The sequence below is a fragment of the Vipera ursinii genome (genome assembly GCF_947247035.1).
Source record: "Vipera ursinii genome assembly, chromosome: 5".
In the NCBI taxonomy this organism is placed as follows: Eukaryota; Metazoa; Chordata; class Lepidosauria; order Squamata; family Viperidae; genus Vipera; species Vipera ursinii.
In genome coordinates, this window is record NC_139518.1 from 31282873 (window position 1) to 31571230 (window position 288358).

At 37.5% G+C, this 288358-nt stretch overlaps 1 protein-coding gene across 1 annotated transcript; it reads right to left on the bottom strand.

Moving 5' to 3' along the window:
• Nucleotides 1-58376: 58376 nt before the first annotated feature.
• Nucleotides 58377-186665, bottom strand: NYAP2 (neuronal tyrosine-phosphorylated phosphoinositide-3-kinase adaptor 2; the record flags this gene model as incomplete). Its single annotated transcript, XM_083363572.1, has 6 exons — nucleotides 186454-186665; nucleotides 123059-123360; nucleotides 104130-105227; nucleotides 85558-85767; nucleotides 78071-78174; nucleotides 58377-58604 (listed from the first exon to the last, which is right to left on the bottom strand). The coding sequence occupies exons 1-6, from the start codon at nucleotides 186657-186659 to the stop codon at nucleotides 58377-58379; spliced, it is 2148 nt and encodes a 715-aa protein (XP_083219698.1). The 5' UTR covers nucleotides 186660-186665.
• Between the last annotated feature and the right edge of the window lie 101693 nt (nucleotides 186666-288358).

Here is a 288358-nt window from a genome sequence, read left to right on the forward strand (position 1 = left end):
TCCCTTTGGTTGATCTTTGCCCACCAGGCTTCCGGGTGCTACACCAGCCTCGAGCTCAGGGTAGGGGTGGGGGTGTGGCGGTGATCGTTAGGGAGACCTTATGTCCGCGGGAGACCACCGTTCCTCAGATAGTCGGGTGTGAGTCTCTCTTTATGAGATTTGGCTCTGGGGCGCAGTTGGGCTTGCTGCTCGTGTACATTTCGCCTAGTCGCGTAGCGGCAGCCCTGCCCGAGCTGCTCGATGTCCTCTCAGGGTTATAGTTTTGGGAGACGTCAACCTACCATCCCTGGGAGGTTCATCTGAGCTTGCTCGGGAGTTCATGGCTTCCATGACGGCCATGGACCTGACGCAGGTAATTTCTGAGCCAACTCATGAGGGAGGCCACACCCTTGACCTGATTTTCTTATCTGGACGGTGGTTGGATGATCTTGGTGGGGGCTTTCCATTTATTATGCCCCTGTCATGGACCGATCATCACCTCCTGCGGCTGGTCTTCCATTTTGCCACCCCTCGCCGTGGAGGTACGGAGCCAACTAGATGGTACCGCCCCAGACGCCTGAGAGATTCCAAGCGGCGCTGGGGTCTCCACCTGCCTCCATTGCTTACAGCTCGGCGGATGCCTTAGTGGAAGCCTGGGAAAGGGCAGCCACTGAGGCACTCGACCGGGTTGTACCCTTGCGGCCCGTGACCCGGCGCAGATCCCAGCGAGCTCCATGGTTCTCCGCGGAGCTCCGGGAGATGAAGCGTCAGAAACGGGGCCTAGAGAGCTGCTGGAGGTCCAGCCGATCTGAACCCGACCGATTGCGGTTAAGAACCTACATTAGGTCTTATCTCGCTGCGATGAGGGAGGCGAGGTGTAATTACTTCTCCACCCTCATCGCGTCCGCAGACAATCGCCCGGCCGCCTTGTTTAGGGTGACTCGCTCCCTTCTTAATCAGGAGGTGAGGGAGGATCCCTTGCAGGGTCGTGCCGAGGAGTTTGGTCAACATCTGTCGGATAAAATCGCTCGGATTCGGACCGGTTTGGACTCCAGCTGGGCAGAGTCTGACGATCAGGACACGGGCGGTCTTGTCAATGTTATCTGGGAGGAGTTTGATTCTGTGACCCCTGATGAAGTGGACAGGATTATGGGGAAGCTGAGTTCCACCACATGCTTATTGGACCCGTGCCCTTCTTGGCTGGTTTACGCAGCTAGGGAGAGGACATGAGGCTGGCTCCAGGCGGTTATATCTGCTTCTTTGAGTGAGGGTTATTTCCCCACCGTCTTGAAGGAGGCGGTGGTGAGACCTCTCCTCAAGAAGCCTGCCTTGGACCCAGCTGTATTGAACAACTTCCGTCCAGTCTCCAACCTTCGCTTTCTTGCGAAGGTTGTTGAGAGTGTGGTGGCGCATCAGCTCCCTCTAGTCCTGGATGAAGCGGATTATCTGGACCCTTACCAATCGGGTTTCAGGCCCGGGCACAGCACGGAGACGGCATTGGTCACTCTGGTGAATGATCTCTGGAGGGCTCGGGATAGGGGGTATTCCTCTGTCCTAGTCCTATTAGACCTCTCGGCGGCTTTTGATACCATCGACCATGATATCCTGCTGCAGCGTCTCAGGGGATTGGGAGTGGGAGGCACGGTTTTTCAGTGGTTCTCCTCCTATCTCCTGGGACGCTCGCAGTCGGTGTTGGCAGGGGGGCAGAGGTCGACCCCTAGGACTCTCGCTTGTGGAGTTCCTCAGGGGTCGGTCCTCTCGCCTCTCCTGTTCAACATCTATATGAAACCGCTGGGTGAGATCATTCGTGGTTTTGGAGTTGGGTATCATCAATATGCTGATGATACCCAACTTTTTATTTCGACCCCAAACCACCCCAGTGATGCCCTCGCTGTGATGTCCCGTTGCCTGGAGGCGGTTCGGGTCTGGATGGGGAGGAACAGACTTCAACTCAACCCTGACAAGACTGAGTGGCTGTACATTCCGGCTTCCCGAGACACCTGGGATGTTCCACCTCTTTCTATGGGGGGTGAGCTTTTACCCCCTGTGGATAGGGCTCGCAACTTGGGAGTCCTCCTAGATTCACAACTCACTTTGGAGGATCACATAGTGGCCGTGACTAGGGGGGCTTTTGCCCAGGTTCGCCTGGTGCGCCAGTTGCGGCCCTATCTGGACCGGGAGGCCTTGTGTACGGTCACTCATGCGCTCGTGACCTCTCGCCTAGACTACTGTAACGCTCTCTACATGGGACTTCCCTTGAAGACTACTCGGAGGCTCCAACTGGTACAGAATGCGGCCGCGAGAGTTGTCTTGGGAGTTTCCCGGTACTCCCATGTTACACCTTTGCTCCGTGAGCTGCATTGGTTGCCAGTTGTCTTCCGGGTAAGGTTCAAGGTTTTGGTTATGATCTTTAAGTCCCTACATGGCATGGGTCCGCGATACCTCGAGGACCACCTGCTGCCGGCGTCGACTCCCCTCCGCCCTGTGCGCGCCCACAGAGAGGGCCTCCTCAGGGTGCCTCCTGTCAAGGAATGTCGACTGGCGGCCCCCAGGGGGAGGGCCTTCTCTGTGGGTGCTCCGGCGTTATGGAACCAACTGCCGGTCGAGCTCCGGATGGCATCAGACCTCCGATCCTTCCGTCGCAGGTTGAAGACCCATTTATTTGAACTAGCGGGTCTGGCCTGATGGGGGTACTTGGGTTTTTTATTGGTTTGTTTTATTATTCTGGTTTTAACTTGGGCATTAATTTAATTATTTTTTAATGTTTGTATTGGTGTTCATATTTATGCCCTGTGAACCGCCCTGAGTCCCTTTGGGAGAAGGGCGGTATAAAAATCTCAATAAATCTAAATCTAAATCTAAATCATTATTACAAAGTCAGCTTATTGCCCCCAACAATCTGGGTCCTCATTTTACCTACCTCAGAAGGATGGAAGGCTGAGTCAACCTTGAATTGTATGAATAAAACCAGTTTACTAATTTTGGAAGGTTCAAGGAAGCAATAATGAAGACATTGGACAATTTTCAGTATGTTCAGTTATTTGAGCTAAAAAAAAGATGTCTTAGCAATGGAAGCCTGAAGCTTTAAAAAGTCAGATAGAACTTGTTCTTCCAAATGTTTAATTGCAGCTTCATTGATAAAAATACTGAAGTTGTTTTTATATCTCATGTTTTTATGCACTGAAACATAGGAATAAGCAAATGTGGCACATTTAGAGGTACAAGATAGCAGGAGAAAAACATTAGAATGGCAGGTGTATAAGGGCTACTGAAGTGGAATGACTAAATGATTCATTGAATCTGATCATCTTTGCTGGAATAGTAGACTTAGAAGTAGGACGTAGCAAACTAAGAATACAGATTTGGATAGCGAACTGGATACTGATAAAAAAAATTGACTCCAATGTAGGGCATATTTTATCTAAAAATATCAAGCAGGTGCCTCCATTTTATGCTTTCTAGGGAAGTGTAGGGATTAATGGCAACCAGCAATTCTTTTATAGTTGGCTATTTCAGTACCTGTGACCTTACATCAAGTATTTGGACTATATTTCCATATAGCCAAGCAGACAATAGCTGTCATACTGAGCTTATGCCAAATCCTGCAATCAAATGAATAGCAAGCATTGTGTTAAGTATCATGCATATCCAAATTGTACAGACAGAGAAACACATACCATGTTTCATCGAAAGTAAGACCTACCCCGAAAATAAGCCCTAGCTTGATTTTTGGTGGTGGGCTTAATATAAGCTCACCCACCCCAAATAAGCCTTAACTTTGAGGTGAGGTGCACACCTAAAAAGCAAGGTAGAGTGGGGGTGTGGGGGTGAAGCTGCCCCGCACACCCTGCACCTACTTACCATTGCCTCCCATCAATCTACACTTGCCTCACCTCACTGGCCCACTTCTTTTGCGGCATCCCCCCAGCCTGCATTTCACCATCAGAGGCATTCCAGAAAGGCCTCTGCAGCCTTTCAAAAGTTAGAGCAGAGATTCCAGAAATATTCTGTCTCTCTTATTTTATGCTCCTGAGTCAGAAGATGTACCTACTCCATTCACAACTGTCCGTTTCATAATCCCCCAAACTTCTATCTTTGTTACACATACAAAAACTACTCCACCTCCTTTTATAGATACTCATAAACATAGGAGAGAGATCTAGGGGGTAGATCTCTGCCACTGGTACCATTTGTAATTTGCTGACTTTGTAATAATGCCACTTGGGGTGTGTGTGAAAGCCCTAACAAGCAGGCATATACATAGAATGAAGGCTACTGCTAAGTTTGTAAGCCGCCCTGAGTCTTCGGAGAAGGGTGGGATATAAATGGAATTAAAAATAAAAAAAATAAAAAAATAAAAAAAATTGTTAAATTCATTTAAGTCAATGAATTTAATAGAGCTTGAAGTTATTTAGATCATACCAACAAAATTAAATTGATGTGTCATATTTAAAATTGGGAATAAATGATAGTCTAAAATTAATATATTCCTCCATCTGAAATGCTAGGTTGAGATTTTCAGGGGAAGAAATTGAGGACTGAAGATGGCTCTATGAAAAGCAGAGCTGATGACTGTGGTGGAATGGAAAGCCAGCAAGTAGACAAGCTCTTTGATAACTCCTATCTAGACAAGAAGAACATTTGAGATCACTCACAAGTGCTCCAGATAGCTGTTCCTCATGAGAAGACCAGAAGATAGCAATCTGTGGTGGGTTTAAAACTTTGGGAGACTAGGGAATCAGTGGTGAGATTCAGCTGGTTCGCACCAGTTCAGCAGAACCGGTACCTAATTTTTTCTTGAGTTTGGGGAACTGGCTCCGACTAGCATGCATTCATGTGCCTTCAATCCCTTGCTTGAAGCAATCTGGCTTTGCAGCAAGCAAGGGGGTTGGAGGCACATGAGTGCACGCTAATCTGGTGTCTCAAAAAACTGGGGGGTTTTCCCCACTCCTGGATTTTCACTGCCAGACTGTTTAACTTTCTTTAAAGTTTACTTAATACGGAGTGAGGATCCTTCCCATATTCTTTTCTCTTTCTCTTTTTCCTTTTTTCCTTTCTTTTCTGCACCTTTTACTCTTTCTTTTTATTCTTTTATTTTTTTAGTTTGTGTTACCTATTACTATTATAATTAATAATCTTTAATAAAATTACTATATATAAAAAACAAATGCTAGATTGAGTGCTTTATTGGCCAAAAGAAAACCATGAAAAAATTGTTGTCTGGAATTTCACATCACCAGAAAGCTGAAACTTGGGAAGATGTATCTCTGACATAACTTCCAAATGAAATAATGTAAACTTTTGTTTTAATCTGTCAAAATGTTATGCTTCCTGGAATCAATTTAAAAAACCAAAAAGTGTAGAAATACAAAAATACAAATTCCTGAATTTTAACTATATAGCTGCCTGCCTGAAATATTTCTTCAGGAAGCTTTCAATCCATCAATGCTCTGGAGGGTTAGACAAACAGGAACCCAGAGTTTTATGCAACTGTTGTTATGTATGTTGCCTAGGAAACCAGAGCTGGAATGCTGAAATGTGTTCTTTCTCTCAAACCCATATGAGGGTCTTTGCTGTTTGGGAAGGGAGCTTACTTGGGGTTTCATCAAACTAGATGTTTATCAGAAGTGATAAGGGTTCACATTCTTGCCCAGTTTAATTTGGCACAAGATGCTTTCTCTCCCTTTCTGCCAAAAGGAATGCTCTGACAACACATAACTTATGCATTTGTAGGCAAAACACATCTAGTTTAAAATGCAGAAACCTTAGTGTGCTGTTATCAGATATCTCTGTTATTTTTAAAACAGACTTGTTAGGAAAGTGCTATATTGTATATAATTTTGTGCACTGTAGTGTCTCATGTATCCATATTCACGTCTACACACAGCCAAAGGATCAGTTTAGATATATCATTAAAAGCAAAGTGAAAAGTTTCATTTAATACTCTCTTAGTTTAATGTGAGGGCAAGTACTATTCCATTAAAAAAAACTAAGGATGAGCACGTCATTTGATGTAATTTATCAATGTAATTTATCAATGTAATTTACTTTACTTAGCTGTGCTTTTATTCCTGATTTGTTTGTTTAATATATTTCAAATAGTTTTGCTGATTTATTGGCCTTGCCAATAGATTGTTGTTAAATAGCTGAGATAATTCATAGAAACCAACTTATAACTTGTGGAACTCTCTCTTATAGTTTAGACTCATTCTCAATGGGAGCCTTTTCAAGATTTGGCATTTTTTCATCCAAATATTTCATCTTCAACCTTTGTCTTTCAAAAATCTGGCCTTGTGTTACCAATCATGATTTGTAAATACTGAGATAATGATTAAATAAAACACATGGCTTGCTGTGATGTGTGAAAATCTGCTGAAAGACTAGAACCATCTTATTTTTATAACGCTGTGTGAAGTAGTCTAAATTCCTACCACCCTGAAGTCCTTGCTTCTGGGAGAGTTACATTCATTTTCATTTTTCCTTAAGACAGTTATTTTGATGGACTTTGATGGACTTTAAGTCCATGCAGGGAGTGGAGTGGAATTTGAGATGGAAGGTAACCAAATTCATTGGGAGGTCATCTTTTCCAGCTCCCAATGCACCTGGGTTGAATCACTGAAGCACAATATGTAAAGTAACAAAGGGAGCTTTAAAAATAATAATAAGTGTCTCTATTTTAAGCAGATTCTATCCTGAATTCATGGAATGTAGAATTTTTTTTATGAATTTGTCAAAATCTGATGGTTTTTTTAAAAAATTTTTTGCATGCTTAGGGAAAAGCAGGGATTAATATCCTCACTACTATTATCTTTAAACACAATGTTGTTAAAAGTAATAGAAATACAAAGAAGTTGAAGAGGGACAAATGAGAAAGAATAGTAGATGTAAGCACTGTTGAATATTTTTAAATTTTGGGGGGGACTATATCATAAAAGTGCTGTTATGATATAATACTGAATTTTAGTTCGCATGGAAATTCAGAAAATACAAAAATATGTTCATATTAAAGTATGAAACAGCTATATGCCTTGTATTTCCCTTTTCCCTTTGAAAATATATGCAATTGTATTCAGTATCTATTAACTTTTACAGGAAGCCTACAGTTTTCTTTGCTGTCTCAAAAAATCTCGACTAGACTGCTCTGTATTTGTTGATATTGACAAGGAACCAGCAGCAAGACAATTATTAATGATAATTGCCAAAATAAGTTATTTTGGTTTTGTCATACTGCCATTTTTATGGATCATACAGTAATTGCACAATTTGATTTGATTGGCAGGTTCTTGGGAGCAGCTAACATCCAGAAAAGTACAGTTAGCTTATAACTTCAAAGTCAACTGTGCAGTCAGCATTTGGATGTAAGTTATAGACCTGCAATTGGCTTAGACAGATCTTTCATTGCTGGAATTATTACGCATTTTTAAATCATTAAACTTGAATCACAATTTTGTTTGGAAGTTGCCAAGTAAATAGAATTAACCTGAGAACTTAATTGAACAAATTACCCAGTTACATATTCAGGTTACTAAATATTTTAAGTAGAAATGTTTTTGCTAGAAGACCTAAATATCTTTGATACTGATTGCATCTCAGAACTGCTAAAACTTATAGAAAACCATTATTTCAGACTGAGTTACTAAGTTCTTGTCAAACACACTTCCTTGTCTGAAAGTTTTATTAATTTTTTAGATTCTAGGCAGAACTGATCAAAGAAATTTAGTGCTGCAAGTCAAAGAAACAATAGGCATAATTTCACAGGTTTTCCTCTTCTTTCTTTCTAATTCTTTTTCCCCCCAAAGTAGTTTTATTTATTTATTCATCTATCTATCCAGACATCCATTTTTGCTTTCAATGCTTTTTTGAAAAGAAAGTTAACAGATTATTTTGACAAACAAACAAAACAAAGTTCTAATAGTTCAACTTCAAATAGTAGGTATTTTCACTCCTCCATGGGAAATCACAGATTTGTAGATGCAGGTCAGACTGGTTAACATTCCAAACATGTTCTTCCCAAACAGCAGATGTTTGAATCCTTGGCAGATTCCCATTTAAGTAGAATTTTAGGAATTTAGGTTCACTCTTACTTTCTGATGTAAACAAATAATTTAGCAGCATATCTGGATTTTATTGTGGTTCTATTTTTTATACAAGAACTCATGGTATCATGTAAGCTTCCCATTTTATTCTTTACTATAACCCTCTTAGATAAATCAAGCTGAGATGCAATAACTAAATAACAGAACAGTAGAGTTGGAAGGGACCTTGGAGGTCTTCTAGTCCAAACCCCTGCTCAAGTAGGAGACCCCATACCACTTCAGACAAATGGCTGACCAGTCTCTTCTTAAACGTCTCTAGTGATGGAGCACTCATAATTTCTGAAGGCAAGCTGCTCCACTGGTTAATTGTTCTCACTGTTAGGAAATTTCTCCTTAGTTCTAGGTTGTTTCTCTCCTTGATTCCATCCATTGTTTCTTGTCTTGCCTTCTGATGCTTTGGAAAATAAGTTGAGCCTCTCTTCTTTGTGGCAGCCTCTCAAATACTGAAACACTGTTGTATCACCCAAGTGTTTCTTTTCACTAGAATAGACAAACCCAATTTCTGCAACCATTCTTCATATGTTTCATATGTTTTCTAATCATCTTTGTTGTTCTTTTCTTCACTCTTTCCAGAGTCTCAATATGTTGTTTTTAATATGGTGACCGAAAATGGGTGCAGTATTTTAAGTTTGGTCTTACTTAGGCTTTATAAAGTAGTACTAATACTTCATGTGATCTTGATTCTATCCTTCTGTTAATGCAACCTAGGCTTGCATTGGCTTTCTTGGTTGCTGCTGCATACTGACAGCTCATATTTGATTGCCCACTAGGACTGCAGGATTCCTCTTGCTGTTACTGCTATTGAGCCAGCCTAATTTATACCTGTACATTTTTCTTGCCTAAGTGTAAAATTTTACTTTTGTTTACATTGAATTTCACTTTGTTAAATAGTGTTCAAGTCTGTTGCAATCCATCTGGGTCTTGAGCATATCTTCTAAATCAGGGGTGCCAAACTGCTGGCCCGTGGGCCGGACGCATCATAGTGAAACCACGCCCACCCCATTGCTGGCAATGGCAAAAAAGTCACGATACGTCACAACATGTCACATGACATTGCGAATTTGACACCTCTGTTCTAAATCATTTATAAAAATATCGAAGAGTACTGGGCTTAAAACAGAACCTTGGAGTATCCCACTGCTTATTTTCCTCCATGTAGATATATTTCCATTGAGGACTACAGATTGAGTGCAGTTTGTCAGCTAGTTACAAATCCATCTCATGCTGTCTATCCCACATTTTGTTTAGGTTACCAAGAAGTAGTTGCAGTCTACTCTGTCACATCCTAACTGAAATCTAAATATACTATGTCCACTGAATTTCACTGGTCCACTAATTTAGTCACTTTGTCAAAGAATGAAATAAGATTTGTTTCACATGATCTGTATTTGACAAACGTGTCTTGGTTTCTGTTATAACTTTGCTTATATTCATGTTATGTTCATGATTTCTATTCCGCTTGACAATGGCAGCAAGAGCAGATGGTAAAAAGGTGGCAGCAATGGAAATAAAGCTTTCATGCTTTGATTAGTTAGGCTGACATCAAGTGGCAAATTGGGAATTCACAGTCAACACTACAGAAGTTCCTGCTGAAAGAAAATGATGTTCTTTCACTGTAAACAGGTTAGACCTCCTTAATTCATTTCAGAGAATGCCATTTAAATTGCCTTTAGAATACTGCCTTTCAAATCACATTCTTCCACACATGCACTCAGACTCACAAAAACACAGTTCTTCTCCTGCAGCCAGCCTTTGAAATGGAAAATTTATATTCTGTTGAAAGGGTTGGTGTTATAGTAAACAGCTAGTGCCATCATTCTGCTAGTATTTAGACTGCAATTAAAACTAAACCTCACACAGACATGCTGTTTGCAATAGGCCTGCTCCTTTGGCCTCTCTTTGACTGTTATTATATATTCCCCCCCTTGCCTTTCTGCCAAAACTATCCCCTCTTCTTTTCCACCAAGCATGTGAAGTTGGGGATCTTGCAAACAATTATATAACATGTGAGTTGGTGGATTGTTTAGGCTCAGCACGGCAAGAATGTATCGGGAAGGCCAAAACAGCATCTTGTGCTTAAATTCCTTGAGATCAATGAGGTCATTTTCTCATCATCTTCTCCTCTTTTCTGTATTTGCCACAGACATGTATGCCTCTAACAACACCCTCTTTCATATTAGAAATGGAAACACATCCTCTGCAGGAATTTTCCACTTAATAGCTTGTGCTTTCCTACCAGGGGCCTCAGCACACCAGCACTGCAATGCTGTATTTTTTTCCACTGCAGCCTGACATTTTGCAGTTTGCACAATAAGCCGTATTCAGTCATTGCAGATTTTTAAAAACACATCCCCGTTGGCACAGAGGACATAGCTAGACTGAAGCATATTTTGAGAAAGATCTCTTTGCAGAAAGCATTGTCAGATGGTAATAGTCTTTTATAGCACTTTCTTTAACTCCCACCTTTTAGACATAAATATCAAGATACAGCCCTCCATTTGTGCCTTGCTTTTTCAGCAAGCATGAAAAGGCATTTCTATGTTCCAGAGCTGACTGTAATTGTTTGCCTTGAATTATATCCTTTATATCACATGTGCAAACTATACATCACAGCCTGACATTATGATAAGGGGAAACATAGATTGCTTATAATCTCATCAATAAACAAAAATAAAAACTAGCTTTCAAATATGTTGAACAGCCTGTCTGGAAGTCATGGCATCTTCAAGGCCATTTGCTTTTAAATACAGTGGTTATAGGATCTCACCAAAAAATCTGAATCGGTGAAGCAAATCATTGAAATTGTTTCATTAGGAGGACTAGGTCATAAAAGCAATGATATATCAACATTTTCCTCCTCCTCTCTCTCCTCTTTCTCCTCCTCTTCTTTCTCCTCTTTCTCCTCTTTCTCCTCCTCCCCCTCCTCCTCTTCACCTGGATGCTGGTTTGTCTATTGGCATTCTTAAATGAGAATCTCAGGGAACATAGCTATATTTACTGATAGAGCAGAAGGTTTCACTCTCTGGAATGGTGGAATATTCTGACAGAAATAGGATCCCACCCCATATTGGCTGGCATTTGGATAGAAATCAAATCAAGGTTTAGGAGAAGAGGTAGAAGAAAAGGAGAGAATGGGAAAGTAGTAATGAAGAAGCTAGAAGATGGGCAAGACTCTGTATGTGTGCATGAATGATTGATGGTTTGCAGGACACCTAGGGCATTTTTTTCAGAGGGTATTACTTCCACTGTTAGCCAAGAACAAGGCCTGGGCTGTGGGAAATGGCAAAAATTGACAGCCTTCTGTTGATCAAAGGGACATTGCACTGAACACCTTCCTGGCTATTTTTTATTAGAAAGGCTTTGCTATTCTAACAAGGAAAGGGGGATTTAAAAAGAGAGAATTGTACGGGTCTTTTGTGTGCATATATTTGTTTGTGTGTATGTACATATATATAAGCTATATTTATCAAAAAGGGGGAAAGAAGATACAATATTTTCCCTATGAGTTACATCAACTTCCTACTTTTAGTGGTCATGATTTCTGATTAGGAATAACTAAAGCAAGCATTCTCTATGTCTGTGTGTTCATATTCAAATGTAAAGAGCTTGTCCCCCTGTGGGGAACTTGGTTGCTTATAAAACCATTTTTTAGCCTGATTAACCTAGGAAATAAAGTTTAAATGCACTGCTGGGATTCTATTAGGATCATTCCTTCACACAAACAACATGGAGAGATACTCAAAATGCACTTCAAACAGCATGGCTAGATTTTGTGCTGCAAGAATGATGATCTACTACAGGACAGATGTGAAATATTCTTTCTATATAATTTCTTATATCTCTAGAAAAATTACATATTATAACACTATAGCCCCATATAACAGAACCCTGATAATTCTTCCTCTTTTCAAAACAGGTTATTGGAGTTACAAAAGTACAAAGATTTTTTTTCCTTCCCCCAAATTAATATTGAACTATATTAGGAAAAATCAAATCTGAAAAAATGGGACCAATGTTTTGTTTTAAAAATAGATTGCAGTTGTCTATGTTATGTCACTTTCAAAGCATGAATTGCTTTGGCTCCTGAAATTATACCAGTCCAACTATTTCAACAAGTGACTAAATTGTCATTTCTTCTTAAACAAAGCACAAGATCAGAAGCTATTTTACAGCAAGTAAGATGGAAAAAAGGAATACTTATCCCTGCTTTTCAGAATTTTTTTTAAAAAATCCCTCCTTTCTTTTCTGTGGCTGTATTTAGTCAGGATTAATTAGTCAAGATATAACTTTAATATGGATTGATTAATAGTATAGTCAGATAAACCTAAACTGTTTTCTGGTAAAGGTGACCTTTAAATGCTAATATATATTATTTTCATTGATTTACAAACATGGTAAGCCAGTCCTTTTACATCTGGAGGTTTTCTTGATTATTTTCTTAAAGGGATCCTGTTCACTGTTATCAGTGTTCTGAATTCCAGTATTCGTGTTGTTATTTATTTTACCACTTGTAATTTTTACTGAATTAATTTTCTGGAACTCTGAGGTCAGGTGTCTCAAAGGGTGCTTTTTTTTTCTTCAAAAGGCAATTGGACTATTTTTTTCTTTAGGAAAAATAAGAAAATTTTTCACTTCATTTTGAAAAGAACATTTTCTTCTTCTTCCTTAAGGAAAAAACAGTCCAGTTGCCTTTTTAAAAAAGCGCCTTTGAGACAATTATGACCTGGATGACTCAGAAAATCCATGGACAGAGTTGAAGTAGTAATCAGATTAATACAAGCTCTAGACTTTGGATGTAGGAAGACAGTGGTGGACCACCTGGAGCATGGCTTTGGACCACCAATAGTCTGAACGGCACTTTGAGTAGTTTAGCATTGTTTGGACGATCAATGTAACTCCACAACAGTGCCTCTTCATGTAGAACTGGATGGATGAATAATAATTCATTAAATGTGTATATCCCACATAGTTTCTCCACACATAATGAGGAGAACCATACCTCTGGTCTTCTGTGAATGTATGTGTTCACCATAAAATGATGTCCATACAGTTCTATATGAAGAGAAGCTATTGTGGATTTATATTGTTTGTCCAAACAATGCCATTTTAAAAAAATGATTTTCCCCCAAACTAAATGCATCTACAGACTATGCTAACTCTATAAAAAAACTTATAAATAATTTCATTATAAGATATGATGAAGAATATCTCATTGAATATCTTTTCTTATATTTTGTTGTTCTGATCCAGCTTTTATGGTAAAATATTGCCAGTAGGCAAAGGGTAAGATATAAAATAAAGCAACAGCATATGCAGTATATAAATCATATCACTTTGTTGGTTTTGGGGCATGTCTGAATTTTTATAGCCTAGATTCAGTAGCTCTAGTGGGTTCAGACCTCTATTTGTGGTATCTCTTTTAATGAGCTGCAGATTTGTTGGTCTTCAAATTGCCTTATTTTGTTGCAATTTTTTATGTTCCCTCTCTGGAAATTTAAAATGAACTAATTCAGGGAAATGTTTAAAACACGGGTGTCAAACTTGCCACGTCACGTGATGTGTTGCAACATATCATGACTCTTTGTGCATTGCTGGCAATGGTGTGGGCGTGGCTTCGGTATGATGAAACCAGCCCACAGGTCGGGAGTTTGAAACCCCTGGTCTAAAACAAGGGTGTCAAACTTGATCGCGTCATGTGACGTGTTGTGATGTATTGTGACTGTTTTGCCTTTGCAGAACCAGGAAGGGTGTGGTCTGTGGGCTGCCAGTTTGACACCCCTGATTTAAAACATACCTCATTATGGATTCGGGGTTTTTTTTGTTTACTTTTCACATTTCCCCCTTTTATTCTAATTTTCTTTTTTAGAGATCATGATCTGGAAATTCCTAAAAACATCTGCAGTAAGCAGCTTTGTTATATGCTATATGCATGACCACAGGTTTTTCACCTTACATTCTGCCTGCACCTGCAGATAGATGAATTAATTAACAGAATAAAATTTCTATTAATTCTACATTATAAAAAGCAAACACATGCTATATCATATTGACATTTTGTTCTTTTTTTCCAAGGTTAGTAATTACAATCCTGAAGAATGTGCTAATTAAATTTTTTGATGTATCCTTCACTCTTCAATTTATTCAGTTGGTCAGTTGATAGCTTGTCATAAAATATCACAATTTTCGCCAGCACAAGAATTCTGGAGTCTGTAAAGGCCCAAAATTGGAACTTAGGGTATCATATAATGTAAAGACAAATAGGCTACCCATTCCTGATTTAAACAACAACTGAGCATTGCTCAATCTTGCAAATATAATTACTCCCCTTGTCCTGATTCTGAAGAATATACTAGTTCAGTGATGGCGAACCTTTTAGAGACCGAGTGCCCAAAAAATGCCCCCCCAGCCCACCCTGCCCCTGTCTGCCCCCACCACCCACTGACTTCATGGCCTGAGGCAGATCACCCAGGCAGCCCTGCAGCACCATGGTGACCATGCCCTCTGCCCGCGCCCCACATCATCTGCATGTGACAAGGTGCGAGGGAAGTCTTGACCCTGCTGCCAAGCTGCCATGTGCTTGGCTGCACTGTTCCACATGGGTCACACCTGGGGGTGACTCTCCTCCAGACGGCTGCTGGAGAGGGCTCTGAGTGCCGCCTCTGGCATGCGTGCCATAGATTTGCCACCACTGTACTAGTTAGACCCAAACCATCAATGATAGCAGATTTCGGCTTTTAAACTCAGTCATGAGCCAGTGATTTCTAAACTCAGCGCTCTTTCACTCAAACATCATGTATCATCATGCACGCATACCTTCCATGGTAGGAATAGGATCTGAATAAGAAATTGGATGCTGCTACAGTAATGATTATTAAATATCACTGCAAATCAAAGTGAGGGATAGATAATTTAGACCATCTTCAATTTTCTTTCCATTCTATTTTCTCAACTATATCTGCAGAACTAAACCCATTTCTGGGACAGTAATGTGACTGAAAATATTGGAAAAGTTTATTGCGTCAAAATGATTGGAGGTGAATAAGTTTGTCCTTGAATTTTGAGAACAGCTTCAAATCTGATCAATCCCTTTTCAAATTTCCAATTTGACCTCAATCAGGCCTGATTTACATATGCCTAGTTTCTATATACAAAAAAACTTCACGTATAACACACTGGATTATTCAGTGAATCCTTTGGAACAATCTGCAGAGAAACTTGATCTGCACAGGCTTGCCTAGAAGAATTTATATACAAATTACTCAATAGGTTTTACAAAGTACAGTGCTGTCAAGTTTTGGCAAGCATGCTTATTTTCTGAAGGGGGGTATAAACAGAATATAGTGAACAATACTTTTAAAATTGTTAATGAAAGAAAGTCAGTAAAAGTGAAGAAGATACAGTATTACCTCCAAGAGTTTTCTAGGCATCACTTATCAAAAATGAACAAAGTAGACTTGATATAACTGGCTAGCTTTAAAAAAATGGGATGAAGTATTGTAAAGATGGGTAAACTGTTTGTATCTTAATTGTGAAAAGCTAAGGATCATTCTGTCCCCAAAAAGAACCAAAGTACTACAGTATTTAGGATAATATACCATGCCTGGGAGTCCCAAATGCAAATAGTCCTTTGCTTATTTGTTTGTCAAATTTATATAACCATCTCATAAGCAAGTGACTCTGGGCAGTTTACAGCAAAGCTAAACAACAATTAGTTAATATATATGAAACAATTGTTGTTATTATTATTACTATTGCTATTATTATTATTATTATTATCATCATTATTATTATTAACACTTAATCTCCAATTTGATTCACAGTCTGGGATTGATAGAAACGTAATAGTTCAAGTTCAAGTCAATAGTTCAATATTTCATACTTCAAGATTCTTACAATGCCTTGGTAAGGCCACACCTGGAATACTGCATCCAGTTTTGGTCACCACGATGTAAAAAAGTTGTTGAGACTCTGGAAAGAGTATAGAGAAGAGCAACAAAGATGATTAGGGGACTGGAGGCTAAAACATATAAGGAATGGCTGCTGGAATTGGGTATGTCTAGTTTAATGAAAAGAAAGACTATGAGTGACATAGTAGTGTTCCAATATCTCAGGAGCTGCCACAAAGAAGAAAGAGTCAAGCTATTTTCCAAAGCGCCCGAAGGCAGGACAAGAAACAATGGATGGAAACTAATCAAGGAGCGAAGCAACTTAGAACTAAGGAGAAACTTCCTGACAGAACAATTAACCAGTGGAACAACCTGCCTCCAGAAGCTGTGAATGCTCCAACACTGGAAGTTTTTAAGAAGAGACTGGACAGCCATTTGTCTGAAATGGTATAGGGTTTCCTGCCTGAGCAGGGGGTTGGACTAAATAACCTCCAAGGTCCCTTCCAACTTTACTATTATGATTATAATTGTGATTAAGTCCTAACCAAGGAATTTTGTATTATTATTATTATTATTATTATTATTATTATTATTATTATTATTTACACAAAACTCTGAAACCACAGCTGCCAGTTATTTAGCTGGTAGTCACCTTCACATCATCAAGTTCTTCCTAAGAACCTAGGATGATGTAAGGTATTGGTATAGTATATGTGTGCAAGCAAAGAGTGTGGCTTTTTGTAATTTTCAATTACTTTATTGGTGGCACAAGATAATTTTTACAAATATTCCAGTGAATTGTTTTTTTTAGTATTGACATTGATTGCATTAGTTTGAATAGGTTAAATCAAGCCTTCAGTTTCTTTTTTTAATATTCCAATTGTAAGCCATTGTCAGATTTTATATTTATCCATTTTCCTTTGACTGTTTGTAGAAATTGACAATGTAATGCTTTTTTATTACCAGAATTCTCTTCATTTTAAAAACTATATTATTTTGATATTCATGTTTTGTTTCCTGCACATTCAGCAACTTCCAGTTTTAACTTGCATCAAATGAATGTTCTTGGCTTTCTTTTATGCAACCATCCATTGCATGCTTTTCTTGTTTGAGAGTTTGTTTGACTTAAAGTAAACTTCTACCTTCATTTCTATGGCGCAGTGTAATCTATCAATATCACTATGAGTATGTAATACAGAGTGAATAGTAATTAGATTTTTTGTTTTTGGGTCAAAACTGTCCTGTTAAGCTTATAACAATTAATAATTTTAGCAGTGTATCCTATCTCAGATGTGGCTCAAGTGTTGATGGCTTTTGTGGTGTTTCTTTCATTCAGTGTTGTCTTTAGCACTTTAGCACCTTTGGATATATTTTTTACTAATCACATTTTTTACTTCCTTATGCTTAATATATGCTTAATTATTCTTAATATTATCCAACCATAAAATGGCGAGACACCTGTAGGTGTCATCCTGATGGTTTGGCCATTCATCATTTCTACCCATTATTGTTTGTAATTTTACCCAAATTTATTGCTGTAGCACATTTCTCTAGGCTAAATTCCATTGCTCTATTTGTGCTAAAAATTTCTTACATTATTTGTCAATGATATGATTTCAATTTCTGATTTTTCATAAAGCTTCAGATTATCCATATAAAGTAAATGTGAGATTTTATTAAAATGTTTTGCTGTTTGATAGCCACGATTTGTTTTCTTCAAAATTACTAAAAGTGAGAACATAGTAATGGCAAATAATAAGGGTGATAGTCTCTCTTTCCCCCCATTTTTAGGACTCTGAGCCATAGCAAAACCTTTCAATGGCTACATACAGCCTGAAAACTCAAGCTGTGCATATATCCTCTAGAACCATCATGAGAATATTGGGCAGGTCAGCTGGCTGATCAGCTTCTTCAAAAACTGGCCTAGATACATTCAATACAGAAGTATTTTGCTAAAACCAAAAAACCCTGAATAGACTGTGAGAAGCAAACATAACCGTAGAACAGCTTACATCTGTTCCTCATACCTTTCTATGTTTGTAACACCTTCAGTATTTTATTTTCCACAAGCTGAGTTTATTTCCAGTAGCAAAATCCAGCAACTGAATCAGTAATGCCAGGGGGAAAGAAAGGAAGAGTAGATGATGAAGTTCAAAGCACATTACTAATTTCCTGGTTTTCCCACAAAGACTTCTTCTTCCCTATACATAAGATGATGCCATCAAACCAAGTTATGAGAACTGAATTTTTCCCATGTCATATGTCATTCCAGTTTAAGTATTTTGGCAGAAAACAATATCGAAAGAAAAAAAAGTGTACTTGTTTTATTGATGTTTCTTTGTAAAGGCATGACTAGCTCTTTCAAATGAGAGCTGATAAGGAAGTTACAGTGTTTACATGGCATATCTAAAAAACACAATATTAACTTCCCTGGAATCTCTCTCTGGGCTTCTCCTCCCTATTTTTTCCTGTGAATGATTTCATCATGTACAATTCCATCCTTTTTACTAGCTTGATTAGAAACATGTTTTTGTATCATTACTATTACTACTACTCCCCCTCTGTGTCCCCTATTCTACATTCCCACCCAGCTTATGTTATGAGTCACGATAAATATACGCATTTAAATTAATACAAATTCATCTTGCTCCTGTCCTTCACCTTGCTACATATATCCACCTATGCACTCTTTGTAACCTCATTTCACTAGATTTTTCCCTCTTGCTTCCCATAAGCATTTTACATTTATATCTTCATAATATAAATCATAACTACACTGGAGTACTTCATTTTGATGGCTGAATTGCTGCCATATTCATTTAATGTAATCAGACCCAAGAGATACAAAGAGCAAAGCTGACTAGATGTTGGCTTACTGGTGAATGGAAGGTACAAAGTCCATGTTTACCATTTTTTACCATGACTTCACACGAGTTCATCCTCTGACAAGCATTCATTGCAAAACTCATCTTACTGTGAATAATGGTTTATTTGATAGCAAAGAAGGAAGTTATACATCAGCTGAAAAGAGGGGAAAAAAGAATACCATTTGTCATATATTGTGTTAAAAACCACTGAACAAAATGTGTCCACCAACTTTGCCCAATAGCTAAATCTATAGCAGCTTTGAATAAAAAATGAGAATGTTCCCATTGGTTTATTTCTTTGTTTGTTTATTTGATTTTAAGGCTACCTGACTTCAAAAAGACTTGGCTTACAATATTCTAATACATTATTTGAAAGCACAGTTAAAAATGAGGCTACCCAAAGAAAATAACAATAACATTACAAAACCATCACAAACATCCTAACCCTAAATCTGGAAAGGGAAACATTCTACTTCTACTCAAATTAAGGCAGAGATATAGAGATTGTCTCAAAGGTGCTTTTTCGAGAGGAAACTGGATTTTCTTGTTTTTCTCTGAAGACATTTCGCTTTTCATCCAAGAAGATTTTTGAGCTCAGAGCTGAAGAAGTTTCTGGGATGAGAAACAAAATGTCTTCAAGTTAAAAAGAAAGAAAGTCCAGTTGTCTCTTGAAAAAGCACCTTTGGGGCAACCATAACCTGGATGACTGAGAATCTCCATAGACAATATTGGGATTGTTCAAGTCAGCCTTCCAAGTTGATATTCCTAAATCTTTTGGACTGCAGTCTTCACCTGCTGTAGTCAACATGGCTTCAGAATAGATTAAAAAGTGCATCTCAAAACATTTAAAGAACCCCAGTTTCAGTTCCTTCTGAATAGCTTGAAGTCCCCCATGTTGTTTTTGAATTGATTGTAATGAGTGTTTGAAAATCCTGCTTTCAAGGAAGGTGAATACCATTCTAAATTAATTTGCAGGAAGAAAGAATTCTTTATAAATATAAAACTTAATTCATCAATCACCATGTATTAAATGTTTGCATAATGCTTTCCTTCACTAATTTGTAATCAGATTGTTGTAGGAGACTTTATCAAATGCTTTGCTGCAATCAAGAGACAATATATCTACAACATTCCTTTAGTCTTGTGAGGAAGGTATCCAATCAAAACATGAAAGGATGGAGAACGAGAGTATCTATCTATCTGTCTATCGATTATCTATTTAATTAATAAAATTTATATAGCTGCCCAAGTTACCCACAATGACTGCAATTGGATTTCAGAAATAAAATCCCAAATACAAAATACAGTAAATAACAACAATTACATAAACCATTCGATGGGCTCAGTATTATTTTGTATTTCCAGCACCACTGGCAAAAACATGTCTTCAGGGACCTTCAAAAAGGGATCAAGGTGAGGGACAATCTTATCTCCATGGGAATGATGTTCTGCAGGAAGAGGGCCACCATAGAATCTAAAGGATGCCAAAATCGTATTCCTCCCCCCCCAAAAAAACTATCTTCAATAAGAATACAAAGATAATAACTAGAAATAAAATATTTATTCCCAAGGCTGATCTGTGATGGAACTGGAAGGAGAAATAAATAAAAAAAACCCTCAGCTTTGAGTCATTGGTATGCAATCAGAGGTACAGGAGGCAACCTCCTTAAATTTTCACAGCATTTATCAGTTATGTAGAGTGTATTTTAGTCAGGCAAGATTCTGTCTGTTTAGATGAAGAGTTATAAAGTAACATTGTGAGCTTTTACCTGTGTTGTTCTTGTTTTCCCATGCCTGACAAGATCCCCATACATTATTGACTTTACTAACATTTGTTTAGATTTAACTAAACCCTCAAATCATACATTGTCATATATTTTTTTGCTTCTTTTAGGTATGTATATATTCAAAACAGGTGATGTTAAACTAAAAGGAACCAGTTGAATTAGTCCACATAAAGTTGCATTCTACTATCTCTGATCTGATGGAATGTACAGCTGAAGAAGGAGTGTGTGTGTGTGTGTGTGCATGTGTATGAAATATCAATGGTAATAATGTACTTCCCACATTCCAGAGAGGGGCCAAAAACAAGAGACTGTGCCATCCTAAACTGGATACGGGAGGAAGGAAAAAGTTTGGGGTAGCCATAGTTTAGAATGTTTCAGAGTTTAACTATTAAGTTAGAAGGTTATAGATTTAGTCTGACAAAACTCTGTCTAATAGGTATTAACAAATAAAGAACTGGGAAAAACCATAAACCTTAGAAAAAACCCCTGATCTTCCTGGATTATAAATACTTATTGAACTGTGACTCTAAAGCTATTTGCAGAGAAAGGAAAACTTTGATTTTTGGCTATCATGGAACACCAGAGATCTGCAGAAAGAACATATCAAGAAAAAACAAATACTTTCCAGGAGGAAATGTATGCTATGCTGCAACTAATACAAATGTCAACGCTGCTAACATCGAATGTTATTGCTTGACAAGAGATGAAGAAGTAGCCATTTCATATGTTAAACTTGTGTATTGCTTTAAGAGATTGGATTAAGGTTGGGAAGGGGGAAGAGGAGGATTGTTCCTCAAGGCCATCTGAAATTAAAGAAGATAAGAGCTTGGCAGGTTTTCTAACGGAAGGGAAATTGATTCTTTAAATTAATAGGATAATGACAAAATTAGAAAGGTGGAGAAAGGTGTTTTAATATATTGTGCAAGGGGATGGAGATTTCAGATTCCAGCTTCCTTCGAGCAAGCATTTGCCGGTGTATTAGGCTAATAAAGGACTTTTAAGGTAAACAATGCCTCAGAGTCACTTGAAAAGCCCATATGTCGGAAACTTGATATCAAGCTGGAATCTTCCCACTTTTTAAACTAATTAGGGAGTCCTGACCTCCCGTCACTCTCTCCAAGTTTGGAAGTCAGTCTGACAAAGAGTTGGGGAAGATCCCATAATAAAGGAAGAAAAAACTTCCTAGCTGATGCGCTCTCCCAATTGCCACAGTACAAAAGTGAACACAAAGAAGTTCACGAGGCAATTATTCCTGGTCCACAAACTATGGCCCAACTCACACCTCACAGGACCCCTAATCCTGATGACCCTGGGGTAAAGAAAATAAAGTGAGAACTCCTCACTGATCAATGGTTTAAAGACAATCAGACATCCCTAACATTCAGGGGTGGTCTGGCTTACAAGGGGGAAAAATTGTACTTGCCTGAAGCTCTTTGTCTTAATGCCCTCAAACACAGCCATGATGTCAAACAGGCTGGACATTTCTGATATCTAAAAACTGTACATCTCACTCGCTGGCAATTTTGGTGGCCAGGACTAAAATGAGATGTAGAGAACTATGTCAAGAGCTGTACTGTATTTGCCACCATGAAAAGAATCTCAGGAAAGACCCCTGGGTTACTGCAACCGGTGGCCGAACCTTCTCAACCATGGGAAGAAATAGCTGTGGACTTTATAGTAGAGGAAATACTGTCATTTGGACTGTAATAGACCTATTTTCAAAACAGGCTCACTTTATCCCCTGCAAAGGACTTCCATTGGCTCAACACCTGAGTAAGGTGTTCCTAAAACATATCTATCGACTACATGGCACCCCTAAGTGAATAATTTCAGACCGAGGAGTGCAGTTCACAGCTAAATTTTGGAGAAACTTTCTTAAATTAATTGGATCATTTCAAGGCCTATCAACTGCTTTTCACCCAGCTACTAATAGAGCCGCAGAATCCACCAACAAAATGGTGGAACAATACCTTAGATGCTATGTCTCTTTCGCAGAGGTGGCTTACAATAATTCAGTACATAGCAGCACTGGCTGCACTCCTTTCTGTGTAGCCACAGGGAAAGAATTCAACCCCATACCAGAATACCCTCAGTTACCCTCCACTTCCCAGTCTCTTGATCATTGGGTGAAGGGGTGGGAAGAAATTTGGAAAAATACAAAGGTGGCCTTAAAAAAGACTTTTGAGACCTACAAAAAGCAAGATGACAAAAATAGAGCTCCCCAAAGAACATTCCAAGTTGGGGGAATGGTCTATTTGTCAACCAAATACTTACGCCTTAAACTACCCAATAAGAAATTGGGATCAAAATTCTTGGAGCCTTTCTCCATTGTGAAAATCATCAACCCGGTCACAGTAAAATTGAAACTACCCAGACTTTTGGGGAAAATTCACCCGGTGTTCCATTGTAGCTTGCTGAAATCTTTTCGAACCTCCACTTTAAGGCCTCCCCCTAAGAAAGCACCTGGGCCCCTCATAGTAGCAGGCCAGACCCATTATGAAGTGAAACGTATTCTTGACTCTAGAATCTTTAAGGGAAAATTGCAGTACCTAGTACAATGGAAGGGATATCCATTGTCTGAAGCCATTTGGGTGGAATCTATTGATGTGAAAGCTGACAGACTTATCAAAAGGTTTTACGAGAAACACCCCAACAAAGCAAAAGCCAGTTCCTAACTTGTGTTTTGTTTACATTACAGGATCTATCCTTTTTGTAAGGGGGGCTGGATGTCAATGCTGCTAACATCGAATGTTATTGCTTGACAAGAGATGAAGAAGTAGCCATTTCATATGTTAAACTTGTGTATTGCTTTAAGAGATTGGATTAAGGTTGGGAGGGGGGAAGAGTAGGATTGTTCCTCAAGGCCGTCTGAAATTAAAGAAGATAAGAACTTGGCGGGTTTTCTAATGGAAGGGAAACTGATTCTTTAAATTAATAGGAGAATATGATTAATGACAAAATTAGAAAGGTGGAGAATTGTGTTTTAATATACTGTGCAAGGGGGCAGAGATTTCAGATTTCAGATTCCTTTGAGCAAGCATTTCCCAGTGTATTAGGCTAATAAAGGACTTTTAAGGTAAACAATGCCTCAGAGTCACTTGAAAAGCCCATATGTCGGAAACTTGACAACAAATGACAATGACTTCAAACCATGAGGAAATTAAAAATAACTTTGAAAATATAAATGAATACAACTTCAATTTAACCTCACAACAAAAAAACCCTCTCATAAAATAAAAAAGAGAGTGATCAAATAAAGCAGACAATTGAACATAACCCAGAGGAAAGAAATTTAAAGATGGAACCCAGCAATGGAAAGAATTATGACTTAACCCAGGCAGAGAAAACCTTGCAGGACATGGAAAAGATAACTTACACTTGACTGCAAAATAAGTCTGAGGACAAGAAAAAAGATTCAACAAAATGGATTATAGAGCTGTCAAGTGAACTACAAGAACTTGAGAAACAAAAAATGATAAGATTAATTAAGAGAGAAAGAAAGAAAAAGATTTTCAATGAATACAAAAAGGGGCGAAACATTCCTACAGAAACATCTTACTTGACTTGTTTCTTGTACCTACAACAACATCTACAAAACTATGGGAAGACCTTCTGGTCCAGTGGAGCATACTGATTAGGAAAGATGTTTGGCAAAAAAAGGCTAAAGTTAGAATTAAGAAATTAGATGATGGCATTTATCAAATGGAATATCTAAAGTTTAATCACCTGTTTGATTATGGCTAAAGAAATAGAAAAATTCTGAATATAAATTAATTTTTGTTTAAGAGGGATAGGCCCCTCAAGTAACATAGTATTTTTTATGATATGAGAAATATAAAAATGTTGGGATGATTTATATGAGGGAAATGTTTTAGATGTTGTTGTTGTTAGTTGCAAAGTCATGTCCAACCCATCACGACCCCACGGATAATGTTCCTCCAGGCCTTCCTATCCTTTATCATCTTCTGGTGTCCATTTAAGCTCACGCCTACTGCTTCAGTGACTCTATCCAGCCACCTCATTCTCTGTCATCCCCTTCTTCTCTTGCCCTCAACCTTTCCCAGCATTAGGCTCTTCTCCAGTGAGTCCTTCCTTCTCATTAGGTGGCCAAAGTATTTGAGTTTCAACTTTAGGATCTGGCCTTCTAAAGAGCAGTCAGGTTGTTTTAGATACTTAAGTGTAATTGATTTTGAGAAAATTTCAATTGATAAGAATGTTTTGAATAGATTTTATTAGATGGAATACTTAAAGATTAAACATTTGTTTGAATATGGTTAAAAAGAATAGAAAAATTCAAGATATAAATGTATTTTAGCTTAAGAGGGGACATGTTTCTCAAATAATATACTATTTTTTTCTCTTTTTTCTTTTTGTTTTAAGCTATGAGAAATGTAAAATTGTTGGGATGGCTTGTATGAGGAAAAAGATTTAAATACTTAAGTGTAATTAACTCTGAGGAAATCGTAACTGGTAAGAATGTTTTGAACATTGCTGGCAAAACAAATCTAAATAAGAACTCTGAAAACAGGATTTATAACAAGGTAATTAAGATGATCAATTAGAAAAGCTTTATATTGATGTGGTTGTTACTTTTAGAAATACTAGTAAAATATTTATAAAAATATTTATATTCAATTGTTACCAAAATACAAAGAAATGTACTAACCCAAGGTTGATAAAAGAGAATATTGGAAAAAAGAGAAAATCAAGGAAAGCTAGTATTTGAATTATGGAATTAATTAATTGTTATTGTTTTAAAATATAAACCAGGACAGCACGCTGTTTACCAAATATTAAGGTGATTATGTTAAAAAATAATAAAATACATTTTTTTAAAAAAGAACTGGATTTAATGGGACCACACTGTGTTGTCTTTAGGCTTAGACCTGTCACTCAGTCATCATGGACAATCCACAAATAAGATTTAAAACAGGGTCTTAGGTGGCCTGTCAAAGTCAATCCATATTTTCTTTTGGGAGGGGGATGGGAAATTGAAATGAGCAATATATATAGGCATCTTAAGCTTTGTAGTGTTTTAAAATACCATTATCACCCTTTAAGAACTGAAACACTTCTAAAAACTGGGGTCCTGTCACAATCTCCTTTTGGAGTATACTTCCAGAAGCTCTTTTACTAATTCTAAGTGCTATTGCTAATTGCCTACTCCTAAAATAAGGAAATGGCATTCCCACAACATGCACAATTTTTTAAATCATTGGAAATCAATTCCTTTCAGTCTTCAGGGATACAGTAGGTTTCTTATGCATTATAATTTGAAAATTTATTAGAAAGACCATTTCAGGTGTAGTGTGGCACACTGAATAGAACAACCTTTCTCATTATGAACTCTGCTCTAAGAACATAAGGAACTGATGAGTATAGCCCAATATATACAAGTGACCCTGCTGCTTTAGGACAGTTGGTTTCCAAATGTGATTCAAGGTAGTAATTGTCACCATTATGGTCCTCCAGGCATGTTATCTTTTATTTATCTGTCTATCCAGCCAATAAGATCAAATAATCAGATCCATCAGAATCATGTCCTTGTGGGATTGGTTCCTGATGGGGTCTGAGAATCAAACATTCCTAGTTGTAGCCTCCATTCTTGGCAGTTCTCCAATAGAAATTCAATCACATTTATTCCTGTTCACCTTCTGTAAATTGTGAAGACCTGTGTACTTCATCTTGCACAGGGAGAGGTGCTCTGTGATTTAAATGTTGACTTCTGGATGCATGGTATTTGTATTTGTATTATTTGTATTTATGTATTTAATGCATATTGTTTATTTTTTATGATCTATTTTACTGTTATTTTCCCAATACATAATTATATAGTCTAAATAAATACAGGATGTGTGTGCTTGTGTATTTGTGGGTAGGTGTTTAAAAAGACTTGGTAGTTTGTTCAGCTTTTGTAGACAATTAACCTGATTTAAAATCCAGCTCTGCTAATAACTGATTGCATTACCTGTGTTATAAACAATTGGACAAGTTACTTTGGATCCTTCTTTTCTGTGGTGACTAAACATTACTGCTTGTCAATAGAATCCATTATAGATGTGTGGGTTTAAAAAGAAAAGAAAAGAAAATATTGGAATAAGTTCTATTTATGATAGCAAAGTTTTTGAACATCATCCACAATATTATTTCAAAGTGTCTAACATCTCTTTCTTATAGGAAAAGAATTCACAGGAGAATGTAAGTGGGAAAGGACGGTCCTTATTTTGCTATACTAGATGATGTATTGTTGAAGTTTGTTCACTTCAGCTTGAAAAAATATTCTTGCTTGTTTATTCCATGTAGACACTACAGTTTCTTTATGCCAAGCAGAATGTTTATAATTACAGAAAATTTTTTAACCCTTCTGTAAAAAAGATGGTTCACTTCTGCAGTCCACTACTTAGAGGGCCTTGGGATTTTGCAAACCCCATTGAGTGCTGTGTTATGGACAGAAAAACAAAGTATGCCACTGACCTTTCCCATGACCTTGACACAAATTCCAATCTGCATTGATCAGAAGAAGGGAAATATGAATGGGATCTGTCCCTTCCTCCTTTTCACCATGCCTCATTCATTTCAAAGTGACAGAGGCAGAACAGAAAAACCATAAGTTAGAAGTGAAAGGCCTTTTCTTAATAACAACATTCCCTTGGGGCCTCACATTCTTTTCTTTTTGCATTTGAAGAAGCCAAGTCATTTTGTTCAAATGCTATTTTTAACACAGCTTTATTGACAATTTTAAGAAATTACGTATTGTCCAAATAATATTTTAAAAGGCTCATTTTAAGAATGATTTCTTTTAAAAAAAAGCTTTAAAACCTCCCACCATTTACTAATTATACAGTATAATTTGTTTACCTCCTTTTAAAATTATTAAAAAATTGTAGTATACTACAGTTTATGAAAAACAAGAAAACAGCAGTTAATTTGGGGAAAAGTTACAAATTCACTAAATAAATAGATAAACTAAAAATATTAAACCACCTTAGGACAATACCAAATTATAAGCAAGTTTGTTGGTATTGAAAATTTCCTTACCTTTAAAAAACTAGTTCTTCAAAAGGGGGAAGTATTTTGAAATTTTTAAAAAGAGGTATAGTATATTACCTCACATATCACTTTTTTTAGTAGCTGAACTAATCTCCAGGGCTGTTAAGTTAGCTAAGAATAAAGCCCTGTGCAAATCTAATCCAAAATAAACCACAGTCTATTTAATGGGGCTTAGTCCCAGCTTATTTTGCATCCAGCATTGCAAACTAAAAGCAAGATAGTGTTAATGAATCATAATTCCAGCCATGGAAAATGTTTGCATCTGTCAATAGAAAGGCTGTGTCTCTTAGCAGTTACTATATGACAATTCACTGGAGGGGTGGTGGAAAAAAACCCCAAATAGTTTAATATCTTTGGGGAGTCCAAAGGGAATCCAAATATAGTTTAGTAATGTGATTGTGTTAATATCATCTATTTCTGGCCCTGGCTTCTGATGCTACATTTCTCATCTCTTATCTTGGGACTGCATTTTTATTTTTATTTTATTTTTTCTGAGAGCAAAACTAATAATATCTCTCTGCCCCCCCCCCATTTTTTAATTCATCCAGTACAAATACACTGATCATCCAGAATACAAGCAAAGTTAATTACCCTCCTCTACCATTGTATTTCCTTTAGTCAGATTTTTCCCCCCTGTCTCTGTACTCCATAGCTTAATATTTCTGAAGGGAGTCAAAACCTTTCCAGACACTTCAGTGACTGCTCTTGCTTTAACAATTCCAGGGGCTCTCTATATCATTTTTGTTTGGTAAACATTTTCAATCATCTTGAAAGTCATAAAAAAGCTGAAGCTTTATAGTAACAAAATACTTATTTGTCTCTTTAAGTGCTTGTCTGTAATTCAGGTTAATGTGGCTGCACTTCTTCATGGTTTCTCCTTGCCTAGAGGATGGTTTGAATCGATTTAGTCATTGTGCTAGTCTCAGTAACAAAGTACCACATAAAACACAGACGATGAAAGGAGTAACTTTCCTCAGAGGGGGGAAAAAGCACATTTATCAATGAAAATAAATTTTGTATGCCAGATACATCTTTGAAAGTTGGAAAATAGCACTAAATAGAAAAGATTGTGAAAATTATATAGATGGATATAAATTCTTCAGGTAACCCTTTATCACCTGAAATAAATATGTAAAAATTATTGGTTAAAAAAGCTTACATAACTATATCTGCTGAATACCCTCTGTTCAATATGCAGATTACTTAATCTAATTAAGATTTTTTGACATATTATGCCTGAGAGTGCAATATCTCACAATTTCATTATTTTAGAATAATGAACCATTGGAGGAAAATCTAATAAATGTCAACTTGTTAGCACTGCTTCTGATGCTGGACTTTGTGTTAAATTCTGATATCTGACATTTATATAAAATTGCTCTTTTCCCCTTTAAAAGGAATGGAAACAGCCACTGAAAGTATTATCAGAACATACCTCTATGTTTTCTAAAGTGTAATTATAGCTGATACATAACTGAATATAAAAAGGAAAAATATTTTCACTCATGTTTGGTTTCTAACTTTTCACCTAGTATTAACATAGCTACCTGTCTACTTTTATGGTAACTAAAGAGGAAGAGTGAGAAGGATAGAGGCACAGTACAATTTACCTGGAAATAAAACTAGTTTTAGCCCTAAACTATTTACCCTTAAGATGGAAAACTAATCTTAGATACACAGAGAATGCACTAAACAACTTAGCTTTTAAAAATAAGTTCATTTTCATGTAAATTGGATGTAAATGTGATCTGCACAATGCACTCTCCTTAGTACTATTTGTAGCTATAAGTCATTGAAATAAGAGAAATTCTTTTTTGAAAAAATTGAGGTAAAATAATAAGCTGCTGAAACATTTTTCAGTTACTTTTTCTAGAAGAGCGGCAAGGAGAGAATATGCCTCTTCATATACAAGATTACGATTGTGAATTGTCTTTAGAAAGACAGACGCGAGACCGTAGGCAAGGTTCGAAAGGTTTATTCGGTTCAGCTCCCGGCAGCTGACTGTCAAAACAATCCGGGCTTTTATAGGGAACTGTCAAAACAAACAACCAATCAGGTAACAGTGTTTTTCCCGCCGTTCTGAGGGCGGCCAATCGATGAACAGTATTTTGACAGCTCGGTGGCTGTCAGGGAATTCCTTCCAGCTGAGCGCTTAGCTCACTTGGAGGACTAGGTTGAAGACTGCGGATTTGACAGTTCCGGGAACTGTCAAATCCGGCGCGTGCGCGTTGGCCTCCGGCAGCCCTTTTGACAGCTGTCAACGAGAATGGCGGCCGGCTGGTTTGTGCGCGTGCGCCGTTGCTTCGGGCGGCCATTTGACAGCTGTCAACTGTCAAATGTCGGCCGGGCCGGCTTTTCCTTAGCGGCTTGGAAGCTCTTGTTTTCCCGATATAATTCACCCCCTTTCCCCCCCCCCCGAACAGGTACGTTATGCATAACAACAGTTGAACATTTTGAAACAGTAAGGTTAACAGGTTCTTTAACAGACGGCGAGTTTCCCTTCCATTCAAAGTCCGCGAGGTATGCGGGGGGCCTTCTAGCTCGGCTGGACCGACGGGGGCAGGGGTTGTTCTCTTCGGGTTGCGTGGCTGGAGGAGTTGTTTCCTGGTGGGGCTCGACCGGTGGTTGAGGGTCCTGGAGGAGTTCGTCAGGTCCGGGGGTGACGGCTGGTGAAGACTCACCCGGAGTCGGTTGCAGAGGGGGGTTGGGCAGTGACCTGGGTCGGAGCTGATCCGAGTGTCTGCGTTGTATGAGTCCAGTCCCAGTGTCCACTGTGTATGATAATGGTCCTGTTTGTTCCAGGATAACCCCCTGAACCCACTTATCCCTTCCCCCATAATCTCGGGACCAAACATTTTGTCCTTTGGAGAAAGTTTTTGGATGTGTGTTTGGTGTCATTTCGGCTGCCAGTCTGTCGGGGTGGAGTCTGTCGAGTCGTGTCACCAGGTGGCGGCCCCATCGTAGTTCGGCTGGGCTTTTGCCGGTGGATGTGCAGGGCGTGGAATGGTGGGCTAAGAGAAATTGAGACAAACGACGGTGCCAGTTCCCTGTGATGATTCTTTTGAGGGCGTCTTTGGTGGTCCTTACCATAACCTCCGCAAGGCCGTTGGACGATGGGTGGAAGGGAGCCGATGTTGAATGCCTAATACAATTTCTCCTCGTGAAGATCTGAAAGTCATGAGAAGTAAATTGAGGGCCATTGTCTGAAATAATAACGTCGGGGAGACCGTGTGTTGCGAAGATTCCCCTGAGGGCTTGGATGGTTGCGGCAGACGTTGTGCTGTGAACCGGGAGAACCTCCAGCCACTTGGAATAACTATCCACAACTATGAGGAAGACCTGTCCCTGGAATGGGCCGGCATAATCAATGTGGATTCGGGACCAGGGGTTTTTTGTGAGTTCCCATTTATGAATTGGAGCTCTGGGCTGGAGTGGGCGGGATTCTTGGCATAGGTAGCAGCCAGCGATGTATCTTTCTATGTCCTGGTCTATTCCTGGCCACCAGACGTAGCTGCGGGCCAGTGCTTTTGTTTTTACAATGCCAGGGTGGCCTTCATGTAATGTGTCTAGTACTTTTTGTCTGTGTTTGGAAGGCACGATTACCCTGCATCCCCAGAGTAAACATCCTAAGTGTGACGTTAGTTCGCTTTGCCTGGAGAAATATGGCTGAAATTCTGTGCCCGGGCAAGAGGTTTGCCAGCCTGTGTGTACCCATGCTAACACTCTGCTGAGTGTTTTGTCAGATGAAGTTGCGGCAGCAATGTCTTTTGCTGTCAGTGGGCATTCTGGTAGCTCTTGAATGGCTAAGATGTTGCTCGCTGGGGCTGGGTCTGGTTCTGTGTGGGGTAGGGGTAGCCTGCTGAGGCCGTCAGCGTGACACATTTGGTGTCCAGGCTTGTATATTAATTGGTAGGAATATGCTGTGAGGAACGTTGTCCAGCGCAACATCCTGGGAGATAATATTTGGGGGGTCTGGCGGTCCCATGTGAATAGTCCTAGCAGTGGTTTGTGATCTGTGTAAATCACAAAGGGGCGGCCATAAAGGTAATCGTGAAATTTTTTTATTCCCGCCACAATTGCCAGGGCTTTTTTATCTATCTGGGCATAATTTCTTTCGGTTTTTGAAAGTGTTCTTGAATAATATGCCACCGGGGCTTGGGTGCCGTTGCTGTCTAAATGACTCAAAACTGCTCCGATCCCGTATGGGGATGCGTCGCAGGCTAGACAGAGGGGTTTGTCTTCTTTGTAGTGGGAGATGGTGGCGTTGCTGGAAAGCATTTGTTTGAGTGTTCTAAAACTGTTTTCATGGGCTGTTGTCCACTGCCAGGCTGCCCCTTTGTCAAGCAGCCTGTGTAGGGGTTCTGCGATTGTTGCTTTCCCTGGTAGGAAAGCATGGTAAAAGTTTAAAAGTCCAAGGAAAGCTTGGAGCTCGGTTTTATTCTTTGGGGTAGGGGCACCTTTGATAGCAAGGACTTTTGAGTTCGTGGGGTGAATTCCCTGTGAGTCAATTCTGTAGCCTAAGAAATCTGCAGATGGGACGCCTATAGAACATTTTTCCCGTTTAAGTTTCAGCCCCGCTTTTCTAAATCTTAATAATACTTCTTGTAGTCTGTCTGCTAAATTGTTTTCTGATTCCCCTGCGATGAGTATGTCATCGAAATAGGGGCATACACCTGGGATTCCTTTTAATGTTTTCTCCATGACCTCCTGGAAGATGCCAGGAGCCACTGAGATGCCGAATTGGAGGCGGTTTACCCTGAAAGCGCCTCGGTGTGTGACAATGGTTTGAGCTTCTGCTGTTTCTCGGGTGACAGGTAGTTGCAGGAAGGCATGCGCTAGGTCGAGTTTGGCGAATATTGATCCGGACCCAATTTCTGACAGCACGTCCCTGACAGCTGGCACTGGGTATGCATGGGGATTTAAAGCGCGGTTTAGCGTCGCCTTATAGTCCGCGCATAGTCTCACGTCACCATTGGGTTTGACTGGTGTGACTATGGGAGTTTCCCAGGTTCCCCCGTCTGTTGGTTCTAGGACCCCAAGGCTGATTAAACGGTCTAATTCTGCCTCGATTTTTTGTTTCAACGCAAAGGGGACCCTTCTTGCCTTGATGCGGATGGGAGCCACCTCAGGTTTTAATTTGAGGTCTATGGGGGTGCCTGTGTATTTGCCAAGCGTTCCGTCGAAAACGTCCGCGAACGCTTGGCAAACCTGTTCTAATGTTTGGGATTGTATACGGTTGGTGCCTTCTAGGTGGATGCCCAGGGCTTCAAACCAGTCTAACCCCAGGAGGGTGGACCTGGGTGCCTCAGTGATCTGGATCGTTAATTGCCCCAGGAACTTTTTATATTCTACTTTTATTTGTGCCTGTCCCTTTAATTGAATGGCAGCTCCCTGAAAATCTGCGAGGAGTATTTTGGAGGGCTGCAGGGGAATACGGCGTCTATTTTTTAACCCAATTTTCCTGAGGGTGTCCCAAGACATTATTGAAACTGAGGAGCCGGAGTCGACCTCCATCTCGCAGGGCACCCCTTGGATTTTAACCCAAACTTTGATTTTGGGTTGTAACTGGTGGATGGGCGACCTCTTTGTTTCGGCTTGTATGGACAAGACTGAGGGCCGGGGAATTCCCTTGGCTGGGGGAGGGACCTGGGTCCTACCTGCCGGAATTTCCTCAAGCTCGTGGAGGGTTTCCCGGTTCGAACTGCGGCATGCTGAGCGAATGTGCCCGGTCTTCCCGCATCCGTGGCATTTGGCGTTTCTGAAACGGCAGGTGGCTCTGGCGTGAGCCCCGCCGCAGCTGGCACATTTAGGTTTCAGCCCTGTGGCGGTGGGCCTTGAGCCCGGACCGGCTGGTCTGAATGGCCTGCGGTTCTTTCCGTGGTCGGCGCTCATCTTGCTGAAACGAGACATGATGTCGTCGACGCCGGTGTAGGTCTCTGGTTGCTCGTCGTCCGGCTCCCTGGCGTGGTGGACTGAACCGGCTGGGCTGCCTCTGTACACCGGAGAGACCTCACGGTGGCTATCTTCGTAGGCCATGATCTCTAACGTGAGTTGAGCGAGGTCCATCGTGGGCCTGGCTACCAGCTTCCGCTGGAGCCGCTCGTTAGAGAGGCCGGCGATAACCTGGTCTCTGATGCGGTCTTCCAGGTCGGGAAATTGGCACCGGCGGGCGGCGTGACGTACCGCCGCGATGAAGGCTGTGGTAGTTTCGCCCGGTTGCTGGTGGCGGCGGGCGAAATGGAGGCGCCAGAATAGCTCGGACCGACGGGGCATGAAGTGCTTGCTGAGGCGGTCGGTCAGCACGGCGTACGGGATGGTCGCGATGGGGTCAGGGCTGCAAAGCCCTACGGCGATGTCATAGACGGCAGGCCCGCTTAGACAGAGGAGGGCGGCAGCTTTGTGGCGGTCCTCTGTTATCTTATTGACAACGAGGTAGCCTTCAATTTGTCCCCAGTGCGACTCCCATCCTTCAGGATGGCGGACGTCGAATTCTCTGACGTGACCTAAATTTGCCATGGTCTGGGTCCACAGTACTGTTCAAGCTGCTACAAGGGGTTCCTTTGCCCTCCAAGTGGCTTCAGCAGTGACTTGTCAGCGGGAGGGATCGGAACTCCTTTGCGGGGTGACTCGGCTCAATATGCAGCTCTATAGTACCGGAATCCCACCTTCGTCGCCAGGTGAATTGTCTTTAGAAAGACAGACGCGAGACCGTAGGCAAGGTTCGAAAGGTTTATTCGGTTCAGCTCCCGGCAGCTGACTGTCAAAACAATCCGGGCTTTTATAGGGAACTGTCAAAACAAACAACCAATCAGGTAACAGTGTTTTCCCCGCCGTTCTGAGGGCGGCCAATCGATGAACAGTATTTTGACAGCTCGGCGGCTGTCAGGGAATTCCTTCCAGCTGAGCGCTTAGCTCACTTGGAGGACTAGGTTGAAGACTGCGGATTTGACAGTTCCGGGAACTGTCAAATCCGGCGCGTGCGCGTTGGCCTCCGGCAGCCCTTTTGACAGCTGTCAACGAGAATGGCGGCCGGCTGGTTTGTGCGCGTGCGCCGTTGCTTCGGGCGGCCATTTGACAGCTGTCAACTGTCAAATGTCGGCCGGGCCGGCTTTTCCTTAGCGGCTTGGAAGCTCTTGTTTTCCCGATATAATTCAGATTGGGTGTCTCAATTCAGTGATACTATGAGCAAAGCAACCTTCAGAGCTTCCATGTGAAGCAATGCCATATCATGCCAAAACAGCTACCCTGCTTTACTTTGCCTATCTCTGAAACTTCCTCTAGCACAGAGGTATCAAACTCACAACGTCACATGACGTGTTGCGACATACCGTGACTTTTTTCCATTGCCAGCAATGGGGTGGGTGTGGTTTTCTCATGACGCATCTGGCCCACGGGCCAGCAATTTGACAACCCTGCTCAAGCAGTTTCAGTACAGATGGGAAAAATTCTGCATCTGAAAGTCAAGGTCCATTATCAAGGAAACTTGCAACTGCCTCGTACACTAACCTTTTCTCTTTCTCACACACAACTATGTAAAACAGAAACTCACATGTTGATCAAAATCCACAATGTGGTTAATAAATGCTTAATATATATAGAAGGAAAGAACTAGATATGGTAGGAGGAAATGGACCTGACGAACTCATAATCCATCCTGGCCTTTTGAAGGGCTGAGTTGTTGAATGGACTGTGAAGATTGTGAAGAGAGGGCTTTACTTAAATGAAAGTTCGAACAAATCATTCCCTTGAAACTGCTAGGGGAAGTTGGTGTTTCTAAAAGTGAAATGAAGGGGGAGGGGTCACATTGGTTGCCTCTGCTTTGTGGTTTTCCACAAGCTTCTCCAGGACTTGTAGTTACCAGAAGAAGTTCCTTGGAAATATCAGAAGAGACATCTCTGCAAGTGCTTATCAAAAGTCTCTTTCACATTTTCCAAAAATAGTTTGTAAAAGGAGGCTGTGAGGTTTCACTAAGTGTGGCAAATTGTGTCATTTCTATATCCAAGGTGAACTGTAGTATCTTTGCTGCAGCTGTATCTTTGTAGATTATAATCTTTGCCCATTTTTCCTGATAGGGCTTTGTCTTTCAGTACTACATAACAGTCTGATTTCATAAACTATGATCTTTTTTCTGGGAATATTGTGCACACTAATTTTAATGTTTGCAAGTGGTTAAGAATTGATCTGGTTTGTCACTGGGTAATTTCTGAAGGTATTCTGTTAGCAGATTTAATGATCCTATGGACACACTTTTTGCTTAGTAGACCAGAGCCCAACCTGGCATTCAGCTGTGCTCTGCAGATGTATTAGAAATTTATCCTAAACAGGCAATTTTCCTCTACAAATTGCACCCAGAACAGTTTTATGAACCAGGATACATTAAGAAAACAGTTTCTTTTTGTTACATTGTTCTATGACAATGTATAAAACACAGACTGTTATCTTGGAATTAATTTATTCCAAACATAGATAAGCATAGTTATTATTATAACAATTCCATTTTTTCGGTTTTTCATTGTGCACATAATTCATACTATTTGTTCAATCATCTCATGTTACTTGATCTCACTTGCCCCTATGCCCTCTTCCCTAGAACACCATTGTGTATGCATGTTACATCAGTAATATAAACCTCCAGGTTTTATCACTGTTTTCATATGCAGTAGTTTATAAAGTTTACAGACCACTCCAATCTGTTATGACAGTTTACCTAATGTAACAGTAACAATATAATAAAAAACACAGAATGTATCTTCAAAAACAATTTCAGTAAATACTACTGTTTGAGGATTTTGACAAGCAATTCTTCCTACCTGTAGACTTCTGCCCCTATTATTCTTGATCCTGTAACTGTTGTTCCTTCCTCCCAAGTCCTATGACTGATGTCCTCAGCCAAGTCATCTCATAACAATAGTAAGTGGCTTGCCATTTTCTTGTCCCACCACTTCAGTCCCCTTGGTGGGAGTATCTGCTCTGCCTTCTTCCCTCCACTGAGCTCTCTTCTGAGTTTCCTTTTGTCTTTGTTTTGTGCTGGGGGTTCTTGATGCTCCCAAGTCCAGGCTTCATTGGTATTCATTAGCCATTTTGGATTTAAGGCAGGTGCAACCTGCGACATGACAAAACCAATATATATGGGCAGAAGCAGTTAATTTTGTTGCAATGATCATGGAACAGGAGAATACGAATGGCCTGGATTTTTTCTTAAATCCATGTTGAGACCCATACCCACAACAAATAAAATGTTTATATAAAATTACATTAAAAGCATAGTCCTAGCAAAACTACTTGTAATAATTGATAAACAGAGCTGCTGGTGGGGGTGGTTTTTTGCCAATTTATAATCAACCATTTTAGAACACGTGCAGAAATTTATTTAGTTATAAATATGTTAATCCTTTTTATATCCCAGTCCTACTGAGAGATAGATGATAGATAGATAGATAGATAGATAGATAGATAGATAGATAGATAGATAGATAGATGAGAGAGAAAGATGTTATAATATTTTTCTGTGCAAAGTCAGATACTTAAGATTTGTGATTATGAGTACAAACATCAGACCAAACATGGGGGCAATATACATGAGATAATGTTTTTATCTCATAACTTCACCACAGGAAGACTAATTTGTGTGTGTGTGTGTGTGTTTGTGTGTGTGTGTTTGTGTGTATAATATGTATATACATATACACATATACATGCATACACTCTGCGAGCTGCATTGGCTTCCGGTTGCCCTCCGGGTGAGGTTCAAGGTGCCGGTGATGACCTATAAAGCCCTTAATGGCTTGGGTCCGGGATATCTGAGGGAACACCTGCTACTGGCATCAAGTTCCCTTCGTCCAGTGCGCTCTCAGAGGGAGGGCCTCCTCAGGGTGCCGCCGGTTAAAGATTGCCGGCGGGTAACACCCAGGGGGAGGGCCTTCTCTGTGGGTGCACCTGCCCTCTGGAACCAGCTGGAACTTAGGACTGCCCCCAACCTTCGTTCATTTCGCCGGGACCTGAAGACCTGGCTCTTCGAGCTCCCTGGCCCAGGCTGAGAGTTTTTAGTTTTTAATTGGGGTTTTATTCTCAGGGATTAAATGTAATTGTTTTTAATTTTTGTATCACTGTTTTAAGTACCCTGTAAACCGCCCTGAGTCCTTCGGGAAAGGGCAGTATATAAATCCAATAAAATAAATAAATAAAATAAATATACTGTATATATAAAAAAATTGGATTGCTATTCTTACTTTTAAAGGCAACAAGTTATATAGATGTGCTGTTCAACAGTTTTTTTGCTTTCAAAACTCATGATGAAGGACCTATTGTTACAAACAAGTTAGTAAGATAATTATAGTACTTGAGATTTGTTTCCTTAGATACATAACAGAACCCAAACATTTTGGTTGCAATTTTGTGGCCATGGCTTCAGAGTTATATTTGATTAAAAATGCAGTGCTGCTAGATTGCTTCGAGCCAGGGAGTGCCTGATATCACTAAAAACTGCTTAGAAGTGTTACAAAGTATTATTACAACATACTCTATTTAAAGGGATATTTAATGTCAGATATAAACCCAACACCATATATCACTTTCAATATCTTTGGTGGCCTGAACAGAAAATATTGCCTTATCTGGTATCAATCAAAAACTAAATTGGTGGCCTTAAAAAAAGGAAGAGAGAGAAAGAAATAAAAAGAGAAAAATATTAAGTACTTTAGAAAGCAAAGCTATTGGGTGAGGAAAGAGTAAGGTGCATATTTATCTTTCTTGCACCAACCATTTAAAAGGTAACCTCAGCTGAAAGACTTCTTTCACTTGTTAAATTTTCCAAGAAAATCAGTGTTAAAAGGATCCTTTGCTCTGAAGGATTCCGGAGCAAGGATAGATAACTCAAAGTAGAAAAAAAACTTAGCAAATGTTGCTTATAATGGGTTTTTCAAAATTCATCCTATGGCTTATTTTATTTGGATGTCAGGAGCTGCCCGCATATGCAAAATCTTAGAAACCACAGTTTTGGATATACCTAAGAGCTTGAAAAGTGGTATAGGCGACTGTTAAGATATTCAGCTGTTATTCCTGACCTTAGCCTAAGAACTCCCTTTCTTTTCCATTTACAATAACTATTAAATTGCTTCATTTTAATCTTAGACTATGTGTTTCTATGCGAGAGGTAGTGAGAACAAGAAAACATGTTAGCATAGTATGTCTGGAAGGTCAAGGAAAAAGATGTGGGACTGGATGAGACATGCATAATTAATGGGTAGACTATTGTGCTTGCTAATACTGGAATTGTTGTAAATTCATGATGTCTGCCTTGCAGGAGAGATGTTTTTCTTTTTTTTACTCACAGTCACCTAATGCCACCAGTCACCACTCCACTTCTTAATTCCCTTTTAAACATCTTTGCTTGTGAAGTTCTAAATCCTTTTTTCCCCTGAACAATCCAGATTTCAAACTGTATAGGAATATTTTAAGTTATACTTTCAAGAGCAATGATATTTTTTACCAAAATCTTTCATTAATCTTTCATTAAAACTTTCAGGATTTAATAATTATTTTTATATATGTATTGTTTTATTTAATCATTGTACATACCCCAGAGTCACTTCATGAGATGTTGGTTGCCATAAAAAAATGATTATTATGGTGGTTGCACAGCCAGTCAGATGTTAAACTGGATCTGGCATTTTTATCCACCTATTGAGTCATTCCCAAGAACCTAGGAGAGACAGACATTGCTTGATGATGGGAAAGGTATTTTCACAGGATATAAGCTGTTCTAGGAAAACCTGCCTTTTTCAATTAACTAATGGAGATTTTGTCAGTGCTTGTGGTGTTCAAGTAGTGCTCCAGTTACTTATTAAATACATAGGGGATGTTGCATGGGATAAAATCATATGAGATATGCGCTTATATGAAGTGTATACCATAATACAGACTGGATACAAAAAGCATATAGTGAAGAAATATGGTCCTAAAACTTATAAATGATAGCAACTACTAGTATGGAGTGACACTGATTTGCACATCCTTAAGAAAGGCATATTCTTAAACTTATTAATATGAATTAACAAATGGATTGTTTAATATTGGCTTCCAGTTGCCCTCCGGGTGAGATTCAAGGTGCTGGTGATGACCTATAAAGCCCTAAATGGCATGGGTCCAGATTATCTCAGGGAGCACCTGCTGCCAGCATCAGCCTCCCATCGTCCTGTGCGCTCCCACAGGGAGGGCCTCCTTAGGGTTCCGCCGGTTAGGGAATGCCGATGGGTGATTCCAAGGGGGAGGGCATTCTCTGTGGTTGCGCCTGCCCTATGGAATGAACTGCTGGTGGAACTTAGGACTGCCCCGGACCTTCGCTCGTTTCGCCAGGACCTGAAAACTTTGTTATTTGATCTTTCTGGCCTGGACTAATTTTAAATTTTAAATTTTAATTTGTTTTAATCGTGGGCTAGTCTTAATTTAATTCTATTTTAATTCTATTTATTTGTATTGTTTAATTCGCCCTGTAAACCGCCCTGAGTCCTTCGGGAATAGGGCGGTATATAAAATAAATAAATAAATAAATAAATAAATAAATAAATAAATAAATAAATAAATAAATAAATAAATAAATATGAGCTTGCTGTGGATGAAAAGAATGCTGCTAGTCTTATATAAAGTTGTGATCTATTTGGTGAATACCTTAATGAAATACACCTACATTTTGTTAATGATATTCTTCTGTTCAATAATGCTGAAAACTAACAAAGATGAATAACAAAAAGTCATGAATTGGAGATCAACAATGGTTTTTATATCTGTCAAAATATTGCCATGAAGGAAGATGTAAGAGGAATATAAGAGGAAATTTGAGTATGGCTAGATTGGAGAACATTTGGACATTTTCACGTTGTATTCAAAAGCAAAATACCAATCTGCTTAAATAGGAAATTGTTTAATGAGGATATAGCACCTGTGCTGGCATATGGTAGCAAATCATTAATGTTAAACACAAAAGCAATACAGAAGCTGAAAGTTACAGAAATAAGTAAAGAACAGCAAATGAGTTTTAGATCAGTGAATGCAATGTGACATAAAAAAACTGTAGGCCAGACATGTCAAACACAAGGCCCGGGGGCTGGATGCGGCCTGCGAAGTGGTTTCATGTGGCCCGCGAAGCCATCCTGGAAACAGTGAGGGAACGGCCCCCACTGCCTTGGCCCTGGCCCAGAGTCCCTCCTCCTGCCAGAGACCCTCAGATCTGTCCCACTCCTGCCCAGGCCCCCATCGGCACCCTTGATGCGAACGATGTAGAGCTGGCCATGCCCACCCAGTAGGCCACATGCACTCTAGCCATGTCCACCCAGTAGGCCACGCCCACCCAGCCCCCTGAGGGCAACCACAATGCTGATGTGGCCCTCAATGAAATTGAGTTTGACACCCCTGCTGTAGGCGTATGTAGGAGTGTGTGTGTGTGTGTGTGGAGAGAGAGAGAGAGAGAGAGAGAGAGAGAGAGAGAGAGAGAGAGAAGGAGAGAGGGAGAGGGAGAGGGAGGGAGAGAGAGAGAGAATCTTCCAAAAGATAGGAGTATGCAACATAATGAAGAAGATAGCTAACAGAATTGGCAGTTGGCTGGCAACACCATAGATAGATCAATGCTGGACAATAACAATCTTCCTTGGATACCAATTGACCTTAAAAAGACTCAGAAAACTTCAAATAAATCCTGGGCAGATGATCAAATCAGTGTTAATTGGAAAAGACTCTCCGTGTGTCAAAGTAGTTGGGAGATAGCTGCAGAGGCAATTCCAATTCCTCCACTCTTTATGGTGACAGAAGAAAATTCTTAGGTGGAGTAATGATCCTTATAAGTATTCTGTACTTTTGATCTCTGGATTTTAGTAGTCACTTGCTTTATTCATTTCTGTAGAATGCCCAAAGGCAACATTAAGCTTTTGTGAGCACAATTTAACTGAGACCAACTACTCTACCTAACCTTGATTTCCTCTCTAGCCAGCCCTTTCTGCCTACTCGATGTTTTACAGGCAGTATATTTATAATCTCTCTACCCATCTCAAAGGTCACTTAATTTTCAGAACAAAACTTTCAATTTGAGTTCTAGCTCATGTACTATTTGTGCTCTCTGCTTTCCCCTCAAAGCATATTATATAAACAAGGGAAAAGGTTTTAATTTCTGTTTTTACAAAATTGTTTCTATAACATTTCCATTTGCACCATGGCAGAGTTTTAGAATAACATATTGGAACTAGACCTTCTTGTCCATCTCTCTTTGAACTACAGCCCAATTTTTTCCTCCCTGTTCTCTGTGAACCATAGAACTAGCAATGCTGCATTTTTGTTTCTGCTAACATTTCAACTTTTCATTTTTTTTTTCCTGGTGAATATTCACCTCAGGACTAGTTTTCTCAGTAGTACAGGATTGCTTTCTTATGAGAACATTAGTGCAGTTTCACAGAACTATTTTTTCTTATGCCTCACAATCATCACAGCAGATATAATTTTGTTTTTTCTTCTCAGTTTTCTTAACCAATTTGTTATCATGGAACTGTCCATTTGGAACAAAGCATATTGTTCCATCTTACTTCAGGGTACCGATCATGACCTCAGATCATTTTCTTCTGAGGACTTTTATTTTTTCTTCCACCCTATTTTATTCTATCACAAAGTTTGTACTATTCTAACCTTGATAGTCTCATATTACCATTAGGTAAAGGTAAAGGTTCCCCCACACATGCATGCTAGTCGTTTCCGACTCTAGGGGCCGGTGCTCATCTCCGTTTCAAAGCCAAAGAGCCAGCGCTTGTCTGAGGACGTCTCCATGGTCATGTGGCCGGCATGACTAGACTCCAAAGGCGCACGGAACGCTGTTACCTTCCCATCGCAGTGGTCCCTATTTTTCTACTTGCATTTTTACATGCTTTCGAACTGCTAGGTTGGCAGAAGCTGGGACGAGTAATAGGCGCTCACTCTGCTACGCGGCACTCGGGATTCGACCCGCCAAACTGCCGACCTTCTGATCAACAAGCTCAGCATCCTAACCCACTGAGCCACCGCGTCCCTTCATATTACCATTAATTGTTGTCTTATTATTTATTTTTATAAGTCAGCATTAGTTATGATTCTTCTGTTTATAATTGGTTCTTATCTTGGCCTTCTCATTTGCTCTTCACCCATTAAGACATGGATTTCTCTGCAATCTTAGTCTTCAGTGCATCTTAGAATCAGTAGAAGTCCTTCATATTCTGCCTTTCATGTTTTAGTCTGAAATTGGTCTCTTATTTAATAGGGGTTGCACCGCCAACCAGATTAATCTCCTTGGACTTCCCAACAGATGAAAAAGATTTCAATGGCACTATTATACGAGTAACATGTCAGAGTGTTTCATTTTGCATTTTATCCTTGGATACACATCATAAAGAAATCAAAGTGTAATGTTTTTTTAGAAACAAGTTGAAAGTGGTATTTATAAGCTGTAAAGAAAAAAATGTTTAAACATTTGTCTTGATTTTTTTTATTAAAAGAAGAGCTTGATCATATTTTTTGAACCACAAAGAATAAACAATTTCCAGAATAGCCGAAAGAGTCAGGAGGAAACTTAAAAACTAATAAATGACTGATAATTGGGTGTGATTTTTTTTTCTTCCAGAGTTTTTTGTCCACTGAAGTGAATGGCCCTGTAAATAGGAGAGTGCAGAAAAATCTGAAGTACTAGGATACTTCTGTTATATTTTAACTGATAAATGAATAAATTAATTCATTTGACCATTTCAGATGAAGTGGTCCCATCCATTGCCTATAACCCCCTTCATTCCTTTTTAGAAATAGTCTGCTCATTTAATTTCTCTAATGGTTCCGAGATCTTCTGTATTTTGGTGTTATCTTCCCCACCATCTGCGATTGGATTCAAGACTTTCTTAGAGATCGGTTACAAACAGTGAGGGTCGGGTCTGCTTTGTCCACCCCCCTGAAGCTTTGCACCAGCACGCCACAGGGCTGTGTGCTTAGCCCCTACCTGTACTCTTTATACACTTATGATTGTGTATCATCTGACCCATCCACTGCGATAATCAAGTTTGCAGATGATACAACTGTGGTGGGTCTTATTACAGGTGGGGATGAGACAGCATATAGGGCAGAGTTACAAAAAGTATCCATATGGTGTAGTAACAACAACTTGCACCTAAACATTGGCAAGATGAAAGAGATGGTGTTAGACTTCTGGAGAAATAAAATGGAACTTGCCCCACTTTACATCGGGGAGGACTGTGTAGAGAGAGTTTCCTCCTTTAAATTTCTGGGAGTCTACCTCTGTGAAGATCTGACCTGGAAAGTTAACACAACCCAGGTGGCTAGAAAGGCCCAACAGAGGCTTCACTTTCTTAGGATCTTGCGGAAGAACAGGGTAGAACAACAGCTAATGACCCTCTTTTACCGGTCTACCATAGAGAGCGTCCTCTCATATGGTATTGTGGTTTGGTATGCCGGTCTGACAGCCGCGGATAGGAAAGTATTACAGAGGGTAGTGAGCACAGCACAAGACATTGTGGGCTGTTCCCTGACACCACTGGATGACATCGCCAGGGCTCGTTGCCTTGGAAGAGTGAGGAAGATTCTCAGGGATGACTCACACCCTGGACGGTATCTCTTTACTCTCCTACCATCTGGTAGGAGATATAGGAATATAGCCAGCCATATCAACAGACTGAAAAATAGCTTTTATCTGTGGGCTGTTAGGCTTTTAAATGGGACATAATCTCTGTGAACCTATGCAGAATTGACTTGGGAGGCCGGTGTGTGGTGTAGTTGGTTCACATGGTGTGGTAGGATGGAGGGTTTGTTGTCACTGTGTGTTGGGGGGAGAGAGCACGGGGGGAAGCTCAGCTAATCTCAATGTACACATGTTGTACTTTGACAATAAAGGTTTATTTATTTATTTTATTTATTTATTAAGTATATCATAGCAACAGATGGTACTATCCCTATTCATATCTAGCTGCTAAGTAAACAGGGAGAAGCATAATTCTTGATGAACTCTATATGTTTTCTCTCTTTAACAGCTGGAAAGTGGTTCACAACATAGATGGGAACTTTGGTATCTTATTTGTGAAATAGTTGAAGAACTGGAAATTATTCCAAGCACTTAGCTAATTTTGGTGTCGTGACAGTGACTGTTTGATAAATTGAAATGCAATTAAATAATTCAAGATTAAAAGAAACTCTGCTTGTTTTGGAAGATGTTTCAGCATTTTCAAAATAGACCTAACGGATTTTAAGTGGGTTTTTAATGATTTAAAACTTTTTCTATGTTTTTTATGGTAAAGACAGCTCAACCTCTCTTGGGTTTAAGATAACATCTTTAAAGGGCATTGTGTACCTAGCTGACACAAATAAAATATTTTAATTATACTAATAAGAATTTAAAATTTGTTTCAATGCTCCGTAATGTTAAATTTGGCATGCTGCAGAGAGGAATCTGCACAATAGGTTTTTCTATAACTCATTTAGACTGTTATGTTCATGTCAGTTTGACCTTGTAAAGAACACATTGTACTTTGAGAGTCTAAAAATGACATTCTAAGCAAATGTTCTTGCCTACAAACTCTTTCTATAACTTTAGTTTATAATTTGTTTCACTGCAAAAGAAAGGAAAAGCTAAGGCCCAGTGTCTCTCTGTCATGTAATTTTGCCCCATGGGCCACACTTAAAAAGGCTTGGGTATTTTTGTTTTTTGTTTTAAAAAGATGCTTATGGATAGAAATTTTTACACCCTATATATTAGACTAGACAATTGTTTGATAGTCACAGAACACAGTTAAATTACCTAGAGAGAAAGCAGTGATCTGTATTTTATTTTAAGGCTTACAGTACAGTTTTCATAATTTTCTCAATAGCAGAATACCAGCAATTATGCTCTAAAATTCAGTGGTACATTAGGAGAGAACTCTGAAAAAAGATACAATGTAGTCCTATCCCATTTCTATTAAGAATGTTTGTAATATGTATCTTATGTGTATGTTTAAGGAATCTTTACTGGTGAAGACATTTCCATGGATTTCAGGTTTCATGTATGGTTAAAGTTATACATCTTTCAAATGTATAGTATTTATTATAAAAAGTACAATGAAAAGTATATATTGGAAAGTCAAGGATGTAATTTAGTGATTTAAACACCTGCAGAATAGCATATGTCAAGCAACAAAAATGATTCCTATGTTCCAGAAGCTTATTGTTACTTTTATGACAGTTTTCTATAAACCTAGGGTAAGTAGTCATATGAAGACTTTTTTCAATCATACCAGTAAGAAACAGACATGGCAGATATGGAAAACAAGACAGACAATTACATAAGCCGTGGAAAATATGATATTTCCATCCTAAGAATATACAGATAGCTAGTATCAACCAAGTGGAAAATAGAAGTGGTGGTTGTAGAGACAGAGGAAAAGGTGACTAAAAATAGAATGAAAGCTTTGAGAGATAACTCAAATAGGCAATTTTTTGTTGCCTATTTATAATTTGGAATAATAGTAAATTCTTTTAATCTACATTTTCAGCATTTTGAAATTGAGGCTCCTGAACTCAGTGAATTGCTGCGACCATTTGTGTCATGGTATATCATGTGTTGATGGATCATATAATTGGGCTTGGCAGTATTCCTGATGTAGAAGCAATTGTGCTCTTTTCTTCTAGAATGATACATTTACTTTAGTTCCTGTTGATGGGAAATTCAGGCACTGTTATTCTTTTCTAGCATACTTGGTAAGTACCTAAGGATCACATGCATATATATTTCGCTGTTGACTAACTGACTAATTGGAAGGATGGAGAGAAGCCATCAGAGGATCCTGGCATACTTTAGCGCAGGCGTCAGCAACCTGAAACAGTGAAAGAGCCATTCGGAACCGGTTCCCTCACAAAAGGAAAAACTGGGAGCCGCAAAAAATGTGTGCGCATGCGCAGAACAGGGTTTGACTGAAGAGTGGAGGCAAGGCAAGATATGCACCTACCCTGCATATTTGAATTGATTGGTAGAAATTTTTTAGTCCCACTTTTTTTTTTTTTGGACTGCACATGGCAGAGGATTGGGAGCCGCAGGAGATGGCTGAAAGAGCCACATGCGGCTCCAGAGCCGTGGGTTGCAGACCTCTGCTTTAGCCCATTAAATGTTCACTTTAGTGAACATTAGCTAGCAAACTGATACAGAGCACAGGAATCTCTTTTCTATCTTTGTAGAAACTAATGCTACCTAACATATACTAGATTACATAATAAACTCTAGAATTAATATTGTTTTCAGAAAGAGTAAAATTAGAAACTTCTGGATGCAGCTTTTGATAGCATCAAATCAGCCTATTTTCAGTTTTATTGCTCACTATGGGTCCTTTGTGACTTAGTTATTGAAAATTATAAACCTTTCAACCCTTTTTGAATCCCTAACTTTGAAAGCTGATTTGGGTTAGTCATGTGAAATGTGGACACATATAAGAGAATGGCAAGTACGTGAGACTGGTGAGATATGTTAGGTGTGAATGTTCGAAATACAGTATTCAACCTAGCCAATAACAAGGATTATCCTGCATATATTCTATTTTAGGCATAATTTATAAGAAAAAAATGAAATGTTTTTCAAGCTTTTATATTTTAAGCCAGATTCCTAATTTCCTTTGCTGAGAAACCACATCCAGCAGTAATTCTGGAAACCACAAGAAAACATTCAATACTGTTGCTCTGACACTCAGCTGGACAAGCTGGCAAAGCCACTGTAATGTTGTAAATAACTAAATTTGGGGCTCATAAAATAGGTTTCCCTCCAGATGTGATGTAGAAACCACCAAATGCCTGATATTGTCTTGAGATATAAATCTCAGTTGGAGACCCATAAAAGAAATTGCCACAGTCTTTGAGATCATTTCTGATATAAACAACTTTGGTAGTCATGATTTGCTTCAATAATATCAGTTGGCCAGAGGCATTAAACAAACTCTCACACACATATGACACACTTACTCACAGCACACATACATACAAGTAGACCCATCAAAGGAAATATTTAAATTGTATTGCACCAAGTGTGAAATATAAATTGTATGCTTAATTTCCCACTCCCCAACATCTGATGCCTTTGAAAGAGATTAATAGCAGAAAACAACTTATTTTATATGCTGTATGATTTTCTTTCCAGTTTCATCTTAATATCTGTCTGTGTTAATAAAAAGCAAATAAAAATATATTTTTTCTGAAAGGACTGCTTATCAGTTGTAATCTATTCCAGATTCTTGCTAGAATAATGAGTTTATTTTCTGAGATGTTTTACCAGGAAGAATGGAAGTTAATTTAATTTTTTTAAACTATATGATTTTGACATTTGAATACAAGAGGACAAAAAATCATTCAAAGTACAATAGGCTTTGGCTCCTTCTCTCTTAAAGGCATTTTCCTCTTTCCTAAAGTCTGGTTTTCAGCTATAACCAACAGAGTAAATATCGTCCGGATTCATGAATTCTTAGAATTGAAAAGGACCATTTACGCCATTAACTTCAAGGACTTCCTCGATGCTGGAATCCACTGTTGGATTCCATATGATTCTGTAGGCTCTTCTTGAAGATATCTAGGGAAGAGAAGCTCACTGTCTTTCTTGGAAACTGATTCCACAGTTGGACTTCTTTATTACAGTATTAGGAAATTTTCCTATTTATATCCATTGGGCTGTTTCTCAGCCTTTGGTCATACAACAAAGACTTGTGGCAATGGAAGCAAACTTTAAAAGGAGCTTCAAATTGTATAATTCCATTATACAATGAGATTGCTGTGGGGATTGCTGAAAAACAATGAGGTTTCTGCAGTGTGTATCTGCAGGCTGTAAGCACCGCCATTCAGATGTTTGTGGCTGCATGTATCACAATCAGTTATTAAACCCCAATACCACATCCACAGTGGCAGGACTGCTATCATAGTGGCACCTTCAGTGATGGCTTCTTTATCATCCCTTCTCTTTGAAGGAGTAAATGTTTTGTTGAGGCTGGATATCTAACTGCTGGATGCAGTTGTAAGTGGGAACTGGTGAGGAAACTGTCTACATTCTGTGGTTGCTACAAGGCCTACAGAAGCTGGTCCACAAACAGTACAATGCACTAAACTTTTCAAGCAGCTTGTAACTGTATTTTGTATTTCAACCATTACTTTTTTTCTAAATAGCACTCAAGAGTTCTGTGAACAACTGGTCAACCATGGGTACAGCCAGTGCTTTTTTTGTAAAAGAAAAAGGTGCCGGAACTCACACATGTCATACAACCCACCTTGCCTACCCTGCAAGGTTCCATCCAAAAAAGGTGCCGGAACTCCGTTCTGAGCGTTCTATGAGAAAAAAAGCACTGGGTACAGCCCATGTGTTTGCAGCACAGAGCATTATTTGAAGCTTCCTACAATAGAGGCACTGCTGCTTTTTGGTGATAGTTGAGTTCTCCATGCCCGGAAAGGGCTCATAATAAAAACCTGAAAAAATGTTTTCCACTTCTTTAAAAACAAAACAGGAAGTTTTAAAGATCTGTTCATAAATGCGAATACCTCAATTATAATCCTGTGAAGTAACTTTGCTGTTGCCGTAATGTCTTAAAGAGATATACAGAAAATAACAAAAACATACCAGGGCATTCCATAAATTGTTTCAGGATCAAAAGCAGATTTTAGCCTTTTTGTGACAGTCTTAAATAAAAAGAAAGAACAAATACATCACATGTAAGTGAAGTCCAAAAAAGAAAAGCTAAAATCATTAGACATATGTGCCATTTAATTTGACACAGTCTAATATTTTATGGTTAGTACATGGAACATTGCTTCCCTTGGAAAATTTAGCATAAGGTATTATTAACACCAGGTTCCCTTGGGGATGTTTTTTTCCAATCATGTAGAAATTTATAGTATTAACCATCAGCTCATTCGCAATCTATACATAAGAATACAAACAGATGTGGAGTTTGTAAAACAAAGTTACACATCAGGAAACATTCAGAAACACAAATGTCAATATGTTGAATTATTCAAGTCTTTTGAATGAAGATAAAAAACATTATAAATATTTTGAACCCTAAAGACAATCATAATTAGAATTAGTGGTTAATTATGAAAATTAACCCCTAACATTTTTGGCAGTTGGGCATTTTTAGTATTTTGAGAACATAACACAGCATCAGGCTGTCATGGCAGATATTTTTAATATTACTAGTTTGTTGGAAGAAGTTTATCATCAAAAATATTAAATTATACTCCAAACTTGAGAGTCTTAAGAATAAGTTTTCAGAGATAGAAAAATACTATAATTTCAGAGAGACTGGACATGTGATTTAGCAATTTTGGAGAAAATTATATACTCTGTTAATTGGTAGATAGAACATTATTCCTGTCTTTGGAAAAGGCTTGGTGAACATTGAAAGCTCAGTTTCCTCTAAAAGACTTACAAAACCAGGTGAACATGTGATGTAGTTGTAATTATGTTTTTTTTTTAAATATATGTTTCCTTTTGTATTTTTTTTCGCTTTTGTTTTTACATGTGAATTGTTCATTTATGTCTGTGTGAAACTGGAGTAATAAAAACTATTGGAAGCTTTGATTATTGTGTTGATTAAGCATTTCTGGAAATATGCCCTGTATCAGATTTAAAAAAAAATGCTTAATAAATTTGTCATTGATTATTTTTGAAAGGGCTTTGTATTGAGGGAGAGGCAAAATATTGCTAAGCACACTGGTTTGTGCTTAAATTGTAAGCCGCCCTGAGTCTTCGGAGAAGGGCGGGATATAAATGGGATTAAAATAAATAAAATAAATAAATAAAAAATAAAATCATATAATGGAATCCCATAAAGGTCAATTAGAATTAGAATAGAATGGAGCTGGAAAGAGACCTATAGGAGAACCTATACCATCTAAGACAAGTGACTTCCCAGTCTCTAGACAAGTGACTGTCCAGTCTCTGGTCCAGTCCGGTCAAGTTCAGGGCACTGTTTAAAATGTGTATGGTAATTATTGTATTACGGTATTTTAAGTTTAAAAGCTTGAATTTGTAGTCATTTGAATAATTCTCATATCATTTATTTTCCATAACTAACTAAAGCAAAAGGCAAAAAGTTATTTTCAAGCAAATCCATTTGAGGGATCTTTAAAAATATTGCACCAGAAAGATGAATTATGGCAATCCATAATATAATAAAAGATGGGAAGTGATAACTATAATGCTGAAAGAAGACACTGGAAACAAATCCTCTGTTATTTCCCAGTTATTATTAAACTATGTAGGACTGGTTGTTACAGAATTTTCATTAAAGGTAAGATTTATCTCTAGAAATTTGAATGAGAGATCACAGACTAAGATATATCAGTCCTTTATGTCATATTTTATATCTAAAGTAAAGCCCTTTTCCAAAACTTAGGAGCATATTATTTGCACTATTACTTATTATTTCCTCTTACAAAAGACTTTTTCCCAAAATTAAAATTACATCAACATTCTACGTCTTTCCTTAAAAAGGGGGAAGGTGGATTAATTTAGCAGTGAAAAAAATATGATTCATAAGAAGAATGTCAACAGGAGAAGCAGAAAATTCTTGTATGCCACAAAAAGTATTTGTTGCATATAAGTAGTAATAATATTAGAAAAAAATCATTCAAAGTAGTGAGGATAGCAATATATTTTGCTCTTTTTTCTTAGGTCTCTTTCTTTGTCCTTGTTTAATTTTCTCAACTTTTGATAAATAGCAAACCAGCCAAGCAACAACAATTGAAATGATGATCAAAACAAAACCACTAACCTTTTGATAATGTAAAGCTTAGAATTTTATTCAAATCTTAGAGAAATAGGATTAGGGCCACATTCAAAGATAAAGCAACCTTTATTTATAACAAGCTTCAAATAGGTGTTGCTTGATTGTTGTTGTTTCTTTGGGAATGGAGAAATGAATATGGTTATATAAGTATGTTGTTTAAACAGGAAAAAGATCCTCTGTAATCTTTAAAATAGGAAGAAACCCATTTTAAATTTCAATGGTACCAAAATGATGAGAGCTAGACCAAAGCCAAAAAATCAAAAAATGCAGTGTGCTTGTGTCTACTATTATCTATCCAAAACTTTGCCCAAAGAAATGGCTCATTTTCAAATATATATATCCAAAAATGAGAGTTTTTCTGGCAAAGATGTATTTTTAAAAGCGTTCTGTTTGGGAATCTTTGTCTATTAAAATCTATTCTCTGCACTGATTTTTTTTAAAAAAAACTTTATGGATTGTTATATAAACAACTATACATTATTCAGTACTAAGAAAGTTAATGAATATGGACTTTCTAGCATTTAAAAACACATGCCAATGACCAGTTTGCAGGTGGTAGGGAGCTTAAATAGAGTTCCATGATGGAACATCATGAGACATTGTGGGGAGGTTGGGAGAAGCTGTATTAAACGTAAACCATTGGCAGCTTCTCTTTTTAATTAGCAACTTCATTTGGATTGCAATATACTTAGGGAAAATGGTTTAAAATGTTCAAATTGTGTCTGCCTTAATGCATATAATAATAATGAAAGTGGAAATCCTTGCACTTTCCAAGATTCTGTACCTCTGGGAGGACAGGCAGATCATCACAATGGTGACAAGCAGAGGTGGGTATAGCAGGAACAAAGGGATCCACTGTTTGTATATGGACCTGCTATCTGATCCATGTTACCATCTATCTGGCTGTTGGATCTTCGGCTCTGGCTGCTGCTTGTAAAGGCCATGTTGTTTAGTGACAAGCCTGCTTTGTATCACTGAGGTCTAGCTGGGTTTAGAGATGCAAGAAGCGGAGTTACCTCTCTTAGAATTGTGCCCATTTAACTCTTACATTTGGTGACAACCAAAATCATGGTGGTGGTAGGGCAGCTATAGTTATCTATGAAACTTTGACAGCCTTTATAATCTCTGCGGATAACCATTCTGACTCTACCTTAATGAAATCTGTAATTCTTGCCACCTTGCTCTTGTCCCACTGGATGTGGCTTAACATATACAGTATCCTGTATCAAGCCTTATGGGTAAATTATAAATGGCCGTCCTTTACAAAAATACATTAAAGATTACATCCTAACATGTTTTAGGTGTTGAGTGTTGACATCATTAATCAGAGATCAAGGACTGAATATTTAAACTATTGCTTTTATTATAATTACACTGGTGCACAATAAATAAACAATAAGTTATTATAAAATAGTATCAATGCACTAAAAGAAAGCAAAACTGGTTTTCAAACAACATCTTATTACTTAAAAAGTATCAAAGTACATTTAATTACATCTTACCTAAAAATAATCAAGTACAAAAATGAAAAGAAATTAATATGTATTCATACTGTGTATATAGAAATGGTTAATACATGATTACAGTTATTATCTATCTACTTCATACACATTTCAGGTATGTACCTGACATTTCTAATGAAACATGAAAAATAAGATGACATTCAGTTTTAAAGTATTGGTAAACATATTACAGTGGAATGGACATGTTATGGTTTCATTTTATTTAAAAACCCTGTCACTTATAAAGGGTGGGCCATTGGCCCCTGTAAAAAAGAAAAACAAAACAAACATTATTTAATACCATCAGTTAAAAATTAAAAAAAGAAGAGCAATAAACATACATTTGCTAATATACGTAAACACATTTTTAGTGCAAGAATTAACAAGACCTGTGACCTTACTGTGCTTTCTTGAAATCACAGTGCACTTGACACAAATTGCTACACTAGAATGCTTAATTTTAGAAATGTAAAGCAAAGTTAAGTGCATACCAAATATTTTCCATATATACAATTAGTGTAAGCGTGTGGATACTTATGCATGACTTAGATGTCATAAGGATTGCATATATCAATACAGCCATTTTAATGTGTTCACATTGCTAATACTGTTCAACCTCCACGCACTAAAACGGTAGAGCATAGAAAATGTTCAAATAGCATTTGGTTAGAGGGATCCACATCACTTCTCCAGGAGAAGCATCCTTTTAAACTTGTCTGTATTTTCAAAAGAGGTGAATTATTTGAGCTTTTTATGTACTGACAAATATCTGAAAGCTTTCAGAAACTATTTCATCATTCAGCAAACCTTTCTATGAAGTCCAAGTGGATAAAATTTCTTCTGCCTTTCTGCCAAAACTATAATTTGGGAAATCAGGGCTGTTTACAGGCCTGGAGAGAGAATTCACACTTCCATGCAGAAGAGGCATTCATTTAACTTTTTAAATGATTTCTTGTTCCATTTAATTGAATAATACATACACAGACATATGCCCCAAAAGATGAGCCACCAAAGATATGAAAATGAGTAGAAATCTCACTTGAGAATGATAACAAAGAATTATCATTCGCTCATAAGATGTTTAGTGGTTCAGACCTGATCAAGTAATTCAAATATAATTTATCCAGCTATGGATTAAACTATATATTATGTTAAACATGAATGTTTTGATATGGGTGTAGATTATAAAAATAAGTCAGCTTGAAAGGGTTGGGACATCAAGTCTTGGGAAGAAATCAGCTCTGATTTTATTTTCAATTTTCCTGAAGCGCATGGGTGATTTCCAGTGGAAAGGAAAGCATTAATTTTCTAATTCCTTCAATTAATATATCAGAATGATGTGGTCTCATCAGAATTGCAAGGACCTCTTGTGTACTGATGGTGTCAGTACTGAAAGTGGAGTTCCTTAGTTTACTTGCAATCAGAATACTGGTTATGAGAATCAGGAACAAAAGAAAACTTGACATTGTCAAAATGAAGATGAAGTGTACCAGCTGAAAGCTTAGATAGAATGGAGAATGCCACTTAAGTAGAAATGATATGCAATAAACTATTCAAGCTGTGTCTGGAATGACAGTGATATGTAAAAAGACATATAAGTATATAAAAACATATTAAATTAGTGGCTATTTCATAAACATCAATGTCACATTAATATATGCACTTACTGCAGATGAATTGGAGCAAGATGCTGAGAAATTTTATGGAAGATTGCATGAGATGCTAGTTACAATAACAAGAAAGGCTGTGACATTGCTAGTAGTCAACTGCAATGACAATATAAAAGAAAATGAAAAATGACATGAAGTTTTTAACCGGCTCAACAGAATAAGGCAAGGGAGATTCTTTTTTATCATTCCCACCTACTTCAAGCACCATGAATGGAAACTCAACACACAGATATTTTGGATGAATAACTCTGGAATAAAATAGTGTACATAATGGAGTGCACTATCTAGTCAGCCCAGGCACTTCTAAGTGCACTTCAATAACAGTGCACAACAACAAACAATGAATTATTAGTGTGACATATAAGGGTCAGACTTAAAAATAGTATAGAGAGTTGGCGTGCCAGTAAAATATGATCTGAAAAACATTAAATCAGAATGTTTAACCAAACTTAGGAACAGATATTATGCAAAAGAGAAATGGGACAACTATGTGAACAAGTGACACAAAGCCAAATCTATGTTATAATCCATGAAACCTGTTCACGCTGCTTAATGATGTCCATGCGTGTCTTGGTCTTGTAAACCAAAACCACAACGTCAGTTCTTCCATTTTTGTTTGGTGGAGTTCTTATGGCAAGACAGCAGTTATCAAAAGCTGCTGCTGGTACATCTGCAACGAGGTCATCGTTAGTATTCCTGAAAAATACTCTGCAAAGCAAGCACAATGCATTTTCCAGTACTCTTTTTACCTGCTTGTGTTCTATCACTGAGGAAAAATATGCATCTCAGTACTCATATTGTGGACTAGGAAATGGGAAGAGACTAGTTGAAGCTTTTTCTCTAAGGCTCAATTCCTTGTCAGAAGAAAGTAAGGAGACATAATGTTCTGCTTACATTTGGTTGCTCTGTGCTCAATGGATTTCTGAGTCATTGCAAATGTAGAACCAGGCCAGACCTCTTAGGACATACAGTAGGTACACAATTTGTAGCTCCCACTAGCCCTTAGTATCAGGCATGTGAGCAGACCTGTTGGGAGTTAGGATTCAGCAGCTTCTGCAGGACCACCATGTTGTGTATTATACCCATGGGGAACAAGTCCTCAGACAATTCTTTGAACACATTCCACATAACAAAATCTTGTGTGCTTCAGAAGAATGGATGCATTTTTCAGGTTTTCCAAACAGCTATTTCAACATTTTCTTTGTTAAGAAAATAAGAGCATTTTTAAAAATTAAATAACATTTTCTTTTTTGGAAATGAAAAATTCCTTCAATATGCTTGTAACAGTTTTCTGGCATGGGTCATGAGTGCACAGGTGAACCACATACCCATTTCAGTTGTTGCATATGCACAATGTGGTAATATGAATTTAGACATCTGTCCCTGTGTTAATGATTTTGATAAGACATAAATAATCTTGCTTAAACAACCTACTATACACACTTATAAACCCTTCACTTTTTAATATCTGATACAGAAAGCATCAATTTGGACATTAAAATATTCATTAGTTATAAAATATTTAAAAACTTTATTTTTATTTCAATCTGGAAAGAAACTACTATTGATAAAGTAATCATTGATTTCAGCAATATAGTACAAAATAACCTAGTAAAATTTTATGGATTTTTTTTCTTTTTGGTCTTATTGTTCAGCAGTTGCACTTGTGGCATGCTGTCAATATCATTTTAAACTAAAAAGCCAATATGATAATAAATTCCAATGAGACTTTTTTTTCTTTTCAGAGAATATAATATTCTTAAAATGATTGTTAAAAGAGGACCCTTTTCATGCTGCCAAACTTTTAGAAGCATAGATAAAAATTTAAATATATAAAATATATGTGATCACATCAACTCTACAGCAATATGGATTCTTTTTTAATCTTATCCTACACAGTGCCTTCTGGAAGATACTTTAATGCACAAATCTCACCCTCTTATCCAGAATATAAACCATCTCTTTCTCCTGTTAAAACCAAGAGGCCATAATTCTTTGGTCATTACATTATAGTCTAGTAAGATGGGTGTGATGTCACAGAGGACTATGACCCAATTACAGGATCAACCAGGAATATGACATTGTGTGACTTGAGAGAAATGTGCTCTACAGACCCAACCCAAGGGTCAGATTTCCCAAGATGAAGTCAACCTTTCATATTGACTTTAGTGAGACTTTACACTAACTCATTCTACCAAGACAAGGAATGTAGTATCTTACAAAAGGAATGTGAACATTGTGAACAGATTTTTGTTACCTTTATCTTCAACAACCCAAAACAAATGAATCATTTTAATTTGCTAAAAATGGACAGAAAACAAATAACTCATGTGATGTACAATATTTAGTCACAGTGAACCCTGGTCTCCGCAAATCATTTCAATAGAAGAAGAAAAAATTTTCTGTAAAGGTAGTACATGTACAAGACATATACATGTTTAATCACTCTAACTTATCAGCATTGCTAAATATATTTACCCTGATCCAGTAATGTAATCCATGTCAAGAAGCCTATTTCTATGTGCAGATGCCCCTTGCATTTATCTTTATTCAAAGTAATGATCAATGTAAGTAACGATCAATGCTTTCAAGAGTCTCACATCCAAATCCATTGGTCAATATGCAGCATTCTTGCATACTTTATGCACTGCAAAGCTAAACTAGCAAGCAGAATTGCCTGCTAACTAATAATCTGTATGGGAAGGGTGAGGTGACTCACTTCCAGGCATTTTCTCCCTACCACTAGTTCTCTTTAAGGAAAGTGAGCGCAAGGGTTGTGCAAATATTTGTTTTAGAGATTTCATCTAGATGAATTTTAAATTATCTGTTCAAATAAATTTAAAATTGACTTTACTGTTTTGGAAATCATTTGAAACACTGAATTGGATCAAACTGACAATGTGGACTGAATCAACAATTAAAATCAGTTTGCTAATTCATGCAGCTGAACAGTGTTTGGTGGGAATGTTCCTTGTGCAGCATCTGTTTACAAAGGTTTTTGGAGGATATCCATGAAATGCCATAATCAACTCTCCAGCCATATGAGGGAAGCTAGTGTAAGTGATTTTGCCAATATTTCTACATAAATTAATATTTATGAAATCTGTAATTGACATTTTGTATACTAACGAACATTCTTTTTAAACAAAAATGTGCAGAATAACCACATTGAGCATCCAAGCAAATACTGTTTTACCTGCATTATTTGCACTTAGATTCCAAGACCTTTTATAGAAAATGCATCTAACGAATCCACGTGAATCTTTTATTTAATGACTTCAGCCCTAGCACCAGTTTGAGTCGAACATTTTACTGTTAAACCAAAAATGTACATCCACATGCTTTTGTAAGGAGATCAAATTGGGCAGATGCGAAAATAAAAACATAAAGGTAACACAGAAAAAAGTTAAAAGAGTACACAGTTAAAATGTTTCATACATATTTGCATTATATCTGAAAAAGCGTATTAACTTGGGTTTTCTTTTAAAGAGATTTGGAAAATATTTACATCTTACTCTTTTTCTTGGTCCAAAAGAATCCTCAGAAAAGGTGCATGCCTTCATTTCAGTGGGAGACACAGACTGGGGTCTGATGGACAGGAAGGTACCATGTTAGTAAGCTTTCTTCCTAGATAGTTCTTCACCAGAAATTAGATTCTAGCAACTACCTTTCTAGAAAGGTACTTTGACAGTGCAGTCTTCAGGAATGTATGGAAGATAAATAATCCCCATGGACATATCATATTGCAGTATCCCAGAAAACAGTTTGTTGCTTGGAATATGGAGGAGGACTGTATTTCTTGGTTCCTGTGCTTTTTTTCCAACTTGGCAGGATAGGCATGCTGTCTTGTTTGCAAAGTCCTTTCTCTGATTTCTGCCGTGCCTTGATTTCTTTGCAAAGGCAACGTTTTTTCTCAATCATTTCCAGCATTGTATGGTCTCCATGCAACCACTGCATGCATGTCACCTATTTAAAAAGGCACAAGATTTAAACAAGGTTGATGAATGGTACTGGCCTCTTGAAAAAAAAATATCAGGAAACAGATACTTGAGAAGACAAAACACTTAGAACAGTGAAATAAAATAAACTGAAGGACAACATATAGAAGAATGGCTTCAGATGTATTAGCAGATAGTTGTAATTTTGCAGTCTTCGTGTCAATAATGTGCATTAATCTAGATTAAACTTCCAAACTGAATCCTTCTGGCTTCAAGTCCCATGAATCTACTGATTGCAGTAATGGGAGGTACAGTTAAAATTGAATCTAGGTTGGAGAACACTACTGTAGACCAAGAATTCAATTCAATCTAAGAAAAAAACCTGAACTAAAATCAATAAGATTGCAGGACAGAGAATGCCTGTTTGAAAAAATATTGTACTGGAAACAAAATGCCTGTTGCTAAACCATAATATGTCCTAAATGAGCTTAAGCAAAATATCTGCCATAGATAGAATATGATGTATTTATAAATAAAAATCTGTTAACAGAGTTCAGTGTTTGCTCCTAGTACCATAATTATCAAATTCATTTGCCATTAGTTATAAATTAGTTATGTCAGATTAATTTTTGATATTTGAACAACCAAGCAGCTTATCTGAACATTTCAGGTACCAAATCTATTTAATGGGGAGCTAGTGAAACCTTCCTTCAAACAATACCAAGTTGCAGTGTAAATTATCATATGTTGTGCTAATTGACTTAAATAGTCCAGGTGTGTATGTAACTAACAGTAATAATTTTTTTATGTATTATGTGTATAAAATTCTATAGTGACTAGACTTTCTTTTAGGATTCTTAAGATGTTACTCTGTCCCTTTTCTCTTCCAAAAATATTTTCATCTTCATCATATTAGTGGTGGTATTTAACCAAATACTGTAGGTTTTGTTCTGCAAAACGTCTATATCGTAAAAAGACATAATTACACAATAATGTTAAAGCTAATTTGCTTGAGCTTCATTCCCAATATTACGGTAATTCCCCGATTTTCAATTTTCTTCCTGTTATGAGCAAAACATTTTAGTCTCTTCACTCAGAAAGCTCTGGCTTCTGGTGATTCTTTCTTGAGCTTTCAAATAAAACAAGGAAAAACTGATCAGCAAAAATCAAATATCACAAAACACATCCTTGCTTATAATGAGGTCCTATCTACTTATAAGTATTGTCCACATTAATGCTGCAAAAGCTTGTAGACAGCTATACCTTAACATGCAATTTCAATATTTAAATGTATAATAAATCAATCAGGTTAATTGATTAGCTGATTTAATTATATGTCCGTAATCATGCTTTTATTGCTAGTTCATTTCAATGACACATTACTTCATACTGTCTGCATTTCAATGTATGATTCTTCTTTGTTGTCTTCAGAACTAAAATCATTGAAGATGTTTCATAAAATAGGCTAACCTTCACAAGTTTGTAGATAAATATGCAAACACAACACAATTGAAAAATATGGAAATACTCCTGGAGCATATGAAGTAAACAAACAAACACCAATATGGAAAAAATGTGGAGTTTAGTACAGCTACTATATTTGAGTTGCAAAAATCTGGGCAACTGGTAATAAAGTGTTACAATTTTCTGTACTTCTTTGTGTACAGTTGAGGCCAACTAGACTAACACAGAAGCCCAGTAAAGAAATGAACAAATTAAATGCTTTCTCTGACTTCAAACCATAAGAATGTGCTCAGAATAAGTTTTTAAATTTAGTGGTTCAGATCCCTGTATTATGTCCCAAGCATGGCCTTGAGTCAGAAATGATGGAAATAAAAGATAGAGTTACAATTAATCACTAGCTAAAATTATCTTCTTTTCCTGTGGCTGTTGCACAATGGGTAGCAGTCTACCTATGTACTATTGCTGATTCCCTGAGAACTGGAGACATGCATTATTGCTGGCAACATTCTCATGCAGTTAAAAGTAGTGCACAAACCCCATAAAAACTAATAAAATCTATACAAAAAAAAAGTAGTGCACAAGAGCATTTCCCTGAAGTACCTCTATGTTTTCCCCATTCATTCAAAGATATAACACCCTATGTGGAATATCAATTTTTATGTAAGACTGGGCAAGTTGAGACTACTAAGCAAGTTCTTCTTTAATATTTGCTACATAGAAAAACATTTAAAGAATTAGAGCTGCAGTATTTTACAAGATGAAGTCCTAGTTTTGTTGAAATGGTTGTACTTGTTTTTATCCTTGCTTCTTTAGGTTATCATATGCTGTTATAGACCACGAGAGAATCTACAATGGGCCACTGTGGGGAGACACTTCATAGCCTAGTCCAGCTTGGGGGCTAGAGAGTCATCTATCTTATCTATTGCCTGAAGATAAAAACAGGACCAGTTCACATCAGAATGTATTTGCTTTTTACCATTCCTGGTATTCCTAGTCAGCTTTTGCAACTGATGGGGAGAAAGGTTTTGCAGAGAACAGGGAGGCTGATGATGTAGAGTATTCAAATCCAGGCAGTATTCTATATCAGCTGTTCATGAGAGCTGTAATTAAAGCTGTGGTAAACATCTTTCCACTTTCTGAAATGAGGCTCATTTTGCATACAAGAAAATTTTCTTTCCTCCGCCCAGCAAACTGCATTTAACACCACTGGAAAATCACCAGTGTCCTGAAATCATTTAACGCACTTCTCACATATGGTGAATACATGTGCCCATTTCCCTCATTAGATAAGCATTGCATAGTATAATTTTCTGCTTATGTGCTTGGATTATCTTCAGCATTTATAACAATGCTTAATCATTCTTTGAATTATCTTCAGAATTTAGAAGACAACAGACATGTGAAATTATGAAGCAAAGTTCTACCCTCTTAAAATCATAGCATACTTATATTTTTGGTAAATAGTGACAATGATAGAGATGTTTCCACTTATTTTTATAAGTTCAACAATTACAGAACAGAATAACAGGGTTGGCAGGGACCTTGGAGATCTTCAAGTCCAAACCCTTGCTCACTCAGCAAACCCTGTAACATTTCAAACCAAACTTCCAGTGTTGGAGTACCCACAACTTCTGGAGGCAAGTCATTCCACTGATTAATTATTCTGTCAGGAAGTTTTTTCCCTTAGTTCTATGTTAGTTTTCTCCTTGATTAGTTTCCCTTCATTGTTTCTTGTCCTGCCTTCAGGTGCTTTGGAGAATAGGTTGATCCCCTCTCTTCTTTGTGGCAGCCCCTTAGATATTGGAATAGTGGTATGATTGACACACACACAGACACACACGGACACACACATACACACACATATATAAACAAACTTATGCTATTCTATTAATCTCATGCTAATAGTTATATTATTTCTATAGACTTTTAAATATTGTTGGTAAGAAACCTGAAAACAAGTGTGTGTATATGTATATGTATATGTATATGTATGTGTATATGTATATGTATATAAGCTTCATGCTTATATATATATATATATATATATATATATATATATATATATATATATATATATATAAGCATGAAGCTGAAGACACCAGCCTGAAGATGATGAGTGGGACCTTGTTGAAACGTCACCAAGACACTCTCAATCTTACATGGGAAAAGACCTGAATACACCAAGACCTACATACCTGTACCCATGAAAATCTATGAATATATATATATATATATATATATATATATATATATATATATATATATATATGTGTGTGTGTGTGTGTGTGTGTGTGTGTGTGTGTGTGTGTGTGTGTGAATATGAGCTGTCACCGGTGTGACTACTGCCTGTCGATGGCCTTCAGGATAGGCTGACACAGGAGATAAAGATTTGTCCCATGTTTGGGGCCTAGCAAGGTAATCTAAGAGTTAACAAGCATTTGTCATATATATATATATATATATATGGATCCTTGGTTTTTCGGGTTTTTCCCCGCGTAGAACTAAAGGTGTAGGCGCAACGTTTCGACGGAATCCCATCCGTCATCATCAGGCTTTAGCTTCCTTCTTCTATATAAACTTCTTCTATATAAACACACACTTCTTCTATATAAACACACATGAACACTTGTTTTCAGGTTTGTTACCCAACAATGTTTAAAAAGTCTATAGCAATAATATAACTATACACATAAGATTAATAGAATAGCATAATTGTTAAATATATCAATGTAATAAAAAATAGAACAGTTCATAACAACTCAAAGATAACTTCAGTCATGTCATTTATTAGTTAACCTCTTAAAACATCAATCACTAACATTAGCAAATTATATTTTGGAGAAAAAATGCTAATTAGTTGATTACAATATTAATATTTTTATATTAGTTTTATATTAATTCAAGATAGACACACCTGCATTATAAGAAGCAATAATTAAATCCTAGGAGACCCTCCCTACCAAAAATCATTTTTATAAACACCTGTTATCAATAAATCAATTTCAGATTGAAATTTTAAAGAATGAATGTATTAAGGAATTTGTGTAAAAATGGAAAGTTTTAATATTAAAAATCTAGATACTACATTACAGTTTATTCAATAAAAGTTAATATTTCAGACTTATTAGATACCACTGTGTTGTATAAAAAAGAAATAAATAAATCCTTGTATTACTGGAGATGAATCAAGAATAACACTTCATTTGAACACTGTGTTTTTGCTATAGCCTAAAATGAAGGATTTGTCAATGTTTCTAATGTGAATTTTAACAATTTATTATGTTTCTATTTTGAATAAGAAAAGATTGAAAGGGAGGGCATAAAAATGAAATATACCAGGCAAGATTTTTAAATCATTTTTGTAATCTTAAAAGCAGGCTGTTTTCTTCAGTAATTCAGGGTACAATTATTAACAAAGAAAATTTATCTTCTACGTTATTAAAGTCGTACACATTTGCAGATGGGGTAGGGATGATGACATAATTGTCATGACATCATCACACAAATATTGTGCCTTACATACTGTTCTCATTTGTACTATAAGACAATAATGCATGTCAATGTTTTGACATCATTATGGTTTGTCATGAGTACTGATGTCTAACACATGATGAATTCACAGAATAACACTGACTCAGGACTAAAGAAGCCTCTTGGATGAGAAGCAAAATGTTTTTTCAAAGGAAAAAAACCAAGAAAGTCCCATTGCCTTTTGGAAAAAACATCCATATCCTGGATGATTGAGAATCTCCATAGAGATTTAATTTATAATATACCGGGTATACAATATACACTGATTCTATACATTTCCAAACTTCTTAAAAATGTTTTCAATTTTAGAATGATATTTAAGCAGTTTCCAATGTAGAATTTTGAATAATAATGACTAGACCTCAGCATTCAAGAATTATCAAATTGTTCATTAATCCCTGGAATGAATTAAACTGATAGGAATTTGGGTCATGTTTCCCATGCTTGAATTCCACAATAGGTTTAGTGGAATATGTTTTTCAAAATTAGTAGTATTTTTGGTGTCCCAAATCCACTCCTGTGTGCTAGTCTAAAACCTAAAGAATCTGGTAAGCTAGAGATCACATCTAATTTATTAACTTGATTAACCAGAGATGGAAGATCTTGTGCTGTTGTTATATTACAAATGAAGGCAAATATACATGTCTCAAGATGTGAAATAGAATCTGAGTCAGTCACCAGGACCAGAGATTTACTCATCTGAGCATCATGGGCTCCAGCATGAATCCGAAAGCTTGAAAGAGTAAAATCTCTGGTCCCAGTGACTGACCCAGATTCAATCTTGTTAATATATTGTAGGTAGATATGTGTGTATGTGTGTGTGTTGTTATATTATGTGCATGCCTTTGGATGGACAGATGATGAATGGATGGATGGATATTCCTTCTCTCACATACCACCTATTTCACCACCTCTTTTTGTGAAGATTTGACCTCCTTCCAGCAAGAAAATAAATGAGATTGCAATAATTTATTGCACAGTTTTATAAACCCATCAATCTACATGGACAAAACTCTCAAGGACAAATAATATAATCAACATTAATTGAATGGAAATTATTATCCTTAAAAAAAACAAGTATGCTTTATGTTAGTACAGATAGTTCCTAATAAAGATGGAGATACTTCAGACCATGAATATGCCCACTGTGAAGTGTGATGTTACTAATTACCTGGAGGTCCAATAAGAACAGGGAGACTGGCCAAGCTTTTACCTAGAGCCTTTTTTGGCAAGTGTCAGCTGGAGGAATGAGATGTTGAAATAAAACTATAGAGAATGCTCAGAGCAAAATATACTTTATATCACTATGGAAATATATTAGGAGTTGGAGGGCAACAGCTACTTTTCCAAATAATATTTACTTAGTGACTTACTGTGAAAAGAGATGTACTGAGAACTGTGATAAATTCCATTATATTAGATACCTTTATTACAGTTAAAATAGTAATTTTTTAAAAACAATACAATACAAACATCCAAAATAAATATACATAACAGCCAAGATACTTGTCTAGTTAGAAATACTAGAAAATGGGGCCCTGATCACATTCAGTGTCCCGGGCTCAGAACATAACCAGTTTTTTTAGGGCCTTATGAAAAGCAAACACAGTTGGGGTCATTCTAATCTCCAAAGGGAAGATGTTTCATAGAGCATTGTGGGAAAAGGCTTGTCTTCTAGTTCCTGACAGTTGTTTGTCTGATGGGATCTGCAGTGTGCCCATTCCGCTCAAACTGATTGAAACTCTTGGAAGAAGGCAATCCCAGGTGAGCATGATCAAGAATGCTCATCAGTGCCTCAAATACATGGCAACTATTAAGAATTATTAACCCAATTCTTGGTAGCAAATTCCCCCTCCTTTTTAATCTACCAGCTAAAACCCAGGAATGGGTAAGTTATTAGGGTCTTTCCACGTGATAACTGTGACTATGGCTAAGGGAAAAAAAATGATTAGGAACAAAGCCTTGCATGGAAGCTATTAGCAGTATTGATATAAGTATCCAGTCTTTGTCCAGGCACAGTTAGTTACATAACAGCAGAATAAATGATGCATATTAGGGCATATTATGGTCTGTATCAAGTGATAAATTTTTATTTTATTAATGTGTGGATTTTCTGTTTTCTTATCTTTTGTTTAGGAATGGGATATCATAGAAATGTAAAATATTGAATATATATATATTCTCTCAAGAGGGTGCCAAGTGAAATCCTTAGTTTGATGTTTCTGTGCTGATTTTCTCCTGATGACATATTTGCTTTCTTTCTGAAAATCTCATCATTACTACTTTGGTCTTGCTGGTCTTAATATTTGCTTTAAATGCATGTAGGTTTTGTCTTCAGGTCATTTGAGAATATATGTGAATCACCATTCTGCAGAGAGCTTAAGTGAAATGGTATGAGCCCCTTCTGGATTTAAAGAGTTATTGTAGAGGTAAAAAAAATAGAAAAGTAATATTTTAACATTCTCATTTAAAATACATAAAGTTTTATTTTCATTGTTCAACAAGACAAAATGAAGGTTATAAATTATCAAAAGTGAGTGCTGGCATCCATACTTGATTATAACTTGCATACTACATATAATGTATATGAATAATTCAAACATTTCAATGATAGACTATGAAGAGACACATGTACATATACAGATATATAAACAAACTATACATACATACATGGGTGAATAGATATACATAATTATGGGCATACAGTATACAGACAAAGTACTATACAGGTGCTGTAAGTGCAATATACTGTATAAGGCTATACAAACATTTGAGGGAATCTGATGAAATCATGATCACCATGGCAACAAGGCTAGAGCAGTCTGTGATGTAACAAAGTGATGGTGATAAAAACAGAATCTTTTCACAGTGCGCTGTGTAGTGTCTCCCTTTCTCACACACAGAGATAAATACAGAAAATCCACTGCATTTCCATATCAAAATGATAAAAACACCATATTTCTTAACAAAATGGAAATGTATCTGAGATGAAACAAATGATATTCTATTTATACCATATTCTCAATTGGCTCTTTATTTTCCTTAATAAGAAGGGGACAGGACACACAATCCTTTTTTTTAATAAGCTTTGGCTTTATATCACTTTTTATTCTTGTGTTCTTAAATGTATGAATAATATTCTACAAAATTGTTGCCCTGAGTTAAACGTAAAGGAACACTCAAAAAGAAAAGAAAGGCACAGCATTTGAAACAGAGGTGCAAAGAAGGCATTTGTATGAAAGCAATTCAACAAAATTGTGGGAAGTCATTTATTTCTTAGCTTGCTTAAAAAATAAATCTCAGAATGTCAGCAACCTTATTTCCAGTTTTCTTTTGTAAATGACAATACTTTAAATTGTGCAAAAAGGAAAGTCTTAAAGCATAGCTTCTCCAAAGCAGTTTAAAAATGGGTAATAAAGTTTAACCAGCATATTTTGATTTTTGGGGGGAAAATGATTCCACAAATGAAAAATTTCATTTAACCAAGAAGTTAAAGCTGACCTCATGTTAATCAATGAAACAATATGTTTACATGGTCAACATCAATCATCTTAAAAAGTTGTGCTGCAATCCTTTACCCATTACTAAGTTGTATTGAATCAATAGGACTTATTCTAAGGAAATATTCCTATAATTGTTGTACAATGTTTTAAGATTGTGTGTGTGAGAGTGTGTCTATGTGTGTGTGTGTGTGCACATTAGGTTGTGGATCTCCTAGTAAAGTTTATATAAACATTTATGAATAGAACAAAATCCAAGGAAGCGTGATTGGATTCTTAAGATTGCATACTTTACACTATAAACCATGAAGAAAAGAAAGATTGAAGGAATTGAATAAATGTTGCTGAAAGGCCAAATCAGGGATTTAACATTCAATTGTTTTATACCCTGAAGAGTTGCTACCTAAGATAAAAAGTTATCTGTGATTCCTTGTTGTAAATTATCATACACTACTAAATGAATTGTGACATAAAAAAGACAAATCATGGGTTCCAATGAATAGTTTTTCTAATAAAAAGAGCTATATCTGTCATTGCCAAAGACTAGGCATAACAGGATGATTTTCTAAAAATGTTTTTTATATTTCATTAAATGGAGGGAATGGATAAAAGTTAGTCAAAATTGCTGTTCTTTCTGGTCTTTATAAAAAAAAAAAGGTAAGGTAAAGTTTCCCCCGCACATGCGTGCTAGTCGTTTCCGACTCTAGGGGTCGGTGCTCATCTCCGTTTCAAAGCTGAAGAGCCAGCGCTTGTCCGAGGACATCTCTGTGGTCATGTGGCTGGCATGACTAGACACCAAAGCAGCACGGAACGCTGTTACCTTCCCACCATAGTGGTCCCTATTTTTCTACTTGCATTTTTACTTGCTTTCGAACTGCTAGGTTGGCAGAAGCTGGGACAAGTAACAGGCGCTCACTCTGTTATGCGGCACTCGGGATTCGACCTGCCAAGCTGCCGACCTTCCGATCGACAAGCTCAGCGTCCTAACCCACTGAGCCACCACATCCCCTCTGGTCTTCATATATCCATCTAAAAATCTGAAAAATGGCTTATAAGCAACAAAGCTGTGAGTAAATAGGCTATCTTTACCTTCTGAAGAAGCTCTTAAAAAGGTTTGTGATCATTTATACCACATCTACATGCAGACAAATTATGCTATGAATATTGTTGAAACTGAATTGATGCCAGCCCACTGCCACCCAAGGCATAAATTCCCTTCCATTCAGTGGGTTAGTCTTAGAATCATGTCTGTTGCATCACTAATTTGTTGGCTGATAAAAACAACTATCTGATGTGCTGAATTTTTGTTTTCTTGTAATATTGTGATTTTTACTGTACACTTATCTTCCTTCTGTCCTTCAAGAGCCCCCAAAGTTAAGCTAAATATAGCAGTTTTCAGAACATTTGCATTCTACTTTTTGTTATTTCCAGTTTCTATCTCACTGGCTGATCATAAATAGTTCCAGAGACTTCTATGGGATTTCTTATAACATTTTCACAATGCCATAGATTAACCTGTCTTTTCTGCCATGAAATTCTTGTTCATATGAATGAATGAACCTTTATTGTCAAAGTACAACCATGTATACATTGAGCTATCAGTTTGAAATTAGTCTCAGTTATTTTAATAATCTCTATTTCCAGATTATCAGGTTTTCATATGACGGACAATTGCATGTGTAATATTAGAATTCAAAGGATTTGCAAATCAAAGATATGTGGAAGAAGTGTATATTATTATTTCAACAACCAAAAGTAGCCCCTCTTTCTTGAGTATGAAACTCTACTTAGTTTTTTTTCAATCATGTCCAAGATCACATTTAAAGATGGCAACATTCAATCAAGGAGTGCATTCCTCAACATTTAGTGTCTTCAACGTATATGAGGGAAAGAGGACAAGAAATACTCCAAGAACAGACCAGCTGTTCATGCTGTCAGTCAAAAATATTGGTGAGGTACTTTTATGAGTTGTAGAAATTTGCTTTATTAGACCAGCTAATTGTTAAGAAGGATCTCCCAGAACACCCAGCACACACATCTTTATCTGCATAGCAGACAGTATTCTCTGTGTGCCAATATTAGTCACACAACTCCTGGATGTTACATTAAAGAAGAATCAGTTTATTCTATTTTAAAATGAGAAGCAAAGCAGAGAAAGGAAATATGTGTCAATACTTTTATGAGGAAACATATCTAATTTGGGATCAGTTGAATAGAAAAACTATAAGGCAGTTAAATGCTTGCTGTTGTACTTGAAAACAGATTTTAAAATGTTAGATTAAAAACTAAATTGCTTTTTAGTGTACAAGCAGTTGTGGGGGGGGGAACTAGATAGTATTAAAAGAAAATAGACTAACTTCTCCCTCTAGTGGCTATCCAAAATAATGAACTAAATCATCTGCAACATCTTAGAACCTTAATTAGAACTACACTGAGATTCTGCAAAAAGGTTGACTCAGATTCTAAATTTTAAGACTACATAATTATTATGTTAAGAGAATTTGCAAGAACTCAGTCACAAATGTATGTCCGAACTACCGTATGTCTGAAATGGTATCCTTGCTTAATGGGTGGGTTTTATACCTATTGCTAAGTTCTAAAATAATTTTCTTATTTGTAATTCATCATGTTATATGGACATAGACCTAGCATTTTGAAAATATGTTTTACTGTATGTTGTGAAATAAAAATTTGTATTACATAGATCAGCAAAAATATAAGAACAGTCTAAAACAAAGTAAGATGTGACAATATGATGGAAAGACAGGGATAACCAAATCCATTAGATCTTTAAAGATATTCCAAAGAACCCACTAACTGGTTATGTCAAGCAAATGTGTTATGTTGCAACAATGAATGGTGATTTATTTAATACTGTAAGTCATAGATTATGATATATAATTCTGTGTGAATTATTGTTCTGTGATCTCAGATTTTATCAGAGGTACATTCTTTGCACCATCACTATTTCACTTTTTCAAACCATATTGATTCTGTAGTACAGATTCTGTACTATTATCTGTAGTACTACAGGTCTGCAGTGCTACAGATAGTGAATTACTGTCTCTTTCCTTTTCTCTTGTCTTGACTCTCATCTTCTGAGTCAACAGATTTCTTTATGAAGTTTTCTGTAGAATGTTTCAGCAAGATCTGGCTATACTGATAATGAACTGATTAGGGTTTTTTTGTTCGTTGTTTATGGCACCAGCAAATTTTACATACTCACTCCATATTTTTTGAATATTTAAGAGAAACCATGAAGTTTTATCATTGCTGCTTGACGTAGTAAACAAGTCTACACTTTCAGAATTGTGGCAATTCATGTATTAGGAGAAGAATTAAGAGGAATAGTAACAGAACATGGCAGCAGTTTGTTCCTATAAGCCTAAGGTTAATGTTGTTTCTACTACTAAGACTGCTATTATTACAATTAATTTCAATTTTATTTGCTTTTTTCATTCTGAGGACACTCAGTTGATGGATCTTTTGTAGAAATTATAGTACAGATCCTTCATACATGTACATAAATATTTATTTTTGCCATATTTTTATAAGAACTCATCAATATTTTCAAACCTATAAACTTCATGTGAAAAAACCCATGAGTTTAAATCCCAGCTGGGATAAATCACTTTCTGAAAAGTCCTACCAAATTTGTTGGCAAAGAAATGGTGTCAAAGTTCTTTGATTACGTTTAAAGAAAAGAGGTATTCTAAAGCTCGGCTGTCCAACCTTGGCAACTTTAAGACCTGTAGCTGGCTTGTCAAGTTAGTAACATGGTTGTTAAGTGAATAGGCTTCCCCATTGACTTTGCTTATGAGAAGATAATTACAACAGGTAATTACATGACTCTGGGGCACTGCAACTGTCATAAATATGACTCAGTAGCTAAGCATCTGAATTGTGATCACGTGACCATGGGGATGCTGTAATGGTCATAAGCGTGAAAAATGGTCATAAGTTACTTCTTTTCTCAGTACCATTGTAACTTTGAACGGTCACTAAATGTAGATAAACATCTTATATATGTTTCCAATAACTCATTTCAGTCTAATTTTAATATCTCTACAAATTTTTATATCATTTTTGACTGGCAGAAAATAATACAAAATTTAGGAAAGTAAAAATGTTGACATATAATTGCTTTTGGCTTCATAGATTCATTTGTAAAGTACAAAGTTATTAATATTTCTACTTATGATTTTTTCATTGTATTGCTAATTTATAGCCTGGAATTCAAGTTGTCAACCCTTTCTCCTAATAGATCACTTATTTTTAACTTGATAGATAGAATATGATTCTCCCTTGCTGAAAATATTTCCTAAATCTGCTTCAGGATGAGGATTTCAATCAGTCAATTTTTGATAATTTTTTGTTATACATCTTCACTTGTACATGTTCAGAATAGAAAGAAATTATAATTTTTTTTCATTTCCTTTCAAGGACCTCATTTTGTATTGTAAAGTACAGTTGAATTTAATTTTTACAGTGCTTTTTAGGCCCAGGTAGTTTTACTTCTCTTTGCATTGATTTGATAGATCTAATATTTATTAGGAGTATGTGATTCTACTTGTGTGACTATTTGATAGGGATCATTGCATTAGTTCAGTTTGAACTGTTGATTGACACATTGAAACTGGAACAATTTCATTCATAATGATTCAGAGTATAAAAATGCACATGGGCATGTGCAAAGTAATCCATATCAAATCAACTCAATTTAAATCAGTTTGGATATACTGAATGTGAATTAACATTTATATTTAGAATAAGCATTTAAGTTGAAAAATTGATTCAGTATGGAGATTTAAGCTAATTTACTTTGAACTGAAACTCCAAATCAAATATTCTCACACCCCTAACAATTATGTTGTTCAGGGAAGCATTTGACAGTTTCAGTAGCCACTGACACATATATCAATAGAATTAGAAAACTGCAGGAATGAATTTCCCTGCTGCTTTTACAAATGAACCCACCTCCCAAAAGGCACTTATAGAATAATTCTAAAAGTGTTAAGTATCAAGTCAACCCTGGCTCAACTAAAAAAGCTATTTAGGGTCAGACATTGTTACCATTTAAATGGAGGCCATCAGAAAGTCTTATGATTATAGCCTTAATAAGACTATACAAGAAGCATTCCAGAAGAAGACACTGGCAAGTCACCTGCCAAATAATAATAATAATAATAATAATAATAATAATAATAATAATAACAACAACAACAACAACAACAACAACAACAACAACAAACATGTCTATAAAGTCAGGGCCAAGCCTGACTCAATGGAGATTTTAAGTTTTAAGGTCATTTTTGCTCAGTTTTTCCCCAACCATGGCATCTTCTAGATATGTAGATTGAATTCTCAGAATTTGGGCAAGGCCAAGAAATTCGCAAATATAAAGAGGATTTAACTTCAAAAAGGCTACCCTTGCTGATAGAGTATAAGACTGATTCTTCTCATGGGCTTATATTTCCATTGGGCATTTTGTCCCAAAAATACTATTAGACTGGTGAAGGTCTCCAATTACTCAAAGTGATGGAGAATTAAAGAATCTAAAGAAAACTCTAAAATATTGTTTTTGCTTCTTAGAAATTCCTTTCCCAATCCTGGTTGCAGTAGATATTTCCATATTTCTAAACTAAAAGTCATTTGGTGCTTTTGTCCTGCACAATATGATGGCTAAAAGGAACCTGGGCATTCAGAAGCAGAAGAATAGAGGTGCCTCCTTTTTTGAAAGTGGAGGGAGAAAGAACATTTTTAAAACAGCTATAATAAAATTTGAATGTGAAGTGGGTGGGTGGGTGAGATAAATTATGCCCTTTAGAAAATGTGATTTAAACCTCAGAAATATAATAGGATAAGAAGCACTATCCATGCGGATTGGGATTTTTAAATTATGATCAATGTTTAATTATGTTCAGATACTCTTTAAACTTCTAGCTCAATAAACTATTTCTGTAGTATCATAGTGCTATAGTATCATAGTAGTGATAGCATTGTAAACATGTGCTTGAAAATTTAGATCCAGTGTTATGAATCATATTCAATTCTGTAATACATTTCTCCCAATATATACATCTCCCAATCCATTTTCCTTAACAAACACATCTTTATGCTGTCATTTTTCATTTGCTGCTTGCATGCAGTTTCCCATAAATATATTACTGTGTATGGATTTTGATCCAAAAACTGCATCATAAAATTAAGGAGCAACCAAAGAATATCTATGTACATTCTTGTATTAATTCCAAAATAAGAACTACAGCACTTTGCAATAAATTTCTCCTTATTTAATACCTCATTTGAACAGTATGTGAAGTTCTTCCAAAATAAATGCAGAAGAGATGTTATGTCAAGAAAAAAAATGCTTGAAAATTTCAACATTCATAAATTAGGTATTTGATTTTTCCCCATTTTTAGGCAACTCTGTTTGAAGTGCTGATATGTGCTGAAAATAAAATATAATTATTTTACATTTTTGATTGATAATATATCAAAAAATCTGACTATTACTAATTACCATTACTATGTATTTAACTGAGTTTATAACTAACAAGAAGAAAAATAAAGAAAAGCCAACAGACTTATGATAAAAAAAAATTCTCTCATGGTCAGGGTAAAATTATAAAGTATTAAATGACAGGACAGCAACATTTCTTATCATAATTTTATATAAGTCTGCTTTATATCATAGTGACCTAGGAATAATGGGTATCTACTACAAAATACCTGAAGAAAGCAAGTTGAAGAAAACTAATTTATAAAAATAAAATCCTGCACATTCGTTATTTGCCATAAGATGGAGCCATTGATCCAAAACAGCTATTTGAAACTTCTTTTTTTTTAAAAAAAATACATATATTTACCAATGCTTTCTGACACCTTTGGAAACCTATCAATGATCCTTTTTATTTATTATAATTCTGAAGTGTTTCAAAAAGTAGTATAAAGCTTTTTCAATTATGGGTTAAATCTAAAACTAGTCAGATTCTAAGGAAACCTTTTCTAACACATTGCAACATCTCTGCAGAAAAAACTTTGTTCAGTTCTGGGTTGGAAATTTCTCGAAGTGAGAGATTCTGGCTACAATGACTCATGTGGCTTCATTGCCATATTGTTAGGTTTCTGCAATGCACTAACATGCCTTTGAACAGAAGTTACAGTCAGTTTGTAAAGCAATAGTCAAAGTTATGACTGCGCTCATTGCTGGGATAACTTTACACCTATTTCATGGGCCCTGCTTACCATTGCTTAGCAATACTGTAGGTTTTTGGATACAGTTTATGCTAATTAGATGGATGCTACTTTCAACTTATAAACTTATCTCTTGGCACATCTAAAAGGCAGACAGATGCTATAAGACTGCCTTAAATCAACCTGTTTGAGGACATCAGGAAGAGGCTGATGGTGATGTCCTAAGCTGGTAAGGTCAGTGGATGATATGCCAGAAAAACTCTTCTACATAGTGCTATCATTCTCCCTAAGATGCTAGAGTGGTCCACTTGTTGATGATCTTATAGAAATTAGTAAAAGCATCCCAGAGTGCCTTGAAACATTACCTGTTTTACCATTTGTGATTGATCCAGCATAATTGTCACTTATCTATTTCTATTTTTGTAATATGTCTTATGTTAGCATGGTGGTTATGCTTTTTGTTTGGTTGCTGTTATAACTCACTGGGATTGTCTAAGGATTTGGGAGAGGATGATGATGATGATGATGATGTATCAGTGCCCATCATAATAAATCCACATCTTAGTATCTAGATTTGACATATGAAATTATTGATTACTACAAAACTGGTATAAATAAAAATGCTGGAGATTATACAATTTTTAGAAAAGAAAGCTAAAGTGGAAGGGAGCTCAAGCACATTACACTTTCAAGCTTAACTAAAAATCTACAAATGTGAAGTCCAGTTAGTAAAGTAGTAAAGCTGGTTTGTATGTGAATCGGTAACCCTGAATCCTTAACACTGGGCGAATGTATTAATTTCTAAGTATTTTTACCCCATCTAGAAATAGTGTATTTGAGTTAATCATGAGAAATTTCAGTTGTTGGTTCATGTATGGCTATGACATTCAGACACGCAACTGGTTGTTTTAAGTTAAACTTGTAACTAACTCTATTTTTACTATTCTTAATGGATGTTACAGGCCAACCACACAAAACATAGCAACTGTAATGTTAGATGTTCTTTTATTTCCTTTCATCCATTTCCTCCATAAACTAGTTAAAATATGAAAGTGTCTTTAACATTTTACATCTCATAATAGATTTTCAAAACAAATGTAAATCAAAAGAGGGATTAAATATTGCCTTCATACTTTGGATTTAAGGAAAGACATTAATAACACTTAAGTGAAATAAGGCCCTGTTCCACCAGTTTTTGATCCTATAACATGCTATGAGATAATTGAATATGCTATTTCGTAAGCTAATTCTTTCACTTACATAAAAATGTCATTGGATATGATCTCAATAATCATATAATAAAGCTACCGTAAGTATGTCTTCTTTTTCCCCCCTCCATGTTGTATACAAAGACTGACGCTTCTTCTCTGCAACTTCTGCAGATGCAAAACTTCAGCATATTGCAAATAGTCATTTTAAATTGGATATATATTTTATTAAGTGCCTATTCTATCTTTCTACCTATCTATCTACATCAATTCCCAACATTGCATCCCATTTTATAATATAGCTAATGTGGCTACATATCCAAAAATATATATAGCAAAACACTAAAGAGCTATGCTTATGCTGTAATTTTATGGCATGAGTGTTCATTTCAAAATAAGGAATGGATATGGATGGCATACCATCATGGCAGGAAGAACATTTTCCAGTAGTTATTTTATATCAGGTTTGGGACAATATCACTTTGTCAGTATGCTAAACAGATCCTCCTCCAGACTACTGTTTCTCCCCAGATTATCTAAATTGCTGTTCTCTTTCTCTTAAAGTAATAATTTTGGTGACATTCTAGCCTGCATAAGTTACAAGGAACTCTACCCTTTCAGTTTGTAAAATGAGACTATCACATCTGAAGCATAAAACAAAACCTGACTTCAACTAGAAAAAGAGCTCATTGGGATAAAAAGATTCTTGCCTAGTTCATTTCCTGATGTGCTAATTTGAAGGGTTTAATGAAGAGCTTACAAAAGTTTTGAGGACCTGCAAAACATTCCAGTCAAAGCATTCTGTCACTATAGGTAGTCCTCAAATTATGACCACAGTCGGAACTAGAAATTTCATCACTAAATAGTGAGGTTTTTAAGTGAGTCACATTTGATTCTACATTTTTTGCTCTGCTCATTAAGTGAATCATGTAGTTGTTAAGTAAAGCTGGCTTCTGCTGTTGAGTTTGCTTATTGGAAGGTCCCTGGGAAGATCACAAATGGTGATTATGTCATGCAGAGACACAGCAACTTCTGTAAATACATGCTAGCTGTCAGGCACATGAACTATTATCATGTGATTGCAGCAATGCTGTGATGGTCCTAACTGCGAGAGATCATCAGTCATTTTTTCAGTGCCATTCTAAGTTCAAATTATCATTAAGCAAATGGTCATAAGTTGAGGTGTGCTTGTATGTAGATTCATTCAAATTTTCAAAAGCTAGGACAGCATTGTTTCTATATGAGATGGTGGCAAACAGACTGAAACTGGAGACACATTTGGGAAGAGAATAGTTGCTTTCTGTTATGAGCAGAGTCTCAAATGCACTATTTATCTACAACACATGAATATATTTATTGGGAGTAAATTACACTAGAGGGCAATATAACTGTAGAGTCAAAATGTGGGCTAACATATAGAAAGAATCATAAACCACCTAGAAAAAGCAGCTGAACAATTAGGTATGGTCTACAAGTCATATCAATAAATCACTGTGTTGAGAAGAAAAAAAAACCCAAATGCTTCTTGATAAAAAATGAATGAGATAACTTTTCTCTCTCTGTATGTAAAGATTCCTTTGATAAGCTAGAAAAAAGTTATCCCTAACAGCTTTTATCCAAAGAATTACATTTCCTTTAACATATAAATTTTCTCAAACAGTTTGAGGACCATACCAATTTCATATTGCCACAGAGCAAAACCTGCCCAGTACCCAAATATTAAATAACATTGGACCCCCACTATTGAAGGAAAATACAAAACCATGTCCAAAGAACACACCAATCTCCCAGGTATTCATAGTCCATGGAAATTCTATTAACATTTAAACAGGTTATTGTAAAGTCTTTGCTATTTTATAAAAACGGGATATTATGAACCGGTCCCAATATGATTATATGTAATTTAGGAGTTTCAAAGGAACAAAATTACTTCAAACAAATAGGAAACAAACTTTTTCTTAAATTGTATATTTTTAGTATGTATGTGCATGGATTTATGTGTGTATATACAGTATATATGCATACACACAGAATCATGATATACACACACATATACACACACACACACACATCAATTTTATTTAATTATTCCTGCACTAAACTCAAAATGACAGAATACAAAGAGATTCAAGTTCAAACTGTGTATACAAAGTCACTGAGAAGTCTAGTACAAAATGGCATAGACAAGATGCTTAAAAGAAATATACATTATATAAAAGTCAAATTTATAAAATGCTGCTTTTCAGCAGGATTTTTCAGAAAAGAAAATTACTACGCAGGACCATTTTTTAAAACAAAACAAAAAGATATTCAACAAATACACAGAGTAAAAAAAGGATCCATATTCATATTACAGAATGGAGACAAATAAATGTTAAAGAGGAGACCATTGCAAAGAAAGCTTAATGCTAGAAATGATAAGGTTTCTTTGCTTATGAAAGGGACACACACACACACATATATCATAAAAACAGAAATCAAACCAAACACGCAGAAGAACAATTTACAATTACAGATGGTAGACAAACACAGAAGGGAGAACATTTGGCATGTGGCATCACAGGAAGTCATTCACGATTGGCTAACGATGGTACCTGGCTCGGTTGCAGTTCACTGGCTTGCCTGAGAGGAGGAACAGAGGGAGGAGGAACACCTGATGTGGAAGCAGATCTCCCTAATCTGCAGCTTGATTTCAGTTCTGGAAAGAAAATGGATGGATTAGAGAAGACTTCTACAGTCTCTTAAATTAAGAGACCACTCTGAATAAACTGTAGCTCCAGGGCTTCATAGAACTCTGCAACCTTTTCATCATGGCTGCTGAAAATGAAGGCAATGTTTCCTGTCATTTCAAGTTGGAAAATCGGTAAAAATTCTAGCAGAAACTCTAAAATCAGCATCTCATGGATGTGTTTCTCTCCCAACACTAACTCGAGGAAGATTATATCTTTTAATAGTGTCTTGAAAACTATTTCATACATAAAAAAATATGTGTAGATTTGGTAGCTGTGAATGTTTGATGAAAACAAAGGATTGGTTGACCAAAAAAAATTAGAAGCTTTTTTCTACTATAATTTCCATTGTTTATGAAGATTCTCAGTCATCCAGGTCATAATTTTCTCAAAGGTGTTTTTTTTCAAAATGCAACTCAGCCTGTTTTTTGAGTAAGAAGACATTCATCCAAAAAGCTGATGAAGCAAAACATATTCTTTTGCCTCAAAAAAACAGTCCAGTTGGCTCTTGAAACATAATTTCCATTGTTTTCCTTCATTCCAATATAATATGAAGTGGTCAACTTAGTACTTATCTCCTAATAGTTATAAATATTTGTAGATTTGGTAGCTGTGCATGCTTGCTGTTAGACCACCATCTTAGGCCATTGTGTATTGCTGAGCATAAAAACAAATCCTACAAATCCTTGCCTACCACAATTTCTGAGTTGTTTTCTTCCATTTCAGCCTTTTCAGCTGGGCATGCACATCCTCCTTAAAGATTATTATGTCTATAATAACAAAATCCTTTCATCTGACATCAAAGAAAGAGAGAAATGGTATTTGTTGCTTTTTACTTTCTAGGATGATATGTCTGTAAAAATGTCAAGTTCTCTCATTTTAGAAGTCTTCTGTGAATGCTCCACTCTCTTATTTTTTTGCTTCCAAACTAATGGAAAAAATGTTTATTAGTATAAAATAATTTACAAGAAGATAGAGAACAAATGGATATGTTTTATTTCTACCACCTCCACTTTTCATTTGAGAGACTATTGCTGCTGTTCACATGATGAATGTTATTATATTTATTTATTTATTTATTTATTTATTTATTTATTTATTTATTTATTTATTTATTTATTTATTAGTTTTTATAAACCGCCCTTCTCCCGAGGGACTCGGGGCGGTATACAGAGGAAGGAAGGTATACAGATGAACAATAAAAAGTAATAAAAACAATAGTGAAAACAAACTGGGACCCCAATTAACGCTATCATGCCAGGCCGGACTGCTGGAACAGGAAAGTTTTTAAGTCGCGACGGAAGGTACGGAGGTCGGGGGCCATCCGGATTTCGGTTGGTAAACTGTTCCAGAGGGCCGGCGCACCCACTGAGAATGCCCTCCCCCTGGGGGCCACCAGCCGACATTCCTTGAGCGGTGGCACCCTGAGGAGGCCCTCTCTGTGGGAGCGCACAGGACGGTGGGGTGCTGACATCGGCAGAAGGTGCTCCCGTAGGTAGTCCGGACCCATGCCATGTAGGGCTTTGTATGTCATTGTTAGCACCTTGAACTTCACTCGGAAGGCAACCGGAAGCCAGAGCAGCGCACGGAGGAGAGGTGTGATATGGGAGTATCGGGAGGCTCCCAAGAGTGTCCGTGCCGCCGCACTTTGCACCAGCTGAAGCTTCCGAGTGGATCTCAAGGGCAGCCCCATGTAGAGAGCGTTACAATAGTCTAGGCGAGAGGTCACAAGGGCATGGGTGACTGTACGTAAGGAATCCAGGTCTAGATAAGGCCGTAGTTGGCGAACTAGTCGAACCCGGGAGAAGGCCCCCTTGGTCACAGCTCCTATGTGGTCTTCTAGGGAGAGCTGCGAGTCTAGGAGGACACCCAGGTTGCGGGCCCTATCCTGCATAACCTGGGAGCCTCCAGATAAGATCTACCATTGCTACTATTGGCCAACACAGCTGGAAACAACCAGGGTGGAGAAGGCTGTAAAGTGTATTCATTACTATGCAAAATTCAAAAACCTTACATATATGTAACTAGGAATGAAATGCTGAAAATTGCATTCCATCAATCTTCCATGTAATTTTTTTTATTCTGGTTTACTATTTCATTTAAGATAAGATAAGATAATCTTTATTGTCATTTTACTGTGGGCACAACGGCACACATCAAAAATGAAATTTAGTTGCCTGCTCTCAAAGTGAAACACATACATGACACACACCTAAAACATACTATATACAACATATGCATAGACCCACTCCCCTACATATACATAACAATAAAATATTAAATACTGTCCATCTTGAATATATAACGGAAGGAGAAAGCCTGAGCGTTCACAAGGTTTCAATGCTGTATGGAATGAAACTATGGTTTAATCTGGATGTTCTGCTACTATTTTCAGGATATTTGGACATTTATTTTGTTGTGTTTTTGAGGTCATTATATTATATTATTGTGGAGAGAGAGAGAGTGGTGGGGTTTCTTTTTTTCTGGCTGTCTCTCAAGCCCTCTGCAACTTCTTGGCCTCCTATACTTCCTCCCCCTAGAAACTCCCACATTTTTTATTTAATTGGTTTCCTAATAACTTGATTAGTTTACCAACTTAACCAAAGTACTGCAGAATACTTGTAATCTAGATCCTGCAGTGCATCTGTCTTATATGCTGGCCACAAATTATAAACAAGATGTATTTTGTGAAAATTGGAATGTTGCTTATATTTAAAAAGAGCTAAGAGCCTAATTTAAACCTATAGAAGTTTCAGAGTTCAAACTGTCATACTATATGTTGCCAGTTTCTGAAACTAAATAATAACATCTAGACCAAGGGTGGGCAGCTTGCAGCCCATGGGCCAGTTATAGCATCCAATGTTCTTTTTTTGCAGACCTTGTAGCGCTTTAGAGACAGTTGGAGTGGTTGGTACCAAAGATATTGATTCTCTGGGAGAAGTGAATTATTGAAGAGATGAAGTCCTAATTCTTGGGGTTTAGAGTGGTGTATTGGTGTAGCAGTTAAGGCATCAGGCTAGAAACTGGATGACTGTGTTTTCTTCCCTTGCCTTAGGCACAAACCCAGCTGGGCAAGACACTCCCTCTGAGCCTTCAGAAGGAGACAATTGCAAACCACTTCTTAAAAGCCTTGCCAATAAAACTTGTCCATGCAGTCTCCAAGGATCAGAATTTGGAAGGGGGGGGGGGAATAGTAAATACACATTTTCTTTAAACTCTTCACCATTACCGCCATTCAAATGCATTTTCCTGTTTTTGCATGTTTCAGAAGATAAAATCGATTCAAACAAACCACAACAATCATGCCATCACAATACTACACATTATATATGCACATTTCCAACATGATTTTTTTTAAAAAAATGTAATATCCCTCCTTTCCCTTCCAGAGACACATATGAAACATCCCACAGACACGAAACAGGTAGATCCTTGTAGTTCAGATCACTGGGAAAATTCATAGAGTCGCAAACTTCATATTGCAATTATTTTAATTAATATTGCAAATAATATCTTGCAGGCAAAATTAGTTAATGGGATTTCCTTTTAAGAAAAAAAGAACCCTACAACATTTTTTAGCTTAGGACTTAGCTTGTAAGATGTTCAAATCATAGTAGTATTAATGATAGTAGTTATAGTGAAAATAACTGAGCAATGATGTAGGCAATCAAATAGACTACATTTTAGGAATATTTTCTTATCTGCCAAGAAAAACGTGTAGCATTCTTTAAATATTTACATCATTATGCACTTAGGCACTTATTTTGAAACTTTTTCTACACTTGCTCCTTCAATTTTCAACTGACTCTTTTATCCAATATATGGAACAGGTCAGACATGCCGTTTTTATATGATGGGATATGAGGCCCTGACTTTCTATATAGTAACACAGAAGTTAGAATCCATCCCAGTTGATATAAAGATGCAAACTTCTCCACAACTGCAATCAGAATTATTAATTTTTTGGAAATACTCCTTGCACATCATTTATATTTTATATATTTGATTCAGCAACATTGAACAACACACATACTGGGATTATGTACATACACATTTTTGTAAACAGGGATAGTGAGGGTATAATCCTGTATATTCATCTATTAAATATTTGGAAATGAATTAAAACCACATTTCAAAGAAGAAATGGGAAAGAGAGAAGAGCAGCCTTTTCCATAATTTTATCATAATATCTAAGTTTAAGAATCAGATAGAATGGGTTCCTCATTTTTTTCTGGTTTGCTTAATGATTTGGCAAGCATTGTATCTGAAATATTAAGTTATTAAAAACATTCAGAGAGAGGGAACATAATATTTGAAGTATTTGAAAATGAGATGCAGTGCATGCTTCCAACAGCAGATGGCAAAGCAAAATATCATCTCCTAGAAGCTATAGGCTTGTAGAAAATGTTCTTCAAAATATCCACCATTAAGCCCAGTAAAGAATTCCATTTTGTGATCCCCTTGTGGTCTTCACTGAAAAAGCAACAGCATATTCTTAAGGTGGTGGCATGTATTAAAAAAATCACTGAAATCTGTTTCCTGGTGGAAGATGTCTTAAAACCATCAGAGAAGAAGCATCCTTGCAACATTATTGAAGAGCTACAAAATACAAGAATGAACGCACCAGTCAAAGGCAGCAATATATTTGCAGATTCAGTAGGGAATTAGTTTGCTCTCAGTGGTACAGTATTGTAGTATGTCACTTATAGTGAGAAAGACCTAAGTGGTCAACATCACTTAGTAGCAACAGTGAATTCTACAACAGAAAGACAAAATCCAGAGCACAACTGTTCTTTAAGATGGATGAGGACTTGGAGGAGAGAACGGCCTGTTGCTTTCTATTTTAATTGTAGTGGAAAAATGAAAACTACCATGCATTTCCTTTATCTCACTGTGCAAAACCAGTCTCACCTGAGTACCATTCAGTTGTTAGCTGGCTCCATTGCTGAGATCATTCTACTCTATTCATCCTTATAGCAAGCAAGGACAATTTTTATAAAGAAGTACTTGATTTGGCAAGTAAAAGAGAAGTCAACTACTATATTTTTAAAATATTGTCTCCAGATTGCTAATCTGCTTTTTATACTTCTAATCTTTAGTTCAAATTCCACATGAAGAAAATTGAAACTGTATTTCCTGTGGATGTATGTAGGTAACAAAGCTCTACAGTGTTATAGTTGCAAAGAGAATATGGCACCTGTTAATACCCCAATCTGTTTTTTTTCTTACAATTCTGCTGCAGCTGGATAGCTTGGGATCCAAGAAAAGAGACAGCAACTTTAACCATTGTCAGCAGGTGATCTATTAGTACCCCCATGCACATGCCATTTTCTCCTCCTTTAAATCTGAAGCAATGTAAACTTGATAGATAGCATTAGTTTTATTCAGCTCCTTCTGTTTCACAAAGCATGATCGTAGAATTGGGTCTTGACTAGGTAATTTCAGTTCAATATCTAGGTTACCTTTGAGGTTGAGCTAGAAGTTGAAGCTGGTCCAAATTGTCATGGCTAGGTTGCTGCTAATTTGCTAGGTTCAAAGTGCTTGTAATGACATACAATGCCTTCTATTGTTTGTATAATGTGTACTCCCTTTTGTACCTGCCTAGCAATTAAAATCTACTGGGGATATCTTCCTGAGGCTTCTTTATATACCAGCAATGTACTATCTAGCAACCCATAAGAGATTATTCTGGTTGTGAAATTCCCTCCTGCTCAAAGAACACTTGATTAGTGCAGAGAATGTTAATCTGTACACTAGACTTTTTGTTAAAGTGGAACTCCAATGTCCTTAAACTCCAATGTTACTTAAACTTTCATTTCATTTTTAAGATATTTTTATTGCATTTGTAAACGTTCAATTATATTTAGTTTATTGTAACTAATTTAAATTATTTCCCAACTGGGGATCTATTTTGTAACATTAAAGCGGATGAAAAATATTAAAGAAAAAAATTCATTTAATTTTTCCAAGATCTTATCCACTAACAAAATGACAAAATGCATATGCACATAGAATACATAGTTATAGTTAGTATTTCATACTTTTTAACCTAACCTAATGAGAAGACTTATTACAAAATCAATAGTTATCATGGTGTCAGAGGTGCTATTGTTGAGGAATATAATGGGTAAGTAATGTGCTATCCAAATCCATTTTATTGAAACTCATTTTGTTAATAATCTCAGTTCATTAATAGACTATTTTTTTCTTTCATAGATTTGGATTCAAGCCAGTTTTGGGAAGGAAGGAAGGAAGGAAGGAAGGAAGGAAGGAAGGAAGGAAGGGAGGGAGGGAGGGAAGATATGTGCACACACATTTGTTCACATTAGCAAGTGAAACCCACATTAGCAAGTGTGGGTGTTTTTATAAGTTTGCTTTCATTCAAGTTTAGCACTACCAGTCCAGACATAAGTGTAGTTCAAGCCATCATATACCCCAACATATTAAGTCTTTTCAGTCTATTAACTAGTAGGCTAATAACAACATATTTGGAAAGTGCAATTGCTTTTTTAAAATTTAGGGCAACACGCATTCACTCTTTATTCCATTTTTAATGTTAATGAGTTGGCTGAGTAGTGATAGTGACTGATTCAGTTTTATCAAATAATATAGACCATTTCTTGCTCTCCTGAAGATATTTCAGATTTCAAATTTCATTTCACTCAGCCAATATGACCAGTGGTAAAGGTAATAGATTATTATATCATATATAATATATATTATATTGTAATATAATATGAGAGAGATAATCATATAACTAAATAATAAGATACCACAATGCAAAACCTTCAGAATGCATTCAGTCTTTAAGATGAAGCATTCCAGCCACTGGAGAAGAGGATAAGGAAGGAAGAAAATTATAGAGATGGCCCTGAGAGGTCAGTTCAAAAATCATTATATGTACAAAAAAGATGGAAGCATTTCATTTTTTAAAAAAATCATATTAGAAAATCATAGTAAAATCATATCTTAGAATATCATAGTAGTAGTAAATTAACTGATCATCAGTTAAAATAATAGTGCAATACTATAACCTGTACTTGTGCAATACCACTTGTAAAACTAATCAAAATTTCACAAGAGTATACAAGAATGCATACATAAAAAAAAACTTATAAGAAATTACAAAATGGAGAAGAACTAAAATAGAAAGCAATTAGACAAATATTTCCATATTCTTATTTGAAATATAATTTTGGCCAAAGAAAGATAATTATCACCGGCTTACATTTAGTTGAAGTACCATCCATGTTGAAGCAATATTGATTTTGGAGAACTGCACAAAACTTTTCACTAGAAATTCATAGCGCTATTTATTGTACTGCTGTGCTGATGGGTCTAACTATACCTACCTGAATTATTATTTCCTGCCAACATAGTTGGACTAACAGAAGACCTTCCTAGTCGGCTAGACACAAGTGATGGTCCTGGTGTTCCATCCCATTCCTGAGCTTTTATTGGCTCTCTGGAAGATGACCCATGATGACCTCCTTTTTCTTTGTTTTCCAGCTTTGGTAATGGTTCAGTACTGTGACTTCTGATCTTTAGTTCCTCTAATGGTTCTGCAAAATAGGCAAAGTTCATAATCCATTAAAAAGTGCAAATTAATTGCATCCATACACTACTTTTTCCTAGGTCAGTAAGCTACTGCCTGAGCTCTACTGTACTGTACTGTACTTGTACAGAAGACCATAATAAGGAAAAATGTAAACAAATTAATCAAGAATTATAGCTGTTTCATACTACTTGTGACCTATTTGGATGGAAAGACTGCAGGTAAAGTTAGAAATCTATTTTATTTATTTTGTATCCTACCCTTATTATTTTTTACAAATAATTTAAGGTATGTTTGAATATTTCATGAAATCATCTTGTAAGTATAACTCTTATGTATATTTTCTCATTGATATATTAAATTCAAGCTGAGGTCAATTCTGGATAGCATTTCCATGCCACCTGCTGTGAATATCTTCAGAATAATTTTTATTACAGAAGATGTTTACTCTAGGTGAAGCACAATAAATATTAATTACATTGTATTAAGCTTATCTCAAAAACCACAAGATGTCTCACCAGTGAGAAGACTGAATCACGAAAAGAATCAAATATTGGAAGAAATGGGACCATGAGGAAAATTCTACAGTGATCAGGTTTTCAAATTGCTACTGATACACTGTTGGAAACAGTCTCCTTTTTATGTCTGCTATCCACATTGACAGTAAGGATGAAAAACAGCATGTAGTTCAGATGCAACTCTGATTAAACATAACCACCAAAATAAAAGAACTGAAATGTTGCTGACTTAGTTGAGATTATACTTAGATTAATAATTTTAAGTTGTGATCTAACATCCTCAAATATTCTTTACCTCTATTTCCCTTATAGACTGATGCAAAATCCAATATTGTTTGACATTCTTCTCATGTTTGGAAGATCTAGTAACAATGATTGATGAATCCTGTCTTTATAGAAATTCCTATAAATCAAAGGAAGATAACTATGTTCTTAAACCACAGCCTTATGAAAAAAATTAAAAGCATTCAATGTGGAAAAAACACTTTAGATAGATGGAGTAGCACCATTATATAAGTCAAAGCTCATGGGGCTTATGTTTTTCAGTACACCACCACAGAACAAGTTGTCAAAGTAGGATGCATTTTTTCCATCTCTCAGTTCTTCCATGTGAAGTTTCTCATAATACAAACATAGCAAAATATAATTGTAATGAAGAACTGATACCAGTTATACGTAAAAGGGATGAGTGGATACAAGAAAGGTAGAGAAGTATGTGTTGTGATTCAGCGTCAGCCTGTACTGCAGTGACTCCAAGAACATCGGCTGTATGTCAAATTGGAGAAGTGCAAGTTCTACTGGGTGACCATCGATTTTCTGGGTCACTGCATTTCTCCTGAGGGCATCGCCATGGAGCTGAGTAAGGTCAAGTCTTTGCAGAGTTGGCAACCCCCACATCGTGTGAAGGAAGTTCACTTCTTGGGTTCGCCAATTATTATTGGGCTTTCATCCCTGGGTTTGCTACCCTGACAGCCCCCCTCACTCGGCTCCTGCAGAAGAAGACTTGGTTTCAGTGGGATGCTCCAGAACAATGGGCTTTCCAGGCTTTGAAGGAAGCCTTCATGAAGGAGCCCATCTTGAAGCATCCTGACCCACAACAGCCATTTGTCATGGAGGCGGACGCCTCCAACATTGCCATTGGGATGGTGTTACTCCAGGCAACGACACCTGGTGATACCCTCTTCCCTTGTGCATACCATTTGTGGAAACTGAATCCGTCAGAGCGCAACTATACCATCTGGGAGAAGGAGCTGCTGGCCATCAAAGTGGCGTTCGAGGCCTGGAGGCATCATCTGGAGGGTGCGTGGCATCAAAGCGAGGTGCAGACAGACCATAAGAATTTGGAAAGCCTGCAGACTGCTCGGAAATTGAACCAATGCCAGATTCGGTGGTCTCTTTTCTTTGCGAGGTTCAATTTCCGAGTCAAGTACATACCCAGCGGTCGCAATCAAAGAACGGATGCTCTGTCCAGGAAGCCCGAATATTCCCAAGCAGAAGATAAGCTTCTGCCCAGGACAGTGCTTCCCATTGAGTCTTTTGCTGCAGTGCAGGAGCCGATAGATATACGGGCTCAGATCCGGGAGGCACAGCAGCAGGATGTGTGGTTGGCTCAGTGGAAGGAGGAGGTGGGGCCAGATTCTCCATGGATGGTCACGGATTTTATCATGACTGGCTCTATGTTCTGGGAGGGCCACTCAGGGGACTCAACCTCAGCCTGTTTCATGATAACCCGGCGGCAGAGCATTTTGGCCTGTTCAAGACCCTGAACCTGGTCTCCCGTACCTTCTGGTGGCCCTGAGTCCAACACAATGTCCAGGCCTATGTCACTTCCTGCATCCCATGTAGGCAGGCCAAGTCAGTGACAGGGGCCCCACCCAGATTACTGCAGCCCTTGCCAACACCTAAAAGACCCTGGGGGCTGTGTCCATGGACTTTCTGATGGATTTACCCCCGTCTTCTAGTTTTACGATGGTGTTTGTGGTGGTGGACATGCTGATCAAGATGGCACATTTCATCCCATGTCGTGGTTTACCATCAGCCCACGCCACTAGTTGTATGTTCATTCAGCAGGTGTTTCGGCTGCACGGCCTCCCTGATAGAGTCGTATCTGATAGAGGGTTCCAGTTTACAGCCCGTTTCTGGCAGGAGTTGATGCATGCATTGGATGTAAAGATTTGCCTCTTGTCCACACAGCATCCTCAAACTGATGAGGGGACATAGAAGGTCATCGGTATTCTAGACCAATATCTGTGCTACTATGTTAATCATCAACAAAACAATTGGGTGGACTATCTGGCCACAGCTGAGTTTGCATTCAACAACTCTCAGCACACCTCCACACAGATGACACCATTCTTGGCCAATGTGGGATATCACCCTTATTTTTTCCCCTTTCCCTGTTAGACTCACTGGAGCCAGCAGTGAACAACTACATGGCAGAGTTACAGGCAATCCATCGATTGGTGCAGCGACAGTTAGAGAAGGCCAAGGCCGATTACAAAAGATTTGCTGATCGGTGGAGGTGGGATACACCTCCACTATCGGTTGGAGATTGGGTCTGGCTGTCCACCAGTAACCTACCATCAACCCGGCCAGCTAAGAAGTTAGACCACCAATATTTAGGACCGTTCCCAATCAAGGCTGTCATCAGTCTAGTCGCCTATCGCTTAACTCTGTCATGTTCCCTGCATGTGCATCTTCCATCGGTCTCTTTTGGTCCCCGAGCAACCGGTGTGTCCACTCCGCCAAGCAGAATCTCCCCCACCAGAACATTGTGATGAAGACAGTGCCCCCAAGTATGAGGTCGCCAGCATCAGGGACTCCCGTTGGCTGAAAGGTCATTTCCAGTACCTGATCGAATGGAAAGGCTATGCACCAGAGGAGTTCACCTGGGAAGATGCGACCACCATTCATGCTCCTGCTTTGGTGTCTGCCTTCCATGAACAATTTCCATCCTGACCGCATCTGAATTGGCAGACCCAGGGGAAGGGCCCTGTGGTGCGGGATAGTGTTGTGATTCAGTGTCAGCCTGTGGTTCCGGCAGCTGGGTCAGATGATTCTGAAGAGGAGGAGGAGGAGGGGTTTGGAGAGCCTTTGGTGTCAGAGGGAGGTTCTGATACACTGCAGAACTCTCAGCCTGGCCCCTCCCATCTTGTTCCTCCTCAGACTCAGCCGTGTGAGCACGAGGGATTGGAAGAAGATGATCCATGGCTGGCTCTGTTCAGGGATGCTAGGAGCAGGAGGGAATCTAGCAGAGCAGAACAGAGGAAGGCAATGAGGCAACTCGGGAGAAGGCAATGAGAAGCCATGCCTTGGGACTGCTGATAAAAGGGGAAGATGTGGGAGGTGCTGGTTGCTGAAGGCAACCGTTTGAAGATCTTCTGCTAGAGTCCTGGTCTGTTATTCTTGTTAATTCTTGTTTGAACTTTTGATTTAACTCTTGAACTTTTCATTTAACTTTTGTTTGAACTCTTTGTAAATAAACTTGGTTGGGTTTTTTCCAACCTGTTGACTATAAAAAGGGGTTGTCCCTGATATTCAAACAGGGCCGGTCGTAGGCTGGAACAGAACAGTATGGCTCAGAATGGAAGCTGGGATTCTCAGGAATCAATAAAGATATATTTATGTGAAATCTGTGATACCCAGGTTAAGAATGTTCTGTTCAATGATTCTATTCCAAACAATACTAGCTACAAATTCAGAACACTGGCATAGTTTCTCTCCAACTCTTTGGATAAAATATTGCAAATACTATTAACAGTATTAATCAATTCTGTTCATTTAAGTCATTGCTGTGCAGACATGCAGTTTGCCACCAACAGGACATTTAATATATTTTCATGATAAAATTCCCTCCTTGGTTTATTTAAAAACTAATGAAGCTATAAGAAAAAAAGCAGCCTGAATGGATCTGTAGTCCACCAAACTTTATTTTTTACCCACATAATATTGTGCAAAATAGTGTACAAAACATTGTGCAACAAAATTGTGCAAAAGCATAGCTTTAAAATCACTGATATGTTTCTAAGACTTAAAAAAAAACCTGAGGGGGACATAAAATAGGGGAAATCATGTAGAGAATATTGTTGTCTGTATGCATACTGGTGAATTTGTTTCTTGATTTAATATTCTTTGATGAATGTGAAAAGATAATTTATTGTGCCCAAAGTTTGACATCTCTTGCTTCATCTAAATCCATATTTGTGATTTTTCTCCTGTGGCCCTATTGTTTTTAGTTTTACAAATTAAATTTGATCATGTTTAACTGAGATGGAGCAGAAAGCAATTAATAACAGAGTACATCCATCCACATTCAGGACTTATCTCCCTATACTTTTTCATATTTATCACTTGTATTCCAGAACGAGAATAACTAAAGTTATTTGAGAATACTTGTTCATGAAACACAAATCAATATTTCAGTTTCCATCCATGACAATGCATCCATGTGTTACAGAATTTTTAAAAATTCCAATGAAAGAAAAAAACTGAAATAGAAAAAAGATGAAATAAAATTAAATGAAATGAAGACCGCACCTCGATTGACTGTTAAAACTCAGAAATGGGACATTTTACTTTCACTTGGCTATAACGAATGAAAGCCTTTGAAGTTTGTGTAAAGTAGGAATTCCATAGTGTGGTTCCATCAGGCATCACTGCCTTCCCAAGATGTTGTTGCTGCTGCTATTGTGGCCCCTTATGTAATGGAACTCTGTATCTGGAGAATTATATGACCTCTCTCATTTCCAACAGTCTATTCAGCAGGAAAAACAAGTCTGCAAGGATGTACATCTTGAGAGTTGGTTTTTCTTTTCTAATGCAGTTTTTTTTAGTTTCCCCCCCTTTTTGTCTTATTTTATTATATGCATCCCAGATTTTACAGTACATATTAGGGCAAGTTATGAAAATTGCAAACCAATGAACAAACAAGCAAAGTTTAAGTATAAAACTAAATCTATGCCTAAAGCAGTTTTTACAATTATAAGTCCTTATTTATGGGCAGAGAAAAGGAGAAGAAAAACAAACCCACATTTTTTTTTCTAGGTAGACACAATACTAATGTAGATTTACTTCCCTGCACTTTTTTTTATTGAAAAGTTTTAAAATACATTTTATCTTTAACACTGCACTTTTTTACTGCTAAATGGTAACAGTGTTGAAAACCTGAATTCCCCATTGCTATGGGAAAATTATGATTCAACACAAAAGGAAAAGAGAAAAATGAAGACCATTTAGAGAAAATTCTGCAAAACAGGCTTATTTTTTGACCCAAGTAGTATAGAAAAGTTAAAATATCAGACTTTTTTTTGGCAAAATGTCTCCTAGTGAATTTTGACTTAACTCTGTACAATAACAGCAGGCAGATACATCAGAGCTGTGGAAATGCTTTATCTAAAATTCTTAAAATGAATATACTCTACCTGTTTGATCTGGCACAAGCTTTCCAAGAAATTATTAACTGATATAATGTTATTGTTATAATTCTGAGTGACAAACTGCAGAACAGGTTTTTAGCAAGCAAACGAGGTATAATTGAAGTATCTCTAAATGAGGACAATTCTCAGCTAGTCTTCTCTAAATAATCCACAATGCATCAGAAAACAGCCCTTGTATTATTCATTCATATTTCCCTGCTGTCTGTTATAAATCCATAAATATTAACACTCATTTTAGCAGAAAGCACTATTTTATGTGAAATTATATGAAGGCCAGTGTTTTAACTAGGTGTAGTTCCAAGCAATGCTGCTTCATAACAAGGTCAGCATTTTTGAGGGTTCAGACTATCAGGGTGACTAATTGTTTAGCTTTACAAACTATATAAAACTTTATAAACCAACATGAGCTATTAACTGAATGGTTCTTGAGCATTCTTGTGGCAATGAATTCATGCAAGCAATTGTTAAATGGCATATCACCGAATTTCTTAGATCATGGATTCTAGAATGGCAAAACAGCTGCTTCTGGGTCAATATCATGATTTTGTCCTGTTTGCAAGTCTGTTATTTATACAATAAATATATATGCTACTTATACAGTAATGTATTTGTAGTTGTTCTCAGATCATCACTAAGCTTTTTCTCCAGCTATCCTGACTTTTTTTGTGATTTTCTTTTAAAAGAATGATATTGCTAGCAATTGTGCTTCTGGAAACCGCTTTTAAGGATTTCAACAGCTTTTAAACTTATTTTCCAAATAACTTGTCCAGCTGTGAGATCCTTCTTATTGCTCGAGGAACTGAAAAAAACAACAACACTTTTTTGTTCTTTGATGGTCAGTTTTAAATTCCCTTAAAAATGAACTCCTTCTATTAAAGTCACTTTGCCTTATCGTTCTTGTTACTTCCACTTCCTCAACTAGGTTTTAGCCACTGATTGTATCAAATATATTCACTGTATCAAATATACTCAGTTATAGCTGATTTTCTTGTGTCTTCTATCTTTTGAAGGAGAAAGGAGAGCAAGGAGACTCAGGAATTTCCTGGAAGGATAATCTATGCAGATTATTTTTCCAAAACAGATGTCAGGGTAAAGTCTTTCACTGTTACAATTTCATTTCTTTGTAAGGTTTGCATTATCCACATTGTCTCCTTGGTTAGGCAAGTAAGAATAGACATCAACAACAGCGCTGCTTTTATTTGTTCCTTTACTTATCATATCTCAAATATTCTCGACAGCAATGCAAGTATAGTCATTTGGATTTCTGGGTAGGAAACTAGTATACTTGCTATGAGTATTAATTAAGAGTTAGAATGAAAATTTGCCATTTTCATTCTGTTCCAAAAGCCAGGCACTCAAACAGGATGAAGTACAAAACAAGCTTCTAGCTGCTTCCTACTATACTTTCCTACTACCTAGGCATTTTATATATGGCACCCAATCTTTGGGTGGATTCTTAAATTTTCCCACTTCCTTTTTTCCTTTTTTTAAATTAGTTTTCCAATATTACAATAGTTTCTTTAAAAAGCAACGTGGTGTCTGGGTTACAATAGTTCCATTTCAGACAAATACATATTATTACAAATCTCCAAATTTGTTGTAACCAATACTTCCTCCCTCTCATTTCCTTTAATACATATTATCTCTTATCTAATTTAACATACTTCTCATTGCTATCCATCAGTCATTTAATAGTTTTCTTATATTTGTCAATACTTTGGTATATTTTATATTTTAACATTCCATCTTTAAAACATCAAACACCTTATATATTTTTCCAGCTTTAATTTTACATTGATATTAAAATTAAATGTTTAAAGTTTCTCATTTTCATATTGCTAACTAACCTCCTTTCCCTTTACACAATTTTCTCCGATACCTAGTAATGTAAATACACTTCTTATTTATCTCATTTCCATCTCAATGTTAGCAGTACAATATTAGAATAGTAGACATTAGGATACCAATTGCAAGGAGGAGAAAGAGGAGGAGGACAATATAATATTCTTACTTCTCATTTATAGTTTCCACATATTAAAAATTAATCAAAATTTCTTCTGTTTCAACATTTAATATATCCTTTCATATGTCACTACATCCAAGTATATTAGTTACATTCTATCATTCTTAACATACAGTATATACCTCTTAATCGATGTCATTTAAAGAGCTCAATATTTCAATGTTAGTATTCATACTTCTGTGTTTTATTTTTTTTAATTAGTCAGTATTTTTATCTACTCATCAAAACAATCTCTCGTAATGCAAGTACAATCCTGTCTATTTTGGTATTATCTATTTCAGCTTCTTAAGGATGTCCATATTTCTTCAATCTTATTCTTGCTTTCTTCCTTTGCCATGTCATTTTTCGCTTCTTTGCCTCAGGGTCATCAAAGCATTCTTGTGTTGTTATATCACATTGAAGTAGCCCTCCAGTCTTCATTTTTGAAGGATTGAGGAGTCTGTTAACAGCGCCAAATCTTCTCATTATTTTAACCTCTTGATATAATTGTCCTGGACTGAATATTTTTTTCCACCTGTTTCCCATTATGGTCTTCAAAAGTCTGTGTTTTTTGAATAGTTAATTCTTCTGCCAATGTATTTGATTGTTCAATTTCTTCTATTAAGTTCTGTCCCAATAAAATGTTAGTTGTACTCACAGTTCGAGTTTGTTTCTTCGAGATGCTTTCTAATTCTTTTCCAAAAGCTCTTATTTCATCACCAGCTGTAGAAAGGAACTGATAAGTTTGGTAAAATATTTCCCACATAGCATAGACTTGTTTTTGAAACTCTTCCATGGTGGAGTTTCACATCTGGTGTTCAAGGTTAATCTTATCTTGTTTTTCTTAAATATTTTCTTGATTTTTTTTAAAGAGAAAGTCAGATTGCAATTTCAGGTTTAGCCACTGGGTGTCCCCCAAATACTTTGAAAGTTCTTTTCTTTTAGTCCATTTCTTTTTTGAATGCTTTTTTTTAAAAAAAACACTCCTGAGCTTGCTCTCCACTTGTTTGAAGGGAGGGTTGAATTCCGCCCTCCCTCTCCACAGGGGGGAAGGTACTTAGCAGCTTATTTAGGTGAAAAGAAGAAGATAAGAGATATAAGAGAGGAATCTTACCCCGGTCTCTTCCACGCTGCTTTAATGTTGCCTGGTGGTAAGTTTGACTTCAGTTGTCTGCAGCCTAGTAACTGGCCATATTACTATGGCCAGTCTTTCGTCCACCAGTACGAAGGGAATGCAGGCATTAACAGGGGAGTTGCAGCTCCCCCACATTTCTGCAAAAGCCCCTTCTTTCTAGTTGCCCCTCCAAAGCGGCTCTTCGACCCTTTTAGGACCCCCCAGTGATGCGAAACTGGATGAGAGCTGTCCTCCAGATGTCCATGTCGGCTGGCTTGGCAAACCAGAAGTCTCAGATTTTCCCACTTCCTATTCCCTACCAGGTGCTATGCCATCTCCTCTTCTCTGTTTATAGACTAAGCCAGATGTGGCTGCTAACTCCATCTTATCAGCCCACCATTATTTACATCAAGTAGCATACAGCTCCTCCTCAAAGAACTTAAGTGTACTTAAGTTGGATTGCCATTTTCCTATATCTACAATACATTATAAATGACCATCGTAATGGAATAACAAGAAAAGCTCTTTCATATATAATGCAGTTTGATTACAATGTTGAGGAACTTTTGAATTCATTAGTGAATTGGCAAAGATCTACATAGCAGCTGCAAATCAAATTTGCAATTCAATAACACCCAGATGCATACATATTTAAGGAAAAGTACTGCTTTACAAATTGATAGCTAGTGCAATATTGTGGCCAATAACGTAGACTTAGATTGGGGTCTCTTTGGTTCAATTCCCTGCTGTATCACAGAATTATTTGGGTGAGCTTGATTAGTCAAACTTTTTCAGACCAACGAAATAAAATTAGGGCCTTTTCAAGTCTTCTCTGAAGCTGAATCTTGGCTACATAATTGATAGTGAAATGTAGAAAGCACTTCATAAAGGTGGAATCAGACCCATATCTTTTATTGGCGGGGGGAGATGTGTCATTTCTTACATTGGAATTATCTAACTTCTATTCTGTTTACATTCTTTTCATTTTTCCTTTTTATTGTTTTAAGCCTCCTAGAGTAGCCCCATGGCAAGATAGGTGGCAAATAAATTTAACAAATAAATGACAAGAAACTGTTAAAAGGGGGCATATCCTCATGGATAAAGAGAGTGAATTGACAAAGAACCTAATGCAGGTGATCAAAGATAAAATCCCTCCAGAATATATATGGGTCAATATAAAAGGGGAAAAAAGTGACATTGCTATAGGTGTACGTTACAGGCCACCCAAGCAATCAGAAGAAATAGATGAACTCTTTGCCAACCAGTTAACAAACTCATGTAGGAAGCATACCACAGTAGTAATGGGAGATTTCAACTATCCAGATATAAACTGGGAGACAAACTCTGCAGCGAGTGGGAGATCAAACAGATTCTTAACCAATCTAGCCAACAACTTTATCATTCAAATGGTGGAGGAGGAAGCTAGAAGTAAAGCTATACTGGACAGAATTCTTACTAATAGAGAAGAAGTGATAGAGGGAGTTGAGGTTGCCAGAACCTTGGGTGAAGGTGACCACATCATACTGAAATTCAATATAATGCAAGCACAAGCAATATAAAATAATCCAACCAGTGTCTTAAAATTCAAAAGAACTGATTTTAGCAAACTCAGAGAGAACCTAGGAAAGATGCCATGGTCAAAAATCCTAAAGGGGAAAACAACTCTGAAAAATATGATCATAAAAGCACAGTCCAGCATAATACCACTTTAAAAGAAAAATAAGAAATTCAAGAAGAAACCAGCATGGTTGCACAAAACTCTCTCTGACAAACTGAAAGTTAAAAAGGACAAGTGCAAAAAATGGAAAGAAGGACAGATAACTAAGGCCAATTATCAGCAGACAGCCAGAACATGTAAAGATGAAGTCAGGAAAGCAAAATCTTAGAAGGAACAAAGACTTGCAACAGAAATCAAGGACAATAAAAAAAAGTTTCTTCCAACATAGTAACAAGAAAAAAGACAAGGAAATAGGCAACAGGGAAAAAGCAGAGCTGCTTAACTAGCTTTTCATCAGTTTTCACACAAAAAGAAATTATAACCCAACATACCAGGTGTGTCAAACTGCCAGCCTGCAGGCTGGATGCATCATGCTGAAACCGCACCCATCCTATTGCCAGCAATGGGGGAAAAGTCGGGATATGTCGCACAACATCACATGATGTTGTGAGTTTAACATGCCTGCAACATACCAAAAAAACTACTGCAAAAGACAAACTAAAAACAAAAAATAAAATAAGCAAGAAAATGGTACGAGAGCAACTATCTGACCAAGATGAATATAAATCACCGGGACCTGACAGATTACATCCCAAACTTCTGAAAGAGCTGGCAGATGTTATCTCAGAACCATTGCACCACATCTTTCAAAAATTCTGAAACACCAGAGAAGTACCTGAGGATTGGAAAAGGGTTGATGTGGTTCCATCTTCAAGAAAGGGAAAAAAACAGACCTAGGAAACTACAGACCAATCAGTCTATACCTGGGAAGATCCTGGAAAAGATAATCAAAAAACAGATCTGAAAACAACTAGAAGCAAAGAAAGTTATAACTAGCAGTCAGCATGGTTTTGTTAAAAACAGATCATGCCAAACTAATCTTGTTTCATTCTTTGATAAATTGACTAAATTAGTAGACCAGTGAAATGCTGTGGACATAGTATACTTAGATTTCAGTAGGACATTTCTCAAATTAGACCACAACCTTCTGTTAGTAAGCTAGAAAAAAGGTGGAATAGACAACATCACCACCAGATGAATCTGTAGCTGGCTGACAAACTGTACTCTGCAGTGGTCCTTAATGGTACTACATCCACATGGAGAGAAGTAAGCAGTGGGGTACCACAAGGTTCCGTCTTAGGCCCAGTACTCTTTAGTATCTTCATAAATGACTTAGATGAGGGAATAGAAGCGGAACACATCAAATTTGCAGATGACACCAAACTGGTAGGATGGAACTAAATTGGCAGGAATAGCCAACATGCCAGAACACAAACTCAGGATCCAAAAAGATCTGGACAAACTTGAACAATGGGCCCTATCCAACAACATGAATTTTAATGTGGAGAAAAGCAAAGTTTTACATTTAGGCAGGGGAAATAAAAGGTATAAGTACAGATTAGGTGATACCTGGCTCAAAAACAGTAACTGTGTGAGGGACCTTGGAGTCCTTGTGGATGATCTCTTGACTATGAGACAGCAGTGTGCAGCTGCTGCCAAAAAAGCTAATAAACAGAGGCATAGAATCAAGATCACGTGAATCTGCTTTATAAAACTCTATTAAGACCACACCTGGAATACTGCAACCAATTTTGTTCACCATACTACAAAAAAGATGATGATACTTTGAAAAAAGTTCAGAGAAGAGCAACTAAAATGATCAAAGGCCTGGAGACTAAAACATATGAAGAACAGCTGCAAGACTTAGGTTTGGCTAGTCTAAAGAAAAGAAGAAATGGGAGACATGATAGCAGTATTCCAGTATTTGAGGGGCTGTCACAAAGAAGAGGGTGGTCAAACTATTCTCCAAAGCACCAGAGGGCAGGAGAAGAAACAATGGTTGGAAACTGACCAAAGAGAGAAGCAACCTGGAATTAAGGAGAAACTTCCTAACAGTGAGGACAATTAACCATTGAAACAGCTTGCCTTCAGAAATTGTGGGCACTCCATCACTGGAGGTTTTTAAGAAGAGGCTAGACAGTCAATTGTCTGAAATGGTATAGATTCTCCTGCTTGAGCAAGGGGCTGGACAAGAAGACCTCCAAAGTCTTTCCAGCTCTCTTCTCTTCTCCTCTCCTCTCCTCTCCTCTCCTCTCCTCTCCTCTCCTCTCCTCTCCTCTCCTCTCCTCTCCTCTCCTCTCCTCTCCTATTCTATTCTATTCTATTCTATTCTATTCTATTCTATTCTATTCTATTCTATTCTATTCTATTCTATTCTATTCTATTCTATTCTATTCTATTCTATTCTATTGCCTTGGCCAATTAGAGAAGTTTTACACAAGCAAATCTGAAGCTGATGCTGCCTAAAGATGATAGAGTACATTGACAAAGGGACCAGTTACTGTTCAGTGCTACTGTATTGTACTTGATGAATTTCTTCTTCACCAGATGGTGGAAGTTTTAACAATTGGCTAGATGAGTAAGTTTAGACATTTGTCAAAACTTATTCTGGTTTAAGACATTCTGATTTTTTGCAGGGTATATTCAAAAGATATGCCAGCTGGTAGGCAGAACCCTTTTGCATCAGCTGATTACCTGAATATTATCGTTGTTGTAACTATTTACAATGATTATTCAAGTGAAATCCTTAAATTACTTTTTAATGATTTTTTTCAAAACATTTCTCCAAATACTTCTAGATTTCTAGCTCTTTAGGGTTTGTTTGGGGGGTTTTTTGCCAGAGGGGTAGGGGAGACACATTTTACTCCTGAATAAGGAATGACTATTAGAGATATATTGTGGAGTGGAGAAGATGGATTGATTATATCCAGAATAAATATGGGACTAAAAAGTTTCATCTAGCATTTGAATAAGTACTGATGTGATATTTATATTGCTTGTAGTTATTTTATAAGAGTTAAAGTGCGATAGATTTAATATTTTATTATTGTTTGCATAAGGTAGACTATGATTGCTTGTATTTTTATACCCTGTATTGAGCTCTGGGAAGTCGGGGAGGGGGGAGGGGGAAGGGAGGGAGGTGTTGGGGAGGGTTGGGGAGAGGGGAGGGGGTTGGGAGGGGTTTTGTCTTTTTTAAAAAATGTATTGTAAAACTTTTCAATAAAAAAAGGAATGACTATTAGGCATCGTATCTTTGAGAGTTGAGAACTTAGGTATAATTAACATTAATATTACATCATCATTGATACAATGTATATTTGTCACACAAAGTATGTTTTCAGTGATATAAATGGAAGATTGAAAGTGATAAATTTCATTTATATATGTAGCTACTCCTATCCACTAAAAATGACAAACATTAGCATAAGAAGTTATGCAGAAGCTAAAATATTCAGGCTAGAGTTATAAGACCCCTCCCCTGAAAACCTAATCTCTATAGGGAAATATTATTTGCAGACATTTTCCAATCATTTCCTAGTGCATAAGAAGTAATGGAAACAGCTTAGCTAGTAAAGTCCTCAGAACATGCTTGCTCTTAATGTAGTGATGGAAGAAGGTGACTTCATGAACAGGGAACCTGAGGTTCAATATATATGTATGTGTCTCTGTGTATGTGTATGTGTGTGTATCTGTGTGTCTCTGTTTTCTGTGTCTGTATGCTTCTCTGTGTGTTTTACAGATATGTCAAAGGCAACGGCTTGGGAAAAGAAGAACTTGAGGGGGAGACTAATTGTGTACTAATTATGGCATAGTGTACTATTTGTTACTGTAAATTACTGGAAATTAGGGTAAATGTGCTAACGGTTGCTAAACATTGCAAACATAAGCTAACCAATATTAATAAACATCGATAAGATCATAGGAGACCTAAGATAGATTATCTTAAGGTTGATTTATGGAGAAGTACCTATAAAAACAGTATTGTTACAGAAGTGGTCTTTGCACAGGCTTAGTGGGAGTGATCCCCCCATGTCCTTTTTTCTGCACAGGATAAAACTTTTGCAAATCTCCACCTCAGTGTGAGGATTATTGGGCATTGCACACCAGGCAGAATTGATTTTATGGGACAACATTTTTAAGAAGAAAATCTTGGTTCCTAGCTTGTGAGACTACATGATGCAAGGAATTAACAAATGAATACTAGTCAAATGTAACTTAAGCTCTCCTGTGTTCAGATAGTCAGGTTCACCAGAAAGTACCTTGTAGGATGGTTCTTGTTGGAGAATCTAATCAATTTTATCTCTGCTTGAGCAATGTATTTATAACCTATATTTATGAGCTACAACCATCCAAGTTCAGAATCCAGCTTAACCAATTACACTACCAGATTCAACACCAGCAGTTACTCTGCTTCATTATGTTTTAGCTACCCTTTGACTGCCTTTCATCCCTGAATGTTCTTAATAGCAAATGGATTGTGTGAATCATTTCAAACTATAAGCATGGTATATAAAACTGGGTCTTTGCCCATACAATTTCATAAACCCAGTATATAAAATTGGAACTTTGTTCATGCAATTTCAAATTAGATGGGTTAAATCCTGTACTCAGGTCCCTAGGATTCGTTATTTGCTATGAAAGAGGCATTCTTAAAACTTGTTTTGCAGGAAAAGTAAGCATATAATGGGAAAAATGATATGTTTGAGTGAATGGAGTTCTTTTTTGTCTAAAACATATATGGATACTGATGATTTTTAAAAAATGAATAGGGGACAAAGGAAAGACTCATATTTAAATTAAATCTCTTTATTTGGAGAGTTTTAAAAGGTATGAGTTTGCTTAAAATTAGTTTAAAAATAATAGATTGGATATTGTCAAGTTAGAACATATTTTATTAGCAATGAATTTGTGTTTTCCTATTAAATAAATTTTATTTTCAGTAATATTTTAGGTCATATGTACTTCATCACTTCTAAATATTTTGATATGCTCCTTTTTCTCTTTCTCTCACCTTTACATACAGACACACATACACACACATATACCAATACACAAATTGCTTTGTTATTATTCATTATTCTAAATTCAGATTTTATTGCATCCCACAAAATCACAAATCTGGTGTTGTTTTCTACTAATTATTGTACACTTTAATCTTGAAACACACACATACACACAAATGAAGTGTGATTTTTTTACTGGATTGATTGCAAGCTGCCAAGTTACTGTACAAAGATGAAATATTTTTCAGTGAAATTTTTTCAGTGACTCATTCTTTCAGTTTGTCTCTCTCTCATACACTTAAGTATAAAATCACTAATTCCCACAGCATTATTCCAAAAACTATATTAATATAATAGCCAACATTACTGCCCATCTTATGGTTGACTGGGTTTTAACAGAATAACAGAGTTTGAAGGGACCTTAAAGGTCTTTTAGTCCTCAGGCAGGAAACCCTGAACCATTTCAGACAAATGTTTGTCCAAGCTCTCCTTAAAAACTACCAGTGTTGGAGCACTTAAAACTTCTGGAGGCAAGTTGTTCCACTGGTTAATTGTCCTCACTGTTAAGAAGTTTCTCCTTAGTTCTAGGTTGCTTCTCTCTTTGGTCAGTTTCCAACCATTGTTTCTTTTCCTGCCCTCTGGTGCTTTGGAGAATAGTTTGACACCCGCCCCCTTCTTTGTGGCAGCCCCTCAAATACTGGAATACTGCTACCATGTCTCCCATTGCTTCTTTTCTTTAGACTAGCCAACTAGCTGTTTTGGCCTCCAGTCCCCTGATCATCTTTGTTGCTCTACTCTGTACTCTTTTTAGAGTCTCAACATCTTTTTTTAAATTGTGGTGACCAAAATTGGATGCAGTTTAATTTTGTGATGGGAGCAATAAATGATGGAATTAATCTATGACTTAGTAGAAAGTTTAATATTTTATATACCAAAGCTGCATGTTTCAATTTCTGCATCACTACTTGAAAATTAGTAGTTGGTGGGACATAATAAACATCTGTTTGATGTCATTCAAACAACAGTATTAGGCTAGATCACTAGACAATGCCATATGGAATAATAAGGCAACTTTCTACATTTACAGAAGTATAAAGAAAAGGATGGAGAAATTTATAAAAGAGAAAAATGTGGCTTTATAACATATAAATCATCTAAAATCTGGCTGCTATTCTACAAAGAACACCAAAAATGCACAGTTTATTGGGCGTGTTTTCTGTGCTATTTTTTTTCTGTCCAAAAGACATATTTTATTGCTGATTGCTATTTAAATTACAGAATTAGAAAATAAACTCTTAAAAGTATATCTCAGCTCTACTGACCAAGATAGGTCAAAGTCATTCATAAATGGTTTTATAGCACCTCCAGGGAATAGTATATCAGACATACTTACTTTGTAATACTATTAAAGAGTTAGTATTCAATTCCTATCTGCACTTTATTCATTTTTCCAAGAATCTTTACCAAAACTGTCTCTGACATGGAGAAGATAATCAGAAACAACGTAATGCAAAACTCTGAGATGCTTTTTATGTTTGCTGTTTTTCTTTGTCTGTTCTTGCTTTCTTTCAAATTAACTCTGCCTCCCACCCCAATCTAATCTGATTTTGAGGACAAAGACCTCCAAACCTAAAGAAGCACTTAAGCCTCAAGCCATTTAAAGATGACAGTCCTTAAATTTATTTACTTATTTATTTCATAAAAAGCATTTTGAGATGCAATGGTTTTGTTTCATGGTTTCATTAAAGTCAAAGTTTAAAATTATATTTAAGCATTTTAAAACCACAAGAAGAAAACAAAGAAAGATGACAGTTAAGTAATGGTAATATTTCAAAACAGATCCTTCAAAAAACAAACAAAGAAACAAAGAAAGAAACCCCAACCTCTGCTTATAAATTTGATTAAATGGATAGGGTCCTGTTGCTTTGGATGACAGTATAAATCCACAGAAGCCAGGTGCTGATCAAGATCACTTGCATAGATAAATTCCACCCACCCTTTGCTCCGTACTAGGTGACATGTGTATGTCTGTAAATATGTGTCTGTGCGTGTGCATCTCTCTGTGTCTTTAAAACACTTGGTTTAGAAACATTTTTAAATTTCTTCCAAATATTTTATTTTTCCTCATTCTTTCCCAGATGTATCTGTAAGATTTGCATAGATGGTGGCCCTAATTTGTACCAAAGATTGTGTGTTTTGTAGATGAAACTAATCTACAGTTGTTTGTAAATAATATATTATATTAATATTATATCAATATCAATTTTCATAGAAATTTTTTAAAGTATATGGTTTTTTTATTTGCCTTTTGATATTATATCAAATAAATGAAACTTTCATTTCAATGTGAGCCAAATTATTTCATTGCTACTGAAATTCAGTAAGGGAACACCTGCATTAAAGGTTAACAAATTGCTGAATTTCTGTCAGTTTTAATTTCTACCACAATCTATGTCCATTCTGGTTTATTATCAATTACATTTTTAAAAAAATAAATAAAAAGAGCATAAATATCCATTGCCTTGTGAACGTTTTTCCCCTAATACTCTAAAAACATTTTTGCAAACTAAGTTTAATAGTATATCATGAATATTTTAAATCTATGAAACTTCACTTTTGGACTAATAGAAATTCAGTTCACGTTAGGGAGTGATGTCAGTATGTATGTAAGATACAAGTTTCATTGTTGGATATTTTTTAAAAAACAATTATTGGAAAATAATCATAAGTAATACTTACTTTCTGCAGGCTCTTTAGATTTTCTTCCACTGGAAGATTTCCTCAGTAAACTTCGTCCTGAGGTAAAAAGGCTGGTTAATTCCTCTAGAGGACTAGTGGGTGTTCTAGAACGTGAAGTACTCTGTGATGATGACCCGTAGGTATTGACAGAGGCATTTACCATTTTCCCTCCTTCTTGCAATATGTTTCTGGCAGTAGAATGAGGCACTGATGGAGAACTTCTTGAGAGACTTCCTGAATGTACAGAATCATAAGGAGGAGGTCTTTTGAGACTTAGAGGAGTAAGTGACCGACCCATACTCACAGGAGAGGGAGAGGCCGAGTGGCTTTTGGAATAGCCATGGGGAGACTGTGTTCTGTATAGGGTAGAAGGATGAGGAGGTGAAGAGGAGTGCCCTGGAGTACTAGTTCCATGGGAAGCTGTCTGGTCTTTCTCTAGTTTTTGATGACTTGGAGTATGAGGTGGCAATGATGATGGAGACACTCCAGTTTGCTGTTTAATGTAACACACATTTTCTAATACGGGAAGCTTTGTGACTTCTAAAGGTGTTAAGGGAGATTCATCAGAATTTGGGGAACATTGCACTGGTGCAGGTGGGAATACCAAGAGTGGTGGTCTGTGAGGAAGCAAATTTGGGAATGGTGGTGGGATATCACAAATCACACCTTTGGGAATGGGTGGCACTGAGGGCTTGGTGAAATCAAGGTCAGGCACTGTGGGAGTAGCACACTGAGAGGAACAGCTGTGATGGTCAAACTCACATAGACACTTTGAATCTTGACCTCCATCCTCAAAGATGGGATATTTCATTTCTTCATACACTGCCTCATTTTGATCTTCCTCATCTTTTTTGAAGTCTCTTAATATATTTCCAACCATTTCAATATAAACTGGCTCTTCTTCCTCTGCATCTGGAGCAGGACTGCTGACTTGGGTCAAAGAAGAATCTCTACTTAGCACAGACTTTATGGAGCCATGCTTTTTAATATAGGTTTCATCAAAAGATGCACTTAGTTGAGTGTTTGGATTCCGCTTTGGCTTTGGGGGAGGAACCTTCTTGGTGTATTCATCACTGTGAGGCCTTGGCTTGGTGGATACTATAAGGCAAGGACAATACACACCAATCAGAACATTAATGAAAACATTGTGTATTTTCAAAATACTTGCTGGAAAATGCCTATCCTGTTTTGATGATTGATCCTTTGTGTAATTTCTCCAGAACTATCTAGCACGCTGAAATATATATTTAATAAAACATGGTGGGAATAACTCACCAAGTTCATTGATTGCTTAAATGTGGCAATGTTTAGTCAAAAATGATATTTTCTGCTCATACTATATGAACATAAGAATAATCGCATGGTATCATTCATGCATCTATCTAGCCCAGTATTTTGTTCTACACTGAACAAGCAATGGAAAGAATACATGCACTTAAAATCAAGTCTGACTCATGTCACTTCCCCCCCCTAGTGGCATCCTACTCTCTCACATACCCAACTTTATTCAACTTATATATTTCCGATATACCACCTACGCTATCAACAAAGTTCTCTTATGCTGATGACCTGGCATTAGCATATAGCCACAACGACATCGAAGTTACAGAAGGTGTACTTACAACCGACCTTACAAGTCTGAGCACATACTTACACCAATGGAGGCTAATCCCAAGCGTAAGCAAAACAGTTACATCATGTTTCCACCTTAATAATAAATTAGCAAAAATAGAACTCAATGTGTACCTAAATAATAAATTGCTCCCATATGAGGCTACACCAAAATACCTGGGGGTCACCATGGACAGGACTCTGTCTTTTAAAAAACATATTCAGAATTTGGCAGCCAAGGTTAACAGCAGAAATAACATTCTGCAAAAAATATGCAGAACAACTTGGGGAGCTTCAGCTCCAACTCTTCGATGCACAGCCCTTGGGCTTTGCTACTCTGTAGCGGAATATTGCGCACCTGTATGGATAAACAGCCCACATACAAGACTTGTCGATGTTCAACTTAACTATATGATGAGATTAATTACTGGGTGCATAAAATCTACACCTATTCACTGGCTACCAGTTCTTAGCCTTATACTCCCCCCACACTTACGACGACAAGAAGCTCTCATTCGGGAGTATAGTAAGATCCTGCTAAACTCCTCCCTACCCATTCATGGTTATACCTCTGTTCTCTTAAGATTTCGATTAAAGTCAGGAAATCCACCACTCCTCACAGCGCTTAAGCTGCTGGCCGAACATCAGAGCACCACACAAAAGTGGATGGAAGCATGGAATAGCTATACCTCCCAAGATATTTTCAAGCATATTAATCCTAATAATATACCTCCAGGGTTCAATTTACCCCAACACATATGGGTGACATACAATAGAATTAGAACGACTCATGGGGTGCATGCCAACTCTTTGTAGAAATGGGGAAAGACATCTTCGGCACAATGTGATTGCGGTGCTCCCCGACAGACTATCCAACATATAGTGAGGGAATGCATTAATAGAAAATACCCAGGAGATTTTAAGGACTTCCTCTGCGTAACAATGGTAGCTACTGACTGGATTTCCTAACTCGACATCAAACTCTGAAATGTTATTTCTGTTTTCCTCTTAGGTTTTATTACTGCTTCTTTTTAATTGTTTTAACTGTTTTAACTTGTAAATGTGAAATGTTTTTAATATTGTGTGTGACCAGCCATACGCTAAATAAATAATAACACACCCATCTAATGATTTAAACTTCATGTTAAGGACTGGAGAACATAAAAGCCTTACAAAAATGTTGTTATCTTGTTATCTGAATTATTGCATTTTTTTCTTCAATAAAGCACAGGGAACATCATGAACATGTGCCTAAATAGCCTATTTTAAAGGAAGAGAATGTAACTTTATCTGTAGAATCATTTAATTGTACATTTTGTTTTTTAAATATTTCCAAATCATTTCCACTGTTGACTGGCTAAGTTAATATCTAAATACATTTTACTATATCCACAGACAGTTAAACAAAAAGATTTTTCAAGCATGGTCAGCTTTATGGCAGCACTTGAGATTAATAGGGCATGTCATTGTTTTCACTTAGACACATGTGATGAATTAGTGCAAAATCAGCATAAATTTGAAAGTAAATGGAAAGGTTAATTCAAAATCAAGAAGTCTATTCATTCTGTAGCAGGAATTGGTCTTTTGTTACCATGAAGCAACTGGACTATGTTTTTTTCCTTGGGAAAGATGTTTCACTTCTCATCCAAGAAGCTTCATCAGTACTGTTTGATGAGAGTTAGGGCTGATGAAGCTTCTTGGATAAGAAGCGAAACATCTTTTTCCTCAAAGAAAAAAAACATAGTCTAGTTGCCTTTTGAAAAAGCACCTTTGAGACAACCATGAGTGCATTAGTCAGAATCTCCATAGACATTTTCTCCTATGCAAATAAATGAAAAATACAGAATCTCTTATGTGGGTCTAAAGTAAGATGTTCAAGTACGGGATCAGCCAAGACTTATTTTATTGCCAAACTAATCAGATAAGTAGAGTGGTCGGCAATTAGTATGCATTCAACTCCCACAGGTTTGGATTTCATGAAATGGAAATTAGAGCAATCTTGATGCAGAATTTGATATAAGATGGATGGTTACATAAATGTTTTAAATAAAAGAAAAAGAAAGAAAGAAAGAAAGAAAGAAAGAAAGAAAGAAAGAAAGAAAGAAAGAAAGAAAGAAAGAAAGCTTGACTGCTGTCTGAAACACATTTAAAATTCATGGAGTTTTCTCTACTATGCAACAAGCAGCATGGCTTAATAAGTAAGCTTTCTTTAGATGTCACATGCCTCCTTCTAAGAAGTATTGTAGGAAATGACCTTCAGGTCTATCCAAATCTGCACCTCTCCATTCTTTGAAAAGGTCCTTACTTTCTTTAACTCCCCCCAGCTTGCCATTTAAGCATTATGTTAAAGCTTTATAGCATGTTGAAGATAGAATGGTTTGAAATACACTGTGATAGCACCTGGCATTTTCTCACCTGGTGTACAATGTCATTTTATGCCACACACAGAAAATGCAATACAGTCAGTAGCATAAAGGTTAGTTTATTGTACCCCAATGCTTAATATAAAAGATAACTGATTAAAATAAACATTCTCCCTTCATATCATGTTAGAAGACTCATATTCCTTTTGAGAATGAATATATGAAGACCTTTAATTAAACAAAAGAAAAAAGAAAAGAAAAATTCTCCCTTTTCTTCTAGGGAGACTGAGATATAAATATTTTATAATTTATTTTAAAAGATTTGTGATATTGTTTTGCTGCTACTTAAGCTCTATATAGGAATAATATTAGGAAGAACAGAGGGGAAGCAAAAAGAAGGACAAGGGAGCATCTCTTATTTGGAAAAAATGTGGTCACAAGCTAATGAGAAGGGAAATTGGGGCCTTGGTCCAAAAGGAAGCTTTAAAAAGACAGATACCCTAAAAAGAGAGGAAGAAGACTCCTGACCTTCTGGGATGAACGTGGCCTGCTGATTTCTATTTTCTCAAGCACCCTTTCCTTTCCGCTTAGGAATAATGTTAGTTGAGATATCAAAAATTGTTTGGCTTCTCTTGGGTTCATTCTTCCTGAGGGAATATCGATGGTGCTTTGCTTCCAAAATTTAGTATTCCTTGAGCTGATTCTAACAAAGATGTGCCTGGAGCAAGGAGCTGATTTGAGGGCTAAAGCTTGTAAACATGGGATGTCCAGTAAAATGCTCTTAAATTAATTTGGGTACCCCAATAAGCTATCACAGGGACTGTACATCTGAAAAAAATATATCTGTACATTCTGTATTCCTACTCTGAAACTGGACACAACAATATTATCAGTATGTTGGTGATACAGATCTTTACATCTCAAACCCAAACCAAACTGGAGATAGTATGATCCTTTGCTCCAAGAATAGTCACCCCATCAAAATCTTCAATTTTCCATTTTTTTGAAGTGAAGAATGAAGAATCCCTCAGGTAATGTTTCCCAGTTGCACCCAAACCCAATAGCAATCTTATGAACAGTATTCTGGAAACAGATAAATTGGAGCTGTTCTGAAAGGAATTGAGGAGTTGATGCTCTCTATTTGCTATTTCTGTATTATTTATTATTATTATTTTATTTTCATTGCTATGGTATGCTCTTCGTACATTGTTGTATGTTTAAACTGTGTAGCTTACAGCAGTATATAAATGAAACAAACAAACAAACAACAAACAAAGGACTACAGGAATTCTGCACACAGCAACCATGGTCAAAAACTATGAAATGTTAATGATATAAGTAAGCAATATTTCTGCACATTTCTGAAAACTTTTAGTATGGTTGGTTCAAGTGTGTATATAATACACATGTGCCTCTTTGTAGTATATTTAGTGTCCTATTGGCAATGAAAGAGAGAGTTGGCAATCTCTTTGACAGAGAAAAATGTACAATGTTGTGTTAATACTTTGACATTTCACAGTCAAGGGCAATATTCTTTCCATATGCTACCACATAAACTCCCATGAATAACTCACTCTAGTCAATAGCCATGCATCACAGTCTCCATGGATTTTTTTTAGATATAGAAACCTATCCAAGAAGATTCCTGCCAAATTACAACAAGAATCTGTTGAGTCAATAATAAACATAAATAAGTCAATAGCCACCCTTGCACTAACTTGTTTGCAAAACATCAATTTTGCATTATTTTGTAATATCCTAAGTACATATTTTCTACATTCATGTACAGACCATATATCTGAAATAAATGTGCTTTTCTCCCAACTATACAAAACCAGTAGTGAGTTCATATTATTTTCTTGCAAAATCTTTTTTTTAATTGTATACTTTGTATAATTCAATATTAAATGAAGTAAAACCAGACTGCTGTCAGAAAACCCTAATAATGAAACTAAAGCTTCAATATTGCATTTTGTAATAAAATGCAAAACTCCTGATACTTGGAAAAATGGGAGGCAATTGAAAAACAGAACACCAAGTGACACAATCATGAGCTTATAAGAACACAAAGAAGCTATTATTGCAGATAATCCTGAAAAAACTTTTTGTTTCAGATTATGAAACACAATCCCATCCAGACTGGAACTTGGAGTCTAGTTTAAAGAATGGTGGCATCCAATCTTGTCCTCCTCATCTTTAATCCAGATAGAATTTTCCACATCTTTCTTTAAAAAAAAAGGCTTTACTGTGTACATGGTTCAGTATGTTTAGGAGGGTTAGGCACAGGGGGAATGTGGGGTGCAACTGTAGTGAAGGTAAAGCAGCAGAGTTTACTGCTATTTACTGCTATTATAGTAGACCCCAGGTAAAAATGGTCCATGTGCCAATTTTAACTAAGAAAAAAGCCCCCACATATCTATGTTTGAAAGTTAATATATAATTTGGATCCAAATTTATTCAGAAAATTTCATGTAAAGGCAAAGGTGTCATATTTTTTAAGTTGTAGTAGCATGGCCGAAATGAATGAAACTGGTACAGATATATAGAAGTTTGCCATAAAAAGCACAGAAATAACTTGGCTGCTATGAAACTACCAGTGGTCCTCAATGTATGACCACAATTAAACCCAGAATTATGATAGTAAGTCATGCCAGTCACTAAACAGTCACAATGTGATCACATCTGATTTTATAACCTTTGTATGTTGTTGTTGTTGTTGTTAGTTGCGAAGTCGTGTCCGACCCATCGCGACCCTATGTATAACCTAACCTAACCTTTGTATAGTAATCATTAAACAAACATGGACACCACCTGTATAAATAAAAAAAACCAAAGTTTTAAGGTGAGATGGGAGATTAAAGGAGTCAGACAATTTAATTTAACAAATTGAACTTTTAAAATTTAGGCATAACCCATCTCTAACTGATTCTAGGAGATATACAATAAGACCAAACAGAATAGCAAATACAATGTTTACAAAAAATGCAATGAAACAGAAGAACAAGAGCTAATTCCAAGTCAGGATAACAACCATGATACCTTCAGACAGGAGGCCCAACCATTCTAGCCCTGACTAATTTAAAATGAGAAAAGGGAAATAAGAGATAAAGCATTCCCGTTGGAGTGACAGGAAGATGACTCACAAGCAAGTGGTGAAGGGAGATTGTACAAGGCTTTTCCTGGCTTTGTGCTCTACTGGCATGTCTGCCTCCAGCCTGAGAAAATTCTGTCCATGAAGGAAATAACTCCAGTGCTATCTAGAGAGATGACGGAAGCCAAAAAAGTGAAGAGCACAACAGTGTGTGATCGGTGAGGAAGGAGTGGATCATGAGTGGAATAACCAATGAGTAGCACACTTAAATTGGGAGATGCAAGAAAAATTGACCCAAAAATGAAGACCCAAATTGACCCAAAAATGACAACAAGACAACAAGGTTGTTGAATTGTGTGTTTGTGTTTGGGGTTTAACATGTACTAACCTTTTAAGAGCTGCCTGGCTTTGCTTGACAAGGGCAGACTACATCTCCCCCCCCAAAAAAAAAAATCTAAGCAGGGGCACTCATTTCTATTGAGTTCAATAGCTGTTGTTGTTTTTATTTATATGTTTCATCTGATTGTGAACTGTATATTTCTATGATTTTTTTAAAGTTAATAGATTACTGAGACTGTGATCACAAGAGCCAGAAAGTCTGTTAAGTTTGTTCATAAAAAAGGCATGATTTGGGATGGTGGGTTTGTTGTCCCTGTGAGTTGTGGTGGGGGGTCACGAAGGGAGGCTCAGCCAATCTCACTGTATGCATGTTGTACTTTGATAATAAAGGTTCATTCATTTCAAGAGTGGGGAAAATGCTTCTGAGATTATCCTGCTGGTAAGAGAGTTAGCAAGCTGAGTTGAAGGAAATTTGGATAGGAATTAGAAAAGAAACTATTGGGGCCAGATGTTTGGAAGTTTCTCTTGGGGATTCAGTTTTCTTGAACTCAGAACTGCTGCTATGTGATTAAACAGGGCAACTCAAGGAGCCAGAAAAATAATAGCAACATTTTTTTTAATCCCAGCATATATTCAAACTCTCTTTCAGCATCCAGGGGTTCTGGGTTGAAAAGAGCTTGTGGGGAGAGTCCAGCTGAGGTACCTGTAAGCAAATTTAACTATAGGGCATTTTTCAAAGGAGATATTCATGGAGTTCAAAGGAGCAGCACAGTTTTCAAACAAAAATGTGGCTTCTGTATTTTAATGTAGATACTATGTTTATCTGTTATAAGAAATTAGGGGCCCTTTTCCCCCTCCTTACTGGATGAGTGGAAATATGAAATTACATCCTGCTATTTCTTTTCATGACTGTAACATAGAAGGGAAAAGAGCAATTAAAAGAAAAATAGCAGGTTTCTTATTTTCTATTCTGCCTCTGCTATTTACCAGGTTTTGTAACCTCTACAGAGGTAATCTGCTGTGCAGTTCAACTCAGGAAGGAGAACAGTACACAGTACAAGGGACAATTAAACACCTACTCTTAACCTGAACACCTTCATTCTTTGTTTTCCTTAAAAGCCAAATAAAATACTGGTAATAATCATGAAAGGCAAGGGTTACTGTTTTCTTTTCTTTTTTTTAAGCCCATTTATATCCCACCCTTCTCCGGGTGGTTTGGCAGCTAAGACAATCTAAGAAGCACAAATCAATGTGCTTAGCAATAGCCTTCATTCTATGTATATGCCTGCTTATTAGGGCTTTCACCCCCCCAAGCGGCATTTTTACAAAGTCAGCTTATTGCTCCCAACAATCTGGGTCCTCATTTTACCTACCTCGGAAGGATGGAAGCTGAGTCAACCTTGAGCCTGGTGGGACTCGAACCTGCACTAATTGCAGGCAGCTGGTGTTACTTAAGGAGGCATTAGCCCACTGCTCCACCAAGGCCCTTTCTTCATCTTCTACTGCCACCTAACAGCGATTCTGGAGTTTTGAAGCCCAGATGTGGAAGCATCATCACCATGCCTGAAAAGAGCTCCCAAGAGGGCTTCTTTAGATACTTCACCAAACATTCTGAGGCTGACTGTTCCAGTCTTATGTTCTGATATGAAACATATCCTCTCTGTGATTATGTTTAGGTTATATGAAACTTGCTTCAGCCTTCTCTTAATTGAATGCTGCATTTAGAGTTGTTTAGATTTATTGTATTTATTTAATACAATATTGGAATTCCTTCTTTTTTTACATTGTCCTGAGTGGTATTCATTTTAACATAAGTAAGGTATCCTTAAAGTATTAGTAAATATATAGGAAGGAAGATCTATCATTTTTGTACTCCTGGAGAGAGAAAAGAATTCCTAAGTTTTTATAAAGGTTTCTTATGGTAACACCCAGGATTGAAACTCAGGTAAGCTTTGCTATTTTACCTGCTAGAGACACACAGGGTAGATGCAATTGCTTTCCTACTAAATGGAGAGATCTCGACTGACTGATATTTTGTATTAAATCAGCATTCTGTTTATAGAGAACTGAATTACTTAACCCTTTTGACAATGACAGATCTATCCACACTACAGTCTTGAGAAATTAAAAAATACCGATTGCTATCTTCAGTTACAGCCTTGCCTCTAGATTTTATACATTAGTGCTAGATTTTTCAACAGAACTGTGCATTTTATAGCTTTGGATAATCACAAATACAATTAAAAATTCGAATAGGCTATCTCTCTAATGAAATTTAGCATTTTAAAAGTTGTGTTTTTCATCAAATTGTACCTTAAGTTAAATGTTATATGGTTTTTTCACTAAAAATAAAAATTGTAAGGAAATTTTTAGAATACTTAGTTTCTTAAGATTACTTTAAGATTGGTTTTACATTTATTTATTTATCAAATTTATTGACTGGCCATCTTACCACAGGATAATTCTGGGTGAGGACAGACATCCTTCCACATACATACATATAAGGAAATATACATAAAAGGGACATAATTTCTGCCAAAGTTCAGTGCTGAAATCTTAGAAAGTTCTAGAAACCACAAAAATGAGGCTGACAAAACAAGTGCATTTTTGGAATCTATCCAAGAAAGTTTACATCCTGGAGATCTGCAGAAGCCCACTTTAGAGTGCTAAACAATAATCATTATTAAGAGTTATCCTGCAGTAAGATGTCTGGCCAATAAATTTAACAAATAAAATAAAATAACAAATAAAATAAAGACTGCTTAGGCATATTCATAGAATATTTATCCATACATATGTGTCTCCCTAACCACATAACTATTTTATTGATTGTGGGACAAAATTCTGGAGCTAATCAGAAGCACTGATAACATCCCTTTGAAGCTACTTAGTGAATTTCTGTAATTCAGGATGTTCTACTGGGGGAGGAGGGGAAGTGGCTGTCAAAACTGTGACTATGACTTCACTGCTGAAGCATCATCCCATCCTGCATATCATCTTGACTTTTTGTAAAAAAAAAATCTCCCCTGCAGATATTTCTGCAAATACCCTCCCATATCTATCGGTGGAAGTAAAACTGCTTCATGGCTTTACTTGGTGTTGCTTCTTCTCCAATCACTAGTTGCCTCTCACACAGCTCTGAAGCCAAGAATATATCTGTGTGCATTGCAGTAGGACTCGTGATGTAACGAAAAGTAAAACTGATTCTGCCCTCCAAAGGTGATATTCTTGAGTTCCTTTTTCATAAGTAGAAAGTAAGTATGGCTTCAAGACAAAGGAGCAAAAGAAAAAAAATGCTTATGGATGGCATCATAGATTAAATTTAAAATAAAAAAAATCCAAAATTTGGCAACTCCCAACTTTTAGTTGACTAGATGAACATTAGTTCAGTGGAATACTTTGTCAGTGACTGTTTTTTTTTAGCACAAAGTATATCCATGATTCTGACATCAGTGATAGTATTTATTAGCTTTTGTTCTGTCAGTTTCTTTTTTAATTGCTTTTGATTCTTCCAATTAATAGTGTCTTTTTCAATGATTCTTACCTGGAATTGTATGTTCAAAGTATTCAAGTTTAGGATCATAACTAATGCTTCCAGTGACTAGTCTGATTTTTCTTTATCACTGTTAAATTATTTATTCTCTTTATAGTCCAAAGGATGCCCAGCTTTCTCTAGCAACACATTTCAAAAACTTAATTTTTATTTCATTCATCATGTCCAGTGGTCCAGTTTTAATAGCCATATGTGACAAGTGAGGGAAAATAGTATTGACAATATATACCTTTGTTGTTGTCAGTATGATGTCTCCAACTACATGATCCCTGTTCCCTGTCCCTTTAGCTAGGAATTATTAGACTAAAATATCTGGAGGGCGTCAAATTTCACAGTCATAATTTATCATGCTATATTCTATTAGTTCTCTAAGCCTTGCATTAAACTTCTCCTGAATTTCAATCTATCAATGGGTAGGAGAGGGAGGAGGGGTGATTACGCTTGTAAGTTGTATCAGAGAATTTTCAGATCACACTACACAATGGCATGTTTTACCACTGGAAAACATGGCAATCATGTCTTCCTTGAAAGCCTGTTAAAGGGCCCCAATACTGTAGATAGATGCACATAAAATTCCTTGATGCAAAGAAACCTTACAAGTGAACTTCATGTCCAAAATGAATTTCCCACATTTTGGCATGAGTATTAATTCACATAATTATTTTCCCCTTCAGCACAGAATTTGGCAAGTTGCTAAGAGCCTTTACTGGTTAAATAAATAAATAAATATAATACATCTTTCTTCAATTTATTTCAGTATCTCTGAATTTGAAAAGAACATTACATTGTTTTCTTTTTTTCTTTAATCCTGGCTTTGTAAATAGAATTAATATGCTATAAAGTCACTGAGGGCATTATCCAAAATTGTGAGAATAGAGTTTTCCTTGCACGAGAGAATATGCTCTTTAGTTCTTCCATCTTCCTGTCCAGATTCATCCCAATAGAGTTTCTACACATTCCAAAGTAGATTTGAAGGGGAAATTTATTTTGCTAACTCTCTGTTTCACTGGTGGGGATAATAGAGTTAGAAAATAATTTTATTGTTTATTTTGTAGATGCATGCTGCTGTAACCAATATATTTATGGCGGTATAAATAAACCCTAAAAGCCATGAAGAGAAAATAATAGTGTGGTAAGAGAAACATATGCTACATCCAATCCATGTAGATAAACTGAACATTAAAAAGTAAAGATTTATGGAGACAATCCACATTCTTAGGGCTTTTCCCATCAATAAATTATAATGTTAGCCACCCATCCTTAAATCAGTAGAAAGCTATGTATGAAATTCTTCAGCCCTGTTGAGTCTGTATTGCCTCTCCATTTAGTCATCACCCGCAACCTACCTTTCCTGCAAAATAATGGGTGCAAAACCCAGAGATTTGATATTTTTGATATTGATTTTCAATGGAAATACAACTTTAATGCCAGTACAGCTAAGAATGACTTAAGCCTGTTTCAGTCATGGATCAAGGACAAGATGAAGGTAGAACAAACATAATGCTAGGGCATATTTTTGAGTACAGATGAGAACATAGCCTTAGGACAATTACCAGAAAAAACAGTGAGGCCAGTAATATTCTAAAGTAATAATATTTTTAAAATTCTGCTGGATGTGATGCCATTAGCTGATGCTAATATTATTATTTTTAATTAATTGCATTTGCAATTGGACAATATCATAGCTAAACAAATGCTAATGTTAGTGTCCTGCTTAAGTTGAAAAGTACTTACTATATTAACAGTGACTTAAAAATAGATTCAGAGACAGAAAAATAGCAGCTACAGATTAAGGGTTTGGCTGCCATTCCTCCTTTTTTGTTGTTGTTAGTTGCGAAGTCGTGTCCGACCCATCGCGACCCTATGGACAATGTTCCTCCAGGCCTTCCTGTCCTCTACCATCTTCGGGAGTCCATCTAAGCTCACGCCTACTGCTTCAATGACTCCATCCAGCCACCTCATTCTCTGTCGTCCCCTTCTTCTCTTGCCCTCAATCTTTCCCAGCATTAGGCTCTTCTCCAGTGAGTCCTTCCTTCTCATTAGGTGGCCAAAGTATTTGAGTTTTAGCTTCAGGATCTGGCCTTCTAAAGAGCAGTCAGGGTTGATCTCCTCTAGGACTGACCGGTTTGATCGCCTTGCAGTCCAAGGGACTCGCAGGAGTCTTCTCCAGCACCATAGTTCAAAGGCTTCAATTCTTTGGCGCTCAGCCTTTCTTATGGTCCAGCTTTCACTGCCATACATTGCAACTGGGAAGACCATAGCCTTGACTATACGCACTTTTGTTGACAGGGTGATGTCTCTGCTTTTTAGTGTGCTGTCTAGATTTGCCATGGCTTTCCTCCCAAGGAGCAAGCGTCTTTTAATTTCTTGGCTACAGTCCCCATCTGCAGTGATCTTGGAGCCGAGGGAAATAAAATCTGTCACTACCTCCATTTCCTCCCCATCTATTTGCCAGGAATTGAGAGGGCCGGATGCCATGATCTTGGTTTTCTTAATGTTAAGTTTCAACCCAACTTTTGCACTCTCCTTCTTCACCCGCAACACGAGGCTCTTTAGTTCTTCTTCACTTTCTGCCATTAGAGTGGTATCATCTGCATATCTTAGGTTGTTGATGTTTCTTCCGGCAATCTTAATTCCAACTTTTGATTCATCTAGCCCTGCCTTTCTCATGATGTGCTCTGCATATGAGTTAAATAGGCAGGGCGAAAGTATACAGCCTTGCCGGACTCCTTTCCCAATTTTGAACCAGTCAGTGGTTCCGTGTCCAGTTCTCACTGTTGCTTCTTGGCCCGCATATAGGTTTCTCAAGAGACAAATAAGATGGTCTGGTATGCCCATCTCTTTAAGGACTTGCCAGAGTTTGTTATGATCCACACAATCAAAGGCTTTAGCATAGTCAATGAAGCAGAAGTAGATGTTTTTCTGGAACTCTCTAGCTTTCTCCATGATCCAGCGTATGTTAGCAATTTGATCTCTAGTTCCTCTGCCTCTTCGAAATCCTGCCTGTACTTCTGGTAGTTCTCGATCCACATACTGCTGGAGTCTAGCTTGTAGAATTTTAAGCATAACTTTACTAGCATGAGAAATGAGTGCAATGGTGCGATAGTTTGAACATTCTTTGGCACTGCCTTTCTTTGGAATTGGAATGTAAACTGATCTTTTCTAATCCTGTGGCCACTGTTGAGTTTTCCAAATTTGCTGGCAAATTGAGTGTAGCACTTTTACTGCATCGTCTTTTAAGATTTTGAATAGCTCAGCTGGAATACTGTCACCTCCACTAGCTTTGTTGTTGCTCAGCTTTTCTAAGGTCCACTTCACTTCACATTCTAGGATGTCTGGCTCGAGGTCAGTGACCACCTCATTGTGATTATCAGGGACGTTAAGCTCATTCTTGTATAGTTCTTCTGTGTAATTTTGCCACCTGTTCTTAATCTCTTCTGCCTCTGTTAGGTCCCTGCCATTTTGGTCCTTTATCATGCCCATTTTTGCATTAAACGTTCCTTTCATCTCTCCAATTTTCTTGAAAATATCTCTGGTCCTCCCTATTCTATTGTTTTCTTCTATTTCTTTGCATTGTTCATTTAAGAAGGCATTCTTATCTCTTCTAGCTATTCTTTGGAATTCTGCATTCAATTGGGTGTATCTTTCTTTTTCTCCCTTGCCTTTCGCTTCCCTCCTTTCCTCAGCTATTTGCAAAGCTTTCTCAGACAGCCATTTTGCTTTCTTGCATTTCTTTTTCTTTGGGATGGTTTTGGTTGCTACCTGTTGTACAATGTTGCGAACCTCTGTCCATAGTTCTTCAGGCACTCTGTCTATCAGATCTAATTCCTTAAATCTATTTGTCACCTCTACTGTATATTCAACAGGGATATGATTTAATTCATACCTGACTGGCCTAGCGCTTTTCCCTACTTTCTTTAATTTAAGCCTAAACTTTCCAACAAGAAGCTCATGGTCTGAGCCACAGTCAGCTCCTGGTCTTGTTTTTACTGACTGTATAGAGCTTCTCCATCTTTGGCTGCAGAGCATATAGTCAATCTGATTTCTGTGTTGACCGTCTGGTGATGTCCATGTGTAGAGCCGTCTCTTGGGTTGTTGGAAAAGAGTGTTTGCTATCACCATCATATTCTCTTGACAAAATTCTATCAGCCTGTGCCCTGCTTCATTTTGTACTCCAAGGCCAAACTTGCCTGTTATTCCCGTTATCTTTTGGCTTCCTACTTTAGCATTCCAATCCCCCATGATGATAAGGACATCATTTTTGGGTGTTAGTTCTATAAGGTGCTGTAGGGCTTCATAGAACCGGTCAATTTCATCCTCTTCAGCACCGGTGGTTGGGGCATAGACTTGGACTACTGTGATATTGAATGGTTTGCCTTGGATTCAAACTGAGATCATTCTGTCATTTTGAGGATTGTATCCCAGTATTGCTTTTCCTACTTTTTTATTGACTATGAAGGCTACTCCATTTCTTCTGAGGGATTCTTGCCCACAGTAGTATACCTGATGGTCATCTGAATTAAATTCACCCATTCCTGTCCATTTTAGTTCGCTGATACCTAAGATGTCGATGTTCAGTCTTGTCATCTCTGGTTTGACCACGTCCTGCTTTCCTTGATTCATGGATCTTACATTCCAGGTTCCTATGGAGAAAAAATCTTTACAGCATCGGACTTTCCTTTCACCACCAGACATATCCACAGCTGAGCATCCTTTCGGCTTTGGCCCAGTCGCTTCATTCTTTCTGGCGCTACTAGTACTAGCCCTCTGCTCTTCCCCAGTAGCATATTGGATGCTTCCGACCTGAGGGGCTCATCTTCCAGCGTCATATCGTTTTGCCTTTTGGTACTGTCCATAGGGTTTTCATGGCAAAGATACTGGAGTGGTTTGCCATTTCCTTCTCCAGTGGATCACGTTTTGTCAGAACTCTCTGCTATGACCTTTCTGTCTTGGGTGGCCCTGCACGGCATAGCTCATAGCTACATTGAATTATGCAAGCCCCTTCGCCACGACAAGGCAGTAATCCATGAAGGGGCCATTCCTCCTTACCCTATCAATATTTATCTGTACAAAGAAAGCAGATCCATTCGGCTGTTCTTTAGTAAGAATGGGTACGTAGCATGTGAATTCTTTTGTTAAGCCAATGACACAAGCTCCTTGTACTCAGCTGTGTATTACCTGCCTGTGGGCTCATCCACACAGCTACTTTGCCATGCTCTCTCCCTATTTTGAAACCAGGGAAGAAATTGTTGGCAGAAATCACAGTGTAGCCATAATGCACATCTGGACCATGTCTATATAGCCATTCCACAAGACCTAATAAGGGTAGTTATTTACCATTTTCCCTGAATTAAATTTGAAAGAGCACAAAGAATGAAAAGAGTGGGAAAAGCCTCTACTAATCATTGTAGAGTACATATATGAGTATGGTGCTTGTAAAGTCTTGTAAAGCATTTTTTTTCTAATTGCTCCCCCTTCCCTACAAGATCTCAGAATCTATTGGATGGTAACAAAATGTTCATCTTTCTTGGTTGCAAGGCACCTGAATTTGTGACAGATGAAATTGTCACATCACCCAGAATTCAAAAAAATACATTTCGGTGTATGTGAAAATAATGTTCCACTATGGAGTGTTCTTGAGTATGTCCACACAATTTCTCCAAAATTACCTATTGAATGTTCAGCGTATCAACCAACTAACCACCAGGTGGCAATAAAGAGGTAGAGGTGTTTTCCTTTCTCTCTGTTGCCATCTGGTGGTTTTAAATTGTATAACCATGAGGCAGCCCCGAAATCAGGGGTCAGCAACCTGAAACAGTGAAAGAGCCACTCAGAACCGGTTCCCTCACAAAAGGAAAAACTGGGAGCCGCAAAAAATGTGTGCACATGTGCGTACATGCGCGCATGCGCAGAACAGGGTTTGACTGAAGAGTGGAGCCAAGGCTAGATATGCACCTACCCTGCATATTTGAATTGATTGGTTGAACTTTTTTAGTCCCACTTTTTTTGGGGGGGACTGCACATGGCAGAGGACTGGGAGCCGCAGGACACGGCTGAAAGAGCCGCATGTGGCTCCGGAGCCGCATGTGGCTCCGGAGCCGCAGGTTGCAGACCTGTGCCCTAAATCAATGATGTTGAAGAATTGGAATTTGACCCAAAGGTGCTGTTCAAAAGGCAACTGAACTGAAGAAGCTTCTTGGATAGGAAGCAAAATGTTTTCAAAGAAAAAAAATCCCTTACTCCATCCCCCACCCAGTTACTACACAATAATATCAGAAATAGTTTTTGCATTGAACATAGAGCAAATAAAGTTTATGCAAGAAGCTGAGGCCTAGTCACTAATCTTTTCTTTTTTCAGATATGGGTTTTATTTCACAACTATTTTGCCACAGTTACTGCTAGCACTGGTTGAATAGTTGAAGTTCCACTTTTACATCTTTATAGAAAACACTACTGAACAAGCTATATTCTTATTTAGAAATAAGAAATTGATATCCTAATATTATGATGTTCCAGAACACACAAATATTCCATTCTGAGTAACTGAACAATAATCACACATTGAATAGAGGTGAGAAATGCAGAAATTGTATTTTGATCTGCTTTTCAACACTGTTAAATACAGCTTCCTCATCAGGAATCACTAGGATATCTTGACTACATGTATTAATAATTAGTTTCTGAGCAAAACATTATTCTTAAGTTGCTAACTGTATGTCATATATTTTAACACTGCACAGAGAAATCTTGACACAGTAGCCACAACTTCCCTGAATACCAATAAGTATGTATATGGAACTTAAAGCATAGAAAAAGCTGATAATAAAAGAAGAGAAGAATGTTCAGCCCAACCATAACATTTAATCACAAATATGCAACTCTACTATATAGTATTTATGTTAAATGAGGAATTTTAAAGAACTCAGAAATTACAGCATGAAGTATAACACTGCAAATAATGTTTTCTAAATAATGCAAAGACTTCCACTCACTAAAGTCAAGCCAAATGATTTTTCAGGAAGTCTCTGGAATAACAAAAAATGACACATAGTGGAACAAGGTGCATGTTCATTAATTTTATTAGGCTGCTCAGGATTAGTTGGGAGGTGAACAAGAATTACTTACTTTAGCAATAGCACTCTTACTATTTTATACCAAATCATCCATCCATCCATTCTGTTTTTTAGCTAAAAGTGCATTGCAATTTTTTAGAAATAAAAAACCCCTTGTTCTAAATCAAACTTGCAGTTTTCCCCCTCAAATCTCCTATTCTAATTACTCTGCAAAACAAATGTAACTTAGTATTACATTTACCTTTAAAACCAGCATATTAGCAGCCACATTAACAACAACAAAAATCATACCTATAATTTCTAAATTCCTGAATTCAAGTTCCTTTGCTAAATGTATGCATTTTGGGTAAATGTATTCAGAGGCAGACTGATTGAAACTTGTTTGAATTATACAACCAATATTATTTTTAGAAGGCCAGATCCTGAAGCTAAAACTCAAATACTTTGGCCACCTAATGAGAAGGAAAGACTCACTGGAGAAAAGCCTAATGCTGGGAAAGATCGAGGGCAATAGAAGAAGGGGACGACAGAGAATGAGGTGGCTGGATGGAGTCACTGAAGCAGTAGGCGTGAGCTTAAATGGACTCCAGAAGATGGTAGAGGACAGGAAGGCCTGGAGGAATGTTGTCCATAGGGTCGCGATGGGTCGGACACGACTTCACAGCTAACAACAACAACAACAATTATTTACTATTATTTTTGCCCTTCCCATCCTTCCATGTGGCATGCTGGGGGTACAGGGGAAATAAGAGGGAAAATATTAGTCACATAAACAGTTATAGATCTCATCTATATTACTTGATTATCAAATAGCAAATATTTTATGATATGATGAATATACATCAGTAAGTGAATCGCATACCACTTTTTTTCCAGGAATAAAAAAGTTCAGTATTTACCTTCAGTCCTGTCTGGCAGCTTTGCACTCTTACTTGTTGTTCCAGCATTTACAGTTTCAGAGGATGTGCTTAGTTTGGTACTGGGGTCTCTTTTGGGTTTGGGTGGTGGTTGCTTCCGTGAGCAGCTACTGCTTTCATCATCAGTGCCTCCAACAGAATGAAGTGATTGGGATCTTACGGTAAAGCCACTTGAGCAAGGGTGGGGCAGTCTGTCCTGAGGTGCAGGCATCGTCATAAATCCCATACGAAAATGTTTGCCTATGTAGCTTCCTTCGTTTGCTTTCCCCACTTCACCACCTAAGCTGTAAAGAAAGCAAAAGCATACAGATAGATATGTTGTCAATCAATCATTGAACTTTAGCATGGCTATTGGCCAATTAAAAGAAGACATATTCTGAAAAAGAAAGCAAATAAATGTCATAATAAAGCTAAGTAATTATAAAGTTGATGTGCCCAAAGTCCATATTTTAGAAATGGCAAAACAAAACTTAGCCACTAAGGGACTATTATTTAATTACTGTAGCCATGACCAGATTTCATGATGTTTAAAGTAGGCAGTTTTACATTGTTCATAATACTTGTTCTAATATTTAGGAAAAGCATTCCTTCAGTATAACACAGAGTTGCAGACCTCTTTATTTCATGCAAATGATTTTATGTAAACAATGAACATCAGCTAGCACTTCGTTTAAAAACCTCTTTCTGAATCATTATTAATTTGATTTGGATTCAAAAGATGAAAATTACAATCACAAGTGAAATGTGAGATCACTTATATTAAGCATGAATCATCCTCTCAGGAATCTGTAGTTTCCCTTGCTTCCTTCATTTTAGATAAATCTCCAAATCTTGTCATGTACAAATTCCTTCCATTATTTTTGTCTTGTTCAAGAAAGTGGGCAGGTAGAAAGACTACAGAGTGATGGAGAAATTTTAAAAAAGCATCCCTCACTCTTTGACAACTATCAAACAAGCTCAAAAGCATCATGTCCAAACATTTTAAGAAAGAAAATGAAATTTATAAAGCATAAAACATTTTTCAGGGTTTTTTCCCCCCAGGAAAATAGAGAACAAATTACAACATGTTACCATCTTAAAAATAGCAATTGGGACCAGAACTTCCATCTCTAAATGATGTGGTCATTTAGTGAGTTTTGGCCAACCCCTTTTGCCCTCATCATTAAGTGGCTTCCCTCATTGACTTTGCTTGATGGAAGCTGGCTCATAAGGTCACAAATGGTGATTCCCTGGATGCTACAACTATCATATATACATGCCTGTTTGAATATGAATCATGATCATGTGACAACTTGGTTGCTACAAGAATCATAAATGAGAGGACCAGTCATAAGTCACTCATAGCTGACTATTTAATATAAATATCATTGCTGTTAAATAAGCAAGAACATTTAGAGTGCTTTGTGAATGGCATTCACATCCTCCCAGTATTCCAATATTAATTTATTTTTTTTCATTTGCATTTTTTAAAATAGCTTAGGGTTTGAACAACACTTGGCATAACCTATTGGATACATTTTCACTGCAGCAAGTTGCTGCCCAGTCCCAAAGCAAAATGCATATACAAAATAGTTACAACCCTTTTTCTATTCCATTTCTTAAAATGCTGGAATTCTGCCAATCTATGCTTGGTAGAAAATGAAAAGATTAACCTCACACTTCTTTCAAACAACTCATCAATTGGATTACTCTTTCTAAACAGAAAAAATTTAAGCTGAGCAAGCGTGGATGCAGCACCTGTCACATCAAATAATCTCTCACATGCAGTCACACTTGGCTGTTCTGCATATTTAAAAGAAAGCTCTGTCTTTTTACCTAGGATTATGCCACTTATTTAATTTAGTCCCCCACCCCATTTAAAAAAAAATTAAAGGAGATGTTTAAGTAGGCATTTTTCAATAGCTGTTGTAGAATGGCCATGAATTGAATGGTAGACTGCCACAGTTCTTTGTGAAAGATACTGTTATTTTTTTCAGTTGATCATAACTGAAACTACTATAGCTTTTATTTTATTTCTAAACATTTTCATTGTGCCCAGAAATCATCATTAAGGGTCAAATATAAGTGTAATTTCCTTTGCTTTTTTGTACTATTGATTTTGTCTTGAACATTGATGTAAGGAGAATTAGTTGATCAGAGGCCTGTCTGCTCTCCCCTCTTGTTGCATAGGAGACAATGCAATATTAAAATATGTTTTTCTGCAATAGAAAATGAGGCCAGATAATACAAATGATCCTGTAGATGATCTCATTCTGTTACTTTTGACAGAACAAGGTCTGTGATCTTCACTATTCAAAAGATAAGGTCTTGCTTATTTCAAAATTCTATTGCAGGAATTTCAGCATTCTGAACATGCTGCATAGCTTATTAATATATATAGAAATACAAGTCCAGAATATTCCCCAACGAGCTTTCCATTCAGACTTGCTCAGGTTCAAATTGTATATGTTGCAAGGAATAACTATCCGAAATCAAATACAAAATAATGCATTTTGAAAAGAAATGTTCCAAAATGAAAAATAAGAATATACATTTCCAACTGTTCATTCTCTATTAATCTTAAGAATGAATACTTGCTTTGGAATTGCATTCTTGATTATGGTGAGAATACGGTAGTTATTATGGGAAATAATCTTTATAAACTTCAAGATTTTGGACTTTGGCTATTCTAGGCACTTAACCAGCACGCCTTTAGATTTGTGTTGGACTGAGATTAAAAATTTATGTGGAAATTTTTCCCATGAAAAAAGAACATTACAATACCATATCACAAATCAAAATTGTATCAAAGATCAATTTATTTATTAATGTCATTGATACAGAAAACCTCCATGACCCTGACCAAGGGATTTCAACCAGGTTTGAGACATTTTTTTAATACATATGCATTTTCTCACTTTAGAAAAAGAATATATGCAACTTCTCCTCTAAAGTAATTAGCACATTCAGATTTTAGGTAGCACAGGATACAATCCACCAGAACATTTTCCTGTGTGAACCCCACTGGCAGCTGAACAAAAATATGGAAATTGTTGGTAGATTGTGCTTGACATTTTCCAATTCAATTATTTAAATCTAATGACATTTCTTTCATTCGTTGACAAATTATCTGAGAATTAAGGACTCAAGCTTCCTTGAAATCTCTATTTCCATTAGCAATAAATGTAAAATATTATACTGAGCATATATTTTATGTGTATATACTTATGCAAACATAACTTTTTTACTTAACGTCAGAAAAGTTCTTTCAGGATTAGCATAAATTGGAGCTGTAAATTGGAATGTGTCTAAAAATTGAAGCTGCACTATTTTTAATCCAGTCAAGACAAGATTCTTCAGTCCATGAAGAATCCCATTAATGGGAGGAGAAAAATAAAGAAGACTTACATCCTAACAGCTGCACATAAACTACTCTTGAAAAAAAAATGACTATATTACAAACCGATCTTTTTTTCAGTCTTGTGCACAGCTGTGTGCAGATTAGTACATATGCATAAAACACATCTTTTTAAAATGCAAAGCATTTTGAGTTCATTTAGATTAGTTTTTTGAATAAGGCTCTTGATTTATGGTGTGGCTGTTGGTTTTCTGTGTTATCAGTGCTATTCTTTTCCCAATGAAGATGTTTGTATGGCAGAAAACATTTTTACTCCCAGTCTTATTTTTAAAACAGATTCATGAAATGTAGGAGTCCTATACATTTAACCCAAAGAGACTCTGGTACAACCATCTATTTCAACCAATTGAAAGTTAAGCACCTGCCCATAGAATGCCAACTAAGATGAAATTCCATTCCATTCCATTCCAGAATGGCATCTATATGTCTTGGATAGAATCTAGTTCTCATTTGGTTTTCATTGTCAGAGATGGGAAAGTGTTCTGAAAGCTAATCTTGGCTAATCTCAAAAAAATCTTAGCAGGGTTTGATCTGGTAGTATTTGGAAGAAAAACTATCAGTAAATCTTCAGATTGTGATCTGATAATCAAAAACAAGTCTCCCATTAGAGCAGTGGCAAGCCATTTCAACACTACTTCAAAAATACCATGAATATAGCCATAAAGATGTCACACGTAAATTAAAGGATGCTTTGAAATTTTCTTTAGTTTACCAACCAGATCATTACATCGCATCTACAGAAAAGTATTGAGATTTTTATAGTGATGCTATAAGCCAAAATGGGGGAATATAGAGAGAGACTTTTAGAGGAGTGGTAACTATAGGATACAATGAAAAGTAGAAGCTCTTCCTTGTAGCCCCAGTTTGGAATAGGAAAAAAATACTCCAAATGTGAATGCAACAAAGCTCCTGTACCAAAAGTAGAATCTATTCAACTGCCCAGCTCAGCAGAACTTTCCAATATTTGTATCAGGCCTTTTTTTTGGCAATACCAGGGTGCCAAAAGTTGCCAATGAAAGGTTTTTGCATTAGGAAAATTTCTGCATGATCTCTTCTGTGCTGTCAGGGTTGCCTGATTTAGGCGGGGGAAATGTTACAAAAAACAACCAAACCAAAAACAAAATGTTGAAAGCTCCCTGTTCAGTGAAACCTTTAAGTCTTGGGTGAGCCATTATATGTTATCCTCTGTTGCAAATAAAATGGATTTCATCCTGAAAAGGTCATAATCATGGACCTCCAAGCTCATGTAGAATATTTGAACAGTCTGAGACAAGTGTCTGGCCACATAATGCTTACCTCAAAGTGCTACTGTGATATTGGTTGGCTGATGGGGGAATTTTCACTCCCATATCTTAAAATTAATTTTCAAATAAAATTGATCTTCCTGGCTGTCAAAGAGCATCTTTTCTCAATTCTGTTAGAAAATGCTAATCATGGTTCAATGAACGAAAACTTTTGTGAACCTTTGTCATTCATCATGCAGGTGTCTTTGTTGCTTTGCTTAATTTCCATCTCTCTTATTAAATGTTGTTTAAGGGCTATGACTGCACATTCATGACCCAAATCAAAAAGGCATTAAATAAAAATGCATATTTTCATTTCTTGTCCACTGTCCTACTCTTGGATGAAACAAAAAAAGTTGATTTGGCAACGATCACTCCTGAAGAAATTCTTACGCACAATGAATAGTAGCAACGGTTTGTCATACACCAGTGCTAACGTACATTGTTCCAATACACCTTAATATCTAGCTAGTCCCATTTTTACTAAACTAATACAGATTCTGAAAACTAATCATACAATATAAAAGTCATGTACTGTATGCTCAGTCTTACATAATGGCAACACCAGAGTGTAACTTGTAAAACTGCGTGAGAAAACTCTAATATTAGTCACCTACTCTGGTCCTCTGTGCATGCAAAGCTAAGGACATATGACTTTAATATGATAAAACTACTCCATATCCAATATTGTAGATCAGTATTGACAGGTTTCAGACTTGCTTCTCATCCATGCCTAAAAGGCTGCAGGGTCTCATTCACTAACATTCTAATTTCCCTTTGAAATATGTGCTGGAGTTCTATTTATAGAACAACTTTATTCATAACAAAATCATAGCTAGTGCTACAATGGAATATTTAATCCTTTATGCCTAGCTTTAATACTGGTGTGTTTATTTCTTGATGGAAGGGGCTGCCTTCAATTGGGACTGTCAAATGAATAATTAAAATAAGATCTCTGTTTCTCTATGTGTTTGTGTGTATATAATGGCATTTATACTTGCCATCATATTATTCTGTTCCTGGATAAACAACATGATACAGGCAATGAATAAGACATAATAAAACAAAGGTGCTAAAATATGTGAAAATAATAATTAAGCAAAATAGTTACATTTGATTTGCACCAACAATATTTACCATTTTCCATATTTTTTATTCTTTAAAACCATGTTTGTTTCTACCATATTAAAATACCATTTCATATATAATCTTTTATTCCTTAAAATTCTCACTTTTTTGTATTCATTTCCATAATTTTCTCTCAATCCATCCACTCTTTTTCCATATACCTCTTCTCCAATTCAATCTTAATTCATTCTGGGGTTTTTTCACACTGGTCATTCACTTTCCATTCAATCTATATTACGGTAGTTCACCACTCATTTACTCTTCACACTATCTGTATTTCCAATATATCAGTCCTGCTTCTGCTTTGGAAATTTTTAAAATCATATTAAATATTTTTATGTTAATTAAATTTTAAAATATATAGTGATGTATGCAGAGACTGTATACACACACAGGCTATTGTTTCTGGCACACTAAATAATTCCTTATGTACTTATCACATCCCTTATACACTATTTTATATAGTAAAATTTAACAGACAAACTCAAACTCAAAATGCAGCAAGAATTTCTAATAAAATATTCCACCAACTAAATCAGTTACTTTATATCGTGCACTATATGACCATATTATTAGATTTTCTTTCCCTATTCCTTGTTGGAGAAGGGGAATAAATATTACGTTCACACTGTTTAAGTATGAAAATATGTCTGCTTTTGAAATAAAAAAAATATTTTGAGACATTCTGAAAAATACATGCTTCATTCTGAAGATTTATAATCTAAATCAGTTTGTCCATATCTTGTTTTGTTTTGTTAATACAGATTTTTAATACAGATTTTTCTTTGACATGCATGGATTTCCTTTCATAGTAGTAAATGAAGTTTTTACATGCCTGTGCTTGAAGGTGGTGCTTTTATTTTATTTTATTTTATTGGGGGGTAAAGCTTGTCTCACTTTCATAAATATGCTCTATCTAGAATCTTTTAAAAATCATTATTATTTCATAGACAGATAGATGGACAGATATGGTAGATATAGAGCTTTGCAAATATAGCAAAACAATTTAATCACATTAAATACCACATTTTATCTTCTGAAAGAAAAAAAGTATTTCTTTCTTATATCTTTCAGTGTCATATTTAATTCAACATCCTCCCAGTAGTTTAAATTTAAGATGAAACTGTTTCAGAGGAATTTGCCTACCACTCTTTTAAATTATTTTTTAAAGAAAGTCCAGGTAGCCTGAAATAAAACATTTGTAACATTTATTTCTTTGCAATTTACTGTGAGTGAACTATTCTGCACCTCCTGGAATGACTTGAAATATCATTTTAAATCACAGTTTGGACCAGCCTTTCTCAACTGGGGTTTCAATAAACCCCAAGGTTCCATAAGAGGTTGCTAGAAGCTCCACAATACTTTGTGATAGGAAAAGAATCATTTTTGAACTTCATAAGTTGTAAAATACTAGTGTTCAAAATGGTGAGAAATTTATGTGATGCAACTAACTAAAGGCTGCCAACTTGCTGCTTTGCTGTTATAAACACTGTAAAACATATATTAAGTTAGAACTGAATAGTCCTATGATATTTTTTCATACTTTTTGAGATTTTTATGCAGGGGTTCCCTAAATCCTGAAAATTAATTCCAAGGTTTCACCTGAATAAAAAGTTGTGAAAGGCTGGTTTGGATTATATACATGTGAATCCTGTGGTATCACACAGTTCTCCTCTGATCTATCCTCTGAATTGAGAAAACAGTAATTCGTTTGGAAGAATGAAATTTTGACTGGAACCTAAGAGAGCAAACCAATTCAATTCAAAGTATATTTTCTCATTCTGACTTAGGCACATTTTGTACAGCTGGGACACTTTTAAGTGAAATCCTAATAAAGATAATCAAAACACGCAAATGAAGCAAAACTGTTATGTTTGAGCCTTACTCAGAACAGATCTAGTGTTTTCTTCAACCATCTCAAAATGTATAATAACCACTAGATCTATTATTATGTGGCATTGTGTTGGCACTATTCATTAACTGTTGAATTATATGATTACCAGAGAAAAGAGCTATGTTTGATTGGGATTAAAGCTGATTTAACTAGAGCCCCATTGGGCATTTTGTATATAAATAAAGGTCTAGTAAATCAAGATAGTAGCTGTGACAGCAGGATCAAATTCCATCCCATTTTAAGTCCATTAGCCATCCTGCCCTCTGGAACAGCTTTGTCCCAAAGTGAGATCAGGTCCAACCTTCCATAAGAGCTTAAAGACCTGTCTCTGCCAATTCACTTGGGGTGCCAACAGAGGGGGTTCATATTGGGAGTGGTTGATTAACAACAGATCCCACCTTCTCCCCGTTTCATCATATTCCTTTTCCTCATCTTTTCCGCTAGGTTGATTTTATAATATTTATAGTATAGCATTTATTATTATCAATTACATAGTTTTATGTTTTAACATTGTAAGCTGCCCAGAATTATTGTGTGGCAAGATGGACAGCTAATAAATTTTACAAACAAACAAATAAGCAAGCCCTCATCAAAATTGCCAGGTGGACCAAGCAGGAACATGACCGTATGAGTTAATTGTACTTTATTGTAGGCTACCTTTAGAGAATTTTTGGAAGTCTGAATATGCAATTTTCCTCTATCTTTTTCATAGCCTGATTAGGAACTGTAAAATTAGGGAGGGTCTCTTCAAAGCCTCTTGCCCCACTTACTATTCAATTGTAGACTATGTTGTCATTTATCTGAGCCTTCCCTAGGCAGTGTCTCTGGCACCTACATTCCTCTGCCCTGATTTTTCTTTTTATCAGCCTTGCAGATGTACCTAGATCCTGCTCTCCAATATATTTACTTTAGATTATATTGATCCTGATCATTCTAAATGTCTTTGTGGAGGGGAAGCCTTGCAGTGCCAGTGTCAGTTCTTCCTTCTCCTTGTTTTCTCCCTTTAATGTCTGAAGAGCTCTGGACCACACCTGGTTCCTAATTATAGAAAGAAAATGCTGAAAGTACCTACATACTGCAGGGAAATTTGTACAGGTGGGAACAGAGAGAAAGACTCTGCAGGCAGAGAAGTGGAGCAGCGAACACAATAAACTGATGCTTAGCAGGCAACCGTAGGTGAAGGAGAAGCAGGCTTGGAATTCAGCAAACCAAAAGCAGGCAAGCTGAAAGGGAAAGCAAAACTCAACAGCCTTACTACTTCAGCAGAGATGCTGAGAGCCTACAGCCATTTAGCAACTGGTGAAGCATCTGCCTTCCATCTTACTGCCCTTAGCACAGACTGGGCAATTATACAAAGCTAACTTTGCCGCAGCAGTGTAGTCTAGCTACTGATGGAAACAGAAGCCCACTAATTTGCTGGTGGCTAAATACTTTGTTAAAAGCTCAGGCAACAAAAGAGAACAAAATTGTTCATAGCCCTGTTTAGAAATTATACACAGTGGCACACAGACCTAGACATTAGTATCATGTAGGTTTGGTGATAAGTGTAAATTTAAGGGTTAGAAAATAGGAAACTTTGTTAAACCTTTTACATAAGAAAAGTGTCCCTGTAAACATAGGGAAGATATAAACAGCCTCTTTCTAAGTAGTCTCACAATCTCAAAGACTTTATTTTCTTCCAAATGTAAGCATTTTTAATCTTAAATCTTACTCTAACTCTTAAAATACCAATAGAAAAATTGGCTCCATCACTTTTATCAGCTGTCAATGTGATATTAGTCTGCTTTAGTGCCTGAATGAAAAGCACTTTTCCTGAACCTCACAGACCTGTTCATATTTCAGACAACTGCAAACTTTCCTCTTGGAAGTGCTTAAATAATTAATAGTGATATAGCTACCATACTATATAAAACAGATTATCAAACTAAATCTAATTCTATTTCATTTTTTTGCCACCTTTTAGAACAATCTAAGTGTACTTACCTCAAAATTAAACACAGGTGTCTTCATTTAACTGACATTTGTTAGACTATATCCTTTCTGCAAGCTTTAGTGTAAATGCAAATTTTATTATCTAGTTCTATTAAAAGATAAAAATGATATAAGTCATTTGTTCATTTCCAATTATTATTAATGAGAAACAGAGCTCCAGATCTAAATACAATAAGACAGCCTGCAGATCCATTCTAAGTGAAACAATTTATTTTCTGTATCAAAATGTGAATCAAATTTTCTTACCAATCCCTTGGCTGGTAAATATTCATAATTTAAAATTATTTTTATTTGAAATTATTACTAGTCTCATCCGTTTTACAGCTAAATATAAAGTAATGCAGTTAGACCTACTAAAAAGTCTGTCCCCCATTTATTAATCTCTTTTCCAAGAAATATTCACCAAATCGTACTATTTGGAGGTGATTTTTTTTCTATGATCTGGGAGTTATTAATTTGGTTAATTTATTTGCTATTAGCACAAGGTTACCTGAAGTACATTTTTAAAATTTATTTTTCATTTTAGTTGATATTTTTGTTTCTTGGTTTCCTTGGCTGTTGATATTTTCGTTACTTTTCTGATTACTCTATTTTTAAAAGACTTTTGTAATTTTATTGTAAACTCCCTGAGTGGGGAAGTGGGTGGTGATCAATTGGGAGAAGTTCAGAGATTGGAGATTAAACTACCATGTCTTAATAGTGCAGCAATATGAAGAAGACAATAAGTTATAAGCAGTGATGGGATTCAAATATGTGAACAACCGGTTGTCTGTGTGGATGCTGCTTCCAGAAGTCCATTCTGGGCCTGGGCAACAAAAAATTAGCTACCAGTTTTGCCGAAGTGGTGTGAACCGGCTGAATCCCACCACTGGCTATAAGGGTTATTCCTATCTTCTCTCCCTTGTGAGGGACCACTATCCCATCCATTCTAGGAAGGATGTTATACTTTTCTCATTAATCACTCATATGAAGATGGACAATTATACTCCCTAATAATGGATTGGTGAGGCTACTGATGCATAGCAGTTGCTGAAGAACGAAGCCTAGCAATTATTTGCAGAGATCTGCAATCCTCTTCCCTATAAACATTAATTATGAAAAAGATCTCTTACCACAGGCTGACACTTTGGAATGTGTATGTTATATGTGTGTGTTTGCTGGAGAAAAGATTTCTAATATAATGATTCCATCAATGGTATAGTGACCACTTCCTGTAGAAAGACAAATACATAGTGACAACTCATCTGTTTCAAAAGCTGTAGCATCATTTATTTCTACCAACCATTTCTTTTATTTACAATGCTGTTTGTATTTGTAATTTAATTCCTTTAAGGAACATCTTAAACATGAGTCTGCCTAGTGCTGTGAAGTGGTGAAGTCTTTCAAACGTTTTTCCAAGATAAATTTTTATATGGTAAGTAGGTTTTTGATTGCCCCAATTCCTGAAACACATTCCTCTTTGAACATTAGCATTTGGAGAATCATTTGGTTATGGCAATTGTGATCTAAATGTACCGGTATGTATTTTTTTTAAAAAATCTACTGATGGTGCTGCAGGTTCAGGCTCAGGAAGATGTAAACTGTAGGGTGGGGAGCAGGCACTCTGGAAGATGAATTTACAGCAGAAGAGAAGATAAATAAGTCAATAGTACTGCTCTAACTTCTTGGCTGCATAGCTTTGTGTGACAGAGCACAGAGATAAATGGATGTAAAACATCAGAAGCAAAGCATAAAAGAGAGAATAAAAATTATGAAGTACTTCATGGATGGAAAACTGTATGCAGTGTTATCAAAAACAAAACCCTGCAACAATAGCCATTCGGTAGATTTATGGTATTGAATATTTGCACTACACATTCACTAATAGTTTTTTTTTTGGTGACTAAAAATGCAATGCTATTAAAATCTAAATCATTGATATAAATATCAATGAAAATCTGAAGAAATGACCAGTTATAATTTAAAGAGATCAGCCTGGATCATTTTGGAAAGTTGGAAACTAACGATCCTGAAAATTTAAATTAGGGTCTAAATTTTGTTATGACAATTTTTCAGCCATGGCCTACTTGATTCACACAGTGTTACTATAAGTAAAAGACTTTACATCTGCATCTAAAACAGAGCTGATTTATGGCACATGGCTTCAATATTGTCTTTGATATTTTGAGATAACGATGTTTTTCAGGAAGGAATATTCTATTAATGCAAATTCAACAGCCAGAATGATATTGTCTAATTTGACAGTCTCACTATTTATAGCTAGCTTTTTTGTGACTGGATTTTACTCCTCTATTGTTATTTTGTGACTGGCTGGCAAATCCTAGGACCTGAATTAAGGCTGGGGGAAAAAACAAAACATGAAAGTAGTATTTGCCAGTAAGTGCTTTATCTCAGTCTGTTGGGTTCATTGATTTGCTAGCTCCACATATTCTCTTTCATTGTTTCAAGTTAGTACTGTATGCATTCCTTCTCTGTCATGGAAGTGTCTACCCTATATAACAGTCTCCCCACAGATATATGGATGGCTTTAGTCATGAGGAAAGTGTGAAAATTTAGCTCCCCAACCAAGCACTAGGGCCAGGTTTATTGATAGAGTGGGCATAAAATGTTTGGTGAATGGAGCTAACTAGGCAGTGGAACTACCTACATGTTTCTGGGAAATTCCCCAGTACTGCAGTCTATCCACAAGGCACTTGAGGCAGACAGTCCTTCATTCCATTTCCCGCACAGAGGTTCCAGTAGCACATAGTTTCATCTAGATAAAGGAAAAGGTCTTACCTTAGTAAAGGTTAATGCTTTTCACATACAGATTACTGTGCAACTGCTCTAAGACAGAATCAAGGTCCAATGTATGATCAGCTGAATGTGTCAGTTCAGAGATAACCTGGAATAAGTCTACAATCATTGTGGAGGTTATGAATTCCTGAGGCCTTCAGATGCAACCCAAATGGAGTATATGTTTAAATCATCCAACACCAAAAGGCGAAAGGTATTCAAACACCCACCCAAGACTGGGGTCAGAAACTAAGTGAGAGATCCCACTAGACTGTAAAGCAGCTGACATACCAGTCAGATCTGCAGGCTGTTCCTACAATGAAACTTAATACACAGGAACTCATATTCTCATACTCTACTGGTCATAGGTACAATGTCTCTACTGTATAGATTACTATTTGTTCCATCACAAACCTTGATGCGGAGGTTGCTGTAGGATCCAAATTGCAGGAGATTGCTACTGTTATCCTGTGAGGTCTCCGTAATTATAGAGAATATTACTCTGACAAAAATATATGACAATTTTGATTGTTTCATAAGCTAAACATGGTACCAAAACCTATATAAATGACAAATGTGCTTGTCAAATTGGACTTCACTCAGATGGACAAAATATAATTCTAGTGGCATTGTAGCAGACACAAATTGAAACTAAAAAGATCCCCATCTCTAGGATATATTGTTATAAAGAAAATGTAGTTATATGTTTAAGAATTTCTTTTTGTGCTTGATGCTCTTTTTTGTGTTAGTTGTTGAATTCCAGTTAATGATTTTGGGCCAGCTGTTATGAAAATCTTGGAAGAACTTGCTAGATATAAATCCTGGATCTTTTTGTCTTCCATTGCTGAAAACATGCCTCATCAGCTGTTTCTTTTTAGTAGCTGTAGGTTCTGAGGGATCTCTGAACTTCTTGGCTGAGGAGATTTATTTGTTTAATAGGCTCTTTATATTTCCAGGTGTGCAATTAATTAAAAGGTTGGGAGTTTTGGCAAGCTGACTAATTTTAGATGGAGAAAGAATAAGGACTTCAAAAAATGTGACATTGCTGGGTGAACATAATTCAGAGGTATTTAGCGTATCTGTTACATGGACATTTTGAGTGCAGAGTTTGCATGCACACTCTGATCATGCAGCATTTAACTACAATGGGGGACAAGCTAAACTCCGTACCATATTGTCATTTGTAAAGAAACATTTGGAAAGAAAACATTTGTAGAATTCAATAGATGAGTAATGTCTGGGTGCCTATAAGACCTCCCAGTATTATCAAAGAAGCACAGGATTACGAATGCCATGGTTACTGCTAATTTTGCAGCCATTTGAAGATTTCCACTCTAGATGGCTCATTTAATAATTAAAAATGCTGCCAAGAATGAGTCCTGTCTCTCAAAAAACTACTAAATATTTAACACACAGCTGAAACTTTCCAGGAAACATTTCATGTGAAGAGTGTAGAGTGGTTTGTGTTGAATTTTTTATTACAAAATGTGCCTAAACCTTCAGCTGCTAAAAGTGTAAAACAAATGCAGGCATTTTTCCCAAGACATGTACTGATTTGCTTTGGTTTTCGCCCCCTATTGCTATGTTTTTAAAACTACTACAAATTAAGGAAAGGCTGTTAGCTTTCTTTTACTATCTTGTAAAAGAATGTTCTATTTTGTTCAGTGTGTATTTGTAATTCCATTTAAAAGAACCCAGGAGAAAACAGCTAGTATGCTAGATTGAAGCTTCAGTTTGACCTATCTAAGGTAAATCCTTGCATAATGTAGGAAGGCATTTGTCTTCAAGTACTCTAATTTTAAAGCTAAATTATTGGTGATATACCTGAATATTAAGGTATTTTTAGAGCAGCATTTTTCTCTATTTGTTCTTACATGTGTGAGAGAAAATGTTCATTTGAAGCATAGCTTTGCATGTGCAATTGGATATGAAAAACAATATTTCTAATAACATTCCCCCTGATGCTACAGGTATACTAATAGTATGCCTATTTGTTTACATTTATTCTGTTTCAGCAATAGCTGTAGGGTCAGTTTCAGGTTTGCAGGTGCCCAAAAGAAATTGTGCCCTGCTGGATCCATTTCTCTGCTAATGAGCCCCATCTGGGTTGTCTGTTTGGAACATATGAAAGCACCCCAAGAAAAGCATGTTTGTATCTAGCGAAACATCTACAGATAGTGTGCAGAACTTATTCAGTGCCTTGGAAACTGCAATCTTCATAAAGACCTCTAGAGAAAAAAAATGTACTGGTGTGCACTAGAACCAATGAACTTCATGTTATTGATGCTGTAAAGTGCCTGACTTATTCCAAAGGGACAAATGAATTCTTTTTCTGGTTTACTGACCTATTTTTATGAGAATCCGAGAGGTTCTTAAATCAAAATGTTAGAATATTTTGTATGAATCTAGTTACCCTAGATATTTGGAGGTAAAAAGAAATATTGAATGACTGGTTTATCAGTGGCAATGATGCCATTTCAATTACACAGACGATTAATAATCAGTAGAGCAGAGAGGAAGAGGGCAGCACTTCTTACTGCATCATTTAAAGGAAGTACTTCTTTCTGAATCAAAAATTATATTTTATTATCACAAAATACGGTTGACTTTATAAATTATGACTGCTTCTTTTTCTCTGAATATTCATTATATATTTTCATATTAAAAATAACAATTATATGAAAAGGTACTTAGTTGTTTTTTTCTTCTGTTCACGCCTATCTTATTCCAGGAGACTGCCTGGACATTTTCCATTGCTTCCTAGGGATGAACAAAAGTAACTGGCTCAGGTTCACCCAAGATGTGAGTAGTTTCTAGTCTGATGCTTTAACCATTACATCCAAGCTCTACTATTCAGTTATATATCACTTATACCAGCTATGTGGCTTGTAAACTTAATTAAAAGTAAATGATAATCGCTGTATGTTTTTTTTAAAAAAGAAACCAATACAGAGGGGGTTTTGCATAGTGTTCTCATCTGCTCAATAGTTACACCGTTCACATGACTTGAATCATTAACACTCTTAAAATGGATCCAGGAAATTACAGACCTATCAGCCTGACCTCAATACCTGGGAAGATTCTGGAAAAGATAATCAAACAATGAATCAGCAAACACCTAGAGGCAAACAAAGTCATTACTGAAAGCCAACATGGGTTTGTTAAAAACAGATCATGCCAGACAAATCTTATTGCATTCTTTAACAAAGTGACAGAATTAGTAGATCAGAGGAATGCTGTGGATATAATTTACTTCAGTAAGGCATTTGATAAAGTAGATCACAAACTAGTACTTGATAAGATAGAAAAATGTGGGTTAGACAGCATCGCCACCAGATGGATTCGTAGCTGTCTGAAAGGCCGTACTCAGAGTGTGGTCCTCAATGGAACTGCATCTACATGAGGGAAGAGTGTAGTGGGGTGCCCAAGGGTTCTGTTCTGGGCCCAGTGCTTTTCAATATCTTCATCAACGATTTGGACGAGGGGATAGATGGGGAACTCATCAAATTTGCAGATGACACCAAGCTGGCAGGAATAGCCAACACTCCAAAAGACAGGCTTAAGATACAGGAGGATCTGGACAGACTTAAACACTGGGTGCTATCTAACAAAATGAAATTCAGTGGTGAAAAAAGTAAGGTTCTACATTTAGGCAAGAAAAACCAAATGTACAGGTATAGTATAGGGGATACCTTGCTCAATAGTAGTAACTGTGAGAGGGATCTTGGAGTCCTAGTGGACAATCACTTAAATATGAGCCAGCAGTGTGCTGCAGCTGCCAAAAAAGCCAATACAGTGCTAGGCTGCATTAACAGAGGGATAGAATCAAGATCATGTGAAGTGTTAATATCACTTTACAATGCCTTGGTAAGGCCACACTTGGAATACTGCATCCAGTTTTGGTCACCATGATGTAAAAAAGATGTTGAGACTCTGGAAAGAATACAGAGAAGAGCAACAAAGATGATTAGAGGTCTGGAGGCTAAAACATATAAGGAACAGCTTCTGGAATTGGGTATGTGTAGTTTAATGAAGAGAAGGATGAGGAGTGACATGATAGCAGTGTTCCAATGTCTCAGGGGCTGCCACAAAGAAGACGGAGTCAACCTATTCTCCATAGCAGCCAAAGGCAGGACAAGAAGCAATGGATGGAAACTAATCAAGGAGAGAAGCAACCTAGAACTAAGGAGAAACTTCCTGACAATTAGAACAATTAACCAGTGGAACAACCTGCCTCCAGCAGCTGTGAATGCTCCAACACTGGAGGTTTTTAAGAAGAGACTGGACAGCCATTTGTCTGAAATGGTATACGGTTTCCTGCCTGAGCAGGGGATTGGACTAGATGACCTCCAAGGTACCTCCAACTTTACTATTATGATTATGATTATAAAAATCTTGTTTTCTTTTGGTTAATTGTATTTAAGTTTAAGCCCAGTAAAATAAAGATGTCCCTCTAGACCCAGGACGAATCTTGATTCTACAGAAGGAAACCCTACATGGTTTTCAGTCCTATTTCCTGCAGATCAAGGGGGAGGAGGGGCAAGACCCCCCCCACAAGGGGATAGGCAGCCACTATTATCCTTCACACATTTACCTGAAAATAAGTTCTGTTAAACTCAGTTGTCAAAACCTCGTCTACGCCGAGAAACGCAAGCAAGCAGGAAAAACCACGACGTAGTACGGATGACTGCAAGATTTGGTTCAGAGTAAAGATGTTTAGAGTTGCAGTATGAATGAACTGCTGGCAATGAAGCAATAGCATTTGTCTTAATAGTGCCCCAAAGACAAAGGTTAAGTTGCAAAGCTCTCTCTATATATAATAGATTTCATACAGAAATAGACACTTATAATAAAAATTGGCTAGTAATTCAAATATCTGCATATTTTTTTGTTAGGATTAAAAATTGGTAGGTATTTTTAACTAGGTCAGAGTGTTAATTTAATTCACCATTAGGAAATATGGTACTTCTACTCATTGAAGTGTTCATAATAATCTCCCTTGGTGCCCAACCTCATCTGAGATTTTAAAATATATAGTCTAATTTCAAATAAATAAATAAATAAATAAATAAATAAATAAATGGCAGTTGAGCAATCAAAAAACCCAACTTCGAGTATTATATGAAAGAATCTCCATGTAAGAATCTCTGGTTATAGGATATAGAAGCATTTCTTTTTTAGTCATGAAAGGCTAAATCAAAGGTTTGCTAAACTCCCCACCCTCACCTTAACCCAAAAACAGAATGACCAAAATAACTTGAGAAATGAAAAAGTGCAACCTGACAAGTTAAAATAAAAAACACAAGAAGGAAAGAATAATCTAACTGGTTTGCCTTTCTTTAATTATCATTTTTTGGCGGAGGAAGCCCTTGACATAACCATTTAGTCAATAGTAGCTATTTTTTTCCAAATACATTTTTAAACAAAATCTGTATTCTAAGTATTCTTTATTTATCATGATATTCCTGATGTGGCAGATTAGCACTGTTTACTATCAGTGATAATAGCTTATAGTTATGGGTGGCCTGTGGCTCCCATGGAACCAGAGACTTGGTTAGATGGCTCCATTGTTTTATTCTCCCTTCACTTTGACTGTATTTTGAGTATCTGTTACTATGGTTTTTATATTTGTCTTCTCTGTTTTTATATATTTTATCAATGTGTTGGGTGCCACCCAAAGTCAACTTTGGTGGTAAGATAGCAGGCTATATTAGCAAACAAACAAATAAATAAACTTAGTCAAATCTGACTGGATATTTGGCCAGACTTCAGCAAATCTCTTCTACGTCATTGCTGGTCGCTTGTAGAAGAGAAGGAAGCTACCACCAAAACAGGGGTTGGATCAGGAAATATCATCTGAAGATAGGAAGAATGTACAAATTTAGAATATGTAATTTTTTTTTAGCATCAAAATGACTTTGAAAAAATTCCAGCTCATCCAAAGCATTTGAAAACTCAGTCAACCAAATTTTCTCATGCATAAAGGATACAGCTCTTTTCAGTGTGTGTGTTTGTGTGTGTGTGTGTGTGTGTGTGTGTGTGTGTGTGTTAAAGAACTGACATAAACTGAAATTTCTGTCAGGCAGCAAGCTTTTCATGTTGGATTAATTTGATGCTCATGATTTCCTGATTCAACAACACATATATCATGCCAGCCATCACACAGTGACAACACTGCCTGCAGTTTGTTCTTTTATAGTGCACCACATGTAGTGGGAGGTGAATGCAAAGCAGCTGGTGTTTGCATCAGACCAGGAAGAAATATTTTTCAGATACAAATTCACCTTGATTCTTCACTGTGAAAAATACATTAATTATTGCACCATACTAGGAGAAAGAGAAGATCTGTATTTCTGTTTCATATGTTGTAAGCTAATAAAGTGTCAAGAAGTTTAAAACTTTTTTTTTTATTTTTTATATTATGTTATATGAATTATATATTAGTTTTGCTTCTGTTATATTTTTCATAAATTATACCCTGGAACACATTTTTTTAGAAAAAAGCTTAGGAGAATATGGATCCTTCAAGAGAGTGCTTGAATTTGAGATTCAAAGATGGCAAAATGTTATTGGAATTTGAGATCTAAGATTCAGAGGCAGCAAGATGTGAATTTTTTCAAGATTTAATTTGTAAACTAGCCAGAGACACTTATGTGAGATGAGTGGTGCAGAATTTTGATAGATAGATAGATAGATAGATAGATAGATAGATAGATAGATAGATAGATAGATGATAGACAGACATACAGACAGACAGACAGACAGACAGACAGAAATAACCTTAACTAGCAGTAAAAATTGTTATAAACCTTGAAATAGTTATTGTATATTCCTGGAAGGATGTATCTGTTCCAGAATTTTTAAATTCATTGTTCCAAACAGAATTAAAACAAAATGAAGAAAGTTAAATAATTTCAAACATGAGAGTGAGGGAAGGGTGATTTTCTTTTATACATAGAATTACATATGATTTATTTTTTTTTTGTGTGTGTGTGTTTAATTTTGTTGACTTATTCAGGATTTTTTTTTCAGTATTTCATTTATTTTTCCCCCTGGCTTTGTTTTTTGGGAAGCGGGGGTTAGCTTCTTTCTTAGGATTTTGGTTTTTTTTTTACTAATAGGTTAAATTTTGTAGTGGACTTGTCTGGCCCTGGGAATGAAATGAATATTTCCAAAATATTGCAATATATAAAGATATACATGTTGATGATATCAAATAAACAATTGCCATCCTCCCCATTAAACGAAGGCTTTGTTAGAAAGAAGATCAAAGGGAATATGAAGATGTGGCTTGACATACAATACTCACTAAGAAATGAGGGTCTGAAACATCCAGTTTCCAAGATTTTAGAACCTGATCCACTGTTTCTCAAACTTGGCAATGTTAAGATGTGTCGACTTCAACTCCCAGAATTCCCCAGTCAATATGGAAATTCTTTAAGTTGCATGTTCCCTTATACAGTAATATTACAAGTATGTTGTTATATAGCTGCTTAACATATAATTATATGATAATATTAATTGTAGTGCTTTGACATTTAATAAAATGAAATAAAAGTAGGAAACATCAAAATTCTTCATTTTTGGCAGAATGGGATGAAAACATGACTGGAATGTTATTCTTAAGAGAACATTAACCCTGCAAAATCTTGGTTCAAGGACTTCACCACAGAAGCACTTTCAAATTTTGTCTATGCATCTCTTTTAAGGCAAAAACTGCAGAGACGAGAAAAGCACAGCATAATAATTGTGCTGAAATTATGTGAGCTATGGCAAAAAAGTGCCTAATTTATTTATTTATTTTTTTAAAAAAATCATAAATAGTTTAAAAAGTAAAATTTTACTAAATATTGAAGAGGCTGTGTGCCCTGATTACTTGCTATTCTAGGCTTGAAATCTTGTTGGTATGTCTTGTTGTCAAGGTTACCCTCTATTTTGAATAATGTTTTATGTTGTTTTGCACCAATTTTTTTCAGGGAAAAAAGATTCTCTGTGTGACTTTGCATGGCATACGTGTACCATCATTCATTTATTCATTCATTCATTCATTCACTTACTCTTTCTTTCTTTCTTTCTTTCTTTCTTTCTTTCTTTCTTTCTTTCTTTCTTTCTTTCTTTCTTTCTTTCTTTCTTGTGTTGACTCCTAACAAATTCTTAGACTTAGACTGGAAGGCCATTTGCCTGAAATGGTATAGGGTTTCCTGCCTAAGCAGGGATTGGACTAGATGACCTCCAAGGTCCTTTGCAACTATTATTATTATTATTATTATTATTATTATTATTATTATTATTATTATTATTATTATTATTATTATCTTTTATTCAATAGACATGAACCTCAGTTAACTGAACATTCAAATTGACTGGCGCTGATGGTTGGCACGGGTTGCTACCAGCATCCTAAGTATCAGCCAGGTACCTCCTTGAAATGCAAGATGTTCTGAATAGCGCAGTTTTTTTGTAACATTGCTGGAGATATTGCAGGAAGCTACAGTTTCTTGATGTATTTGGCAAAGTTTTTGGACATAGTTCCCAGTGGCCCGATGACAATGGGTATCAATGTTACACCTTTCATCCATAATCATGTTTCGATGGCCAGGTCGCGATAGTTTGTAATTGTTTTCAGTTCTTTTTCTTCGAATCTGGCATCTCCTGGTACAGCGATATTGTTGTTATTGTTGTTGTTGTTGTTGTTGTTGTTGTTATTATTATTATTATTATTATTATTATTATTATTATTATTATTATTATCTTTTATTCAATAGACATGAACCTCAGTTAACTGAACATTCAAATTGACTGGCGCTGATGGTTGGCACGGGTTGCTACCAGCATCCTAAGTATCAGCCAGGTACCTCCTTGAAATGCAAGATGTTCTGAATAGCGCAGTTTTTTTGTAACATTGCTGGAGATATTGCAGGAAGCTACAGTTTCTTGATGTATTTGGCAAAGTTTTTGGACATAGTTCCCAGTGGCCCGATGACAATGGGTATCAATGTTACACCTTTCATCCATAATCATGTTTCGATGGCCAGGTCGCGATAGTTTGTAATTGTTTTCAGTTCTTTTTCTTCGAATCTGGCATCTCCTGGTACAGCGATATTGTTGTTATTGTTGTTGTTGTTGTTGTTGTTGTTGTTATTATTATTATTATTATTATTATTATTATTATTATTATTATTATTATTATTATAGTCCCTATCATTTTCTTGACAAGGTTTTTCAGAAGTAGTTTGCCATTGCCTCCTTCCTAGAGAGGGGAGGAGAGAGGAATACTCTCGCCTTCCTGAGAGAGTATGCTTCACCCAAGATGACCCAGGTTCTGCGGAACTAGATCCCATGATCCTCCAGGTTCTAGCTTGATGCTTTCACTATACCACTTTAATCACTATGTTACAAATAAACATTGGCCTATAATGTAGACTAACAGCACATTTTCTATTTTATATCCACTCACACAATAAAGGTGACTCAATATAAGTTGAGATAGACAAGTAAAGCAACCCAGGATGGCTTTATTTTTAGTTTGGTAACCTCACAGCAAATAAAAAGTGAAAATAGTGGGAATCAATTTGCTTTAAACGGTTACTTTTTATTGCTTATGATCTTTTAGCAATAAATGACTTTAAGTGTGTGTGTGTGTGTGTGTGTGTGTGTGTGTGTGTAGATTTTCATGGGTACAGGTATGTAGGTCTTGGCATATTCACCAGCCTGAAGATGACACCAGCCTGAAGATGACAAGATGACAAGTGGGACCTCGTCGAAATGTCACCAAGACACTCTCAATCTATAACACTACAACAAGAGAATAATTATGGAAGCCATCGAAATAGAGAAACACCCCCACAACATGAATAAATGTGACAATACCTCCCACCTACCAGACATCTGGAAACTAGCCCTAGTCAACAAATGAGTCCCAGCCACGAAAACCAACACCGGACCCACAACAACACAGGACACCACTACCAATCACCCTCACCCCATAGACAAAATGCAACCACCATCCAGAAGCCTAACCTCGGTGGCATCTCCAGCTGCTGCACCCCCCCGACCTCCACACAAAGCAAACTGACATACGCCATGAACACAGGGCCAGACCACAAACCCAAAGCCAAACCAAAGCCCAGGATGTTACACCACAGCCTTCTGCTCGGGACATTACATCACCGAATTCAGGAGGTTACAATGCTAAAACCTGGGATATCACAACACAGGAAACCACCCAGGATATTTCAACACAGAACTCAGGAAATCACTACAATAGAGCTCAGGATGTCATCACACAGCCCATTACCCAGGTCGTTACAACACAAAGGACTAACGAGCACACAGCCAGCACCTCAGCCACACAGGATGTTACAAATCAGCCAACTAATCCCCTAACAATAACCCCATCAACCAATCATAATGTGTGTGTGTGTGTGTGTGTGTGTAAATTTTAAATTGAGCTGTCAGCAGTGTGACTACTGCCTGTCGATGGCCTTCAGGTTAGGCTGAAACAGGAAATAAAGATTTGTCCCATGTTTGGGGCCTAGCAAGGTAATCTAAAATAGTTAACAAGCATTTGACATATATATATATACATAGGTAAAGGTAAAGGTTCCCCCGCACATGCGTGCTAGTCGTTTCCGACTCTAGGGGCCGGTGCTCATCTCCGTTTCAAAGCCGAAGAGCCAGCGCTTGTCCGAGGACGTCTCCGTGGTCATGTGGCCGGCATGACTAGACGCCAGAGGCGCACGGAACGCTGTTACCTTCCCACCGTAGTGGTCCCTATTTTTCTACTTGCATTTTTACGTGCTTTCGAACTGCTAGGTTGGCAGAAGCTGGGACGAGTAACAGGTGCTCACTCTGTTACGTGGCACTCAGGATTCGACCCGCTAAACTGCCGACCTTCTGATCGACAAGCTCAGCGTCCTAACCCACTGAGCCACCGCGTCCCTATATATATACATATACATATATATATATATAGTATATATATATATAGTACACATATCAAACAAACAGATGAAAGTTAAGAAAGGATAAATACAAAAAGAGATTTGTTTTGGTGTAGTGGTTAAGGCACAGGATTTGAAAACAGGAAACTGTGAGTTTTAGTCCTGTCTGAGGCATAGTGACATTGGTTTCAGTCCTAGGAAGTAGGCAGGGTCCAAATACTCTATAAAACTGCAGGGCCTGGAGCAGGCAGTGGTCAGAATTCAGGACTGACTCGAAGAGACAACCTCTCTTCCCCCAAAATGTATGCATTTGAGTAAACAAGGACCCACACAATTCCCAAAACAGCATCTGAAGAAATCTGGATCTTTTTATCTTCTTCCCTTCCAAGTGAAATGCCCTAAACGTTCATTCTGGCAGAAAAGAAATTAGCAGAATAGTAGTCTCCCAAGGATTCTTGAGAGGCAGGCTTGGGAGGAAGATAAAGCTCACTGGGCTGGCTACTCATAGCATCACAGAGCACACCATGACACTTCACCCCTCCCTCCTAGCCCACATTTCTTGTCCAGATGTAAAAGAAAAGTTACAATAATGTCTATGAAACCCTGTCTTTGAAGTTTACAAACCCTGTGATCCTACCACTTGATAATAAAGAAATAAAGAACTGAAATCAACATTTATTTTTTCCCACTTGTATGTATGCATGCATGAAGAACTCTGCAAACTGAAAAAAGCAGAGCACCAGGAGATAATCTGTAAATCTGGGTTCTTCAAACTTGGCCCTTTTATGACTTATGGACTTCCACTCTCAGAATTCCTTAGCCAGCATGCCTGGCTGAGGAATTCTGGGAGTGGAAGTCCACAAGTCATAAAAGGGCCAAATTTGAAGATCCCTGCTCTAAATGGATGATTTATTTATATATTTATTTTTCCTTATGTACAATGGCTATTCAAAAGCTATTCAAAAGCTATTCCAAATTTTCATTAACATAGTTTAAAATTTTTATTACATTTGTATAAGGTTGAATCAAACCAATTCACATTTGAAATATAATAGTTGTAAAAGATAGCTATCCTTCTATAGATAAATTCACTCAAATGAATGGAGTGGATATAACATAGCAATCATTTTTGTTTGACAGACAATTTTGTGTTCCTGGCAAAAATCTGCCTACCAATGATATCCAGGCAATGTTACAGTTATTGTAGTCAATGAACGTTTGCACTGTGAAATCTACATAATCTTTCAAAATTCATCTAGGCAGTGGGTGTATATTAGGATTAATTCCTCTCTCCAGTGTTAACAGTTGAAAGAGCACTAAGGACTGGATTAGGGATTTTGGCTTAAAATCGGCAGACTTCTTAAATCCTGATGTGGCGTACATATGAGATAATATAAAATGCTGTTTAGGCACTCTGCTATGCAGCTATTTAATCCTACAGATGTTAACTTGAGACAGCCCTTTCACATATAAGAAGAGAGAAAAACAGCTATTATATCATAACTTTGCAAGCTGATAGCAAAATTTCTATTTTGCATTACATTCTGTCTATTGGATATTAGGTAAATTTAGAGAAAGAAGCCTAAGAGAAAATAGGATATATTATTTCAAGTCTTTTGGGCAAACAGAAAGAGCGAAAAATTTCCTTTGAATTGCATAACGCATACCACATAAGCTTCCTTTTATTGAATGCATTATATATAATAACTATGGTTTGAATTTAATTGGAAGATTAATCACTGAGGGCAAATTGTAACCTAAGAGTTGAAGTAATTGGTGGAGGATTATTTTAGTTCTGGTACATTACTGGGGGGGGAAAAACTATTACAGATGAGTTTTTTATAACAATGAGAGGTATTACATAACACATCATTCCCACAGTTGCTCAAATATCACAAAAGGGTTCTCCCATTATTTAATATGCAGATGTGTTTCAAGACTTAACTCAAGAATTAAATCATAACATTTCTTCCAGCCTTTGGGGACCTCCTGTGATGACATTGCGGCCTCCCAGGGTCCATAGACCACAGATTGAGAACCACTGATATACAGTTTTCAATTTGAATATCTTCAAGGTACTGCACAGTTCAAGGAAGCAAAACAGTAAACTGAAAATCAAGTAGCTTTTATGCAATTGCTCCTCTGATTTTCATCAAAGGAGAAAGCAATCAGCACAAACAAGTATCTACACAATAGATGGAAAGGTTTGCAAGTATAGTAATGACCATGGTTTATGGCAGAGCTTGTTTGCTTATTAAAGAATGATCTAACCTTTCTTATTTATTATTTTAAAATTCCAGATGCCAACTATTGTTTTAATTGTTTCAGGCAGTTTACAAAGAAAAAATAACATACATTTAATAATAAAAGCATAATAAATGTCAATATTTTAATAAAAAAAAACTACAGCAGTAACATTAAGAGCCCTGGATTCATAAATATGCTTTATCTCCTATGTTGCAATTAAGAGTGAGTTGATTCAATTCCAGTACTAATTTATTTAATAATATGGGTACACTATAAAGAAAACTAATTTGGTTGTTGTTACCAAACATATTTGTAGTCACACATATATCTAATCTTTTACAGTGCCTAGATGTTCAACACATTCAACCTGAAAAAAAACTATAAGTTTTATTAGAATATTAATGGCACCAGTTACAAACCCATTGATTGTCCAAACCAGTGGTTTCTTATGTATATTAAATAATGTGGAAATGACATAATAAAGCATAATATAAAGCAGAAATGTATTAATGTTGCTTAATATATAGATATAGATGAGCACTTTTTAATGGGGATAACTCCAGAAATTTGGAGTTCTTCTAAAGATTGGAAGTTTTACAGTGATTCTAGTGTTTCTTGAAGGTTTTCAGTTGCTTCTCATAGAGAAGAAGAGATTGTCCCAGTGGCTGTTCCTGTGGGAGCTTATTCCTCTTGTTGTTTCACATTTACATAAAATCATTGTTAGAGGTCATTAAACAGGTGGGGGTGAATCAGCAGGATAGTGCCTGGAAGTTGTTGATGTTTAGGACCCTATGTCAGGGGTAGGCAACCTCGGCTCTTTTATGACTCATGGACTTCAACTCCCAGAATTCCTGAGCCAGCCATGAGTCATAAAAGAGCCGAGGTTGCCTACCCCTGCCCTATGTGAAGCAGAAGAATCGTATAATTGTAGTAGTCTAACCACATGATGATGTCATTCACTGGGTTTGTACTACAATTATCATGGTTGAAGGGTCATGTTTCAAAATGCAGGTTATATTGGGCCCTGGTGGGTACTGGAATCTCATTCATAATGACAGGCCCTTCGTCTACCAACTTTTCAGGTCTATCCCTAGCTAAGCACTGAAAATTATCTGGCCACTTTGGGGGCTAGAAAGTATGGGAGATGCTTCCTGTCTGCAAGCTGACTCTGTCAAAATCAGCCCCTCATGAGTAAGTGGCAAGAGGTGAAGCAAGTAAAGATCCTCATTATTGGCAACTGCTGGGTGAGAAAAGCTTCAGCCTTGTGTGCTCATTGAGAAGAGGATTCAAACCACCAGGGATTGAATTCTGTTGTTGGAAGCAACTTTGGCATCTTAGTTCATGCTCCAGGTTTTGTGCTTTCTTGCTCTTGATTATTATTACATTCTCATCCTCAGTGTGTTTATTTGGCTTTTCCCTTGATCTTTTCAGGACATTGTATGTTCAGATTATGGACTGACTAACATAACTTTATCTCTCTAAGTTAACACATAGCTGCTATCACTGAAATGGCCCACATTTTTCTTTAACTCCTCTCTCACCTGCCTATACAGATACTTTTACTACACTCTCCTTCCACCTCTTCTCCAATCAAGCACTTTCCCAGCATGTGACCAGCACTTCCACAAGGTTCCATAAGGATTACAGCAATTGCAGCAGGACTAGCTCCCACACTCTTCTTGCAGCTCTTCTTTGCTTCCCCCTACTGCATCTCCACCAAATCCTCTTTCTAACATGTGCCTTGCATGAAACTGGGTATACTGTGTTTGCATTGCATACCTGCTGCACAAACATATGTTGCCTCCACTAAAGCAGAGTACAGAGTAAGGCAATATAAGTGGCTTAGATATTTGGTGATAGTGTGACAATAATTGTGTGGACTCTTCAGTGTTATGAATAGGATTTTAGGTGCAACTCAAGTTTGTGGGTCTCTGTTTCACAATATAATGCCCTGTGAGAACTGGCACCAGGAAACCTTTAAGATTGCCTTTTCCATCCCTTCTTTTCTATGTCTCTTCTAAGAGGAACTGTCAGTGGTATTTCATTTCTCAGTGTGAGAAGTGTGGCACACTAGACTGAAGTGAAAAAAATGTCCCTAATTGGTAAGAAAACCATATTTTCCATGCTAAAATTTCTTTTTCAGCATGTGTGAAGTAGTAAGTTTCCTCAGTGAATAGGTAATTTATGATACTGTTAAAGTTTATACAAATCATTTTTTAATCTTGCAAGCTTTCCTTTTTTGACTGACACATCTGGGGAATAATATTTCTACCAGATTCTGACTGATGTTTTTTAACTGAAAATGCCAATGGATTTATTATTCTTCAGTGTACTGGCACTGTCTGTCACAGTTCTCCATGATAAACAGTTCCTAGTTTCTTGGAAAAGAGAGTGACGTCTGTTCTTTAAAGGATTGTTGTCACAACATTGACTCTCTATGGCTTCCAAATCTTGAATGCAAAAATCTGGATCACCATTAGATGTCAGCAGAGAGATATAAAACTCTGTTTCCACTCTTCCATCTAATGGCAGTGTGAATTTTTCCAGCCCAGATATGGTATGCCTCATTAATCTATCAAAATATTTAATATTTTACCATCAGTGTTTAAAAAGTTGCTAATTAAACATTTATAATTATAAGAGCACTAGCAAGCATTATTTGGTATAATATTTAAAATATTAGGCTAGAAATTATGAGATTGCAAGTTTGCCTTAGGCACAAAGCCAGCTATGGGCCTTTGGGCCAGTCATTGTCTCTTATCCCTGGTAAAAGGAAAATAGCCAATCATTTCTGACTAGTCTGGTAATGGTTATGAACCCATGACTGGAATAGAAAGAGATGAAGACATCTTATTTTTCTTCCTTCATTTTTTTTTCTTAAAATGGTGGACTGTGAAATGTTGCATAGTCACTTGAGGTGACTGTTCTATGAAGAAATGAAGAAAGAAGATGTAACATATCCCTATAAGAGATATGTTTTGTTTCTTTGAAGAAAAAGGGACTGCAGGTTACTGAAAAGATGACCTGTTCATGAAGTTAGTGAGATTTTCAAATCTCCTTGTCAACTACCACTTTCCAACCTCATTAACAATCAGAATGGCAATGTTGCCTGGCAAGAAACAGAAAAGGCAAACTTTTCATACAAATACAGTGAATTATCAATACTCATTTATTGTCTATTTTTCTCTCTCTGTGCTAAAAGATTATCATAGATTTTGCAAGCTACGATTTATTGTAGTCCCTGCATCCTTTTTTGTAATTGGATAATAAAGTATCAATTTATTTGTTAGGTAATGAATTGTTCTGAAATCTGAGAGCTTTTTTCATAACTTATGTCAAAAGTAGTAAATATTATATTTCACTTGCTTATTTATCTTGCCTTGAGAAATGAAAAAGTACTTCATACTTGCTTCATCTCATCTTACTTTAGTGAAAAATGGTTGGTCCAATTATCTGCAGTAGACTAAAGTGGTCCCTTTTTCACTATTACAATAAACGGCCTCATAGAGAGAAGGAATCCTAGAACGGGAAATATGTCTGTGCCCTTCTAGGACTTTTAAATTTCTATAAAGTAAAACAATTATACTCAAAGCAATAAATCCTATTGTAAGGTAAAACAAGAGGAGGGAAAGGAACAGTATCACAATTAATGGGATGTATTGGGGTTTTTTTTAAATGTGGTACTGCTCATGCTGTAAAGTTGTCTAGTCTACATTTTACATTGTAAAAATAAGAATGAAACTCATTACATTTTCATTGCACCAATATACTTAAAAGAAATGATATGTTTAATTTATAGATGAAAATATTATCTTTCCTGTAATGTAGTAACAAAACTTTGCAGTACTACCTATCAAAAAAAGTCTGAATAATATGTATTTGAATTGAATTATAAAGCGTATTTAGTCGATGGTCTTCATATTATGCAATGCTGAAAGATGAACTTGAATTTAATGTTTTTCGAAATGTAAGAATGATCCAAATTTTCAAAGGATATTATATATTTATATACACCGGCATTTTTCATATAAATAAGAATGTGAGTACTTGAAGTTGTACAAATGAGTACTTTAGAGAAACAAAGTTGTAGGGTCATAGTCAATTTAATTATCTCTTTTTATAACACTAAGTGCCTTTGCTCCTTCAGATTACACAGTGTATGCCAGTAACAAATGAATCATTATACTTTTCTTGTTAAAGAGATGCGGGAATGAAAGATTAAAAAAAACTCCTTCAACTTTCTGAAATAGAATATTCTGTACCATTATGGTACTTTGTTTGCCATTGTTGAATTGTTATTCATTGTTGAAAAAGGAAGCTGATCAGGCATTTCTCTCAATATCAAATATCTCCTAAATTATTTGGATTTGGACTTAGAATAATTTCTGAATTTACCAAGCTATAAAGGAAAAGATGCATTTTCTTGACAAGGTCTGTTACTCTGGATAAATGTGCCATCAGGTGATAACCTTCATCTGCAAATGAACCATGTAAGTCACATCTTTCTCATAATTTTGCATGACCTCAGATAGTGTTTTTCTATTGAGTCGTTTTACATATTCAGATACCAGCTGAGTAATCAAGTGATGAGAAATCAAATGACAAGCTACTTTTGATTAATTATTTTGTTCTAAGAATCTTGCACGAAAGTACATGATTAGAATAATCTCTTCATGATAAATATTCCAGTGAAAGAAAGGAGGCTATAACACCCCAGGAATTAACCTAGGAAAATGAAATTATTAATAGTTTATGGAATTCATGCAAGCCTTCCTTTCTGAGCTTGTCCTGGATAAAATGCAAACAAAGAAGAAATGATCCCTCATCAATGAGGTGCCTATTCATAAATATACTATACATATTCCCAAAAGAATCAGTGGGTTGGATTTTAAGAAACAGGCTTCTTGTGCTCTTAAAAAAAGACCAAAAGTTGATTTGCAATAAAGGAAAAGAATGTTCCTGATGTGATCTGTGCACTGGCACCTCTTTCAATAAGCTTCTTTGGACAAAAGGAACAAGAAATGTGTCCTATCATCCCTGTGCACACTTATCCCCAAAGCATAATGAAGATGATTTTTTTTTCCAATAAACTGCCTGCACTGGTTATTTACATGCCAAGTCAACATTTTCAAAAGTCTTTAGACTTTTTAAGTTAATGTGGTTGAAAACTAAATTTAAAAAAGACTACAAAGAAAATAGAGCTGCGAGACAATATTACAAAATTGAGTGCTGCTATTTAGCATAGTTATTCCACCAGATCCTTTTGCACTTCCCGAGATCTTCGCATCAAGCTCTTTCCACTCTTAAAATGTAGCTGCTGTTCTGTGAGAAGTGGAAAGGTTCAACTCTGCTGTTTAGATGCTTCCCGTTAAATTTAGAAAAAAGTCAAGTGATGCATTTATTACATTGCAGCATTTGTTATCCCTTTGAGCTTGCAATATCCATGTGGTGTGCTAATACTACCGTAAGATTCTGACTTAGAGCCAGCACTCAAAATCTGAGATTGCTATTAGTCTAGATGACATCTAGCTATCTTTTGAGTTTTGCAGAGAAAAGAAAATACCTAGAAATAGGGGACATTTGCTGTAGAAATTCTCTTTGCTCAATTTAACATAGATTATGGGCTTCCATGTAAAGAATGCCATTTCAGTGGAGAATAGTTTTTTCTTGCTTTTCTGTGAATTATACTATTGATTTCTCTTTATCTTTTAACTGAAAAATCTAAAAAATGTAGATCCACTTCCAAAAGGTGATTCCTAACTGGTTTTTTTGTACTGTATTGTAGTATGGGAACAGAAGCACATATCTTGGAGATTTCTACTAAGGCTTTTGATAATACAAAATAATAGAGCTGGAAGGGACCTTGGAGGTTTTCTAGTCAACACCCTGCTCAAGCAGTAGACCCTATTCCATTTCAGACAATAGTTATCCACTCTCTTCTATTCTATTTATGAATAGAAGTTATCTACTTCTGTCTAACTGAACAGAAACAGAGAAGCTTTATATTCTGTGGGTGGAGACTTGGCTGTGTTCTGATGGGGTGGAGGTGTGCTCTGATTGGGTGGGGGCTTAGCTGTGTTCTGAATGGGTGGGAGTGTGTTTTGAATGGGGGCCGTGTTCTGATTGGGTGGGGATGTGTTTTGAGTGGATGGGCTGTTCTCAGCTGCCAACCTTACACCTTAACTGGTGAGTTGTGCTGCTTTAGTTCGGCTCCGTGTTTGTGGTGGTGCCATGTTTTTATAGTGGGTGTCAGTTTGCTTATTGTGTGGTTTGGAGGGGTTTAAAGTGGCTAATGTTGCAGCTGTAGTTAGGTTTCTGTTTTGTGGTTGTGTGTCATTATCGTTGTGGATTCGGATTTGCTTTTTGAATGGCTGGTGGCTTCAGCTTGGTTCTTCTGGGAGAAGTGTGTGGTAGTGGCTGTTTGTTCCTCTTTTTTTTTAGCTTCTCAGCTAACAAAGAGAGAGAGAGAGCCTGTGGCCTAGGGGTTAAAAAACAACTGCTTAAGACGCAGTCGGACCAGGTTCGAATCTCAGTAGGGTATGGCTGACTGATGAGAACAAGTAAGTTTGAAATGCTCATATCGGTCTTCCTTTATTCTTTGTTAGCAAGCCAAAAAATTTACACAAATATGAGCTGCCACATATATATATATATATATATATGTTATATATGTTTTCTGAGGTTTTCGCGGGTGTTCGTATGTGGATCTTTGGTTATTCGGGTTTTTCCCCGCGTAGAACTAAAGGTGTAGGGGCGACGTTTCGACGGAATCCCATCCGTCATCATCAGGCTGGTGGCTTCTGCTTCCTTCTTCTGGGAGAAGCATGTGGCTGTTTGTTCCTCTTTTTTTTTAAACTGCCAGAGGGGGTGTGTTCTGTGGGTGGAGGTGTGCTCTGATTGGGTGGGGGAGTAAGTGTGTTCTGATTGGGTGGGAGTGTGTTTTGAATGGTGGGTGTGTTCTGATTGGGTGGGGGTGTGTTTTGAGTAGATGGGCTGGTCTCAGCTGCCAGCCTTAGACCTGAGCTGGTGAGTTGTGCTGCTTTTGTTCGGCTTCGTGTTTGTGGTGGTGCCATGTTTTTATAGTGGGTGTCAGTTTGCTTCAAAGTGTTGGACCAGGGATGAAGTTTGTTCTCCTTTTCTGAGTGAGTTTTTGTGCTCTTCAATGCGTGCACTTATCTCCAGAACAAAACACCTAGCTGACGAACAACACCAAAAAACCGAACTACACACTCTCACTAATGTACTAACAGCCAATGGATTCCAAAGAAACACGATTACCAACTTAATCTGAAGAGAGACACCCACAAAAACCCAAGACAGAGAACAAGAAAATGGCAAAGCCCCCCTCCCATACTTAAAAGGGACCACAGACAGAATCAGCAAGGTCCTCCAAAAACACAACATCAAAACAGCATTCTACACAGACAGAAAAATATCCACCATCCTAAGAAACCCCAAGGACATAATTGGCTTAGAAAACCAAGGAGTATACGGAATCCCATGCACCACCTGCCCCACCACATACATCGGACAGACCAACAGAAGAATAAGTGCACGCATTGAAGAGCACAAAAACTCACTCAGAAAAGGAGAACAAACTTCATCCCTGGTCCAACACTTTGAAGCCACAGGACATGAAATTGATTTTAAAAAAACCAAAACTATCGCCAAAATTGAACATTTTAACAACAGAATAATCAGAGAAGACATTGAGATAGAAAAACGCCCCCACAGCATAAACAAACGAGATGATACCTCTCGCCTACCAACCATTTGGAAACCCGCCTTGATTGACAGACGAGTCCCAACCACCAAGAATGATAGACCCAAAGTCATGATAACACCACAGGACATCACCACCACACAACCATTCAAAAAGCAAATCCGAACCCACAATGATAACGAGGCACAACCACAAAACGGAAACCTAACTACAGCTGCAACATCAGCCACTTTAAACCCCTCCAAACCACACAATAAGCAAACTGACACCCACTATAAAAACATGGCACCACCACAAACACGAAGCCGAACAAAAGCAGCACAACTCACCAGCTCAGGTCTAAGGCTGGCAGCTGAGACCAGCCCATCTACTCAAAACACACCCCCACCCAATCAGAACACACCCACCATTCAAAACACACTCCCACCCAATCAGAACACACTTACTCCCCCACCCAATCAGAGCACACCTCCACCCACAGAACACACCCCCTCTGGCAGTTTAAAAAAAAAGAGGAACAAACAGCCACATGCTTCTCCCAGAAGAAGGAAGCAGAAGCCACCAGCCTGACGGATGGGATTCCATCGAAACGTCGCCCCTACACCTTTAGTTCTACGCGGGGAAAAACCCGAATAACCAAAGATCCATATATATATATGTGTGTGTGTGTGTGTGTGTGTGTATGTGTGTGTGTGTGTGTGTGTGTGTGTGTGTGTGTAATTTACAATTATATATTGCATATCTCTTTTTATTGTAAATGCTGCAGCCAGTTTATAAATACATCAAATTACAGTAATAAATAAATAAATAATCAACCAACCAAACAACAAACACATGAACACAAAATGTCTAGTGTTCATATAGTTCACTCCAGTTTAACATTTATATTTTCTGCATTGAAATGTACTGAATTTCCTTAAACATTTAAAAATAAAAATTAAATGCACTCATATACTAGATTATTTATACAAAATAATTTGTGATATAGAAGGCAGAAGATAAATGATTGATAGATAGATAGATAGTTAATAGATGGATAAATAAATAACAGATGGATGGATAGATAGATAGATAGATAGATAGATAGATAGATAGATAGATAGATAGATAGATAGATAGATAGATATGGTTTTATTTTAATAAATACTTTTTCCCTTCCTCCCAACCACCTCTCTGTATAGGAACACAATAATTAGCTTTATTCACATTACTAAAACTATTGAAGTTGCTCTTTTTTGTTGTTTTTTTGTTTTGATTTTATTTTTTTATCTCCTTCATAAACACAGTAGGCAATTCTGTTCACAGTCCTGCTGAGGCAGATAAAGAGAGATAGTAAGTGACAAGGTCCCAGGGATTAAAAACTAACCAGTTTCTAGAAAGTCCCTTCTGAGCTCTTGCGGTCTAGGAGACAATTTGCTACAAGACAGTTACTTGGTGGGCATCAATTCTAATAGGACAATTGGGACCAAATCCTTCAGCTATTTAGGTTTAAGTCTATCCTGGGGCTGCTATCAGCGCAACTTAGAAAGATGATTATACACAAAATGGGCCAATATGGTTGCAGTTTTGTTGCTTGTAATGAAGCCATCAAAAAGCTGAGCTTAATTAGAATTTCAGCTAACTTTCTTCTGAAGAAAAGAATAACAAGCATTTATTTAGGTAAAGAAGGGAAATGAGTTTATATCCACTTTTCTTTATTCTTCATTAATTCTAATCTCAAACCGAGGGATATTTGCCCAATATGGAGAAAACAGATTTATCACCAGTCTTGCCCACCAGTGTTCTGCCCACACTGGTTGCCGGCAGAACACAAAATGGCAACAAAACCACATCAGTTGCCAAATGGTATCCTTCAATAGCTACAATAAAATGAGAAGGAAAAAAGGTGGACATCTACAGCATATGGCTTATGTCTAGCCAGAGCAAAACAGCAGTGAATTTTGAATACAACTGCCAACCATTTTGTTCAGTCTAGGGTTTTACAGGTAATCCTCAACTTATGATCAGATGTTTAACAACCATTTGGAGTTATAACAGCCTCAAAAAGGGTGTTTTACATATAGTAAAACATAAAAAACACCATTTTCATTGTTAATTTGTATCTATATAAAAATCTGTCTATCTCTATCCATTCATCTATTCTGTCTGTCTGTTTATCTATATCTATCTATCTATCTATCCATTCTATCTAATTATCTATCTCTCTATCTCTATCCATCCATTGATCCATCCATTCTATCTATATGGCTACCATCTCAACAAATGACTCTGGGCAGTGAACACAATTAAAAGTAAATTAAAACAATTATAATCATAATTAAATATAAAGGAGCCAAGAAACATCAAACCCAAATTACTAGCACAACCAAAACGTTGGTCTCTATATGCATTCAGATCCCCAAGTCCAGCCACAAAACCAGGTCTTTAGGTTCTTACAAAAGGTCAGCAGGATTGGAGCCATCCTGATCTCTGGAGGGAAAATATTGCACAAGATTGGCATTATGGGAGAAAAAGCATGCCTGCTAACCCATCAATGGGCATTATTTTGGTTATGGGGCCTGAAACATGCCCATCCTGCTGGACTGGATCAGAAAGATAGAAACAACTGGGAAAGATGGTCTCTGAAGTAAATCTATACTTACCTATGAATGGTTTAAGGGTGACAACCAGCACCTTGAATTGTACTTGGAAGCACACTGGCAAAATGCAGCTCACAGATCAGTAAAGTTACATGCACCAAATAAGCAACACCACTTATATCAGCACTTCTGCATTCTGTACCATCTGAAACTTCTGGATGCTCTTCAGGGCTGTGTTGCTGTAATCCAGTTCAGAGGTCAAGAGGACATAAATGACAATGAGTAGTCCAAGAACAGGTGCATCTGGTGTATAATCTGAAGGTATGCAAAGATCCTCAAGGATTACCTCCAGATAGTACACCAGGTCTGTCTAAGGCAGTGCCATCCCACTGAAGATTCACAGCACCAGAAGGTCCAGACAACCAGAGCCACTAGTTTTGCTTGGGTTGAGCTGAAGCTTGAAATATCCAGGCCCCCACAGCTTTTAGGCACTCGGGCAAAGTGTCCATGGCATCATTCTGGCAGCTTGGGGCAGAGATATAAAGCTGATTATTATCAGCATATTGGTGATACCTCACTCTAAACCATGATATGACCTCATCCAATGGCTTCATGTAGATGTTAAACAGGAGGAGAGAAAAGACCAAGCCTTGCAGCACTACACAAAGTACTATTTTCCCTGTAAAATAATTTTGAGAGATGAAAGTCATTCTTTATTTTTTTTAAAGCTGTAACAGAATATGACGATACAGCTTCTCTGAGTGACCTTGTAGATAAGAAGCTAATTTGCAAGCTAATTAATGAAATGTTAACAGATTTTTTTTCTATTTGGATCTCAACCTTCTCTCCACTTCCCAAAAGTGGCACAAATAAATATGCTAAAAATAGGTAGCTCCGTATTCAGTGACATTTGCAAGGAAATGTTGCTGCTAGACAAACAGGGATGAAGGTCTAATTGATTTGAATTGTAAATTGAATGGAGGCTTTTCTGAAGTTCAAATGCTACATCACAAATCACAGAAACCATTAATTCCTTTATGCAGCACTTTTCAGAATAGGTTTCCTTGATGAAATAGAGTAGCCAGACAGTAGCAACATACCCAACAACAAAGACCAGATAATTATGTTTTATTATAGCTAATATTATGTTTTATAACATAAAACAAATCTTCATACCTTATAATGTTACCCCAACTTTTTAAAATTTTCATTGATATAGCAATTGTTCTGCAATTATAAGACAACTAGAACAGCTGCTATACATACACAAAGAACAACACATTTATTTAACAACTTGGGTATAAAAGGTAAAGGTAAAGGTTCCCCCGCACGTGTGTGCTAGTCGTTTTCAACTCTAGGGGCCGGTGCTCATCTCCGTTTCAAAGCCGAAGAGCCAGCGCTTGTCCGAGGACGTCTCCGTGGTCATGTGGCCGGCATGACTAGACGCCAAAGGCGCACGGAACGCTGTTACCTTCCCACCGTGCTGGGATCTGACACAAATCTCCAGATCTTCCAACTGGAAGCCCTAACATACACAGCTGCTTGATGTTAGTTAGACTGAGTCACAGATGGTTCCTCTCCATCCAAACTTGCACAACACGAGACACTGGGAAGGAACCTTGGGAGCCTCATTTGTCTAGCCTAGGGTTGAAATGGGTAATTGGATATCATTGCCCTATTGATGATACCAAACCTTAAAGCAATGGATGACCTCACCCAATGGTTTTGCGTAGTTATTGAATAAAAGGAGAAAGGGAGTTAAGCCATGTGGCACCCCACAAAGGAAGGATTTAGGGAACAACCTCTATTTAGCCTCAAACACTAAACAAAATCTATTGGACACTAGAAACTAAAGAGAGAACATCTTCCCTATCCATGGTCTCTGGAGTTGACTCAGAAAGATACCATTTTCAACAATATTGAAAGCCACTGAGAGATTAAGGAGCACAAGAAAGGATACAACATTTAAATCTTGGCTTAAGCACAAAACTACACGCACGACCAGGACTGTCTCTCTATACATAATAGAGAACTGAATTAAAGGTATAAAAACACACTTCACTTTTTAGATTTTGCTGGGTTTTTTTTGTAAGTGTATTCATTATTGGTATTCCTCTACTTCTGCACTAACATATGCATATGATTCAAAACTTAAATAACCAATCTGCATAAGCCATTTTATTTCTTTGCTTTCTAGTTCTTCATTGCAAAAAGCCTCCCTCTAATAACCTTTTGATTTATGATTTCTTTCATCCTTTCTCAAAAATGCAACTACATATCATGAGTGGCAGAAATTATCTATACAATAAAACAAAGAGGCCCAAGAAGAAACTACAGTTAGTGTTATAACTATCATTTTTTTTAATACAAGCCATCAATTATAAGGCAAAGTGTTTACAATTCCTTTCTATTCTCCTTTGGTCAGTTTGAATATAGTACAGAATCACGTTTGAGGAAGACCAATCTGGAATGTGTCTATGTTGCTATCATGTAAAAGAAGACTTCTATTTACATGACAGAATGATATAAGTGTAATGTATCTTTTTATCATTTATACAAGGTAGCCAAATTTAATTCCTGTGACAAAATTCACTGCAAATTGGTTAGAGATTTGCTTTGTGAAATATTGATCTTTTCTCTTCCACCACCTCTCTTTCTTTGACTACCTTTTAAAATTCTACACTGCCTTTCCCTCTCATTGATCAAGCACAGTTTAACCTGCTGTCCACTTGACAACAAGTGTATCATTTAAGAAATGGCTAAAAGACATGTCCAAATTTGTCTGGCAAGGCAAGAAACTGAGAATTAGATGCAAACTGTTGCAGGATGCTAAAGGAAGAAAAGGGTTACCAGATTTGAAATTGTATTTTGCAGCTTATTGTTTAGTATGGATGAAAGAATGGGTGACATTGAGAAATCAGAAGTTATTGGAACTGGAAGGACACAATTTAAGATTTGGTTTTCATGGCCTATGATAAACTTAAGGCTAATATAGAGTTTAGAAATCACTTTATTAAACATGTCATATTGAAAATTTAGTATAGGTATAAGGCAAGATTGTCTTCTCAAATCCCATAGTGACTGTCATCCCAAGAAGCTTTTTTTAGAAGACAAATGATAGTTAAATAAATGTGGTTAACATATGCTGATATATTGATTTTTTTCCCCTCAAGGAGAATTTAAGTTGAAAACAGGAGACAATTTGGAATTGGAAGTTTACATTTGTTTTCTTAGGTTCAGTTAATGAAAAGATTTTAAATTTGGAAAGAACTATGAGTTTGAAAACAGTGAGACTGAATTTGATGTGGAATTGTGTAAACGTTATGACAATATTATTGCAAAGATGTATGAACTATTATTACAAATGGAAACAGAAGTTGAACAATTTAAAGATTGTATGATAAAATAAGGAAGAAGTATTGGATAAAATACTGTCAACAAAAGTGCGTATAGTCAAGGCGATGGTCTTCTCAGTTGCAATGTATGGCAGTGAAAGCTGGACCATAAGAAAGGCTGAGCGCCAAAGAATTGAGGCCTTTGAACTATGGTGCTGGAGAAGACTCCTGCGAGTCCCTTGGACTGCAAGGCGATCAAACCGGTCAGTCCTAGAGGAGATCAATCCTGACTGCTCTTTAGAAGGCCAGATCCTGAAGCTAAAACTCAAATACTTTGGCCACCTAATGAGAAGGAAGGATTCACTGGAGAAGAGCCTAATGCTGGGAAAGATTGAGGGCAATAGAAGAAGGGGACGACAGAGAATGAGGTGGCTGGATGGAGTCACTGAAGCAGTAGGCGTGAGCTTAAATGGACTCCAGAAGGTGGTAGAGGACAGGAAGGCCTGGAGGAACATTGTCCATAGGGTCGCGATGGGTCGGACACGACTTCGCAACTAACAACAACAACAACAACAACAACAATTGGATACAATATATAGTTGGATTAATTGGGAAATTTGTGAAAGTATTGAAATTTACCTTGAATTATAATCTTAAAGGAAACATTTATAAAATGTATAATAGGATTTTAATACTTTTTAGAAATGTAATCAAATTGAGAGTACATTTTTAGTAGACATGTAAGAAAGTCAGAAAATATGACCCCATTAAAAATAAATTTACAGTTGAAACCAAAGGTTTTTCTCTTGGGGTTAGTGGACAAACAGATTAAAAAAATCTTATACAACTTTATATATTATAACAGCAATGAGACTCCTATACTCATAAAAGTGGAAGGACTTCCAAATAGAAAAATGGGTGCTTAAATTGATGGAAATGGTTGAAATGACAAAATTGGTAGCTTTGATTAAAGAAAAGACTGAGCAATTTTATTTTTACTTGGAAACCACTTTTCGACTTTTTGTGAGAAAATGAAAGAAATGAAATTGTGGTTTGGGGATCTTATGATTAGAAGTATGTGAGATTATATATTATAGTGGGAGCATTGTTAATTTTATGGCGTTTGAAGTATTTTTTATCTATATCTATACTAAAGAAAGTTGTGAGTCATTCTTTTTCTATTGTCTTTACTTTTTCTTTCTGCACTTTTATCTTGCTCTGTTCTTGGCTTTTCTTCTTTTTTCTTCCTGATTTTTTTTCCTGTTTTATTCCTTAAAAATTTAGTAAAGATATATATATGTTAAGTATTTGTCAAGGCTTTTTGAATGTACCTTGCTAATTAACTCTTTCATTCCTGCTTTGGCCTGTCTCAAGGCTTATCCACAGGATATAGTCAACTATGACAGCTCATTATTTGTGCAAATTATTCAAATTGCTAATAAAGAATTTTGGGAGGCTGAGATGATCATTTCAAACTCTTTATGTTCTCATCAGTCAGTCATACCCTTTATCTGAGATTCGAACCTGGGCTGATTATATATTAGGCAGTTGTTTTAACTTCGTGAGCCACAGGTTCTTTCTCTCTTTTTATTAGCTAGGAGGCAAGGCAAATGTGTGTTAAGTATTTGTCAAGGCTTTTTGAATGTACCTTGCTAATTAACTCTTTCACGTTATATATATATATATATATATATATATATATATATATATATATATATATATATATATATATATATATATATATATATATATATATATATATATATATATATATGTTTTCTGAGGTTTTCGCGGGTGCCTGTATGTGGATCCTTGGTTTTTCGGGTTTTTCCCCGCGTAGAACTAGAGGTGTAGGCGCAACGTTTCGACGGAATCCCATCCGTCATCATCAGGCTTTAGCTTCCTTCTTCTGGGAGAAGCATGTGGCTGTTTGTTCCTCTTTTTTAAACTGCCAGAGGGGGTGTGTTCTGTGGAGGTGTGCTCTGATTGGGTAGGGGACCAAGTGTGTTCTGATTGGGTGGGAGTGTGTTTTGAATGGTGGGTGTGTTCTGATTGGGTGGGGGGGTGTTCTGAGTGGATGGGCTGGTCTCAGCTGCCAGCTCCAGACCTGAGCTGGTGAGTTGTGCTGCTTTTGTTCGGCTTCGTGTTTGTGGTGCTGACATGTTTTTATAGTGGGTGTCAGTTTGCTTATTGTGTGGTTTGGAGGGGTTTAAAGTGGCTGATGTTGCAGCTGTAGTTAGGTTTCTGTTTTGTGGTTGTGTGTCTTTATCGTTGTGGGTTCGGATTTGCTTTTTGAATGGTTGTGTGGTGGTGATGTCATGTGATGTTATCATGAGTTTGGGTCTGGTATCATTCTTGGTGGTTGGGCCTCGTCTGTCAATCAAGGCGGGTTTCCAAATGGCTGGTAGACGAGAGGTATCATCTCGTTTATTCATGCTGTGGGGGCGTTTTTCTAGCCATTGAGATAGAAAAACGCCCCCACAGCATGAATAAACGAGATGATACCTCTCGTCTACCAGCCATTTGGAAACCCGCCTTGATTGACAGACGAGGCCCAACCACCAAGAATGATACCAGACCCAAACTCATGATAACATCACATGACATCACCACCACACAACCATTCAAAAAGCAAATCCGAACCCACAACGATAAAGACACACAACCACAAAACAGAAACCTAACTACAGCTGCAACATCAGCCACTTTAAACCCCTCCAAACCACACAATAAGCAAACTGACACCCACTATAAAAACATGTCAGCACCACAAACACGAAGCCGAACAAAAGCAGCACAACTCACCAGCTCAGGTCTGGAGCTGGCAGCTGAGACCAGCCCATCCACTCAGAACACCCCCCCACCCAATCAGAACACACCCACCATTCAAAACACACTCCCACCCAATCAGAACACACTTGGTCCCCTACCCAATCAGAGCACACCTCCACAGAACACACCCCCTCTGGCAGTTTAAAAAAGAGGAACAAACAGCCACATGCTTCTCCCAGAAGAAGGAAGCTAAAGCCTGATGATGACGGATGGGATTCCGTCGAAACGTTGCGCCTACACCTCTAGTTCTACGCGGGGAAAAACCCGAAAAACCAAGGATCCATATATATATATATATATATATATATATATCAGGGACGTGGTGGCTCAGTGGGTTAGGACGCTGAGCTTGTCGATCAGAAGGTCGGCAGTTTGGCGGGTCGAATCCCGAGTGCCGCGTAACAGAGTGAGCGCCTGTTACTTGTCCCAGCTTCTGCCAACCTAGCAGTTCGAAAGCACGTAAAAATGCAAGTAGAAAAATAGGGACCACTCCGGTGGGAAGGTAACAGTGTTCCGTGCGCCTTTGGCGTCTAGTCATGCCGGCCACATGACCACGGAGATGTCCTCGGACAAGCGCTGGCTCTTCGGCTTTGAAACGGAGATGAGCACCGGCCCCTAGAGTTGGAAACGACTAGCACACAAGTGCGGGGGAACCTTTACCTTTACCTTTTATATATATATCTCCTATTATCCATATAACCTATTATCCATATAACCTATTATCCAGTAACTTATATATATAACCTATTATCCATATAACCTATTATCCAGTAACATTAATAGCAGAAAAAATAGATATATATAATTATTTTCTCATTTACCGGTACTTTGATGATAGAGTTAACAGCTTCTTTATTTGAATAAATTTACTTCTTTTTGCAACCTGTTTTATATATATAATTTTGGTTTCTGTGTTGGGAAAATTTCTATTTTTAGTTCCAAATCTATTCTCAGACTCTAAGAAAATCACAATGAGAAAAATAATAAGCATATGGATTACATGAGAAGAATATATGTACATTTATAAATTAAAGAATAATCTTTACTTTGGAAAATATAAGAAGAAAGAAATATAAGGCTGGATATACTCAAAAAAGGCTTAACTGGAATTCCAAAAGCATACTCCAAAGCTGCATCAGAACATTTCAACAACAAATTGTGATAAGTGCTAAGACATACTTTATGTCGATTGCTGTAATTATATAGCATGTAAAACAGACATGAATGTTAGTTGACCCACTATATAAGTCAAACTAATTAAATAACTAATTAAAAGAAGTTTTGTCTCGTCAAATGATTTCTGCATCTAAGTTATTATGGTGCACCAAGCAGTATCAGATTTAGAAATGTCCACATTGTTCATTTCAAATCTTTCTTTCTCAAAAGAAACAACAATTTGAAATAGATGTTAATATTTGTCTTCAGATCCTATTGGCTTAGATGCCAATAAGCTAAATAAAATTGAATAAAAGCAACATTTGCTTAGTGTGATGAGGATGTTGCCTTGAAGCACTGCTTAAAACAAATAAACAAACAAAGCTTCTTAACTACTTGATACACATCTCTTAATATTGCCATTGCCTGGAAAGATTTGACTAATGATTCAGAAATTAAGTTTTAGTGTAGAATTAACCAAAGTTGTGAAATATTGCACATATCCTGATAGTCAAGTCAAAGGCTGTAATTTGGTAATTTGTTGAATGGATCTAAACATGTGATTTCAGCTTAATAAATTAAATTACCATTAGTTGGCACAGAATCTACCAGGAGCCTTGTTTTATTTAACAACCAAAAGTGATTAATTGATCATAATTTGTTGCATAAACATTTAACTTTTAATATTTTTAAAAGGAGAGCTGAAATAATGTTATTGCTAGTCATACAATTTTCATAGCCTTAGAGGTGGGATTTCTTAACTGTGTACTGGGGAATTATTACGAGTGGCTTCAGACATGGCTTCACTTTTGATGTGCTGATACTTTGTAACTAATAAACATGTTCTTTGAGGAATTTGCAAGCTCGGAGTTCTGCTTTATTTGTCTCTGTCTGTCAGAACCCTGACAACACTACTTACTATGTATCTATCTATCTATCTATCTATCTATCTATCTATCTATCTATCTATCTACCTACCTACCTACCTACCTACCTACCTACCTATCTACTTATCACTATCATCTACCATCTATCTGTCAATCTGTCTGTATCTATCATCTATTTATTTATCTATAAAAAGGTAAAGGTTCCCCCACACATGTGTGCTAGTCATTTCTGACTCTAGGGGCTGGTGCTCATCTCCGTTTCAAAGCCGAAGAGCCAGCGCTTGTCTGAGGACGTCTCCGTGGTCATGTGGCCGGCATGACTAGATGCCAAAGGTGCACGGAATGCTGTTACCTTCCCACCATAGTGGTCCCTATTTTTCTACTTGCATTTTTACGTGCTTTCGAACTGCTAGGTTGGCAGAAGCTGGGACAAGTAACAGGCGCTCACTCTGTTACGCGGCACTCGGGATTCGACCTGCCAAACTGCCAACCTTCTGATAGACAGGCTCAGCATCCTAACCCACTGAGCCACCGCGTCCCCTATATCTGTATCAGCTAGCAAATTAATATGTTGCAATAATTAAGAAATTGGACCACATCTCAGGAAACCTAAAGCCTACCCTTATTTCAGAAGGCTTATAATGGTCCTTGAGTCCTTCGGGAGAAGGGCGGTATACAAATAAAATTAATAATAATAATAATAATAATAAATATCTCCCAGCCCAATCCACCTCCCAGAGAGATGTGAGGGAATATACAACTGGAGGGAGACTATTTTATATGCCACCTTGAGCTTTTGCAGATAAATCTAACAATGAATCATATTATATTAAATATAATTTCAGTAAATCATTGCTCAAAATACTTGCATATTTTCTCAAACTAAAGATATTTGAAATAATATTCTCTATAACCATATTCTTGAATATTATTCATATTGATTAATTTACCAATCTAAAGCCATAGATGAGATAGTGCATGTATACAACACCCAAGTGTCTTCTAGCTAATTAGAAAGAGCCCTACTAATTATACTCAAGGGAAACTCAATAGGCATAAAATAACTAGTTTTAGAAACTCTCAAAATGGTCTGGGATATATTGAAAGAACTTTGAGTTACTGAATTTAAAATCATGTTATTCCTCTGAGAAAACTCTAGATTTCTTTTTCTAGCTTCTCCCAACCTGAAGTTAACATAGCAAATTCTCACAAAAAAAGGGATAAATTACAACAACATTTCTGGTGAATGAAGGCAAGAGTTTTCATAGAAATAATTGAGCTGTGTGTGAAGAAAAAGAAATAATCTTTTTCATTCCAAAGGTATGAAATAGTAACAATGTTAATACTTCTCTCCCCCCACCTCGCTTTCTTTCTTTGTAAAGGTAGATAGGTAAGTAAATTAGTAAGTTGACTCAAAATTTCAATACCCTCAGACTCTCTTAACAAGCAGTGCAATTCTCATAAAACACAATAATTTTTCCTATTTTGGGGGGGGCATATGATGGACAATAAGCACTATACAAAGAAAGCTATGCAAAAATGAAAAGTAAAACTAAATATATATATTGCTTTTTTGCATTCTTATAAATTAATAGTCTCCAATAAAGTGGTTAATTTTCTTTGATCGTGCTGGCTGGAAATTATTACAATCGATGCATTACATTTGGAGGATACCTGTTTGTGGGTGGGGGGAGAAGAGCTTATTTACTTACTTACTTACTTACTTACTTACTTACTTGACTAAAAAAAGCTTTTATATTTTTCCCAGGAATATATGAATCGCCTATAAAATTAGAGTAATTTCTTCCATGCCATTATCTAATTCCCCAACAGCAACCAATTAATATAAATTGTTAACCGTTTGTTATAAGGCGACTCAAATCAAGGGTTTTCTAGAATGATATGTTGAAGTACTCAGTGAAAACCCAGTTGATTCTTCCAGCCAAGAAAGTTCCAGAAGCCTTTAGTCCATAACTCTTTAATCAAATCAGGTTCTTACCATTTTCTTTTATCATTTTAGTGCCTACACTCTGGAGTTCAATCCTGATGAACTTGAAGTTGACTCAGCCTTCCTTCCTTCCAAGGTCAGTAAAATAAGGACCCAGATTGTTGGGAGCAATATGCTGATACTATAAACCGCTCAGAAAGTGCTATAAAGCATTATGGGGTGGTATATAAGTCTAAGTGTTATTGCTATTGGTGAAACAATATTTACTGTGTTAGACCCAGAGTCTTACTTGGTTCATTTCTAATCCAGTTCTGTTCCTTCACAGAAAGCTTTTCTAATTCTGACTATCTTCCTTGTGTTTTGTTTCTCTTCTACTTTGGCTGTCTTTCTGGGACTGACTTCAGCTTGTTTCCTTTTGGTGTCACATCATATTCTTTGTTTATGAAAACAAAACAGCTCTGAAAAACTAACTTACTCTTTTTTCCATGATAAAGTTTGAAGATTTTATGTCTTCTGAATTTAAATATGTTTAGGTTGGATTGTGGATCAGATGGGAATCCATGGATCCATTTCTCATGTATCAGAAGATAGCTAAATGCTGGATAGATACAATGTATGTATAAAAACTGGCAGTTTGGTTATATATTATATGTACAAGTTTAAAGAAAATAACTTTTGTGTACCGTAATTGCAATTTCTTAAAAAAATAGATGGATGAAAAACAGGTTTGGATAGACTTATGACTCAAAGAATTGAAACAGCTTATGTTACCCATCATTATTTTCTCCCATTGACATTCATTAATCATTCAGGAAGCAGTTGAGCATGTGATCTTTTTCAATATTTAACTCAATGAATGCATGAATGGAAATAACTATCTTAGACTTCCTGTTCCCAGAATCTTTTACATTTTTCTTGGGGATGTATGTTACTGCTTTTGCTTTCATCAGTTTTAAATTTTTTAAAATGCTATCTTTTCCTAGTGTCAAGCAGAAGAGAATTATTGTTCCTGTGTTCAGAATAGTAAGATCACTTTAAAAAGGACATTGATAAATTGGATCAAGTCCAGAAAAGAAAAGAAAAAACAAAATTATAAAAGGTCAATTTTATGAGGAATTGTTGTAGATATTAAATGTTTTTAGCTTGGAGAAGACTACAAAGTAATAGGATATATGAAGGTCTGGCAGGTAGAAGATGGACAGAATTAGAGCTGTTCTAGATGACAGGAAAAGAAACAATGGGTTAAAGTTTCAGTGAATTATATGTCACTTGGAGTTTTAACAAATCATGATGCCAGGACCAATGGAACAGAGTGCTTTCCTTGGAGGGGTGATTCTCCTGTGCTAGAGTTGTTGAACTAGAGCCTTGAAGGTCATCTGTTGGGGGTGATGTAAAAGTGGATTCCTATACTGAGCAAGGAATTGAACTAGATTATCTTGAAGGTATCCTCCAAAACCTATATTCTATGATTCTTTAATGTAAGAAACAATAATAGTCCTTGTGATAGTTCCACAATTAAGTAAAGTTTTTAGCTTCTGTTAGCTGCCAAAGCCATGATTTTGAGTTTATTTATTTATTTATTTATTTATTTATTTATTTTATTAGATTTATATACCGCCCTTTCCCGAAGGACTCAGGGCGCTTTACAGGGCATTTTAAAATCATACCAATACAAAATATAAAAGTTAAAAGACAATTAAAAAGATTAAAGTATCCCTGAAAATAGAACCCCAGTTAAAATTCTCAGCCTGGGCCAGAGATCTCAAAGAGCCAAGTCTTCAGGTCCCAGCGGAATGAACGTAGGTCAGGGGCAGTCCTGAGCTCCACGGGCAGCTGGTTCCAGAGGGCAGGCACACCCACAGAGAAGGCCCTCCCCCTGGGTGTTATCAGCCGGCAATCTTTTACCGGCGGCACCCTGAGAAGACCCTCCCTGTGAGAGCGTGCTGGACGAAGGGAACTTGATGCTGGCAGCAGGTGTTCCCTCAAATATCCTGGACCCAAGCCATTTAGGGCTTTATAGGTCATCACCAGCACCTTGAATCTCACCCGGAGGGCAACCGGAAGCCAATGCAGCTCACGGAGTAGAGGTGTTACATAGGAGTATCGGGAAACCCCCATCACAACTCGCGCGGCCGCATTCTGCACCAGTTGAAGCCTCCGAGTGGTCCTCAAGGGCAGCCCCATGTAGAGAGTGTTGCAGTAGTCTAAACAGGAGGTCACGAGCGCATGAATGACTGTGCGTAGGGCATCACGGTCCAGGTAGTTGGGTGGCTATATACATTGAAATACATACCGTACACATATATTTAGAATATTAACAGTAGATCAAAAGGTGAAATGCAAAAAACATTTCCCACTAAAAAGCAGGGCAGGTTTTTTTAGTATAAAGTTCACAGTTCTCTGTACTTATTCTTCATTATTATCACTCAGTTGGGTAATACAGTTCTTTTCCCAATCTCTAGAACGCAAGTTACAAGTAATGAAATTGTTTTTAGCTGTTAGTGTGGCATTTATTAAAGCAGCTGATCAACATTTGGCAAGCAAACTGATCAGAGCTGCTTTTTGCAAATAATATAGCAAATAGAAGGTGCCATTTTGCTAGAAAGATTCTTTGATAAATGAGATCAACATTTTTTCTGAATCAGCATGTAGCTAGTTGGCAATCAAGATTCTTTTTTCATGAATGAATGTCCTGCCCAAATTTTTATTTTTATTCCAAATGATACCGATTCTTAAGAAAGACTCTAATTTGGAGGAATGGCAGCGTGGTATCAATAAATTTGTGTGGGCAGGGAAAAAGCCACGAGTTAAACTTAAGATTATGCAGGATATTCGTGAGAGAGGTGGCCTTAAATTGCCTAATTTTAAATTATATTATGAAGCTGCTGCACTAGTAGGAATAAGTGATTGGATCAATTTGACGCAATCGAGGTTATTAAATCTTGAGGGCCATGATTTGTTGTTTGGCTGGCATGCATATTTGTTGTATGATAAGAAGGTAGGTACTGTGTTTAGGACGCATATTTTAAGACAGGCATTGCTGAGAGTTTGGAAGAAGTATAGACATAAGCTAAGTTGTAAGATACCATTGTGGGCAATTCCAAAACACGCAATAGAAAATATACATGCTGGTTTCAAACACGATGAGACTACCTACAAGGAAATTTTAAGTTTGGAAAGGAATGTTTGGTGCTTGAAATCATATAGCTTCTTGCGAGAAGAGAAGGTTGTTCAAACATGGTTTCAATATACTCAGTTACGGGCCAGGTGGAAAGAAGACCAGAAAATTGGATTTGCAATGATTGATGAAAATCTGATAAAGCAAATTAGAAATCAGGGACCTGCACATATTAAACGGATATATCTTGCATTGATAGAGATTGATTCAGAAACAGAGCTTGTTAAGGACTGTATGATAAAATGGGCCCAAAATATCCAGGAAGTTATTACAATGGACATGTGGGAGAAGATCTGGGTGAGGAATGTGAAATTTACTCAAGCTCAAAATTTAAGAGAGAATTTTTATAAGATGTTTTATAGATGGCATTTAGATCCTAAAAAGCTTGCAAGTATGTACCCGAATTATCAGCCTAAGTGTTGGAGGTGCGGGGTTGAAGATGCAACATATTTTCACATATGGTGGACATGTAAAAAGGTTAAGGCCTTTTGGATCAAAATTTGGTGGAATATACAGAAGATCTTTAAAAGGAGGATAAAGTTTTGTCCGCAATTTTTTTTGTTGGGAATAATTGTTGATGCTACAGTGGTGGACTCCAAGTTGATGCTGAATTTAGTCACGGCAGCAAGACTTTTGATAGGACAATATTGGAAGAAAGAGGAGCTGCCGACTATAGAAGAATGGACTTTAAAGGTTTCCGACCTGGCAGAGATGGCGAAGATATCGGCTTATTTGAAAGATCACTCGCAAGAACGTTATATTATGGAATGGAGAAAGTGGATTGAGTTTATCCAGAATAAGTATAGGGTTAAGAAGTTTTATCTAGCATTCGAATAAGTCTTCTTTCGTGTTTTTTCTTTTCTTTTCCTATTTTTTTTTATATATATTTAATAATGTTAAGTTTTGTTTGTTCTTATATAAGTTAGAGAGTGATGGATTTTAGAATTTATGGTTGTTAGTATATGGTTGCTTATGATTGCTTTTATATATATATACCTTGTATTTAGCTCTGGGAAGTCCGGGGGGGGAGGGGGGTGGGGGGGAGGGAGGGGAGGGAAGAGGGAGGGGGGAAGGGGGGAGGTAAGGGGGGAGGGAAGAGGTAGGGGGGAGGTAGGGAGGGGAGGGTGGAGGGGGATGGGGGTTTTTAATGGAAAATTGTATTATAAAACTTTTCAATAAAAAAAAAAAAAGAATCTTTTTTCAATCTCCTTTTCTTTCAAAAAATATAATATTAGTTTAAATATTAATTTAAGGTATAACATTTTATTACATTAAACATTAATTAATATTTTGCATTAGAAACCTGAATGTTTTGAAATTCTAAATTGTTTTAAGCTTTTAGATTCTCAGGTCCACTCTGCCTGTGAAAAGGCATATTTTGTCACTGATGAGTCAGTTTGGTGTAGGGGCTAAGGTGCAGGCCCAGACACCAGGAGGCTATGAGTTCTAGTCCTGCCTTGGCCATGAAAGCCACCTGGATGACCTTCAACCAGTCACTCTTTCTAAGGCCAACCAATCTCACATGGTTGTTGTGGGGAAAATAAGAGGAGCAAAGAGAATTAGAGGTATATTCGCCACCTTGAATTACTTATAAAGTAATAAAGGTGGGATAAAAGTCTAATAAATAAAATAAGAATACTATGGATTAATATTTACAGGATAATTATAGCATGTATACCTGTTTTAAGATACGTTGGCTACCTGCACAGCTTGTCTTGAGTAGGATTTAATTATGTTTGGCCAGTTAATACAGCAAAAGATCAAAGCTAACTTTGGCCCCACAAAAATATGTGTTGCTTAAAAAAATGCTTGCAATTGGTGATTTGGTTTGAGGCTCAGTTGCCCAGTTATAAAGGACTTTAAAACAGGGAAACAACTCTGTGTGAAAAAATCATGCATTGAGGGATGGAGGAGGGGAGAATAGATTGACTGCTAAGTTCATGCCTTCCTCTCATGTAGCTGCAGTCTGAAAGATGTTTCAATTAGGAAAAGAAGTCAAACATATAAATACAGGACATAGAATATTTGACCTGTTAGCAGTACTAATGAACAAGATTTTTAGAATTTTACCTGATGACAGATGGAATATAGGTCAACAGTAATATCATTATTAAACATTAATAGACATGTAGACATCGTATTAAACATTAATAAATATACAGTTCTAAATTACAATGCATAACAGATGCATTTTACTTTGTAAGTTGGATGCCCTCTCAAGTATTGTGTCCAGTTTTGGACATTACATTCTTAAAATTTTAAACAAATTGTATAGCCCAAGAGAAACACTCTTCAAGGAGAATTTGAAAGCAGTCAGTTTTTAGTACTGATAAATCATGATAGTAGTGGGGAGAGGTATATGATGGCATTCATGAAATACTGGAAAGAATGTCACACATTGACAAAAACCAAGCCGTGTTCTCCATATGAGTGTCATACACAACCGTGTCCTCCCAGAGTTAAAATGCTGGTAGCAGCAATTCCGGTTCAATATTGGAAATATTGTAAGTACAGTAGAACTACTTAAGTAGCCAAGTGATTAGCTCCCCTTCACTGGATTTGTTCCAGCAGAGGCTGGATATATAATGACTGTGTTGATTTGGATTCCTGAACTGAGTGGGTGTTGGATTGATGCCCTAATAACCTCTTCAATTCTATGGCTTTTATATATGAAAGGGGTACTGCTACATTAACACTTCTCACATTACACAACAGGCTGCTGACAGGTCTCAGTATAAAGAGACAGTAAACTGAAAACTAATTTCTGGTTTTCATAATACACTGAACCATTAATCAATTAAATAAATTGCATCTGTACAATAGACTAAGACACAAATATCCCAGCATTTATCAATGCACTATATGAATGCACCTGCTAAGTGTTTACTTGACTTTTTAAGCATATTATACAAATATAACACAACCACAGAATAACCACTTTTAAGTACAGGAACCTACTAACCAAGGCAATAGGCAATAAAATTGGAACAGTTTTGTCTTGTGACAGTTACTGTAATGACTTGTCTAATGGAAATCAAAATATGAATATTGTAAATAATGCATCTGATAGCCCAAAAGAATTATATTTGTTTGTTTAAGAAGGATACAGTTATGAATGCTGGAGCTTTTAATTCAAAGATAAAGCCCAAAAGCATTGTAATTCATATCTCATGGGACTATAATTAGGACTGAGATGTTATACTCTTTATGTGTTTCCACTACAATTCAAATATTTGGTAAAAGCATATAGCCCATTGTTCATGAAGCTGCATATGCCTCTTTTTCAAGATGCTTCATTCTTTTGCTTCATCTTTTTAGCAGTGAGATGCAAATGGCATAGTTCTCCATTTAATGACTGATACCACAACAGTCACCAGGGGCAAATGTTCCATCTAGCCAATACTTTGAGAATCTATAATGAGAAATATTATTAGATTTTCACTGATGTTATGTCTGATTCTACTAGGAAAGGAGGGAATATAAAAATTATAGTAGATCCATTTAGAGTCTCAGTATCACCAGCTGGCATTTGTGCCAAGTTTTTAACATTACCACAAAGATCTAGTCTTTTCTTTAAAGCAAATGTTCAGCTAAAAATTTGTTGCCTGATGAATAACCATTTTAATTTTCCAAGTTGCTCTATTTTCCATGATCCATGTGACATTGCATCAGAGTTCTAATGGATCATTCAATTTTGAACTTGCCAAATACTAACCAGAGAGCACTATGGCCCACATCTGCCAGATGTTTTCTGAGTTGTCTTCAGATTAGAATCAGTCCCATTCATATATTTTTTTTTTATTCTGAGGCTTGATTTATCTGATGGCTTAAACAATCTTTGTTAATTTCCCACTGAAAAAAATGATTGCTTAATGGATTGCTGGTACACTGGATCATGGCTTGTCCAACCTTGAACTAAATAAAATTCTGTTTTACTCAACCTCATGGCTTCCTAAAATTGTTTATACTTACTCAGAAATAAGCCAGAAGTAAACTAATGAAAATAATTCATACACAGATAAATATAAGAGACACTTAATGAGGCAGCAGGAAGCAATGATGCATGAGCTCATCAAAGTAAGACTATGACTAAAATGATTGGTAATAGAGAGTAATAAAATGTTTTGGACATTGGCTGAAAACACCAGCTTTAGTATTGCACATAATATAAAAAACACTCCATAAGATTAATTATGGGAATCATTTAACTAGAGTTCCAGTTAAATCCATTCATTTCCTAAATTGGAATCTCAGATCTTCCTAGACCCACTTTCTCTGGCATGCTTTAATTTCTTCAATTGGTATTGTGTCATTTCCTTACATTTTTTTAAAAAAAAACTCTAGGGGGAGCATCAGGTTAAATGTTCCTTCCAAGTTGGTAAATTTTAGTGATTTGTTTTCTCCTATGGTTCAGTATGATGATAATAAAGAAATTGCTATGGCTGTCACAATTCAGTTTGGCTTGCATAAGGGGAGCCATATGGATGCAAGCATTCTGGAAGGAGGCTTTGTCATTTAGATCACATCAGTTATTTATAAATAATTGAAAGGCAATCTACAAAAAGCAGCAAATCCAAGTTAAACTATCCACTATCTCTAGGTTAGGAGATATTAGCATGTGGAGTACTATATTTACTATATAGTGATGTCATAGAACTGGACTCAATGTGGAAAAAAACTCTGGCATTTCCTTCTATTTGTATTGTGATTTACATTTGTTTATAGGCATATATTTGGTTAAAACTAATCATTAATGAAAAATTGAACAGGAGATAAGATTATTGAAATGACAACTAAGGAATTTGTGCGTCTTTGCCTATCTTTTGACATATAAGTTTAAACTACATTTAAACTGAGAAACTAATGGCTGCTAACAGATTTATCCTATTTCAGTAGTTGTTGGCTGAAATCCAATGGTTATATTTTCTCCTAAATATTAGAGTTCAGACACTTTCTATTCCTTTCTCCCCTCCCCCCACAATATTATATGATATACAGCTGTTTTGGCCTCATCAGAGCACCAGTACCAGCTCAAAACCCTGGTTCTGGTTTGGTTTTTAGCCTAATAATAAACCACAGCCGATGATATTGCTATGTTACTACAGACATTGCAAGCTGGCCAAATGCTTACATTTTTCACTCTGATAGATTATGGGGTCGGATTCCTGGAAGACTTAACTCACAGCATGCTGTCATTGACATTCACTCAGCACAAATCTTAGCCAATGGCAATTTTTAAATGATAAAACTGGCCTATGCATTTTTATGTTGTCATATCATCCTATCACCTCATCATCACCTCATTGTCGGATTCAGCATCTGGCTGACCTCTGAGCTTGGAAACTAAACAGAGTCAAGACTAATGGTTGAGTGTGAGATTAATACCAAGGCTATAGATTAGAATGAGAAATTAAATATCATCCCAGGAAGCAATGGCAAACCAAATCCAGGGCGTTGCCAACGAAATAGCCTGGATGAGTCCATAAAATTGCCAGGAGGTAACCTTGTCTCAAAGGATATTTCACCTTAATTTTATAATCTAAAACTTTGAAGAAATTATTTATGTTAAAATATGTTATTCCCTCAGATTGCAACATTGTGCCCATTTGCAGCAGGTGGAAGACTGGGCAGATATCTCTGAAGGCAGTGGAACTTAATTCTGTATAAATATATATAGGACTAAATTGCCAGTAGGCCAGTGCTTAATACTCCTTCTATTAATGGTCTCATTATACCACTAGCTATATTGCCAGATAACTTTATAACCGGAAATAAGTCTGTGAAATTTGAAAAATATTCAAGTGCAATCTGATATAGGCAGTCTTTGAGTTAAGAACATTGAACTTATAGAAAATTCATACTTATGAATAAAGTGCCATAAAATCCTATTATGTTAAAAATGAGTTAAATATAATGGTTCATAATAACAAATCCATATACTAGTTTATGACACTCATGAAAATATTGTGTGGCTTCGGCGGTTCATAGTTCAAGGAAGAATCCAACCTGCCATTTCAATGATCATTTTTCTCTTATTTACCCTCGTAACTATGCCCTCGAAGCTTAAATCCAGTGTTGGTGATGCATGAAAGAAAAGGAAAGTGATCACAACTGAAAATAAAGTGGAAATAATAAAGTCATCAGAGCAGCAGATGATAGCTTTTGAGAAAGAAAACTGAGATCGAAAACTCCAGAACCTAAAGAGTTAGCTGAAGACTTTTATTTCACTGAAGCAGGAATGGCAAAGTCATGGAGGAAGATCCTAATACAGAAAGGTTCACCAAAATTTACCATACAGTTACCAAGGGCCTCAAATGCTGCAAGGCCACGTATGATGAGAAAAAGAAATGCTTCATATAAATCTCTCTTGATGCCTGCTTCAGGATAAAGGTAAAATATACGCTATGAACTAATATTTGACTGATGCTAGATAAGAACCAGATGTACCTGTTCTGACTTACCTACAAAATTGACTTAAAGAAAGACTTAAAAATGGATCTCATTCAGTACTTGTGGATTGCTTGTTTACATCCACTTAAAACAATGCCCTCTTTATTTTCATTGAATTTAGTCTTCAGGTTAAGATTGCAGTGTTAATCATCTCTAAAATCCTTAGTATTTTTCTTCCTTCCCGGTATATATATAATTTCAATGCATATCTGTGTGTGTGTGTGTGTGTGTGTGTGTGTGTGTGTGTGTGTAAAATGTTAACTATTTAGATTACCTTGCTAGGCCCCAAACATGGGGCAAATCTTTATTTCCTGTTTTCAGCCTATCTTGAAGGCTCGAACAGGCAGTAGTCACACCGGACAGCTCATATATTTGTGTAAATTACTAACAAAGAATTAAGGGAGACTGAAATGCATTTCTAACTTATTAGTTTTCATCAGTCAGCCATACCCTTCTGAGATTTGAACCTGGGCTGATTGCACATTAGGCAGTTGTTTTTACCTCTTGAGCCACAGGATCTCTCTCGCTTTGTTAGCTTCTGCAAGGGGAGATATGTGTCAAATGTTAACTATTTAGATTACCTTGCTAGGCCCCAAACATGGGGCAAATCTTTATTTCCTGTTTTCAGAATATATATATATATATATATATATATATATATATATATATATATATATATATATATTCTTTAACACTTTTATATCATTTTCATTATATGTCTCTCTCTCTCTCTCTCTCTCTCTCTCTCTCTCTCTGTGTGTGTGTGTGTGTGTGTGTGTGTGTGTGATATAAAAGTGTTAAAGATAATAATACTATTGCTGTTGCCCAGCTTATCTGATTATCAAGTATTGCATAGAACACACATGACAGAAAGTTCCTCCTCTTTGGCAACATCTGTCTATATATTCTGAGAAAGAAGCAAAACAAAGTTTATGTGTTTTTTCTTTTTCTTTTTCTTTTTTCTTTTTTCCTGGAAAGTAAATGATGGAAACTGGCAAACCATGGTAAAAACCACAGGCACCTGACTGCAAATGACTGTAAAGGTGAACTGGTTGCCAAGCATCCAAAATGCAATCTTATGACTGCAGAAGGTGGGGGATGTGGGTGCTGTAACTTCAACATTGTTCATAAATAGCTTTTGGGGGATCTTGCTTAATTTCAAATGGTAACTAAGTAACTGAACTTTAAGCAAGAACTACCTGTTAATTAAGTGCTCTCACAGATCATCTTAGTTTAATAAAATTTATTTTAAAATATTCTGTAAATATAATTTCACTGCATTAATGCAAATAAGACCTGAATGTGGACAAGAATATCTGGAACTAAAGTCTGTTTTTAATTTTGTATTTACTACCTTTAATAAAGGATATATATATGTGGGAAACAATATTATCTTATTACCTTAAAAAAATCAGGATTCATGAATTGATGATTATATTTAAGAAGGGCCAGCATCAGCTCATTTGAAAACTTTAAAATATAGATTTACCTATCAGGTCTCCATGAAAATAACATATATATTGAATCTAATCTTTAGCAGGCAAAACCCTTGATATGTTAGTTTGGTTTGTTTATAATGCATTCATAAAAATATTCAGAATCTTTAAACCTCCCGATGACTTATGTGTCTATTGAGTTTGCTGTCAAAATATTGATGGTTGATAGGCAAGTTCAAAACCTCTGGTCCAGCTTTCATTCTTTATATTAAAACCAAACTTGTCCTTCCAGCAAAACATATCTTTGTTCAAAGGTCAGTATCCTGAAAGTCTTTCAAATCGACTGATATTTTCTATTAAATAGGACAAATGGCCCACTATAAGGATTATTTTGCTGCTTGAATATTATCTCTTTGTTCACTGTTGTCTACAACTGATTTTTAAAAATATTTTAGTCCCCTAATCACATTTTTATCTTTCTAGTAGCCTCTAACACATTTATTTATGGAACTACAAGAATAACATGCAGGATCTTATATTCAGTTGCTCACTAAGAAGTAGTGTGGTCAAAAGGTGCAAGGCTACAAGGTTAATGGACCTGAGAAAATTAAATGATTGGATATGTATTATTTCATTGCACTTTATAAGATATAAACACAAATAAAATAATAGCTTTAGAGTGGGCATGTTTAATAGTACAGTTGTCAATAGTCAGCCATTATAGCAATGTAACACACAGGAATAATAAAGCAGTTCAGAATGTTGTGCTAATTTCCATTCCAAATTATATTGAAATATATATTTCAAAACCTAGCAAGAACTGAATTAGAAGGATATATATGGAAAAGTAGCGATAAGATCTGATCGATAAACAAAAAATGTTATTTTTTTTCTTCCAATATCCTGAATGGATGGCACCTCCTTGACATTAATGGACAGCAATAAAGCTTTTGACAACTAAGTTACTGTCATCTGTAAATGATCCACAATGAAGTATATGTTTTGCACTAAGCAAAATTACTGTCATTTTATATAAAGTTTATAATTTTTCTTTGTTTTTCTTTTGGAAAGCAAAGGTATCTGATACTAACAAAGGCTAAAGATTACATCTATATTCAGTCCACAAAATCCATGTTAACGTTGACTTTGAAGTGCTGCAGACTTCATTGCTTAATGATCTGCCTAATTTATGGCCATTTTTTCTTTCCCAGCTATGCATTTTAGACAAAATATAGTCATTCTTTTTCAAACTACTTCCTTTATTGTTATCTCAATAAATCTATTTTTTCCACTTCAGTTTGGAAGGAAGGAAGGAAGGAAGGAAGGAAGGAAGGAAGGAAGGAAGGAAGGAAGGAAGGAAGGTTGGTTGATATGGAGGAAAATGTGTTAGGGAAATAATTTTTTCAATACTCATTTCTTCCTGGGCCTCTCAGGTGTTAAAAATTCCATGGAATGCAGGTTCCTCTATTTCATACCAGGTAATACATCAAGCCTGGCTTTCACGACATTAACAAAAACAGGCCTTATTCTTAGAAGACCAGTGTTGGTCTATTTTGTGACTGAAGCAATTTAGATAGTCTTTTGCATGCCTTGCTCCAATATTGTAAAAATTTTTGCTCTGTCATTAAAAAAACAAGTTACAACTTCATCCATCATATTGTTGTTATATTTTTGGTTCTTCCCATTGCTACTACATTTACTTTTTTCCTGTAGGCCTAATTCCTAAAACAATCTAAAACAAGAAAGCCTCAAGGGGAGTTTTCCTTCTCTGATTTTTGTCTTTTTGTCACTTATGGTATTTGAAGAAGGCAATTATAGTATGAGATAGGTTGCTCTGAAAGATTAGCAATGGAATCTACTAGGTCAGTGGTCTTCAAACTTTGCCCTTTTATGACTTGTGGACTTCAACTCCCAGAATTCCTTAGCCAGCGTGCCTAGCTGAGGAATTCTGGGAGTTGAAGTCCACAAGTCATAAAAGGGCAAAGTTTGAAGAACCCTGTACTAGGTGATGGATCTCCAAAAATCCATTAATGTCAAACCTCAATATTGAAACCAAGAGGTTCCTATACCTAGATTCTACTCTATCACAGTTTTCTCAAATAAACTGATGTGAAACCAAGAAACCAAGGTTTGTAACATGAAGACAATTATTTAAATTTCCTTACTTCCCACAAGCACGCTTAGCAACCTCTTTTGAGCTTTAAAACTTGTTATTTCTTTTTCTATCTGAAAGAAGCATTACAAGTATTTATTTAGTGACTGTTCAAAGTTATGACTGACCCACAAAAAGGACTTATGACCTTGATTTGAACTTCCAACAGCAGTATCTCCTGGGTCACATGATCAAATTTTGGGTACTCAGCAATCAGTTACTGAGCAATTTATATTTAAAATTCATCAGTGTTATTGAAATCCTCAAGTGGTGAACAGCCTTGTGTGTTTATATAGCAGTCTGATGAGCATAATGAATATATACATAAATATATGTAAATATTATGTTATTTTAGCGATGTTTTAATTGTTCATTGGGAGTTGTCTAAAGGTTGATATCAGATGTGCAGCTATATAAAAGCTTTAAATAAAATAAATAAAAATATCAAGAAAGTCATGGGGATATCCTTTGTGAGGCATACTAGTAACCATTGTCCCAAAAATGACAGAGATGGAAGAAAATAGTTGCAGGACTTAAGATTGATCATATTTAATTCAAATTTCAATTTAGTTATTAACAATGAATAACATATTATTATATGATCACTCCTCATACATCTAATCACTGTTTATCTTCTGCCACATTAAAAAACCAGTCTGTTTCACTGTTTTGTTTCTAATCCATCAAGCACTCAAAAAGACGTCCTCTTTAAGAGATCTTCTCTTGCTGACATGACTAAAATTGACTGCTTATTGCTGACTGGAAGCCTCTTATACTGTAGACTTTTTGCATGAAACAGGGAAAAAATGAACTTGATATCTATATTTCTGATGATTAGACAGCATAGATTATAGAAAGAAGAGAGTTATAACTACAGAGTAAGATTTAAATTTATAATTGTATTTATAACTGCTATAAAAAAGATCACAAACAATTTCTTTGTTTTGTTCTTCTTTCTTTTCCTTTTCCACACCTTTTTTTTGCATTTCTTGCATTTGTTTGCATTTTTAGTTTTCTCTTTGATTTCTTTCTTTTTCTTAACTTTTTCTTAGCTTGTATTAGTTTTTCTCCTTCTTTCTAAAAATATAATATTCCCTTCTCAACCCTATGGGTGATATTTCTCTCTCTCTCTCTCTCTTTCTCTTTGTTTGTGTGTGTGTGTGTGTGTGTGTGTGTGTGTGTGTGTGTGTAAGTAACAAAAACAAGAAAATCTCTTCAAGTAGATTTCTTTTGGGCTTAAGTATTTATAAAAGTTAGGGTTGCTATTATTCATAACTTCTAAAAGATAAACATGGACACTGTCTTTGACACTGAAGGCTATTTTGGAAATATGTCAAGACACAAAGGCTCTGGTTAACTTGCATGTAAAATCAGGATTAACAAACATCATTTAGATCACACACAGTGAACATGGGTAAAGATTCCATATAATGAACATGGGCTGGAGACACTATTATATCTATTACACATTTAAGAACATTGTACTTGAATACAAGAAAAAGTGCATCAGATCTTTGGAATTGATGTCCTCAGTTTTGATGTTTTTAATCACTGGAATCTATGTTGAATCCAGTCAATACGGGAGAACTGAACATCAGTTTAGAGATGCTCAGCCTATCCTTGAAGTTATTCCTCTGAAGGAGTAGGTGTCTACTTTGGAAATTTTCTTATCTTTTGGAGAGAGAAGATTTTTTTTACCAGATTTCTATTTTTTTCCAAACATATTAATAAGTTAACATATTAACTCATTCAATAACATGATAAAGCACAAAGAGTATTCTGAGCACGAAGGCTTTATTAATCAGGTGAAAGAATGGGACATTCTGAAACATAGCAGAATGAGCTGTATTTCATTAATTTCTTTTAATTTTAATTCATCTTAAATTGAAATCTAATTAATCTAATTGTTGTCATGGCCCTTTTCTACATTTTATGATAAGAACTCCAGTATGCTACTCAGAAACATGCACACATACATACATATAAGATCAAGAAAAATTTCCTCTCCATCCAGAAAATTAACAATGAACAAGAGGAAATAATAAACCTTATACCTTAGGAGTGCACAATTATAACTATAGCTGAATATATTGCAAAACACAGCACTTAATCTATCCAAATGAAATTTAGGCTGGCAAATAAACCCATCAGGAAAATAGCCAAATAGAGTTCTTTGCTTCCTAATAAGACATACTGTACTGCTGTAATTCATGTAACATAATAGCTTTATAGACTACAGATCTTTGTAGTCTGTAGGCATTTATGTATTGTACATGATCTTGGACTGGTGCAAAGTGGCAGATTCTAAAGCAGGGAAAGGAAAGGAAAGGAAAGGAAAGGAAAGGAAAGGAAAGGAAAGGAAAGGAAAGGAAAGGAAAGGAAAGGAAAGGAAAGGAAAGGAAAGGAAAGGAAAGGAAAGGAAAGGAAAGGAAAGGAAAGGAAAGGAACACTGTAGACATGTAAACATATGGAGTTATTTTTTGCATATGAAAGGATTTAAATGATGGGGTGATAGGAAATATGCATATTTATTTATTTGCAGGCTTTATTTGCATAGTGGATTCTAATAATGGTTAATGCTTCTGTGAGTGAGGGGTTTTTATTTATTTAGTCAACAGCTGCCCAACTAACAGAGGCTTTGCTTAACCTTTTCCACAATGTAGGAACATTAAATACATAAACAATAACCACAATGGTTAATATTATCCTCTCCTGTTTTATGTTATTTTGTTATTTTATGTTATGTTATTATGTTATTTTTAATTATGATTGGCTTTTTGTGTATTTATTATTTTTAATCATGTTATGCATTACTCATATCACTTTCCTGTGAGATGGGAAGGTACAGTAATATGAGAATAAAATTATTTAAACTTTATTTCCTTTTTAACATCATATATTTTAGAATAACTAAGACTATTTGGTAATCAAGCCCATGGAAATATGTTCATTCCAATTTTTTTGTAGCCATTATTATTGCAATCCAATATCCATTTGATGATAGGTGAGGCCCTTTCTGTGATAGTCACCAAGACAGGCCATACAGCTAATGAGGCAAAGTCTTGCTCATCTCCACAGCCGTGCTTCTTCAGCTGGGGGAATGGTGAAACAACAGAGGTGCTTCATAAAATTTGGCCTCATGCACTCATACTTGAATGGCTGCTATGTTTTCAATGCAGAGGTACCCCTTGAAATCCACAACAAACATGGTGTTTGAAAGCCAAAATCTCCCCATGTTATTGCTGATAGACAAATGTGACTTTCTGCTGACAGTCCTGAATCAGATATAACTAGCATTTGTTCGTACACTTTCAAGGCTCTAAATTGGAACCAAACCATATACAATTATAATAATTGTTGGCAGGATTTAGAAGATACTTGTTCAAATTCTCTTGCGGAAAAGCTAAGCATTTCCTTCTTTCATGCTATTCAGTTGCAAAGATAGAGGACCCATCGCCCACTAGCTACATAGAGCCCCCAGTTCTGCTTTCTGCTTGCCCTGGAATCCCCCACAATCATATTGTCAAAACACAATAGCAGATTGCCAAAGTACAACAGTACTATATTGTTTTTATCTTTTAGGGGGGCAAAAAATAGAGACAAAATAGTCTCTATTTCTATCCAGAAACATTATAGTGACATACCAAATAGCCCTGCAATCCTCAGGTACATTTTAAAAAAGTGTGATTTAAATTGGACAAATAGACACTCTTCTGTCAGTGACCTAATCCATTTGCCCCTAGCAGCGCTAGTTTTTTGTAATATGTCAGTATGAAACTTTTCCAAATAAAGATAAACTTGATTTATTGGGCTACCAATTTCATGATTTATCTATCTAATTTAATTTTAGTCCACAGAAAGCTGCCTTTTTAAGCTACCCATCTCATAGACTTACTTCCTCATTTCTATTCTAAAAATCCACTGAAATAACTAAACCAATTTTTTACAGCTGCACAATTGTTAAATGTACAACCATTGCTCCGGCCCATGTATATGCTGCAGATCTTTAACAAAGCCATAGTTTCTAAAAAACCAGTCCTTACCGTTTTATTGCTTCTTCTTGTTTCCGGCGCTTTTCGTTCTTTTCTTTCAAGTAAGCCAGATTGGTTTCATTTCTCATGCGATCGTTCTCCCGAGCGATGTCAGAAGCATTCTGTATAACCAAACCATCATAGGCCTTCATGCCCATATCTTCAATGTACTGGAGAAAAGTGCCCAAAGTGACCTCCTCTTGATTAGAATTCATCATCTTGTGGGAAATGCTTCCTGTGGATTGACAAAAGGAAAAATGTTCATGCACACGTACATTATTTCACTGGTTTTCTGCCCATTCTTAAATCAATGAAAAATTCAAAATTTGTCAGGGTTATCAAATGCAATTTTATTTTAAGCTGAAAGCAGTTTGAGTAACTGTTGGATTTTGTATTTTTAAAAAATAAGGAGTAGCCATTCCACGCTTCTTTGTGTCACTCACCTAATAGAATTTAAAACTTTCTAACTTATTTTTGAGTGTGCTCCAATTTGGGCTGCTATTAGCTCTGTGAGCTCTGTCTTAAATGAATTGCATCAAATAAATTCTTTATTGCTATATACTGAATTAGCTTTTTTTTCTTCTGATCTATTCTCTCCCACTTTGCTTGATGGAAAATACTGGAAATTTCAGAAGTTTGTTCATTGGCCTTTCTTTCTTATCATCAAACACAACTGATTTAATTTAAAATTTATATAAGGTCTAAATTTACAGCAAGCATTTTCTAATGTTGTGACCTGTATCATATAAACACACATACACATATACAAATTTCATGGTTTTATTTATTCTTCTATTTATGTATTTATCCTATTTCTACATTGTCCATCTCACCTAAGTGATATATGGATTAATATATGAAACCTGGCTGTCATCCCAAGGAAGTATTCACTCTAAATCCACATGTTCCTTTGGTTAAGATAAATTCCATGCATCTGATTGAAGTTGATTGTGGTCCATGAAAACTTTGGCAATAGTAGAAGCATTTCTAAAGTGCTACCAGATTGGTTTGGGGTTTAATGATTCATTTTTATTTAGAAAACAATGTTCTAAAAGCAACCCTCAAGGGAATGTATTGATAATACCCTCATATAAATAGTATTACAGCTTCTAATTACATTCAGCCATTATAATCATATTTAATTTTAAATGCTTGGAGAACACCTCAGTATGAGTTCATTTCGTGGTTTTGACAGCAAGCAATGATATTGAGGCCCATATGCTTAGTAGTGGGCTTAGTAGTGAAGCAAATGTAAAGTTAGAAAGATTGTTTGCTTTTTTACCAATTCCCATGCTGCTGAAGATCAACAAATTATATTCAAAAATATTTCAGAATTTGCAATGGCAAAGATAGGACTGAATTAAAGTTTACGCTGCATGAGTAAAAGGCAAATCTTATAATAGTTCCATCCAGGCCAAAAAAAAAAGCCCACAGTTTTCCCCCTTATCTGTTCTCTATCATTTGGTGAAAGAGAAATTTATTTTTGAACTGCCTGCTGAAGTAGATAATTTCAGTGAAATTCTCACAGGTGGAATACGGTGTAGTTGTCCTTATGAGACAAACCATAGGATGAATGAATATGCTGTGTTTCATTCTAAATCATCTCACCACCAATTTGTGCCCTTGCTAGGCTTGTCAGAGTTCAGTTAAGTCCCAAGGGGAGACATAACTGCACTTTTTTCATTGGCTTTTTCAGATTGAAAGGTTTGGGCAGCAAAAAAAAGCCTTAAAGATATGAAAGCCCAAGTAACAGAAAACAATGTCAGCATCTGCACTGTCTGACAATTCCAACTTTAAAATAACCTGAAAACACTACCAAAAGAAATATCAAAGAAATGTTCAGGTATACTGACCATAAAGTAAGAAAACTTTGAAATAAATTAAATTCAAGCATGTTGTATTTAAACCAATGGGAACAAAATACACTATAAATTAGGAAGGGTCATTTACCCAAGGCCTAAGAAAGGGGATACATTGGCAACCTTGTTTGTTTTTACTTTCTGCATTAATGATGTGACTCTTTGCTTTAATGATTCTGGATTTCATATACTTAAGATTGCAGATCAAAATTATCATTGATATGGATATGCAATACTTTAGTTTCAAAGCAAAATTTGCTTTGGAGTACGTGGGGTATACCTGAAATCTGTTCCAGAAGGAGCTGGATCTTTTCCCATACATTCCAAAGCACTTTTTTACCATTAAATACAAAGCCTGATATTTCTATTGTATACTAGTCACTTTCCTTAACTAAAATTTTCGTGAAAGTGAGGTGCCCGAACAGCTATACATATGAAGTGAGCCAAAGAAATCTGGGGGGAAAAAAAGCTACTTTCACAATTTGAGAAAATGTGCTTTGTACATACTACTGCTTCAAAACATCTGTTTTGAATGATTTACACAAACTGTAAATTATACTTTTACTAAAAACAACAGGGGGGAAAAAGGTGAAAGGAAGCATGGGAAAAGACTAGAAGTATAGAATATTGGATGATGTGTTTGAATCCTAAAGAGACAGCAGCAATTTTACAATGGAAACACAAAACAATGTTGTGTTGTTATTGTTCCTCCATTCAATCGTACGTGATTCTCAGACATTGTCTGTACAGGTCCCTGCAGTTTTCTTGGCAAGGTTTTTCAGAAGTGGTTTCCATTGCCTCCTTCTTAGGACTGAGTGAAAGTGAATTGTCTCAAGGTTACCCAGCTGGTTCTGTGCCTAAGATGGGAGTCCTTAACCTTAAGGCTTAACTACTACACCAAACTCTGGTAGTTTGTACTGTACAAATGTTGTACTTAGCAGTCTAAATCCAAATGTAATTTGTAAGACGTGTTAAAGAAAGCCATTTTTTTCTTCAACATCAATGAAGCTAATATAATGGGGAACTAAATAATACATAATATTAATACAGAACTCAGTTTTTCCGACTTTTAATATTGTCTCAGTCATTCTTACATTGTTTAAGGTAAATCAGTATTATGAACACTTTTACATTAAAAATACTAAACTGAACTTGAAGTGAATGAGAACCCCAAGCTAAATCACCTATTCACTTTGCTATATTATAATCCTTTATACCCTAGGAAATATTACTGTATTTAACCTTTAATAGTTTGATTTCAAGATTTCATTGCCTGCATATCGCAGATTTGTCACTGAGCTGAGCTGATTGTAATATTTGACTTTATTAACATTTAAAGAGGTTACATGTTTTCTACATATCTATTATTATTGTCCTTAGCTTTTACACTGTTTTAAATTTATTGTATACAAAGGAAATATACAATACACTGTGAATTCATATTTTCTCTGAAAATAAGCCTTTTAAGGTTCCAGCCAGTCTTTCCCTACAAGCAGTGCATTTCTCACTTTTCCTCACAAAATTTCTTATCTCCTGAACTGCATTTCATGACTGTTAAATATGTTCAATCTTGGGATTTTTTAGAAAATAGCTGCATTTTAGGATTACAGAAAACTTTTTCTCTTCATTGTGGCAGAACATAGAATTGCCCTGTTCTTTCTAGTTTCTTGATAAAACCATTTTTCCTACAAATCAAATTGTATTCACCACCTATGCATGCTATTGGATGGATTAATGGTGAACCAGTTATAAATTCAATACTGAATATCAACAATTTAATATCGACAATTTATACAATGTTGTCGTTCGATGACTAGAGAAAATATTCAGCCAGCTAACTCTGCTACAAGACAGAAGTTTATGTATGGAGGTCACAGTTTCCTTTAAAACACACCATGGTTTAAATTTTTTACTACTTTTCCTTCATCTCTTTCTTACAGTCATGATGGAGTGCTGTGACAGGAGGGAATGCCTTAGAATCATGTGCAAAAGGTTTTCTGCAGAGAAGAAATGAAGTTCTCAGAAGGTGTCTTTTTACCTTTCATTTTCCCTATTGGTTTATTCAACTTACACAGCAAGGTCACTGCATGATACATTCCTTTTTGGGGGGGGCTGTGAATACTCACATGACTAATTCCTGTAGGATAACAATGCATGTGAAATTTCAGTAAATGAAAATAAATAATTGATTGGGTTTTTCAATCAAGTCTCTGATTTCCTGAAAAGTGATGACTTAATATAATAAAAAAACCTGAAGAACTCAGATGCTAAAATCACTCAGTAAAAAGACAAAGGGGAATCCCACGAATTATGTCAGACTAATTAAAAACAATAATGTTCCAGTGCATCTAAGACTATAATATGATGATGAAGAAGAACATATATGTACAAGTATGTGCATTATTCCTGACCTCATTTAGCAGCTCTGGTTAAGTCAGCTTTCCACAATTTAATAGTTTCTGGATGAATTGCTAATTAAATTCCAATAATTTCTTCCTTAAGTAATTCTGTGAATTTACAATCCCAATGTAGAGATTGATAAATTGGAGATACTAATAATATTTTGATGATTTATAGAATGGGTAGTAGTGCCAAGGGGTGGAATATAATTATCTGAAAAGATTAAGATAGATAGCACATAAACAAATAGATTAGGGAACTAGTATGTGACCCATCTCAACTTCTTCTTTGTGTAGCCTTTCCCTTGTTGGAGGAAATTCTTCTTAAACAAAAGGAAGTAAACTTATATTTCTCCTTACTATTAACAGCATTGTGGGGAAAGAGGGATCGTCAAGATGCTATAGAAAAAAACAATGTAGTGAACTTCCTGTATTTTGTCTTGTTATACCTCTGGTATAACTGATGTACAAGTCAGAGTCATCTAATAAGTTTCATGGCTCAGTTAGGAACTGAACCTGAATCTTCCCCAGTATTAATTCAGCATTATAATCTCTACATCCAATTGTCTCTCATGCAAATTTTGCAGAATGCTGCTCATTTGTCAAAAGAATTCTCTGCATGACTCCTAGCCATTTTCAGCACACTGATGAAAATCCTCACTTGGATTTTTTTTTCAGATTTGCATGGAAAATTTCCTAGTCAGCCTAAGAAGCCTCTTGACCCATATGGTTAGCCAGATGAAGTTCCTTGTGTAGAGTTTCAAGTGGTTACTGTGATGCAATTTGCATGTGTGGTTTGAGCTGTGCTGTGCTGGAGGGAAAACAAAATATGGACAAAGGGATAGGACAGGTTGTTAAAAGATAACCTATTCCAGAAATTAGAAATTAATTCCCTATCACTTACATCCTGGTCTTGAATTACAGTTATATTTTTTCCAGCTAAATGGGAGAATGTAAAAGAAATATTTTTTCAAGCTTACACAAGTCAGCATGCAGATTCCCCTTTATCCTCTCTTTGATATGTTCATTTCTCAGCACATGTAAATTCTAATGGAACAATGACATCATCAAATGGCAGATGCATTCCATTCCAGTTGTAGCAGTTGGATTCTCTTTGAAAGATTTATATTCTTTCAAGACATTTAAGTGCAATACAGACAGACCACATTCCGTTTATACCAAACTGCTGACTGCAGCACCACTATACAGTAGCTGTATTGCACTGTGGATTCTCCTCTCTTTCAGAGTTGGTGCCTTCTATACAATGGCTTTTAGAAGACATAATTTCTCTGATAGGCACATTGTCAATGAAATTCTCATATTGTGTCTGGCTCCTTCTTCATTATTTTAAGTGGACCTAATTTTTGAAAGGAAATGACTTTTGATTTCACATGGTAGACATGCTGGGAAATATTATCTAAGTTTTTTATGTATTGCTAAAATTACTGATAATGGCAAAGACAGAGCAAAGTCTAAACTTTTCTACAAAGTCTTAAGTAAGTTCAACCTACCTAGAAACTTTCTATGCACAGTTGCATTAATTTATTGTGTATGTGTATGTGTACATGTAAGAGCTTGTGCACTGGCATGTGTATGGGCATGCTTATGTAGTTGTGTTTGCACATGTTCATTTACATATATGGACTTTACAGGGAATTAAGAAAAGCTATCTTTACACCCAAAAGAAGCCACTTATGTGAAAGTATTAGGAATAAAGAACTTTACAAACTGCATATATTAAGGATGGGCATAATTTGCACAATAGATTCTCCTTCCTGCAGGCCATAGTGCACAGGGCTTGAAGAACGTAGATCACTGATACTGTTATTATAGTGGTTTACTTGTCAGTGGTAAGACATTTATGCCATGATGCCTTTTTCATATGTGTCTTAATCCCAAATGCAATTTCCTAAAAGGCAAGTAACATATAGCTAGAGTCTCAACAGCCAGAAACACCCACAACTGGCAAATTAAGCTTATCTATTGATAACTAGGGCTGCTTGGTTAGGTTCGAAGAGAAATGTATCATATTTACTTAAGTATATGTCATCATGTTCTTAGAGGGGCATGTAGAGAAGAGAACAAGGTAAAGTGAAGATATTTTGTCTAAGAGAAAGAAATTTAAAATATGACATATTAATGATATGCTTTATATAAGAAATAATTAATATAGGTATAAAAGATATTTTCAATATGTGTTTCAGAAAAATAGGGAAAACATTTTAATAATTTAGCATGGCTTTTACAAATAAACACTCCACCCACCAAATTTCTTATAAGACAGTCTAATGCACAGAAAAAGAAAAAGAAATCCCAATACATTACATTTTAGTTTAGCTACTGTTTAATTAATATTTTTTAAAACACAGAAAGTTTTTCATTAGATAATTCTAGACTGAAAATAAATCAATTTTTGCTGATATACATCTTTTACAAGCATTTCATTTCATTAGCATGCTTGGAGGTTGTTTTAAATAAATGGATGGATAGATGGATAGATGGATAGATGTATGGATGAATAACATATGTGCATGCATATATGCATACGTATATATACATACCAAGATTAAAGTCCTTGGGGGACTGCTAAGTGCAATAATTAAAGGTGACTTTTATCTGTCAAAGCCCTTTCCTTTGATTTAGCTCAGTGCAGAGTGAAGGGATATTTCAGCACCATTAAAAAAAACCAACAGATTTTGCAGACTGGCTCAGTTTTTCTTCAGTTAAAGTGCTTGCGATCTCCTTGGCAAAGATATCCAAATTGTAGCATTCTGCATCTCCAGAAGTCAGTATGTTTAATTCAAAATACAGGTCTTCTCCATACAGGATTAAAAAAAGGCTTTTAAAGTTTGACTTTCAAAAATACAGTATTGGGAAGAGAGAGGATCTGGCATCTTAAATCCACCTTGAAAGAAAGGACAGTTAAGGTATCAGGGGCACCAGTGGTACCCTGCCTTGAAGTCCAAAAGAAATGAAATGGGAGGGTTTTTTGCCCACTTCACCACACAGAAGATTACAGCACCAGCATATGTGATGATAGAGAGGGGGTTAAGGTGCCTCATTGGAGTGGATGCTGTGGAGACCAAGAGAAAGAAAAGGCATGGATAGAAAGCATTGTATCCAAATGGCTTCGTGCAGTTGGAAAAGCAGTCCTTGTTGCCATCTAAACACGGAAGGTTGTAAAACAGTCTTTCTTGCGCTCTTTCCCTCTTCCCCCCCCCCCGCCTTCTCGCTGTCTCTCTCTCTCCCTTTCTGTTGATGCTGTTGTTGATTAATCAGGGATTCTCAAACAAAGAGAAAGCCTACCTTCGGCTTTGAGCAGTAATCTGAGGCTTCACTTTTCCTGCAATCCGTTTGCATTCAGTAGCCGAGCAGCCAGCATTCTAGCACCTTGGACAGTTCCCTTTTTTGCTTTCCTTAGGCCCGTTGGGGGGAAAAAATTTGAGGCAGGGGAACTAGTGAAGAAATGGCAAGAGACTGGAAAGCAGCAGCCTTCGACTCCAGCTTGCAGTCCCCAGGGGCGCAGCTGCTTATTAAAACCTCCTATGTAGACAACAGATACTCTCTCTTTTCTCTTGGCTACACAGAAGTCTGACCAGCAAAATAATCCAGTGTCGGTGTGGGTGTGGGTGTGTGGAATCGGAACAAATCCACCCTCTTTAGGTAGGACAAAATATGAAACAAGACTGTTCCATTCTTATCCCCCACTCCCCCCAAAAATATCCCTCCACGGAGAATGGACAAGTTAACCTTTAGTCCTGGAAAGAGCAGCCACTTAGAGAGAACATTTAAGTCTCGGCTTGAGATCACATATTGATGTATCGTTTGCACTCACCCTCGTTGTAAAAGCCATGCAAAGCTCACAATTACTGCTGACGCAGATTAGGCTGCTGCTTGGGGAATGGTAGGAGGAGCTTTTTAACCTCATCAAAACAACTTCCCACCACCTGCTCCCACTGCATGAAAACATATCTCCCCTACTTGGAATGAGTAACCATGTAATCATATGATTTGTAAGGCATTTGAGACTAGTGCAAGACTTCCTGTAGGTTAGTGGATATGAAGCAAATGAAGCTGTGATCTATATGATGTACCACAATATTTTATAACACCACTTTACTTTCACTATTAAAAGATGAAATAGTTTTAGATCAGTATCAAAATAAAAAATATATATCTTTATTTTAGCAGGCAAAATTTTCAAATACCTTTAATCAACAATTAACTAAATAAATAGATATTTTGAGACAAATGTATATTTAATAACTAACATGAATTCACTGATCAATTAAAAATGTTGTCTAACTAGCTTTTTCCCAACCTTTGTCACCTTCTAGATGGGTACTTAAGTATAGCTACCAGAATTCTCAGTCATCATGGTTATAGCCATGGTGACTGGTAGTTCCCACACATGTGGCTAGCATTAGGTTAGAAAAGAGAAATCTGTGTGGAAGATAGATTCATGTCAATGAGGAGCTTCATGTTGCAGAAACCGCACACTCTGCTTTCTTGAGCACTGGCTTCTGCTTGATATGGGGCTTAGGTCAACCAGTTTGATTTTTATTTTTGCATTTTTTTAAAAAAAAAATCTGATGTTAGCCACTGAAAGTCACCACAGTGAATGTGTGGCTATATAAATCAAACAAATAAATAAGAAGTACTAGTAGACTTTTCTTAGCTGGAAACTGCCTTTGGTTAATGTGCTACTCCTACTTAGGAACCATTTCCTTCAACAAATTAAAAAAAACACCATGTAATATATGCTACAACTAAAATGGGGGTGGGGTGGGGGAACGAGCTGTCATGATGCTTTATGAAACTGCTTAAAAATATGATGTCCATGAATCTTCCTCAAAATGAAGCAACTCTTTGAAGATATGTATTGTCCAGTTTGATAATGACTGGCTTTGGCCTCCATGGTTTCCCTCAGGAATCTTTCCTAGCTGTAGGACCAGATCAATACAAAGCATGTATTCTACATTGAGCATCAGCTCCTTTTTATTGGAAATATCTGGTCTTAATATCCATTTATTTATTAAAAGACTGCATATTTGTGCATATTCACAAGTGTGGTGTGTGGCAGGAGTAACTTTGCTAGACCTACTGAAGCTAAAAGATGTTATGCTTATTATTTTGCTTTGCCTTTGGAATCTGTCTCCTATTTATAGCTCACATACTGGCCAAATTATAAAGTTCAGTGAAAACAAAAATGATACTCAGATGATAAATACAGAAAATACATAACAATGGAGATGGTTTGAATGAGGATTATTATAGAATAAGATAGAAGATGGTACTCCCACAATCTTTAGTCTGTAAGTACAACATATATGTATTGAAATTCTTCCTATATCTTTCAGTTTCTTGTATTTGCTTTGATAAGTTGATACAGATATAACAGTATCAAGGCACAAACTGTATTACAATAGATTTTATAGTCCATGTTTAACTGCATTCCACTAAATACAATTAGGATAGAGCCAAAGCTTTCAGAAGGATATAACTCTTCAATTTCTAATTTAGATGGCCAGTGGGGTTCAATATGGGGGTTGAATTATGAATGTATACAATATAGTAAATCTGACTAAATCACCCTGATTTCTTATTAAAGTAATTTGTTCATCCAATCTAAATTACATATTATATAATGAGGAAGAATCAATCCCCTCAGCAACAATTTTGAGATGCCTGTGGGTTAACCAAAAATATATATATTTATCCTCCACATATATATTCTAGATTTCTTATTTTCCCACATTTTTCTCAAAGGAGCAAGCAACTTGAATCTTGACCAGAGATGGATCCTAAACTTATTTATCTGGAATCCCAGACATTGTTTTGAAATTGGTGGCATAGTTTCCCACTTTGTACATGAACACAGAGACACACACAGAGAGAGACAATCTGTATGCTACCCAATTCCAAAATTGCTCTGGGAAACCACAAAAATAGGCTTAATGAAGTTTTAAAAACACTGTAAAATTTTTGGTATATTTGCTCTAAAAATGTTAGCCAAATACATAACCTCTCCTCCATCATTTGCATTTCATAACCTTGTCTTTTCCACAAAGCTAAAAATTACCTACCAGTGGAACAGTGTTCAAAATGTCAAATTAAATAACAGTTACATTTAACTGCTATATTAAATTTTCTTTAAAAATATCATTGTTATATATTTCTTTAGCTGCAGTAAAGTATGAATCACTTGAAATTGGTTCCATGTTTAAAAAAACGAAAAGCTTATAACACAACTGAAATAATATTTCTAAATGCTATATTGAGAGAAACTTTCCAATCTTTCTAAATGATCATGGATGCATTATTTCTACTGCTAAGCTTGTAAGCCGCCCTGAGTCTTCGGAGAAGGGCGGGATATAAATAGAATTAAAATAAAAAAATAAATAAAATTATTTCTACCTCTGAAATTAATGGGGTATTCCAAATGCTCTGGACCACCACTGGTCTAGATCATGGCTTGGAGTAACACACGTTCAACCAGCATTAGGTATTTTTTTGTAATTATTTGAAAAGAATAATTTTGGCCCAAGCTTTACTGTAGCAGGTTACCAATGGTGGATACAGTGGAAAGTTGTGAACTGAATTTTGTTGAATAAGCAGCCATTGGTAATAAATTGATATGCTAGCAGTAATGTGTGAGTAATGTTGTGGATTTGACAGAAATGTTATAAATACTGCATTGCATATAGGACAAAGTAGTGATCTCTTGACTTGTGTAGCCAATAAATAAGCATACCTCTGGTAAAGGCAGCAGTTCCACCAGTAGCAATTACATATGTGTTTAGTTTGGATTGTTGTAAATGACACATACAATGGCAGTGATGGAATACATTTGTACAAAAATGTAACAGTGGTGGAGAAGACAATAGAAAACCATTGCACTATATTTTCAGAGGAAATATCAGTGAGCATTGATGGTTACCAACTGTTGTGACTCAGGGCCAGCCTGTGGGTCCGACAGCCGGCTCCGATGTATCGGAGGACTCAGATGTGGGGGAGGAGGGAAACGAACCGGCTGATGATGATTTGGAGACTTTGCAGAGTCCTCAGCCGGGAACCTCTTCTCAGCTGTGTGAGCCCGAGAGTGCGGAGGATGATGACCCACAGCTGGCCCTGTTCAAGGACGCCCGACGCAGGAGGCAGACGAGCAGGGACAAACAAAGAAAGGCTATGGGACTCCTCGGGAGGAGGCACAGGGAGACCACGCCCTGAGCTCTCTATAAAAGAAGTGTTTGGGGAGGGACTGGTTGCTGAAAGCAACTTTTCCGTTTGAGAAGTCAAGCTCTTGTATTCTTGTAACAGTGTAATTAAAACTTGGCAGAAGCCTTTTGGTCTTGGACGCTTTCCAGACTCTTCTTTTGATTAGGGGTGCGAGAAGAGGGCTGGTTCAGAACAGTTTGCTTTCAGCCACCCACCCCTTAATACTACGATGGAGCAGCTTCTTGCCGAGCATGCCCAGCTCAACCAGCAACTCACCTTGCTGGCCACTCAGGTGGCACAACTGCAGGCTCAGGTACATGCTGCCCCCCCACCCAGGAGGAAATGTCAGATAGCTATGCCGGATAAATTTGCTGGTAAACCAGAACTGTTTCCTGCCTTCCTGGGACAATGCCAGCTTTATATCAGCGTGAGAGCAGCTGATTTCCCCACTGACCGAGATAAGGTGGGATTCGTATTGAGCCTTCTGTCGGGAGATGCAGCTCGTTGGGGCACGCCTCTGTTGGCACAGCCTAGCCCTTTGTTGGATAACTTTGGGGGGTTTTGTGACCATATGCGCCTCATGTACGAGGACCCGATTAAGGCGCAGACGGCCACCCGACGCCTGAAAGCTTTGAGGCAGGGTCAGCGCCCTCTACAGGCCTATATCAGCGATTTCCGGCTGCTTAGCCAGGATTCCGCCTGGAATGAGGCTGCGCTCGTGGATGCCTTTCAGGATGGCTTGTCAGAGGAGATGTTGGATGAGCTGGCCCGCGTGGACATTCCCTCAGACCTGAATGGGCTGATCCATCTTTGTCTGCGGATCGATGCCCGGCTGCAGCAGCGTAAGAGTCGCCGTGCCACCCCACAGACCCCTGCCGCCCCTGTTGTGCGTGAGCCCCCAGTCCAGAGGGAGGAGCCAATGGAGCTGGGTGCCGCCAGGTCCCGTCTATCGGTGACGGAAATGGACAGACGACGATCGGAGGGGTTGTGTTTTTACTGTGGGGACCCTGGACATTTGGCTGCTTCTTGCCCGAAGAAGCGTCAGCGGGCGTCAGTGACCAAGCCTGCCCCGAGAAAGTCCCCTGCTTTGCTATCGGGAAACGGCCCGAGCCCGATCTAGACGGTGTGAAAGATCGGGCGACCCACAACATCCACACCGAGCGACGTTGTTCCGACGGTGCCTGTGAACCTCCACGGCATTTGATTTTGGAGGCACGACTGATCCTTCCTGGCAAGCCAGAGGGGATTCCGGTCCATGCCTTAATTGACTCTGGGGCTACCACTAACTTTATGGATTCGGCCTTTGTGGCCAAATGGGCTGTTCCCCAGTGTCCAGTGGATCCGCCCATGCTTGTGGAGACCATCGATGGTCGAGTGCTCCTGTCCGGGCCTATCACGGCCGCCACGCAACCCGTGTGTATGGCCATCAGTACCCATGTGGAGGCCATTCAGTTCTACGTCACTTCGGATCTGCACTTCCCCGTGGTCTTGGGACTGGCGTGGCTCCGGGCGCATGATCCACAGATCTATTGGTCTCAGAACTTGGTCACCTTCCCAAGTTTGCAATGCGTGGACCACACCCGCCATATCTGTGCCGGCCAGGTGGAGGGTTCCCCAGGGGTTTCCTTGCCTCCCGAACTGTCCGACTTTGCTGACGTGTTCAGCGAGTCAGAGGCGGACCAATTACCCCCGCACAGGCCCTACGACTGCTCCATTGACCTAGTCCCTGATGCGCCTCTCCCAGTGGGGCGTTTGTACTCCATGTCGGAGCCCGAGTTGGCTGCATTGCGGGACTTCCTGACGAAGAACTTGGCTCGTGGTTTCATCCGGCCCTCGTCCTCGCCAGTGTCTGCGCCCGTGCTCTTCGTCAAAAAGAAGTCGGGCGAGTTACGGCTTTGCTGTGACTACCGGAAACTCAACGCTATCACGGTGCGTAACCGCTACCCGCTGCCCCTCATCCCCGAGCTCTTGGACCGACTCCGGGAGGCTAAGATCTTCACGAAACTGGACCTGCGTGGAGCTTACAACCTCGTCAGGGTTCGGCCGGGTGATGAGTGGAAGACGGCGTTTGGTACTCGCTATGGACATTTCGAGTACACGGTGATGCCGTTTGGCCTGACCAACGCCCCCGCTGTGTTTCAGCATTTTATGAATGACATCTTTCGGGATCTGTTGGACCAGTTTGTTGTGATTTACCTGGACGACATCCTGATTTACTCCCCGTCGCGTGAAGCGCATCATCAGCATCTCCGTCAGGTCCTGCAGCGCCTCCGGAAACATCGGCTGTTTGCCAAGTTGGAGAAGTGCCAGTTCTACCAGGTGACCATTGATTTCTTGGGTCACCGCATTTCTCCTGAGGGCATCGCCATGGAACCGAGTAAAGTTGAGTCGTTGCAGAGTTGGCAACCCCCGCGTCGCGTGAAGGATATTCAGCGACTTCTTGGATTTGCCAACTACTATCGGACATTCATCCCTGGCTTTGCTGCCTTGACAGCCCCCCTCACCCGGCTCCTGCAGAAGAAGACTCGGTTCCAGTGGAACGCCCCCGAACAACAGGCGTTCCAAGCTTTGAAGGACGCCTTCATGAAGGAGCCCATCTTGAAGCATCCTGACCCGCAACGGCCGTTTGTCGTGGAGGCGGACGCCTCCGACATTGCCATTGGGGCCGTGTTACTCCAGGCAGCGACGCCCAACGGTACCCTTTTCCCTTGCGCGTATCACTCACGGAAATTGAATCCCTCGGAGCGCAACTATACCATCTGGGAGAAGGAGCTGCTGGCCATCAAGGTGGCGTTCGAGGCTTGGAGGCATCATCTGGAGGGGGCGCGGCATCAAATCGAGGTCCGGACGGACCACAAGAATCTGGAAAGCCTGCAGACCGCTCGGAATTTGAACCAACGCCAGATCCGGTGGTCCCTCTTCTTTGCGAGGTTTGACTTCCGGGTGCGGTACATACCAAGCGGGCACAACCAGAGAGCGGATGCTCTGTCCAGGAAGCCCGAGTACACCCGAGTGGAAGACAAGCTTCCGCCCAGGACCGTGATCCCCGTCGAGTCTTTTGCTGCGGTGCGGGAGCCGGTGGATATACGGGCTCGGATCCGGGAGGCGCAGCAGCAGGAGGCGTGGGTGGCTCAGCGGAAGGAAGAGGTGGGGCCAGATTCGCCTTGGTCGGTCACGGATGGACTCCTGTATTATCGTGACCGGCTCTATGTTCCAGGAGGGCCACTCAGGGGACTCGTCCTCAGCCAATGTCATGATAACCCGGCTGCGGGGCATTTTGGCCTGTTCAAGACTCTGAACCTGGTCTCCCGTACATTCTGGTGGCCCCGAGTCCGACACGATGTCCAGTCTTATGTCACCTCCTGCGTCCCATGCAGGCAGGCCAAGTCAGCGACAGGGGCCCCGCCTGGTTTACTGCAGCCTTTGCCAACGCCCAAGAGACCCTGGGGGGCTGTGTCCATGGACTTTCTGACGGATCTACCCCCATCCTCCGGCTTCACGACAGTGTTTGTGGTGGTGGACATGTTGACCAAGATGGCGCACTTCATCCCCTGTCGCGGCTTACCGTCAGCTCGCGCCACTAGTCGCATGTTCATCCAACAGGTGTTCCGGCTGCACGGCCTTCCCGATAGAGTCGTCTCCGATAGGGGGGCCCAGTTTACAGCCCGCTTCTGGCAGGAGTTGATGCGGGCGTTGGACATTAAGGTTTGCCTCTCGTCCGCGCATCATCCTCAGACCGACGGGGGTACCGAGAAGGTCATCGGCATTTTGGAGCAGTATCTGCGCTGCTACGTTAACCTGCAGCAGGACAATTGGGTGGACTATTTGGCCATAGCCGAGTTTGCCTTTAACAACTCGCAGCACACCTCCACGCAGATGACACCGTTCTTGGCCAATGTGGGTTATCACCCTCGGTTTTTCCCCCTTTCTCCCGTGGACTCACCGGAGCCGGCAGCGAACGAATTCATGGCGGAGTTACAGGCGATCCATCGGTTGGTGCGACGGCAGCTGGAGAAGGCCAAGGCCGACTACAAGAGGTTCGCCGATCGGTCGAGAAGGGATACGCCTCCATTATCGGTGGGGGATCGGGTCTGGCTGTCCACCAGGAACCTACCATCCACTCGGCCGGCGAGGAAGCTGGACCACCGTTACCTTGGACCGTTCCCAGTCGAGGCCGTCATCAACCCGGTCGCCTATCGTTTAACTCTGCCACGTTCCCTGCGCGTGCACCCCGTCTTCCATCGGTCCTTGTTGGTCCCCGAACAACCGGCTTGTCCACTTCGCCAAGCGGAACCTCCCCCATCAGGACCTCGTGATGGCGACAGCACCCCCGAGTACGAGGTCGCCAGCATCAGGGATTCCCGCTGGCTGAAAGGTCGCTTCCAGTACCTGATCGAGTGGAAAGGGTACGGGCCGGAGGACTTCACATGGGAAGACGCGACCGCCGTTCATGCCCCTGCGTTGGTGACTGCGTTTCACGAACAGTTCCCATCCCGACCGCATCCGGATCGGCAGACCCGGGGGAAGGGCCCTGCGGTGCGGGATAGTGTTGTGACTCAGGGCCAGCCTGTGGGTCCGACAGCCGGCTCCGATGTATCGGAGGACTCAGATGTGGGGGAGGAGGGAAACGAACCGGCTGATGATGATTTGGAGACTTTGCAGAGTCCTCAGCCGGGAACCTCTTCTCAGCTGTGTGAGCCCGAGAGTGCGGAGGATGATGACCCACAGCTGGCCCTGTTCAAGGACGCCCGACGCAGGAGGCAGACGAGCAGGGACAAACAAAGAAAGGCTATGGGACTCCTCGGGAGGAGGCACAGGGAGACCACGCCCTGAGCTCTCTATAAAAGAAGTGTTTGGGGAGGGACTGGTTGCTGAAAGCAACTTTTCCGTTTGAGAAGTCAAGCTCTTGTATTCTTGTAACAGTGTAATTAAAACTTGGCAGAAGCCTTTTGGTCTTGGACGCTTTCCAGACTCTTCTTTTGATTAGGGGTGCGAGAAGAGGGCTGGTTCAGAACACCAACTGCTAGTAGGACATGATACTAAATGAGGATCCTTCTCCAGCACCATTTAATTTTCAAGCGCTGGAAATGTGTGAAAGGTAATATAAAAATAACCGAGCCATTCTTCTTTATATCAAACTTCAGCAACCTACAATACAGCTCATGGCCCTGATCTAGTCTACCACCCGAAGTTACCTAGCATAAACTCTCAAAGAGAAATTTAATTTAATTTAATTTAATTTAATTTAATTTAATTTAATTTAATAACATTTATATACCGCCCTTCTCCCTGAGGACTCAGGGCGGTTCACAGGGCAGAATAAAATAGTGAATACAAACATTAAAAAAGATTAAACAAATTGCCCTAATTAAAACAGTATAAATACAACACTAAAAACCCCCAGAAAAGTTAAAAAAAAAAAAAAAAAAAAAAAAACCCAACACTCCCCCTCAGGCTAGGCCGGCTTGTACAAACAGAAATGTCTTAAGATCGCGACGAAAGGAGCGAAGATCGGGCGCCATCCGGAGCTCAACCGGTAGCTGATTCCACAGCTCCGGAGCGCCCACAGAGAAGGATCTCCCCCTGGGGGCCACCAATCGACATTCTCTGATCGGTGGCACCCTGAGGAGGCCCTCTCTGTGGGAACGCACAGGGCGCAGGGAGCTTGATGCCGGCAGCAGATGTTCCCTGAGGTACTCCGGCCCCATGCCATGGAGTGCTTTAAATACCGTTACCAGTACCTTGAATCTCACCCGGAAGACAACTGGCAACCAATGCAGCTCACGGAGCAGAGGCGTAACGTGGGAGTATCGGGAGACTCCCAACACCACTCTCGCGGCTGCATTCTGTACCAGTTGGAGCTTCCGAGTAGTCCTCAAGGGCAGCCCCATGTAGAGAGCGTTGCAGTAGTCCAGACGAGAGGACACGAGCGCATGAGTGACCGTGCATAAATCGTCCCGGCTAAGATAGGGCCGCAACTGACGCACCAGGCGAACCTGTGCGAAGGCCCCCCTAGTCACGGCTCCTATATGGTCTTCCAAAGTGAGCCGTGAATCTAGGAGGACCCCCAAGTTGCGAGCCCTATCTACGGGGGGTAATAGTTCACCCCCCATAACTAGAGGTGGAATGTCCGAATAAACCCGGGACGAAGGTATGCAAAGCCACTCAGTCTTGTCGGGGTTGAGCTGGAGTCTGTTCCTCCCCATCCAGACCCGAACCGCCTCCAGGCAACGGGACATCACGTTGAGGGCATCACTGGGGTGGTTTGGGGTCGAAAAGAAAAGTTGGGTATCATCAGCGTACTGATGGTACCCAACTCCAAAGCCACGAATGATCTCACCCAGCGGCTTCATGTAGATGTTGAACAGGAGAGGCGAGAGGACCGACCCCTGAGGAACTCCACAAATGAGAGACCTCGCGGTCGACCTCTGCCCCCCTGCCAACACCGACTGCGAACGTCCCAAGAGATAGGAGGAGAACCACTGTAAAACTGTGCCTCCCACTCCCAATCCCCTGAGACGCCGCAGCAAGATACCATGGTCGATGGTATCGAAAGCCGCCGAGAGGTCTAATAGGACTAGGACAGAGGAATGCCCCCTGTCCCGAGCCCTCCAGAGATCATTCACCAGCGCGACCAATGCCGTCTCCGTGCTGTACCCGGGCCTGAAACCCGATTGGTACGGGTCTAGATAATCCGCTTCATCCAGGACCAAAGGGAGCTGATGCGCCACCACACTCTCAACAACCTTCGCAAGAAAGCGAAGGTTGGAGACAGGACGAAAGTTGTTCAATACAGCCGGGTCCAGGGCAGGCTTCTTGAGGAGAGGCCTCACCACCGCCTCCTTCAAGACGGCGGGGAAGATACCCTCACTCAAAGAGGCCGATATAACTGCCTGGAACCAGCTGCGTGTCCTCTCCCGGGCTGCATAAACCAGCCAGGAAGGGCACGGGTCCAGTAAACATGTGGTGGTGCTCAGCCTCCCCATGATCCTGTCCACTTCCTCCGGAGTTACAGAATCAAACTCCTCCCAGATGATATCGACAAGACCACCCGTGTCCTGATCGTCAGACTCTGCCCAGTCAGAGTCCAAACCGGTCCGAATCCGAGCGATTTTGTCCGACAGATGTTGGTTAAACTCCTCGGCACGTCCCTGCAAGGGATCCTCCCTCACCTCCTGATTTAGGAGGGAGCGAGTCACCCTAAACAGGGCGGCCGGGCGATTATCTGCGGACGCAATAAGGGTGGCGAAGTGGTTAGACCTCGCCTCCCTAATTGCAGCGAGATAAGACCTAATATAGGCTCTTAGTCGCAATCGGTCGGGTTCGGATCGGCTGGACCTCCAACCGCTCTCTAGGCCCCGTCTCCGACGCTTCATCTCCCGGAGCTCCGCAGAGAACCATGGAGCCCGACGGGATCTGCGCCGGGTCAGGGGCCGCAAGGGTACAACTCGGTCAAGAGCCTCAGTGGCCGTCCTTTCCCAGGCCTCCACTAGGCCTGGGAAAGGACGGCCTTGCCTGCAATGGTCCTAAAAAGAAAAAAAAAATTTGATTCTATTCTAGGCCTGTTGTAAAAATAGATTATTTTAATAAATTGTAACCAAACAAGCCCATGTAAAAGCACAGATAAATGTTTATAGTATATCTTCAGTTACTGAGGTCTCTTCCTCCTCCATCCATAAGCATTTCTTTCCTCAACCTCAAGAGGAGCCCCAAAACTGTACTGAACATTCTCTCATTTTCCCTTTATGACATGTCTTCTTTTGTATCCATAAAAAAGAAATTACACTTTCAGTTTGTTGTGTATTAATATGTTATGTTTAATGATTGGGTTCACATGTAAACAGTTATGAGGTAAAACCCTTCGGCAGCTTCTGACAGCTGTCAAAAGCTGCCGGAAGCCACTGCGCAAGCGCAACCGCTTGACAGCTCTCAGCAACCGCTTGACAGCTCTCAGCTGTTAGAGCCGCCTGAAACTGCGCAGGTGCGAGACAGCTTGACAGCTCTGAGCTGTCAAAGCTCACCATCGCCGATTGGTCCGCGCTGACAAGCGGGAAACCGGCACAGCCCTGATTGGTCGCTAGTTGGCCAGCTGGGGCATTGCGAAATAGAGGCATTGCGAGATTGTTCCTCGCCCGGTTCCTGACAAATAAATGGTTTTCGTTAGCCAGCTGTCTCGCGTACTTCTTCAGCGGACGAAGCACAGTTACTGTTTGATACAATACAATTTAGATTTTAAATTTAAATTGTACATTTTAAAATCTACATTTAGAGGGTTTTTTTTCATGAAAATGTACATTTCGTGTATTTTAAGATTCATTGATATTTAACAAATATTTTGAATGGCAGATTAAATGCACAAAAATTCACAAAAGCATAGATTTTCAAAATACAGTTGAGTTTTTAATCTATGTATTACTTCTAAATACAAGTTCATCTTCAAAACCAAACTAAACACAAATTCCTTGGTACCAATTCTCAGAAAATCCAACTTTTATTGAATCAGGTGATAACCCTATAAAGCAATTATAAAGTAACATTACTACTGGTCAAACATATTTCCTTAAATATTAACTATCATTCCATTTTATACATAGCTTTTAAAATAGCCAATGTACATGCAGAATAATATTTGAATAAAAAAACTGTACAAGTGTTTTTATTCTAACAGGGATATTTGCTTCTTATTATTTTCTGCTAAATTATAAATGATGGTAGCAGATTCTGCTAGACAATGCAAAAATATTTCACCCATATTTACCATTTTATGTCTTCAGGAAATGTTGTTTGGTTGCTTATTTAGAGTAGATTAGATTACAGAATTTTGGCAGCTTCCCAGCTTCTGTAATTATTGAATGGAATATTCCAAATGAAAATGTTCTGATTTAATTAAGCACATTTTTAATCTATCCACATTTTTAGAAGTGGTGGTTCTCCATAAAATGGTAAAGTGCAACCCTACATAAGAATAATATTGTTTCATCAAGTTAACTTTTAACCAAAGTGGCATCCCTAATTCTTTAGGTGCATTTTATTTGGAAATAAGCCCTACTTATTTCAAGGGAAACTGCTTTCACATATGTAATGTTTAAAGTTGCAATTCTATGCTATAACCCTATACAAGATGAGTTCCTGTAGCAGAACTCTATATAACATGGGGTTTGTGGCCTCCTTTCCAATGGTTAATTGGATTTTCAGTGCTCCTCACTGGAAGGGGTCTACAAATGCAAATCACAAAGAAGTCAAACAACAAGGCTACCAAACCAGTGCAGGGAATGTAAACTATATCCTATTTGAACCAATTATAACTCTTAATAATTTAAAATTATGGAATTCAGTTTCACTATTCGAACTTATGTCCATGGATTTCTTTATTGCCATTTATGTCAATTTTATATAGTATCACACGTTCATATTAAGCATTGGGATAAGTTAAAATACGCCTAATAGTAGTGATACAGTCCAAAATGCATCAATAAGATAAGATAATCTTTATTGTCATTTTTTACTGTGGGTACAATGACACACATAAAAAATGAAATTTAGTTGCCCGCTCTCAAAATGAATACATATATGATACACACCTAAACATATTATATACAACATATACATACTAAATACAACATAGGTATAGATCTACACTTCTACATATACATAATATATGAATATTAAACACTGTCCATCTTGAATATATAATGGAAGGAGGAAGCTTGAGAGTTCACAAGGTCACAATAGATTATTCTGAGATAAAATTAATGTAGCAGTACCTCATATCTAAGGAAACAGCAGTACCTCATATCTTGTTGAAACAGACATTTATGCAAAGTGCTTTAATTTATGTAAACCGGAGCACAATATGCATACATATTGAAGAGATTCTTTGTAAATTTGATCAAAATATGGTGCTGAACACCCTAACAAGTGAATTTCATACTGAAATATAGCTTATTTTGAGTTTATTTTGTATCCAAACAATTTGCTAGAATTTAATTCTTTATTTTTATTGTAATATATTTCCAATATTACCAGCAAATACTAAGCAATTTAATCTTCCAAAGAATTAAAACTTCAATAATGTAAATAAGAAATAAGTTTATGTAAACAATAGTTTTAAGAAAACTTTTCCAAAGAAACAGCACATTAAAAAAAAAACTTTTGTGAGATTACATGAAGTACAAGCTCATTAAAAAAACCAGGTTGATTGTAAACAATACATGAAGAAGGCCCTTATGCAAAATGATTCATACTGGATGCTATCAAAGGTAATCTGAATGAGATCATGAAACAAAATGAAATATCTATAAGATATACAACTATGCTGATTGTGGAGTTTGTTTATTCACCATTGCATCATCATTACTGAATAATCCAGGAATATGGCATTCTTTGAGATAATCCTTACAAAACATAAAAAAACTTTCTAGATCAGAACAACCATGATTATAGTGACACTATCTAGTGACACTAAATTCCACACCTTCCCATCTACATTACAGGTGGTCCTTGACTTATGACCACAAGAACCCAAAATTCCTATTGTTAAGTGAAATATTTGTTAAGTGAATTTTGCTCCATTTTACAACCTTACAATAGTTGCTAAATGAATCACTGCAGTTGTTAAGTTAGTAACACAGTTGTTAAGTGAATCTAGCTTCCTCATTGACTTTGCTTGTAAGAAGTTTGCAAAAGGTGATCACATAACTCTGGGGCACTGCAATCATCATAAATATGAGTCAGTTGTCAAATATCTGAATGTTGATCTCATGACCACGAGGATGATGCAATGGTCATAAGAGTGAAAAACAGTCATAAATCATTTTTTCAGTGCTGTTGTAACTTTGAATGATCACTAAATGAACTGGAAAATTCATCTCTAGGATTTACATAGTTTTCAAATGAGATTGAACAAATACATGGAAGGGGAGACTATCAATAACTATTAATATCTTTCGCTGTTTACATCATACTGAATCACAAGAAGCAGAACTGCACCAGAAACACCTTTCACTAGATCGGACATGTCAAATTCGCAACGTCAGATGATGTCGCGCAACGTATTGGGACGGTTTTGCCATTGCCGGCAATAGGGTAGGCATGGTTTCTGCATGACACGTCCAGCCTGCAGGCCGGTAGTTTGACACCCCTGCACTAGAGAATAACAGGTAAATAGAGTTATTGCATTGCAGTTCATATTTACAAGCTTGCTGAATGTATTTGGTGGGTACTGTAGACAGAGAGATGGAATGCAATAGTTAGCAAAACATGATTTAAGCCCCAAAATAATAGAACATTAATAAGAAATTTAAACAGACTCTGCCATAACACTTTCTGGTATAAGAGAGAGAGAGACAGAGAGACAGCAAGCTGTCAAGATTCTGTTACTATGCTGGCTGAGGAATTCTGGGAGCTGAAGTCCACAAGTCTTAAAAGTTGTCAAGGTTGCATACCCCTCCTATAGACCATAACAATAAAGTTTCCGTATTTCTCAAGTACCGGTAGTCTGTTTTCTGACCTTACATGTCTGGTAGGGCTGACAGTTACTGGGTGACTTTGAATGCAAGGTAGGTGGGTCTTTGGGGCTGACCTCATAGGGCTCCTCATCCAAAGCATCTTTGTGGCTATTTGGTATTGTTAAGTAAATTCTGCTTGTGATGAACAACTGTAGTATTTCGTCATCATATAGCTCAGGGGCGTCAAACGGCTGGCCTGTGGACCGGTTGCATCATATAGAGGCCGCGCCCACCCCAGCTCCAGCAATGCAAAAAATGTTGCGATACGTCGTGACTCGTCACATGACGTGGCGAGTTTGACACCCGTGTTCTAGCTGATCTTTTAAAACTGGAAATGCCAAGCAGCAGCTTTGGGTTTGTAATAAGCAAAGCACTGTGGTGGGCTTTCTTTCTTTCTGGCTGCCTTTGCTTGCTCACCAAGGTTTTTCTTACTGCTGTATTTCCTGTCCATACCTTCTGAGGTAGTCAATCAATTTAGCTAACATGAAGCACTTAATAGGATGCAGAAGATGTAGAGAATGGTACAGTGGGCTGATCCATTACCAAGGCAACAATATGACAAATGCAGCCCAAACCCAGGCCAAGAAACAAACATAAGAAAACACCCCAGACCCTCCCTCATTCACATGAAGATAACATGAGGAAGAAGAGGAACACATTCTGATTTGCAATATTATTGTTACTGTAGCTCAGTAACCAGAGTTTTGCCCCATTTTAGGACTGTTCTTGCCACAATTGTTAAGTGAATCACTGCAGTTGTTTTTTTTTTATTGAAAAGTTTTACAATACATTTTTTAACAAAACAAAACCCCTCCCAACCCCCTCCCCTCTCCCCAACCCTCCCCAACACCTCCCTCCCTTCCCCCTCCCCCCTCCCTGACTTCCCAGAGCTAAATACAGGGTATAAAAATAATCACTACAGTTGTTAAGTTAGTAATATGGTTGTAAAGTGAATGTGGCTTTGCTCATCAGAAGATCACAAAACATGATCACATGACCCCAGACACTGCCACTGTTATAAATATGAGCCAGTTGCCAAATGTCGAATTCTGATCACACGAACATGAAGATGATACTAGTGATAAGTCATTTTTTTTCAATGCTCTTGTAACTTTGAACAGTTACTAAACAAATGGTTGTAAGCCAAGAACTACCTGTATAGAAACTAAACACATTTTCCTACCAATTGTCCTTGAAAAAGCATACCTTTTTGTGGATTAAAAAAAGTATCTTTATTCAAAACCAAGACAGCATTTACTGATGATGATAAGGGAAAGCAAAATAAAATAGAACCTGTTCCACTTGCCTGTTTCTATTTAAATAAGCTCTAAGTCAGCCAGCTCTCTTCTTGAGGCAGCCCCATTAACAGGCTAATGTTCCTCTTGTTTTGTTTAGGAGAATGTTATGAATCTTTGAATCCTCTTAAGATAATAGCCAACTATATCAATGAATATGCTGAAACTGCCACCACTAAAGGGAAAAAAACCAGAATGCAAATTTTGCAAACCAATTAACCTCCTTACAATTAAAAACATCTCTATCTACTCATGCACCCATTAGTGATATTCTAGTTAATGGTCTGTCAACATTTCTATTAGATCTTTTCTCCTCAGTCCTTTATTCCTGCTCCTGTTTAAAAATCTCCACTAATCAGCTTGGAAAAACATCCCTGTGGATTAACAAGGCACCTCATACATGCTTTCAAAGAGCTGAATGTGGAGGCACATAATTACAATTCGTTGCCTACATGTTTTTGAAGTAATGAATTCAGAAATTTGCTGAACAATTTGCCAGTTGAATTTATCTCTTGCTTTTCTCCACATTAGAATAGACCATTTAAATGTCTACCTTAAATTAAAATCATCTGTGCTTTGTTTATTTATTTACTGCAGTAATAACAAAAGAGTTCATCACCATTTCCTAGCTGCAGCAAACAAGCAAACATACCAGGCTGCAACATGGGATGTATCCGATCACCACTGATTTTCCCTAGCCATATATTGCCATCGGAAGGTCGACAGTTTGGCGGGTCGAATCCCGAGTGCCGCGTAGCAGAGTGAGCGCCTGTTACTCGTCCCAGCTTCTGCCCACCTAGCAGTTCGAAAGCATGTAAAAATGCAAGTAGAAAAATAGGGACCACTACGGTGGGAAGGTAACAGCGTTCCGTGCGCCTTTGGCGTCTAGTCATGCCGGCCACATGACCATGGAGACGTCCTCGGACAAGCGCTGGCTCTTCGGCTATGAAACGGAGATGAGCACCGGCCCCTAGAGTCGGAAACGACTAGCACGCATGTGCGGGGGAACCTTTACCTTTACCTTTAAATTTTGTTCAGTTCACTGGATCTACTCCTAAGTAAGGGTAATTAAGATTGTAACCTTACAATTCCAACTCACTGTAGTGCACTATGTTGCTTTTTGATGCAAGATACCTTTCAAAGCTCAATTGTATTTTCTCAAGCAAAAAATGAATAAGAAAGGAAAACACTGAATATAGAATATGCCTTTGAAAGATGTAAGTTATTATTTTGGGTTAAAATGCCTGATATAAAGGACAAGCTTTCAAAGGTAATAGCAGGGGTGGGCAATTCATTTTCCCAAGGGCCAAATGAGATACTTGGACTGTTGTGGACAGCTGCCATTGCCCCACCCCCCTCTGTCACTGCCCTGCTGCCCTGCCATCCACCCTCACCCTGTCCTCTCCACTGCTGCCACCCTGTTATTACCACTACCCTGTGCCCCTTCCACCACCACCCCATCCCCACTACTAGAAACCACCTCCTCATTGCCTGGCTGCCCCACCCACCACCACCATCACCCTATGCCACCCCACCACTGCCACCACCTCGCCTCCCATTGCCACCACCAGGGGCCAGACTGGAATCGCCCACAGGCCAAATGTAGCCCATGAGCTGTAAAATGCCCAGGTCTGGATAATAGTATGCAGGCACCAAACATATTAATAATAAGCCACACTCTCCATATCACGTTCAAATTCAGTACACAATTACTATGCTGAGTTTGGTCCCCAGTGGTGGCAACGAGAGGCAAGTTGGTGGCAATGTTGGGGTGGGCACAGGGTGAGGGTAATGGTGGGTGGGACAGCGGAGCAATGGAGGGGGTGGTGTTCTAGTAGTGGAGATGGGGCGGTGGTGGAGGCAGTCAGGTCTGTGGTAGTGGCAGGGTGGGAGCAGTGGAGAGGGCAGGGTGATGGACGACAACAGGACAGCAGGTCAGTGGCAGAGGTGGGTGGGACAGTGGTAGCTCTCCACAACAGTCTAAGTTTCTCATTTGGCCCCTTGAGGAAATGAATTACCCAACCCTCCTAGTAGCTCTGAAATTTTGTAACTAAACTTAAAAACAGACTAAAATTTTGAGTAACTAAATCTTAAACATGCAAATTGTAAAGTGCCTTTTAAAAGCAAAATAAATCTTATTTTCATAGATTAAAACAGAAATATGTGCTTATTGCTTGGTAACTCTTTGTTTTTCCTCATTCATGTTATTTGCTGAGAAGCAGGAAATCCTTTGACATGCCCAAGAGAATTCATTTGGATAGTTTGAGATAATGTAAATCAAAATGTAGCTGGTCCAATTTGGCATGCGGCTGAGCTCCATCATGTACTTCCTTCTGCTACCAATTTTGTTACTTTTATTTTTGTACTTTTGATTTGTATTACTTATCTTAGCCTAGAGAAAATGAAGTCTGATTAGCCTAGATTATTCCATTTAAGTACCAAGAATGTATTCTGATCTGATTAACTGGATGTAAACCATCAATCAGTTTCCTTAGATATTATCATCAGAATAGCACATGTGTGCACTTCTATAAGCTCTTAAATTGTGTTGTTCCTATTCAGGGAATTCATATTATACAGCAGCACTTTTGAAGTTAAGAGATTTTAACTCATATTTAGCACAAACCATGCAGCTACCCAGGCCAATTGTTCAACGCTGGATCTATTTTTTAGGGAATATTTTTCTTAAATTAAAATCAACTTTTATTTAAGACATATTTTTATTATTATCATTAGATATTAGTACATCAGCTTCAAGCCAATTTTATGATGGGGAGGGCAGGACCCATAATTTGTTTAGAACTAGTACTTGAAATGTTCATAATATGAATAACCAACTTTATTAATTTTTTCAACACATATTCAGGTGACAGCATATTTCAACTCATTATAGGCTGATTTGATGGTTTCTACAAACAATTTTAATCATTACTGAGGAAATAACTAATGAGCTCTGAAGATAGATTTAACTTATAGGTATTTTAGGGTGACCCATTATTTTATGTTATACAATCCTGACCTTTTTCTATGCCCACACTTTCAGATATTTGAAGCTCTTTTATATACTCAACTTTCTAATCATTCTGCTTGCCTTCTGTTCCATTTTCTCTGAATCTTTCAAGTGTCCAGAAATTGTACAGTACTCAAGATGGTGTCAAACCAATGCAGAATAAGATGAAACTGAAACTACTTTCTTGATGAAATCTGCAAATTCCTCTTCCATTTCTTGTTTCTTGTTCAGTCTGAACAACAGCCAATTAAAATATTATTTTCTTTTTCATGAGTAGTATTGCCATGCTAGATTTATTTATTTTATTTTTATTTTATTACATTTATATACCGCCCTTTCCCGAAATACTCAGGGCGGTTTACAGGGTGATTAAAAAACAGAGATACAAAAGTTAAAAACAGATTAAAAACAAATTATATTCATCCCTGCATAAGTAAAACCCCAGTTAAAATTAAGATTAAAACTAAAATTAAAATTCTCAGCCTGGGCCAGAGAGCTCGAAGAGCCAGGTCTTCAGGTCCCGGCGGAATGAACGGAGGTCGGGGGCAGTCCTCAGCTCCACTGGCAGCTGGTTCCAAAGGGCAGGCGCTCCCACTGAGAAGGCCCTATCCCTGGGTGTCGTCCGCCGGCAATCTCTTACCGGTGGCACCCTGAGAAGACCCTCCCTGTGGGAGCGCACTGGACGAAGGGAGCTTGATGCCGGCTTGGGTCCGGGATATCTTGTTCCCTCAGATATCCCGGACCCAAGCCATTTACGGCTTTATAGGTCATCACCAGCACCTTGAATCTCACCCGGAGGGCAACCGGGAGCCAATGCAGCTCGCGGAGTAGAGGTGTTACATGGGAGTATCAGGAAACCCCCATCACAACTCGCGCGGCCGCATTCTGCACCAGCTGAAGCCTCTGAGTGGTCCTTAAGGGCAGCCCCATGTAGAGAGCGTTGTAGTAGTCTAAACGGGAGGTCACAAGCGCATGAGTGACTGTGCGTAGGGCATCTCGGTCCAGATAGGGTCGAAACTGGTGCACCAGGTGAACCTGGGCAAAAGCCCCCCTGGTCACGGCTCCTATATGGGCTTCAAAATTGAGTTGTGAATCCAGGAGGACGCCCAAGTTGCGAGCCCTATCAATGGAGCCCTATCAGTTCTGGATCTAAACATGAGTTTTCTGATTCTTAAGTGGGGAACTTTGCATCTGTAATTTTCAAACCATAATTCTAAACTATCAAGATAAATTTAAATTTTATTTCTGTTTGTTAAGGTATTAACTATACCACCCAATCTCTCCTCCTCTGTAGATCTCATACAAATTCTCTTCTTCTCTTCACCAAGTCATCAATAAAATGCTGAGAAAGACAGAACCTTGTGGCATCCTTCTTCATACTTTCTTCCAATTGATGAAGAATTGTTGCTAAGCACTCTCTGAATAAAAACCAAAGCCAGTTAAATTTCATAGAATCATAAAAACTAAGTGTTGGAACAGTGCAAGATTTTAATATTCAGACTAGTTTAACTAATTAAACCAACTTAGTTTTCAAGTCAGTTTTTATTTGTCTTTTGATCTCAGAAGTTCCATTTCTAAAAACCATTAACAGTCCATTTTTTTATTTTAGAGATAGCTAAATTATCTGAGATTTAAGGAATCTTACACTGAACACAGAGCAAAAAAACCAGTCACTGGAGGAGCATGGGTCTACAGTTTATTTAACCTAAGTTTTAATTCAGACTTTAATTTAAGGTCAAAAAAGTGAGGCTTCTGAATATTGACAACAGAAGACCTACTTTTCTTTTCAGTTTAGTTTTCCTACTGTCACAAGTGTTAGAAATGCTCTTAGCAGCCCCATCCAAATAGCCGCCTTTTTATTAGTGCCCCATGTACTCTTTTGATATCATCATCTACGAGCATAATTCCATTGAGAGAAAAAAATATAGATATAAAGAAGATTCTAAGAGTCACTCTATTATGGCAAAGCAGAAAGAAAGCTGAACCTAGTAATTATTCTACCAACATTTGTTTGTTTGGCCTCTATATTCTACCTTTAAGATGAAAGTTCTCCAATCAACTTACCATTAGCAGGTCCATAGAAATGAACTGAGGATATAGCTATGAAGCCAAGAATTAAATTTTAAGTAAGCAGCAGATTGTTCAAGGATTCTTGTTTTTTATCAAGTTGCCATTAAATGTGGAAACAGAAATTGGCTATCCTTAATTTCTATTTGCTACATAAACTTCATTATGCAGCTTAATGTAGCTATTTCATACGTCTGGTCTTATCTGTTGAATCTGAATCTTGGTCACAATGTATGGCAGATTCAAACTCACTCCACAACTGCATTTAAAGTATCAGATAAAGAAAATATGCATAAAACATTAAAACTCATTCAAGTCAGCTTTACCTTAGATTGTTATCTATCTTCATGGTTTAGTTGTTGCTTAAAGTCACTGGGACTTAAATAGCTATGTAAAGCTATTGAAAACTAATGGAATTTATTTATTGGCAATAACAGTTAAATGACTATCTGTTCATTATAGTTATTTTTTCTCCTTTCAGAATGAGGTTTTTCCTTTAATATTCTTTTATCATGTCAAAGATAAAAGTCTACCATATGACCAAAACTAATATACATTCAAGATGTAAATTTAATTTCCTTGCACAGCAAGCAGCTGATATAGTCCTGGATTTAAAAAAAACAACTTCCTTATCTAGCACTAAATTAGTTATGTGCTTACCTGCAGTGTTTCCTGGAAGAAATTTCAAATTTCCAGATCAGGCTGATACTCCCCTGTAGAATTATAGCTCTGACCCCAGGAAACTTTTTAACTTCAGGATACCAACTATTTTTTTAGTGGTAGTTCTGGTAAGCCACATGATAATTATGATATTTACAACTTAGGTCACATATTGGGCTGAACAGGTGGAATTCTCAAAAAGAACTTCTTTGTGGTTAGTAAGGTCAAATAATTTAAGGATGGATAATTGTTTCAGTGATAGTATCAGTTTTGTGTTGCAATACAATTGTAACATTTTTCCCTTTGATTTATACAACCATGTGTCCATATATCTCATCTATGTATGAGTGTTTTCTAATACAAATTAAATTAGTGATTATATGACAAATAATAATATAAAGAAAGCTTCTAAAGTTCATCTCATTTATATTAATGCTACAAAATATATTGCCCAAAAGTCTTCTCTGTTGCTGAAAAAATACATTTTTCCAACAAATAGCATGCAACAATTTCTTGTTGAAATTAGGTATAGAACTCTCCTTTTAGTGTTGTATAATAATTTTTGCCAATTCTTCAACTGAAAAATCCACAATTATAAGAGAACCTGATAGAATGAGGATATAGCCAAGAAGAATATACTCATTGTCAAGGTTTCAACTAATGGACCCAAAAAATGAAAACTCGGAGGCTGAAAGCTTCCTCAAAGAACATGTTTATTGGGTACATAATATCAGCATGGTCAAAAGTAAAACAGTTCCCCAGGAATTCAATGTAACTAAATGTAATACTTCTCTTCCCTTTTCTATGCCATTGATCACAATGAGGGCAATTGGCAGGCTCCATGACACTTCTTCTCTCCATCTTCCAGCACCTGTGTGAATGACCTTGGTTCCCATGCAACCACTCTGGGGTTAGTCCAGCAATCCTTTCGCTTTCCTCCCAACATATGTGGCAACTCAGAATGACAAAGATGGCTTCAGACAGGTTCATTTCAGAAGTTAACACTCATCCTTATAGTATAGTAATTGATCCAGGGTCATATTGACAATCCTGTTAATTGGAACAGCACTTAGACTTATGCAGCCCTCTCTAAGCAGTTTACAGAGTCAGCACATTGCCCCCAACAATCTGGGTCCTCAATTTACTGACCTAGAAAGGATGGAAGGCTGAGTCAATCCTGAATCAAACTCCTGGAGTGAACAGTGAGTTAGCCTGCAGTACTGCATTCTAACCACTGTGCCACCAGGGCTCAGTCAACAATATTATTATACAGTCAATAATATTATTCCAGTAATGGAATGAAACAATAATTATATATAATTACTGAATGATTTTTCCCATTCAAGTCTTATGACAATGTTTCACCATGAAGAGGAGTGAGGTGGTATGCCAGGAGTATATACTCCCAACAGGATAACCCAAAGCATGAAAGATATTCCAGCTACCCAGCTAAAGCAAACAAGTAACTATATTGGGCAGCAGAAATATAGGAAGATGCAGGAAGTAGATGATCACTTTAGTGACAATGGCAAAGGAATAATTTCATTCTGCATGGGATAAAACAATCATAAGCCATTCTGGCATTTTACCGAGAAAACCACATGGATAACAATGTAAAGTGATTTACAATAGAATATGAGATGGTGGTTCACTGAAGACAGATGGCACTCAATATGCTTCTGAAAAAGAGCTGAGGATCTTTTGGAGTGGTGCTTATGAAATGGCTAGCTTGGAGTAGCTTTTGGAATGTCTAGTTGCTAATGCTGCCAGGGAGAAAAAGAAAATCTAAAGTTGGAAAGACAGAATTACAGTAGACACATGGAATATAAGAAGCATGAACATTAGAAACCCTAACAGAGTGAACAATGAAATGCATTAACTACACATTGCTGTTTTAGGTATCAGCAAATTGAAATGGACTGGAACTGGACACTTTTAATCCAGATCATACTACTTAGGAGAAATAAAAAAGATGCAATTGTCCAGAAGGGTATAATAAGAATACAATGATTAAATAATATCAATTAGCCTTTTGAATAACTCTTTAATATGACAATTATCCAAGTGATGTAGAAGAAGAGAAGCTGATGAGTTTTATAATTAAATTCAATTTGAAATCAATAGAACACGGGTCGGCAACCCATGGCTCCGGAGCCGCATGCGGCTCTTTGAGCTGTCTCCTGCAGCTCCCAGCCGCCCGGTGCACGCGCACCTCTTCGAACGGGCAGTGGTGCGCGCGCACCTCTCCAAATGGAGAGTGGCACCGCCCGTTCCGAGACGTGCGCACACACCTTTCCGAAGGGCAGAGGTGCATGCGCACCTCTCCAAGCCGCCACCGTCCCGTCCGGAGACATGCCGCGTTGGTCAAACATTGACGAATACGGCAGCTGTGCAAACAGGATGGTGGCGGTTTGGAGAGTGCACGCGCACCTCTCCCAAGCCGCCACCGTCCGGAGACCTGCCGACGTTTGGGGAGGTTTGGGGAGGTGCGCGCGCACCTACGGTCGTTCAGAGAGGTGCGCATGCACCTCTCGGAATGGGTAGCGGCGCTGCTTCTTGCGAAAGCTGCTGCGGCATGTTTGCAGGCCGCCACCGTCCGGAGACCTGCCAACGTTTGGGGAGGTTTGGGGAGGTGCGCGCGCACCTACGGTCGTTCAGAGAGGTGCGCATGCACCTCTCGGAATGGGTAGCGGCGCCGCTTCTTGCGAAAGCTGCTGCGGCATGTTTGCAGGCTGCCAAAAGTGGCAGCTTTGTAGACAGGCCGCCGCCGTCGCGCAACCAGGAACCGGTTCCATCACACATTAAAAAAAAAGGCAACCACACGTGTCCGCGCATGCGTAAGAAAAACCCGTTTTGTGCATGCGTAAAACATTTTTTGCGCATGCGTGTGCATGGACGCACGCACGCGGCTCCCACTTTTTTTTATGTGTGATGGAACCGGTTCCCAGTGGCTCTTTTCCTTTTTCGGGTTGCCGACCCCTGCAATAGAACATGCAAGCAATACATACTGATTTGACTGGAATGTCAAAGATGAAAACATTAAGGAGAAAAGAATGTAATTGGGCTACGTGGCTTATGGAACAAAATGAAGCAGGCCTTAGAAATATGACCTATAAATTTTGTCAGCTAATTATTCCTTAATTGATAACATACTAGAAGGATTCCAATATACATGTAGAGCACCATATAGAGCACACAGAAACAAATTGACTATATAATTAATAGAGGGAGGTAGAAAGCTCAGTTAGAATGGCAATTGGCTGACTATGGAATAGATCACAAACTGCCCATGTGCAAGTTCCAAGTTAAGCTAAAGTGGATAAGTAATCCAACCAGTTTCTATAATATGACTTCAGCACATACCCATCATTTCTGAGGACAACATCTGGAATTGCTTCAAAGTTCTGAACTTAATGAAAAGGGAACCACACAAACTGTGGAATAAATTTCAGGAAGTTGTTAAAAAGAAACATGAAAGATCAAGAAACAAACAAAAGCACACTGGTTACTAGAACAAACAGTATAAATTGCCAAAAAAGAGAAGAGGAACAAAAACTAAATGATATAGATCTTAGGAAGGAACTTAACAAAGAATTTCAGAGGGTCTATTAAAGGAAACAAAAGCAATATTAAAACCATAAAGATACTGAAAATGGGAATATGGAAAAACAATGCAAATCTTCTCAAAGTTATCCAACTCAGAAGGAGGTTCCAACAGTGAAGGATCTAGCATTCAAACAGTACACATCAATCCAGCACTTAGTAGAAAACCATGAAAGTCTTAAGAAAGATGTTCAGATGCCCTAAACCCACAAAATTGTGCAAGCAATGGTTTTCATTGTGACACTTTGCTAGTGAAAGTTTAAAGAAACAAAACAGAAAATGTGTTAATGCTTTTGAACTTACAATATATATTATGGAGGACTCCTAAAAATACCACCATGGCCAACTCCACCCTCACCCCCAAATACATGGAATATCAAACAAATCAATTAAGAGTTGTCACTTGAGGCAGAAATGATGAAGCTCAAATTATTACCCTTTGCAGCTTTGTAAAAGTTTATAATGGTAGGAAATTAGGGGTAAACAGAAGAAAAGGGATAGTCAACAGCAAGGTAAATGGAGGTAATTACAATGGGGATGGTGAAGAAGTACCAACTTGAAGGTCCAGGTTGGGGACAAATTGTCCTGAAAAAAATGCATCTATGTCAGGGAAGTATGTAGTGGGGTGCCCCAGGGCTCTCTTCTGGGCCCAGTGCTCTTCAACATCTTCATCAATGATTTGGATGAGGGGATAGATGGGAAACCCATCAAATTTGCAGATGACACCAAGCTGGCAGGAATAGCCAACACTCCAGAAGATAGGCTTAAGAGACTGGAGGATCTGGACAGATTTGAACACTGGGCGCTATCTAACAAAATGAAATTCAGTGGTGAAAAAAGTAAGGTTCTACATTTAGGCAAGAAAAACCAAATGTACAGGTATAATATAGGGGGTACCTTGCTCAATATTAGTAACTTTGAGAGGGATCTCGGAGTCCTAGTGGACAATCACTTCAATATGAGTCAGCAGTGTGCTGCAGCTGCCAAAAAAGCCAACACAGTGCTAGGCTGCATTAACAGAGGAATAGAATCAAGATCACGTGAAGTATTAATAGCACTTTACAATGCCTTGGTAAGGGCACACTTGGAATACTGCATCCAGTTTTGGTCACCACGATGTAAAAAAGATGTTGAGACTCTAGAAAGAGTACAGAGAAGAGCAACAAAGATGATTAGGGGACTGGAGACTAAAACATATAAGGAACAGCTGCTGGAATTGGGTATGTCTAGTTTAATGAAGAGAAGGACGAGTGGGACATGATAGCAGTGTTCCAATATCTCAGGGGCTTCCACAAAGAAGAGGACTCAGGCTATTCTCCAAAGCACCCAAGAGCAGGACAAGAAGCAATGGATGGAAACTAACCAAGGACAGAAGCAACCTAGAACTAAGGAGAAACTTCCTGACAGTTAGAACAATTAACCTGTGGAACAACCTGCCTCCAGAAGCTGTGAATGCTCTAACCCTGGAAGTTTTTAAGAAGAGACTGGACAGCCATTTGTCCGAAATGGTATAGGGTTTCCTGCCTGAGCAGGGGGTTGGACTAGATGACCTCTAAGGTCCCTTCCAACTACTACTACTACTACTACTACTACTACTACTACTTATTATTATTATTATTATTATTATTATTATTATTATTATTATTATTATTTCTAGGAACTATCAATTTAATGGTATATATATTAATGTTAATATATGTTAGCTTACAATAAATATTTTAAGCACAATTAAAAACAACATAAATAGTGGTAATGAAAAATCATAAATAACATATAAACTCTAGCATCTACAGTATTTCTTTCTTAGACTCTGCTACTGAATTACTAATCTTCTTTGTTCTTTGTTATTTGCACTGGATTCTGTTTGAATTAAGTATGTAAAACACCCTCAGAAGTGTGTATTTTAAATTAACCGATAATGCCAGTCCAAAATATTTCACTGAATGGATCAGACAGGATATGAAATGGAAAAAGTGACAAGCATTTTCTGCTAACATTCAGGACCCCAGAGTGGTAGTAGCATTATTACTTCCTTCTTTATCTCTAGCTTTTCATTATTCATCTATCTCATGCCACTTCAGTGCCAAGATATTCTGTTTTCATTAAAGTACAAATATCTGCATGGCCTTAGAATACTGGCAGCAAAACAAAACACTTTTGGCAAGAGTTTTATCTAATTTTGAAGTAAAGAGATTTCATTAGCATATACAAATTCAGTACTTAATAAAAATGCTTGATAAAAGGTAGATTCTAATTAGTCATTACTAGTTTCTAGTAATTAATTTACTATAAGAATATGAAGATTTATATTTTGATGAGAGATATATTCTATCTATACAGAGTCCAAACAAGTGTTCTCAAACCTACAGCAGTATGCTAGTCACCAAAGGTTGTAGTAGATCGTCACTCCAGATCTCTAGGAAAAGGATTACTGGGTGACAACGAATATGCAGTGGGGACGATACATAATTATTTAATTGTTTAACAATGAACTCTAAAGAGTATTTGATCTCACCTTTTTTGCCCAGTTTATTCTAAATTTCATCCAGATTTACTATATCTTTTCCAACTGTTTAGTAGTACCTGAAATATCAGTTGGCAATTCTAAACTGAAAAAAACTTTTTAAGACACCCACTGTGCCTTTGAAAAAAAAAACATGCATGAATAAATAAAAATAACAAGGCAATAAAGTCCTATCATGTAGCACTACTATGATACCTCCATTTAATTACTTACAATAATGTAATGATTGCTAATATTTGACAACCTTTATTACATGAAAAAATGTTTCCACTACATTTATCTAAGCTAAGCTTTGACAATTGCTCTAAATATTATTTCCAATCACAGATGGTTAGAAGAAATGTCAGGATGTTAATATACTAAATGTGCACTTAATGAAATAACAAAGAAAAACCCTTGGGTGAAGCCCAAAAACAGAAGGCTGAAAAGAGGAGAAGGCCAAGAAGAAAGAAATCAGTCAGGCATATCATTCTCAAAGAGAATCTAAAATGACTTTTCCCCCTCAGTAGATCAATTCCCCCTCAGTAGATCAATTCATGAGCTAAGGATATTTCTTCATGAAGTCAAAATGATATGGCTTCAAAGCATCACATTCCATTCTTCCCTGAAATGAACCTAAATTATTCTAGCCACCAACATATATAACCAGATTATTTGTTTACATTACATTATGCTCTAGGAATATTTTTGAAGATTTAGAATGGTTAGTCCAGAACCAGGATACTAACTAGAACTGTAAGATAGAAACTATTTTACCCAGACTATCATACCAACTTTCCAGATGTGTTAGGATTGAAAGTCCTCAAATTCCAGTTTGATGATTGACCCAATACATCTGGAGGGCTTTAGAATGTAATGGCCAAAAACACAAACATTCACCATTCTTCATTACTTTGCAACAATAAAGAAACCTTGATATGATCCCTTTGAGGTAGACCAGGTCAGTTAAAAAAGATACTAAAATTATACTGATATATTCTATAATGTTATAAATTTATTAGAGTAGAGTAGAGTAGAGTAGAGCAGAGTAGAGTAGAGTAGGGTAGGGTAGGGTAGGGTAGGGTAGGGTAGGGTAGGGTAAGGTAGAATTCTTTATTGGCCACATGTGATCAGACTCACAAGGAATTTGTCTCCAGTGCATAAGCTCACAGTGTATATATAAACAGCAAGTAAGTTATAATAAGAAAATCTGGAAAGATGACATCATTTCTTCTTCTCTCCTCTTGTCTCAAAGGGAGGCACAGTGGTGCAACATTGAGTTTCTTTCAAACAAGTTCTTGTTTTTTCCAGCTGTTTTCTGAATGGTTGCCACAAGCAAGCAAGCAAGCGAAGCAAAAGTGCAGGAACAAGGAATTAAAAAGAAAAAAAATAGAAGTTTTGTCTACATTTACAAAATTCTGTCTTATTCTATGATTACAAAAATAAATAAGAAAGAAAGAAAGAAAGAAAGAAAGAAAGAAAGAAAGAAAGAAAGAAAGAAAGAAAGAAAGAAAGAAAGACTTTTGCATATTTAATATTATCTCTATTCTACTCTAGATCATATTTTTAAGACTCAGTTTTCCATTTAAGGTGACATTTAAAAATATATCTGAAATGTCTCTCCATTTCCAGTTACCTGATGAAAGAGCTGAGGGATTTCCCTGATATTTGATAGAGTTCATATACAAAAATGCACAATAGCTCCACAGAAGAAAGAAAAGGAATGATTATATTTCAGTAATTGGTTTTACTTATATACAGATATGTACATACCTACACACATAGGCATGCAAGACAAATGTAATATGATCCCAATAAAAATGAACTTAATAGGATTTGAACTATGATTTTTAATCAGTTGAATGGTCCTGGGAGGTGGGGAGCAGAAAAGGCCAAATTAAATACAGTACTGGCTGAATTAAGTTACAGAGTTGTTATGAATTCAGAATTATCGGACAAGTACTGTCTATAGAAACCTTCCAAGTTACTCATTAACCTAATGGTGATTTTTCTTTTCTAAAGCCTTACAGTATTTGAACAACCAGAAATGTGGCTAACAGCCATGCTAAGATGCACATTTTAAACAGGGAAGTTCAAATAACATTTCCTTGTCTTAATGGCAACTGACACCATAGCGTACTTAAAGACCCCTGGACTTTCTAGCAATAGTCAGCAAGATTCAGCAACTTCTTGGCAGTAATCCAAATTGTAAAAACCATAGAGGAAGAAAGATTGAAAGAGAGAACAGTATAAAATTTGTATTCATCTAGAACTGACACTCACGAGCAGGAGAGAATAGAACATGGACAAAACTAATACCCATGTTTCATAATAAGTTTTAACGATGCTGAAAAATGCTTCTATCTTTTGACAGTTTGCTGCGTACCTCGCAATATAATTTAATTTTATTTCCTTCAATTTCCATACTTGGTTACCCTCAATTGATGTTACTACCAAGTCATATTAACTTAGCTGTTATTTTACCTGGTGATGTCATCACCATTGTTATTTGACCCATAACAGAATGAAGTCACCCACAGGACTTACGCAGGATGAGAAGAAAGAAAAATGTGCATCTCACTCTCAAATGAAATCGGTGCATGCCTGCTTCTTTATGGCAAACCACTGAAATGCAGATGACAGCTTTCAGTCAAGAAACTCCACTGACCCAGGATGGGCACTGGATCCTTTCCAGACCTGGCCATTTTATGGCCTGTGGACCACATCCAGCCTATATAGGCAATCCCAGTCTGGCCATAGTGCTGGCAGTGTTGGCATTGGGGGGGGGGAGACAGGGAGACAGGGCAGCATCAGTCTGGGATGCAGAGGGTGGGATGGTGGCAGCCCTTCACAAAAGTCCCAGTTTCTCATATGCACCCTTGGGAAAATTAATTGTCCACCCATTCTCGACAGAAAGAAGGACCTGACCTGTGCATGAATGACATTTCTCTGCACAGTACCCCTTTGCCCCACATGGTATTATCTTGGGTGATATATTTGAAGTGGTTTTGTGTTTCAATTGTCACTAATGGCATCTCCAACAAATTATTTTTCTCATTAAAAAAGGAAGCTATGATTAAGTGGATTCCGCACAAATGCTGTTTCATGGTGTAATGTCAATGACCTCTATCACTGTATGTAATCATGTCATTAAGCAGAAAAGGGTTTTTGTGGAATAGATGACTTTGTGATTTCTGTCTGCCTTATAAAAATATTCAATAAGATCTGGAATAGGGTTTTTTTTAATAAAAAAGATGCCTGGAATAGCTTTCATATGAGCTGTGGTAGCACAGTGATTAGAATGCAGCATTGCAGGTTAATTCTGTCCACAGCCAGGAGTTAGATACTGACTAGCTCAAGGTTGAATCAGCTTCCATCTTTCTGAAGTCAGTATAATGAGAACCCAGATTGGTGTAAATATGCTGACATTTGTAAACTTCTCAGATAGTGCTATAAAGCCTGTAGAAGTATATAAGTCTAAGTTCTATTGCTATTGCTATTAAATCAAAATTAAAGGCAAAGTCTCAAAAATGTTCTATGGATTCAATATTTTGGAACATGAAAAGATGAATGAAAGGAGACCATTAAAGTGAATCATAAAAAGACTCATCTATATGAAGTATAAAAAACAGGCATTTTTCAAATATTGCAATAGCAATAACAATAGTATTTAGACTTAAGGTTATATACCACACCATAGTGCTTTACAGCACTTTCTGGATGATTTATGATGTCAGCATATTGCCCCCAACAATCTGGGTTTTCATTCTATTGACTTCAGAAAGATGGAAGCTGAATCACATTTGAGCTGATCAGGATCTAACCATTCTAACCAGAATGCAAATTTGGTGATTAGCCACTATTATTTGGTTCATTCAGAATGGAATGAGCCAGCCTACACATTATTTGCACAAGGCGTAGGCCTTCCAAATCTCACCTATTCAATGAAAAAGCCTGGTAGACAAGAAAGTTGTAAATCAGTTTTGAAGAGCCAAAAATGTAAATTCTTAAAGAGGTCCTTACTGTTCATCCTCACCAAACATTTACATTTTCTCCAATAATTATAGAACTTTTGGATATAGGTCTCTGCTAATGTCTGCCTAAAATTTAACTTTGGGCAAAGGTAATTATTAATCTTTCTGAAACCTTATATTAGGCAACAAAAATAAGGATTGAATATTTAAATGAGAAGGTCAGGGCCCACTTCAAAACCTCATCCCAAGAAAGCAGGACTCTTGGAACAGTTTCATTCCAAAAGGAACTTTTATTAGGAGAACCTGATAGCAGGCATAGAAGGCAGGATCTGAGGCTTTCCTGCTCAGATCAATAGGTTAAAAGAGTCCCAAGCAAACTCCACCCCAATAGTTCATCCGGTCACTTCAAATGAGCCAATCCCCAGGTGTTAAGTCCACTGTGGGAACAGAGCTGATAACAGAGTTCATTCCCATGCCTGTGAAGACTTTGTTGGGTCTTCCCACCTTTCTCTTCTACAGCGAGACATAAGCTAGATATCTGGAAGCCACATTCTTTTCTCACCCCAGGTTGACAATAAGGGAGATACAGTTCAAAGAACAAGTGTATAGAAGTAGCAGAGAGGATACATTGTAGCAAAGCAAAAGGCATCCCACAGAACCTTCTCCCTTCCCCCTCAGGAGAATGGCAGAACCCCTAGAAAGAAATGAAGAGAATGAAATAGACCCCACCCCCACCTCCCCAAGAAAGAAATGGGTTCTGACAGAGAAGGTGTATAATATGGTTGTTGACACAGAGAATATAAATTTTTTTCATCCATTCAATTGTGTTTGAGAGACTACCTGTACAGGTCCCTGGTTTGCCATTGCCTCCTTCCTAGGGCTGGGAGAAAGTGCGTAGTCCAAGATAACCCAGGTGGTTTTGTGCCTAAGGGACTAGAACTCATAGCCTCTTGGTTTTAAGTTGATGCCTTAACCACTGCACCAAACAGTCTCTCAAGAGTGGATTATTGTTTTCCTAATGCTCCATCAATTCATGATTGATACTGACTAATAAAAATCAATGCTTATTTTGTAAACTGTAAACACTCATAGCACTCTTGCTGTTGAAAGCCATATTTTATTTTCGGGATGGTATAAGCCCTTCTGAGTTTCAGTTCTCTTCTATTTTTTGGAATTACCAATTAAGATATACTGTACACATGGGACAAATCTTTATTTCCTGTTTCGGCCTAACCAAAGGCCATCGACAGGCAGTAGTCACAACAGTGACAGCTCATATTTGTGTAATTTTTTTTAGATTGCTAACAAAGAATTAAAGGGAGACTGATATGCATTTCAAACTTATTTGTTTTCATCAGTCAGCCATACCCTTCTGAGATTCGAACCTGGGCTGATTGCACATTAGGCAGTTGTTTTAACCTCTAGGCCACAAGCTCTATCTCTATCTCACTTTGTTAGCTGAGAAGCAAGGGAGGTATGTGTTAAATGCTTGTTAACTATTTAGATTACCTTGCTAGGCCCCAAACATGGGACAAATGTTTATTTCCTGTTTCGGCCTAACCGAAGGCCATCGACAGGCAGTAGTCACAACAGTGACAGCTCATATTTGTGTAAATTTTTTTAGATTGCTAACAAAGAATTAAAGGATTAAAGGATTAAAGAATTAAATATATATATATATTGTCCCTCATCTCATCTCACCTAAAAGAAGCAGCTGTGATTAATTTATTTTTTTCTTCCATATCTTGGACTCACAAGCTGTTGTTCTAAAGCTGAGTAGCTGTTGCTAGCAGAAACATTAACAATAATGCTCACAGAATTCCTCTTCAATATATATTTATACAACTGGAACTGTTTATCTGCTTTAACTATATTCTGTTCTAGAGAAGTCTGTTGTCAGTTGTTAGAACCTATTCTTTGTTCTAACAAAGAAAGTAAGGGGTGTAAGTGAACAGTTTTATTGAAGAGAAAATAACCAAGGAGATAGACATTAATCATGTAGATATAGGAGATGACCAGGCTGAGTCTGACGAAGGGGTCAGACATGTCATCAGTCATGAGTCCCTTCATGCCCACAAGAATCTAAATCCAGCCCACCTTGAATTCTATTGACTCTTCTCTATCACCAATTTGCTTTGACTGTTAGTAATTCAGATTCTTGTAGAGAGCTTTAGCATACAATGAACCTATATACAATGTTCTAAGTCACTGTGTACTTTGCAATGAGAGTTTATAAACTTCATCTTCCAAATAACTTCTGCTGTCTGAACTCCTAGATCTGGTAGCTTTCTTACATTTCTCCTATAAGCAGAAACAATAGAAGAATCTAAGACCATCAGATCGCAGAGAGCAAACACAATGAGTGAGTAAACAGAAAGTATAAATAGGAATCTGTCAAGATACTTTGGCAAGGGAATTTAAGAGGAATCCATCACAGTTTCCTTCTAATTTAACAACTTGTACGTGGCTTGACAAGGAACAAGAGGAAATCAAACTTTTCTGCTGGAGAGATCTGCAAAACAAAAGTGAAAATGTGTGAATCAGAGTTAGCAATTGTGATTTGCAATACTTGTGACATGTTGTTTCCCTTCCTGAAAACAACCTAGTATACATTTGTAGCAGATGCAATCTTGGAGCAGTCCTTGAAGAAAGAAGATTAGTACAATGAGTGACCATTCTTCAGATAATGCAATAAAGAAGAATATTGTGAAGAACAACTGGCTGCCGAAATTATGTTGACAGAAGAAATTCCTTATCTGTAACCATGGTCTGAGTTGTTTAGATGCTGAACTGCTGGCACTCTACCAAATAAGGACTGGTAAAAAGATATATGGCCAAAGCTTGGCAAATTCAATTAAGAAGTCTTTGAGTTGTATGAACTTTGGAGACAAAACTCTAAACCAAGATCTGAGATAAAGACTTGTACAACATAAAAAAGTGAGATAAGTCTGTTAAGCACTCAATGAAAAGTTTCTCAAAAGACAGTTGTAGAATAATGACGTTTATACCTATTCTGAAAAACAGAATAATAGAGTTTGAAGGGACCTTGCAGGCCTTTTAATCCAATCCCCTGCACAAACAGGAAATCCTACAGTATGCATTCCAGATAAATGGCTGTCCCGTCTCTCCTTGAAAATCTTCAGTGATAGAGTACCCACAACTTCTGGAGACAAGCCATCATTCCATTGATTACTTGTTCTCCCTGTTAGGAAATTTCTCTTTAGTTCCAGGTTGCTTCTCTCCTTGATTAGTTTCCATTCATTGTTTCTTATTTTGCCTTGTGGTGCTTTGGAAAATATATTGTCCCCTTCTTCTTTGTGGCAGGTCCCTCAAATAGTAAAACACTGATATCATGTCCCCCCTAGTCCTTCTTTTCACTTGTCTAGACCACAGGTCGGCAACCTGCGGCTCCGGAGCCGCATGCGGCTCTTTGAGCCGTCTCTTGCGGCTCCCAGCCGCCCGGTGCGCGCGCACCTCTTCCAACGGGCAGTGGTGCGCGCGCACCTCTCCAAATGGAGAGTGGCACAGCCCGTTTGGAGAGGTGCACGCGCACCTCCCCGAATGGGCGGAGGTGCGCGCGCACCTCCCCAAACCTTTGGAGAGGTGCGCGCGTACCTCCGCGCGAATGGGCAGCGGTGCCGCTCTTTCAGGAAGCCCGCCGCGGCCCGTCTGTGAAGCTGCCGAAAGCGGCAGCTTAGCAGACGGGCCGCGGCAGCTTCCGCAAAGAGCGGCGCCCCTGCCCATTCCGAGAGGTGCGCGCGCACCTCTCCGAACGACCGGAGGTGCGCGCGCACCTCCCCAAACCTTTGGGGAGGTGCGCGCGTACCTCCGCGCGAACGGGCAGCGGTGCCGCTCTTTCAGGAAGCTGCCGCTTTCGGCAGCTTCCTGAAAGAGCGGCGCCGCTGCCCCTTCGCTTTCGGCAGCTTCCTGAAAGAGCGGCGCCGCTGCCCCTTCGCACGGAGGTACGCGCGCACCTCCCCAAAGGTTTGGGGAGGTGCGCGCGCAACTCCGGTCGTTCGGAGAGGTGCGCGCGCACCTCTCGGAATGGGCAGGGGCGCCGCTCTTTGCGGAAGCTGCCGCAGCCCGTTTGCTAAGCTGCCGCTTTCGGCAGCTTCACAGACGGGCCGCGGCGGGCTTCCTGAAAGAGCGGCACCGCTGCCCATTCGCGCGGAGGTACGCGCGCACCTCCGGTCGTTCGGAGAGGTGCGCGCGCACCTCTCGGAATGGGCAGGGGCGCCGCTCTTTGCGGAAGCTGCCGCAGCCCGTTTGCTAAGCTGCCGCTTTCGGCAGCTTCACAGACGGGCCGCGGCGGGCTTCCTGAAAGAGCGGCACCGCTGCCCATTCGCGCGCACCTCCGGTCGTTCGGAGAGGTGCGCGCGCACCTCTCGGAATGGGCAGGGGCGCCGCTCTTTGCGGAAGCTGCCACGGCCCGTCTGCAAAGCTGCCGAAAGCGGCAGCTTTGCAGACGGGCCGTCGCCATCGGGCAACCGGGAACCGGTTCCATCTCATTTTTTAAAAAATGGCAGCCGCGTGCGTCCGCGCATGCGCAAAAAACCTTTTTGCGCATGCGCGTGCATGGACACACGCACGCGGCTCCCTCTTTTTTTAATTTGTGATGGAACCGGTTCCCAGTGGCTCTTTTTCTTTTTTAGGTTGCCGACCCCTGGTCTAGACAAACCCAATGCCTGCAATTATTCTTCATATGTTTAGCTTCCTGTCCCCTAATCATCTTTGTTGCCATTTTCTGCACTCTTTCCAAAAATTCAAAAGATGATGGGCTTGCATTATGACCTTCCATCTACCATCTTGCCAATTTTGATACTATTGGGTGCACTGCAGTCAAATTAGCCATAAGTCCAGAAAGACACCTCCCTAAATCATATGTTGACAGTCCCTAAATCACACACGTCTATTTGTGGCTTACAAAGAAAGATACAGCATCTTTGAAGAGCTGCTTATAGTTGTTACACGAATGTCCCAGCATGTTCAACATCATCTAGTCAGATTCATGTTTAGAAAACTATATAGTCTTACCAATGATACCTTTGCTTTGGTTTATTAAATCTAGATTATTGTAATATTAGGTAACCCCCAAGTCGAATGTAGGGCAGACTGTGGCAGCAAGGTGACTGAGGGGTCTGGTTGGATATTCAAAGATTTGCTTTCATAACAAAGCAATTTCTATAAATATAATTCTTTTGTTAGGTAAAACAATATGAGTGCTTAAAAGCTTATTTTTTTGTCAGCAAGGATTATAAATAACATGCCTTTAACCTGCAAGGTTTTAAATATTAAGGCTTTGTATCAAATGATTACTAAGGAAACCTTAATTATCCTTGAATATTTGTTCCAAATTATGTTTGTGTCAGTAGCCAAGTGACAGGACATTTATAATTAATAACATTTATTGCAAATAATACAATACTTTCAGCCTCTGAATCACTCTGATATGAAAGAAGAATATGCATTGTAGATAATATGTACTCACATATATTAGTTTTGTATGTGTGTATTTATTAATTACATGTTTTTCAGAAGATAATATTGGCATAGTAATAATTTAGGTTAAATAATTTAGGTTAAATTCATAGTAGATTTTATTTTTAAAAAGATTCTTCAAGTTCTGAACAGTGAGAGTACACTGAAATTACACTTAAATTAATAAAAAGCAGCAAACTACACTTAAATTAATAAACTGATTGCAATCCTAAAATTTTTTCCATGTTTGATGCTATTTGATATTGTACAAAGTGCATAAACTGAGGCTCCAAAAATTCACATCTAGTTTGCAATGTTTAATGTTAGAAATCAGAAATTATTTTAAACAACGATAATGCAATCATATTAACTATATTTATACTTAGTTAAAATAAAATGTAAATGAAAAATTAAATTCAGTTTTAGTCCTGATTGTACCGTACACCTTACAGTATGAAATATGGCTACAACACATTACTCAAGGACAAAGCATAACCTCAAAGTTATGTGCTGTTGAGTTAAATACTACTTTATATTGCTTTATTGTGGATTGCTATAGAACAGCAGTCCCCAACCTTTGTGGCACCAGGGACCAGTGTCATGGAAGACAATTTTTTCATAGACTGGAGGGTGGATGGTTTCAGCTTTGTTTGCTCGCCTGCCACTCACCTCCAGCTGTAAGGTCCAGTTCCGCACAACAGCTGGGGACCCCTGCTATAGAGCACTAACATTTCTTAGGTAACTGAGCAGAGAGGAAAGGGGAAAATATCTTCAATCAACTTGATTATGATTTCATTTATACCTGGAGAACATGGTTCTCAAAAGTAGGACATTATTTTTCCCTACTAAATTTAGTTGATGCGTGTTCTCTACAGCCCTGCTGTGACTATGATTAAGTTAAGCTAAAATTAGAAATGTGCAAATCAGCCTAAATCAAAGTCTCTTTCATTTCTTTACTTTTCTTTTTTTTCCCTTACTTTAGATTAGTTTGGATTAGTTTTTATCTTCTTTTTTATCTTCTTTTTTAAAGTTTCAATACAAATCATATTTAAAGAAGATAATTGTTTTTTAATCCTAAAACTATTATTGTAATGCCTCTTTGATTATGAGGATAGCTGATAATATCAATTTTACCTCAACTTACCGAAAAGGTGTTAAACTGGGAAGGACTGTGCTAGGAAAAACAAATCAACAAAGAATAATATGCAATACTTTATAAAATATAAATATGCTTATTTCCCATCCCTATTTGCATATAGTGCTATCTTATAAACATGAAACCTAATGTATATTGTTACAAGCGCGAATAGTTCATCAACTTAAAGACTTCCAATTCAAGTATCACAAAATATCCCAGAGTCTTTGGAGTATTTGTTAAACAACATTGCCTCAACTACTTGTTAAAAAACATTTGTCTGATAGCTGCATTTTCTATCAACACATCTATCATGGCTTTCAATTTTCATATTGAAATAAACAAAGTAATTTTGTAAAGGCTTACATGTATTTTAATATCAAAAGCCAATGATCCATGCAATCAAATAAGTAATAATTTGCTTCTGCCAAAATCTCTTTATTTCTAGTTCATTCCAGTCTTAGTCATGGCTATTTCTTCATTATGTCTGTTTATATTTGTATTAAGCCAAATTGCTTTTCTTCATCATCCAAGTGCTAGTCATAATGCAGCTAAAAAAGCCAAAGAAGGAAGGGGAAAAATAAAAAAAGCATTTCCATATGTGATGTCTTGTAAAAATCATATAAACAAACAAAAGAAGATTTTCAAAATTCCTTTCAATAAAATTTCCCCAACATGTTTACTTACAGAACTAGTAGAGAACCCATACACTGTTTATCGAAAACAGTGTAAGTAACTGGAAATGTTAAAGAAGAACTTTCTAAAGACATTTTAGAATCCCTTTGGGGTTTTAGCTAGAAAGTCTGCATTTTGTTCCTCACATCGCTTCTAGACTCTAACTTATACTGAAGTCAGGGGAGTACTAATGATCTGATAATTTCACCAAAGTTTCATATATGTTGCTGGAATGACTACAGCCCAAAAAACTTCTATGGACTACCATTGCTTGTTACATAGGAAACAATCAACTCAGATTTAATTATTTCATTTTCAGGCCACCTGCATGCTATAATACATGAAAAGTTAAAAGGGAAAAAAAGCAGTGTTTCAGGAAAAGAAATTATAAGTATTCCAAAGATAAGTTTGATTTCATTTGGGTCAGGGCTCAAAGCTTCAAAAGGGAAGGTTGTGTCAGAATCCATTTATATCACATTCATAAATGTATGTTTAAAATATTGTGCCTCCCCCTGGATTCTGCCATCTTCCGAGGGGGAAGGAGAAGAGGTGTATTCAGCCTGCCTGTAGGCTATCTTCAAAGACCAAGGAAAACCTTTTGAACTGGGGACAACAAGGGGGAGGGTTAGGGAAGAAGGGATCTGGGCTGTATCTCCATTTGAAACTGAAAGGAAGAAAGCAATAGCAATAAAAAGCATGAGAAGATTACCCTTTCCCACGGAAGGGCCTGACACCTAAGTTTAATTAATGTGAGTCTGACCAAATGGTGTTGAAGGGAGGGAGTTGAAATGGGAATCCTTTATATAGTATCAAAATGTAACATAATGCCAGAGCCTGTCTTGTATTCACACAATCGACTACATCTTAGTAAAATCTCCTTTTTGGACAAGCCTGTTTCCAAGAATTCTTTATTTCCTAAGATGTGAATTGGGGTGGGTCCTGACAGGTTGACTATGATCATGCTGGCATCCAGAGCAAAATTCTGCAGAGGTTCTCTCCACCTCTGCAAAGCAATAAGCAGTAAAAGATTTCCATCATTTTTTTCTCAAAACCAATTTTTATTGCAGTTCAAATTCTTTGATCTGCACTTCAAATGCACACATAAGAAAGTACTTTTTCATTAATTCCAAGAAGCGATAAAACATGCTTATCTGGAACTAATAGTACACAATTGGTGTTAGTTTTTCTTAAATTTTTTGACCACCTGGAACTGAAGGGAGAAGAGCTGAAAACTTCCCAAATGCTCTAGTTGAAATTTATAATTATTTAGAACTGTTTAAAATCTGACAGGCAAAATGGACTCCACAGGTAGCTCTCAGATTGGACTTTGAGGCCCATTGTTCATGTTCTGCATGTAAATAATTTGTATTGCTATAGAAAAATGTGGCTTATACAAAGTTTGCTGTAAAACGTTGCTTTGATTATAGGTAATTTACAATTTCTTCTCATCATTTCCCCTTAATCTGTTTAGCACTCACATTACCTTTTCATCACTGTTCTTGAATAAGATTTCCACTGTGTACTGGGAGACTTTAATCTACCATCCCTGGGCAGTGCATCAGAAGTGGCCCGACAGTTCATGGCCTCCATGATGGCCATGGACCTGACTCAAATTACTCAGGACCCAACTCACGAGGGAGGAAACATGCCTGATCTTATTTTTGTCTCTGGGCAATGGCTAAATGGACTGGGTGGGGTTACTCCAACATCACAACCCCTTTCATGGACAGACCATTACCTCCTGTGGTTGGGCCTCCGTCACGTCACCCTCCGCTGTCAGGAGGCGGAACCGACCAGGTGGTTCCGCCCCAGGCGCCTGATGGACCCAGACAAATTCCAGATGGCGCTTGGACCGATTCCCACCTCCCTCTCCCACAACCTGGTCAAGTCCTTAGTTAATGCCTGGCAACAGGCTGCTTCGGAGGCTCTCGACCGCGTTGTCCCTTTGCGGCCTCTGACCTGGCGCAAGTCCCGACTCGCTCCTTGGTTCTCCAAGGACCTGCGGGAGATGAAACGCCAGAGAAGGGGCCTAGAGAGCATTTGGAGAACCAGTCGGTCTGAGTCTGACCGAACACAGTTAAGATCCTTTTCTAGATCTTATCTTGTGGCAATGAGGGTGGCAAAGCGTGCCTACTTCACCACCCTCATTGCGTCCGCAGATAACCACCCGGCCGCCCTATTTGGAGTGGTCCGCTCCCTTTTAAGCCAAGAGACGGGAGAGGACCCCCTACATGGACGGGCTGAGGAATTTAGTAAATATCTGGTGGACAAAATTGCTCAGATTCGGGCTGGTCTGGACTCTGACTGGGCAGTATCTAACGAGAGGAAAACGATGAAGTTTGCCTAGTATATTTGGGAAGAGTTCGACCCTGTGACTCCGGATGAAGTGGACAGGATCATGGGGAAACTAAGTGCCGCCACATGTTTGTTGGACCCGTGTCCCTCCTGGCTAGTCTATGCATCCCGGGAGGTTATGCGAGGCTGGCTCCTAGCAGTTATCAATGCCTCACTGAGTGAGGGATACTTCCCTGCCGCCTTGAAAGAGGCAGTGGTAAGGCCCCTCCTCAAGAAACCGGCACTGGACCCAGCTGTTTTAAACAACTTCCGTCCTGTCTCCAACCTTCGCTTCCTTGCGAAGGTCGTTGAGAGCGTGGTGGCATGACAGCTCCCTTTGAACCTGGAGGAAGCTGAATATCTAGATCCGTACCAATCGGGTTTCAGACCCAGGCACAGCACGGAGATGGCATTGGTCGCACTGGTGAATGATCTCTGGCGGTCCCGAGATAGAGGTTATTCCTCTGTCCTGGTCCTATTAGATCTATCAGCGGCTTTTGATACCATCGACCATGGTATCTTATTGCGTCGTCTTGAGGGGCTGGGAGTGGGAGGCACCGTTCTGCGGTGGTTCTCCTCCTACCTCTCGGACCGTTCGCAGACGGTGTTGGCAGGAGGGCAGAGGTCATGCCCTAGGCCTCTTAATTGTGGAGTGCCTCAGGGTTCGGTGCTCTCGCCCCTCCTGTTCAACATCTATATGAAGCCGCTGGGAGAGGTCATCCGTAGCTTCGGGGTGAAATATCATCAATATGCTGATGATACCCAGCTATTCATCTCCACCCCGAACCAACCCAGTGATGCCCTCGATGTGATGTCCCGTTGCCTGGAAGTGGTACAGATTTGGATGGGAGAAAACAGGCTTCGACTCAACCCAGCCAAGACTGAGTGGCTGTACATACCGTCATCTCCTTTAGTCCAAGAGGTTCCATCTCTGACTATAGGAGGAGAGATGTTACCTCCCATTGATAGAGCACGCAATCTGGGCATCCTCCTAGACTCACGACTCAGTTTTGAAGATCATATTGGAGTCGTGGCTAGGGGGGCATTTGCACAGATTCGTCTTATATACCAATTGCGCCCCTTTTTGGACCAAGATGCCCTACGTACAGTCACCCACGCACTCGTCACCTCCCGTATTGATTACTGTAATGCTCTCTACATGGGGCTGCCCTTGAAGACCACCCGGAGGCTTCAGCTGGTGCACAATGCAGCTGCACGGGTTGTGATGGGAGCATCCCGATACTCCCATATCACACCCCTCCTGCGTGAGCTGCATTGGCTACCAGTTGCCCTCCGGGTGAGATTTAAGGTGCTGGTACTTACCTTTAAAGCCCTACATGGCTTAGGTCCGGGATACTTGCAGGACCATCTGCTGCCGGGAACAAATTCACATCGGCCAATACGCTCACACAGAGAAGGCCTCCTCAGGGTACCGTCAGCTAGGCAATGTCGGCTGGCGACCCCCAGGGGGAGGGCCTTCTCTGTGGGAGCGCCAGCCCTATGGAATCAGCTCCCCCCTGAGCTTCGGATGGCCCAAAACCTCCAATCCTTTCGCCGCGGCCTCAAAACACTCCTGTTCCACCAGGCTGACCTGGACTGACAGACATTTCAATTAATTTATATTTAGAATTTTTAATTTATTTTCTAATTTCCTTAATTTTAATTTATTGCACAGATGACTTCAATTTTATTTTTATCTTGATTTCTGTACTTATTATATGTTTTGTTGTTAGCCGCCCTGAGTCCTTTGGGAGATAGGGCGGGATATAAATCCCATCAATAAATAAATAAATAAATAAATTTACAAGTGCTATTACAATATATTACTATACAAATTTGAATAGTTTAATTTTATCTATGATTGCCTGATGCTTCATAATTCCTGTATCAGTTTGGGCCATGGTAAAGATACACATTTTATTTTCAAAGAAACAGTCACAGAATACAGCACCCTACATTTATTCAGATTTCACACTGGCCTTGTGATAATTATTGTTGTCTGTTGGAAGCTAAATCTTAATTGCATAACTTAGGTGATTAATGAAGGAAGGAAATCAGTCTTGTTGTAGCTTGCTACCTGAATCAAATAATTTGTTCTAGAAGTATTTGTTGTTGTGTCCACTTAAATTATTTCTGAGGGGAAAAATATGTTACCCAGATGCATTGAATGACTATAGATGTATGTTGCATGTATTTTTGCCAATTAGCATACATGTTTTTGCAATATACAAAAATGAAATACAATAAAATCACCTACAAGTAGTCCTTGATTATCAACCATTTAAAATTCTTTTGGACTTACAACCCATTTTCAAAGTTCTGATGTTTCCCATCCCTGAGGTCATTTGACCACATTTTTGGCAGTTGGAAACTGGCTCATATTTACACATGTTTGCAATGTCCCACAGTCAAGTGAAACAGATTTTTGGCACTTTTCATCCATTAGTGAAAATGGTTCACTTAATAATTGGCCTGTTCACTTAACAACTGCTGTGTTCACTTAATGGATGCTGCAAAACAGATTTCAAAATCAAGTGCAGTAACACTCTTATGACCATCACAACTTATTACTGTAACTCTGGGCTCAATTGCAGTTGTACATCAAGAATTTCCTGTATCCAAAAGGTATATGGAAAAAAGAAAGTGAAATCCAGTTGCCTGTACTGAATACTGTATGTCCTGATCTCTCTGTTCCGAGTTGCATAAAGATTGTATATTTAGGCATTAGGAATTTATCCCACTGTATAAATATGAACTATAACATGCTGTAAATGTGACTGGCTGGGTTCCTTTATATGTATACTTTTTAATTTTTAAAAAATTATAATTTAATTGAAATTATAATTATAATTTTAAATAAAAATGTTAACAGTTATGGCAAATGAAGTTCTTTATTACAAATGCTTCCAGCTATAGGTGATTCCATTGTATATAAACCTTTGCTGCGAAGTCACATATATGATATTATATAGTTTGTGTATTGAAATGTCTGCAAGAAAACACCAAGCTCAGAGAGCAACAAAGACCCTTCTCTCTCTCTCTCTCTCTCTCTCTCTCTCTCTCTCTCTCTCTCTCTCTCTCTCTCTCTCTCTCTCTCTCTCTCTCTCACACACACACACACACACACACACACACACACACATACTTTTTGCTGGCGTTTATGTATGCATGAGCATTTTCTGTACATAAAATAAAGTGGGGAGCAGAATAAATAAATATTCTAATTAAAATAAATGTTCTTCTCATAAGATTGGATTTTATTTCTTTCAGTGATAACTGAAATATCTGATACCATTTTATAAATGGCCTAGGTAATTTTTTCACCTCTCAAGTGGCCTTGAAGGTGTGAGAACCCTTTCCCTAAGATATCTGCTTTGTGCCATGCCACACAAAAATGTAATAAGAATATTTGCTGGTCCAAGAGACTCCATTTTCTGCTTATGGATTTTCACCCCTAAGATTCCAATTTCAAACAGAACACTAAGGTGAACAGTTGAAAACGTGCCCTCCTTATAAATCTCCAAATGAGAAGTACCATGGTGAAGATAGGAAAAGCATATGCAGTTTGCTTCATCCAGTCACTCATGTGCTGGGACAGTTAGAGCTGTTCATTTCTCTTCACGTTCCTAACAATATAACTGAGCTTCACTTTCATTTGATATTGACCGCTGTTTGTTTTATTTTCTGAATCCACCTGCTTTTCTTGAGCTGTTACTGTAGTATTCAAAGTAACTGTAGCTCCTTCTTTATTATGCTCTAACCTAGCTCCAACCTCTTGGTTTATCAGAACTGATGAACTTGTGGCTCAAGACTGTTTAGCTACAGGCAACCATTTGAACTGACTGATGCTTTTATATATACTCTATATGCTATTTGGTCTATGGAGGAGAATGGGAACAGGTGGTAAACCTCCCAAGAGCCCCTAAAGAACAATTTGAATGTGACATTGGAAATGACATTGTTGCTTTAAAACTTTTATATCTCAAAGGAGTTTTTCTGTGTCTTTGCTAGACCACTTCCCAGGATGTTTAGTGAAAAATGCATGGAATCTAGGTAAATTTTCTAAGCATTTTCTTTGTCACTTTTATTTTGTATTGAAAGAGAATATGCTTTGAAATGGCATTTTTTGAAATGCAAAACAACTATCATTTCTTTAAAAAAAAACCTCAGGGGCTTGGAATGAAAGGATTAATATCATATATTCTAAGTGTTAAAACTATAATGCAAGCCTACATACTGAAGCTTTGAAAATATAACACAAGTCTATTCATGACCAGATTATCAGCTTGGAAACTAGGCCTACCTGCTATGGGTACACATAGAAGATAGTTCGTTCTTGGCTTGATCCTGATTTGTTCCTGAAGATTTGAAAACTGAAGATCTATCCTTCCACTTTTAGCATAAAAAATAAAAGTCAGATGGCACTTATGTTTCTAATTTTATTAGAATAGAGCAGCATTTTCAGAAATTTGCCAGCAATGACATTTCAATAAATTTCAGCAAAATGAGGCAAAGAATTATCATTATTTTATAATCTATGATATTATACTGCTCTCATCCTCATCTTTTCAACTAATAAGCAACACCAAAGAAAGCTAACCCATTATAAGATGAAGACAGGCAGGTAGGTGCCATTCTCTAGAATGACCCAATATCTAATTTTACAAAGTTCTGTATTTAAATATCTGTCAGAAAACCATCCTCAGCTTGAAGAATTGCTAGGTGTTAATATAAAAATGAGAAGGAAGAACAGGGGCCTTCAAAAAAAAGAGAGAAGATGCTAACAGAATAGCACAGTTGGAAGGGACCGTGGAGGTCTTCTTGTCCAATCTACTGCTCAGGCAGGAAACCCTATATCATGAAGTTATTAAATAAAATAGGAGAGAGGGTCAAGCCTAGAGCACCCCATATTGGAGCGTATGAGTGCCCAACTCCTTTTCCCTTACACACATTGACTAGAACCAAACACATAGAAAGGAATGAAACTGCTACAGAATAATGTTTCTCTCACACCTAACCCTCGCAGGCAGAAGGATTCCACGATCAATCATGTAAAAGGACATTTATTTTTTCATTATTTTGATTATTTATGAATTAAACACAGATGGACATTTATACTTACATTTATTCCTAAATATCTTTATGTGCAATTCTATGAACTTAATTAATAATTAATAAATTATTTTCATTGGTGACACTTTTTTGTTTACTCCAGTTTGTATTTTATAAAGCCATCTCAGCTTGATGAGCGGAAAAAGCAGTCTAGATTATTGGAGCTGATGAACTATATTTTAAATATAATTTCTAGATTCTGTTATTTCTAGTGCTTGCTCTGATTTTTTTTCCCAATAACTGGAGCAGAAGAAATTGTACTTTACCATAATGCATCCAAGGGAATACTTTTAAGATACCTTCTCTGTTCAACAAAATAAAGGTGAGGGGAAATATAAACCATACTTGTTTCCAGGATAAAAAGCTGGAAATATAACATTGAAATAATTGATATAAATCTTTGACCAGTTTAATATTTAAGGCTTGTATATATTTATTTGACTTAAGGAAACCACATGCTTTGTCTGCCTCATGTATTTTTTAAGATTCCCAACCAGCGTGTACACAAAATCTGCTTCCATGCAGCTGTGAATGAAGTGTCAGAGGTTCTCATAAAATACATGACTTACAATGTAAACAATATGGGTTCTCTGCCATACTCCTCTCTGAAATTAGTTAGTGAGGCAAGCTTTTTAACTAATTGATAAACATTTTTTTTTATCTGAAGGTAAAAACATAGATGTCACTGTACTTCCAGATCCCTGTTCTGCTCTACTGTGTCCTTCAGACATTTAATGCAGAGATATACGCAAGGGATATTTCTCTTGAGATGTACAAATATTTCAGCTAATAAAGAAAGAAAAGAAAAGGAATGGGAAAAGAAATGGGAATGGGAATGGGAATGGGAATGGTAAAAGCAACAGCAAAACTGTAAATAATTTTTCTAGAACTATGCCAGATTTAATAGAAACTAAATAGAAAGGTCCAGATTCAATTTGATGTCAATGTTCAAGCATAGAAAATGGGCAAAACCAATATTAGGATCAAAAATCCTTTCTTTAATCATTTTTGGATAAGGAACAATCTGGTTAAGCAAAAAAAGAGATTATGTTTATCAAAGTACCACTGACGTCTTCAGCCTAATTTCAAAAGAGGTTAGTTAAGACTGCTGGTAAGAGCTTCACATCCCCTCATTTTAGTTACAAAGAAATAAAGGATGTCTGAAAAAGAAAAAAGGGGTTATAGAGCAGGGGTCTTCAAACTTGGCCCTTTTAGGACTTGTGGACTTCATTTCCCAGAATTCCTCAGCCAGTGTGCCAGTTGTGATGCAGTGTTGTGTTAAATAATCACTGCTTCCTTTGGCAGATTAAAAAAAATGTAACTCCTATTGCTCATATTTTATTTATTTATTTAGTTACATTTATATACCGCCCTTTCCCTGAGGACTCAGGGCGGTTTACAGGGAATTAAAAAATCCACCATACAAAAGTTAAAAAACCAAATTAAAAAAATATTAAATTGACCCTGTACACTTAAAACCCCAATTAAAAATTTCTCCTCAGCCTGGGCCCGAGAGCTCAAAGAGCCATCTCTGCATTTTGTAGTTTTTAAAGGACAAAGAAAGGCCTTAATCATTTCCAAACCTGTTTGAGTAATATGGAACCATATGGTATTTGGACTTTTGAAGTACAGAAATCTGAATTTTGCTGGCATTCAGTAGAAATAAGATGAGATCATTCCAATTCAATAATTCAGTACTATGAGATTGAGTATTGCAAAAGTGAGACATGAATATATTACTCAATACTTTTGGTCTGCCTGTCTTTCTGTATATTGATTAAGTCAGGTTAAGAAGACAAAAGATAATTCAATGGAAAAAATTTATTCCACTTCAAATTTTCACAATCCAACCCCCCCTCATATATTTAGCTTGTAAATTAATTATTTATGTTGCCATTCTGCAGTTTTATGCAGAAATTTATGCAAATTTAAGATTTATGCAGACTACAAAATGTTCTGAAAATGATTTGATATTGATCAGAAAAATGAAAATAAATATAGTCTAATAGGCATAAGACAATGAGAGGAAATAGATTTGGAATGGAAATACTAAGAAGAAATTTGTTGCACTCGAATAGGTGAAAAGGAGAGAAAATGGAACATAAAATTTGGTAATTTTCTCTGTATGACCACAGAGCAGAGGAGGGAAACAGAGAAGAAAATACCCAGTCTTGATTGGCTTATTGTTACCTAAAATAAAAATGTAGGAAGCTTTTGACTATTTGACATTATCTGATTTACAAACAAAATTGAACCAAATAGAAATAAATATTTAAAATGATATCTTCTTGTGTCTGTTTAAAGAAACTAAAGTTTTTTATGCAGTCTTTCTCAACCTGTTGCTTTCTAGATGTACTGAATTTAACTGCCAAAATTTTCAACCGGCATAACCAATGGCTGGATATTCTGGTAGCTGATCCAATACAGTATATCTGGAGAATACAGCATTGGAGAGAACTGTGTTAAAGTATACACACACTTGTACATTTGATTGAAATATAGTCAGATTTACACATGTGAATTATGCTTACTGTTTTAACTCCATCTATTTTACTGTTTGAGATTATCTGATTCCAGGCTGACCATACAAATTACAATATTTTGCAGTACATAAATGCTATATTGCCCGCACCATCTTTTTTAAATTATGCCTTGCAAAATAAATAATTTGCAAATGGTATCAGAGCATGCCCTAAATCTATATCCAATGACAATAGAGACATTTGCAATGTTACAAAATTAGATCTGACACTAAAAGCATAGGATGATTTAAGGATAACGACAAGTACTCATACTTTCAAAGAAAAAAGTATAGTTTTATGAATGAATGAAAACAGAGGTCAGCAATGTGAATAAAAGTGTTCCATCAGAAATATTATATATACCAGAAAACAATAAATTACTGATGATTATTATATGAGGAGTAGGACGCAAGGTGTTCTTATCACATAGAAAATGATTTTTCTATGCTAATGCAAATACCAATCATATGGGTAAGAAAGAACAGAGCTGTTCTTCCTCACCCATATGATCTTGAGAGCTAAGCTCAACGTTATCAGTAAGGTGAAACAAATGAAGCTACTGTCATGCTACTGCCCTCTCCTGGGTTATCTGCAATGTAATATTGTCTTTGTTTCTGAAATAATAACAACAACCTATGAAAAAATAGTTCAGCCATTTAGATATTAAAAGATAATATTAAAATATATAATAATGCTTCTTAACTGATGGCCAAAAGGAGTGAAAAAAGAAATTAAAATTATTTAGAGGTGTACAACTTTCAAATGGCTTTGTGTCAAGAGATAGCCAAAGATAGCAAAAGTTTTTAATGGCCCATTTCTTCAGTCATTGAAGTTTTCACCACACTCATCTTGGTCAACAACTGTTTCCAAGCCTTTGCAAAAAAGAATAAAGAGTGCCATCTTTGTATCATTTTAAGCACTCAGAATTGATTTAAATGTTTTGAAAGGTTAGATGTGTGTATGTCTGGGTATGGGTGTCCGAGTATCTGTGTGTGTGCTTCTGCAAATTTGGACATTTTCTTTCTTGTTTAAGAAACAAGACTTCCATACCCATCACTGAGTCCCACTGAAAAATACAAAATTGCTGGCTTTTAACATTTTTGTAGCCTCTGCTGCACTATTTGCTGGAATGAACTGAATTTACAGGATTTTTTTCTGTGCCATCATAGACAAAACAAAGCTTTGGGGCTTCTCTGCATTTGTTAATGGTCTCAAAAATAAATATTTCCACCTATTAGGAGAATGCTTTGCAAATAACCAAACATACACAGTTTGTGAACCAGAAGTATAGAAATACTGACCATGTGTACCATAATGGGTATGGACTAGGAGTGTACGGATTTGCTAGAAAAGGTGAGATATATTTATTTTATTTTATTTTTATTTTTATTCCATTTATATACCGCCCTTCTCCGAAGACTCAGGGCGGCTTACAAGCTTAGCAGTAGCCTTCATTCTATGTATATGCCTGCTTGTTAGGGCTTTCACACCCCCCCCAAGCGGCATTATTACAAAGTCAGCTTAATTGCCCCCAACAATCTGGGTCCTCATTTTACCTATCTCGGAAAAATGGAAGGCTGAGTCAACCTTGAGCCTGGTGGGATGCGAACCTGCACTAATTGCAGGCAGCTGGTGTTACTTAAGGAGGCATTAGCCCACTGCTCCACCAAGGCTCTGAAATAGTTTTGTTTCTCTTCTCTACTTGAAAAAATTGATGCTTGTTAAGTAATGGATGGCTGGTATTTTTAAGGGTCCAGCAGTTTGACGCCAAAAAGACTTGAGAAAAGATTGGCTGTCCTACAATAATATTCATCTATATTTGAGGCACAAATGAACATTTCTGGAGTGACTTTGAACTTTGATGTTGGAGAATATGCCTGAGAATAACATGAACATCCAAGAAAATAAACTAATTGAACAAAAGATGCCTGAATTCTCACTCAAGGCACAAATGATCAGGCTTAAATTATCTTACTTCAGAAACATTACGTGAAGACCCAGGTTTCTTGAAAGTCTTTAAATGCTGGGAAAGGTGGAAGAAAAGAGAAGAGGAAGAATGTATCTGAGCTATCATGAGACACAGCACATATGCATGCAAATTCCTCCTCCTTCCAAAACATTTAAAACAAAGTACACATCTCAATATATTTCTTTCTCTTCCTAATTAAATAAACCTTACAAAATCAGGAAACTTCATATATATATATATAAAAACCATTTGGCTAAAATCATTTAGCTTCCATGTGACAGACATGCTTCTATGAAAAGTAGGTAATGTTCTTCCAAATTGTTATTTTTACAGCTATATGATATTCCATAATAGTTTATTATGCAAATATGAAGTGATGGAAATGGTTGTGCAGTTAAATTAATAAGAATGTTTTGTTATATAAGGTAAGAGCACTTAGCAGACTGCCTTTACTTCATAAAAAATCCTTTATTATGTGATTTCTTTTGTGCGTAAAACAGCAGTTGCAATGATCCTCTCCATTTACGTCTGTATTTTGTTTGAAGATGGATGCCAAATTATTAGGTTGTGTATTTTTTCCTCTTTTTCTCCTGGTTTTTTCTATCTGCAAGTTTCAATAGAAGAATTTGTTTGCCTTTTTATTCATTTACCTATATGAACAGCACTGTTGGAAGCCATTAAATTGAGGTACAAAAGTGCTGCAAGTAATCTTATATGGGCAAGATTTCTACTTGAAGAGGGTGGTTCTACACTCATAAGACATACATAATATGAAGATTATCTCTACCTCCTGCTTAATATAAAAGGCAGGGAGATCCTTATGAACACAATCTTGAGCATCTCAAAGGGAAGAGAAGCCAGCATAAAAAATAGTAAACAAATGAATATGAAATGAAAAATTTGCTGTGTCTCCCAAAGACTCTATCTATAAACATTATCCCACCATTTATAGAAACTATGTCAAAGACAAGACCCTTCCCATGGCAGTAAAAAGACTTTTCTTTTTATTAAACTTACTAAATGTACAGGAAACACTGCTTTAAAGAAGCAGACGAGACAGCGAGTTGAACAGTTTAACTTTTATTCCGAACCAGGCAAACAACAGAAGAACATGACATCTATTTATACTGGCAGCTGTCAACAGTTTAACCAATCAGGGGTGAGTCCGTTCCCGCGCCGTTTGTTTCCGCCAATCGGGGCAGGCAGGTTTTGACAGCTTGGAGCTGTCATCGGTAGCGCATGTCGAGCTGTCAGTCGGTTGGCGCCTGCGTAGTTCTGCCCGGCAGCTTTTGTCAGCTGTCAAAAGCTGCCGCGGCTTTTACCTCAGCCCTGTTAATTCTTATTATAACACAATGTGTGAAGACATAACAATAATAAGTAAATACACAACACCCCTTACCCCTCCCTCTGATTAAGTTGATGTTTCCCCAACTGTTTCTTTTTCGGTTTTCCCCATTCAAAGTCCTTTAAGTAGGCGGGAGGTCTTTTTATTCTTTCAGAGCGCCGGGGGGTTGTCTCGGTTGGTTGTTCCCTTTCCCCAGGCGATTCTAGGTCTGGCTCAGGGGGCAGGGGGCATGGCTCCGAGGGTTCCGCGCCATTTGGAGCGGGGTGTTGAAGTGGTACATTGAGGTCGGGGGGATTTTGGCGTGCCAGTCTTTGCGGCGGTGCTACTGTCAGCATTTCGTCGTTTCCCCTCTCCCCTATGTTTTGAGGACTGCGACGCCGAAGTTGGTCGATGTGTCTGCGGATATGGGTATTATGTCCAATGTCTATGATGTATGATAGGGGCCCCGTTTGTTCAATGACCACCCCCTGTGTCCATTTGTTGCCCCCCCCGAAGTTCCTTGCCCAGACAGCTTGCCCTGTATTGAGAGTTCTATGTTGGAGGGGTAGTTCTGGGTCTGGAGGGGATCTGTCAGGATGTAGACGGTCTAGTCTGGTAGTTAATCTTTTGCCCCAGCGGAGCTCTGCTGGAGACTTTCCCGTAGTTGTGCACGGGGTGGTGTGTTGTGATAAAAGGAATTGAGCCAGTCTTCGGTGCCAGTTGCCGGAGATGATTTTCCGCAGTGCCTCTTTGGTTGATTTCACCATTACCTCTGCCAAGCCGTTCGTGGATGGGTGAAAGGGAGCCGTGGTTGTGTGCCTAATAGAGTTCGCCATTATGAAACTCTGGAATTCGTAAGAAGTAAATTGGGGCCCGTTATCGGAAACTATGACATCTGGAAGCCCATGTGTTGCGAACAACCCCCTTAAAACTTGTATTGTGGCTGTTGAAGTTGTGTTAGTTACTGGTGCCACCTCTAGCCATTTCGAATAGCTATCCATGACTATTAAGAACGATTGTCCCTGGAATGGCCCTGCATAATCTTTGTGGATACGAGACCAGGGTGTCTTTGTAGTTTCCCATCTGTGTATGGGAGCCTGTGGCTGGGCGGCTCTAACAAGTTGGCAGGAATAGCAACCGGCTACATGTGTTTCAATTTGCTTATCTAATCCTGGCCACCAGACATAGCTTCTGGCCAGAGCCTTCATTTTGACGGTCCCAGGGTGACCTTCGTGGAGGCTCTCTAACACCTTGAGTCTGTGTTTGTCGGGTATGATTACCCTGCTGCCCCATAATAGACACCCCTGATGGGTGGATAATTCCTTTTGTTTTAAAATATAAGGTTGGAATTCTGGGTCTGGGGGTGTGTATTGCCAGCCAGACGTGACATAGCCTAAGACTCTGCCTAAAATTTTGTCTGCAGCAGTAGCTGCAGAGATGTCTTTTACAGATAACGGGCATTCTGGCAGGTCTGAGATAGCTAGTATCCTTCCAGCTGGTGCTGGGTCTGGGTCGACTACCGGTTGGGGCAGTCTGCTAAGGCCATCAGCATGGCCCATGGATTTCCCTGGCTTGTATTCTAAGTTGTATGAATATGCTGACAGAAAGGTAGACCATCTTAGGATGCGGGGAGATAATATTTGTGGGGTTAGTTTGTTTACTGTAAAAAGTCCTAACAGGGGCTTATGGTCCGTAAAAATGGTAAAGGGTCGGCCGTATAGGTAGTCATGAATTTTTTTTACGCTAGCCACTATAGCTAAAGCCTCTTTGTCAATCTGAGCGTAATTACGCTCAGGTTTTGACAGCGTTCTGGAATAGAACGCTACAGGGGTCTGTGTTCCTTCTTTAGTTAAGTTAATACACAACAAACACAAAGTGAATACTGAAATAATATAATCAAAACACAAACAGAATGGCAAGGAAAAAGCATTACATGATCAATTTCTACAAAGGATAGAGAAGAAAGTGGATTAAGATAAAACCTGGTAATCTCTTACATTTGGAACATTACAAAAGGAACCTGGCTGAACTCTTGATTTTGGATGCTCAAGAGCAAGGTATTTGTAGTAATGCAGTCAATTCCAGAACTGAAAAATCATCAAATAATTCAAAGTGCAGATTGTGCAAAGAAGCAGAAGAAATGATAGATCATATATCCATCTAATACAAGAAAATTGCACAAACTGATCATAAGCAACATAGTTGCCAGAATGATTCACTGGAACATCTGTAAAATTATTATGCATCAATAATGAAAAATTTATGGGAACATATAGTTAAAAACAGAGTAAAAATGAGCCAGTTAAAATATTGTGGGATTTTCAAATACAGATAATGTTTTGGCTCATAATACACCAGATACGTTTGTGGTTGAAAAGAAGAAAGTTGATGTGGCAATAACAGGGGATAGTAGAATAGAAGAGAAAGAATTGGAGAAGATCAAGTAGAAGATCAAAATCTGAAAAACAAAACTGAAAGATTATGGCATAAACCAGACATGGTGATCCCAGTGGTTATCAACACAAATCTATGTATTGACAAAATTTCTATTTATCAATTGCAAAAAGGCCCACTGCTTGTATCTGCATAAATACTACACCAATATTTTATAATATCCTAGGTTTTTGGAAGCAACTCAATGTGAATGAAGACGGATACCACTAATGACTGTCAGCTGTGACATCACATTGAAAAGATTACAATATATTAATAATGTAGTAAGGTAGTAATTCTTAGGTCCTTGTTTATGGCTTCAATATTGGTGTAATAAATATCCAAATTTTCATTAGTCTTTGACTGTTATTCTAATTTTAAATTACACATATAATAATAATGTAGTAAATTCATATGTTGCCTGACTTCCAGTTACTCTGAATGCTTTACAAACTGTCTAAACCATGAAAAGCTTGAAGAAGAAAATACAGGTAGTCCTCAATTTACAACCACCGTTGACCATTTGAAATGATCATTGAAAAAAGTGACATGACCATTTTTCACACTTATGACCTTTGCAGCATTCCCATGATCAAAATTCAGACACTTAGCAATTGACTCATATTTATGATGATTACAGTGTCCCAGAGTCATGCGATCACCTTTTGTGAACTTCTGCCAAGCAAAATCAATGGGGAAGTCAATCGTGTGTCTAGCTTAACAACTGCAGTGATTTACTTAGCAACTCTGATGAGAAAAGTCCTAAGATGGGGCAAAACTCACTTAACAACTGTCTCACTTAGCAATAGAAATTTTGGACTCACTGTGATTGTAAGTCGAGGACAACCTCTAATAAGAGACAGAAGTAAAAGTAAAGATGGCAGGATGACAAAGCCAGATGGGTACAAAGGAAAACAATCCACATAGTCTAAATGAAGCATCAACTGTCGTTGCCGAAGGCCTGGATAAAGAGTCAGATCTTCAAGGCCCTTCCAAATGCCAGCAGACGGGTGGTTGTTTGGCTCTCCGGACAAACCTCATTCCAGAGAGCAGATGCTGCTGTTGAGAAGATGCATTTCCAGGGTACCGATGTATGACACTGGTTAATCAAAGTAATCCAGAGTGTATCAACCCTGCCTGATCAAATTGGCCTGGAAGTTACTATGGGAAACAGAGAGTCTCTCCCAAGTGTGCAGGCTACATAATGCATAAAGGGCATTATAGTAATGATCAGCAACTTGAATTAAATTGCCAACCAGTGCAGCTTCCAAAGCAGAAGGTTTACATAGGCATGCCCATCACTGCCAACAGCACTGCACTTGAAGCTTCTGGGTGGTCTTCAAGGACTTCCCCATATAGAGTGAGGTGATCAGTGCATGACTGAAAGTCTGAATCCACTCTTAGCTTGGTTGGCAACAAAGTATTCACTCCTACCTAACAAAGCAGAATTTTGGAAAAGTGATTTTTCTCTGGAAAATAGCAAGGGATGAAAGGTCTAATCATATTTTCCCCATATGATTGCTGTGATTCCAGATATAATCAATCTCATTAGAAGTTGCTATTGACATTTTTTTAAAAAAGCTGGCATATTTAAGTAGTAGTTTTAAGTGACTAAAGTGATTTCTACAAAGACTAAGCTTTCTATTGTGCTTTTTTTTACTCATTTGCAAGATTGTTCATATCTTTTTTTGCATAATGAATTTTCCTTTTTTTAATTATAGGGAGAATGTAGGCAATTTTTTTCAAGCTGTTAACTTCCAGAAGTGATGGAAGAAAAGAAATCAGCAGAAAATTGAACTACATAGAATTATGATAAGGTTCAGCTGGAAAACCATATGCCTCCATTTTAAACTGGCTGAATACTTCAAACAAGTCATAATTTATAAATAACATAGGGCTTTCATGACAATTTACTATCAGCAATTTTTTTATTATGTATAATGAATTCAACAAAAATTACAATTTAGCAGCAATGATGCAATCAAAAAGAAAAGTATCTGTAATAATGATAAAGTGAACTAAAATATGTATGCCTTGAGACCAAACAGGAGCCACAATTAAACATGACCTAATTATAGTCAGTCAAAGTTCCTTCAAAATTCTTATAATACCAGTGTGGGAAATCCAGTAAAAATGGAACAAAATGAATTAACTTATCCTTAAGTCATAAGAACCATATCTAATAACTTTTAACATCTTTTTCAAGATTGGATATTCCAATCCCTTATTTCAGATTTCATTGAAGCTGAAAAGATCTGGATCATGTCTTTCTAATAATACATGCTTAATTGAAATACTGCCAAGCAAATGATTCAGGTAAATTATATTCAGATTGAAATTCCTCCTTAAAATACCAATTACTAATCATTTTTTCAAGGTGGTTATCCCTTGCTTACCCCAGAAATTCCAATACAGATTTTACCCCATCTTCAAATTAGGATTATCTAGTGGTTAAGGCACCAGATTAGAAAGCAGAAAACCTTGAGTTCTACTTCCACCTTAGGCATAAAAGCCAACAGGATGACTTTGGGCCAGTCACTCTCTCTCTACCCAGCCCACTTCGCAGTGTTGTTGTTGTGGAAAAAATAGAAGGAAGAAAGTGCATAGGGTATGTTCATTGCCTTGAGTTATTTGTGAAAATAATAAAGGCAGGAAAGAAAAAGAAAGAAAGAAAGAAAGAAAGAAAGAAAGAAAGAAAGAAAGAAAGAAAGAAAGAAAGAAAGAGAGGAAGGAAGGAAGGAAGGAAGGAAGGAAGGAAGGAAGGAAGGAAGGAAGGAAGGAAGGAAGGAAGGAAGAACTAGTACTGTATATGCCTTACTCCTCTAATTCAACGAAGAACAGCAAGAGGTTCCCTATATCATGATTAGAAATTTATTTTATTTTTGATTCAATATTTCTATGCATTGGTATTTTCTTTTAAGTCACAGATTGTAATAAAAGATGTTTGATTTAAAACTAAAACCATAAAAATTACATAAGAAAGAAAAAAACTAGGGAATTTTTGCTTTAAAAACCCATTTTTCTGGAACGTATATTAACACACTAATATAAGTTTGAGGGAATCTTTCGGATGGAAGTTTTGACAAGGGAAAGATAGATGCTATGACATTCTATTCAGCACTTTTAATGATGCCTTATAAGACTTTGCATAACAAGTTCATAAACCTTCTCTCCTAGCTATTTATGACAGATTTCTTTTATATCCTTAATCATGAATGATAGTATCATAAGAGGTTTATTTTTATTGGCAGTACTAGATAACTTTTTCACTTCTTTATATAGTTCTACAAAAATGATGTTTCTCAGGAAGATGAATTTGCATTTTATGTGTGGTTTTTCTTCTCTATTGAAATTTCACCTTTTCTCACTTTTCATCAGGGTCAAGGGAAAATAGCATATTAACATTTTGTATTTGAAAACTGAAAGAGAACTTCTTTTTGCACACAAATAAAAAAAATCTTAATTTGTCTCATTGCTTCACTCATAAACAAAGAAAGGATTGTTCAAGGTGTGAGTGAGGGGAGAAATAATACAGATTTTTATTATTTTTATTTTAACATTTGGAATTTTTAAAAAATATAGAAAGGATAGACTTACTAAGAATCATTAAATCTTTAAAGTTCAGTTCTATAAATTTATGTGGAATGGGAGAGAAATAAAAAAAATCTAAGTGATTATATATTTTTCCATCTGTTCTGATGTGAACTTTGGGACTTAATGAGAGAATCCCATGGATACTTCTTGGTGATAAATCTGTCAGTTTCCTTTTCTTGTATAAAATGAACAGAAATTAAAGTTAATTTTTCAAACTGACAGTCATTTGTGAAAAAATAATTTGACCATGGAGAAAAAGATTACTCTCATTCTCCAAAGAACATGGAAACCTTTTACGCATTCAGCAAATAGAATGATGAAAACCATTCTTAAAGATACCTTTGACTATGCCAATGCTTCTTGAACTGTGATTCTAGGACACCTGATAGCCCCCCACCCAAATACTCTCAGGGGTCTGCAAAATCAGAATTATTTGCCAGCCTAGTTTGAAAAATAATGCAATATTAAGATTCCATCAAAAATTCTTGATAGGTGTAAGTAGCAGTAAAGTATCATTTTTAATTTTTAATATGGTAAATGTTGATAAATAAAACCCATAAAAATGATAGTTATTTTGGGGTAGCCCGTACTTTTTAATGGAAAGGCATGGTGAGGAAAAAAAATGGAAACAATGGTCTATGCCACTGCTACTGTATTATTTGCATAGTGGCAGAGTAACAAAAATGGGATATGATAGGCAGCTACAGAAAACCACAACCACAACCTAGAACTAAAGAGAAACTTCCTGACAGTTAGAACAATTAAACAGTGGAACAACCTACCTCCAGAAGTGGTGAATGCTCCAACACTGGAAGTTTTTAAGAAGAGACTGGACAGCCATTTGTCCAAAATGGTATAGGGTTTCCTGCCTGAGCAGGGGGTTGGACTAGATAACCACAACCTAGAACTAAAGAGAAACTTCCTGACAGTTAGAACAATTAAACAGTGGAACAACCTGCCTCCAGAAGTGGTGAATGCTCCAACACTGGAAGTTTTTAAGAAGAGACTGGACAGCCATTTGTCCAAAATGGTATAGGGTTTCCTGCCTGAGCAGGGGGTTGGACTAGATGACCTCCAAGGTCCCTTCCAACATCATCATCATCATCATCATCATCATCATCATCTTTATTATTATTATTATTATTATTATTATTATTATTATTATTATTATTATTATTATTATTACTACTATTATTATATCTCTATTAACTTTAAGTTGCCTAGCATGTAGTTTTCAAAAAGTTCTTTTGTATTCTTTTGATAACATAAGAAGTGTTTTAGCATTCACATTGATACCATGATTGCTGTTAAGGATATGCTGTACTGAAAGTTACTCTGCCTGTTTGTATATATTTAGGGGACATTTTCATTGCTCTTTACCATTTCACATATTTGCCAATAATTCTTCTGGAAGAAAAGATGTGTCACCTTTGTCAGTTAAACAAATGAAATGCAAAATTATTACAATATGGGAAATGTGTAATTTGTATTTGTTGCCCTGTAGATTTTAGAAGCCTTGATTCTATTGCCAGAAGTAAAAGCCTGTAAAAGAGCTAATGGACAAGGATTAAAATGTTTTAGTCAAGGGCTCACTTAGATACATTGTCTGTAATTTTAGGATAACATTTGGCATAATTTAAATAGATTAGATACTGTAATTACTTTATATGAATATCTAGATTGGGGGAAAATTACTAGCTGTTATTTTCTGATTGGAAGAGTATTTTTAGCTGGATAATTTTATATTATGGTTCATGATAAAGGGTATATCTGGACATGCTATGTCGATGACACTGTCATCATCAAAAGCTCCCAAACTGAAGAAACACACCACCTATTTAATAGCATATTCCCTGGGATCAAATTCACATGTGAAGAGAAAACAGATAACAAACTCCCATTCCTTGACATCGACATAAGGAGACTGGACAATGGAGAACTGGAAACCTGCATCTACTGCAAACCCAGATACAAAGACCAGATCCTCAGCTTCACAAGCAACCACCCCACTGCACACAAAATAAGCAGTTTCCAGACCCTCTTCAGAAGGGACAAGACACACAGAAGCACCACAACGCTAAGAAAAGCAGAAGAGAAACAGTTGCTCAATGTCTTTCTCTGTAACAGCTATGCAAAAAGTGACATATTTTGACACACAGCACCCAAACCACAACACACCACACAGCTAAACACCACACAAAAACTAACCCTACCATACACAGAAGGGGTGTTGGAAATGACAGCCAGAATTCTCCAACTCCTAGCAATAGCAACAGCCCACAAACCCATAGCCACACTCCACCAGGAATTATCCAGAACCAAAGACAAGATATAGAAGGATGAAAGAAACAATGTCAAATCCTTAATCTCTACCCACACCAACACCAAACAGCAGCAATTTAATTGGAGCAACACAAAAATCATTGACCATGCTACCACCCACCATGCTTGTGAATTCATTGAAGCCTGGCACTCCACAAACAATTCCATCAACAGACACATTGACCTAAAATCAGCCCACGGACCACTCAGAACCCAAATCAACTGCTCAGCCAACCAGCCAACTGACTCTCAACCGACCCACGCAAGCCCCCCCTTCCTCCCAAGCATTTTACCTCCTAATGACCCCATTCTGATGTAATCTCCCCATCACAAGAACCATCAAAAGGCTCACTGATGACTCACACCCGACCCATTACAAGACCCATCACAGACCCTCACTTGACACACCCACACCTGAAGTCCTTATAAACAGAAGAACATTGACATCCCCTAAACCCTGCTGAAAATGTTACCTAACCTGGTAATAAAATGTTCAGAAACCAATCCAGAAGATTGTAGAATGAACTTTCACCCACATTCTATACCCGAGCTACAGATATTCTCCACTATTGCAAAGGGGTTAGAACAGAGGTCCCCAACCCCAGGACGTGGACCAGTACTGGGCTGCGGCATGCACAAACAAGCAAAGCCCCATCTGTGGAATGCAGGCAGGAATGCAGGAATGCAGGCACAAAACCATGCCCCCTCCGGTCTGTGGAAAAACCTTTCTCCATGTAACTGGTCCCTGGTGCCCAAAAGGTTGGAGACCTCTGGGTTAGAAGGTAGACATAGTCATGGGAAATTACTTGGTTCACTGTAAAATTAAGACCAAACTTTTATTCTATATGTCTAGATTTATCGTGTGCCATGGTTTAACTATAATTCATTTCAAAATCCTTGCTTGACTCAGTTCATATATACTAATATATAAATCATGGTTTAGAAACTATAACAGCCAAGTTTACACACCAAACATAGCTAAAAAAAACAAAAACAAAAATGTTAAAATGTAATGTGATGTGCAAACACAGCCTGTAACTACTATTTTTGAAGATCTACTCTCTGTCTCTCTCTCATTCTCTCTCTCTTTGTCTCTGTCTTTCTCTCTCTCTTACTCTCTTCCACCATCTCCACCTCTCACTCCCTTTCTTCAAGGATATTCTTGCCAACTTTCTGTACATGTAACTAGAAATAGAATTTATTTTTTTGTTCATCCAAACATAGTTCTTCCTGAGCATTCTACCTAGGTGTGCTTTCTATCTTTTGAATTATGCCTTAGAGTAATTCATATCCTAGCAACCAAAACTACATTAGAAAAAAATATGATAAAGTAGCATTTTAAAAATACATGGTTCCTTACAAGATGGATTGTCCTAAGTTTCAATAGCTCAGATTGGGCTGGAAGCCCTAGCAAATTTTTAAATTGGTGACTATGTCTCTGAACTGAAACCCTAGTCATATACAGAACATTTGCAGTAGTATGATTTAAAAGAATGCTTTCAAGCTTGGATATTGCTAGTTTACGTTATTTCTTCCTTCCTTCTTTCCACCTATACTTAACTGTAATGATGCCAAAATGATGAAATAAACATTATGCTGTCACAAGGCAAACTACACCATTTCTTAGTTGTCAGATGCAAGTAAATGGGTAGACTTTATATTATGACATTGTGTCATGTGTTTTGTTACTCCCTGCCCCCACACCACAGGTGTTCATATGTATTCTTCCTGCTAATGGATCCAGTTTCATATTGCAGTAGGTGATTGAATTGGAAAAATATGGTTTAAAATCACAGATAGCAAAAACTGGATATGAAACATTCACTCACATGACAGATGGCTTATCTATCATCTTGGTTCATTTCTCAAAATAAAAAACAGGTCTTTTTGGCTCTACAAAAGGATAATATGATTGTGGTTACCCAAACCTGGGTGGGGGGAAAGAGCTTATTCAAAAGGATAGGCTCAGCAACAAAAAAGGAAAATCTCCTAGGTCCCATTAGGTAGGACCCCCGATGGGGCAGTGGTTAAAATGCAGCTTGCCCACAGCCTGGAGTTCAATCCTGACTGGGCTCAAGGTTGACTCAGCCTTCTATCCTTCCAAGGCTGGTAAAATGAAGGGCCAGATTGTTGGGAAAAATATGCTGAGATTGTAAATCACCCAGGGCATGCTGTAAAGCACTATTGGGTGGTATGTAAATGTTATTGCTATTGCTATTAAATAACATTGCTTCAAGGAAGAACCTGGAACAGGCAAACTCAATGCACCTTCATACTGGGATGGCAAAAGTAACATCAAAGTCATTTTGCAACTAACCCAAACCTATGCTATGTAGGGCAACAACAAAGCTAGTGGAGGTGACAGTATTCCAGTTGAACTATTCAAAATCTTAAAAGACGATGCAGTAAAAGTGCTACACTCAATTTGCCAACAAATTTGGTCACAGGATTGGAAAATATCAGTTTACATTTCAATTCAATTCCATTTCAAAAGAAAGGCAGTGCCAAAGAATGTTCAAACTATCGCACCATTGCACTCATTTCACATGCTAGTAAAGTTATGCTTAAAATCCTATAAGCAGACTCCAGCAGTATGTGGATCAAGAACTACCAGAAGTACAGGCAGGTTTTCAAAGAGGAACTAGAGATCAAACTGCCAACATATGCTGGATCATGGAGAAAGTTAGGGAGTTCCAGAAAAACATCTACTTCTGCTTCATTGACTATGCTAAAGCACTTGATTGTGTGGATCACAACAAACTGTAGCTAGTTCCTAAAGAGATGGGAATACCAGATCATCTTATTTGTCTCTTGAGAAACCTATATGTGGGTCAAGAAGCAACAGTGAGAACTGGACACAGAACCACTGATTGGATCAAAATTGGGAAAGGACTACAGCAAGGCTGTATACTGTCACCCTGCTTATTTAACTTATATGCAGAGCACATCATGAGAAAGGCAGGGCTAGACGAATCAAAATTTGGAATTAAGATTGCTGGGAGAAATATCAACAACCTAAGATATGCAGATGACACCATTCTAATGGCAGAAAGTGAAGAGGAACTAAAGAGCCTCTTGTTGTGGGTGAAGAAGGAGAGTGCAAAAGATGGCTTGAAACTTAACATTAAGAAAACCAAGATCATGGCATCTGGCCCTCTCAATTCCTGGCAAATAGATGGGGAAGAAATGGAGATAGTGACAGATTTTATTTTCCTGGGCTCCAAGATCACCGCAGATGGGGACTGCAGCCAAGAAATTAAAAGACGCTTGCTCCTGGGGAGGAAAGCCATGGGAAATCTAGACAGCACACTAAAAAGCAGAGACATCACCCTACCAGCAAAAGTGCGTATAGTCAAGGCCATGGTTTTCCCAGTTGCAATGTATGGCTGTGAAAGTTGTACCATAAGAAAGGCTGAGCACCAAAGAATTGAGGCCTTTGAACTATGGTACTGGAGAAGACTCCTGCAAGTCCCTTGGACTACAAGGCATTCAAACCGGTCAGTCCTAGAGAAGATCAACCCTGACTGCTCTTTAGAAGGCCAGATCCTGAAGTTGAAACACAAATACTTTGGCCACCTAATGAGAAGGAAGGACTCACTGGAGAAGAGCCTAAAGCTGGGAAAGATTGAGGGCAAGAGAAGAATGGGACGACAGAGAATGATGTGGCTGGATGGAGTCACTGAAGAATTAGGCATGAGCTTAAATGGACTCCAGAAGATGGTAGAGGACAGGAAGGCCTGGAGGAATGTTGTCCATGGGGTTGTGATGGGTCGGACACAACTTCACAACAACAACATGCTATGTAGGGCTTCATAGTTCGTAATCAGCATTGTGAATTGTGGGAGCCAGAGCAACTCTCAGAGTAGTAGAGTTACACAGGCATATCAAGGTGTTTCCGTGACTTAAAAGGTATTCATCTGAATCCTGGACTACTTGAAGCTTCCAGATAGTCTCCAGTGAAAGCTTCATATGAAGTATACAGAGAAATCTAACCTGGTGGTGGCTAAGACATGAGTAACCATGAGCAGAATTTTTAAATCCAGAAAGAAGCACAGTTCTTTCATACTGAACTAATTATAAAATCAGTTTATTTTTTCTAACCTAAGCACTCAGCCCACATTTTCATCAAGCAGACCATACAAAGCTGAACTACTACTACTATATCTTCACCTATATAAGGATCTACACCCTGAAAAATACAAAAATGCATGATTGCTCACATGAAGAGAAAGCAACAATGTCTGAAAGGCAAGTGCAACTGGGCAATTGAAGCCCTGACTCTTTATATGTATGTGTGATATAGGTTAAAGTGGGACAAGGATTCAATCCATCTTTTGATGTTGCTAATCCTCATGCTTGCATTTTTTTGTTATGTCCTTTACATTGCTTAACATTTCTCTTCCATTTTTATTTGGGTCTATTTGACCCAAACTTGTAAATAGTGGGGAGCCTATTGCTGTTGTTATTTTCTCTCAGACTGGATGTTACTGCTGTTGTTATTTAACTAAAAAATGCAAGCAAACATACAGTAATTGTTTGCTTGCATTTTCTTGTTAGTAAAAATCCAATGAGAATAATTTCCTGATGAAATCTTTGCTTGGGATTTAAATAAAGTGCAGCTACAGGACACGCTGCAAACTTCTGAAAAGAAAAATGTACACTGAGGAGACCATTCATACATATCTCTCAGCTATCTCAGAGCAGAGCCAGTGCAAAACCTACGTATGCAATTTTCTTATGAGAATTTCTCTGAAATTTGAAAGAAATTCCAAAGCTCTTTCAGCAAACTGAACAAGGAAATCATTGTAGACCTGTAGAATTTATAGATGAAAAATTCTAAACTTAGTAAATTTTGTGAAATACATAAATTTTGGACCTTGTGTGGTTCATGATTGGAACAAGATGGCAAACAGGCCAAATAAGATGTTAATTCATCACAATTAAGTTAATGTCTTTATCAGCCTCAGTTCTCAGTTTAAAAATAAGTCTGAAAATGAGAAGACTTGATTATCAGATTTTATTTATTTATTATTTTATTTTAGTTCCATTTATATCCTGCCCTTCTCCGAAGACTCAGGGCGGCTTACAAGCTTAGTAGTAGCCTTCATTCTATGTATATGCCTGCTTATTAGGGCTTTCACACACACCCCAAGCGGCATTATTACAAAGTCAGCTTATTGCCCCCAACAATCTGGGTCCTCATTTTACCTACCTCCGAAGGATGGAAGGCTGAGTCAACCTTGAGCCTGGTGGGATGCGACTACCAGATGCAGTAACTTACAAATTTCTGATTATTTACTAAAATAGAATCCTTTCAGCTGACTCTTTTTCTTCTTGGCCAAATAAATAATTACAAGGGTAATAATTTAACATTTTTTCCAAAAAGGAGAGATAAATCTTCTAAATCATTCAAGAGTGGATTTGCCAGGATGGAAAAATCTAAAATAACAACTGAGCTTTATTGATCAATTATTTATCATTCTAAACCAAGGCAAGCCTAAAAACACTAGAGAATTCCTGGAAGCCTGGCACTCAGACAAATCAGTCATCAACAGACACAGAGATAAACAACATCTACCTACCATACAAAATAGACAATCAAAATGCCAAAACGGAAACAAAAAGTCCAAAACGCTTCCTCATCAGCAATCAACACCCAGATGGGCAGAGATTAACACCAAAATTAACATTAAACCAACAATCAAGAAATTAAAAAAAAATACCTAGCACTGATGATGTTATCTAGTTTGGTAATTAAACATCTGCAAGTAACAAGCAAGCTCAGAGTGCATCAAGGCCCTCAGAGTTCAACCCTGAGGTACAAATATTCTCTTCGATCGGCAAAATTTCTTTTACCAACTTAAATAAGAGTTGCTAGGAAAAAATGAAGGAAATTCTAGTGCTTATGGTCTATTCTCAATCATGAGGATGATTTTCAGTCACCATTTCCCAAGGTACTTTTTCAAAAGGCAACTGAATAACTGAAGAAGCTTCTTGTATAAGAAATGTAAAGTTCTCAAGGGGGAAAAAAACAAGAAAATTCAGTTGCCTTTAAGAAAAGCCCCTTGGCTGTCCTGCTTAGTCTGCACTGAGTGAAACAATGCTGACTATAGCTGTGATTAAGTGTGATCTTTGAAGGAACACAAACATAATTTGTGGTTTCCTGGTTTATGTTTAACTTGGTTTCCATGCCCATCTCTCATAAATCCTTAAAGGTTTAAAAGAAAGAGCAGCTACAAAATCATTGAAAACAATCCAGAATTGCCAAAGAATTGAAGCTTATTTTGATCAACTGCAAAGCTGTTTCTGCCTTGCATGAGGAGGATCTGTTTATCAGTTTACCTTTGAAAACACATACAATATATGAAATATAGTATCAATAATTATTTATTGAAACAGATTTGTTCTTTTATTTACTTCACTAACCATTGTTTTCTGTGACAACTCTAGCAATGGTGATTTGGTAAATAAAACTTGTTCTCATTCATCAAAAAACCTCTACTTTTCCAAAGTATGTCTGCATGAAGATGGAAATTTAAACTGTTTTGTCAATTTGAGAGTAAAAAGGATTAGGATAGTGGAAGGCAAGTGTGTTGTGTTGTCACTGAGAAGTGGGCTTTCCTCTTTATAATCTAAAATGCAGTTTTATGGAACTCTATAGATGTGAGATCCATATGTTGGATAAGTGTTTCTTTTTCTACTCCAGCATTTTTTGTGGTTAGTCTACTGCCATTTAACTAATACTTTCATAGGTCCATATGGCAATCCATCTGTCTACAGAGGTCAAATGGTATATGCAGAAATATTAAACTATAACACATTATTTTCTGTATAAACACTTGATTACATTATAAGGCCTATTTAATTTTGAAACAAGAAGCAAGGAATTGAAAGTCAGTGAACAGAGATCTAATACATCGTGTCATTTAATAAAATGAATATCTAGGTCAAGTGGGATTTTCCCTTCTCCTCTGTGCAGCTTTTCCTGTATGATTGTTTCAGAATTGTGGAAAGGCTAATATTGCATCATTTTAGTCAATTATTTTTCAGATATAATACATGAGATTTCCCAAAGATAGTAAGCAAAACTTTAAATTGAGAATATATCCATGAACTGATTGAAGACTCACAGATTATGGTTGCAACATCCCTAACAAAATTAACAGAATAAACTCATTTTCTAGGCTTACATAATACATTTAACCATAAACTAACCACACTGTCCTAACTAAAAACCTTAATCGAGGTAAATATTAATCAACCTTAGCATGTTATATGAATGCAACTGCTAGATTTATACCAAACATGATTAAATATGTTGTGTGGATATAAACTTTAGACTGTGGGAGACAGACAAACAGACAGATGATAGATAGATAGATAGATAGATAGATAGATAGATAGATAGATAGATAGATAGATAGATAGATAGGAAATGTCTTATAAAATGAGAGAAACATAAAGAATTAGAAAAAAATAAGAAAAGATAAAAAATGAAAAGCAGTAATATCAAGAGAAAGAAACAAGAAGAGAAATATCTAAAGAAATGACTTATAATCTTCTTTACAACAGTTAAAAACATATTACCATTTCCACCTTCCCAAATTATATATCATGGTTTCCTTCTTCCCACAAACAATCTTTTTAATCAGTAAATCTTGAGATCATGAGCTTATTTTTGTCTATTTTTAATGAAAAGTCCATAAAGCATTTCCAGTCTTTTATAAAAGTAGTTGTAGTAGTATCTTCCAGTGGGTGGATTTTTCATTTCTTAAAATCCTATCTTTTTCTGTAACATGTAGCAAGGCTTTGAATATGATAAACTGGTATGTCACTGAAGAACTTTCACCCTTTGCATTCTGTAGGCTTCATAGTTCCATATTAAAAGGAGTAGATATCCAAAAATTAGTGCTAGCTATACGGATCTGAGCCAGGTTTAGGGTTGTTTTTTATTTAATTATTTAGCAAGACCACTCTGTATTTGCAGTTGTGGAATTTGCCTATTATTTTAATATAGTTATATTAACTTCAGCTTACTTAATACTTTTTGTGCTTGGTATTTCAGTTCATAGTTGCTACAGTCTTTCCAATCTAATTTCATTTTTACTTCAGATCACAGGTGATCAAAAAAATTAGAAAAAAAACTCTTGATGGTGCAATGAAAACTGTGTTGCAACATGTGTGCAACCCATGTAAAAAAACCAGGCAGAGATTTAATTTCACTGTCATTGTCACTATCTGGTTTGTATTATGGAAACCTGTGGGCATCCTTGCTGCAAACGCTATGATTAAATTTATTGGAGCCCTTGGTTATTTTCTAGCCTTTTTCATTTCTTAGGCAAACACATCTAGTTTTGATGACTGAAACTGGGAAATGTATAGTTAATTTCGTTAACTATATTATGTTATTTATTGAAAAAACTATAATCTCAGACCTTGATATGAACCTGACCTATTTTTATAACATAGCATATTTAAATATCTGCTCTATTTCCTTTGGCTGTGCCAAAACAGGAGAGAGAAAGAACAAGCATTTAAATCAAGACATTCAAAAGCCTATTCTTGTACTAATTCAAATGTACTAAGTACTGTATGCGTTAAATATACAAATCAATTCCATTCAATTTTGAAGTGTGTGGATTAATATCAGCTATATTACTTCTATCTGATTTACACAAATTCTGACTCTTTTTACATATTCCCCAAATTTATATTCCTCATTTATATTTTCATGATGAACAGAAGGCAGAGAAAAGCAGATCAGGTATACTTCATTTTAAAAAATAGCCAACATTTTTGAGATTTGAGTGGAATTCCATGTTCAGTATAATAATTTTGAAGATACAATCTAAGTCACCTGCTGGTATTTTAAAAATTATCCAAATATATGTTATTATTAATTGATTCTATTAACTTCTTGATTTATTTAAAGTGACTTTTTAATAAATGAGATTGAAATGGATAAAGCTAAATGCAATTATCTAAGCAAGCCATTAAATACTTGTGTTTTCTTATGCACATACTTAATACAGCCCTAATACTACAGACACCCCATTTTTTCTTGTTCATTTCTGCCACTGAAATTTAAGCTAAATTGCTATTTGATTGTTTGATTCAGAAAAATCTTAAACAAAGTCAATATTGTCTACATGTATTTATCTGATTGAATTATTAATGTAAATTTGACTGTGGTTTATATTTTCTCATTAATTGGCTTTTCTGTAACTGTAAACAAACAAACTGACATATTTGCTCGTGATATAATTCTGTTTTAATTAAATATAACAGCATGTAGCTACATACATTATTGCAATTAGGTAAGTACAATAATTAAAAACTCCTGTAATGTATGCATGAATATCTATATAAACATATAATATATAAACATGTATCAGTGCAGATGAGTTTTTATATAAACACTATATAATTTCTGATTGTAACAATATGAAATGTTGAAGGGTTATATGATTATGTTTTTGTAAAATCAAACTGAAGACTGAAGGCATTTATTTGATTTTTATAGTCATCCATATCAAGTGATATTAAGAACTTTAATATATGTAACTGTTTTCCCCAACCTGATTATTTTTCTGATATATATATATATATATATATATATATATATATATATATATATATATATATGGATCTTTGGTTATTCGGGTTTTTCCCCGCGTAGAACTAAAGGTGTAGGGGCGACATGTGGCCACATGCTTCTCCCAGAAGAAGGAAGCAGAAGCCACCAGCCTGATGATGACGGATGGGATTCCGTCGAAACGTCGCCCCTACACCTTTAGTTCTACGCGGGGAAAAACCCGAATAACCAAAGATCCACATACGAACACCCGCGAAAACCTCAGAAAACAAATATATATATATATATATATATATACATAGAATGAAGGCTACTGCTAAGCTTGTAAGCCGCCCTGAGTCTTCGGAGAAGGGCGGGATATAAATGTAATAAAAATAAAATAAAAATAAAATATATATATATATATATATATATATATATATATATATATATATATATATATATATATATATATATATATATATATAAATCCCATTTATATCCCGCCCTTCTCCGAAGACTCAGGGCGGCTTACAATCTAAGAAGCACAAATCAATTGCTTCGCAATTGTGATAAATCTTAGCCAGAATTTCCTTTGGAGTGATGTCTGCGAAATTATGGATTTAAAATTTGAGCATATCTGAAAAGCAGGGCTTTTTTTCTCAAAGAATGCTCAGAACGGAGTTCTGGCACCTTTTTTGGATGGAACCTTCTAGGGGTAGGCAAGGTGGTTTGTATGACATGTGTGAGTTCCGGCACCTTTTTCTTTTACAAAAAAAGCACTGCTGAAAAGCATATGATTGAAAATAGATGGGTAGAAGGGAAGTATACTTGCCAAATAGTTTTATTCTGGCAAAGAACACAATAGTGGAAGTGAGATAAGGGCTGAAAGAGGGTAAATAATGCTCAAGACTGTTTGCATAGACCAATGTAAATTGGAAGGAATGGCAAAGAGACATCTTTGGGGTAAAAGAATAAAACATTCAGAAACCAAAAATAAAATATCAAGCTAAACTAATGTTGGAATCACAGCAGTTTAGCTTTGAAATATACAGTACTTTCTAGATTTTTAAATGTATAGATTTTGGACATTCATCTGGAAAAGAGCTCATTATATATTTATTCTGGTTTTCTATGTAACACACTCTTGAAAGCAGCTTCCAACAGAATTAAAACAAACTATTTTAAAATAAATGTTGTAGTCAATCTTTACAACTGCAATGTAAAACATACACTATACAAGTAAACCTTAGGCAACAGCATCTAGAACATCTCAGTTCACAGTCACAAAACTCAAAGACAGAATAATAACAGTTTTCTTTTATCTAGTAATTACTAATTACAACAAAATGCTCCTTAAGGCTCAGTTTAAAAAACCAAACATTTCTAAAATACATCATTCTGAAGTAAAGTCCGCAAATATATGGTCTGTCTTGAAAAAAGTTGTTTGTCTTCATGCTTGAATAATCAAATATAATCTTTTGGTGCATTTCCCTGTCAGGTTCTGTAATGGAATGTGTGTGTGTCCCTGGGGGATGAGAGAAAGAGATGCTGCCTAGGGAACAATCAAGCAAGGGAGGGAGGCGTCCACAGTCACTTAACAGTTAGAGAAAGACACTTAAGAAAGACTGGACCCAGTGGTGGGATTCAGCTGGTTCGCACCGGTTCAGTAGAACCAATAGCTAATTTCTTTTGAGTTCGGCAAACAGGTTGATGCATGACAGAAATGCCCCCCCTCCCAGCCCCGATCAGACCCATGCAACAACTTCTTTCCAGCTCCGATGTGGCCCTCCATCACTTCCTCCGCTGCCATGTGCAGACCCACAAATAAAAGAAGTTTGTGGAACTAAAAAAAAAAGTTCAATCAATCAATTCCAACTTCTCATGAAAAAAGATCTCGCGAACTTGGAATTGATTAATTGAACTTTGTTTTTTAGTCCCACAAACTTCTTTTTTTGTGGGACTGCACATGGCAGCGGAGGAAGTGACAGAGGAACTGGAAAGAAAGTTAGAAAAGAAATGGTTTGGGAACCAAGGCCATCTCGGCAGTGGTGGGTGGGGCAACCTCTCCAGCCCGTGGTGGCAGAAGAAATGCTTTCCAGCTCCAGCACTCCACCTGCCGCTTTGGTGGCTGTGTGGACAGAGCTTCAAAGAGGGCTCAGAAGGGGAGAGAAAGGGAAGAGGGTGGATGGGCAGGTGAGGGGGGGATCCACCAAAGCTGTCCAGAGAAGACAAAAAGCAGCCCCCACCTCACCCACCACCAGCAGTTCAGAGATGCCACCTCTGAGCTGGATGGACAGCCAACAGGTGAGGAGACGCTACAGTGGGTCATGCCTGTGGGGGAGGGAAACCAAACATGCTGGGATGCATCCAGCCAAGTGGGACCTTGGCGAGTTAGTGGGTAGCTGATTGAAGAGAAATAAAATAGGTTTTTTTTAATGAAATGGAGCAGGCTGCCTGTTAATAGCCTGCCCTGTAATAAAGCACTCAGAACTCCAACCATCCCTCTTTTCAGCCACTTACCTGCTAACTTTGGTTCCATAGGAAGAAGGCAGGTATCAAGTAGTGACTTATTATTTTTTCTCCAACCACCTGTGTCTGGTGTTAGAACTGATAGCTTTCAGGGAGACTATGTGGTCAAGGAAGGTACCACCTGTAATCAAAAACATGAGGTGCTATCCTGCATCATTGCAAACCGGCCACAGAGCCCCATTGGTATGGGCAGAGATGACCCCAGGACAGCCAGAAGGGAGCCCTCACCCAGGGGTGGTGGCAGCTGCTGCTCCTGCTGCTCTGAGCCCCTCAATCAGCCAGCCATGCAAGGAAGCAGCAGGAGGAGGAGGGGCAGCCATCCATTCCAGGGCTGTCTCCGCCCATGCACATGTGGAAGGGAGATGACGATGGCTCTGATCTGCTCCCTGCTGGCCGCCCAGCATACCTTCAATGCAATCCTATGTGACCACGGTGTGGATGAGAGGCTTGGACGGTGGGGGGGTGGCTTTCCTCTGCAGAGTGTCCCAGCTATCCTGCCCCCCTATCCAGATCCCCTCTCCTTCCCCAGCTGGGAGTTGCTGACCCCTACATCCTCCTGCACCCACCGCAGTCTAAGACTCCTGCAGCCCCCCAACCATAGTCTCCTGCCCCCCCAGCTGAAACCTCCAACAATTTTGAAGCTGGAAGCTCTTCCCCCCCCTACTGGGACCTCCTGCCCCCACCCAAGCTGACTCCTGAGCAGGCCACCCCAATCAAGGCAGAGGAAAGGCAAGGCAGAGAACCGATTGTTAAATTATTTGAATCCTACCATTGACTGGACCTAACTGATTAGATAGTCAAAAGTGCCAGTGAACTTCAGATTTGCAAGGTTCTGTTAATAAAGTAGATTTTATGTAATTGTGTAATTGTGTTTCCTATCTGGTTTAGCCAGGAGGGCTGACAACTCTATGTTTAGGAGCACACAAAGCAATTTTTCGTAGAAGATAATATCATCAAAATAAACAATTATAAAAAAGGAACAGTGTGCTATATTATGTGGGAATATGATCTTAGGACACCTGAGAAAGAGTCACAATCAATCTGTATGTAAAAGATATCTCAGTCACAGAAAGAGGAAGGATAAGAAGCATTTCAGAAGATATAGCCACCCCCCTACTTTTCTGGAAAGTAAAAGGAGAGGAGAAGAGACTAAATCAAACACAGCTCAGACTTTCTCCATTTTCAAAGGCTGTTTGTAACTTGGAAAATGGTATTGGAGGTAATAGGGACAGAGTTAGAAAAGAGATTGTTGGAGTGAAAAAAATATATAAATTTAGTAAGCTACATGAGGTCCTATCTATTATGCCACCCATGATATTTCTAATGAATATTGTGACTCCTGGCCGCTGCTCTACATTTGGCTGCTTCTATACTGCATTTCAGTACAAGTTACTGTTCTGCCTTCCTCTTAGCAAAACTTTATGAGCAGAATTTCACTGGAAGAAGCCATTTTTGATGGGAAGAGTTAGTGGTAAAAGGAAGCCAGACCACCAAAGAACGTGATAGATGAACATCATCAAAGCTGACACCAGCCAGAATATAGAAAAACTCAAAGAAGCAGTGCAAGATGGGAAGATGTGGAGAGTCGTGGCCCCCTGAATCACCAAGAATCGAACAGAACAGATGTCATCATCATCATCATCACTGAGTGAATAGAAAATGCAGCATGGTCCCCTCTGCTTAAACATTATCTCTTTTCAAAAATTGTCCACTTGGAAAATAAAGAACTCAAATAAGAAGATTAGATGAACAGCAGATGGAACAGGAATAGTGTCTCTACCTTTCTTGTTATGATGAGATGATTCTTATATTTTTAATTGAATGATAGTTATTCTTGTAAATCATTATTTCTTTCTCTTGGTTTTACTTAATATTAAGATATCAATATTATTTCTAAAAATTACTTAATAATGTTACTTAATATTTATTTAAATTTTGTATCTTTTTGGCTTTTACTTTTCGTATTAAATTTCAACTACTTTTATTTCTTTTGTAATGATAAGTAACCATTCTATTAATTACTGATTATGACGAGCCTTTGAATAACCAAAAGTAATAGAAATGTATATCTTAATGATAAATTCTATAGTTCTTTTAAATTTCAAATTATTTTTCAGGGTGTTTCCTGCTGAGCATTTTTGAATATTCAGTGCAAGCGAACTCAGTGTAGAGCTCTAGAAATGGGCATCAGTTTTCCTCTCCCGTCTTCTTTGTCACCACTACATTTTATTTTAATGTCTCCTTTTATTACCTGATGTCTACAAATCTACCATTTACCCTACTTCAATCATATTTGAAGCAAATCTTCTTGAATATCCTCTGACAGCATATCCAAACAATCGCTTAGAATAACAATGCTAAATAAATAGCATCATACACAGTCATTCTTCTACTCTCCGCTCTGCCCATATCTCTGCTCTGTCTAACCACATCAGCAAGCTCTGTGGAGAATGGCTTTATGAAAAATCATGCTAAAAGCTCTAGAAGGGCAAAGTAAATACAGATCTCCAAGGTTTTATATATGTTTGCCCTGGTGACTGAACTGAATGGTCAGATCTAGTGATTTGTGAATAAAGATGCTGGGCCATTTTATATGTCAGTTTGTTGATCTTTCATATCCATATTCATAAGAGCACTCCAAAATCTTTGACGGTCCAATGACCAAGGAGTGTTTAGGTTCTTACATTAGTAGAAGCTAGTCATCTTGGAAAAGTAAGCAGGAGTGAACTTGGATTTACCAAGAAATACAAGAATGAACTGGGAAAATGCAATGCTAAACTCAATAGCAGCTATAGACTATAGAATTTGAAACCTTGTCAAACTATTAAATACTGTACATTGTATTGTATTTTATTTGATTTTTTTTCTTGAAATTTCTTGACATGGAAAAGCAAATTTCCAAGTGTTCCTGGTGATTTGTACAATGCAATGGTTATTGTTAAACATAAGCAACAGCCAAGTGCACAGTTTTACAACTCTTCTAGAAGAATCTAGAAGAGTTTTGCTAAATATGTTCTTAAAATTTGTCAGTGATACCAAGGGAGGAATGCTTGTGCAAACTGTGAGTGTTCTGGTAACAATTAATCATGCTTTTGTTATCTTTATTTTATTTTGTCCATTTTGTCATCTGATTTGTCCAATGATAAACATTTCCTGTGTGGATGACATAAAAAGGGGAAACAATTTAAGGCAAACTACTTTGATGTAGTGGTTAAGGCACTGGACTAAAAAGCCAGAAATCGTTTCTAGTCCCATCTTAGGCTTGAAGCAAGCTAGGTGACTTTGGGCCAGTCATTCTCTCTCAGTCCTAGGAAGAACAAGACAATAGCAGACTATTTCTGAAAATGCTGCCAAGAAAACATCAGGGACTAATATAGGCAATTGCCAGGAGTAAACGTGGACTCAAAGGTGGGGAAAATGAATCTAAAAATTCAATAAATTGCAGCAACAACATATTACAGTAATCAAAATCTATTACATCTGAGATATATATCATAAAATGATTTGGGAAAAGAAGACTATCATTGCTGGCACAAACGGGATAAAACTATGACCATCACTCCTTGGGTGGAACATTCCATAGATTAGGTGTTATGAGTAAGAAGTTATTTCCTCCACCTTCAGAGGTGTGAAATACTTGTCATGTGAAAAAGAATAGCCTTGAAGGATGTCAGAACCTTTCAACTGGTGTAAAACTTAACAGATAAATTGCTGAACAGTACATTGCATCATATACATATCACCCCTCTTTAAAACAGTTCTACCAATTTGTCTTCTACATTCAGTTTAACATGTTACTTTCCATACTAAGTCTCCAGGAAGTAGCATTCCATAGGTGAATTGACTGATCTCAAAAAAGGTAAGAAGGGATAAAACTAGTTAATGGGAGATCATCAGGAAATCCAGGGCTTTATGGTAAATTGGGATAGCAAACACCTCCACAAATAAGACAGTGGCAAACTGTATTTATATTTCCATGACAAAGCTACCTAGATTGTTTGTCACCAAGAATCAAACTTAATTCAAACTATTTACTTTTGTAGATTTTTGTAGATTTTGTAAAAGAAATTGTTTATCATGGTCATTCTGTTGTTTATGTATTTATTGTTTATATGCATAGTGACTGTAATAAATTTCTGTTTGTAAACTAACATGAATGGGGTCAGTTATATTTACAGTAAATACAATAATATATAAATAAAATAAATACTCTGGAAATTATAGAATTGGAAAATTGCTTTAAAGTTATGAATAGCTAGTTTTCAAAAATGGAAGAATATCTGAATATTACAAATTTGCCCATTAATTAAAATATTCTGGAATAGATTCTTTGAGGACATTTCTTCTGTAAAGTGTAGAAGAATGGAGAGACAGCTTAATCTAACTTTCAAGATTCTGACATTATACTTATAGCAATAAGTGGAATTCAAGTACCAATAGATGAGAAGCTCTACAGATCAGTGCTGAACTATGGAGTCCTTGATCTCTCTGAGTCTGGTTGTTTTCCTGCAGCTATTTTGTTACTCAATTAGGTGCTAAAAGGGAGTTTTATATTTATATACACATTTAAACATGTTCCTATTTATATATGTATAAATGTACACATATACGTATATAAACAAAATGTATACATATACATATGTATATAAACAGAAAACAAATCCCACTCCCTTGTAGGACTAATAAAATTTCTGCAGGAAAATTACCAAACTTTGAATTCTAGTGTTCTTCTGTTGTCTGTCTATCTGACCTGGGCCACTGTAAAGGGTTGATCGTTGGCACATTGGTCAGTTTTTCCCCCCTGTGTCATTCCCAAACTGTGCAATCCATATACCTCTGGAATATATGGTTTTTCTCTTTCTCTCCACTTTGATGACATAGCTATTACATTTTTGAATTCTTGTATATCTTAGGTAGAACAGTTTTCATGATGCAGAAGTAATCCATTACACTGCATACATACACATACAATATATACAATACAATAGAAGAGGGAGGCAGAAAATAGAATGCCTTATTTAGTTCTGCAGGAAAAAATATTTGAACATCCTATACATAATAAATGATTCTGAAAGAATTTTAAGTTGTTCATACTTTCTCTGTTTTCTTTTCTTTTTTTCTTTTCTTTTAAAGGTGATTTTATTTACTTCTAGTAGTTTTTAAATATATATATATATATAGAAAGAGCAGTTACTACAGAAGAATTCCCCTTCCCAAAAATTGCATTTGGTGCAATCTGTCTCTTGTTCTGTATAAAAAGAGGAAGAGAGATTGGAGGGGACTATAGATGAAATAATCACAATGACAAATACCATTCTTTGGAGCGCCCAGGAGTATGAAAGAGAGTGTCACCAAGATCCTAGTGCACAGGTCGGCAACCTGCGGCTCCGGAGCCGCATGCGGCTCTTTGAGCCGTCTCTTGCGGCTCCCAGCCGCCCGGTGCGCGCGCACCTCTTCCAACGGGCAGTGGTGCGCGCGCACCTCTCCAAATGGAGAGTGGCACCGCCCATTTGGAGAGGTGCACGCGCACCTCCCCGAATGGGCGGAGGTGCGCGCGCACCTCCCCAAACCTTTGGAGAGGTGCGCGCGTACCTCCGCGCGAATGGGCAGCGGTGCCGCTCTTTCAGGAAGCCCGCCGTGGCCCGTCTGTGAAGCTGCCGAAAGCGGCAGCTTAGCAGACGGGCCGCGGCAGCTTCCGCAAAGAGCGGCGCCCCTGCCCATTCCGAGAGGTGCGTGCGCACCTCTCCGAACGACCGGAGGTGCGCGTGCACCTCCCCAAACCTTTGGGGAGGTGCGCGCGTACCTCCGCGCGAACGGGCAGCGGTGCCGCTCTTTCAGGAAGCCCGCCGCGGCCCGTCTGTGAAGCTGCCGAAAGCGGCAGCTTAGCAGACGGGCCCGCGGCAGCTTCCGCAAAGAGCGGCGCCCCTGCCCATTCCGAGAGGTGCGTGCGCACCTCTCCGAACGACCGGAGGTGCGCGCGCACCTCCCCAAACCTTTGGGGAGGTGCGCGCGTACCTCCGCGCGAACGGGCAGCGGGCCGCTCTTTCAGGAAGCTGCCGCTTTCGGCAGCTTCCTGAAAGAGCGGCGCCGCTGCCCCTTCGCTTTCGGCAGCTTCCTGAAAGAGCGGCGCCGCTGCCCCTTCGCACGGAGGTGCGCGTGCAACTCCGGTCGTTCGGAGAGGTGCGCGCGCACCTCTCGGAATGGGCAGGGGCGCCGCTCTTTGCGGAAGCTGCCGCAGCCCGTTTGCTAAGCTGCCGCTTTCGGCAGCTTCACAGACGGGCCGCGGCGGGCTTCCTGAAAGAGCGGCACCGCTGCCCATTCGCGCGGAGGTACGCGCGCACCTCCGGTCGTTCGGAGAGGTGCGCGCGCACCTCTCGGAATGGGCAGGGGCGCCGCTCTTTGCGGAAGCTGCCACGGCCCGTCTGCAAAGCTGCCGAAAGCGGCAGCTTTGCAGACGGGCCGTCGCCATCGGGCAACCGGGAACCGGTTCCATCTCATTTTTTAAAAAATGGCAGCCGCGTGCGTCCGCGCATGCGCAAAAAACCTTTTTGCGCATGCGCGTGCATGGACACACGCACGCGGCTCCCTCTTTTTTTAATTTGTGATGGAACCGGTTCCCAGTGGCTCTTTTTCTTTTTTAGGTTGCCGACCCCTGTCCTAGTGGAACTGACTGAGAAGACAGACATCTAGAAGAATCCTTTGGGATTGGAACTTCCCATCTCATCATTGCTGCCTCAAGACTTGGTGGAAACACAGACTTATTCAAACACCTTCGTATATTCTTTTGATACTTGCCATCCATCTTTCCATTGTTGTCCTGATTACCATGATTATTTAGTAACTTTTTTTCAAGGAAATCATTCTAGATTGGGGCCACCTGGATTAACTGCCCTCTTTGATTCCTTCACACGCTTCTGCCACTATGCACCAGGACTGCTTCTTACAAATGTGATGTCCCGTTGCCTGGAGGCGGTTCGGGTCTGGATGAGGAGGAACAGACTTCAACTCAACCCTGACAAGACTGAGTGGCTGTACATTCCGGCATCCCGGGACATTCAAAATGTTCCATCCCTTTCTATGGGGGGTGAGCTGTTACCCCCCGTGGATAGGGCTCGCAACTTGGGAGTCCTCCTAGATTCACGACTTACCCTGGAAGATCATGTAGTAGCTGTGACTAGGGGGGCTTTCGCCCAGGTTCGCCTGGTGCGCCAGTTGCGGCCCTATCTGGACCGGGATGCCCTGTGTACGGTCACTCATGCGCTCGTGACCTCTCACCTAGACTACTGTAATGCTCTCTACATGGGGCTTCCCTTGAAGACCACTCGGAGGCTCCAACTGGTACAGAATGCGGCCGCGAGAGTTGTCTTGGGAGTTTCCCGGTACTCCCATGTTACGTCTTTGCTCCGCGAGCTGCATTGGTTACCAGTTGTCTTCCAGGTGAGGTTCAAGGTCTTGGTTATGATCTTTAAGTCCTTACATGGCATGGGTCCGGGATACCTCGAGGACCACCTGCTGCCGGCGTCAACTCCCCTTCGCCCTGTGCGTGCCCACAGAGAGGGCCTCCTCAGGGTGCCTCCAGTTAGGGAATGTCGACTGGTGGCCCCCAGGGGGAGGGCCTTCTCTGTGGGTGCCCCGGCACTATGGAACCAACTGCCGGTTGAGCTCCGGATGGCATCGGACCTCCGATCCTTCCGTCGTGGGTTGAAGACCCATTTGTTCGAGTTAGCTGGTCTGGCCTAAAGGGGTATTTGGGTTTTTAATTGGTTTTTATTTCACTATTGTTATATTTTAATTTGGGCATGGTTTAATTTTCTTTTAATTTTTGTATACTTATTTATATATGCCCTGTGAACCGCCCTGAGTCCCTAGGGAGAAGGGCGGTATAGAAATTAAATAAAATAAAATAAATAAATAAATGAAATCCTATCTAGCCTATTTCATTAATAGCATTCCTTTATAATTCTGAAAATAACAATGATGAGGCCTGTATGACAGCTGTCACACATTTCTTTTAAAAACAAAACAGAATTATTATGTAACAGGAACTTTCCCAAAATCAACCAGTTAATTCTGCTACACAGTAAGAGTCACCTAAAGTCTTTATGTAGAACAATAAAACACCTGCAAACAGGAAAAAAGGAAGAGAGAGAAGTAGCATGCATCTTTTAAAGAATCTGTCTGGAAACAAAGCATTCTTCTTTTCTCAAAAACTGTATTACTAAAATGAAGTTATGTGTGTATTTCATAAGCTTTTTTACATGTTAATACTTAAGTAATTCTGGGTAGCCATGTCTGGCATTTTATTTCCTCTCACCTCCTCTTGCAGTCAAATTGACTTGTATCATTGCATTAAATTCTACTCTGAAGGGGGAAAATGTAATACAGGGAACCTCATCACATAATGCTGCTCACTCAGTACAATTTTTTAAAAAAGCAATTTCTTAATATAATAACCAGGCAACTGACTATATCCATTTTCTCTGTGTGTGTGATTTTAAGACATTACTAAATACAAAGTAAGCTACTGTATGCTCAGATGTAAAACCTATTGAATTAAGTGTACTTGATAACTATTTAATATAACAGAATAACAGAGTTGGAAGGGACCTTGGAAGTCTTCTAGTCCAACCCCATGTTCAAGCAGGAGACCCTATATCATTTCAGACAAGTGGCTGTCCAGTCTCTTCTTAGAAACCTCCATTGATGGAAAACCAACAGCTTCTGAAGGTAAGCCATTCCACCAATTAATTGTTTTCACAGTCAGGAAATTACTCCTTAATTCTAGGTTGCTTCTCTCCTTGATTAGTTTCCATCCATTATTTCTTGTCTTGCCTTCTGGTGCTTTGGAAAATAAGCTAATTCTCCTCTTCTTTGTGGCAACCCCACATATATTAGAACACTGCTATCATGTGTCACCCCTAGCCTTGTTTTTATTAGACTAGCCATACCCAATTCCTGAAATCATACTTCATATATTTTAGCCTCCAGAATTCTAATCAAATTTCTTGCTCTTCTCTGCACTCTTTCCAGAGTCTCAACATCTTTTTTTATCATGTGGTAACTAAAACTAGATTCATCATTCCAGGTGTGGTCTTAATAAGGTTTTATAAAGTGGTATTAATACTTCATGTGATCATGATTCTATCCCTCTGTTAATGCAACCTAGGATTGCATTGGCTTTTTTGGCTGATACCACACACTGCTGGCTCATATTTAAACAATTGTCCACTAGGACTCCAAGATACCTCTCGCAGTTACTGCTGTTGAACCAGGTTTCACCTAATCTGTACCTGTACTTGTGGTTTTTCCTGCCTAAGTGTAAACTTTATTTTTCTCTACATTGAATTTCATTTTGTTTGATAGAGCTCAGTGTTCAAGTCTGTTGAGATCCATCTGGATCTTGAGCCTATGTTCTGGAGTGTTGTTTATTCCTGCCAGTTTAAGGTCATCTGCAAATTTGATGAGTTTCCTTTCTATTCCCTCATCTAAATTGTTTCTGAATATATTGAAGAGTACTAGGCCAAAATGGAAACTTGGGATAGCCTACTGCTTACTTACCTACCTCACTGCTTATTTTGTGTCAGAAGACAAATAAACAACAGAATTGCAGCTTAAACTGGAATTTTAAGTGAAATATTTTATACTAATGTGTTAATCAGTATACAGAGGTCACTGATTGAAGGTTATAATTTATTACAGGAAGGAAACATCATGAAATTTTAGAATTTCATAAAAACCCAGAAAAAATTAAAGTAATAATTTAACATATTATGAATGTCATCTGCTAATAATTTTCTACAGTGTGACTCACAAGATAAATCTGTTCTAAATATTGTTCTCCAAAACATCAGTAGATTTAGAAAACTATTTTGAAACCTGATAATAACATTTTTGGTGAAAATATACAATATACTTCTGTTTACAGTACTCACTTCATTTATCTGAGACAGAGTTAACCCCCATATCATATATCAAATTCTACATAATTTTGATTTCATACAAGAAAAATTGAATGATATATTGATACATTCAATATCAAAATGTATGTAATCATCTCCAACCGTTATGATATATAGCAATTCCTCCCTTTCATAAAATAAATCTGACATTTATTTTTGAACTATGCTTACATCTCTAAGATCTGGGTCAAACCAAATGTTAAACCATATTAAATCACAGAGAACTCTGATTGGTATAAAAAAGATTCTGCCAGCTTCAGTGACCTCACATGTTGTATGGAAATCAACAGAGCATTGGTTGTCTGGTGCAGCTGTGTTGCCATGGTGATGCAATCATATGAGTATTCCATCTATGGAGATAGGGGTAGCTCGGAAACCCCCTTGCAGGTCTGAAAATAGGAATGCAGTAAACAAATGACTCATCTGATTATGAAGGCAGAGTTTGAGGTGCAGTCCTTTGACAGATGCAGTCACACTGGTAATAACAAAGAAAAGATCCTTGTTTTGATACATTGAATTAGTTCATAGGGGTTTTTTATATAAAAAGAAATTCAAGATATCGGGTTTAGACAAAAGCTGAGTGGCTGTATGTAAGTGCCCCTTGGTGCACCCTGCAACATTTCACATTTCATTGGCCAAATTCCCAGCTGTGGGATTTTGATGATAAAGGATATTAAGCTCAAAACATGCTCAGTTCTGCTGCTAGCAAATCAGTCAGGGGAAAAAGATAGTGAGTCTTAGGTTCTTAGATTAAAGCATTAATTCGTGCTTAACTCTTTATGCTCAGTGCTGTTTGTAAAGCTGTTTATTTATAGTACATATTTCACAGTCCTAGTTCTAAGTATGAGGATCAAAACAGCATTGTTTTATGTGACTGAAAGACCAATATATATATGATGACAAAGTTGCATGAAATACATCTCACTTCTTTAAACTTGAAATGCTATCCTTTGCTGTTCTGGATGATGATGATGATGATGATAATGATGTACAGAATAAGTTATAAACCAGGAGGCAAAAGGGAGTTAATCCCAGAATTCCAGCCAATGTCAATCATATTCACAACAGCCTTCCAACTTTTTTGTGTGTTTATTTATTGAGCTTTCTATTTTACTAGCAAGAGTTTTCTGGTAATGTGCAAATGTTTTAGTGCTGTCCGAGTGTAATAGAAAACTAGATATTTATCATCCTGCTTCTGTCTCATCAACATTACCATGAAGTTGGCCACATCAGTGAAGAAAGTTAAACTTCCTTTGGAGGAGGAGGAGGAGGAGCTGCAGTTGAAGATAAAGGTGATAGCACTTACCCATTTGGCAGCCCGGTCACATCTTTTTGCACATCGACAGATTTGACTAAGATAGAAGAATGTGTCTGAGATATTCAGATGGATATTCTTTGTAGGGAGCATCAAAACTGGTCCTGGTGAATTACAACCTCAAGAAAATCCAGATGCAGTGTGTGAGGAAGGATGGACAATTTTGGAGAGTTATCCTAGAAGAGGAAATTAACAAATTTTAAACTTTATGCATAGACTCTTCACACTGTCTAAATACAATAAAAGAATTGGAGAGAAAAGGTAGATATTGTTGCTCTTGTTTAAAATTATTGCTTCAACTGTTAGCTGTGAAACTCTTCAGAGGTGGAAAATGTTCATCATTAGATGTATCCCATAGTACTGGTGCTAATTAAAGGATTCCAGCGTAATGCTTTCTCAAAATACTTCAGTTCATCAGAATTTCCTCCTATTAGGTTTTGTAGATCTTTAGCCACTGCTGACAAACGCATCCCCAGAATATATTTTGTCCTCGACTGCAAATCAAATGGCACCACAGAATATTCATATCCACATTCCATAGGGTGAGGCATCTGTGCATAGAAAAGACAGCTGAATGGCCAAGGGAAGCATTTTCTTTCATCTCTATATATGTTTCTGTTCTGTTCAGATATTGGGCTACAAACAATTTTTTCCTAAAATCAAATTCTGGAAATTGTGCTGAAACGTTTGGTTTTAAAAATCTTATTTTGCATGTCCCAAATTAGTGTTGTTTTTTTTAGCAAAGTGATTGTCTCACAAGCATCATTTAAAATAAAGCAGGATCCACAATAAAATCTATCAAGCAAATTGCTTAAATTTTCCAGCAAGATAACCTAAATGAATATTGAGGATTGTAGGCTCTGTATATGATCTGAAGAGAGTGATTTTTCAGTATTGTTCCCAAATAAGAAAATTCAACTTTTGCTTCAGAGAATAGTTAAATAATAACTCAAATTTTCTGACATTTAATGCAAGAAGTTCAAAGATACAAAAGGTCACCTGCTGCACCAAGAGTCAGGAAGCAGTGAATGTTTTTATGAAATGTAGACTAAGGGGGAAAAACACTATGTGATATATTCTTTCTTTCTATAGTGCAGAATACCATAAGCATTACACCTGAGTGACATTACACAATGAAGAAGGGGAAAAACAAACTTATTAAAATCGTAGACTGATAAGAAGAAAAAAACCCTGCTCTCATATCCATGTATGTATTATTTTTGTATGTTATCACATTTGGAGTCCCTACTTGAAAGAAAACAAAATTAAGTAGAACTCAAAGTCAATTCCCTGACAAACTCAAAACTTACAGGGGGAAAATGGAGACATACTCCAGTTTTCATAATATTCGTGTTTCCACCAAGCAAATATGGATTAGGTAGAGAACTTCTAATGGTAAGAAAACTTTATTGCTTAAAATACTAAAAATTCCTGAAGGGATGTGCAGGACACCTCTTTTTAATAACTCCATATAAGAGGAGGCCTTGCAAATTGCTCTTTTCTTATTTCTTGGACATGTCAGGTAATGTCGAAAATCACTATTCCTCTGTCCAGAAAGTGCACCAATATGAAGCTGCAATGGAAGGTGTTTGGTGAGAAGCAGAGTCAGTTTCACTTACTGAATGCATTGCTTAATGACCAAGTTTCCAGTTTCAATTATAGTTACTATATGATGACTACCTGCATTACTGTACTGGAGCTGATAATGTAGTTACATCTTTCTTACTGTTCAGTCCCGATTATAGGGAAGAACTAGATTCTATAAATAGTTTTACTAAAATTGTGTATGTTACATAAAAATGATATAAACTATGATCCAGGTCTTAGATCCTGTTGTATCTCTTTTACTCTTTCTAGAGTATAGAAATCACTTTAACTAATATTGATTCAATAACTTATTATAGCTCCAACTAATCTTTATTAATGTAAGTAATAATGGAAACAAAGGAGATGTTTTAGATAATATTCAGTTTTTGAAAATTTTAGAAAATGAATTAAACAATTATACTGTATAACACAAGCCAATGGAAACCAAATAAATTTCTAATAATTACAGTATGTCACACTTTTCTTACCTGGGTCTCTCTGAAATTATTTTGTAGTTGTTTTAATAATAGGAGCCTTGGTGGAGCAGTGGGCTAATGCCTCCTTAAGTAACACCAGCTGCCTGAAATTAGTGCAGGTTCGCATCCCACCAGGCTCAGGGTTGACTCAGCCTTCCATCCTTCCGAGGTAGGTAAAATGAGGACCCAGATTGTTGGGGGCAATTAGCTGACTTTGTAATAATGCTGCTTGGGGGGGTGGGGTGAAAGCCCTAATAAGCAGGCATATACATAGAATGAAGGCTACTGCTAAGCACATGGATTTGTGCTTAGAGTGTAAGCCGCCCTGAGTCTTCGGAGAAGGGCGGGATATAAATGGGATTAAAATAAATAAATAAATAATGTAGCCAGCAATGTGCTTCAGTTGCCAAAAAAGCCAAAGCAATCCTAGGCTGCATTAACAGAGGGATAGAATCAAGACGCTGAGCTTGTCGATCGGAAGGTCGGCAATTTGGCGGGTCAAATCCCGAGTGCCGCGTAACAGAGTGAGCGCCTGTTACTCGTCCCAGCTTCTACCAACCTATCAGTTCGAAAGCACGTAAAAATGCAAGTAGAAAAATAGGGACCACTCAGGTGGGAAGGTAACAGCGTTCCGTGCGCCTTTGGCGTCTAGTCATGCCGGCCACATGACCACGGAGATATCCTTGGACAAGCGCTGGCTCTTCGGCTTTGAAACGGAGATGAGCACCGGCCCCTAGAGTCGGAAACGACTAGCACACATGTGCGGGGGAACCTTTACCTTTACCTTTAAGATCACACTTTGAATACTGCATCCAGTTTTGGTCACCACAATATAAAAAAGATGTTGAGACTCTGGAAAGAGAGCAGAAAAGAGCAACAAAGAAGATTAGAGACATGGAGGCTAAAAAATATAAAGAATGGTTACAGGAATTGGGTATGTCTAGTCTAGTGAAAAGAAGTGGGGGTGACATGAGAGCAATGTTCCAATATTTGAGGGGCTGACAGAAAGAAAATGGGATCAACCTGTTGTTGTAAAGAACCAGAAGCAAGACAAGAAACAATGGATGGAAACTGAGCAAAGAAGAAGCAACATAGAAGTAAGGAGAAATTTCCTAAAGAACAATCAACCAGTGGATCAGCTTGCCTTCAGAAGTTGTGGGTGCTCCAAGATTGGAGGCTTTTAAGAAGAGATTGAACAGCCATTTGTCTATGGATAGGGTCTCCTGCTTTACTAGAAGACCTCCAAGATCCCTTCTAACTCTGTCATTCTGTATTGTTTTTAATTAAATAAGTAGTTTACCAATCACTAGATAAGATGAGTGAAGCTTGGAAGTACATGTATTATCTTCTGAGGTCTGGAGTTTAGATGATGGCTCATAAACTCGTAATGATTTTTTCAGCTACACAAGGAAACTAGAAGAAATCCTTCTCCTCCATATTGAGATAAGTTTGATTGAAAGAAGAAAAGCCTAACAAGAACAAGCTATATATGTACAACATATATTTGCAAAGAATGACATTTACTTATAGCATTTTTATATATAAGCTCAATAAAAATTATTATCAGTGTTTGGTTTAGTCTCAGTGATTTAAAAGTCATTCGGGGAAGCTCCCTAACTATCGGTTTACTTAACTGGGATTGTCATTCCCTCATTGTGACAATTGTTATGAATTATTTAACTATTTAAATCATTTAAAATTAAATCATTTAAACAGTTTTGCTTCCAGGAAAAAAATATCAAAGGAAAGTAGGAGCTGAACTCTGCTTTTTCTCCATTAACTTCTACTGTAGTATTAGCTACTATCATATATAAAAGAGCTCCCTCTAGCCGGCATGCCATCACAGAGTTTACATTAAGCTTAGGAACTGAACAAAGAAAGGAACATATTAAAAATGTATTTATTCCATATAACATGAATGTGAAGCAAGATACAGTACACGTTAGTGTATACATGACAATTGAATTTACATGATAAGATTAAAAGTTTCTTTATCACCAATTTACGGTTTTCTTCAAGCAGGCTAGCAGGCATAGTTTGTTCTTCCAAAGAAAGAGTATTCAGGAGCTATATTAACAAACTACTTATGTTTATGGCCTGAGTCATGTTGAAATGGGACAGTGTTCATTTATTAACATTCTGAGAATAAATTACTTGTGCCAAAAATGTTTAGAAGGCTGTGTTTTATATAGCCTCATTTTTATAATAAAATAACACTGATATTTGGGAGATTTTTATATTTAGAGATTTTTGCTAAGCATCTGATTTTGGGGGGAAGGATAGTAATTACAAATAATAAAATACTGGTTGGACAAATATATCTAGCCACCATTATTTTTTTTTTATTTACTTCCTTCACTACTGAGCTAAAACTTTTCATTAGAGCAGTTTTACTGTGGAGATCTTACAATGAACAATAAAACTGCCAGTTATTTTTGGGTACGTTCCATTATAGATGGCTCTCATGGATAAATTAACTACATTAATCTACAGAATTAGTGCTTTCAGGGATCTTTCTTTGGCGGCAGCTATTTAGTAAGTGGTTTTAATTAAAACAATAGAGTATGCACTCTATACTTTTCACAGTAAAATTCAGATTTTTATTTGAATGCAAAAATAGCTTTTCATTAAGGCCTTAATGAGAACACAGAATCTTCTAGTCTGCTTAATAGGTAGATTAGCTGGAAGCAGAAATATAGTTAAATGTTTTTAAAAATCTATTTAGAAACATTTTTATTATTTTTTTAGCTCCAGCAGATAATGATCTACATATGATATAAGATCCATTTGATATTTATTTATTTATAAAAATAAACAAATTTGTTTGCCACCTATGTTGCTTTGAGATAACTCTGGAACACTTGTAAACATTAATATAACTAAATATAACAGAACACAACACAACACAACACAACACAACATAACATAATGTAACATAACATCCCCACAACTCACTTCCTAAATGAACAAGATGTTTGTTTGTTTTGTTAGCTAGTTCGTTAGTTAATTAATTAGTTAGTTATTAAATTAATATGCTGGCCATTTTGCTGACCAAAGTGACTCTGGGAGGCTTACAATGTAATTAAAAATAGACACATAAAGCAATTATAAATATTAATAGTATAGCTATTACAGCACTGAATGAGATTCAAATACATACATGTAAAATCTGTTTTGAGCCATAGAAGGTCATCAGGTGATTAGGGCCAGCTGTTCTCTCTTAGTCCAACCTACCTTAGGAGGGGGGGAAAATAAAGGAGATGTACCCTGATCTCCTGACCCCTAAATTGGAAAGCCTTTTCACACAAAAAGATGCTATAGCTCATGATTATTTTTTTTCAATTTCCATTTCCATTAAAAATCAATAACCAAGAAAAGGCTCTGTGGAAAGATCTAAAAGAGTTTATCTGATATTCCTATATTCAACGTGTTTGTTTTTTTAAAGGACAAATTCGAAGAAAGAAAAAAGAATATTTTGTTGGTATTGATGGAAGGTATTAATGGAAGATTGGAGAGCAAGACAATTGGAATACAGAACACAGAAACAAATATAAATGTAGGAATCTGGTTAGAAACAATAAGATAGTAGCAGCTGTTAATTGTTTTACAGTTTTTGTGAGAAGTGTAACAATCATGTAAATACACCCCCTCCCATCCCATCTCACTCTCTGGTTCTCATTAATATTCTCATCTTAAGCAGATGGGACATCAGTGTGTATTCCTTGTGCATTTATATGTTTATTCTACAGTACCTTTTAGCAGCAAAACATTATGTAAAGTTTCAATATTTTGTATAGTATCTTGTTTTTAACATCTCACAATAAGTGGTATGAGAGAAAATAAAACTTATGTACTCTTTTATTTAAAAAGAAACTTTGGGACTAATATTCCCAGAATTCTAGCCAGCAGAACCATCATGCTGGCTAGGAATCCTGGAGCTGTTGCGCTGATATATATCAAGTGCATCAGGCTATTGAAAACTGATTGTTGATTTTTTTTAATCCCATTTATATCCCGCCCTTCTTCAAAGACTCAGGGCGGCTTACAATCTAAGAAGCACAAATCAATGTGCTTAGCAATTTCCTTTCCTTGCTAAACTGTGTATTAAACTGCAAAACAATGGAGGAATGGAAGGAAATGTATTTTAACTTTTGCATTAATTTGTCTATTTAGAAAATCCTCTATCTAGAAATTCTACTTCAATCAAAGGATGGTCACTCCTTCTTCCTGTATCTCACTTTTCCTTTTAATGTACATATTAGAGCAGACATGTCAAACTCACGACGTCACGTGTTGTCGCGCAACATATGGGGACGGTTTTGCCATTGCTGGCAATGGGGTGGGCGCGGCTTCCAGATGACCCATGGGCCGGCAGTTTGACACCCCTGTATTAGAGACATAGCTTCTGCAGCAAGAACTTTTCTGTACAGGCATCCCCTGTGATTAAGGACTCTATATTTCTCCAGTTGTAATACATGTAGTAGGGCAATACATCTGGAACTAGCTCTTTATTCCAGACCAAAAGGTGCAAACAGTTACAGAGACAGATGATCAGAATCCATTGGAGTGAAAATGGTCAAAAGCCCTGTGCTCCTTTATATGATGATGATTACAAGAGCATCAAAGGGCATCACTTGTATCTGATTAAATGGTTACATCACAAATTGCTACCAAAGATCTTAGTCTTCTTTTTTAATACCAATGAAACTTCTTTTGAATTTCAACTTGTTCCATCCTGAGTGCTTGGCGTAGATGGAAACATTTGAAGAGTCAGATGAAGAGAAAAATGAACCTCAGGAATAATCATAAAGTATAAGCTTAAATTATTTTTATTAACCACTCCTCTATAGAATATTTAATATTTCCAGAAAACACTGGGGCCAGAAATCAGATGTGTCCTACCAACTGCGACACAGTCCTTGAGGTTTCTGGGACTGGTTGACTTAATCACACCAGGGTCCAGCAAGAAGTGCAACTTTTTGAAAGGATTGGCTGCAAGCCAATAATAATCACTTCAATGGAGTCAGAATTCATGCAGAAACCCAGTATAAAAGAAGACATGGAGGCAATGTGTGATCAGTCCAAAATGCTTTATAGATAATAGCATTTGCATCTGTCTTTGCCAATGAACATAGTACAGTAGAGTGGGAAAAGCCACTCTTGGCAGCTTATAAATATTGTGAAATATTATAAACAAGGTTGGCACATAGTTTATAGACAAAGTCTGGGTCAGAACTAAATGAATGAGTTAGGATACCAGATACTCAGGCTTCAATTTTTGGGGTGGTGGTGGAATAGGACTATAATGTAGCTCATCAGTCTCTGCTACTGTCAGAGAATGTAAGTTCTCCAGCTATGCTGAACTTCAGTTTTGAAGAGAAAAACTTCTGCATGGGAAATGTGGGTGTACGTGTCAGAAACTCTGTAACATACTTATTTTTGGGATTGTTAAGCAGGTGCAGTAGGATATAGTGGTTAGGATGCTGGACTAATACCATGAGAATCCAGGTTGTAGTCCACCAATGAAGCTTACTAGATGATTGAGGGACAGTCACTCAGCCCAACAAACCTCATTGTTTTTATGATGAGAAAAATGGAAGGAGAAAATGCTATTACAGGTATTTGTCACTTACCAACTGCAACTGGGACTAGCCTAAAGTGAAACATCATGTAATCATGCCCAATGTACAACATCAGTTCCGTCTGTGGTCATGAAGCAAATCACTGTGGATTGTTAAGCACGATATCATGTGACTGAGATTTGAAATGTCCTTCCAACTTCTCCCATGACTTTGCTTGTTGGAAGTGGGCTGTGAAGCTCATAAATAGCAGTCATGTGACTATGAAATGCTGTGTTTGTTTAAATGCACACTGGTTACTAAGTTCCTGAATCACTATCATTCAACTGCAGGGGCACTGAAAAAAAGAGATATAAGATTGATCCTTGATCTGGCCACAAGTTCAAGGACCAATCATAAATCTCCTTTTTCAGTGCTATTGTAACTTCAAACAGTTGCTGTAGGAGTAATTGCTAAACAAGAACTACCTGTATGCTTATTTGAGCCCCTGAAGAAGCAGCATAATATCAGTCAAATAAATAAATGATATGGCTTCTTTTTTCTTTGAATCTGAATAATATTTCAGCCACACTGAATTTCTTTGATTTGTGAGATCATGAATTAGGAATATGAAAAACTCTATTATAGTTCTATATGTTAAAAACTATGAAATTGGGAGGAAATGGGTACACAGAATGCTGAAAAGAGTTGCAACTATTAATATAAATAGATTTTAATGCAATTTTTTTAAAAAAAAATAAAATATCAACAGGTTGAACTATATTAATAAGGAAAGTAAAACAGCTGATTTATGGCCTACTCCACAGTCTCATCCTGTATAGATAAGAACTTGACTATTTTCCTTGGCATGTAAACAAAGCAATATATCCTGCCAATTAATCTGAGATAAAGTCTCTAGTAAAAACAATAAATGTTTGGGAGTCTCGCTTGTTTTTTATTTTATTTTATTTTATTTTATTTTATTTTATTTATTTTATTTTATTTTATTTTATTTTATTTTAAGGCAAGGAAAATCAACCACTTCTGTAAAAGAGAAATTAGTATGCCATGGCTCAGAAGATAGCATCAGCTTCCGGTCACTTTTGTTTTGCAAAAGTCTCTCCCGAAGAAGATAAGAAAAGCTCCTAGGAGGACTATTTCATCAAAAATGCACCTGTGAAATACTGACACCCCCCCCCCAAAAATCCATCAATTAAAATATGAATAAAGAAAACATTTGCATTGTGTGGATGTTTAAAAATATCCCCAGGAATGCAGGTGAGAACTGTTCTTACAGACATTTGAGAAATCCATTTCAATTATACCAGTACCTGAGAAATAAAGAAAAACAAAACAAAATCCCCAAACAAAAAAATATATATGAGGATGAAGCAGACACTGCAGATAGTGAATGTTGAAAGACAAAACCTGGGTTGGATGAGCAGACAGATATGTAAATAAAAGCACTTCATGCTATAATATTTTGTTACAGATCCCAAAATATTAACTAATTTATAAAGTGACACTAAATAAAGCAAATTATTGTGCGGTTGTAACACTTAAATTCTGGCTTTTAATAATCAATATACTTTGCCTTTTTTAATAATATGCTTGATTTATGTATTTTGCTCTGCTTCGAAACAGAAACTTAAGTGGCCAAACTTATCCACTGGAAGGCAGCAGAGATAAGCACCATACGTCGTCCACCATGGAAAAAGAATAATTTTCTTTGGAGTTTCTCTTCAACAATCAGGGTCCCTGTTGTGGAATACCAATGAAGTTGTACAGCTGGTCACTCTGCAAAGCCTATTAGAGGAGCTTCATTAGCTCTTTTGTTTGATTTCACTAGGGGCTAAGCAGCACTCATTCTGTCTTTGTCACTATTAATGCTCGAATATACAATCTAAATATAGGGTCGTATAG